At 38.9% G+C, this 258,763-nt stretch overlaps 3 protein-coding genes and 1 long non-coding RNA gene across 11 annotated transcripts; 3 read left to right on the top strand and 1 right to left on the bottom strand.

Annotated features, from left to right (window-relative positions):
• The first annotated feature begins 16,672 nt into the window (after positions 1 to 16,672).
• LOC122734407 lies at positions 16,673 to 44,519 on the top strand. The gene is made up of 3 exons (XR_006354059.1): positions 16,673 to 16,736; positions 39,284 to 39,372; positions 44,470 to 44,519. It is a non-coding gene; the product is annotated as an uncharacterized LOC122734407 (long non-coding RNA).
• On the bottom strand, positions 26,949 to 152,482 carry AP3S1 (adaptor related protein complex 3 subunit sigma 1). 4 transcript variants are annotated; one of them, XM_043975216.1, is made up of 7 exons: positions 135,769 to 136,053; positions 72,682 to 72,773; positions 67,002 to 67,113; positions 56,025 to 56,096; positions 36,903 to 37,010; positions 33,490 to 33,530; positions 27,096 to 27,239 (listed from the first exon to the last, which is right to left on the bottom strand). In XM_043975216.1, exons 1-6 carry the CDS (start codon positions 135,835 to 135,837, stop codon positions 33,495 to 33,497), a joined length of 489 nt encoding a protein of 162 aa, XP_043831151.1. In that variant the 5' UTR covers positions 135,838 to 136,053; the 3' UTR covers positions 27,096 to 27,239; positions 33,490 to 33,494. The 4 variants fall into 4 exon arrangements, with proteins under 4 accessions (XP_043831150.1, XP_043831148.1, XP_043831149.1 ...); XM_043975215.1 differs by lacking the exons at positions 33,490 to 33,530; positions 135,769 to 136,053 and adding an exon at positions 152,450 to 152,482 and having other exon boundaries at positions 26,949 to 27,239; XM_043975213.1 differs by lacking the exon at positions 33,490 to 33,530 and having other exon boundaries at positions 26,949 to 27,239; positions 135,769 to 136,047.
• On the top strand, positions 136,114 to 145,238 carry ATG12 (autophagy related 12). 4 transcript variants are annotated; one of them, XM_043975220.1, is made up of 5 exons: positions 136,114 to 136,199; positions 136,618 to 136,893; positions 139,501 to 139,637; positions 140,405 to 140,467; positions 144,120 to 145,238. In XM_043975220.1, exons 2-5 carry the CDS (start codon positions 136,734 to 136,736, stop codon positions 144,177 to 144,179), a joined length of 420 nt encoding a protein of 139 aa, XP_043831155.1. In that variant the 5' UTR covers positions 136,114 to 136,199; positions 136,618 to 136,733; the 3' UTR covers positions 144,180 to 145,238. The 4 variants fall into 4 exon arrangements, with proteins under 4 accessions (XP_043831155.1, XP_043831156.1, XP_043831153.1 ...); XM_043975221.1 differs by having other exon boundaries at positions 136,179 to 136,252; XM_043975218.1 differs by lacking the exon at positions 136,114 to 136,199 and adding an exon at positions 136,206 to 136,365.
• An 18,660-nt stretch (positions 152,483 to 171,142) lies between the features above and the next one.
• Positions 171,143 to 187,332, top strand: CDO1 (cysteine dioxygenase type 1). 2 transcript variants are annotated; one of them, XM_043975380.1, is made up of 5 exons: positions 171,143 to 171,642; positions 177,350 to 177,427; positions 183,149 to 183,300; positions 185,266 to 185,435; positions 186,513 to 187,332. In XM_043975380.1, exons 1-5 carry the CDS (start codon positions 171,473 to 171,475, stop codon positions 186,540 to 186,542), a joined length of 600 nt encoding a protein of 199 aa, XP_043831315.1. In that variant the 5' UTR covers positions 171,143 to 171,472; the 3' UTR covers positions 186,543 to 187,332. The 2 variants fall into 2 exon arrangements, with proteins under 2 accessions (XP_043831315.1, XP_043831314.1); XM_043975379.1 differs by having other exon boundaries at positions 171,144 to 171,642; positions 183,146 to 183,300.
• Positions 187,333 to 258,763: the final 71,431 nt, after the last annotated feature.

Genomic DNA, 258,763 nt, shown 5'->3' with positions numbered 1-258,763 from the left:
TCCAACATCACTTGACCGTCAGACCCATGAGCACTGCCCAGGAACTAGTATAAATAAAGATATTATCTGCCCCATCCTTCAAGACTACCTCACATGCCAGCCTGGGAGAGACAAGGGGTGGGAAATAAACAACAACAAACTGAAGGACTTGCCAATACCCCTACTCCTCTTACTAGATCAGTGGCTGTTGAAGTCAATTTGGTTATGCCTTTCTTGTAGAGAATGGAACCATCAGATAACCAGGGAAAATGGCATTCCTTAGGAGCTAGATCCCTATAACTTGGAGCCCACTGGGCCAGTGGAGGATACAGGATTCTAGGGTATAGACAAGGGGCTTCAGTCCTTGATATAGCCACCACCACTTTGTGAAGAGCACCAACACCAGAAGGACTCAGGTATGTGTGGTTTCCAATATACAATGTCCATTTAGCAATAGAAGCCTCCTATACTCTACCCCATCTGGCATGACCCAACCCATAATAAGAAATTCTGGACAACTGTATGACTGCGTCATCTATTCAGTAGCAACCAGAGCCAATAAGAGGTAAACAATTGCTCTTCAAATACAGTATAATGAGAGGCAGCTCTGAAGCCTGGAACTCTAGGTGCCTAACAGTGACTTCTTTGGGCCACCCTTTGGTGCTTGCCAAAGGTTCCACCCAGCCTGGTCTTTATGGAGAGTGACCTCCAGAAATATGGTTCTTTGCAGGGTTGTAAGGGGCCGTGGGGAAAAACTGCCAGACAGCCTTACATCCTGAAGGGCTTTATAACTTCCAGGGCTGAAGTCTGTTCTGGATCCCACTTGAAAAACACTGACTTGTGAGTGACTTGGTAAATGGGGAGCCATCATGAAATCCAAGTGGGCAATGTGGGTTTTCCAAAATCTAGAGTTTAATAAGTCTCTAGTCTTCTTTCTTAGAGTGTGGGGAAGCAAGTACCTTGTTCCAGATTGCACCTGGAATCCTCTGGGCTTTCTCTAGCTGCTGTATTTCCCAACACTTGACTGAGCACACTAGATGCTGAATTTTCTTTCCCAGCCCTTGTCTCTCATAAGGGCCATTATCTGCTCTAGGGTCTCTGCCACTGTGTTTTCATATGGCCTCTTCAACATTATGTCATCCACGCAGATGGATGACATATAACCTTCAAGAAGGGAGGCCTTTTTCAGGTCTCTACCTACCATAATGTGGCAGTATGAAAAAGAGTTCAGGTAGCCCCAGAAAATGTTGATGAAGGTATATTGGACTCCTTCCCAGGTGAAAGAATACTCTTCCTGACTAGTTTCACCCACAGAAACAAATAAAAAGATCTTGGTAAGACTGATAGCCCCATATCACTCACCCAGGGCCTGGGCTATCTAGTCGACCACATTGACAAGGTCGAGAATAGCTGTAGAGATTGGCCTGATAACGTTGTTCAGTTCTCTGTAGTTCACTGCAAGTGCCAGGTGCCCTCTGCCTTCTTTGTGGGTATTCCTAGGTTGCTACAAGATGATCTGGTATAATGAAATAATCCAGCTTCCTTCATCTCCATCTCCAGAGAATAAGTATCTTCCGCCCTCCTAGGAATGCAATATTGTTCAGTGTTGCCTACATAGGATGGTGTGGGTAACTTGAAGGGTTTCCATCTGCCCCACCCACAGTAACATGCCTAAGGGTTGCTGAGTGTGCACAAATACGGAGCCCCTTCCCTCCGAGGATCACCCTCTGTGACACATACCCCCTCTCCACTGAATGATCTAAATGGAGCAGGGGCTTGGGGAGATACTTCAGACTTGGGTGGGAAAAGACCCATAGTTTAAAGTCTGAAGCCCTTCATGGCTTCATGGCCGGAACCAGAGTCGAGAAGCCAGAGACCATGAGACCAGTTCCTCGTGGGGGCCCCTCACCCCTTCCCCTTGTTAGGAGAGATCTCTTCACTTATGTGATCATCAGCTCAACTAGCTGCCCCTTGGCATCCACTCATGGTCCTTAAAAGCTGAGAGTTCTATCTGTTGTTGCTGAATGCATCAGCCCAGTTTATTTTCTGTCTAATTAAGCCCAACTTACACAGCAAAGTCAGTAACATCCAGGGAATTCTGGCCTTGGTGCTTTCTTTTGTTGTTGTTGTTGTTGTTGTATTTTGGTGGGGCAATGAGGGTTAAGTGACTTGCCCAGGGTCACACAGCTAGTAAGTTGTCAAGTGTCTGAGGCCAGATTTGAACTCAGGTCCTCCTGAATCCAGGGCTGATGCTTTAATCCACTGAGCCACCTAGCTGCCCCCGCCTTGGTGCTTTCTTTACCCTCCTGAGCATCATCTTCCAGCAGCCACCTCCATCTGTGTGAGCAGGAGCCTGCTTCTGGTCCACAGAGAGGACATCCCACACATGATCAGGAGAATTCCAAAACCTGTGCCCAGTAACCAGCAAACTGCGCTGGAGTTCAGGGTTCCTCAGTTTTTAGACTTGATGTTTTTCTCATTAGCCTTACACAAACGAATGGCTAGAAAACAAGACAGTTATCCCTGCCACATTGCAACTTTCCCCATTGTGGTTTCAATGTATTATGAGTCAGCAGAAAAAATTAAATGGGAATTTTTGGGGAATTTTGCAGAAGCCAAAGATGACACGCAAAGGCCCGCAGACGACATAGAGTCTATGACCAAATACCTCACCCAAATTGTACAGTAAATTACTGTAAACACCCCATAAAAGAAAAAAAATCAGACTACTCTGAAATTAGAATGAGGACTCTGAACTGGGAAGGGTGATGAAAGAAAGGGATTGACTACACTTCATTGTACCACCACCTGTTGGCTAGGAGAGAGAAAAAAGAGAGGAGGGAGGAAGAGAGAAAGAAGGGAGAGAGAGAGAGAGAGAGAGAGAGAGAGAGAGAGAGAGAGAGAGAGAGAGAGAGAGAGAGAGAGAGAGAGAATGAGAGAGAAAATGTGTGTGAGAGAAAGACAGAGGGGAGAGAGAGGGAATATATGAGAATATACTTATTAGGCACACACCATGTACCAGGCTGGTTGTTGGTTGTTGTCTTTCTTAAAGACCAAAATGACATCACCATGTTGGAGTCAAGTTCCAGTGTGTGTGACTGTGGCAGATCAGAGCAATATGAGCTTGGAAGGCTCTACCACAGGTCAGGCACAAATAGCCCACATGAACATTTGGAGTGGAGATGCCTCTAAATGTGCTCAACTCACATTTCTTTTTGAACTACTGCAATTATGCTTGCTCCCGGAGCACAGTGCCTTCTCTAATGCAGGCACGCCACGCCAGGCAGTCCTGTGCCAATGTCTCCAATGTCATGCAATCAATCCCAAGGTTCTTTAATAGAGGTCTTGAGAGTGTCCTTGTTTTGCTCCTTCTGTCCCGGGCTTTGTGTTAAGAGCTAGGGATACAGAGACAACAAAACAAGATGGTACCTCCTCTCAAAGAGGAGGACCTGAGTTCAAATGTGACCTCAGACACTTGATACTTACTAGTTGTGTGACCCTGGGCAAGTCACTTAACCCTCATTGCCCCACAAAAAAAGAAAAGAAAAGAAAAGAAAAGAAAAGAAAAGAAAAGAAAAGAAAAGAAAAGAAAAGGAAAGGAAAGGAAAGGAAAGGAAAGGAAAGAAAAGAAAAGAAAAGAAAAGAAAAGAAAAGAAAAGAAAAGAAAAGAAAAGAAAAGAAAAGAAAAGAAAAGAAAAAGAAATTCCTAGCCTATATTTCGCTTCAATTCCCCTTGTAATATCCCTACTGTGCAAGACCTCAGGGTGGTCAAGGAGACTGATTCCCCTTCATCCTATCATTCCTAATCCATATACTATAATTACTCAGATTCTGGGAATTCTCATTGGTGAGGCAATTGGGGTTAAGTGACTTGCCCAGGGTCACACAGCTAATCAGTGTCAAGTGTCTGAGACTGGATTTGAACTCAGGTCCTCCTGACTCCAGGGTCTGTGCTTTATCCACTGCGCCACCTAGCTGCGTCCAAAAGCGCTTACAGGAAAAGACAAAACATAAAGGGGAGCTGGAAAGCAGAAGAAAGAGGAGGGGAGCAGCTAGGTGGCACAGTCGATAAAGCACTGGCCCTGGATTCAGGAGGACCTGAGTTCAAATCCAGCCTCAGACACCTGACACTTAACTAGCTGTGTGACCCTGGGCAAGTCACTTAACCCTCACTGCCCTGCAAAAAACAACAACAAAAAAACAAAAAAAAAGAAGAAGAAAGAGGAGGGTAACTGATGTGTGTGTGTGTGGGGGGCGGGGATACAATTTCAGGTAAGGAAGTGGAACAGCACAGAGAATGAGTTGAACTAGGAGTAAAGAGAACATGGCTAGATAGCCATCTTGGATATACTACCTCCTATCCTCAGAGCCCAGCTGGGAGAGCAGAGCTGGAGAGGATCTGTCAGTCTGAGGCTAGTCCCTTCTGAAAAAGCATAACCTACCTCAGTTGAGAGCATCAACCCAGAGCCTCCAGTAGGAATTGCTGGATTATAGCTGCCATTGAGTAGCAAGCCCAGCTGAGTGGAAGAACAGCCCAGTCCAGCAGTGGGACAGTCTGGTTAAGCAAAGCCAGAGGAGCAGCCTGTCTAGCTCTGCCTTTTGCTACTAGAACCTCCGGAACATGCCTAGGTTCCCTAGACATTCCCATTTCTGGGCACCTACTCTTTCTCCCTCAGCCCTTTTTCAGCTTCCTTAAAGTGTTGTCTTCTCCCATAAGAATGTAAGCTCCTGGGGGCAGCTAGGTGGCACAGTGAAGAAAGCACTGGCCCTGCATTCAGGAGGACCTGAGTTCAAATTCGGCCTCAGACACTTGACATTTACTAGCTCTGTAACCCTAGGCAAATCACTTACCCCTCATTGCCCTGTTTAAAAAAAAAAAGAAAGAAAGAAAGAAAAAAGAAAAAAAAAGTAAGCTCCTTCAAGGCAGGGACTGACTTTCTGCTTAGTATTTTTAATCCCAGAACTTGGCACAGTGCTTAGCACTAATAAATGTTTGTTAACTTGACTTGCTGTCTTGAAATCAGAGAATCTTCAGAAATATCTGTGCCTGTGATGGAAGCAAACAGGTCAGTAAAGAATCTTCTAAAATAGATGAGGTTCTCAAACATGGATTCAACTCCTATTTTTCTCCAACCATCACCAACAAGGCAAAGCAATTGGAATTTGACCTGTTTACACATGTCTCACATGACTTATTGCCCTCTAACAAACTCTTTTTTTCTCCAAGCTGTGCTTTTCCAACTATCCAGACCTCAGCACCTTGTCTCTGCTTGTCTCTCCCTGGAATTTCTCAGAGTTCCCAGGCCTTTCACCTTGGAACATCCATCTACCATACTGACCATCTTTTTTCCAGACCTCCATTTTGGAGAGCTCCCAAAGCCATGAAACCTTCATTCTCCACTGAGTTGTGCATGTGACATTCTAAACTTCAACACATGCTCCCACTTAGGTACTTTCATCAATCCCCCTTTGTACTTACCCTTTCCCTGCTTTTCAGGTTCCTTATGTGTGCTGTCATTCCCCATTAGAATGTAAGCTCATTGAGGGTAGGGATTGGGGTTTTTTGTTTTGTTTTAAGGTTTTTCTGCTTGTATTTTTGTCTCCAGTGCTTAGCACAGTTCCTAGTACATACTAAGCATTTAATAAATACTTGTAATCTTAACTTTCCCATATCCATTCTGTTTACACTTATAATGGACCTATCTCCCCAATTAGACTGTAAACTCCTTGAGATTAGAGAGTTTTTCATTCTCCGTATTTGTATATACAGTGTCCCACAACCACAGTCTCATTCCCTGCCCTACCTTCTCAAAGAAGGGAAGTATGTTGTTTCATCTCTTCTTTGGGATCAGGCTGGGTCATTATAGTTACAAAGTTTTATTTTGTTTTTTAATTAATACTGTTATTTTAAGCTTTTTTCAATTAATAAGCATTGGTTTTGTTTTTATTTTTTTCTCTCTCCCACTGATTCAAAACAAAACAAAGTCCTTGTAACAAATATTCAAAAGTTAAGCAAAACAAATAATAATTTTGGCTATGTCCAAAAACATGTATCTCAGTCTACATATTTAGTCCTTTACCTCTCTGTCTTCTTCATTGTGGGTCTTCTGGAAACATAGTATTTGCATTGCTATAATGAATGTTTACATCATTTACTTCATCTTGCATTAGTTCATATGCATCTTCTTATGCCTCTTGGTATTCGAGTTCACTCTTTCTTGTGGTGACAAATAATAAAGATGGTATTCTATACATATTTCAATCAAAGATGTGATGGCAGAGATAGTATATGGTGAACTATTACCTTTGAAAATCTGCTTGCTTCCTGCTAATACCTTTCTATGTCAATATATATTCATCAACAGTGACCTTGGGGAAATGGTTAAACAAGCTGTGGTATAGGATTGTGATGTAATATTATTGTGCTATATGAAACAACAAGCAGGATGCTTTCAAAAAGGCCTGGAAAGACTTGTATGAACTGATAGAACCAAGAGAACACTGTGCACAGTGACAGCAATATTGTTTGATGAAGAATTGTAAATGACTTAGCTATTCTCAGCAATACAATGATCCAAGATAATCCCAAAGGACTTGTGATGAAGCATACTATCCACCCCCAGAGAAAGAACTGATATTGATTGAACACTGACTGAAGCACGCTATTTTTTACTTTCTTTCATTTTTTATTCAAGTATTCTTATACAAAATGACCAATATGGAAAGTTTTACATAATTTGCACAAGTATAACCTATATCTTATTGTTTACTGCCTGGGGTGGAAGAAGGGAAGGAGGGATAGAATTTGGAACTCAAAACTCTAAATAAAAAAGTTTATTAAAAGAAAAGAATGACTTTAATGCATGTGCAAATTATTCTTGAAAAAAATTTTTTATCTAGATTGGAAAAGGTATTACTTTTGTATTTTTTTTCTCAGTGCTTAATACAATGCTTGTCATTCTTTGTACTTAATAAATACTTTTTCACTGCATTCATTCATTCATTCATCTGCCCATCCATCCATGCTACTCTAGGGCAGGGCGTATTTCATTTTTGTTTTTGTAGCCTTAGTAACTATCATAGTGCCTAGAACATAGTAGGCATTAAATAAATAAATGTTGATTATGTTATCTTTTAAATTATTTTTAATAGAACCAGGGATTCCCCCTGCTGCCACACTATAGTTTAGGCTAATTGTTTCCCTGAAAGGCAATTAAAGCAACCTTGTCACTTGATTAGCTCAGGGAGTCAAAGCTTAAGCTACATCCCCATGATGTGGCTTCCTGGTAGCCTCAGGATGTATGTGGCTTCTTGGCCACTTAAGGGTATGAATGATCCTCTCATGTGGACCCAGTTCCCTTCTCCATTCCATGCAAGTCACCACACCCTACTCTGCCGACCAGATGAGTTTCCATATGGAAATGAGTGTGCTTGTTAAATATCCTTTCTTTGTTTTGTCTAAGCAAACCTCATTTTTATTAACCCTTGAACGGCCTACAGAATGCCTTATTTGATCCCAACAACAAACCTGAACTAAGAGGACCAGCCTGGGTCAGGTTCACCCCTAACATCCAGAACTGTCTATATAACATTGCATTATATTGGCTGTGTCATGTTATAAACCCAAATTATTTTTATCTAGCATCTTTCTAAATCCTCCACTAAAATCTTCATGATGGCTTATCCATTCACCCATCCACCTTAACCCAGGTCCCCTTGCACCCTACTGTGCCCCAAAGGAGGAAAGCAAACAGGCTAAAATTTAAGGTTTTGCTCCTGAAGATACAGGATGGTGGCGATTTCCTTTTGGTTTCCTGTTCCCCCCTCCCTGCCCTCCCTGCCCCAGGAATATGATGTGGAAGGCTGCAATTCCTGTGCTCTCTGCACCCACCACTGGGCCCCTCAAACCTCCCCCTCCTTAAACCAATCCAAGGACAGGGGAACTTCCAGGGGAAGATTGGCAGAACTGTTGCCCTGATTATCCCCTGGGTTGGGTATCTTGAACATGAGGCTGTGCTTACAAAATTTCTAATTCCACTGCATTAGTGTTACAAGAATTGGAAGAGTCCTTAAATTCTCTGGCAAATGTGGTCCTGGACTGAGACACAGTCTACATGGTTGATGTCTGCATCAACAATTCTCAGAAGGTTGAACTCCGAGTACAGAGGTTGCACGATGTCTCCGCCTAGATGGCTGACAACTGTTTACTTCATCCAGTTTTTCATGGACCTCTTGTATTTATTCTGTATTAGGTTCCCTGTTGCCTCTTGGTCTGTTTATCCTTTGTGTTTTGTGTTGTAGCTTTTGCATCTGTGTTCTAGCTCCTAGATCTCCCTCAGCTCCTAGACTCTCCTCCCCTCCGTGGGCCCCTATGTCACCCCCACTCAGCAGGAAGCAGATACAGAAGAAATGACCTTCCTTCCTTTTCCCGGGGTATATGAAAAGGGGGGAGTGATGAAGGAGGCAAAAAGGGTTTAACAGATAAACTGAGACTTGAAACCTTATTAATATTACCTAAAAGAGTTAATAGAGAAACTAAGGTTTGTGTTCTTATCCACAGTACTGTAACCAAGAGGGTTCAAATCCCTATCAACAAACACCATCAACAAAGACAGTAACTAGGGACCATTAACCATCAATAGCCAATAATATTCCTGAATGACAGGACACCTAGAAACTAGAGATCATAAACACAGAGACCCTCTGGCTTTGACAAGTTTAAGCATGTCTTTAGGTACATGTGCAGAAAGGACCAAATGTGTCCTTAGGTTCACCTTATGATGTGTAAACCCCCAAAACACACCTCCAAGGAAAAAGGTACCCACCTTGGGGGTTGTCTTAGGACCCCAGGAAGTCCAAATTAGGATAAGACCTCCCATGAACCTCCCACAAGGAGATTAAAATAATGAGGAGATAACCTACTTTTTCTCACTATAAATATAACCATTTTCCTCTCCCTACTGGAGACACCTCTCTAATAAAACTTGTTAGTTTTCAGAAAAAAAGTTTAAGGAAATATTCAGCAAAGAGAAAGGTGAGATTGTATGTAACTCAGGAGAAGTTGGGGATGGAGTTAATAAATTTGGTTGTTGTTGTTTATCCTTCAAAGAAGACCAATGACATCACAGGTTGGTATCACAACTTGTGGGTAAATTGGATTTAAGTGAGGCAGAGTTGTACAAATCCATCAGCCTCACTCTCCTAAGTCATCCACCAGAAAGGTAACAATTAAAATCTTAGGTCTGGATGAGATTTCAGAGAGAAAGTATAGGGAAAAGCAGAAGGCAAGGACCAAACCTTAGAATAGGCCTGCATTTAGAGAACAGGAGGATTAAGGGATCCAGTGAAGGACACAGAAGGGTTAATACCAAATCAAACACATCTTTGGAACAGGGCACTTCCCAATATGAACCTATTTGACCATTTTCTATGTTAACCATATGAAATCACACACTTGTTACAAGATTAGCCCTCGAAATAAAATCCTTAGAAATTTAACCTAATTTGGTTACATTTAAATTTTAAATTTTAATTTAAAGTCAGTCAGTCATTTTTAAAACATTTAAAAACTAATACAGGGGCAGCTAGGTGGCGCAGTGGATAGAACACCAGCCCTGGAGTCAGGAGGACCTGAGTTCAAGTCCAACCTCAGACACTTAACACTAGCTGTGTGACCCTGGGCAAGTCACTTAACCCCAATTGCCTCACTAAAAAAAAAAAAAGAAGAAACAAAACTAATACAGGCTGAGAAGAGAATTGTGGGAGCTTGAATCTACCCATCAGTCTGTTCCTACCTTACAAAAGATTTCGGTGGCCAAGAAAACAGCTAACATAAAGGGAAGGAGAAAAACAAATTTGGGGGAGTGGATTTGCTTTGCTTTTCGTTTTTAGGTATACATACGAGGGAGCAATATCAACAAGCAATTATACTTAATGGAGAAAGGTCTCTTTAGAGAAGGAAAAATGAGGAACACAGTAATCAGATGCAGCCAGTGTTATTCTCTTCACATTAGCAACAAGCAAGGTTAATTAGAAACAGAAAAATGTGACTCAGATAACATAGTATGATTCCAAAATCCTTTCTTATTTTAGGTTCTTCCTGCTGAACCATGACATTATCTATCAATTAAGTCCACATGGCAACTTGGTATGGTTATTAAAATTGAATGAAGTATCAAGTACAAAGCAAATAAATACTTCTTTTATAAATGACAAATAAAATGTCAGATCCTGCAGAACTGACCCAAACAAACTCAGACCCTTCCAACACAGTTCTGGAAATTCCAGGAATATACCTTGGTTTGCTATTGGGGCTCCTATGCTACCTTTCATTGGTTGGCTATGACCATATACATGGTTATAGGATAAAGGACTGTTTGCTTAATTGTATTTGCTAATTTACAAAAAGCCGTTAAAAACAAATACTTTGGGCAGCTAGGTGGTGCAGTGGATAGAGCACTGACCCTGGATTCAGGAGGACCTGAGTTCAAGTCCGACCTCAGACACTTAACACTTACTAGCTGTGTGACCCTGGGCAAGTCACTTAACCCCAATTGCCCCCACACGCACACACCAAACACTTCTTTTCCCAATCACACAAATAAGATTTTGATGGGACCTTCTTTTAACACACCTCCCCTCAAGACAATTAGGTGATGATGATGATAATGAACAATATAAAAGTATAGTCTCACCAAAGGCAGAGGGAAGGATGGAGTAAGCATTTATTAAGTAGTTATGTTTTATTTGATTCTCTCAACAACCCTGTGAGATAGGTGCTATTATTACCCTCATTTTACAGTTGAGGAACCTGAGACAGACAGAAGTTAAGTGACTTGCGCAGGGTCACACTGATAGTAGGTATGTCAGGTCTTCCTGACTCTAGGCCTGGCCCTATCCACTGTGTCACCTCATTCTTTGAAATTCGTCCTTTCCCAGTGATGGGAAAATCACATTCCATGTTGTCCAACTCCCAGTCCAATCCCTCATGCCTGCTTTGAAAGGAAAATGAGTTATGAGGAAGCTTAAAGTCCAAGGCTGCAAGACCCAGAGATAACACGAGTGATGGGCCTAAAAGATAATTTACTACGATTATCTTCAAGGTAAAGATACAGACCTTGTTCACATTGGTCTTTTCTCCAGAGGCATCACCAAAAGAATCACTTGTAAGTATGAAGACCGATCTGGACTTTCCTCCCTCTGCACCTGTCTATCTACTACTTCCATGGGATCATTACTTTCTAATTCTGTGCAGTGACTGCCTTGGACCAGTCCCCTAGTAGTTTGCTTGAAATTGGAATAAAATGAGACACACATAGGTCATTTCAACAGTTAACAAAAGATTTACTTAGCCATAGAATTCAACAAGGATATACTCAGAGGACACCCCAAGTTAATTCAGTTGAGTGAAGTTCCCCCCATCTAAATTGCCCAATGGGGTCCACAGCCAAGCATCAGACTGTAGCTGGAAGTCTTCACAATTTTTTCCTGCTTGGGTGACTAGGAAGTTATTTCAACAGCCTGAGTCTTTAATCTTCTGACTGATGAAATCTTAAGAATGGTTCTTATACCTCCTAAGGAAAAAACTAGCCTAACTTGGGGCAAAGGTTAGGATATCACTTTTCCTTTTCCCCAAAGTGTGACACAGATGAAGATACAACAAAGGAGACAAAGGAGCAGTCAGGGCGAGAGTGTTATAAAAACTGAGAAAGGAGGGAATACTCAGGAGAAGGGTGATCAAGTGCCAAATGTTGCAGAGAGGTCAAGCAAGATGGGCACTGATAAAAAAGGTTGTTAAATTTTGTTTTTGTTTTTTGTTTTCAGTTTTTTGTTTTGTGGTGAGGCAGTTGGGGTTAAGTGACTTGCCCAGGGTCACACAGCTAGTAAGTGTCAAGTGTCTGAGGCTGGATTTGAACTCAGGTCCTCCTGAATCCAGGGCCAGTGCTCTATCCACTGCGCCATCTAGCTGCCCCAAGGTTGTTAAATTTTACAATGAAGAGATCATTAATAACTCTGAAGAGAGTGGTTTCAATTGAGTGCTGATGTTGGCAGCTGGACTATAAGAGGGCTTAGAAGAGGCAGAGAAGAAATGGAGAGGTATCAAGTATGGTTGGCTTTTTCAAGTTTGGCTGCAAAAGGGAAGGGAGATAAAGGATATAACAGGATCTACAACTGCGGACCAATGCCATCAACAATAGGTGGATAGGTAAGAAAATCCTGAGGGAGCAGCACCCCACAGACCATAGGTCCCACTTTTCATCCAGCCCAGAAATGAAAGGCATTGTCCAGGGAAGTGGGACCCAACAGCCAATCAACTGGCCCACAAAGGACCCCGAGTAAAATATGAGGCAGGGTGCTCCAGAAAGGTCAGACCACCAGCATCTTTCCATAGGCCTTGATGGGGACAGCTCAGGACCCTGAACCCAAGAGCCTTTAGAATAGCAATGATTTTTTTTTTAGCCCAATGCCCATAGCCACGATCCTGAAAAGCATCCCTTGTGGATATGCAGGCTGAAAACTCTTCCTGCAGGTGCAGCTACCAAAGACCTGGAAAAGAAAGTTCCTGCCACCAAAGTCTTTGACACTGTCAAATAGCTTAACTTCAGAAACAGATACAATTTTATCAGTGGCAATGACACTAAACAAGAGGCATTACTATCTGACTTAATGCTGTACCCTAAGGATCATGGGACCCTTCCATCTGACTAGCAACTGAGACCTTCCACATGTGTTGTCTCCTGTATTAGAATGTAAGCTCTTTGAGAAGATGGACTGCCTTACTTTTCTATTTGTACCACTAGTACTGAGCACAGCGCTTTGCATATAGTGAGCACTGTAATAAATGCTTCATTCATTCATTTAGTGAGGGTGCTGAGTTGATAGAAGGGGATGGGAAGACCCAGGCATATTTGCAGACACTAGGGAAGTAATTGGTAGAATAAACTGAGCATGCAATCTGCTGGCAGAGAGACAAAATGGGAGCAAAAGCACATGGAGGAAGGTTGACAAACATAAAGAGGAGGCATAGGAGTGGAGAAATTAGCACCATGAACTATGTATCAGAAGGGATATGTCACTATCCTGGGGTTGTCTCTTGCACACCCAGCAATCTGATGGCCCAGCCCTGGCAGTCACATCACCTAGCTGGACTAACACATTATCTTTCCATGTATCAGAGCTAATAAGTGAGGAAAGAAATGAAGGCAATAGGGCAAAGAACACAAGCAAGGGAAATACATCTCTCACTGTAGGAAGTAACATAATGAAAGCAACAGGGTGAAACAATGAAACAAAGACCAAGTGCCTAGGAAACTATGTACCCAGGACAAACTGTGTTAGAGGATTGTGATTCATACTAGGAGGACGATAGTGAAGGGAGGCCGTACTGCTTAGTAACAGACATCAAACCAGGTGTAGACCTCCACCAGGATCAGCTCTTTCCCTTAAACAGAAACTTCAGATCTTCTACTGGTTCACGCGAATATTCAGAGGAGTCTTCGGCATCAAGTGCTATCAGAACAAAAGGTTTAACCTGACAGAGAGAGACAGAGACAGAGAGACAGAGAGAGAAGTCCAAGAATGCTGACCCTCCAGTTTTACTGCTGTAGGGGTAGACAGAATTACCCAACGCAGCCCTCGCTGCCCGGAGTTAACCAGTTTGGGGCTCCGTCTGTGTCCCAGACTTTAAGAAAAACTAGATCCCCCTGTGGTGTTGGATGCCCGTGTCATCCTGAGCCAGAGGCTTAGGGAGTATTTGGTCTGCATATTCTCAGATGGCCTGATGCACAAACCCAATATCATGGGGTGCAGAGCACCCCAGAAATTCTCTGGGGCACATTGAGGAACCTTCTCCTTGAGAAACTAAACCAGAGGACAGATAACACCTAGAGAGATAAGCTGAACCAAATTGGACTGAGCTAGTTTGGGATTCCTACCCTTCATTCTGGTCTCCCTTTCCCTGGGGGGATAAATTTGGGTGTGGCTTCGGCCTTTGTGTTCTGAAGAGGGATCTGTAGCCACCCCTCACCCAATACCCCCAGCTACCACCAGTGGTCCTCTCTCACTAAAGGAACTTTTCACGGGCAGATGGTCCACCCCCATCAGTGCTCTATAAAAGTACCTTCCAGTCTCCTGTTGGAGGAGATTTGGTACCTCTGAGCCATGTGCTTTGTGCCTGTCTCCCCATGAAAAGTCCAAGGATTTCTTTCATGGTTTCCCTCCCCCCACCCTTCACTTCCCTTGCTCCTAAATAAACTATCACCTTATTCTAACTACTTTTGTGTGCAAGAGGGTGTAATTCTTTAAAGAGGAATTCCCAAGAACCCCAACCTGTACCCCATTTCCCACCATTACACCAAGCTGCCTAGAAAAGCTGATGATGGCATGTATGTCGGGATCAAGGAGAGAATTCATTGTGAGAAATGGTCGGCAGTACAAGAGTTCAAAAGGGCTTAAACCTAGTTTAGCCCTAGGAGCCTCTGTATTTGAGTCAGAGCAATGGGGAGTACCTGGACCAAGGCTAGTTTTGCTTCTGTACAGATCTTAGTAAGGGTTCTTTTTAAGGTCTGGTTCATACATTCTACCTTCTCCGAGGACTGGGGGTGCCAGGCAGGGAGGGAGTGATAAGTAATGCCCAATGCCTTTGCTATGAGTCGTGGAACCTGAGAAATGAAAGCTGTGCCATTATTGCTCTGTAGAGATTTGGAAAGACCAGACTGGAGAATTATTTCACCAGGAAGGCTTTGGCTACATCATAGGGTTTCTCAGATCTGCTAGGGAACATCTCTACCTAGCCAGTAAAAGTTCAACAAAAGGGTTGGCTAGGTGGTGCAGTGGATAAAGCACCGGCCCTGGATTCAGGAGGACCTGAGTTCAAATCAGGCCTCAGACACTTAACACTTACTAGCTGTGTGACCCTGGGCAAGTCACTTAACCCCAATTGCCTCCCCCCCCCCAAAAAAAAGTTCAACAAAAACTAGAAAGACTCTGTACCTCCAACATGCAGGCAAATGAGTGAAATCAACCTTCCAGTCTTCTCCGGGGAGTTCTCCCCTACACGAGATAGGTTTCAGAAGAGGGGGTTTCAAGGTTCTACCTGTATTGGTCAGGGCACATAGGGAACAATGGTGACAAATTTCCTCCATAGTTTTGGCAATGCCCTTTGCAGTAAAACAGGGTCTTGATGAGGGTAGTTAATGACTTCCTTCCTAAATGGGTGGTCTGATGCAGACCTGAAGCTAACTTCCAGACCATACGGCCAGGAAGGAGAAGCTGCCCTGTAGGGGATCTATACCAGCCCGTTTTTAAGAGTAAAACCTCGACCTGCAGTGGTATAAGAAGGCGAGACTCCTGGGGGATGGAGAGTGGAGAAGGATCAAATCAAGGGCATGATACCCTCTGGCTGCAGTTTTTGCTGCAGTATCTACAGTTTGGTTTCCCTGAGAAATAGAGGAGTCTCCTGTTTGCTAAGTGCAACAGTGTGTGCCACAGCTACCTCACAAGGAAGAGTTATTGACTTGAGAAGACACATGATTTCTGACCTATGTTTGGTTTTTTTTGCAGGGCAATTGGGGTTAAGTGACTTGCCCAGGGTCACACAGCTAGTAAGTGTTAAGTGTCTGAGGCCGGATTTGAACTCAGGTACTCCTGCATCCAGGGCCATTGCTCTATCCACTGCGCCACCTAGCTGCCCCCCATCTGACCCATGTTTGACAGGGGAGTTCTTGGAGGTTAATAGTTGCGGTTCTTTCCAGATTGCACCATGGGCATGAAGAACATGAAAAGCATATTGAGAATCAGTATAGATGTTAGCTGGCCTGTCCTTAGCCAGCTCTAAAGCCCTTGTAAGGGCAATGAGTTCTGCTTTCTGAGCAGAAGTCTCTGGAGGGAGGCTCTGGGTTTCAATGGTGTCAGTCATAGAGACAACAAGAGTACCCAGCTCTCCTTTCCCCATCCTCGACAAAGGAGGAGCCATCAGTGAACCAGACTATGTCCAGGTTTGGTGAGGGAGTATTCCACAGGTCTGGGCGATTGGAGAATATGTGATTGATTAATTCTAGGTAGTCATGGGGTGTGCTACCTTCAGGAAGTGAGAGAAGGGTAGCAGGGTTTAAAGTCCTACACACTTGTAAAGTGAGCCCCAGGGCACTAATAAAAGAGCCTGGTTTTTAGTCATACTCCCTGTGGTAAGCCATCTATGTCACTTATTTCCCAGAACACTAAGGAGACAATGGGGGGGGAGGGGTAAGGACTTCAGGAGGTTGGCCAAGAGTTGTTAGTTTGGACACTTCGTTAATCATAAGGGCGGTGGCTGCCACAGTTCGTAGGCATGCAGGCCAACCCCAGTCACATTATCAAGTTGCTTGGAGAATTGGGGGACAGGGTGGAGGTCAGGCCCTAGAGATTGGGCAAGCATGCTTAAGGCAAACTGTTTCCTTTCATCTATAAAAGGGGCAAATGGTTTTTCCAAGTTGGGGAGGGCAAGAGCAGGGGAAGAGGTGAGCTTTTCCCTAAGTGTGTTAAAGGCATGCTCTTGTCTCTCCCCCCACTCCATTCCAGTGGTTCTGAGTCGGGGCCAGTTGTGGCATCATATAGGGGTTTGGCAATTACCCTGAAACTTAGGATCCATAAGCCACAAAAGCCAACCACCCCCAGGAAAGTGAGAAGTTGCCTTTTTGTCACAGGCGGTGGGATAGAAAGAATAACTGTTTTTGGTCAGGGGTCAGGGAGCAGGAGGTGGGAATCAATATATGACTGAGGTAAGTAACAGACTGGAATATAAATTGGACATTTTTTGTTGAGATCTTATAGCCTCACTCTCCTAAGAAACTTAGGGTACGTATAGGATCAGTGAAACATGAGGAGCAAGACAGGCTGCAAATAAAGGTGTCATCTACATATTGGATGACAGAGCTGTCTTAAGAGATCTTTGCTAAGGGCATTCCCAAACAGGTGGGGACTACCTTGGAACCCCTGGGAAAGCACAATCCAAGTTAATTGCTGAGGTAGGGGATTGGACAGAGAAGCTCATTCAAATGCAAAAAGGAACCAACACTCCTCCTTCAGAGGGATGAAAAAAAAAAAGCATCTTTAAGGTCAATTGTAGGGAGCCAATGAGAATTCCCAGAATCTGGGTAATTATAGTACATGGATTAGGAACAATAGGATGAAGGGGAATCAGTCTCCTTGACCACCCTGAGGTCCTGCACAGTAGGGATGTTACAAGGGGAATTGAAGCGAACTATGGGCTAAGAATTTCTTTTTTCTTTTCTTTTCTTTTTTTTGCGGGGCAATGAGGGTTAAGTGACCTTCCCAGCGTCACACAACTAGTAAGTATCAAGTGTCTGAGGTCACATTTGAACTCAGGTCCTCCTGAATCCAGGGCCAGTGCTTTATCCCCTGTGCCACCTAGCTACCCCAAGGCTAGGAATTTCTAAATGACAGGCTGTAGTCCCTCCCTCGCCACCTGTGTAAGAAGATACTGTTTTCTATTAGGGTAAGGTGAGGACGGTTTGAGATGGATCATGACTGAATCCAAATGATTCTCACATCCTGGAACCCCTGCGTCCCAGATTTCAGTGTCAATTTGTTACCAGAGTTCTAAGAGTTATCAGATCTGGAGGGAGCAGGTGATTCAGGGAGTATGGGAAGAAAGGGGGATTAAGGTAAATTGTGATCCAAGATTTTTCATGACATCCTGCCCCAATAAGGGACAGAGTAAAAATAGTATAACCAGGAAGGCATGACACTGAGTGTCCAAATGTTTTGTCAGGGTGTCCCCTGGCACTTCTGGTTAGGACTTTTAGTTTCTGATTTTATTTTTTATTAGTTCAATGGTTTTCTTACTTTTTTTTTTTTTTGCGGGGCAATGGGGGTCAAGTGACTTGCCCAAGGTCACACAGCTAGTGCATGTCAAGTGCCTGAGGTCAGATTTGAACTCAGGTGGGTAGGACTTTTAGGCTGAGCTTTTCACAAGAGACGCCCCAGCTCTTCACGTGGAAAAGCTAGTCAACCCTTCCCTTCTGTGGCCACTGGCAAGGAACACAGTTCCGGCATGAGAGAGAGAGGGTACACAAAAAGGATTTTTTCCTTCTTTTTTTTTGCGGGGCAATGAGGGTTAAGTGACTTGCCCAGGGTCACACAGCTAATAAGTGTCAAGTGTCTGGGGCCAGATTTGAATTCAGGTCCTCCTGAATTGAGGGCCCATGCTTTATCCACTGTGCCATCGAGCTGCCCCCACAAAAAAGGATTTTTTTTACCTCAGGGTGCTGTGGCAACAAGAAAAGAGGAAGTCCAGAAACGTAGCAGGGGAAATGGTGAAAAAATACTGGTCCTTGGATTTCCTCTGTTAAAGAATTAAAACTTGCACACATCCTGATTAAAGGTAAAAGCAAGGTTTTTATTTGGCACAAGGAGATATGGCCAGGAGCAAAGTCTAGATTTTTAACCTCCCTGAACCAAAGGACAGTGCTTTTACAGAGGGCAGGGGGTTGACCACCTGAAAATGGAAAGTTCCTTTTTGGGGTGGAGTGGGGAAAGCTTGGATGCTTGTCATATTCCTGAGAACCAAGGGGGATTAAAAAAAAATTATGTTCTTGACCGTTGGGGTTATCTGTCTCCTAGCTTCCGTAGCAAACAAGTCTAACTGATGTTCCTGCTATAGGAATTTTATCTCTCCTTACTCCTTTGGTATGTCTGTCTTGATAACTAGTTGGTCAATCTAAACTGTAATTGTCCCTTGATTCCTCGATATATCTGTCCTATTATCGGATCATTTTTGGTTTTGCTTCTCACAGGAGAAACTTCTGATTTATCCTAAGCCCCAAGTCAGAGTGAAGGAAGAAATTGTGGAAAATGTCAGGGATGTGTGATGAGAAGGGGAGAGGGAGCTCGTGCTGAATGGCCTTATTTTTTTTTTTAAGTATGAAGATTATGATCTGGTAAAGGCATTTCAGAGTAAAACTGTTTCATTAAAACAAAAATCAAAAACAAATTACCATCGAAATCCCACTGTTTATTACATGTTTTGTTGGAGTAGAGTCCTTCCCTGTATTTTATTTCATCCTCTTTCTCACTAAAGCCGATCCACTTAACTGAAGGAAAAAAAAAAAACTCTTATACTCTCCAGTAACAATTATATATCTCCCACTTGCCCTAGGCTCCTTTGGTTCATGTGCAAATATAGCATTGTAGTATGACTCAATGAAACTATGCCATTGCTTTCCCAAAGTCCAAGGACCGATTTCTTTTGGGTACTAGTCCAATACTACTAGGATAAGGTGGTCATTAAACCCAGGAACCTCTTCTGTTCTAGAATATATGTGAAATCCCATAATTAGCTAGGTTGAATTAATTGTTCTGATCTTAGAAGAATATTTTCCCAGGAACTTGTTAGAATATGGCTCCTTATGTTGTGTTGTACCTTTTGCCTTTCCTTTCTCCCACAACCTTCACAGCATTAACCTTTGTCCCTGTCTGTCCTTCCCATCACCACCAGATTTTATTTTGGTGTTATTTTTTTCTAGCTCTATAAAATAATTTTTTAGTAGTTAGATTGGTATGGCACTGAATAAGTAAATTAATTTAAGCAAAATTGGCATGTCTTTATTATATTGGCTCAGCCTACTCATTAGCAATTAATATTTCTCCCATTGTTTAGATCTGACTTTGTGTGAAAAGTGTTTTATGGAGTTCCTGGGTTTGTCTTGGAAGGTAGACTCCCAAGTATTTTATATTGTCTGCCGTTATTTTATTTTATTTTATTTTATTTTATTTTATTTTGTGAGGCAATTGGGGTTAATTGACTTGCCCAAGGTTACACAGCTAGTTAAGTGTCAAGTGTCTGAGGGCAGATTTGAACTCAGGACCTCCTGAATCCAGGGCCAATGCTCTATCCACTGTGCCACCTAGCTGCCGCTGTCTGCAGTTATTTTAAATGGATTTTTTCTCTCTTCCCGATAGAATTTGTTAGTAACATATAGAAAAGCTGATGATATATGTGGATTTATTTTATATCCTGCAACTTTGCTAAAGCTGCTAGTTGATTCACTAGGATTCTTTAATTATACCATCACATTATCTGGAAAGAGTTATAGTTTTGTTTCCTTATTGCCTATTCTAATTCCTTCAATTTCTTTTTCTTCTCATTGCTACAGTAGCATTTCTAGTGATGATAATGGTCATCTTTGCTTCCCCTGATCTTATTGGGAAGGCTTCTAACTTATTCCCCATTACCAATATTGCTTGCTGACGGTTTTAGATAGATACTACTGATCATTTTAAGGAAAGTTACACTTATTCCTATAATTTCTAGTGTTTTAAATAGAAATGAATGTTGTATTTTGTCAAAAGCTCTTTTACATCTGAGATAATCATGATTTCTGTTGTTTTTGTTACTTATGTGGTTAATTATGCTAATAGTTTTCCTAATATTAAACCAGCCCTGTATTCCTGGTATAAATGGTACCTGGTCATAGTGTATGCTCTTTGTGATATATTGCTGTAATCTCCTTGCTAGCATTTGATATAAAATGTCTGCACCAATATTCATTAAGGAAATTCATTATTGTGCCTCCTGGTTTAGGTATTAGTGCCATGTGCCCACAGCACATACTTACCTTTGACTAGTTTCATCATCTTTCCTTTATTGACATAGCTCAATTTAACTTATGAATTAATTTGTATTTGTAACCAGTTGGTTAGAGTTTTTCTTTTGAAAAATTTTTTAAAAATTCTTTTTACTTTTAAATTCTCCCCAATCTCTTCCCCACCCATTGAGAAGGCAAGAAATACAATATGAAGTAATGCAAAACATATTTTCATATTTGGCTATAACTTTTCAAGAAAGGTTTTGTTAAAATTACTCAACTTGGAACCTTATATATTTTTTATTGTGTGTTTGTAGTCACTCAAAAAAGCAATGGTACCATGTATGTATGGTGGGTATAATAAGTAGGATTCAGTGATGACTATTTGCAAAAAAGAACCAATATGAAAAATATATGGAGGAGAGGTAGGACCTGAAAAGAAGAGGGGGCTGACTGTGCTGGAAGTGAAGGATAACAGAGGAGCCATCTGCATGTTGCACTAATGCTTACCTAATATAGATGAGTTAAAGGAAGATTCCCAAGCATGTTGGGCAGATGCTGCCTACGTAATAAGTTTTATGGGCTATTAGGAACAAAAGTTGCACAAGATGAAAAGTTATGAATAGATTTCAATGTGTCATGTTAGGGATGGTACTGTATTAATTTGACCACCAGTTAGAGGACCTCAAGGTCATCCCAGCCATTTTACATATAAAGAAAATGAGGCTCACAGGGTTAAGTAAGGTCTTGTTGCTGTTCCCTCATTTTTTAGTCATGTCGGGCTCTTTGCGATTCCCATTTGGGATTTTCTTGGCAAAGATACTGGAGTGGTTTGCCATTTCCTTTTCCAGTTCATTTTACAGATAAGGAAACTGAGGCAAAAAGGGCTAAGTGACTTGCTCAGGGTCACATAGCTAGTAAGTGTCTGAGGCTGGAATTGAAAGATGAGTCTTCCTGACTCCAGGCCTGGCACTCTATCCACTGCACCACCTCACTGCCCCTGCCCAAAGTCATAACATGTAATATATACAAGTAATAAACATCGGGAATGGGATTTGAACCCAGGTCCTGTTCTCCCTTAAATTTCTACCTCACAGAACCTCTCTTCCTTCAAGACATAGCTCAAGCACCACCTTCTATAACAAAGCTTCTTAAACTGTGGGTCACAACCCCACTTGAGGCTGCATAACTGAATGTGGGGATCGTGAAAAATTTGATAAGAGCAAAAGGTCATTTAAACCTATTTTATATGCCTATATACCCTGGGTCACATAAAAACTTCTTGGGCAAATAGGGGTCATGAATGGAAAAGGTTTAAGAAGCCCTGCTCTATGTAAAGCCCTTCCTGATAACCACAACTACTAGAGACCTCCTTTAAAACTGCCTTGTATTTAACTACTTAATATTCATTCTCTTTATATTTATACACTTATACATGAAAAGAATTATTGAAAGCAGCAAAACTGATGAGGTTCTTTTACCCTTCAAGTTGTGCTGGTGTTTCACAGACCCATAAAGGGTTGTCATGCCTGAAAATTTCTAAAGTGATAAATTTTTTTTTTTTTAGTGAAGCAATTGGGGTTAAGTGACTTGCCCAAGGTCACACAGCTAGTAAGTGTTAAGTGTCTGAGGCTGGATTTGAACTCAGGTACTCCTGACTCCAGGGCCGGTGCTCTATCCACTGCGCCACCTAGCTGCCCCCTAGAGTGATAAAATTTTTTAAAAAGTAAATTTGAGAGTTTAAGTACATTTTAAAATTTTTCTTTCTAAACCATTTAATATCTACGTAATTACCTCCAGTTTCACTGTGATATACAGTATGTAGGGGTTTGTAAAATTGTTTTAATAATTTTGATAATTGTATTTTATTGTAACTGGTTTCCTTTGTAAACTTATGTATTTTATGCATTTAAAAGCATTCTTCTGAGGAGTCCACAGGCTTTATATTTACCAGGCTTGCCAAAGGGGTCCATCTCTCTCTCTCTCTCTCTCTCTCTCTCTCTGGACAACAGATATTATTACTGTGATGTCCAAATTACATTAACAATCTGTAGGGGGCAGCTAGATGGTACAGTAGTTAAAGCACCAGCCCTGAATTCAGGAGTACCTGAGTTCAAATCTGGCCTCAGACACTTGATAATTACTAGCTGTGTGACCCTGGGCAAGTCACTTAACCCCCATTGCCTACCCCCCCCAAAAAAAAAACACAGAAAAAACAACAATCTATAGATACTGTTTTAGTAATAGTAATACAGGAATCCTATTTAAGGTTTGTTGTTTTTTTTCCTTAAACTGGATCTGTGATTTCACTGCTACAGGTAACTCTTAGAGAAGAAATTCTAACCAGTGCAGTCACCAACAGGTCTGCAGTTTCCAGGGTTGTCTGGGACCCTGAGAGGGCAATATGCCCAGTCATATAAGCCAAAGGGATCCTATAACAGTCTTCCAAGGTAGACCGTTTCACTTTAGAATAGCTTGAATCAGGAAGTTTTTCCTTACATCAAGCCCAAATCCTCATTCGTTCTGGTGCTAAGAAAAAGGAATCTAATTCTTTCTTTTTTTTTTTTTTTTTTTTTTTGGTGGGGCAATGAGGGTTAAGTGACTTGCCTAGGTCACACAGTTAGTGTCAAGTGTCTGAGGCCAAATTTGAACTCAGGTCCTTCTGAATCCAGGGCCAGTGCTTTATCCACTGTGCCACCTAGCTGTGCCCCTCAAATCTAATTATTATTATTTTTTGGTGAGGCAATTGGGGTTAAGTGACTTGCCCAGCGTCACATAGCTAGTAAGTGTTAAGTGTCTGAGGCCGGATTTGAACTCAGGTCCTCCTGACTCCAGGGCCAGTGCTCTATCCCCCGTGCCACCTAGCTGCCCCTAATCTAATTCTTAATAGCTATTATGCCACACTATTTAAGAAGAAAAAAAGGACATTTTCCTCCTAAATAGTTATCAACTCATAATCTGTTCTCAGGAAGGTTTAGTTTTTCATTATATTTGAAACTAAAGTAGGGATTATCCTGTTCCTTTTTTTTTAATACACAACTTTAGGATTCATTTCAGTGTTCAACAGCCCAAATAGAATGTAAAGTTCTGCCCATCCATTTAATAGTAACGAAACATAATTTAGCATTAAAATCAGCATCAAATAGTAAGTTTAGCTTTATAGTTTTCAATTTCCCATGTTGGAAACTTGAAAATCATTCTTCTTCTTCTGTGTCTCTTTGGAGTGTTTCTTTTTTTCTTTCTTTCTTTTTGAAGGGCAATAAGGATTAAGTGACTTGCCCAGGCTCACACAGCTAGTAAGTGTCAAGTGTCTGAGGCCAGATATAAACTCAGGTCCTCCTGAGTCCAGGGCCAGAGCTTTATCCACTGTACCACCTAGATGCCCTGGAGTGTTTCTACAGATACTCCAATAACAAGATGGAAGGGGAAAGAGACTAGATCCAGAGCTGGGAGGTCCACACCAAAACTGAAACTGTGCTACCTTGAGCAAGTTACCCTAACGTTCTCTCATATTAATTTTTTATTGTTGCTGTTCAGTTGTTTCCCAGTCATATCTGACTCTTCCTGACCCCATTTAGGGTTTTCTTGGCAAAGATACTGGAGTGGTTTGCCATTCCCTTCTCCAACTCATTTTTACGAATGAGGAGGAAACAGAGGCAAACAGTGCTAAGTGACTTTCCTGGGGTCACACAGCTAGTAAGTGTCTGAGGTCATAGTTGAACTCAGTAAGAGAAATCTTCCTTGCTCCAGGTCCAGCGTGTTATCCACTACCATCTTAACACGGCCTTATGACGCCTGCTCTTGGAGCTCTCATGAGGATCACATGAAGTAAATACCACATGTGAAAGTGTTTTCTAAACCGTAAAGCACTATATACATGAAAAGTATGATTTTTCAGGCTAGGATTTCCCCACTCAGTAGCCAAAAAATAAAAATAAAAAATAAAAAAATCGACTACTTCTGATCCTGTTATATCCATATAAAAGAAGTCTATGCTCTTCACTTAGAAATCTCACAAAGAAAAAAAAAATCCTTCTAAATCCATATTTATAACCACCTTACCTAATAATCCTCTTCTCTAAAATGCAATCTAGATGTCTATTTTCCAGTTCCCAAATATTCATGACCTTAATTATTATGCAAATATTTACCAAATACCTACGTGAAACATGCAGTCCAAGTCTTGAATGTCCTCAGAACTAAAATCATTCCATCATTTCTTGAGGCAAATTATCTGAATGGAATTAACTATAAATGTCATCCTAACCTTGTAAGCAATTCCAGGAAGTTGTCAGTCACCAGACATTTAAGTGCCTACTATGTGCCAGGCACTGTGCTAATAAGCACTAGGGGAAACAAATACGAGTTAAAAAAAAAAAAATGACAGTCCTTGCCCATAGGAGCTTACAATCTAATGGGGGATGATAACACACAAAAAGAAGCTAAAAATCTGGGGAAGGGGATGCAGACAGGTGGTACAGTGGATAAAGCACCAGCTCTGGATTCAAGAGGAGCTGAGTTCAAATCGGGCCTCAGACACTTGACATTTACTAACTGTGTGACACTGGGCAAGTGACTTAACCCTCACTGCCCCACAAAAAAAAAAAAAAAGTAGGGAAAAATGAGCTATTAGTATCTTGGCCAAGAAATCCCAAAAAAGGGTCACAAAGAATCAAATATGAATGAGACAAGTGAACAACAAGAACGTAGGCAGCAAAATTTTAGGAATAGAAAACTTGAAAAATCATAAAGGTAGTGAGTAAGCAATGATGAAATTGGGGATATACACTCACCATATCACACACTGAAGAGAAAATATGGCCTGAAAAGCAAAACTATAGTCTGAGGCTTTGGGGGTTTGAGAGAACTACACTGAGCCACCCTTAACTTTTTCTTTTGGAGGAGGGGGGCAGGGCAATGGAGGTTAAGTGATTTGCCCAGGGTCACACAGCTAGTAAGTGTTAAGTGTCTAAGGCCAGATTTGAACTCAGGTCCTCCTAAATCCAGGGCCGGCACTTTATCCACTGAACCAACTAGCTGCCCCTTACCCTAAACTTTGTAAAAGAAGTGAGGTTGTTGTGGGAATGCAGTGGGACCCCAAGAAATCCAAAGGATTCCAACCCTCTATGAGGTATGGCAGAACATGACCTCAGCTGATAAGTAATACCAAAGTCTGCAAGATGATATGCAAAATATGGATGGGTGCTGCATATCTTACTGATGCCCCATTATTCTCTCTCTCTCTTTTTTTTTGGGGGGGGGCAGGGCAATGAAGGTTAAGTGACTTGCCCAGGGTCACACAGCTGGACTGTGCCAAGTGCCCAAGGCCAGATTTGAACTCAGGTCCTCCTGAATCTACTTTATCCACTGCACCACCTAGCTGCCCCCCTGATGCCCCATTATTCCAAAATCCCCTCCCTGTTGTTGCATTTCCCTCCCAGTGCTTTGTAATGCTCTTCCCTCCCTTTTATTTAGTAAAGCTACAAAAGTCCAGGTCTTCTCTTACTCCAATGGGATAGTCACCATGGTGATCTGTACCCAGCCACTATTCCTCTCTCCTAATAAATCTTTGTATTTTATAAGATTCATGATGAGCTTCCAATTCTTTGGGTGAGCTAGCGCCCTGATCCAGGTCACAAGTTCCCCCAAACAAGGTAACAGCCACATCTTGAGGGTGGACACTGAGTTAAGCATTTATTGAAATTACTTTCTCTCATCTAAACAAGAAGTCAAGCAAATGTGAGATGGTTTCAAATATAACGTGTAAAATTAATAAGTCTTAAAATTTCTCTCTGGAATATATATGGATGAGATTTTGGTTAGCATAGTGTAATATAAACCCTATACTAGAGAGTGCGTTCTATTCTTGAACAGTGTAAAATAGCTCAGTGGATTCCTTACTAATTTAGTGAGTTTTCAAACATTTACAATTTTGGTAGCAATAAAAACCACATCAACTTATTTTGAAGCAATATATAAAATATATATTTTTTATAGTTTTGTTGAGCAACAGAAAGACATGATTTATTACCAAATGAGATGTCAAACAAACAGATGCTTCAGAAGTCCAGTTAATTTGGAGTTTATTTTTTTTCTAAAAAAAGAACAGAATATTTTCATGCAACATATATGTAGTTTTTAAATAATCATGACAAATGGCAGGAAGACTTAAGGAATGCTGTACTCATAGAATTCTGTGAAATATACAAAATGCCCCAATATTTTGGGTTGTACATAATAAAGGAATACTTTAAATACACTTTCCAAATACTGTAGCAACCAGGGTGACACGCCTTATAACGGCACAGGAATGTAATTGAGAAAAAAAATCACACAGGGACTACTCATTTCCTTAAAAATCACTGAGCCAAGACCAAAGCAATATTCATCTTAATATACTGATTTTATACACAATTCTTTACAATACCTTTTCTTAAATCATCCAACAGCAAAAATTAAGACTCTCTTCCTCTTTTTTTGGTAAACAATTGCATGGTAAACCTAGATGACTTTTTCCCTCCTGGATTTTACCTGGGAGTAGCCTTTTTATTTAAAAGAGGGCAGGTTTGGCACTTTTATACTGATGTCACCAATGTTAATATTTCTTGGGATCTCAGGAAGATTCATATTCTTTACAGCGGATACTGCACGGGCTGGAGCTCCTGCTAAGCCAGCCTGTATACAGAGGTAAATAAAAGAAAAAAAAAAAAAAAGAAAATGTCCAACTCAGATGTAATTCATTACAAAATTGGTGTACACAATGGAAGACAGTGACAAAGTATTTCAGATAACAAGATTAAAAGACCAGATGGTAGTTTTGGTTTGTATGGGATGAGTTACTTGGAAGTACTAAACTATAAAGAGAAAACAGTTCACACATTTTAAAATATAGTGAATTACATGCAATGGTAACTGAATATAAATGGGAGGGGAAAGGGGAGAAGCTAGAAGGTATGTTAACTGACAAATAACTAGTGAGAAATTTTAAAGCAGAATTAAACATAGCCTAAATCATACTACTTCTCAGCATTATAGATAATGCATTCATTTTAGTTACCTGAGTGTCTTAGGTTAGTCAAGAATTCTACTTGTATAATTATCCTGATTTTATGGGTTTATTGTAACTTAATCACTATTTACCACCAACTTCTGTACTGAAATCTTTAGAAACATGAGGCAGAACATAGAGGTGTCCCATCTCTGATTGATATATATACACACACGTACATATATGTATGTATATATACCACACATATACATACACGCATATAAATATACATACAGGAATATATCATGTATATGTATTAATACATGTATGTATAAAATATGTCAGAGATGGGTCGCCTCTATGATATATATATATGTACTGGCAGTGTTACACTGGACAAGACATGTAACCTCTCTAAAATGACAACTTGCAGAGAAAGTGTTGACCTGCATTGGTAGAGGGAGTTCTCTCACCAAGGAGTTCCCTATACTAGGAAAATCACCAGTCAAATCCCTAATCCTTTAAAACATGAGACATAGTAAGGTCTCATAGAAAGGTTGTATTCAGATATTGTTTTTCTAAGCATTTACTCCAAAAGTGTGGTCAATGAATGTGTTTTATATGACAGTATCAAATTTTGAAATCTATTTTCTAAAATTGGAAGGCTAGATCTAAGCTTGTATAGAAAAACTCTAGTGCTTTTCAATTAAGTTATTACACAAATTCTTTTAATCTGAAAATAGTTGTGCCCAAAAATATTTTCTTAGTAGGCAAGAGGGTAATTTGAGACTATAAAAACAATTTTTTTTTTAGATTTTCTAGGATGCAAAGATTTAACACGTTAAGTTTACTTTAATAAGTCTAAGTCCAGAGGTAGAGTCACCTAAATGGAAGACTTCATTAGTATCTCTTCATAAACATGCTCATGATAATTTCAATTTAATTATTTTCAGTACAGAGCACTACTGACAAATAGAAGGGTAGGTAAATGAATTAAACCATATGCAAAATTCTTTGTTCTCATCATATGAGTTGTATATTTTTAAATAGCTTGAAAAATAAGTTATTAAGATAAAAGAAACATGAAAAGCACATGTATTTTCTCTAATAACAAATATCTATCCTTAAGGCAGGAAGCTTAATTTGTTGACCAAAAAGGTCTCACCAATATTTATTCAAAGGTTTTTTATAATTAGGCTTTATAATTAAAGCATCTGACTTTGGCAGCGATTTGCATGAATGCTCATGAAAGCAACAACAACAAACCCCAAACCCATCAAATTTTCCAGTAGTGCAATGAAAAATATAGATAGGAAATGACAACTATAATGTCAATTTAATAGAAACACAGAGTTTAAAATTCCTTTTAATAATCTGCTAAGAGCTCAAACAGCAACAGAGAAATTTTCTTATATGAATCTATCCCTCTCTTAAAGATAATTCATCTTAGAAAAATCTTGGCCAACACAAAATAGGAAGGTATAAAGTATTTTCTGAATAAAGGATGAAATTACTGTTAAGAAAAGAAAAAAAGTAATGGATTATCAATTTTAAAATGAAAATAATGGGAGGACCAGTAAAATATCATCAGTGACAGATGGCCCACATAGACAATAATGGGTGAGATTTTAAACAGAAAGATCATCTTGATGACATGAATGAAAACCCTCTAAACCCAATTAAGTGAAGATTTGGGTTGAGGCATTCAATTATCTTAATTTAATGTAGGTTAATTATTTTTGTTAATGGACAACTAAAAACTGAAAGAAAACTATGCATTTTACCTACCTGAAGCTATCCTTTTTACACTGATTACTGTACTCTGTCTCCCGCCCCCAAGTGGAAACACAATTAAACATTGTTTAGCATACTATATATTACACCAAAGAGAGACTCTGTTTTTGTTCATCTTCCATCTACCAAAATTTAGATAGTTTCAGTTAAAAAAGATCCCAGAATAAGAGCTGATATAACTTCTTTCAGACTTTCTTTTTTTGTGTTCTGGGAAGTAAGTTGATTGCAAAGGGAGATGAAGTTATTTTGCAAAATTGCACAGACTTCCTGGAACTACGATCCTTTTTCCAAGGTGAAAAAATTTGTAACTTTTCAAACTGCCATGATGATTTCCCAAAGCCTTCTGTAATAACGGTTCTCCATGTTCTTAAGTTCTCAACAGTTCTAAAGGCCGAGTTGTATGATATTCCAACAAAAGATAAACAGACTTTATAAAAAAAAAACACTAATAAAAACTTTTAAAGTTAAGACACTAACGTAATAGTAAACCTCTAAAAAAATTGTTACCAACAGAATATTTTCATTGAATGGTATGCTTCAGTTTTTATAATCTGTGAAATAATTCCTTCAACATTAAAGTAAATGGATATCAAGTCTTCATAATACTCATAAGAAGCAGTTAAATCTGAACTTTGGCAAAGAATATGCAAGTAATAAATATATCCTGGTAATCTGCATTAGATTAAGTGTTTCTTTGCAAACATGGTCTCAAAGATGATATCTTGCTAATGACTGCTGTTGGCTGCTAATGAGAATATATATTTATAGAGTCAATTCAGTAAAATTAACTTCAAATAACATAACTGTGTCATATATAGCTCTCAATATGCAAAACTGCTAAAAAAGTTATGAAGCCCAAGGAACTATAATCCTTCTAAACATAAGCAACAAGCCCATAAACATGCAGAGGATGACAACTACTTAAAACACACAAATGAATTAACAGAATACAAATTATTTCTCAAGTATGTTCAAAAATGTCGTAATATATGATATAAAATCAAATGGTGTAAAGGATTAAAGGAATCAAAATAGCTAACCCCACTTATTCTTAACTGAACTGGCATGTTGTTTGGGAAAGCTGGAAAGTGGGGGAAAGAATAAAAATGTGTGTGTGGGGGGATTCTACATGGACAAAAATTATACCAAGGAATCCAGTATTAACAAACTAGATTCTTAAATAAATTATCAGTAGTCATATATATATATATGTATATACATATATACGTATGTATGTTTGTAAATATAGATATAGAACCATAAAATCTTACTTTATAAAATATTATTATCCATATATCTCAAGAAATGATGAAATAGGGGGCAGCTAGGTGGCGTAGTAGATAAACCACCAGCCCTGGATTCAGGAGACCTGAGTTCAAACCTGACCTCAGACACTTGACACTTACTAGCTGTGTGACCCTAGGCAAGTCACTTAACCCTCATTGCCCCACCCCCCCAAAAAAAGATGAAATAAATTTACTCTTAATTTCCTATTTAAAGTGAAAAAACTGGATCACAGGATCATTGATCTAGAGATGGAAGGGACCGCCACAACTTATTAACAATTAGTTGAAGCCAAGGAAAAGAAATGTGCTAAAGAGAAAATGATACAATTTAGCACAATGGAAATTTAAAGTAATTTTCTTTTTTTGCCAGGATAATTTTCTTTCAGAAAAAGAATATCTTACTGATGCACAAAGGCAATTAAAAAACCAAAACACCGCCAATCCTTATTTTTAGAACATTAAAAATTGACAAGAATCAAACAAACATGATGTGTATATTTGAAAACAGTTGATGGAAATTAGGCTTGCCTCTAACAGTACTAGTTAGCACTCAAAAGATTCAAGAAAATATAATTTATAGGAAAGTAAAAAATTGGAGAATGAAAAACTACTGGAGAAATAACTTGTTTCCATCCATCCTGTACTTGCGTACCACTAAGGCTGGCATACTTTACCATTTCCACTTCCCAAAATAAATATATGAGTTTGAAGCAGTAAGATTATGAACTGGATGAAAGAATGATGTACGGGATATAAAAGAATGACCGCGTTTTCTCTCCCATGAGATTAAATAAAGGAACAGAATTAAGAGAAAGAAAACAAAATGAAGTCTGCAAGTATATCAAAATGAGGCCAAACAGATAGAAGACTTATACAGACATACTCTTGGAAATTTCAAGCACCTGAAATCACAAAGATAGTAATGGATGGGTATGATTTGTTTTTGGTTTTCTTTTTAAAGTGCCAGACCCAAAAATAAACAGAATATGTGCAAGCAGAACTCAAAAAGCAGCATTACTAAGATTTCAAAGATCCTGCAAGCCCCCTTTCCTTATGCAATAAATAATAAGTATTTACTGGAAAGGAAAGGAAGAAAGGTACATTAGATATTTTCTTTAAGGAGTAAAATATTTTCCTACCATCTTAAATGTTTTCTTCCGACTTGAAAATATGGCATAGTAAAGATGGTAGTTGCAAATATTTTATATATTTTAAAACTTTTCTCCACCTTTCTAAAGAAATGCTGGGAATGTGATATCGGAGTATCATCATTTTGATCTAAAAGACAGGTATGGGAAATACCAGCCTTATCCAACATACTATTAAATGGTTTCAGACCCCAAATCAATAACAAAATATCTGCAGATTTTGAAAATAAGTTTTTAAGCAAGGTGAACATTTTCAACATCTTTGCTTGTGAATATGAATTACCCATTGAAATACTGAGTTACAAGGAACAGGAGGCAGCCTAGAAAGCCAGAAAATTCTAATCCTAAGGTCAGTGGAGTGCTCTTTTCTTTGGGAGCAGTGTTTCATATTCCACCTATAAACATGCACATTAGAATTAATAACTTTCTTCAAACTTCTAGTGCACAACTAGCCTAAAGATCTCTGTAAATATACAGTGTAACATAAATGCTAAATATAATTGTTATTCAGGGTGTCCCAAAAGTCTTAGCCACTTAAAATTGCACTAAGAGTTTTGGGACACCCTGCACAAAATTCCTGCACAAAATTCGAATTTTTTTCAAATGAGAGAATCTGCCAAATAATCAGTAATTTTGCATGGACTGTCCTATCCTTCTCTGTGGACGCCTACAAAGGATTGGTCAATACAGAATAGAGCATCTTTTGGACTTTGATCCTTCACCACTTATGTTGTTTGGATGTTAAGAGCCACCATTATTTAGTAGGAAAACCCATTTGAAATTGTGGAAATCTCTTTCATCCAGGCCATGTAGTATAGTGAAAAGAAGACTATACTCAGAACACAGAAGACTTGGTTCTGAATGATTACTCTTGTCACTTCCTGTATGAATTTAGGCAAGGCAGAAGCTCTCTGAACTTCAATCTGCTAACTGGTATCACAAGGATAGGACAAGGATATTTGCACCATCTTACCTCCCCGTTGTGAGGATAGTGCTCTGGAAATAACAAAGTGCTTTAGAAACTTGAACTAGTATCACCACCAAACAATGAAAACTTTGGAGGGTTTCGAACCTCGATATTTGCAAGCAAGCCACCTTTAATATGCATTTATTTGTGACTGTTAAGACTTTCAGGTGTGAAAACTACTGGGAAAAAAATGCTGTGCTGTTCACCTGCGAACTGCCCTAAACCTTCCCTGCTTCTTGTTTCATACACAAGAACCCAAAGGATTGGTTTTTATTTGATGATTTGTTAACTTCCAAATTCAGCAAGATATTTTTTATAAACAATGAAATGCCTGATTTGGAGACTGAGAAATGAAAATGTCTGTGACAGGTAAATTATTAGACCGGTTCTGCCGTATGATGCCTTTCCCTCCAACTCCCCAAACATTTACACACAAATTAGATTGTCATTCTACAGATGTGCCGGTTAAATGACAATGTTAAAAAAAATTAAACTGTTTCATTCTACAACACAGGCAGACAAAACAGAACATGACAACAACGATGTGCTAGTAAAATATACTAAGTCCAATAAAAGATGAGGGAACTACAAGAAGGAACTAGCATGAAAAATAGGCTACAGGGACTGGTATGGGTTCATTAACATAAAGAATTTTTGAGTCTGGCCTAAATAATTGATTGCCTTTTGACATCATTTTGCTTTCCCTTTGTTAAAAGCACATTTTTCTCAAAGTCAGCAATACCTTGTCTACCTGTCCTGTCTGGGAGACTGAAAGATAAAGGTCTGTAAGAGAGAAGAATGGAAAGAGCTAGAAAGATCAGGAGGTTCGGAAAAATGAGGACTGACTTCAAAAATTTGAGACTAAATTCATACCCAACTTACCCTCTTAACAATAACACTCTATATACATATACAAAGACTAACCCAATCTCCCCTTCCCCACCCACCTACCTCTCCCCCCCACCCCCACCCCCACCCAGAAGAGTCCTTTAGATTCCCAAGTCCCCATCCTCCCCAGCTTAAACCCTCCTCTCTCCAGTTCCAAAGGTAATTTAAAGCACTCTTCTAGCCAAAGCAGAATGGCTGGAAGGAAATTCATTCAGGGACTATTTTTACTCCTTCCCAAATGGGGACAATGTTGAACAAAGAAGGATCTCCTTCTTTCAGGTGCCTAAGTCTGAATGGTACTTTCTATACTACAGACCTAAATAACAGAAAACAAATAGGATTGTTTTGGCCCAGCACTATCGGAGCCATTGTATTTGTTGGGATATGTAGCAGCAAAACCTTCACATTCAGAAAATGTAAAATAGCCTATGTGGATTTTGCATAAATTTCAAGCTACATTTCAATTATACATTGGGTCATTTTTAAAGGATAAATTAATCTCTAAAAATATTACCTGTACAAATACTTTAAAAATCATGGCAACTAGCCTTAATCACAAAATTTAAACCTCTTAGTGAATTCCAATTTAATCTCTCCATGTATTTTCACTCACAAAGCAAATTCCACTTTAATTCAGAAGGATTGTATTTTCATGAAAATAAATGCAGACCACTTTTCTAAAGATTTTGTTGGTTTCCTTTTTCTGCAGTCAAATTGAGTAATCTTATGACTAAAGAAGGGAAGAGATTACTGAAAACTAGTATGGACAAGGTCAATATAACTTTTAACATTAATGGTTTAAAGCACAGAACTTGAAATAAACAGCTATACTTGTATAGCTCAAAATGATATATACTACAACTGAATTTTAAGCATCATTATAATTAGAGAAACTTGTCTAAAGTTTTGTATATTGTGGTTTATCTTTTAATAAAAGAATGTTAATATACCTAACCAAAAGGGACAAAGAGGAAAACTGATTTGGCAGCAGTTAATGATCAGTAAACACATAAAAGATGATCGATGAATCAATTTTGTAAGCCATAAGCAGAATTATAGGCCAGCTCAAATAGTATGGTATCTGTGAATGGCTTTTTACAAAAGCCCAAGAAATTTAGTTATTATGGTCTTACAAAGTAACTTTCATCCATCACTTTACACATACGCAACTGATTTTCCTCATGTATTTATTGCTTCTATAAGTAGTAAGAAAAATTACCCTATGAGTAGTCCCCAAAAGTCATGTAACTATTAAAAAAGTCTTTATTACATAATTATTATTGGTACTTTGCTAAATTTTTAAAGGCAATTAGGGTTAAGGAACTTGCCCTGGGTCACACAGGTATCTGAGTGTCTGAGACTACATTTGAACTCAGGTCCTCTTGACTCCAGGGCTGGTGCTCTATCCACTGCACCATCTAAATGCCCCCCTTTGCTACTTAGATTTAACATTATATATGCATATAGATACAGAAAAACATACCAGATTTCACCTCAAGTATTTTTGAAAGTAAGTAGGGCATAAATCCCAAATAAGCTAATAAAATATCATATCAGGAAGAAAAGAAAAGCAGGACAACTCCAATAAAGGGGACTGAGTACCTTAAAAATACAGGTATTATTTCTTTGATTTGAAAATTCCATACAAGCACTCAAAATATCTATATTTTTTACAATTGATGGCACAAGATTCAAAAGTTACCATAAATTCATTTTAAAGAGATTACATATTTGTTTAAAGTTTTATTTCTTGTTTCTTCAGCTCCTTAGCTACACAGATTGAAAAGCGATGTTAATAGATAATACACATTTCAAATATTTCTATAAGCAGATTTTCTAAATTCCATACTTTAGCCTTGTTGCAGATAAGCATTAGACCATTCATGATACCCTTTCTGGCTACTTCGTCTACACTATTCCCGTTTATGGAGTTTTTTCATTTCAAAAATGCGTGTTTTCAACTCATCTAATTGACCCAGACAAAAACACAGTGTTCCTTAGGATAATTAATAAACAAATACATATATATATATATATATTATAAACGTGGTTGCTAATAAGAATGGCTATACTTTGGAAGATAAAGGGAGCATGTGTTACACAAGGGAAAAAGAATATAAGGATAATATAAATCTATTTTAAATTAAATCCTAGGGGAAAGGAAACATTTCTTTCTTTTCTTTCTTTCTTTCTTTTTTAAACAGAATTTAGAGTCTCAACGCCATACTTATCTGTCAGCGGCTTTATTCATTCAAAGTGAAAGAAAAAGTGTATTAAATTGACTTTTGGAGTGCTGAAAAAGATTTACATTAACTTCCTGATTTTCCACTGTGACAAGATGATTGGTTTTCTTTTGAAATTAACAGCTGAGTAGCAGGTTTAAATTTTAAAGGAGGTAAACATTTGAGATTTCTTTAAGAACTGCAAGACAATACTTTTCAAACCATTGTGCCGATATGAATACGGCTTTAAAGACTGACAGCAATAAACATCCTCAAATAGTGGCAATGTTCATAGCTGTCTCCCCCGTAGTAATCAAGAATGAACCTTCTGAGAGTGAGAATCTATGGGGTCCCTGAGAGCACGTGCTGCAGGTGTGATGGCTGGCCCACATCTGGAGGTAGGGGATAAGCAGAGCCAGCAAAATTACAATAGTTTTATTGTTAAAGGCCATGTCAGCTTCAGTCTAGCTAACATTTATAAGTGAACCCAAACACCGCTAGATGAATCATCAATATGAAATTAAATCGTTCCAAAGAATCCAGTGCAAACTATAGCTAGAGGAGGCAGGTATCTTTCAATGTACTATCAGGTTTGTTAAGCATCTCCTTTGACTTGAACTTTTCACACAAACCCTTTGTTCTAAAAATAATCCTTTTTATGCAGAATTTAATTATCGTAAATAGGGTTAGTTCTAGGATTTCCTTTATAAGGAAGCTGAAATTACTGTTTAAAATGTTTCAGAAAAGATACTGGATTCCATCACAGAAAGAAGCACTCCAAAGACTTGAGCAGCAAGGCTCAGGGGTTAGAACTCTTAAAATGGATGTTGCTTTGGTTAAAGGAAGCCTATATCTGGTTATTGTATGCAGTAGCCTGAGAACACTAAATACACTAAAAATGTACATGGGCCTTTTTGTCAGGAAGCAAGCAAGTCAGCTATACTTAAGGGTGAGGCTGAAGGACAGACAGTGAAAGCTGCAAATCATGCATATTTATGATCATGCTTTGGAAACCTTATTTCAGGAGGGTACTTCCAAAACTTACCTCAGATTTCTCCAGTTTATTTTGCGCATCAATCTGAGTAACAATTTCATTCATATTGGTCTCCAAAACCATTCCCCCCATCACCATTTCTGCCAGAATATTGTGGACCTAAGGGGGCGAAAATGCAGACTAATTAAGAAAATGCAATGGTGTCATCCCTGGTGGTCTGTTTACAGAGGTACTGTTATTTTGTTTTTTTTGCAGGGCAATGGGGGTTAAGTGACTTGCCCAGGGTCACGCAGCTAGTAAAGTGTCAAGTGTCTGAGGCCGGATTTGAACTCAGGTACTCCTGAATCCAAGGCCAGTGCTTTATCCACTGCGCCACCTAGCTGCCCCCTGGTAGTGTTATTTATGGTTAACCTTTGGAAAGATGATTGTTTATCATTGCTGGGTTATGGCTTCACAGGGAAAGAGCTCACTGCACTTCTAAGTAAACATAGGGAAGATTTCCATTTTGCTAACCAATATGTTATTGATACATAATGAGAATGAACACAGAAAAACTAAAGCATGAAAAAGGCCCATGAAAAGAAGGAATGATTAAATGATGTTCTTCTACAAGGAAGACTTTAAAAGGGAGTAATTAAGACATTAGTCCCTTTTCCCCAACCAAGCATTCTCAGGTGAACTCAGGCCAGTCTCTCCAAGATTCTGTTCCCTTATCTCTAAGATGGGCATTATATCTGCACCATTTCTATCACATGGTTGCTGTGAGGGAAAGCATTTTCTAAAACCTGTGAGTAATCTAGGAACGTGAGTTATTCAATCACAGCCAAGGACCAGAGATAGCTATAAAGCCATTTGGAAAACTTTAACAAACAAGGGAGAACAAGGGAGCAAGATCTGATTAAAACAAGAACACAGGCGGTTAAAAAAAAAAACACAAGGCAACTTTAAAATAAACAAATGAAACGTACAAAATTGTCCACAAAAGTGGTTTATGCATTGAAATCTGTTGTGCAACTTTAGAGGTTCTGATGTTACTGTTGCCGTGTAATAATTTATAAAGAAAAATAAGCATTCTGGAGGCATCCAGTTACCCTCCTGGAAAACATTAATTGAGATTTATTCAGTGTGACAGGCTCTTCTACCGGAGGTTTTCTTTTGCTGTCTGTGTTTTTTTTTTTCCCTAAGGATGCATTTATAAAGAGAACCTGTTTGCCTCAGTTCTTCATCTGTAAAATGAGCTGAAGAAGGAAATGGCAAATCACTCCAGTGTCTTAGCCAAAAAAACTCCCAATAGGGTTATGAAGTGTCAGACACGACTGAAAAAACGCTGAAAAACAGCAAAATAGATAGGTATACCCATTTACATGATTGGGGGATGTGGCGGGGGAGGGTGTGGCGGCGGCTTTCCTGGCTTCCTTCTGTGCTCAGCTCAAAGCAACAAAGAATAAATTAACAAAGCGTTATAAAAGGAAAACCTTTAGGGGATTTGTTTTTAATTTTTATTTTTTGGTGGGCAATGGGAGTTAAGTGACTTGCCCAGGGTCACACAGCTAGTTAAGTGTCAAGTGTCAGAGGCTGGATTTGAACTCAGGTACTCCTGAATCCAAGGCCAGTGCTTTATCCACTGTGCCACCTCGCTGCCCTTTTTTGTTTTGTTTTTCCTTTCCCTTGTTTTATAGGATTTTTTTTTTTGCAGGGCAATAAGAGCTAAGTGACCTGCCCAGGGTCACACAGCTAGTAAGTGTCAAGTGTCTGAGGTCATATTTGAACTTGGGTCCTCCTGAATCCAGAGCTGGTGCTTTGTCCACTGCACCATCTAGCTGCCCCTAGGGGATTTGTTTTAATGAATAGATTAGAATGATACAAATTTCTGTGTATAAATGTATACTTTTAAATGGCTTGAAGATATTTGAAAAGTAAATTATTTACTTAATTATTAAAAAGTTTAAATAGCTCCTTCCCATCTTATTTATGCTACCCTGATTTCATAGTCTGGATTCATGAGGTTTATTCTAGTACCTTTATTTTCAGAATTCAAAGCACGTTCAGATTTATTCTCTCATTTTACTTAGGCACAAATATGTCACATTTTATTTACATGAAAGAGCACTGGATCTGCCCCCAGAGAACCTGGGCTCAAGTCACAAGATAAAAGATACAGATAGAAGGGATCTCAGAAGCCATCTAGTTCAACCCCACCCTCCTTTAACCTCTATTTTACAGATGAGGAAACTGTGCTGTTAGAAGGGTTAAGTGACTTCTCCAAAGTCACCCAGATGGGAACTATCAGAGGTGCATTTAATCTTCACGTCCCATACTCTTATCTCATATGCCAATTTCAGTGTAGCTGTTTATTACCTGTGACCTTGGGCAAGTCACTTAATTTCTCTAGGCCTGCAAAATCAGGAAATAAATTCTAATTTCCCTTCCAGATGGTAACTCCCACAAGGTAGAGATACATGTGAAGGCACTGCAAAGATATTCTAGCTGGTCAATATGGATGGAAAACATCCTACTGTTGGTAAGCGGCCTATAGAAGTGTGTGTGTGTGTGTGTGTGTGGGTGTGTGTTGGGGGGGTGGCGACATGAGGTGGAGAAAGGAATTAAAGCTCTGATTTCATTAGTACAGGGAATTCCCAGTGAGGAAAATTCCTTCTACCAATATAGTAAATTGATTCTCCTGTAATTCATTGTCACAGTTGCGTGGAACACTGAAAGGTTAAGTAACGTACTTAAGTTCACACAGCCAGGATGTGTCAGAGGCAGGTTTTGAATCCAGATCTCTTGAACTCTGAGGTTAGTTGTTCTCCATCCACTATAACAGGCTCTTAAATTGCACAAATACACACACATTCATACACACACACACACACACACACACACACACACACACACACACACACACACACACAGAGTCTCTATTGCCGAGCAGCAAGCAAAAATTAGGCTAGATGGCATATGAGAAATTGTGCAATAGTTTGCTACCAAATTACCTGCTGCCACAAGAAGCCCAGGCAGGCCTTTTGCATCAGTTGTTTTTATTGTTCAGTTGTGTTCAACTCTCCATGACCCCCATTTGGGGTTTTCTTGGTGAAGATACTGGAGTGGTTTGCTATCTCCTTCTCCAGCTTATTTTACAGATGAGGAACTGAGGCAAAGAGGGTTAAGTGACTTACCCAGGGTCACACAGCTAGTAAGTGTCTGAGGTCAGTTTTGAACTCAGGTCTTCCTGAGCTCCTGTGGCTTTCCGGGCCTGGCACCACACAGTTGGCCTTCCCACCCGTAGTGTTCTACATAGCTGCAAATCATAGTGCACCATAACCTCTGAATAATCTAAATTACATGTAACAAGAAGGGTCTTGACAAGGTGGGTCCAAATATGCTGCAGTCTGACATGCACATGAGAAGAAATTTGAAAGACATTACTAAGAAAATGGATCACCCGCAAAGGTGATGTGGCCAGTTATGAGGATTGGATGTATAAACAGGCTGAATGGCCAAGTCACATTCCTGATATATGAAAAAAGCAAAACATGGTGGTGTGGGAGAAGCTTCTAGCCTCTTAGGTAGTTTATGGGGGATCTCCAGAAAGACAGACAAAAGACCTACAGGTTGAGAAGACATAGAAGGACTGTGATTTATATGACTGGAGGTAAAACCACATCTTTGAAACAAACAATTCAAAACATCAAAGTGTTACTGCAAATTGTCTGCCAAAAAAATAAAAAGCACTTTAAATGCATTATGTTTGCTACTTAAGAATATGTCAAGGACCTATAATTCTATGGGTATGAGTATATACTCTCTACCCATGCCACAACTTGAGGAGTGATACTCATGAGTGATGTCATGCCCCTACCCCAAATCCAATGTCTTTCTGATGACCAAGTTCCCAGAGATGAGACTTTCCAAACTTATAGTTGAAGCACATCTTCTATAAATTCTTCTGCCAAAAATTGAAGCATACTATTTTCACTTTTTTTTTGCTTTTTTGTTTTTTCTTTCTTGGGGTTTTCCCCTTTTTTTTTGATTGTTTTTTCAAAACATGACTAATGTGGAAATACGTTTAACATGATTACACATGTATAACCTATGCCAGTTTGCTTGCTGTCTTGGGAAGGAGGGAGGAAAGGAGAAAAATATGGAAATCAAAATCTTATAAAAATGAATGTTGAAAACTATATGTAATTAGAAAAAATAAAATACTAGTAAGTGAAAAAAGTAAATAGATAAATTTTTCTGCCAAGCAAAGACATCTTTTTGTAGTTGACCTGTTGTATAAACGTGGACTTTCAAATATAGGTCATTACTGGACTTACTCTAATTTCCAGAAAAGACATTTAGATTAATTTGATTGCCCATAAAGCAATACAATAATGACAGGTTATATCCTATAACTGTATAGTTTCTTTTTTCTTTTTTTGGTGGGGCAATGAGGGTTAAATGACTTGCCCAGGGTCACACAGCTAGTGCGTGTCAAGTGTCTGAGGTCAGATTTGAACTCAGGTCCTCCCAAATCCAGAGCCAGTGCTTTATCTACTTCACCACCTAGCTGCTCCCATAGTTTCTTTTAAGTATATAAATGCAACAGGGAACTACCGTCCTTCAAGACTCAGCTCAAATCCTACCTTCTGCAGTTTCCTCCTCCCCCTTAACATCTTCACCTCCAGAGACTTTCCTCCAAGATGATTTTATAACTACTGGTTATATATCTTCTTCATATGTAAATACTGACATGTCTCCCTCCACCCCCTTAGAATATGAGGGGAAAGAGAAGGGAATAAGCACTTATCTCAAATCCCACTGATGCAGGGGGCCTTTTCCAGTCTTCCCCACAGCTAGTGTTTTCTCTCTGAAATTATCTTCCATTTCCACTGAATATGTCTTATATGTAATTCTCTGCATGTCATCTCTCCCATCAGAATATGAACTCCTAGAGGGGAGGGACCATGCTTTTGCCTTTTTTTTGTATTTCTACTACAGTACTTAGCACATGGTATTTAAAAGATGCTTATTGACTAAAGACTAATCTCAGAAAATTTTATTTAATGTGATCAATATCATAATGTATTATACAAACTTCTTAGATAACCATGATTTCCTGCCTTATTTTATTACAATAACTCAGAAGTGAAGGAGTACTTTCATCAAGGTCACTGACTTCAGAACAGCATATTTAAGTTTCAACAGACAAGGCCGATCTCATGTCACCTTTTAGCATCCTAGATGCAGGGACGCTCTTTTGGTGTCCTTTTCTGACTGTAAGTTTCCCTTTGGTAAGCATACCTTTAGAGACCAAGTTATTGTACTCTCTGCAGAATTTGCAGTTCACAAAAAGGCTGGGCAATGAATATATGTTTATCCAGTGCTTAATTTAAGTGATAATGGCTCTACTCTAAACACAAGAGGGCTGCACATCCTTATCTCCACCCTGCCCCCCACCAACCCCCCAAAGGCTTATGTTCTAAGGACTCACTCAGCAAGTAATAACAATGCAAATAATAACAATCTCAAATTATGAGGAACAAATTAAATTGTTTCACTAAACTGAAGCTTAGTCATACAACTGAATAGAGCTCAATTTTCCTGTTAAGAGTAAAGTGCTTTTCATTGGTACAAAAACAATGAACAATCTGTTCATTAATTCCAAATTATTTTTGATAATACCTTTCAATTTTTCATTTGTATTACTTATACACAAATTAAAAATATAATCCCTCATCTTAAACTAAAAAATAGGTGGGAGATTATAGCCATTGGGAAGATAAAAATTCATTCTCTAGACCTCTTCAGCTTAATTAGGGGATTTACAAATAAGTAGTTGAGTACACATTGAGAAGGAAAGTATAAGACAGCTGAATAGAGCTGATTAAAATATTACAATAATTTTTTTTTTCAAATCACGGAGTTCTTTCACTTAATCTCCTAGAAAATTGTACCTGTCAGAGCTATGGATAAGAGAAGTGTTTATGACTAAATGAGATAGAAAGGATCACAGGAAACATAATGGATAATTTTGATTATATGAAGTTAACTTTTTGCATTAATAAAACTAATGCAGACAAAATTAGAAGGAAAACAGGAAACTGGGAATAATTTTACAGCAAGTTTCTCTGATAAAGGCTTTATTTTGCAAATATGTAGTGAACTGTGCCAAATTTATAAAAATACTAGCTATCCCCCAACTGATATATAGTCAAAGCATATGAACAGGCAGTTTTCAGAAGAAGAAATCAAAACTATTAATAGTCACATGAAAAAATTATCTAAATCATTATCGATTAGAGAAATGCAAATTAAAACAACTCTGAAGCACCACCTCATACCTATCAGATTGGCTAACATGACAGAAAAGGAAAATTACAAATACTGGAGGGGATGTGGGAAAAAAGGGACACCAGTGCACTGTTGTTGGAGTTGTGAACTAGTCCAAACATTCTGGAAAACAATTTGGAACTATATCACAAAGGGCTATAAAACTACATATCCCTTGACCCAGCAATACCATTAGTAGGTCTGTATTGGCCCAAAGAGGTCAAAGAAAAGGGGAAAGGATCTATTTATACAAGAATATTTATAGCAGCTATTTTTGTGGTAGCAAAGAACTGGAAAATGAGGACATTACCATCAACTGGGAATAGCTGAACAAGTTGCAGAATATGACTATGATGAAATACTATTGTGCTATAAGAAATGACAAGCAGGATATTTTCAGAAAAAGTTAGGAAGGCTTATAGGAACTGATACAAAGTAAAGTGACAAGAACCGGGAGAGCCCTGTACACTGTAATAGCAATGCTGGAACAATTGGAAGATCAACTGTGAAAGATTTAGTTACTCTGATCAAGACAATGAACCAAGACAATTCCAAAGTACTCATGATGAAAAATACCATCTACCTCCAGAGAGAGAACTGATGAACTCTGAATGAAGATTGAAGCATTCTTTTTTTAGTTTTTTTTTATTTTCTTGGTGTGTGTGTGTGTGTGTGTGTGTGTGTGTGTTTTCTTTTGCAACATGGCTAATATGGAAATCTGTTTTGCATGAGTTCACAAATATAAACATACAATTATGCTTGTCTTTTCAAGGGGTAGGGGAGGAGAAGGAAGGAGAGAATCTGGAACTCAGATTTTTTTTTTTAAATGAATGCTTGGGGGAAACTAGGTGGCACAGTAGATAAAGCACCAACCCTGGATTCAGGAGGATCTGAGTTCAAATCTGGCCTCAGACATTTGACACTTACTAGCTGTGTGACCCTGGGCAAATCACTTAACCCTCATTGCCCCACCAAAAAATAAAGAATGCTAAGCATTTTTTACATTTCATTGGGAAATATTTAATTAAATAAATTTACACACACACACATCTTTCTGTTTTTTATTCGTTTTTGTTTTTGAAGGGCATTGAGGGTTAAGTGACTTGCCCAGGGTCACACAGCTAGTAAGTGTCAAGTGTCTGAGGCCGGATTTGAACTCAGGTCCCCCTGAATCCAGGGCTGGTGCTTTATCTACTGCATCACCTAGCTGCCTCCCAAGAAAAGCATTTTAAGGGAAGCAGGAATATCTGACAGGCAATGTTATTATACTATATATAAAATGGAACATTAAAAATGATTTCAGGGCACGTAGGTGGCACAGTGGATAAAGCACCGGCCCTGGATTCAAGAGGACATGAGTTCAAATGCTGCCTCAGACACTTGACACTTACTAGCTGTGTGACCCTGGGTGAGTCACTTAACCCTCATTGCCCCGCCCCCACAAAAATGCTTTTCTCTACTCCCTTCACCCCAAAAGAAAGCCACACAATTTTCACGAGGGAACTTGGGCAAAACACTCATGGTTTACAGCCATTTGGTGATGTACCAAGGAAAAATGAATTCCTCTCTACGACTGGCAAAAATAAAAGGTATCAAATGGAAATGAATGATTCATCCTTAATCTTAGTTTTCACCCAAGCACCAGTCCTAATCAATCAAATTCTTAAGTTCTCTGTTAATCACTGCTGGCATAATATTGTACTACCTGTGCTTTAATGGACTGGAGCAAACATCCTATGCCTGTCTAAGTCTCTCAAGCAACACCAGTTAGATTTACAAACATCTGATTCACAACTAACCCTAGACCTTGGCTAAAAATCTTGACAGTTTAAAATTTAATTAGAAATGTCTTAAAGCTAAAGCTAAAAAAAGGGGGGAGGGGATGAATGTGTGTTCCAATAACAATATAATGTGGAAAAATAAGCAAAAACATTTTATTTTTAGGAGGTGAAACGCATTGGAACAAAATAACAATATCACTGTGAGACGATACAATAGAATGCTTGACCAGACAGAGAAAATCAACGAATTCTTCATACAGATCATTGAAACTAAGGGAAAATATGACAGAGATGGGATATTTAAGTTACCTCTACAATTACTGGAAGTTTCAATCCATTAAAAGCAGAGAAATTGTTAACTTGTCTTGCTGGCATTTTCATTTTTCATTAGTTAGAGAAAGCAAGAGGGTGGGGAAAAGGGAATAATTGCTACTTTGACCAACAAGGAGAATTACTTGGGGAGGCAAATATAACAGAAACCATGGAGGGGAAATGACCATGGCCTGCCAGAATTCCTGACATTTGAGAAAGATATTGAATATAGTAAGACATGTGTCCTAGACTGCAGGAGAGATTTCTACAAGTTCAAGAGGAAAAACAGTTATGGCTAGAGAGGAAGGAAATTGTGAGAACTGGCATCTCTCTCTCTCAAAAACAAAATTCTAAGCTATCATGGTGAATTATTCCAATGAGAAAAGAAAAGAATACAGGCATTCAAAGAGATCAGTCTATATGGTTTCAAATTAAGCTCTTCGATGGGCTCAGATTCAAAAAGGATATGTACAGAAAATGGAATTCAGTCATTCAAGCACTTATTATATGCTTATTATGCACCAAGCACAAAGCAAGGCAAATGCACAGTCCTTCCCTTAAGAAATTCACATTTTGGTGGAATGGTCTTGTGCTATAGGAAATGACAAACAGGATGATCCCAGAAAAACCTGGAAAAACTAATGAACATCGATTTATAGTGAAGTGAGCAGAGCTGGGAGGACATTGTGCATAGTGACAGCAGTATTGTTCAGTGAGCAATTGTGAATGACTTAACTACTCTCAGCAATGCAATGATCCAAGACAATCCCAAGGAGTTAATGAGGAAGCTTACTATCCACCCCCATAGAAAGAACTGATGAAAAGAACACTTGTGGATTGTACATATATAACCTGATTGCGATCTTGGATCTTGTGGAGGGGGGAGGAAAGGGAGGGAGGGAGAAAAATTTGGAACTCTAAATCTTACGAAAATGAATGTTGAAAACTACCCTTATATGTAACTGAAAAAAATAAAATGTTTGTTGCTTAAAAAAAAGAAAGAAGAAAGAAACTTGTAAGAAAAGGTCTTTACATGCTGACTGAGAGGAGCAGAACCAGGAGAACACTGTACACAACAACAGCAACATTGTGTGATGAACAATCATGATAGACTCGGCTCTTCTGAGCAGTGCAATGATCCAAAACAGTTTCAAAGAACTCATGATAGAAAATGTTCTCAACATCCAGAAAAAAGAACTGTGAATTATGAATGCAGATTGAACCATACTGTGTCTACTTTTGGACTGTTTTTTTGCTTTTTTGTGCTCTAATTCTTCTTTCACAAGATGACTAAGGCAGAAATATGTTTAATGTGATTGTACATATACAACCTATATCAGACTACTTTCCATCTTGGGGAGGAGGGAAGGAAGAAAGGGTGGGAAAAAAATTTGGAACTAAAAATCCTATGAAAACAAATGTTGAAAACTATCCTTATATGTAACTGGAAAATAATAAAATACTAAAAATTTTTTAAAATTAAAAAAAAAGAAATTCACATTCTGATGTGGGAGATGACATACAAACAACTCTGCATATACAAGATATAGACAGAAGAGATGAACTATAAGCTCAGAGAGAAAACACTCAGAAGTCATGGTCATATGCCCAAGAAAGACTACAGCAATGTCAGTTAACTGTAAGAAGTGTAAAGCACTGGAGATGACAGAACAAACAAGGGTAAGAGAAAGTTATGGTTGAAGAGGCAATATGAAACTGCATAAATTACACCACAAGTTGCAGAAAGAATTTGTAAATATAGTCACTATACCACTATCAATAATCTTTCAGAAATCACAGAGGAGGAAAGAGATGCTAGAAGACCAGAGGTAGAAAACTATTCCAGTTTTCAAATAGAAGATTTTATAGACTATAAACTGGTGCTCTTGATACCAAGTAAATCTCAGTTCAATTCAAGATCCTGAAAGAAATGATTAAGCGGGCAGCTAGGTGGCACAGTGGATAGAGCACCGGCCCTGGAGTCAGGAGTACCTGAATTCAAATCTGGCCTCAGACACTTAACACTTACTAGCTGTGTGACCCTGGGCAAGTCACTTAACCCTAAATGCCTCACTTAAAAAAAAAAAAGAAAAAAAAAGAAAAAAGAAATGATTAAGCAGAGAAGTGCAAAGACAACTACAAAACATTGAAACCCCCAAAATAAGCCATGCCAGACTAAACTTCATCTCCTAGAAAGTTGTACAGAATTATTATAGTTGTGAGAAACATATCTGAATTTGGGCAAGACATGTGACAAAGCCTTTTATAATATTGTTGTGCACAAGATGGAGAAACATGGTCTGAATCACAGTCTAGTCCACCTGAATTCAGAATTGGTCCAGCAAGTATGCCTAAAGAATATCAAATAATGAACTGATGTCAACTTGGAGGGAGAAGTCTAAAGGTATGTCTCAGAGCTCTGCTTTTAGTTATGGTTCTGTTCATTTTTATTAGTGACTTAGATAAATATGTTAATGTTAATACTGAACAAATTTTCATATGACAAAATCCAAGAGGAATACTATGCTCAATTAAGTACACTGGACCATAGAATCTGGATTGGAAAAAAACATTTCAGCAGGTTGAACAAGAAAGGCTTCTTGTGAAATTTAATAGAGATAAATGTAAATACTTAAGACATAAATTTAAAAGATAAAATCAGATGAAGGAAAGGTGGTTAGTGCATGTAAACAAGCGGTTATGAGAAAGGTTTGGAGATTTAAGTTGAGTGCAAGCTCAAAATGTGTTGGTAGCTGACATGGTTGACCAAAATGTACAAAACAACTAATGAAACTTAAGGCTACATTTATAGCTTTACATTTAAAGTAGGAAGAACGAGAATGTATAATATCCCACTATACTCCATGATGGTCAAGAGTTTACTGGAATATCGTGTTCATTTCTGGACACCACATTTTAAAAGGGATATTAACAAGTTGGACCATATCCAAAAAGGGTATAACTGGAATGGTAAAAGGATTCAAAATTAAAGCATGTGGAAAATGATTAAAGAAGAGATTGTATCTAGTAAGTATATTCTGGGGAAGCTAAAACTTAAAAGGGACATGACAGCTAATTTCAAATATATGAAAGGCTGTTTTGTTAAATCTGGCTTCCTGGGTTCCCCTCAAATTTAAGCTAAAGCCCTACCTTCTACAAAAAGGTTTAACTGGTCATCTTTAATTTTAGTGCCTTCCTCTTGATATTATCTTCAGTTGACCCTGTATGTATCTCAGTTGTTTGCATGTGATTTCCCCAGTTAGAATATGAACTCCATGGGACAGCTAGGTGGCACAGTGGATAGAGCACCGGCTCTGGATTCAGGAAGACCTGAGTTCAAATCCGGCCTCAGACACTTTACATACTTACTAGCTGTGTGACCCTGGACAAGTCACTTTTCCCCAATTGCCTCACCAAAAAAAAAAAAAAAAAAAAAAAAGAATATGACCTCCCCCAGAAGAGGGGCTGGTTTTTGCTTTAAAAAAAAAAAAATATATATATATATATATATATATATATATATATATATATATATATATATATATATACACATATATATATTCCCCCCCCCCCCCCGGGCTTAGAGTACCTGACACATAGTAAGTGCTTAATTAAAAAAGAAAAAAAAAAAAACCTTGACATGACTTGTTGCCTTACGTGTAAGAGATAATAGACTTATTCTATGTGATCCCAAAGCACAGAACTAGGACCAATTGTAGGAAGTTATAGGATGACTAATTTTTATTCAATATGAGGAAAAATCTAAAAAGTGTCATTCAAAATTGTAATGGGTTACCTCATGTAATAGTAAGTTCCCTATTACCAGGAGTATTTAAACAGAGATTCAATTAACTAATTATTGGAGGCCTCACATAGGAAATGTATACAATGAGTATGGGACTGGACTATATTTTATATAAATTTACATTCCATTCTACAGTTCATAAAGCCCCACCCCCCCCAAAGTAGTCCAAAAGTTTCTAAATTGCCACAAATTCTGCTGAACTGGAGTATTACAATGCAGTACTCATGATTCCCTCTATGGCTTTTTTTCCCCCACTCAAACATACACGTACACACACATACATACCTTTTGCATTTTGTATTATTACTGAATAATGTATTTTTCTTAAACGTATCCTATGCTTTGATTTTTGGGGAATTGTTTTAAACACATTTATTTCTCCTTGCCATACATAATTGATCCTGATAGGTTATGGGTTTTTTTCTTGCCATTTTATCTGAAGGTTGAAGTAAAGACTTGATTACAGTCAGAAAATTTAAGGTGAGGAACAAAGATGTACATCTTAAAAATATGAATCTGTCATGGGGAAAATGGGGTAAGGGTTTGGGGTAGGGGCTTGGGGTTTGGGGTCCTTAGGAAGTCCTCTTTAAAGAATTACACCCTCTTGCACACAAAAGCAGTTAGAATAAGGTAGTAGTTTATTTTGGGGCTGAAAAAGGGAAGGGAAACCAAGAGAAATCCTTGGATTTCTCATGGGGAGAGAGGCATGGCACAAAGCACATGGCTCTGAGATAACAATCTCCTCAAGCAGGAGACTGGCTGGTACTTTTATAGAGGACTGATGGGGGTGACCATCTGACTGTGGAAAGTTCCTTTAGTGAAGGAGGACCATCCCCCACTGGTGGTGGCTGGAGGAGTTGGGTGAGGGGTGGCTGCAGATCTCCCAAGCCATCTCCTCCGGACACAAAGGAAGCAGCCACACTTAATCTTATCACCCCAGGGTTGAGGGAGACTAGAATGAAGGGTGGGGGTCCCAAAACTAGCTCAGTCTGAACTGGTTCCGCTTATCTCTCTAGACGTATCTGCCCTCTGGTTTAGTTTTTCAAGGAGAAGGTTCTCTGATGGGCCCCAGAGAACCTCTGGGGTACTATGGGACCATAACAAATCCATCAATTTTAACTGTGGTCATTTGTGGTGATTTAGGACATTTGTCATTGTTCTCTGAGGTCAACTTCTAAATTGAATTTTAAGTTTTCAATGGAACCCACAAAGTTAAAAGATCTTCAGTCACTTTTCAGAAAGTAGAAAAATACTAGAAAAAATACCCTTTTGGGAATGTTTTTGGTTTCCAATAAGTTCTAGAGTTTAGTCCATTGGCTGTCACATGATTTTTGGCTAGCAAAAAGATCATTCTACAATAGAATCATAAAAACATAATTTTACTTTCTGCCTTGATTTTAAGCAGAGTCAACTCCTCTCATCTGAAAACAAGACGACAAATCTGGAAAAAAGCTAAATCTTAAAGCCCAGTCGTTTAAAAACAAAAGAGCATTTTTAAACCTGCTGCTTTGATTTCAGCTATGTCTACCTCAATACAACATCCAATTCAGCAGAAATAAAAGCAGATCCAGAAACCTTTAAGCAACTTGAGACAGGAAGCAGGAGAGGAGGATAGGGTTGGGGAATTCTAGAAGAGAATGTAAACTTTCACAGAATCTTAGAATTACAGGAACAAGCAATAATTTTGACCTGATTTTATTTTGTGACATCAGTAATCATTTCTGCGTTTCTGCTGACTCAGAAGGTCTGACCTTAAGCAGTTAAAACAAAGTTGAATGTGTTTCCATACCATACACATGTTTCATTGCTCTTTTGTTGTGTTTTTAATTCTGTGGTCTCAGTGTGAACAAAAACAAAAGGCAATGTAAAAACCCAGCAAATAATTGCTGCAAAACAGTCTAAGGAAGGGGCAGCTAGGTAGTGCAGTGGATAAAACACCGGCCCTGGATTCAGGAAGACCTGAGTTCAAATCAGGCCTCAGACACTTGATACTTACTAGCTGTGTGACCCTGGGAAAGTCACTTACCCCCCCCCCCAAAACAAAAACAAAACAATCTAAGTAAGCCTTAGAAAACAAGCAAAGAGCTTCAGGGAAACCTTGCATAGCTGATGGGGTTGTTAACGATTCTCTCTAAAGTATAGGTTTCTTTAAATTAGAACAGCAGGAAGACCAAACAACAACAAACAAACAAAAATTGCTGCTGACTACTTTTTTGAAGAAAAAACATGTCATGGATAAAATAATACAAAGACAAAAGTGCTACAGATTGGGATATAGGTGATTTTTACTGATGTAACTCCCATTTTCATTCAAGACTATACCAACACTGTGAGAAGCCCAATTAAACCAGCACCATCTATGTATATTCATTGGTCTGTAAAACACTCATGCAAAAAGGTTTAGGTGGTTTGTTATTGGTTTTTCTTTAAACTTTCTAGAGTCAAGACAAGTTTTCTGACCCACACCAAGGCACTATAACCTCATTCAGGACCCAGGAACAGAGATATCAGCTGGCAGCTATGTCACTCACTAGATAGTTCCAGGCCATGAATCTACAGCCTGATAAGATCACCTGGGCCTGGGTTGGGGGTACTCCAGGGTAAGGAAAAGTCATAGGTCCTAAGCTGTGTAACTAGTAAGGAACAAGTTCAAAAGCAAGCAGCAGCTGTGTGGCTCTGACCCCAGGAGCAGAACGAGGTCTCCATTCTAGCCTCCAACTCAGTCTGAAGCCTGCAGAGGAGTAAACAGTGCAGGAATCCCAGACTAAAGGAGAGCCTACAGCTCTGTCACTCTGAACCAACAGAACTTCCTCAGTGGCTGACAGTGACTGAGTCAAGCAGTAGCAGTATACTGAAATTACAACTGGGACAAGTATACAGGCCTCTCATTCAGACCCCAAACCAGGTCAGAAACTGAACAAGACTCAAACCAGAGGGATAACCATCAGACTTTGCCCCAGATCAGACCAGTTTGGGAGTACTGAAAACTAACAGGTCCCTAGTCTATCCTTAAGATCCTGAATAATACACCACCAAATATTTCACAAAAATACCAGAGCCAGTCCAGACCTTCCCCTAGAAGTACCCAGAGCCTGTCCCTAATATAAAGTTAAAAGGAATGAGCAAACAAAAAAAGAATGCCAACAGAAAGAACTATTATGGTGACATGGACACTCAAGACAATTAGAAGAGAACAACCCCAAAATATCTACAAGCAAAGCCACAAAGAAAAACACAGCTTTGGCACAAATTCAACTAGAATTTGTAAAGAGGTGAAGCAAGAGTTAAAGTAAGGGTTAAAAATGTTTTAAATAAGTGAAACAAGACCAGTTGAGGGGAGAAAAAAGAAAAGAAATGCCAGATATGGAAGAAAGAATTAGAAAGGGAATTAACAACTTTGGCACAAGGTACAAAACCTCCGCCAAGTAACAAACTCTTTGAAATTTAGAATGGACCAAACAGGAGCTACTGACTCATTAAAAAAGAAATATTAAAATAAAGTCAAAAGACTGAAAAAACAGAAGAAAATTTGAGGTATTTCATAACAAAAACAAATTATCTCAAAAACAGTTCAAGGAGAGAAAATTTAAGAATCCCTGGAACTACCTGAAAACCATGACCACAAAAAGATTTCAAGAACTCAAAAAAGAAAATTGCCCAAATCTCTTAGAACCAGAAAGCAAAGTAGAAATAAAAAAGATGTTGGTCACTTCCTAAGAGAAACCCAAATACAAATTCCCAGGAAAACCAGAGCAAAATTCAGAATTTTCAGGCCAGCCAGAAAGAAAGAATTTAAGAATCAAGACAACACAGTAAGGATCACACATGATTTAGCAGCCATCACAATAAATGGGGTAAAGAGCTTGCAATACAATATTCTAGAAGGTTAAAGATATAAGCTTGTAGCCAAGAATAACTTATTCAGCAAAATAGTATAATCCTATAGGAAAAAAAAATAGATCTTTGATGAACAGAGGACTTCCAAGCATTCCTGATGAGGGAGCTACATAGAAATTTTGAAGTGTAAACACAGGAGTCAAAAGAAGCATAAAAATGGTAAGCATGAATGAACAATCACAAAGACCTTAACAAGGATAAACTACTAATATTCTAATATGAAGAGATGTGCAATCTCCAAACCCTGATATCACTAAAGGCCATAGAGTTCATCTAATTAGACGGAAGGCCTAAGAATGGTTCTTAAAAGAAGAATGGAAAAGGAAGGGAAGAAGAACTTAAAAGAAGAATGGAAAAGGAAGGGAAGAAGAAGAATACACTAAAGAAAGAAAAGGAGAGGAAGGTTAGGGGAAATTTTCTCACAAAATCAAGGTACATAAGTAGAAGTCTATACCAACAAGAGAAAGAAGTTTTGGGGATGGCTTCACAATAATGTTATCTTAATGTTATCACAATAATGTTATCTTAACTGGTCAAAGGAGGGAACAATACATACATACACACACACACACACTCACACACACATAGAGTTTGGTTAGAAATGCATTTTGCTCAACAGGGAAATAGGAAGGAGAGAAGGAAAAAGGAAGAATTGGGGAGGATAGATTTAGAGAGAGATTGGAAACTCTACTAAAGATCTTAAAAATATTTATAGTTCTTTTTTAAGTGACAAAGAACTGGACACTGAGTCAATGCCTATCAATTGGGGAGTGGGTAAATAAATTATGGTATATAAAAGTGATGGAATTCTAATGAGAAATTATGAAGGGGAGAGTTTCAGAGAAAACTGGGAGACTTGAATGAACTGAAGCAGGATGAAGTTAGCAGAAAAGACAATAATATTGTAGTATCAAACAACTTTGAAAGTTGAACTCTGATCAGAGTAATGACCAACTTTGATTCCAGAGGACCAATGATAAAACATGCTATTCAACTCTAGATACAATAGTGAAAGATTAAGAGTAAAAAACGTGATTTTTTCCCCTGGGCAATGTGAAAATGCTTTGTCTGACTACACATGTTTATAATAGAGATTTTTTTTTGTTGTTTTTCTTTCTTTCTCAGTTGAGCAGGGGGAAAGTGGGGAGAGAGGGCAGATTTTTGCTGATTTAAAAAACTAAAATTTAATTTAAAAAAATTTAAACTGGATGCCAAAATCTTATGAACTCAATGTCAAATCACATAAACCAAGTCAATGAAGGGAAAGGATGAAATATTATGTGTTAAACATTTCTCAAAGATGTGAAAATTTATAAGGCTTAAAATATATAATTTTTTTTAAGTATAAAAAAGTTGAGGCAAATTTAGACCCTCTAAGAAGTAATTTTAGTAGAATTTAATTTCCTTAACAATCTTTTACTACCTAGGAACAAATATAAGGACTTCAATCTTTTTTTTTGTTTTTTGTTTTGGTTTTGGTTTTTTTTTTGAGGGGCAATTAGGGTTAAGTGACTTGCCCAGGGTCACACAACTAGTAAGTGTTAAGTGTCTGAGGCTGGATTTGAACTCAGGTACTCCTGAATCCAGGACCAGTGCTCTATCCACTGTGCCATCTAGCTGTCCCAAGGACTTCAATCTTATTATATTTTTAAAAGAATTGTCTTTTAAGTCAATGACAAAGTTGTTTCTTCCCATTTTCTGTAAAAATGTTTAGTCCTTATAAGAACTGGTGACCTTCAAGAAGTAATTTTTAAAACAAGGCTTTAAATAAGGGTTAATGATGGGCCAAAAGAAAGCATAATCATAAATTCATTCTAAAGAGTGATTCCTAAAAATAATGAGTCTATGTGCAAGAAAGTATAAAATCTGCTGAAATGGAGGGGTAAGAATAGACTTCTAGGAAATAGTGCTTCAGCCCTCTGTCCACTGTGAAGTTTTGTTATGTAATAAAATCATTTTTTTAAAAATCATAAATATAGATTATCTGAAGAAAAACATGTTTATTCTTAAATGATAGTCACAAACAAATACAATAATGAATTCATATTTCATCACTTTAAAAATTAGTTTATTAGTTATATATTCAAAGATGACTGTGGAATGATTTTTAAAATGTATTATAAATACATAATAATAATGTTATAATTATAATAATTTATACATAATAACCTTTTATATCTCTGTTTTAAGCAATATCTTTCAAGGTAACTAAAAATTTAATAACTCTCTTTCACAGACATACACATACACACACATATCCTTTTTTGGTCCAGATCTCTGATTTCATCAGTGTTAAGGAACTCCTGATTTGTTAACTCACTTCAATGATATAGACTGGCAACTAGTTTATATGTATGGTGTTAGAGAGACACCTGGGATACTGAGAGTAGTTGCTTGTCCAATGTCACAAAACTTGCATGCGCCAAAGGTAAAAACTGACTGACAACTTCAAGGCCAGCCCTCTATATACAATGTCATGGTGTCTCTCACATTAATGAATGCATTTAACAATCAAATTTACTTTTAATTGAGGACATGATTTTAAAACATCACTTTCTTCCCATGGCAGTGACAATATTCAAATGATAGGGCTATTGGCTTTTTCTGTTCAGCAGTGTTAGGTACATATTACTTTACAATAATAAATCATCGGTGATATAAGCAAAGAAACAATGATTAATACAAAGTCATAATGATGCTTTGGTAGAGTCATAACTATATTAAAGTACTATGAGTGTAAACTATTATAACATATGAGAAATGATTCTTTTAGCTCGATAAATTTCTCACTCAAAATATTTTGTTTCCTGGGGAAGCTTTCTTTAGTAGATTTTTGACTAGCAATGAAAATCTCTGAGTCAGCAGGTTCATTTTAATGGATGCTTCTTTTTATCATCTGCACAAATTATTCAATATAATTGGTTGACAGATCATATGAATTCTGTTGACCACCAGGATGGGATTGCTAATGAGCCCCATCTTTATGCTGACAAAATTAAGATTAAATGTTTACTGTAAAAGAGAAAGCTTGTTGAATTAATACTATAGAAATTCAAACAGTACCTTGTCTACATGGAAAATTAAATCCAGTTCACAGACATTTTCGAAACACTTGTCTAGTGTTTCCACGAATACCTACAGAGAAAGAAAAAAATGGTTAAGAGTTTAAGAACACTTCGGTCAATACATTCATTCTATTAATATACTAAATCTGATATAAAATATAAAAGACAAGAACATTTATGGTCTAAGGATTTAGAGATTATTGTTTGTCTTTCATTCTCCAAGAAGACCAATGACAACAGGAGGGGGATGTCTTGACTTGGGCTGTGCAGTCATCAGCCTCACTCTCACCTCCAGTGACAGGAGTCCAGTGACAAGACATAGGTCTGGATGACTGGAAATGGCCCTGGATGCAGTGGGAGACCTTGGCCTTTTTAAAGTCTTTCCTAGGTCTCAGTTTGTCTGAGGCGACATCCATTCATTAGTTAAAGGATTGGTAAGAATTGAGGCAAAAGATGGCCTAGTTTATCTTTTTGTTTGTTTGTTTGTTTGTTTTTGGTTTTTTTTAGGCAATGGGGGTTAAGTGACTTGCCCACGGTCACACAGCTAGTAAGTGTCAAGTGTCTGAGGCCGGATTTGAACTCAGGTACTCCTGAATCCAGGGCCGGTGCTTTACACTGCGCCATCTAGCTGCCCCACCTAGTTTATCTTTACACAAAAATCAGGCTGAGAGGGGAAGACCTTCAAAATTTCTGGCCAGAGCAGAAACAATTGCTATTTACACTCGCTCTGAGCCAACAAAACCCAAACAATGAGCAAGAGAGGCTTGGGCTGGGACCCATTATTGGCCAGTCTGAGAAACCAAAGTGATTTGAGTTTAAAGGCAAAGTCAAGTAGCTTCATTTGCATCCCAGTGGGCTTTATCAAAATCTGGTTTTACAGATTTATAATTTCAAGAAATTATCAGTAAAAACTACATGAAACAAAAGAGCATCTGTAGCTAATGATATGATAAAAATGTGTCTATATTGCAGTTCTGAAGAAGAAAAAATATATATATAAATGTCAATTTTTATAATTTAGCAGCTCAGCCAGTGACAAAAATACAAAAGAAAATGGCACTCTACCAAGCTTTGCTTTCCATAAATCAAAATAATTAAAGGAAACCTCTGCAGCACTAGCCAAAGTGATGTACTTTTATGTTCCCCCTTGTGATTTATATCAAGTTTTCATTTATATAATTGAATGTAAATGTATAACATGCATTTAAGTGTTAATATGTGTAAAATCCCCTGTTAGGGGATAATTTGGATCTACTAGAATCTACAGAACTCTGATTTTCCCTGAGCACAACCATTTTCCATTAGATTATTTGATTCTATTATTAATCAAGCAAAAGACATTTATTAAGCATATGCCATGTATCATGTATTGTCAAAAGCAAAACAGTCCTTGCCCTCAAATAGCTCACCTTCCAATGGGTGAGACCACATATACATCTATAGGTAGATACAAGATAGACACTGTAGCCCTGAAATCAACTTAACCTGTCTTCTTGAGTTGACATATTTTCCAGAAACACTGGACTTGAGGTATGCACAAGGCCTTGAATGAATCAAGGATGAAGCCCTTCTCTGAGCTGACATAATATGGTATTTGCATCCCTAGCTGGAATGTCAGTGTGTCCTTAAGAGTCAAACTAGCTGCAAGACAGGTGCCACTCAGTCTGCACTAGACTGATAAACTGTTTGTATAGCTGAGACCCTCATAGGTAAACAAACCATCATATCTTCCTAATCTAGGAATTCCCAAGAGAAAAGAATGCTGCTTTTGTCACCTTATTCCTGTTCCCCCTCCCTTTCTTCACCTTTCCCCTTCCCTACAGCTCCTTTCCTCCTCCCATGCCACTTGGATTTGGAAGGAGATTGCCCCCCACCCTCCTATGAGATTGCCCCTTTTTGTAACTCATAAACATTCAAGTTTTGGTCTGTATTGTGAATTCCTTCATACTTGGTCTGAGAAGTTCCACATGTATGCTCATTCCTCTTAAAATAAATCAAGTTACTGTCCATGTCTTATAGAGTCATGATTTTTGGTTAACAATATAGAGTTGAGGGGTGGGTAGGTGGCGCAGTAGATAAAGCACCGGCCCTGGATTCAGGAGTACCTGAGTTCAAATCCGGCCTCAGACACTTGACACTTACTAGCTGTGTGACCTGGGCAAGTCACTTAACCCCCACTGCCCCACAAAAAAACAAAACAAAAAAACAATATAGAGTTGATTCAAGGTAACTAACCATAGAGAAGGCACTAGTAGATGGGGGATAATGAAAAGACTCATGAAAATGACATTCTAGCTAAATCTTGAAGAAAAGCAAGGAAATGAAGAGGCAGAGGGGAAAAAGAAAAGCATTTTAGGTATGAGAGTCAGCAAATGCAAAGGCAAAGAAAAGGGAAATGGAGTATGGACTTAGTAATAATGCCCAGGGAGTGATGGAATGATAGATTATTATAAGAAAAAATTTTTTCAGAGTTCCTGATTATGGAAGTGCAATGCTTATGGGTAATGGAAAGATGAAGAGTGTGACCATCCTTGTGTGTAGGTAAAGTGAAACAGAGAAGCAGGCCAAGAGAGCTGAGAGATTAGAATAGTTGGGGGAATACCAACATGTACATTAAAATCCTCTAGTCTGAAAGTAGGAGTTTGGATGGAGAAGGAGACTATGGACCAAGGACAGAACTCACTGGGAACAAAAGAAAAATATCCTGGAGTTTGGTAGATAAGAGCCACCAGGATCTGGATTGGGTGCTAAATCTAGACTGAGTAAACCTCAAAAGAGAAGGGGTTGCCAACTGACTATGGTAGAGAGAGAATGTGAACATGACAACGGAGAACAAGGAACATTCCGAATCCTCCCACCAGAACCAATGAATTTAGGAGATATGAAAGAAGGGGCAACCAGTACTGGAGAGACTGGCCAGGGATGCGGTGTCATCGGGGGAGTGTCTGAGGACCTGTGCCAGAAAAATGAAGAAGCAGGAGATGACAGGAAATGTATTAACTGAGGAACTGAAAGGGACTTCACAAAAGTCATCTAGTCCAAACCCTACCTGAAGTGTATATTCCTGCAATGTTCCTGGTAATGGTGATTCCTGATAAGTGGAGACCCTTAAGGTCCAGTTCATTAAATCTATGATCCCTTGAAGACCAACCATGATGGAAAACTCACTAGGTGAAGTAACCCATTCCATTTTTAAATAGCTCTAATCATTAAGAGTGGACCTTATAGGGCAGCTAGGTGGCGCAGTGGATAGAGCACCGGCCCTGGAGTCAGGAGTACCTGAGTTCAAATCCGGCCTCAGACACTTAATACTTACTAGCTTTGTGACCCTGGGAAAGTCACTTAACCCCAATTGCCTCACTAAAAAAAAAAGAAAAGAAAAAAAGAGTGGACCTTATGCTGAGCAAAAATTTGTTTTCTTTTAATTTCTATTCTTTGGATCTTTATCTTCCCTCTGAAACAAAACCAAACAAGCCTAATCTCTTCATCATAAAGGATCCTTCAGGATAATCATGTATCTCCCCTGAATTTTCTATTTCCCAGACTTGAAGTGGTTCCCAATTCAAATGTTTCTATATAAGCTATACTCAATTGTAACTTTGAGATTTCCTGCCACCATGGAAAATCCCTGATTCAGCCCTCCCCATACCCTCAAAGGAATAAATCATTGAGACAACTGTAGTTCTAATAGGACTGATCACTGGCATATACTCCTTTTTTTGGGCGGGGCAATGAGGGTTAAGTGACTTGCCCAGGGTCACAAAGCCAGCAAGTGCTAAGTGTCTGAGGCTGGATTTGAACTCAGGTCCTCCTGAATCCAGGGCCAGTGCTTTATCCACTGCCCCACCTAGCTGCCCCTAACTGACATATACTCTCACTCATTTCCCAGGTTCACTACAAGCAAGTTGTGGTAATAGGCCACACAGAAGATGAACAAATCCTGTGCAGAACTCCCCTCCAAAAAAGGAATCCCATGACCATTTCATTTCACATTCACTTCATAAGAAATGAAGATAGAAGCAAAAGTTGGCTGAGGCGGGGCGGGGGGAAGTTGCAATGATTAAATGAGATAATATTTGTAAATCTCTTAATGTAGTGCCTGCCATGTACATAGTAGGTGCTTAATAAATGCTTGTTTCTTCATTGTGTTATTAGACAGCCATGTGACCTTGGTCAGTCCCTTAGCCCCTCAGGACCTTGGTTTCCTCATATATAAAATAAAGGGAATGGATTAGATCTTTACCCTGCACACGGATGGGAGAAGCTTCTAATTGAAATTTAGCATCTCCTTCAATTATTTAAAAACATTATTCTGAGAAGAGGTCCATGCACTTCACTACACACCTAAGGGGTTCTTGGCACAATGACATGTAAGAGCTCCTGGCCTAGATGATGCCTGTGGTGCTGTCCAGTTCTAAATTCTGTAATTCACACCTGGACATGGCTTTGGGGTGGGAGTGGGGGGAGGATCTATTGGAGACTTACTTAGTATAATGCATTTCCAGATGACATATTACTTTCAAAAAAAAAATAATAATGAAGCCTGGTCCAGGAGTGTTCTATTAACTTCATATGCCACAATTTGTTTGACCCTTCCCTCAACTGGTGAGTATCTACTTTGTTTCAAGTTGTTTGCTATCACAGAAAGTGCTGCTGTAACTTCATGGTCACCTCACTCTGCCTCCTTGCCATTGGCATTCCCACTGTGGAGTCACCTCTACCTTGAAGCCTACTCTCCGGATTAGTGAGTCCCTAGCCCCAAATACCATTTCATGAGGAGCACCAACCAAGATCACAAATCCTGACTTGAGGCCCTCTCCAGACATCCTCTTCACTCCCTCTCCAGGAGCTTTGCCCCCATGGGACTACCCATCTTCCTTCTACTTTCTAGTTCCCCTCTACGTGTTGTCTTCCCCACTAGAATTGAGGGTAGGATTATCTTGTTTGCTTGTAAACCCCAGAATTCAACCTTGCTTAGCATAAATTAAGTGTTCAATAAATGCTTGCTCTACCTACCTACCTACCTAAAAATATTTTGATTGGGGGGTGGGGGGGTGGGGTGGGGGTGGAATCTTTCTTTTTTGTCTCTAACATACCAAAAAGTGGAATCTCTGAGTTTAATGGTATATACATTTTGGCCACATTCTTTGTAGAATTCCTAAATGCTTTCCAGAACGACTGTGGAAATTTACAGCACTAACAACAATGCGTGTGTGCTCATCTTTCCTACGACCCTTCTAACACTATTTCTATATTTTGTCATCTTTGCCGATTTTCTAGGTGTGAAATGAAACCTTAGAGTTGTTCTGACTTGTATTTCTCTTATTAGCAGCCATTTAGAGTATTCTTTCATCTTGTTAGGTTTCTGTAAGTTATCTACATATCTTCGATATCAGACAACACTGTACTTATAAAGAGAAATAACTTGTTGCTGAACAGACATTTAAGAGAACTAGATCATACTGCCAAATATTCTGTAACTTACTTATTTAAGAAGGTTATATTTAAATACAAAAATTACTTATAGAAATACTGAATTTAAAACATTTAAATTTACTATATTAAAAACTTTAGCTACAAAAACATATCCAGCGTGTACTCCTCCCCAAAAAGCATTCTTAAGAGAATAGGCAAAAGTTAAATTAAAACAGAACTCCTGCAAAATGCTTTTTATTAATTTGTTTTATATTTGGTTCAATGTTTAAGATGAGGAACATCAGTTCTAGGCTAAGCATAAAACTACCACATAACAACCCAAAGGTCAATAAAAATGTGAGAAATAATCTGAAGGCCTTTAGGGCTTCAGTCAGGGCACATAAGCAAGGTTTTACTGCATTATTAAACTATCAGAATCATCAAAGGGAATGAAAAGAAAGCAATAATTTCTAGTCTATAAATAAGTGACATGGTAAATAGCACCCTCTAGTGTTTTATTTTTAAATATCTTAAGTTACTTCTAATGTAAATATTTTAAATTTTACCTCTACTTTAATAATTTCCTAAACTCTGAAAGAGAAATAATAAAGTTGGGTATCAATAGATTTCAAAAGAAATACAACATTTATATTTACATAGATTGCTCCCCCACCCCCAACCTTCCTAGAGCTTGGGAGTTTCTTTTAGTTCCAAGTACTTACTGTCTAGCACCAAAGGGAGCCTAATTCAACCTTCTCGTGTTCCAATGAGCAAACTGAGGCCCAGAGAGGTTGAGTGACTTACCCAAGGTCACACAAGTATTAAATAGCAATGGTGAAATTTGAATTCTGGTCTTTTGACTCCAAATCTAGCCCTCTTTCCATTGTACCACATAGTCTTCGAAGTTTAAAAGATAGCAAGAATCTTTCCTACTATATGAGCAAACAGTTAAAAACAGTATCTGATGTAGAGGTTCTTAAACTTTTGGTGTGCCATGAACTACTTTGGAAGTCTGATGAGGCCTATGAATCCCTAGGAATCGAGAAAATTATTTTAAATTAAAATACAACTAACAAAATGTTTTTTTTTAAGTTCATGGACCCCAGGTTAAGAACTTCTGACCTGATATCAGTAAAAAAAAAGTTTGAGGAATACTGCTAATATGGCTGCCCCCCCCCTCCTAAAATATTTCTGAATTTAGGGACCACAAAAGAAGAAAGGAATCTGGCACATTTTTTGCCTATAGCATAAATCATGAAGTAAGAAAAGTTTCTCTTCAGGGCCTGTCATTAAAACCTTGGGAGCATTTCTGCGGAAGGGCTCACAAGAGTGTCCAATCTAGCCCTGCCCCTGCAGGTAGCACCTCCGAACCTTGAACCTCACCCCTTCATTGCCTTCCTTGCCATGTCCCATTCCTTTGGTACTCAGTCCTCTGCTTCCTTATGAAATCGCATATACATTGTTTTTGTTTGGTTTTTTGGTGGGGCAATGAGGGTTAAGTGACTTGCCCAGGGTCACACAGCTGGTAAGTGTCAAGTGTCTGAGGCCAGATTTGAATTCAGGTCCTCCTGAATCCAGGGATGGTGCTTTAACCACTGCACCACCTAGCTGCCCCCACGTATACATTTTAACATAAGCATTCCTGGAACACTGTCTTAACCAATGACGGTTTAATGATGGTTATTTCAGGCCTCATGCAGAAAAACAGAAGAGTGTTTTGGGAAGTTTATACCATGTTGACACCTGGGTCCACTGGGCTGGCCTCATTCAGCTTTTCATTCATTTTAATTTTGTGATGATGATAGAGATAGTGGATGGAGAATAGATCTGTGATTTCACTCCCAAGGGAGGAAAACGCCTTCTGCTAATGCAGTTCAGCCCCTTCTCTTCATCTTAAGAGAGCTGCCTAGAGCACTGAGAGGTTATGTGACCTGCCCAAGATAACACAGCCACTCTGTGTCAAATGTGAAACTTGGTCTTAATCTTCCTGGCCTGAAGGCTGGCTCACCATCTGCAAAGTCTGTGAAAATAATGATACCATATGGCACTTTACAATTCCACACTGCTATGCATATGTTACCTCACTTGATCACCTTATCAACCCTGTCAGGTATAATAAGCCTTACTGTCCCTCCTTAACAGATGAGGAAACTAAAGGTCATGAAGTTTAAATGCCTAACCCAAGATCACAAAGCTAGAGGGTAGGAGATTTCAACCTCAAAACAATGAGCTTTCTGATGCCAAGGCCAAGGATTTTCCCATCATATCCTGCTTCCTCTGGATCCAGCCAACTCACCTGTCCCTAATAAAGCAATAATGATATTTGAATAATGTTTTATTGTTTATAATATAAAATAGTATTTATTTATGTCATCTGCTTCTCATAAACAACCCCATGAGATAGGTAGGATGGGTGTGTGATCATCATTTTGTATGCTTAAGATTTGGCAAATGGTTAAAAAAAATCATTCACCAAGCACATTTCTGACTACTCAGTCATATGAAAAAGTAGAAACTGATTTGTAAAGCATCATGGCATCATTTAAAGGTTCACAGAGGAAAGTTCTACTCTGTTGGTTATTCTGTGACTGCATTACCACAAGTAAACATCCTCAAAAATAGTACCCTGGGGGGCAGCTAGGTGGCTCAGTGGATAAAGCACCATCCCTGGATTCAGGAGGACCTGAGTTCAAATGTGGCCTCAGACACTTGACACTTACTAGCTGTGTGGCCTTGGGCAAGTCACTTAACCCTCACTGCCCTGCCCCCCCAAAAAAATTATTTTAAAAATAGTACCCTGGACTCCACTATATTAAAAAGTCATATTTTGGCTATATGTTGTAATGCATAGGCCACATGCCATTTTCTAAGGCCAAGTCTTTACTTGTGGGGTTAATTCTTTTTTTTCCCAACTGTAAGAAATGACTTAGATGCTAATGGGAATAATCCTGACATCATGGCTACAATACGCTGAAGAAAAATATAATTAAAAGAACAGAACTATCCATTGAACTACTCTGGCACTATTATCAGCTGAAGATAACAAATAAATTGAGGGCAGTATGAATGCTTATGAATATCCAAACCAAACATCAAATATTGATGTAGTTCTTTTTTTCCCCACTTTGTAAATATTTTATCACTTCCAATTAAGACATGCATAACGTACAGTTCTAAAGCTATCAGCCATGAAATTCATTGTTTCTATGGCATTCAGCAATTTGCAAGACTAAAATAACACAGTATGACCAAAAAATAATTTCCTGTCTTGTTCTCTAAGCAAAAGGAAGGTTTGGATGGAATTCTGTTGATGAAGCAAATACAGAGGAAGTAGATGTCTATGTAGCAGACTTCAACTTAAAACTTACTGGGAAAGATAAAGTATGTCCTTTGGGGCAGCAATGCCATTATTAGGACTATACCCCTAAAAAGACAAAAACCGTAAGAGGACCCATATGTACAAAAATAATTCTACTAGTTCTTTTTAATGCAGTAAAGACCTGTAAAATCGGGGCGGGGGCGGTGTTTGGAGGGGATGTTCATCACCTGGGGTATGGCTGCACAAACCATGGTACATGAATGTAATGGAACATTACTGCATTTTAAGAAATGATGACAGGAATCATTTCAGAGAAACTTGAGAAGACTTGTATGAATAGATTCAGAAGTAACTAGAACCAGAAGAACAATTTATATAATAAGGGAAGGGAAGGGGAATAAGCATTTATATGGTGACTACTATGTGCCAGGCCCTGGACAGTGCTTTAGAAATATTGTTGTAGGGGGCAGCTAGGTAGCACAGTGGCTAAAGCACCAGCCCTGGATTCAGGAGAACCTGAGTTCAAATCTGGCCTCAGACACTTGACACTTACTAGCTGTGTGACCCTGGGCAAGTCACTTAACCCTCATTGCCCCACTTAAAAAGAAAAATCCAACAAATATTATTGTATTTAATCCTCATAACAACCTTCCGGGGTAGATGCTGTTATTATCCCCATTTTACAGTTAAGGAAACTAAGGTAAATAGAGGTTAAGTGTCTTGCCTGGAGTCATACAGCCAGTATCTAAGGCTGATCTGAACTGTGGTTTTCCTGACTCTAGACCCAGCACCACCTAGCTACCTCTAAAAATAACAACACAGTAAAACAACAACAACAACAACAACAACTTCGAAAGACTTAACTATGATTAAAGTTATAACCAAGCATGATTACAGGGACTCGATAAAGTAGTTGTCAGTGCATTGGGCCTGGAGTTAGGAAGACCTGAGTTCAAATCCTGCTACAGACACTTAAAAGCTCTGTGATACTAGGCATGTCACTTAACCTCTGCTTCAATTTTCTCAACTGTAAATCCTCCTTCCCTTGATGATAAAACAGGCAACCCACCTCCTGACAGAAAGGTGATGGATTGAAGGTATGAAATAAGACATATGTTTTCAAACATGGCCAATATGAGAATTTGTTTTCCCTCAATATGCATATTTATTATGAGGGTTTTGTTTTTCTTTTTTCTTTTCAAGGTGGGGGAAGGGAAGGAGGAAAGGCAAGGTACTTAGTAATGACCAGATCCCTTCCCCAGCCCAAAATAAAACAAAACAAACAAAAACCAAAAGAAAGAAAGAAAGAAAACTATATTGAAACATTTTTTTAAATGCACAAAAAAAGAACAAGAAGAAGCACAAACAGGACAACTTTGAAAATTACAAGTTAAATTTATTGTATACTTAAAAGAAAAAATAAGTTGTAAGTAAAAAATATCATTTTCTTATACAATAAATTCTCCTTATCTACTCCACTTTGTATGTGGAAATGTTCATTTTATTTAGTATTAAATTCAGATTAAAATTATATAATTTCTTTTGCAAAAAAATTTTGTTCTAGACAGAGCATGACAAGCCTTTTTGTCAAGCAGTTCTCCTCAATCTAATGGTTTTGGTGCTAAAGATATTTTGTAGCCACTGCTAAAAATCATACACAAAATAATCTCTTCAAATTCAGGTCTTGAATTCCCCACTCAACTTGGCTTACATTTCCTAGAAATTCTGAAGAGGGCAAGTGTTTTTCTTCACAACTCACCCAATAATAAAGTGATTTTTATCTTTCTTTAGAATCATCTCAAAATGAGCTTACAAATATCGAAGACATCCTAAGAGGGGTGCTCACTTGATAAGGATTTACTGATTTAGACTTAGATAATTCAGATAGCTGACTTCTATTGAAAATAGATCTGGGGGGCAGCTAGGTGGTACAGTGGATAGAGCACCGGCTCTGGATTTAGGAGGGCCTGAGTTCAAATCCAGCCTCAGACATTTGGCACTTACTAGCTGTATGACCCTGGGCAAGTCACTTAACCCCAATTGCCTTACCAAAATAGAAAGAAAGAAAATAGATCTGGGTTCACATTCACTGTTATGAGTAAAGAGTAATGCACAATATTACCAAATAAATTTTATTCATGTATAATAAAATGATTTTAAAGAAAATTATAAAATAAAAGGAAAGTCCAAAGAAAAAGTTCAAAATTATCACTTACATCAAGGACATTATTAGTAACTTACTTGTATTAGGTCTAAAATGCCAAGTTCACTTTCTGAAGAATCCACACAGAAGACAAAATACAATGTGGCATAATGTCTGTAAATCAGTTTGTTGTCAGATCCGCCTATTAGCCTAAACAACAAAGGCAAAAAACTGGAAGGTCAGAGTGAACACACAGCATATATTCATTAGTTCAAGCAATTTAAAAGCTTATAGTAAAATACTGTTATGTAAAAAACAACAACAACAAAAAAAACCCAAACAAAAAAGCCTCCCAGTAATGAAGATCTCATTTATGGCTCCTGCATTTCTAATGTGCACTTATTTCATAAAATAATTCAATAAAGAATGGATTTCCTTTTGCTTAGAAAACTACAAGGAAGAAAGCTTTTTCTTCAACATAATTTTACTGTATAGAAAGAGATTTATAGGTATTCCAGTGACAAGATTAAGAACTATAGATGGTACCCAGTCAGAAATCTTAAAGGCTAATTACCAACTAGAAAAAAACTAGGGAATATTTCTTAATGTAGGAAATATTTCCTGTAATTACTCCACCAATATTCAATATATACTGATTTTCATTATAACAAATCTGGGCTTATAGGTCTCTGTAATTATTCTTCTAGCATACATTAACATTAAAATACTATTAAAATGGGGCAGCTGGGTGGCACAGTGGATAGAGCACTGGCCCTGGATTCAGGAGGACCTGAGTTCAAATCTGGCCTCAGACACTTGCTAACTGTGTGACCCTGGGCAAATCACTTAACCCCAATTGCCTCACCCCCAAAAAATAAATAAATAAATAAGTAAATTTTTGAAGATGCTATTAAAATGTTCTTTAGTAAAGTTATCTCAATAAAACACTTCTGAACCATCTTGTATAAAGAATTTAGCCATTTTGCATTTTGCTAGGTAGAGAGCTGCTGTCTTCAAATTTTGGAAGGTTGACATGATAAATAAAAGTTTAACTTCTCATCCTCAGGCTCAATAGAACTGGGTAGGTAAAGCAAATTTTGGCTCAATTTTTAACAATAAGAACTGTACGGGGGGGGGGGGGCACCCAGAATGGACTACCTCTGAAGGTAGTGAGTCCCTGAACCAGGTACTAGATTTATCCTTCATTTATGAGTTGGACTGCATAGCCTCTAATGTCACTTTAAACCCTGGGAATGTGAGTCTCATAAATATAATTTTCTTAAAAAACTTAAAAAAAATATCTTCAGCATTGCCTGAATTTGTAAAACTAAGGCTAATTCAAATCAACTAAGCTAGGATTTTTTAAGAGCAGAAGAAAGCAATGAAAAAATTTTAAGAGCAGATAGCCACTTAGAAAGTGCTTATCAGTTGAATCAGACCTCTCACATTACATGCTTTTTCCTCCTCCTCGCCCCAACTTGTGATTTCATGGGTGTGGGGAGCACCTGTAAGTAACTTCCTTTCCCAATGCAAGTCAGCAATTGTTCTTCAACTTAGAGTCTTAGAGAAAATGTGCTGAGGCAAGGAGAGGTCAGTAGCCAGTATCACAACAACAGCAGCAACAGCAACAATAATAACAACTAGCCTTCATACACCAGCTGCTGCCTACCAGGCATTTTACAGTTATAATCTCATTTGATCCCTACAACCTGATAGGCAGGTGCATTATTATCTCCAAAGATACCAGATCAGTTTGCTATTTCTTTCTCCAGCTCATTTTACAGGTCAGAAAACTGAAGTAAACAGAGGTTAAGTGACTTGCCCAGCCAGTAAGTGTCTGAGGCCAGGTTAGAACTCAGGTCTTCCTCACTTCAAGCCCAGTACTCATCTAGCTGTCTAAATTTAAGGTGGAACTTGAACCCAGGTCAGCTTTCTATCCAACAGATAAGGCTGTTTCTCATAAGCACTTCTTTTGTGTCCTCTTAAGTCCTTCAAGTAATTAGAATGATGACCTTCAATATCAATTAAACATACCTATTACTACTCCTATGTCACAAAATAATCTTTTTAATAAAAAGACAATAAATAAAAGGAATATGCGCTTAGAAAACTTTCTGAAGGTATACTGAAAATAGGATTATAATTCTTCCTTGCTAAAAGGTTAAAAGAGGAGGGGAAACAAGTTTCATTTTAAACTAATAACATTCTAATTAAAGTTAGCAACTTTTACAAATTTGTTTTCTGAGACAGATACATATTTGAATTCAAATAAGATCTAGTGTTCAGCTTTGAAATGGCTAAGATGATTACATGAAAACAATCAAATTGGGCAGCAAAATCAACTTTTTAAACTTAGGAATAAAACACTGATTTCAGATACTTTGCAATAGCTTTATATGAATGCCTTGTACAATCAAGGAGAATCAGCATTTTGGAGGTGAAGGAGAAGTTGGTCTAACTTCCAAGTTACAGACAAGAGTTAAATGAAATCTAGTGAAATTAATGACTTGCCACCCATCTCATTTGTGACAGATTCAAGACTAAAGCTCAAGTTTCCTGACATCTGATTCAGTGCTATATCAAACCACACTTTATTTATTTATTTATCCATTTATCTATCTATTCATTCATTCATTTATTTGCTTACTTATTCAATTATTTATTTATTCATCCATTTATTTATTTATCTATTTATTTGTTTGTTCCACTTATTTATTCATTCATTTATTTATTTATTGAGGAGCAATGAAGGTTAAGTGACTTGCCTAGGGTCACACAGCTAGTAAGTGTCAAGTGTCTGAGGTTAGATTTGAACTCACGTTCTCCTGACTCCGGGGACGTTGCTTTATCCACTTTGTTCCCTAGCTGTCCCTAAACCACTCTTACTAAAGAATGATTCCAAATCGAGTATAATTTACAATTGAAACAGACATTTGGGTGGATATTTCAAGGTATTCCTATTCAATTCAATAAATATGAAGTGTTTACTATGCACCAGACACTGTGACAAGTCCTGTTTTTCCTTCTGAAAACAATCAGGAAAAAGATGATACTAGGGAGAGTCTGCAACTTTACTGAGAATCCAAACTGGCTCTAGGATCACATATTTAGAGCAGGAAGGGTCCTTAGATACCCTCTAGAATCTTCTCATTCATTTGAGAAAGAAGCAAACTGAGGCCTAGAGAAGTAGACTGTCTTAACTACGGTTACATAGGCAACAAAATCTGAATCTGAACCTAGGTCACTTCACTCCGGGACAGGTAAGTGGTTCACTGAATAGAGTCAGGAAGACCTGAGTTCAAATCTGGCCTCAGACATTTCCTGGCTGTGTGACCCTGGGCAAATCACTTAGCCTTGTTTTCCACAGTTTCCTCAACTGTAAAATGAGCTGGAAAAGGAAATGGCAAACCACTCCAGTATCTTGGCCAAGAAAACCCTAATAGGGTCACAGAGAATCAGACATGACTAAAACAAGTGAACAACAACAATAACCCTTCACTCCAATTTCAATACTCTTTCCTCTATACCAAACTGCCTCTCTCCTACCATTAAAGAAAGAGCGAGGCAATGGACATTTCTAAAGACAGGAGGCCAGCTGGTACAACCAGCCTAAATGACTGAAAGTGGAGAGGACAGTTGTATACTTGCTTAAACTGTTTCAGGATTTAAAATTTAGACCTGGAATGGATCTCAGAGGCCCATCTGGTCCAATATCCGAGTTTTAGAGATGGAGAATATAGTGCCCAGAAAAGTTAAGTGAATTAGGTGTTCAAGGTCACAAGATGCTACTAAGGTTGTCATCACAAGTTAATATGCAATAGTCAGAAGATTAACCATTTATCTACTCACGCATAAAAAGTACTATATAAGAAATTAAACTTCCTCCATAAGCAAAATTGATTGTCAGAAAAGAATGTCTTAGGTTAGCAACAAAATTTATGTAACTTTTTCATAAAATCAACTGTAAAGTCTAATATTTTCCTAAGTTCACAAATTTAGAATTTCTATTAATTAATCAAGGGGCTTAGCTAAAGCTACCTTTTCATCCTTCGTAGGCAAGTCAGTAGTATAATCAAGATGCAGAGAAGTATGTTTAATTAACTTCCTGTGAAGCATCCCTAGCATTGGCCCGGTTCTTGAAGATCACTGGGGCCTAGCTCCACATAAGGAAAAAGAGCTTTGATCATCTCTACCAGGTGACAGGCTGATCACAAACCATTCTCATCTATTCATTTTAAAAACAGGACAGCTAAGTTTCAGTTAAAATTTTCTAAATCCCAGTTATTGCATGGACTTGAAAACAACAAACAATAAATAAATATAAAGGCATGCTTGCCTTTACAGTTTTTTAAAAATTCAGACTTCTTAAGCAAGGTGAACCAGTGGATAGAGGGTGAGACCTGGAGTTGAGAAGACCTGAATTCAAATCCTGTCTCATATCCTTAATAGCTATATGACTCTGGGCAAGTCACTTAATCTCTCTTGGCTTCAGTTTTTCCCTCTATGAAATGGGGATAGTAATTATACCTAAATCACAGGATTGTTGTAATGATCAAATGAGATAATATATGGTTAAGGTAAGTGCACTGCTCATTATAGGGATTAGGGATGTAACACCCCCATGATCTGGAAAATTCATGTAAAATGTTTTGGCCTTCCCTTCATACCAGAGAAGAAATCTGAACCATTCTGGTATTAAAAGATAAAATACATTGATATTATATAATACTACACGTATATTTTATGTATTTCTGAGTTTCTAACCTTTTTCTGTGTCATCTGCTGGTCTTAATGTGTTACCTGCAGCTTCTGCAAAACTCCCCCCAAATTCCAATTTCTTATGCCAAACCATGATATAGTGAAACTGCAACAGAGAAAGTTGCAATGTGGAAGGGATAACTGTAAATGCTAGTTATCATTATTATTTTGCTGTTATTATTATTTCCCCAATTAGTCCAAATTATAGAGGCATAGTATCCAAATGATCAGTTGCCAACTCTCGTAATTTCCCCCTTTTCATCTCACCCTTTGTTCTACTCAACTGACACATCAACCTAGCTCAGGTTTTCATTACCTCTTGCCTAAACTATTGCAATATTCTCCCAACTTGTTTCTCTATGTCAAGACTCTCCCCTCTCCAAACTCTCCTACACAGAGTAACTAAAGTTCCTTTCCTTAAGTGAGAGTCCCAAGCACGTTACTACCCTACTCAATAAACTCCAACAGCTTCTCCCATTGCCTTTAGGATCAAATGTAAGTTCCTCTGGTTTTTTAAGCCCTCAAAAACTGGTCCCAACCCACCTTTCCAACCTTATGTGTACATCACTCACTTCCTCACACTCCACAGCCCAGACAAACTGGTCTCAATGCTTCTCACAGGACATTCTATCTCTCGTCTTTTCACTGGATAATCCACAAGCCTAGAATACACCCCCTTCTGAAGAGCTCTTAGGATGCTTTCTCTCCTTCCAGAATGTTATATGAAGCTTTTCTTGATTCCCCATTTCCAGCTCCTAATGCCTTCCCTCCAAAAAATTTACTCTGTATTTATTCTGTATGGACTTATTTATGCATGAATACTGTCTCTTTCCACTTCCCAAGACCTCATATAACACAAAGTCCTTCCTTAGCGGCAAGAACTGTTTCATTTTTGTTTTTATAGTAAACCCAGTGCTTAACACAATGCCTGCAAGCAAAAATAAATAAATAAATAAATGCTTGCTGATTGAGTCATCTATTCAAAAAACATTAGATATTTTAATTAAATATTTTACTTACAATCCTCCTTCCAGGAAATTGCAGACGTTTTCATCTCGTTTAGACACCAAATGGAAAGTTTCCCTGATGATTTGTTGCTGTGTATCTTCACTCTGGGGAAGAATATTTTATGTTTATTGAAATTAGAAAACACTTAACAGCATTTTTTTTTTACTGTAAACATTACTAGCCAGTACTACCAGTGTTAAACTGTGACATCAATTTGCTATAAAATCCTTACCTCCCTAGAAATTATTCTCTGGAAAGAAAATTTTATTATGGGTCCTATCTTAAAATGAAACCCGACTGAAGCAAAGATGAAGGCTTTCTGGTGATGAAATACAACTGGGACAAAATTATCTATACTCAAAACTCTTTTTAGTAAATATAAATAAATAAATAAACACAAATGAACAATGTAAATATATATATATATATATTTTTTTTTCCCCCTTAGGAATGTCATGGGATATTAAAGTTGGAAGATTCTTAGAGGTCATACAACTCCACTTAACTGATGAGGAAACTAAAACCTGAAGAAAAAATAAAGGCAAAATAGTGACATTATAGTGTTTTAAAGTTTATAAAATAGTTTACTTTTCTCATTTGAATCTCACAACAACCCTGTAAAGTAGACAGTGCAAAGTATTAAGTCATTTTCATTTTAAAGATGAGGAAACTGAGACAGATGTGTGAAACTGCTTCCCCATCAGAACCCAGTTAGGAAGTGTTGGAAGCTTCCTTGGCCCCATGGAATGTGTGCTTTTCAAGGGCAGGAGCCAGTGTACTTTTGTCTCTGTATCCTCACCAGCTAGCACAGGGTCATGAACATAGTGGGTGTATAGTAAATGTTTGAATGAGTTGAAGCAAGAGATGAACCTGAGCCTTCTGAATCCAAGTTCAGCACTTTCTATTACGCCATATTGACAGATTAGAACCCAGGTTTCCTGCCTATGAATGCACTGCTCTCTTCACAAGACGACAGTTTTCAAAAGCAGTATCTGGTTTGTGTCCAGAAACAGTTTATAAAATTAGCTATTACTATGGAACCAACTGCAAAGCAAGTTATACCAAGCTCTGATCATTACATGTGGGCGCAATTAAACCCCCTGAAAGAAGGGATAAAATCTCTTAAGGAAGGAAGGGGAAAAGTTTTTTAAAAAAGAGCAAAGAAAAAGGTAAAATAGTAAAGGAACATCACTGATTTAGAAAAAAGTCAAGAGATTCACATATTTCCAAACAGATACACCCTACCTTCCTAGAGTAATTTCTCCTTCACTTTTACATAACTCTTAAAGTGGATGAAACATTACCAAAAAACCAAAACAATTAATTACCTTTGCTTAGTTTGGGAGGAATCAGAGAAATTCTCTTGCTGGGATAACTAGATAATATTGGGTTTTAGACCAAGAATCTGAAGAATAAATATGAACCTCTAAAAAGGCCTTCTGATTGCCAGCTTTGATTCAGAGGGATGTAGAAAGGTGTATTGTGATCCAGACTTGGGAAATTAGACTAAGGATGGAATAGACTGCTAATAGTTAAGACTTAAAGAAAAAGATCGATTGTCCTAAAAATTGATTTCATTAAAAGCTTTTCTGTTTTTCATCCTCAAAAATATTGTTTGGTAACAGTTTGTTTTCAGCTTTGTAAGTGATCTTTTTTCAAACACACACACACACACACACACACACACACACACACACACACAGTAAAATTCATGGCTGTGAGCCACACCTCAGATAACACAGGCATTTGGACCATGAGACTGAAACCCTAGGCACCAGCCTTGATGGTAGCAAGTTCTATATTTTAGAATTGTGAAAAAGGCTACAGAAGGTTAGATCTACAGACTAAAGAATGTGACATAATCAAATTACCCTTTCAAAAATGAATCTTAAGAAGATATGATGGAATATTGAAGCTTCATTTTCACAACCTAATAAATATTCATTCTAAGAGGTAATCTGGCATAGTGGATCCTCGGAGTCTGTAAGACCTGGGATCAAATCCTGCCCCCTGCATGTGAGTGAATGGGCAAGTTATTTATGCCCAAATCAATTTTCTAAAACTATAAATTGCAGAAGAGTTGCCGATATGAATTGGTGAAAAGAATTTTATCAGGAGTCTCCCCATTACCACCTCTTCTCTGAAATTAGAGATCTGGACCTATACCACTGCAACTACAACCATCAAGCAAATACAAACATGTGTGTGTATATATGTATATATGCATACATATATACATATATACATATACACACATGCATATACATATATCATTTTTTAATTAAAGTATTTTATTATTTTCCAGTTACATGTAAGGATAGTCTTCAACATTTGTTTTCATGGGATTTTTAGTTTCAAACTTTTCTCCCACCCTCCCTTCCCTCCCTCCTCCCCAAGACAAAAAGCAAACTGATATAGGTTATATATGTACATTCACATTAAAAATATTTCTACATTAGTCATATTGTGAAAGGAGAATCAGAGCTCAAGGGAAAAACCTCAAAAAAGAAGGGAAAAAAAAAGCCAAAAAGTAGAAACAGTATGGTTCAATCTGCATTCAGAATCCACAGTTCTTTTTTCTGATGTGGAAAACATTTTCTATCATGAGTTCTTTGAAATTGTTTTGGATCATTGCAGTGCTGAGAAGAGCCAAGTCTATCACAGTTGAGTGTCAAATAATGTTGTTGTTACTGTGTACAATGTTCTCCTGGTTCTGCTCCTCTCACTCAGCATCAGTTCATGTAAGTCCTTCCAGGTTTCTCTGAAATCCCCCTGCTCATCGTTTCTTACAGCACAGTAGTATTCCATCACATTCATATACCACAACTTGTTCAGCCATTCCTCAACTGATGAGCATTCCCTCGATTTCCAATTCTTCACCAACACACACACACACACACACACACACACACACACACTTCATTCTAATGCCATTGCCACTCTGCATTAATATTCAACACTCCCCCAACTCTTTTCCTCTGGCTAAAGCTCTCTGTTCTGTGGTCTTATGGCTCCCTTTCCACAACCTATTTTCCGGTTTTCCTGAAGCAGGAGTGAGGCACAACTGCTTTTGGGGAAACTGTATTAGCTTTTAAATCCATCAGGATGGAATAAGCCATCCCAAACTTGGCCGCACTGTACTAGTACAGAAAAGGCAGACAGGCTCTACTGTTCCCCCAATTCTCCATTCACACAATAGCAGTGAGAGGTCACTTACATCCTTGTTCTTTCACAAAAGACAGGAAAATTCAACAAGTTTTGCAATGTGGGAATCAAAGCCATGTTAGAATTCACCCTTTCCAACTAAGTGAAATTAGTCATCCATTCATCCAACAAGACTGTATTAAGTAGCTACTATGTGGCAAGGTAATGGGAATCTATTAGACAATATAAGAAAAAGAAGTAATACTCCCCTGCTGGAGTTTCCATGTTATTGGAGCATAAAGCAACATGTACACAGGGAAGCCTATATGAAAGACATATTAAGGTATTACAAAGCATGGGGGGAAGGGGGTGTACATAAGAGTAGGAAGTGCAGAAAGCCGCGATGTGGGAGGGCACACTTGAAGATATGACTCAAAGAAGGAAAGGATTCCATGAGGCAGAGGCAACATGGACTGTATGCCTAGCCTGGATAAACACATAACAACAGAAGAAAGGATTGTCTCATATGGAGAACTGTAAGCAGGCCCAAAAGTTTGGCAAAAACATAGACTGTGTTGAGGGGTACTAATGTGAAATCAATCCAGAGAAATAAGTTAGATCAAGATTGTTAAAATGCTCTAAATATCGGAGAAATCTGGGTTTTATCTGAGAGACACTAGTGGGGCACTGAAGATTCCTGAGAAGGGGTGTGACAGAATAATTTCTGTTTTAGGGGTAGCAATTTGACAGCTGTGTCGTGTAGAGGTTGAAAGGAAAGAGGCTGGAAGCAGGAAAAACCAATTAGGAGTCATCTTCATAGAGATCATTAAAGTCATGGGAATTGATGAGATCATCAACAGAGACTAGAAAGAGAGTAGAGAGAGAAGAACCAAGCCAGTTGTGAGTAGGTCACAAAGAATGAGCACTGAGAGAATTTCAGATTTTCATGCTTCCCCCAGACCTTCCCTTTGTAGTAATCCCTATGTCTGTTCAGGGATATACTATCTAGTCACTCATCTTTCCCCCTAAACCTTCCTTTTCTAGAACAGGGTGGGCCAAAAGTCAAGAAGGGGTCTGATGTTTTAATATCATCATCATCATCATTGTCATCATGATCATGTTTTGAAAATAATTTTTTCTTTGTTTCATATATAAAGACATTTATTTTCTATATATACTGTATATCATGCTATGGTATTGTAAATTTTTTTTAAATGAAGGAGTTATTAAATATTGAAACCCCTTCATGACTTTTGGCCCACCAGTAATATCCCTATTTCTGTTGAAGTCTCCACTATCTTTCTAGTCACCCTGGTTCACAATCTTTCTTTCCTTTCTTTCTGGCAGGACAATGAGGGTTAAGTGACTTGCCCAGGGTCACACAGCTAGTAAGTGTCAAGTGTATCCACTGTACCACATAGCTGTCCCCCTGGTTCACAATCTTAACTGTTACCTTCAATAGTTCCCTCTACCCTCATCATCATTTTCTTTTGTTTTGTTTTGTTTTGTTTTTGTTTTTGCGGGGCAATGGGGGTTAAGTGACTTGCCCAGGGTCACACAGCTAGCAAGTGTCAAGTGTCTGAGGCCGGACTTGAACTCAGGTACTCCTGAATCCAGGGCCACCACTTTAACCACTGAGCCATCTAGCTGCCCCATCATTTTCTAAACACTGCTAATTCTATCTCCACAACATCTCACACTCATTACCTTGCTTTCCATTTACTTAGTCACCACCTTTGTTCAGGACCTCGCTCTCTCTCACTTGAACTATCTATCAAATAATTTCATGAGTATAGGTCAGAAGGGATTCCTGATCCATTGTTTAAGCTGCTAGGTCAATGATAATGGGAGAAGTCATCAAAGCCCATGGATGGTCATTTAAGAAAGCCTGGACCTCAAAGTGTGGCTCTGTTCTATTGGAGCACATCAGACTACAGGACTTTTCCACTCATGAATAGAAAGGGAAGTATTCTCCTGAGAAATGGGCACAACAGTGCAGAAAAGATGTGGAGCTCTCGCAAAGCTACCCGAAACCGATTCCATTAGTTTCCTGGCATAGGATGGTTGCCTTTCTAATTGTACCAAATGGTGGCCTCTTTCTGGACTTTTTGTGTCTACATTCCAGGCTAAAACTTCAGTTTTGGTTTATCCTAAAAGAGTCCAATTAAATCTCACTTGCCTTTCCTATGCCCTGATGCTCTCCACATCCAGAAAAAAGAACTGTGGATTCTGAACGCAGATTGAATCATACTGTTTCTACTTTTTTTTTTCTTTTTCGAGGTTTTCCCCTTTTGTTCTGATTCTTCTTTCACAACATGACTAATGCAGAAGTATGTTTAATGTGATTGTACACATATGACCTATATCAAGATTGTTTTCTGTTTTGGGGAGAGGGGAGGGAAGGGAGAAAAATTTCGAACTCAAAATCTTAGAAAAACAAATGTTGAAAACTATCTTTACATGCAACTGGAAAATAATAAAATAGTTTTAAGATTAAAAAAAGAATATATGCCTTTGTCTAAGGGGGAAAATAAACTATTTAAAGAGTACTTAAAACATGCAAAAATGTAAATATAATTTTAATAAATTCAGTGTGAGCTTTTGACCAGTGATGAGGATTGTTTATCCTTTTCAATTAGGTATTTCTGCATTGTAAAAAAAAATATTAACTAATCTGTTAAAAATTATAACTGTTTTATATATATATATATATATATATATATATATATACACATACATACACACACACACACACACACACACACACACACACATAACCTATATCAGATTGCCTGCTGTCTGGGGGAAGGGGGGAGAGAGGGAGAAAAATTTGAAATTGGAAATCTTATATAAACAAATGTTGAAAACTATCTCTACATGTAACTGGAAAATTTTAAAAAGTTTTATTTTAAAAAAGAAAAAGAAAGAAAAAGAAAAATATTATAACTGTAGACTAGCTAGAAAAATTATATCTAGCCAAAAAATTATAACTGGCCATAAATCCTGCTGCAGTTGCCATTCAATGTAAAATTATTTTAACTGGTAGGCCTAATCTGTGAACTTCTTGCTGGCTATCTGACTGCTTTAAATTTAGTATGGGCCATTTAAAAATTCCCACAGGGGGCAGCTAGGTGGCGCAGTGGATAGAACACTGGCCCTGGAGTCAGGAGGACCTGAGTTCAAATCCGGCCTCAGACACTTAACACTTACTAGCTGTGTGACCCTGGGCAAGTCACTTAACCCCAATTGCCTAACTAAACAAAACTAAACTAAACAAAACAAAACAAAAAATTCCCACACTGCTTCTCCCAAATTAACAAGAAACAAAATTAAACAGCCTCATTTTCAATTAAAGCAAATGGGTTTATTTATGAGAATAAATGTAAGGGATAAGGGTAAAGAAATGCAAAGTATATGACCTGAAACCTTGGCCAGAATGGACTCTCCACTTTCTCTTTTAACTGGACCAAATCTGAAGCTTTACTATAAAGCTGCAGTCATCAAAACTATTTGGTGCTGGTTAAGAAATAGAGTGGTGGATCAATGGAATAGGTTAGGCACAGGAGACACAGTAGTAAATTACTATACTAAACTACTGTTTGATAAAACCAAAGACTCAAACTTCTGGGATAGGAACTTAGTATTTCACAAAACCTGCTGGGAAAACAGGAAGATAGTATGGCAGAAACTAGGCATAGACCAACATCTTACACCTTATGCTAAAATAAGGTCAAAATGGGTATGTGATTTAGACATAAAAGGTGATACCATAGGTAAATTAGGAGAGGAAGGAAAAGTTTACCTCTCAGATTTATGGAAAGCAGAACGAGACCAAACAAGAGATAGAGAATGTTATGAAATGCAAAATGGATGATTTTGATTACATCAAATGAAAAAGTTTTTGTATAAACAGAAGCAATGCAGCCAAAATTAGAAAGGAGGCAGAAAGCTGCAAAACAATTTTTATAGCCAGTATTTCTGATAAAGGCCTCATTTCTAAAATATATAGGGAACTAAATCAATTTTATAAGAATGCAAGTCATTGCCCAGTTGAGAAATGGTCAAAGGATATGAACAGGCAGTTTTCTGATGAAGAAATCAAAGCTATCTATTGCCATATGAAAAAATGCTCTAAATCACTATTGATTAGAGAAATGCAAATTAAAACAACTCTGAGGTACCACCTCACACCTATCAGATTGGCTAATATGACAAATAAGTCAAATAATAAATGCTGGAGAAGCTGTGGAAAAATTGGAACACTAATACATTGTTGGTGGAGCTGTGAACTGATCCAACCATTCTGGAAAGCAATTTCGAATTATGCCTAAAGGGCTATAAAGCTGTCTATACCCTTTGACCCAACAATACCATTATTAGGTCTTTTTCCCAAAGAGATCATAAAAAGGGGGAAAAGAACCCACGTGTACAAAAATATTTATAGCTGCTCTTTTTTTGGTAGCAAGAAATTGGAAATTGAGGGGATGCCCATCAATTGGGGAATGGCTGAACAAGTTGTGGTATATGAATGTAATGCAATAGTATTGTGCTGTAAGAAGCAATAAGCAGGTGGATTTCACAGAAACCTGAAAGGACTTACATGAACTGATGCTGACTGAGAGGAGCAGAACCAGGAGAACATTGTACACAGTATCAACAACATTGTGTGTTGATCAACTGTGATAGACTTGATTCTTCTCAGCAATACAATGGTCCAAGATAGTTCCAAAGGACTCATGATGGAAAATGCTTTCCAAATCCAGAAAAAAAGAACTATGGAATCTAGATGCAGATTGAACCATACTATTTCTATTTTTTTGTTTTTCCTTTTTGCTCTGATTCTTCTTATACAGTGTGATTAATGCAGAAATATGTTTAATGTGATTATGCATATATAACCTATATCAGATTGCTGTCAGGTGGGGGGGATTTGAAACTAAAAATTTTATAAAAATAAATGTTGAAAATTATCTCTATATGTAACTGGAAAATAATAAAATAGTGTTATAAAAAAAGATAAGAAGTAATGAAGGAGATGGTTTCAAAAAAACCTGAGAAGACTTATATGAATAGATGCAAAGTGAAATGAGCAGAACCAGGACAATAATTTCTACAATAACAGCTATACTGTAATCAACTTTGAAAGACAGTAACTGACCAACCACAATTTCAAAAGACTCATGATGAAACATGTTATTCACCTTCAGATAGAGAGCTGATAGACAAAGCATACAAATTAAAACATTTTTTCTTCTTTCTTTCGGAACATAGCTGTTGTGGAAATTTTGTATAACTATACATATTTGTAATGTGTTTTGTTTTTCTTGCCTTCCCAAATCAATGGGGAAGGGGAAGGCAGAAAGGAGATACTTCAAAGCTGAAAAAAAATTAATTTGAATTTTAAAAATTGAACTTCAAGTCTACACTGTGTTAATGTGAATAACCTTTAATTCTTTTTTTAGTTACTGACTTTGATACCCAGACTGATTGTTGCAAATCACAGACTTACAACTGATTCCATTTTTTACTTTGTTTCTCCTAGTATTAAGTCCTTAACCTTGTAATTCTCTGCTTCCTCATCATGTTTCAAATGTTCCAATTGCATTGTGAGATGTAGTTTACTTTTTTTTCCCCGATTCGATCTATCTTGCAAAATGGGATAATATTCTTGTGTTTCTCAAACTCAATGCATAATTTTGTTACTGGGTCATAAGTGATAAAACTTTCAGTTTACTGGGATAGTTTTTCTTTTTGCTACATAAAACATTTCTAAATGGGTTTCTTAAAGAAGATGAATAGTACATTCTATTCTAATTCCTTTTAGCTGATTTTGATTCCAAATTAATAGGCAATTAAATTCTGCCAAATCATTCAAAAAAGACCACCAGAATTGAGCAAATTAAAGACTCCCTACCAAAAAATATAATATTACCTTTTTTGAAAAAAGAAAAACATTAGTTGCCTTTTTCCCTTGAGTCATACCTCTTCGTCAGGCAATTTTTACCAGTTGAAACATAAACCTCCTTCAAGGTGGAGAGAAAAACTTAAAAGGGTTCCTAATTGCCAAATAAGGCTTTAGCACCTTTTCCTTAGCTTATGGGTTCACTGGAGAGAAAAACAAACTGAAATTGAAGACAAACATAAAACACAATTTCTGCCAACATACATTCACACAACCAAAAATCTATTAAGTATACTCTTAATTTATATTAGTGCATCATTCTTTTGAGAAACTAACTTGATATGCCAATTTAATTTGTCTTAAGAATTTGCATATTCATTTCTCCATTGGATGAAATATAAATGCTGGCCTTTCATGGGACAGAGGTGTTTTTATACATTCTATTTCCTCCAACCCTTTTCAAAGTTAGGCACCCAGTTCTGACCTGACCTAAATAGTTCAGGATTTGTCCTCAAAGCCCACAGCCCTTGCCTGATTCCAGCTCTACCCAATCCAGGCCTCTGGCTTCACATCTCAATGATTAAAGGAACTTCCTTGTCTTGCAGGAACCTAATCTAAGTTTCACCCATATTACAGGTAATCCGATCTTATTCTTACAGTCCTTTTGGCTGCTCTACATTTTTTAAATCCTTCCAGTTCTTTGTCCAGACAATCTTACACTTGTCTACTATATATCTAAATTAAGTAAAAGTCCATATGGACTAAAAACAGCTTGGTACCAACATAAATGAACAGAAAGAGAAACAAGCACAAATATCTCAGTGTGTCTGACAGACTAGGCCTTTTTCTTAAATGGTCAGATTCCATCAGCCTAAATAAGGAATCAGCAAGACTAAGCAGTTTCTCTCTCTCTCTCTCTCTCTCTCTCTCTCACTCACACACACACACACACACACACACCCCCTAAGATGATTCAAGCACATTACCACAGTGCTCCATGCACCTCCTGCCTGATCTCCCCAAGTCTCCTGCTAGGTCACCAATCTCCAAAGCAAGAGGTAAAGCGCCTTGCATACTACCACACTCCTGCTGCTAGATGAGAGGAGAAAGCGACATTCCATCAAGTTTCTCACCTGGCCTCCTGCCTTGGGGAAGGAGACTATCCCCAATCTTTCTTCTCTAAGTTCATGCTGCCTTGCCTGAATTTCCCAAGACTGAAACAACTACCTTCAGAGGTCATAATACTATTGACTTTGAAAATATCTCTAAATTTTTCACTTAATGATTAACAAACACCACACACCCGACCCCACCTATAATATCTTTCCCATCCCAGTGACTATGGAGCCCCATAGGCCATCATCCAAACCCCGTTCCTCATTCTGCCCAGTTGTTTATTCCTACTCCTCAGAACCCAACCACCCACAAAGTTCCAACTAAAATATATTCACAGCCTGTGCCCTCTGGAATGCCTATTCCATAGACAACAAGCTTGTTTTCATATTAAATCTTTTCGTTTCCCATTCCTTCCATTTTCGGCTCTCACAGAGACTCAGCTCCCTCATAGAAGAGCCTCCCTGATTATCCTTTCTAGCATTGGCTGCACCTTCACTCACTCCCCTGAGATGGAAAAGTTGGAATACTCCTTGCTCCCCATTGTCTCTTCAAGGTTCTCTCCCTCCCACCATCACTCACTAACATCTCCTTTTTTGAGATTCATGCCATCCATACCTACCACCCAGCCAAAAACCTACAGACCTCCTAGACACTCCCCTTCCTTCCTCAATTAATTCAGTATCTGGCTCACAATCTTTCTCTCCTCCCCAAGTCCTGTCAGCATACCCTGGGACTTCAACATACCTACTGATATTGCAGTAAGCTTCCTAACCTGCCAGTTATCAACTAACTTCTTCCCATGACCTACTTCACCATCCCACCTCAGCAATACACAAAGATTTATAGCCTTGATGTTGTCATCTCCCTATAAATGCTTCACTTCCAAGTTCATGAACCCTGAAACTGGCTTATCTGATCACACTCTATTGGATTGCCACCTCTTTCTCTGCCTTCTAAAACCAAATCCTGGAGAGGGAGCCAAGATGGCAGAAGAGAGGCTGTGACTCCCGCAAGCTCCCAATAAACCTGTCTACTCACTCCCAAATAATGCCATTAAAACAAAACAAAACAAACAAACAAGCAAAAACCAAAGCAGCCTAATTCACATAAGAACAGAGTGAGACTATTTTCCAGCCAAAGACCACAATTGGAATCACCTGCTCATCAGGCTGAGAGAGGAACATGCAGTCTGGACCCAGCCAGGAACAGATAGTGCTTCCAGCACCTCAGAGTCTTCAGTGCCAGCAGCTTCTTCCAAGGCTCAGCTCACGGATTGGTGAGGGGGTTCAGCGGTTGGCCGGGGTGAAGTGGCTGTAGTCTCTGCTGAGTTGGGGCGAAGGGCCCTGGTTCTGAACCAGTGGGCCGAACCAAGTGGTGGTGGCCCGATGTGGAAGGGGCACAGGTATGCCAAGCTTCCGACCATAGAGAATCAGATTTCAATCAGACATCTGCTTCTAGATTGAGATGAGTAGGCAGTGAAAACAGCAGACAATAGACAGCTTCTTTAGGGGAGGGGTAGACCAGAATACACCCTCAGAAGAAGATAATAACAAAGTCAAAGCTCCAACAGCCAAAGCTTCCAAGAAAAATATGAATTGGTCTCAGGCCATGGAAGTGCTCAAAAGGTCTTTGAAGAGAAAGTAGGAAAAAGAGAAGGAAGATTTAGAGAGGTGGAGGAAAGAATGGAAGAGAAATGAGAGCAATGCAGGAGAGTCATGAGAAAAAAGTCAACAACTTGAAAAGCCAAATGGAAAAGGAGATTTAAAAACTGTCTGATGGGGGCAGCTAGGTGGCGCAGTGGATAGAGCACTGGCCCTGGATTCAGGAGGACCTGAGGTCAAATCCGGCCTCAGACACTTAACACTTATTAGCTGTGTGACCCTGGGCAAGTCACTTAACCCCAATTGCCTCACTTAAAAAAACCAAAAAAACTGTCTGATGAAAATAACTGCCTAAGAATTAGGATTGAACAAATGGAAGCTAGTGACTTTATGAGAAACCAAGACACAGTAAAGCAAATCCAATTGAATAAAAAAAGAAAAAAATAGAGGGCAACATGAAATATCTCCTTGGAAAAACAGCTGACCTGGAAAATGGATCCAGGAGACATAATTTGAAAATCATTGAACTACCTGAAAATCATTAACAAAATAAGAGTTTAGGTATCATCTTCTAAGAAATTATCAGGGAAAATTGCTCTGATATTCTAGAAGCAGAATGTAAAATAGAAATTGAAAGAATCCACTTATCTATCACCTCCAGAAAGAGATCCCAAAAGGAAAACTTCCAGGAATATTGTAGCCAAATTCCAGAGATCCCAGATTAAGGAAAAAATATTGCAAGCAGCTAGAAAAAAAATTCAAATACTGTCACATGACAATAAGGATAAAACAAGATCTAGCAGCATCTACATTAAAGGACCAGAGGGCATGGAATATGATATTCCAGAGGGCAAAGGAACTGGGACTACAGACAAAAATCACCTACCCAGAAAAACTGTGTATAATCTTTCAGGGGGAAAAATGGAACTTCAGTGAAAAAGAGGACTTTCAGAAATTTGTGATAAAAAGACCTGAACTGAATAGAAAATTTGACTTTCAAATACAAGACCCTAGAGAAGCATAAAAATGTAAACAGGAAAAATAAATCATGAGGGATATTAAAAGATTAAACTGTTTATATTCCTACATAGGAAGATAATACTTCTAACTTATAAGATCTTTCTCAGTATTAGGGCAGCTAAAAGGAATATACTTAGACAGAGGGCACAGGTGTGAATTGAATATGATGGGATGATTATCTGTAAAGCATTTGGTTTTTGTTTACCCTTGTTTTTTGTGGGGCAAGCAGGGTGGAATGGCTTACGTCTGGGGCCAGATATGGGCTCAGGGCCTCCTGGGTCCAGGGCTGATACTTTGTCCACTATGTCACCTAGCTGACCCATGATGACATCTTCAAAATAAAGTTAAGGGGTAAGAGGAATGCACTGGAAGAAAGGGAAAGGGAGAGGTGGACTGGGGAAAAGCAGTTCACATAAGAGAAACAAGAAAAAGCTTATGGAGTAGAGAGGAAGATGGGGAAGGAACAAGGGAGTGAATGAACCTTACCCTCATCAAAATTGGCTCAAAGAGGGAATAACATACACACTCAAGTGGGTATAGTAATATATGTGCCCTGAGGGAAAGTGGGAGGGGAAGGAGATGGGGTGGGGGGAGAGGCAAAGGAAGGAAGGGCAGATTGGGGGAGGGGGGAGTAAAAAGCAAAACATTTTCAAGAAGGGGTAGGGTGAAAGAAGATAGAAAATAGAGTAAATATCAAGGGGAGGGAATAAGATGGAAGGCAATACAGTTAGCAATAGTAACTGTGAAAGAAATGATGAGTAGTATGCTATCAGTAGGATGTATGAAAAATGCAGACCATCAACAGAGAAAGAATTGATGGTATCTGAATACAGATTGAAGTATAATTTTATTTGTTAGCTCCTCTTTCTAAAGGTATTTTGTGTATCTTTCACAACCTGACTAATGAGAAGATGTTTTGCATAACTGCATATGTATGACATACTGAATTGCTGGATTTCATGGGGAGAGACGAGGAGGGAGGGAAGAAGAAAATTTAGAACACAAAGTTTTATAAAAATCAATGTGAAATAATGAGCAGGAAGAGTTCAGAGAAACCTGGAAGGACTTACTTAACTGATGCTGACTGAGAGGAGCAGAACCAGGAGAACATTGTATACTCAGTAACAGCAACATTGCGTGATGAACAATGGTGATATTCTCGGTTCTTTTTAGCAATGCAATGGTCCAAAACAATTTCAAAGAACTTCATGACAGAAAATGCTCTCAACATCCAGAAAAAAGAACTGTGGTTTATGGATGCAGATTGAACCATACTGTTTCTGCTTTTGGGCTGTTTTTCCCTCCTTCTTTTTTGAGGTTTTTCCCTTGTGCTCTGACTCTTCTTTCACAATATGACTGATGCAGAGATGTGTTTGCTGTGGTTGCACATATATAGCCTATAATGAATTGCTTTCTCTTTTGGGGAGTGGAGAGGGAGGGAGGGGAGGGTGGAACTAAAAATCCTAGGAAGAAAAATGTTGAAAAGTATCCTTATATGTAACTGGAAAATAATAAAATACTGAAAGAAAAAAAGTTAAAACCAAACCCTGTATCTATACTGTGACCTCTAATCCTTCATACTCTAGGTTTTCTCCCAGGCCATCACCCCTATATTAGCCACACTCCCCTCCTTTCTCTATCTTGGTGCCTTTGTGAACTAATTCAACTCTACACTATTCTCTTGAGTCCCTTGCTTCCTTATATCATCAATTGGACCCTGCCAAGCTTCAGCCTTGGATCACTTCCACCATCCACTGCCTTCACTACTACACATGTGCTGCTGAATGAAATTGGAGGAAAAAAAGGTATCCTGATTGGGTCCACAATAAATTTGTTGCATAACTTCAACTGGCCCTCACTGCTGCTAGGCAATCCTTTTATACCACCCTAATTTACTCACTATCCCATTTGCCATAGAAACTCTTCCAAACCTTTTCATCCCTCCTCAAACCTCCCATGACTCACCCATCCCTCCTACTCAATTAAGAACCTTGCCTCATATTTTACTTTAAATATTTAGGCCACTCACTAAGAGTTCCCTCTTCTCCCCTCCTTATCACATATCACCCAGATACCTTCACCCCTTCTCGCATGATGAGGTGGCACTTCTTGCCAAGACTAATTCCCATCCCGCTACATGTCCAAGTGATCCCATTCCATCCTGTTTCCTCCGTCAGACTGTCCCCACTATCATTCCCGCTCTTTCAGTTATCTTCAATATTATCCCTAACCACTGGCTGCTTCTCTACTACCTACAAACATGCTCATGTCTCTTCCCATTCTCAAAAAACTCTTATTTGATATTTCCATCCCACTGTCATCCTATATCTCTCCTCCCTTTTGTGGCTAAATGACTTGAGAAGAACTCTACAATAGGTGCCTCTACTTCCTCTCCTCTCACTCTCTTAATTCTCTAGGGTCTGGCTTCCTATCTCATCCTTCAACCAATATTACTTTGTCCAAAGAGACTAACTTTGATCTCTTAATTGCCAAATCTAGCGGCCTTTTCTCAATCCTCATCCTTCCTAACCTTTCTGCAGACTTTAACACTGTTGATCACCCTCTTCTCTTTGATACTCTCATGTCTCTAAGTTTTCAGGACACTACCCTCTTTCCTTTGTGTCCGCTTCTCCATCCAACCATTCCTCATTCTTCTTTGCTGGATCTTCATAAAGGTCAGGTCCATTAACCTGTGGGTGTCACACAGGGATCTGTCCTCCACCCTAGGCTCTTCTCTCTATATACTATTTCACTAGGTGATGTCATGAATTTCCATGGATTCAACTATCATCTCTATGTTTATGATTTTCAGATCTACTTATCCAGCCCTAACTTCCAGTTCTTATTGACTTCCAATTCTGAATCTCCAAATTACCTATCAGATACCTCAAACTAGATGTCCTATAGAAATGTTAAGCAGCTAGGTGATGCAGTGGATAAAGTGAAGGACCTGGAGTCAGGAAATCCTGAGTTCAAATCTGGCCTCAGATGCTTAGTAGCTATGTGGCCCTGGGCAAGTCACTTAACCCTGTTTGCCTCAGTTTCCTCATCTATAAAATGAGCTGGAGAAGGAAATGGCCAAAAAAACTCCAAATGAGGTCACAAAGAGTCCAACATGACTGAAACAGATTAGACATTTTAAGTTCAAAATGTCAAAAACTGAATTAATTCTCTTTCCCCTCCAAATCTCCCCTTTCCCAAACTTTTCTATTTCTGATAAGGAGATCACTATTCTCCCAGTCCCCCAGACTCACAATCTAGGTATCATCCTCAACTCCTTTCTCTCTGTAACCTCCCATATCTGGTTGACAAGGCTTGTTGATTTTACCTTTAAAATCTCCCCACTATACCCCCTTTTCTCCTAACACTGCCATCACCCTGGTGTAGACCTTTATCTCATGCCTAGACTACTGTAATAGGCTTCTGGTTGGTCTGCTTACAAGAAGTCTCTCTTCACCCTGGTCCTCCCTCCATTCAGCTGCCCAGGTGATTACATCCATCCTACCAGATTCCAGGCCTCCTGCACCTTATATCAGTGATGTATTCTTTCATCTATTCTTTCCTCCCGTTGCTGTTCCACAAACATGGCTTTCCATCACCCCAATGTGGGCATTTTCATTGACTGTCCCCAATGTATGGACTGCTCTCTTTCCTCATCCCCACCTCCTGGTTTCCCTGACTTCTTTCAAGTCCCAGCTAAAATCCTACTTTTTATAGGAAGTCTTTCCCAATTTCTCTTACTTCTAGTGTCTCACCTCTGTTGATTTTTTCCTATATATCCTGTATATAGCTTATCTGTATATAGTTGTTCATACAATCTAATAGCATTAGATTGCAAAGCTCCAAAAGGGCAGGAACTATCTTTTGCCTTGTCTTGATTCCCTAGCCTCAGCACACTGCCTACCGCATTTTTTGTTGTTGTTGTTCAAGGTTTCAATTGTGTCCAACTCTTTGTGACCCCACTTGGGGTTTTCTTGCCAAAAATACTAGAATGTTTTGCCATTTCTTTCAACTCATTTTACAGATGAAAAAATTGAGGCAAAGGAGGTTAAGTGGTTTTTCCTGGCTTATACAGGTAGTATCTGAGGCCAGCCTTGAACCCAGGAAGATGAGTCTTCCTGACTCCAGACCTGGCACTCCATCCACTGTACCACCTAGCTGCAGTGCTTAACACATTTTAATTGACTGAAAAGATCCCTCACCTCCATTTACTTGGCTGTAGACATTTTTCCAATTGGGTGATCCAAAGTCATGATGACTACCTATCAGGAGACTTAGAAATCCCAATCCAAAAGTACCATTTAACTGAGGAAGAAAAATCCTCCATTCTGTAGAGAAATTTGCCAGAGACAAATATATTAAATAAGTATATTCTAAGTGTCTTTGCTTAAAAAGAGAGAAAATACAAAGGGACAAGGATTAGTCTTGCCTTTGAAAATCTCTCTCCCCAATCCATTTTCTCGTTATAATTTACAGGGTTCAAGTACAAATCCCAAAGGGGACGGGAGAGACAAAGTCTAGGCATTTTAATTTCACCAAATTGGACAATAGTTGCTTAACTTTTGTTATACTATGGAGAATCTTTTTTTTTAAATCTCTTTAATCAATCCTTCTAAGAATTCTCCTTTCTACCTAATCAAAGCTGAACTTTGAAATATTTCTATTAAGTGAATTAATCAAAGACTTCTTTCTTCTCTTAGTCTAAATGTTACCCTAATCACTTTAGGGAAGAGTCCTTTCTGAGCTAATCAGAACTATCCCTCTAGAAACTGGGTAGGTCCCTGATAAGAATTAATTTAAAATATTTCAGTCCCAGTCATTGGTTCCCCATTGATAATTAAAGAAAGATTTATAAGGGTTTCCAATTCATTTTAGACCAAGGACTTCAGACTAAAGAACCACCCTAATCTTATTTTGTAATATGTGACCTAAAGAGGGTATATGCAGGGGGCATGCAGGATGTTTCAATATCTCCATTTACAGAGTACTTTAAGATCCTATTTATAGGCCAGTACTGCAGCTGTCCTGATGCCTTACTCAAAGTTTACTTGCTCAGGCCTGTCTGGCAGTGTCATGGTAGAAGCTCATGGCTAAATCTTTATGCCACTCACCTGAGTCTCTAACTAGATGACAGAAGAAAACTGCTTCCTACCTAAGTTTGTCATAGCGTGTAGGGCGTTATAGTACAGTGGCATAGTGGCAGTCTACTAAACCCATATTACCCTTGTGGCAGGACCGTCATAGTGCCAGTCCAAGGCTCTCTTATCAGCAGAGTGGGTTCCCGGTTTTCCTTATATTCCTTTTGCTGACAATACAGATTTTCTAGGGTCATTAGCAATAGAAGTGGCCCATAGCATGGCAGCAACAGAAAGCCTAGTTCCTGTCTTAGGCTACCCTGAGAAGTGGGTTTCCCCTCTTATTGACAACTCCCTTCCCCATTCCCCTTCAAAGTATGGGGAGCCATGTTCAACATCAGCTATAATAAATGTTTTGGGTCAGGTCTGACAGGTTGGTCTCATGGTTCAGGCTCAGGATTATAAATTTGTAAATCATATAATATTTAACAAAAAGGTTACTCAACAAAAGCATAGAATAGCTATTCAGCAAAGATACCATATTGGTTCAGTGGGCTACATCTTCTCTCACTTCTATAGAGAAGTATGGTGTGAATTCTATCAAGTGGTGTGAATTCTATCAAGCCTGCAGAGGCCCCAATTAATAACTAGGCTTTTATACCTTGGGCAACCAGGAAGCCATGGCAACAAAGGTTAGTAACCAGACCAATTCAATCTTGAGGATTTCCACTGACTTTTTTTTTTTTTTTTTTGGTGAGGCAATTGGGGTTAAGTGACTTGCCCAGGGTCACACAGCTAGTAAGTGTTAAGTGTCTGAGGCTGGATTTGAACTCAGGTACTCCTGACTCCAGGGCCAGTGCTCTATCCACTGCGCCATCTAGCTGCCCCTCCACTGACTTTTAAAGAAAAGGCTAGCCTATTTGGCAGGGACTTTCTCACTTTATTATTGGCAGCTGGGTGCTACATTAGATACAGCACTGGACCTGGAGTCAAGAATATCTAATGAGTTCAAATCATAGATACTATATAAGCTATATAGATACTTATAAGCTATGTGACCCTGGATAAATCACATCTCCCAGGGTTGTTGTGAAGACAAAATGAGATAACACCTGTAAAGCACCATGCAAACCTTCATGTGCTATATAAATGCTGGCTATTATTAGTTAGGAATAATAGCCATTGCCACAGCAGCAGAACTAGTAATAGATACTGCTTCTACTATGGTTGATTTAATTATTTTCTCAAAGGGCTTGTAAGGGAGAAATAAATAACTTAACATTGGTTTAAGTAAATGTTAGGACTTATTAAGTGTCCTTTTAAGGGGTCAACAGATTTTTGAGAGGGCATATCTCCAAATTATAATGGAAGTTGAAGGTAAAATGATTTAATAAACAAATATTTACACATGACTTTTCAAAAACTCTACTGAATAAAGCAACATCAAGAAAATTCAACTTAAAAACTGATAAAATGGGGGTATGATTACTCATATTACAAAAGAATGTAGTAGAAAGAACCCTGGATCTTGAATAAGACCACCCAGGTTTGAATAGTAGCTCTGCTACTTACTAACTGAATGACCTCAAAAAGTCAAATTTCCCTGGTACTGTTTCCTCCTCTGTCAAATAAGGAGAGTTGGTCTAGGTGACCTCCAAGGCTCCTTCCAGTTCTACTAATTCACATCATGATTTCCTAAATGGCAGATCGCCAAATACATTTAATTGTACTTAATATATAAGCTAGAGGTCAGAAAAGGTTACAGTGGTAGGACCCACTGCCAAATGAAGATCGATATGAACTGAATATTTAACAAAATCTTTATTGTTAGAAATATTCATCATTATATTCTCCTAGTCAAAACTAAATTTGGGGTTAGGATAGAAACACAAAGACAAATGAATGTTTCACATGGAATACTTCTGCCTAATCTTAATTCAAATGTGTTCCATCAAATCTATCCTGCAGTTCTTTACATGTGAAGCATCATAACCACTTAGCAATCTCATCATGAGATATTAATGTTACTGATTATTTACATATAGGTTATAATTATAGCAATTAAATGAGAAAACTAAAAATGATGACTAGCTTTTTATTATGGTTGGCTACTGATGCAGAGTTACTAAAGGAATTCACATCAATGTAAAAATACAATTTTCCCTCTATTGTTGATTTTATAATTATTTAAACAAGTTGAGATTAAACTATATTTCAAGATTCGTAAAAGTAAAAATATTTCTCATGTGTCCTTCTGGACTGCTATATGGACAATGTTGGCAATATTTGGCTTTTTAAATCAAAGAATCCCTTAAATTTTTAATGAAACAGCAAAGAGGCAGGCTAAAATTCAATCAATTATGGCTACTTGCTGGCACAATAAGACTTCCCCTTCTTAAAGTATATCTTAATTTAACAGCTTCTGCTAAAGTGGCCTTCATCTTGCCTCAGGCAGATCAGATTTCCTTTCACTATAATGTCATCACAATAGTCAAAAGGGGTAATTTTTCAGCTTAACTGAAACATCTCATTCACTCTGATACAAAGCCTAGATTGTTAGAGTCCCGTGAAGCAAAATTTAAACTATAATTTCTTAGCCCACCATAGCGACCACAATTAGTGGTCAACTGATCACTTCTATATTGAATAGTTCCCTCTACCTAAGACACCACCTAAATGAAATAGGATCTTTCAAATAATATAAACTATGAAAATTATAAACATTCTAGAGTTCCATTAGAATGTGAGCTCCTTGAGAGTAAGGACTTCTGTGATTACCACAGTGCCTGGCACATAATAAATGTTTAATAAATGTTTCATGTTGATGATGATGGCAATAACTAAGAGGAAAAGAAAGAAGAGGAGGAAGAAAGTGGGGGGGGGGGAGGAAAGAGCCAACAATTTCAGTAATTCAGTACAAGGATGACCAGTATGGGGAGCAATTCTTGGAATCCAAAGTGTTAACTTCAAGAAAATAAGACCAGAAGAGAACAGGCAAGTATCATAATTCTAGTCAATGGTTAGAGATCAGCAGGTCAGCACTATTAAGACAAGTTGAACAATGATCCTATAGAAGCTATTTGCTATTTGTCTTATATTATATTGCCTGCTATATGAGTGGCCCTAGCACCAAAGGTGATCACTGTAGTCAAAGGTAAGTCAGTTAAGCCATGTCTTATTACTGGGGTTCATCACATAGTACTTAGCATCCTTAACTATTCCCTGGAGGTGGGTCCAGGGGATAAGGTTAAGCATTTTCAGTTATTGGTTGAGGCCTCAGGGAAAACAGGTGCCAGTAGGGATATACATAGGGAAACAAGGGGATATTTTGTCCCAATATTCAACAAACTGTCACATCCCTATTTAGAGCTAAAGGCTATAGGAAGAATGACAATAAATAAATGAAAGAGGGTCTCCAAAAGCCACAGCAGTAGTCATATATAGTACCTGCCAATACTTTCTTAAAACTTTAGACCCAATGCTTTAATAATAGCAACCAACATAGGACTGTTTGTCTGGTTCTAAGTGGAAAAGTACATCTTGAAAAGTTACTGATGCAATGACCAACAGCAATAAAATGATTATTACCTACTCTACCTGGAATTTCCAACTTATTATATGTCATAATAAAAATACTACTACATATACTAATTATCTATACATTTATAGGATTGAATAATAATAATAACTGTAAAGAATTAATTGTGATTTAAGGTTTTTATGACCCCATCTTTTGGCTAGAATTAAAAAAAACCCTGGTTTGCGCACTGGCCTGGGGCTCAGGCGCAATGGGGCAGTGCTCCACCCACTGGTTGTAGTCGTCACCATGGCACTGGCACCTCATGTCATCATCACTCCCCGATGCCTACATGGGCCTGGCACAATTATAATGATTGGAAGCCCAGTGAGGGCAGTCATGTGACTGTCAGTCAGGGCTGCCAGCCAATTAGCTTGGGGCTGTGTGTAGACAGCCTGGGGTCTGCTGGAAAGGAGAAGGGAGGAGTTTCACCATTACGGCGTGGAGCTGGAAAAAGGCAGGACATGGCCATGTGTTCTGCTGAGCCCTGGGCAGTGGCATGATTCAGATTGTATTGTTTCCCTTCCCCCATTCTTTTTTTTTTCCTTTCCCTTAATTCTACTGATCTTGCTTGTGTTTTTAAGTTCGTTCTTGTTAATAAGCCCTGTTCTGTTTTTGAGGGAGGCTGTTGGTCTCTTTCCTTGCCCCAATATTGCAGCGAGCCACCTACATAACACTCCCCAATTGGAATCTGGCCCCTACATAACAAAGACTTGGACTTTATGAATCAGAGAAACTCACCTCTCCTAGAGAATCTTTTACAACAGGGAAGAATGACAGGAAACTAATTTTACACCTAATTTTTCAAAATGTATTCTGGGCACTTAAGATTGAATTTTCTTTTTAAACAACATTGAAGAATCCTTATGGTAACCAGATTTAGGGACATTAATCCAGAGCATCTAATTTTTTACAAATTCAAATTAAGTCATAGGAAATCTGTCATCAATTACATTTAACATCAAAAATATTGTAGCGTATTAGTACAGCCTAAACCCCATTTTAATAACAAGTCCTAATGATGAGACTATTCCTCTATCCTAGGCACAAACCCATGCTAACATTGCTTTGCTAAAAGTCTTATTAGAAGTGAAAATTCTATAACAACAGGATTTTTATCTTAAGTCCCCATCCATTTAATTAGCAATCTATTTAATAAATCCATTGTCCTGCTGAGATAGTGCATCTAGTATTACAATTTTAATATCTAAACAATGTTAACTAGAGGTTTAGTTCAGTCAAGCAATCAGTCAACAAGCATTTATTAAGGTGTTGAACAATACCAACAGTACCAAACACTGTACTTAGTGCTGGGGATAGAGTGAAAAACAAAAACAAAAAAGCCACTATGTGCCAGGGATAATACTTAGCACTGGGGACATTAAAAACACTTATTTTTTTTAATGTTTAAGGCAGCTCTCAAGGTTTACATTCAAATAGAATGTGTAAAATATCAAGATGCATATAAAATACATAAATGAGAGGTAATCTAAAAAGGGAAGGTACTAGCAGCTATAGGAATGAAGAAAGCTCTTTTTCCTGCTAAATGTCAGATTTGAGCTGAGTCTTGATGGAGAGGAACATGATGGGGTAGAACATTCTAGGACAGACAGACATCCAGCCTTAAAGCACAGAGACAGGAAATGATGTGTCCTATTTGAGAAACAACAAACCACTGTAGCTGTATTTTAAGAGAATGTAGAGGAAAGTCAGGTGTCAAGAGACTAGAAAGGTAGGGAGGTAGCAGATTATTAATAGCTTTAATTGCCAAATGGATGACTTTATATTTGATACTAGAGGAGGTGACATAGTCTACGATTTAGAAAAATCACCTTGGCAGCTAAGTGAGGCAGCCATCCTTAAGACTTTAATTGGCTCTGGGGCTAAACACTCCAGCTGCCCAAGTACAAACTGGCATGGGGAATTCTAGTTACTCTGATACTTGGCTGGTGAATCCACCACAGGCAGGGAAGGACCTGCACCACTAAATCAACTCTAAGTGGCCTCGATGCATATCCCTGTTGACTATCCTTGTATCTTCCTCCATTTCTTTTAACATTTTCATCCCCTTTCTCTTTTAAGTCAGTACTTTGTCATTAGTTTTGCTCATACTACTTGGATGCCAGTCTATTCCCACAGAGGCTCTCCTCTCCTCTTTCCATCCTATCTGCCTACCCTGACCCAAGTTATTTTAATTTTTTTAAGTTATGGATTTCTCTTTTACTTAGTTAAATATCTTTGGATCGCAAAAGGAAGCAGAGAAATATCACACCCTGTTAAACTGGACATCAATGTCAATGCCAATACCAGTGGTTACAAGGAATACAAAAATAAGGCTCCACATAATGGTTCTATTGGGGGGGGGGAGAGATACCTTTGTATGCAGGGACACAGAAGCCAGGAATGATGGCCTAGCTCCCAAGGCCCTTTGGCTCTAACTGGGCCAATGAATGAAAAAGGACTTAGGCACTTACTGGGGGCTAAGCAACAAAGATAAGTGAGTAGAACGAAAGGAGCTTATCTTTCAATATGGGAAGACAACACATATGGGAATGGTGTCCAAGGGAAGGACTACTTGATTAGTAATAGGGATGGCAAGATGATTCACAGGAAAGTCATTAATGTGCTTTTTCCCAAGAACAACAGTAGTATAGTAGAACTGATTTGATTATTGAGCCCAGATCAAGATGAAGAAAGGGGGAGATGGACTCTGGAAAGGATGTGAAGCGTGGTCTGGTCTGGTGGTGTCTGGGGCTCAGATGGAATAGGCTAGCTGAGTTTGAATTTACTCATTTGCCAACCATGACACTATGACAACTTGGCTCCAAGGCACTGGAACATTTTTAGAAGACCAGAAGCCTGGGTTATGAGACCTGGCTGCTATTATGACTTTTCCCAAAGCCCAGCTCCCAAGTAATGGTGCTTCCCAAGGGTGTATTAGGGATAAATTAGTCCTACTTCCTTATCTAACTTACTGGCAAGTTCTCTGCTCCACTGCTCACATGACTGGGTAATAAGCAGCCAGTCATCATGGGTATGGGGCAGGGCTGCCTTCCTACCCGGATCTGACCCCTCCCTTATCTTCCTTCCATCTGCTACCATGTCTAACTGTAAAGCAGAAAACTGAGTAAATTCTAAATTCAGCTTCCTCACAGGGTTGCTGTTTTCTTATGTCGCAAAAGGTCTGGTCTCTCTCAGTGCCCAACTTTCCTTATTCTCCAGATTTTATCTCCTCTCCAAATACCTGCCAGGTCCCCCAAGCAAAGACCACCTCTCTCTTTTTACTTCTAGGGGACACCCTGTTTTCCAGAGCTAAAACCCAGCAAGCAAACTGTGCCTTGAGCTTGGCATAATAATCCTTTGCGCTCACCCTCTGGATGAATTCAGCCACAGCAAAATCCCAGAACTGTTTCCACACCAGCCCCAGGTGGTCCCTGAGCTCAAACACCTGCAGGACCCACGTTCTGGTCATGAAGCCCTGTTGACTTGTCTCACTGCTGTTGTTACCCCTCACTGTCATGGCTACAGCTTGATGTGTAGCCACTGCTATGTGTATCAAGGTTTAGCCTCATTGTCTGGAGTCTCTTCCTAGAGGGGACCCTGGCACATGTGTCTAGGTTCCCTCCTCCAACAGAATAAAGAAAGCTTTTTGCTTAGGATCACTGTAAGCTCTTTGGTTTGATTTTATTTCTTAGAATTAACTGTGGTTGCGATGACCTATGTGAGACCTCTTTGGTATTTTCAGAATTAACAGTGGTTCCATAACCTCTGTGACTGGTCATTTGTTTTTAGACTTGACATACCCTTAATTTCTTTCTTGGGGCAATGAGGGTTAAGTGACTTGTCCAGGGTCACACAGCTAATAAGTATCAAGTGTCTGAGGCTGGATTTGAACTCTGGTCCTCCTGACTCCAGGGCCAGTGCTTTATCCACTGTGCCACCTAGCTGCCCCAATACCCTTAATTTCTAATATGTAGTTTCATGGTCCAGTCAGTTTAGACTCAGGGAAGATACAAATAAAGGCAAAAACAGGACCTCATTTCTCAAGGAGCATACGTTCCTATGGAAGGAGGTAACATATAAATATTTAAATGCAAGTTTATATACAGAGCAGATGGATGGAAAGTAATCTCAGAAGGAAGGAATTGGGAGGAAAGAACTGGTCAGAAAAGGCCTCCTTGGCTTTAAAGCCAATCTTGAAGAAAGTGAAGGAAGCTAAAAGACAGGGCAGGGGGAGTGTTCCAGGCATGGGGGAGGAGGGAAGATTGGGGGGGGGGGGGAGACAAGTTAGTGCAAATGCTCAGGGACCAGAGAAGGAATTTTGTGTTTTCAAGGAACTGAAAATAGAGTGAGAGGAAGGAAATAAAGTATTAAAAAAGACTGGAAAGACAGAAAGAGTCCAGGCTACAAAGGGCTTTAAATGCCAGAGGATTTTATATTTGATCCTAGAAGTAAGAGGAAGTCACTGGAATTTGCTGAGTAGGGAGTTAACACGGTCAGACCTGAAAAATCACTTTGGCAGCTGAGTGGAGAATGAATTTGAGTGGGGAGACAGATACTCGAGGTGGGGAGACTAATTAGAAGGCTATTGCAACAGTCTAACATGCATAAAGAATATACCGATTCTTTTTATACTGAAATTATAAATTACTAAATACATAGGAAGATCATTTTATCACCAGTAAAATCATAAATACTGCATTGTATTTGTGTTAAGATTTCTAAACCTTTTTTTCATCCTTTAAAAGAAGCACTAACTGCATTTGTAAATCAAATTCTAAGTCAAAAACACACTAAAATATATGAATTCCATATTAGACAACAAACCCCTCTTCCCAACTAATCGGCAGAATCCCAGAAGACCCAGGGACTGAGATAGTATATGAAACAACAGAAAGAACATTGGACTGAAATTTAAAATGCAAGTTCTATAAGGGCAGGGACAATTTAATTTCTGTCTTTGCATGTTTAATAAACATTGATGAATGAATCTGAGTTCCAAGGTTTCAATTCCAGTTCTAAAACACTGTATTTATGTGACTGTGGACAAGTTATAATATATGGGTGGGAGGTGAGAGATTGTCTCAATTTTTTCATCTGTAAAATGTGTAGGTTGTATTAGATGACCTCTAAATCACCTAGTTTTGAATAGATTTTATTTATTTATTTGCTTGTTTGTTTGTTTGTTTAGCGGGGCAATGAGGGTTAAATGACTTGCCCAGGGTCATGTAGCTAGTAAGTGTCAAGTGTCTGAGGCCAGATTTGAACTCAGGTCCTCCTGAATCCAGGGCCAGCGCTTTAACCACTGCGCCACCTAGCTGCCCCCAATTTTATTACAAAAGCTATTTGTATGCCTTTGTGTTCTAGGGGTTTTTTTATATGATGAGTGTTGGACCTTGACAAAGACTTTTTCTGCATCTATTGCTATGAACATGTGTCTTTGATGCATTTGTTTTTAAGATGATTATTTTAAACATTTTCCTAATGTTGAACCATACTTGCATCAGCAGTATAATTCCAACTTGATCATAGTAAATGATTTTTAAAAATTAACTACTATAATCTTTCCCAAGGATTTTATTTTTAAATTGTGAATCACTATTCATTAATGATATTGGTCCATTTTCTTCCTTTATCCTTCGTGTTGAGACCTTAGGACTATAGTTCTAATAAAATGTATTTCGTAATGCTTTCTCTTATTTTTGAGAACAATTTGTGTATTACAGATAATAAAAGAGGTCTTTTTTAAAAGTTTGATAGAATTCTCTTGTAAATACATCTAGACCAGAATTTTGTTTTCTTTAGTACCTCCTTTACGGCCTCTACTTAAGTGTTTTGTTAACTTTAATATTTTATCATTTTATACATAATTGTCTCATTGTTTTGAACTCTGTTATGTTGGCATATAACTATGTATATGAGGTTCTGAAGATTCTTTTTATTTCTTCTAAGTTGTGATTTTTGCTTGCTCTTTTGTTAATTTCATTTTCCTCCCTCTTATCAGTAAGTTGCCTAAATTTGTGATTTCATCTTGCTCTTATATTTTGTTAATTTTTTTTTCCTCCCTCTTTTTAATCAAGTTGACTAAAGATTTATCAATTCTATTGCTCTTTTTAAAGAACAGCTTTTAATTTTGTTCATCAGTTAAGGGAAGTCTTTTTGGTTTCCCATTTATTCTTCCTCTAACTTTTAAAATTTCTCCTTTTGTGATCTTTTTTGGGGTTTTTTGGTTAATTTTCTAATTTTTTCATTTGCAAATTCAGGTCATGAATCTTCTATTTTGTTCACATATGTTTTAAGCAAAAGTATTTCCTCTTGAGGACTGCTTTAGCTGTATCCCAGCAAATCTGGTCTATCATCTTGTCATTATTATTCTGTTTTTTGTTGTTATCTCTAGGTTCTGTTCTTTGACCCACTAATTATTCAGGATTTCATAAAGTCTCCATTTAGGTCTAATATCTTTTTTACTCCCTGTATTGATTACTATTTTAACTGCATTGTGATCTTATTAAAGATGTGTTTAGTATTTCTGCTTTTTTAATATTTATTTCTAATTTCTCTGTGCCTTCATATATGGTCTACTTTTATAAAGGCGTCGTGTGGCATTTAGGAATAGGTACATTCTATAATGTTCTCCTTGGGAAGATGCAATATTTTCTTTAGCTTTAAATTAATGCAAGTTTGTTCAGTTCCATATTTCCCTTTTGTTTATCTTTATCAGATTTGCCCAGCTATGAGAGAAGTATAGGGGTTTGACTAGGCCTGGGGATATCTATGTGGCAGGGAACAGGAAGAAAAGCCTGTTTACAGTTCTGTAACTGTCAGGGAAGGAAACAAAAGATAATATCATTGGATATAATGACAACAATGAGGCAATATAGCAAAAGATAGGGAATGCAGCCAAACCTGTCCTTAGAGGATAATTTATATCTCTAAGCACTTTCTTCCACCAAAGAGAGAAAGAATACAGCGACAAATTGACCATGCAACTCAAAAAACCCCAACAAAACAGAAAAAAACCCCAAAACCTAGAAAACCAACAAAATTTAAAACATCAAAAGTAAAATTCTGAAAGCAAGAAATTAATTAATGTGATATTTTAAAACATTGAACTAATAAAACTCAGAGCTTTTTCTTGCTGGGGAAAATAAAATATAGCATTAGCTAATTTGATTTTCTTTAAAAAGGAAAACCAAATCACCACTATCAAAAATGAAAAAGAATTCACAACAAATGAAAAAGCAATAAAGGATATTGAGAGAAACTATTTTGCCCATATGTCAATGAAGCTGACAATTTAAATGAAATGGGTGACTATTTACAAAATGGGTGACTATTTACAAAAATACAAAATACAAAATATTCAGATTAACAGAACAAGAAATAGACCATCTGAAAAATCCAATCCCAGAAAAGGCAACTGAACAAGCTATAAATGAACTCCCAAGAAATAACCTTGGAACTAGATGGATTTACAAGTTAATTCTATCAAACATTCAAAGAACAATTAATTCCAAAATGGTATAAACTGCTTGCAGAAATGGGAACAGAAGGGACCCTACCAAAATCCTTCTATGATCTATAGTCTTGAAAACTAAACCAGGAGGAAACATAATAAATAGACCAATATTTCTAATAAATATCAATGTGAAAATTTTAAATATTAGCAAAGAAACTGCAACATATCAAAAAGATTATACCCCACACTCAGTTTGTATTATACTAAGAATAAGGATTTGGTTCAATATTAGAAAAATTATAAACACATGAAAATACCCTAATAACAAGATTTGCTTTATCTACTTTGACCACTACCCCACTTCTATTTGCCTATCTTTGCCCCTAGTTTTATTTAATTTTTATTTAATTTTTCTTTTATCTACCTAGTTATCTATCTATTTCCTTCTTTTTTATTTTTCTCTCAGTTAAATGGTTAAAAACTTTCTGTCCTCAACTCCTCGCATACTTGTTTTGCTGTGCCTTTTTCTAAGAAGTTTTTCTTTGTTTTATTCCCTTTTACTAATTCTCTTCTCTTCCAGTCTATTCTGAAATGTACATCTATTGATTCATGAACTATAACCTTTTTTATTTCTTCTTTAATCTGTGTTTGTGTAAGTAAAAGCTTCAGAAATATAAGGTCTGAGTTCACTCTTAGTCATTTTCTATCATGTATAGATCCCGCCCCATAAACCATTTTTTCTTTTGTGCCTCACTCTTCTCTCAATTTGTGAGAAAAGTGATGCTGGATAGAAGCAGTATTAGATGGCATTACCCTGTGTCCCAAATCATGAGGCCTAATTCTACCACCTCCCCGACCAATAATCACTGACTTTCCCCAGGGTGATGCAATCTCAACTTTGGATCCATATTCTCTTTACCTACCATTATGAGTGAGAAATGCCATAGGAACTCAAACATTGCTGCTCCTGGCCCAGGATATTACCCCAAAAAGCACCAACTGTTCCCAGATTAAACCATTTCTGAAGTTCTACATCCCATTATAGCTACACATTTCTTCCCCAATGGTAGTCCTCTTCAGTGGGACCCCATCATTACTTTTGGGTTGAGATACATACTCCCATTCAGTCTCCTCCAGATTCACTGTCTTCCTTCTAACAACTCTCCTATTCTCCAATAGCCTCCTTCTTGCCAAGAGACTGAAGGAAACATCATCCCTACTGTTGATGGATTTGGTAGGGATGTATCCACCCATTATTCTCCATCTCCACCTCCTCTATTCCCATTTATGAATCTTCCTACTCCATAGTTCCATTACACAAAATAGCACAGATTCGCCTGGGCATGGGGTGAAGGAGAGTGGTTTGCAGGAGTTACTCCATGATGTTTCCATTTTACTTTCCCAACTTCATTTCTCCTGCTTCTTTAAATTCTACATCTCTATCCCATGAGTTCAAATCTAGGTTCAAGCACTAGCTATGTGACCTTGGAATTCTGTTTACCTCAGTTTCCTCAACTATAAAACAGAGATAATAACAGCACTTACCTAGCAGGGGTGTCAGGAGGAGCAAATAAAATATTTGTAAAGCACTTAGTAGGTACTTTATAAATTCTAATTCCCTTCCTTCCCTTAAGTGGTTTTTTTTTTTTTTAAGTGAGGCAATTGGGGTTAAGTGACTTGCCCACAGTCACAGAGCTAGTAAGTGTTAAGTGTCTGAGGCTGGATTTGAACTCAGGTCCTCCTGAATCCAGGGCCAGTGCTCTATCCACTGCACCACCTAGCTGCCCCCCCTTAAGTGTTTTTAATCCCTTTATTCTTTTATGTTACATATTAAGTTAGTCTTTCTCACCCTTTAAAGAGAAAAAAAGACCCTCTAAATCAGGACTTCTTAAATTTTTTCTACTTGCAACCCCTTTTCAAGTAAAAAATTTTTATGCAACTCCAGGTATGTAGGTATATAAAATAGGTATTTATACCCTCTTACTGTTGCCAGATTTTTCTCAGTTACGAGATCCCATATGGGGTCACAACCCTAAGTTGAAGAAGCTTTGCTCTAAACAAGTAGTGATTTATTTCATTACATATTCTTTCATAGTAATTATTTACCTTTTTCTTGTTTCTACCATTTGGGTATTTATAAGTCAAATATTCTGCTCAAATGTAAGGTTGTTTGGACAATGGAAAAAAGAAAGCCCCAAATGATTTTCTTTTGTCATTGATAAGCTTTAGGTTTGTAGGGTATATAGTTTGGGGTTGCAACTTGAGTTCCTTTGCTTTTCTGAATAAACTACTCTTTTTCTTTCTGTGGCTTCTTGTGGATGTGGAAAACTCTTGTTATACACATTTCCTTTCCTTTAAATTTGAAAGTCTCCTTGTCACTTGCAGAATTTGTTTTTTCAATGAAATTATTAAATTTAGCCACTTTGTGCCTTAGAGTTTGAAATATAAGTTCTTTTTTTCCTGGAGGTAATTTGTTGGATTCTCCCAATTGGTGTTTTCTTTCTTGTTTTCAGAAGTTCTGGGAAATTTCCTTCTATTATTTCTTGAATCCTGGGTTTTAGGTGCTTTGATTTATCACATTTTTCTGGGAGACCTCTAATTCTTAAGCTGCCTTTGCACATTCCATCTTTGATGTCAATTGCTTTGTTTTATTTAAATTTCATATTCTATTAATGTTGTCTTTTGCTTTTCTACTACCAGATTTTCCTCCACTTTAGTATTTTTGTGTTACAATTTTATAATGTTTTCTTCTTTAGAGAAATTCTCTATTATTGATTCAGGGCTTTTTTTTTTTTTTTTAGGCAATGGGGGTTAAGTGACTTGCCCAGGGTCACACAGCTAGTAAGTGTCAAGTGTCTGAGGCCGGATTTGAACTCAGGTACTCCTGAATCCAGGGCCGGTGCTTTAACCACTGCGTCATCTAGCTGCCCCCCCCCCCATTCAGGGCTTTTTAAAAAAAACATAATTGAGTTTTTAAATATCTACCTGAAAGCTCTTACATATATTTAACTTCTTTTTCAAACTATTCTGAAGTTTCTTCTTATTCCAAGTTCTCTTAGGAGGCCACAAGATTCTATATTTTATCAGACATTGGTTCATTATCTTTTGTCTTATAGTATTCATTAAGAGAGTTTTGTATAAGCCACAACAGATGTCAAAGAAAACCAAACAGTTCTTAAAAGAATTACCAACTATTAACAACCATATGAATGTTCCAAATCTGTAGTAATAAGCAAAATGCAAATTAACACAACTTTAAGGTTTCATCTCACAGCAAATTTTGTCTGGGCTTTACTGGAAGGTTGGAGTCCCCTGCCTTGAAATCTTTGCTTTTTCAACCCAAATTCTCTGTCACTCATTTTGCTAATTAGTACCACCATCAAAACTAGGTTACCAAATTGTTTCAACCTCCTGATTTGTTTGTTAGCCTGTATTCCTCCCCTAAAAACCCTAGGATTGGGGAGAAAGATAGGAAAGAGGGTGAAGGACTAGCCCCAGCTGGGTTTCACCTCCCTTTCCTTGAGGCCTAAAGTAGCCATGCATGCTGGCCCCCTGCCCTAATTCTCCTTTGACTCCCTTCTTTCCCTAGTTGGGGTAAACCAGCATATGCTGCTTTTTGTGGGATAGAGAGAGGGAGTATAGAGTCTTGCAGGCAATCCCTATAGCTTTGGAGGTTCATAATCTAAGGGAGAGCCCCAATCAGAAAGAAGCATGTTTGGGGGCAGCTAGGTGGCACAGTGGATAAAACGCAGGCCCTGGATTCAGGAGGACCTGATTTCAAGTCCAGCTTCAAACACTTGACACTTACTAGCTGTGTGACCCTGGGCAAGTCACTTAACCCTCACTGTCCCTTAAAAACAAACAGAAAGAAGCATGTTTTCATCCCATTGTCCCTTTCATACTTAGTTACATGTGGCTGGGAAGTGGGGGGTGGGGGAATTGAAGGGGTAGGGCAAATCGACTTTTGACAACGTATCTGCAGCAGGAGTTGTAAGGAAGAAGATGTGTTCCCTGAACAAGCCTTCAAGTAAACTTTGGTCTTGCATACATTGAACATTGGAAGGAGAGACATGCTGAGTAAACACTTTAAAGATTATAGGTATTAATTCATAAGGATTTCATCTCATCAGGGTTCTTTGTCCTGTGGATTCAACTGTTAAGACTCTACATTTCATGCATAAATCCTTTTTTTTTGGGTGGGTTAGAGTTAAAGGGGTCCAGAGAAAGTGACCAATGTTTATTTTCCTTGTTGCATTATCTCAGCTCCTCTTTGACATTTTCTATTACACACTTTGCAAAACGTCTCCACAATAAACTGAGTACACAAAAATTAATGCTACAGTTATAATAAAATTATAATACTATAATAAACAAATAACATGGGGCAGCTAGGTGGCGCAGTGGATAGAGCACTGGCCCTGGAGTCAGGAGTACCTGAATTCAAATCCAGCCTCAGACACTTAACACTTACTAGCTGTGTGACCCTGGGCAAGTCACTCAACCCCAACTGCCTCACTAAAATAAATAAATAAATAACAGAAATTAACAGTTTATAGGCGAAGATATCAAACACTTTGCACTATATACATATAATTCTACACTATCAGTCTTTTACTTCTCTATCAAAAGATGAGTAGCATGTTTCATTATTAGTTCTTTAAAATTGTGGTTGGTCACTGCACTTATTAGAGTTACTAATTCTTTCAAGTTCTTTATCTTTACCCTATTGGTGTTATTGTATAAATTGTTCTGGTTCTGTTTACTTCATTTTGTATAAGTTCATTCATGTCTTCCCAGGTTTCTCTGATACAATTCCCTCCATCATTTCTTAGAACACAACAAATATTCCATCACATTTATATACCATAACTTGTTCAGCCATTCCCTAATTTATGAGTGTGCTCTCAAATTACCATTCTTTGTCACTGCAAAAAGAGCTATAAATATTGTATTTCCTTTGATTTTGTTTTGCTTAGAACTAATCTCTTCCTTAATCTACCTTTCTTCTAATTCCTCTTTGTCCCCTTTCCTTGCTATTTCCCTATTGAGTGAAATTTTTTTTTTTTGCCTGTGTATGTATGTATTCTTTCCTTCTTTTATAAGTTCAGATGCAGTAAGGTTCAAGATTAAGCCCCTGCCCAGCAACCATTTCTGCTTGTTTCTATAGTTGTCTACTGTTGCATCCTGATTATGGGAGATAATTTTTTCCTAATGTAACGATTGGAATGACGCCACCTGCTGGAGACTTACTGTAGAAGAGTTCTGCCCATGAAGTGAAGGTCTTTGAGGGCAAGACCAGGAGTCTTTTCTTTGGTGTCAGGAAGTGATGCGGGCTAGTGGGAGGAGGAAGGAAGAGACTGGCGCTCAGTCTCGCTCTCTTTCCTTTGGACTCTGGTGGAGAGCGGAGCTAGAAATGTGCTCTCCCTTTAATAGATAGGAATCTAAGCCTTTCTCTTTCTCTTTACAAAATTCTTATTCTCCTTAATAAATGCTTAAAAACCTAACTCTTGCTAAAGCTTATAATTTATTGGCGACCACTCATTAGATATTTTAGACAGACTAGCTAGAATTTTAACCCTTAACAGATGGTAACCACGAAGAGGAAAGCTGAACCTCACTTCTGAGCTTTCGGTTGGGTAAGAAATTTCCCCTACCCTAACCCTTTAAATCCGAAGTACTGCTGAATTGCCCAGTGTTTTCCCTTTAAATTATTTCAAATGGACCTTTTAAACTCCTTAATTACCCTATTTTTGATTTTAGTCTGTTTAACCAGACAAATGGGGGATAAGATCATGTTAATGCTTTGTTTTTGTGGATTTTCTATTTTTCTTTTTATTTTTGTTAAAAGAGCCAGCAATTTACTCACACAAGGAAATATCTTTCCCTCTCCCAACCATGCTTTTTCAGAGAAACCTGAAGAGATTCCCGCAGCTTTTCCCAGTTCTAACACTAATTGTTGCTTTAATTTTGCATGCCTGGAGGTAATGACCCAACCTCTAGAAGCTTTTTATCCCCTAGGAGTGGGGGTAGGGCCTGAGTTCAAAATCAAGTCTGATTCAAATTGCGCTGGTCCCTCCCCTCCTCCCCAGACCCCACCCTCTACTCCTCCCATGGCCAAGCCCATTGCTTCCCCTGCCTGGGAAGTCCAGAGATCTGATGCGCATGCTCAGCTTTCTCTACCTACATTTTCAGCTTCAGGCTCTGCCCTTCTCCACCCTGGCTGTGCTTCTGAGACAACCTTAGAAAACCCTTTAAATTCCAGATATGCTCGTTTTGTTCATAATTTTGCTAACCTGCTTTTGTCTTTAATTAGTAATCTTATAAAGCATTTGTATGGTGAAAAGACTGACAGACAATATAGAGGGGTTAAAGAAGAAAAACTTAAGCTGAATAAGAATGACAATCATCACCATAGTTCAAGACTCCGCTTCTTTTGCCATGGAAGGGTATATATTTTACAGAAATGTAAAAGTAAGCAGCAAGGTATTGATATGAGTATTGGGGATTTTAGATATCGGAATCAAAAGTGTTCTAACTTCACTCAGATTATTAATGTCAGTTCAGAGGTTACATAGATTTCTATGCTATTACATATACATTTTGAAATTAATGGTATGGGTTTATTTTCATAGAGATTTTCATGCTTTTGAGATTGTATTTTATACTTAGTTTTTAAAACAAGGAGAATATTTGTAAAAGCTTTTTATAGTCATGTGATCAAGTTTATATTTTATAATACTCTCATTAATATTAAGTTCATATTCATTTAGATTTCCCTAGTTTGAATTTCATTGTCTTTTATTGTTCCGTGTGTATTTTTTTCTATTTATTCATCTCTCTAATTTTGAAACATTGCAAGATGGTTTTGATTTCATAATACAATGTTAATTCTAGGAGTATTGTGCTCCCATATTCTGAGTTGTTTGTTTTTGTTATTTTTTCTCAATTGATTATTTGATCAAACTCTTTGAAGCATTTCCCTGGCAAATTGGTTGCCATGGCAAGTATAAAGAAGTATTATTTTTGATAAGCATATTCCAAAAAAAAAAAAAAAAGAGGGGAACATTTGTAAAAGTTTTCTTTTTAAAAAAAAAAAGTTTTCTTTGAGATTGTGTTGTGCTTTAACTTGTATTTAAATGTTTCAATTTTTCACAAAAGTAATTGTATGCTAAGTAAAAAAAAAGATATTATTTGAAATTGTTGCATAATTATATATTGTGTTCTGAGTCAAGATGTGTTCACATTTTTTTGCAATCATTTATTATCCTCAATTTTTAAATCCATATGAGACTTGGATTATGGGAACTTATCATTTAAGACATTAATTGCCTTTATTCTGAGTTATCAGATGCCAGTTGGCCAAGATGCCATCCAATCACAAGAGGAATACATGCAAGAGCAGACACTGAACTGTCACATGAGGGGAGACATGCATGAAGTCAAGGTATGGCCGAGAGAACGGCTTTTGACAAATGTTGAGGTTGGATTCTCTTGGTTTAATATTTTATTTTATTTTTCCCCACAATATTGTACAGATGGCTGGAAGTATTCATCCCACCCATCTCACTTCTACACCTGGCTTCTATGCTCCCTCCTATATGCCTGATGCCATGGACATCTTAATCCCATGGATCTGATTAAGTCTGACTCAGTTTCCTCCAATATGTTCGGTGGCATGGACGTATATTCCATCCACCTATTTTAAGCCTGGCATACTGTATGGGCAGTACATATTGCTCAAGTGTGGGAATGCTCATATCCCATCATTTCTCTGTTCTTTTATGGTAACCCCCATAATTATCTCAGGTGTCATGATAAATAACAGTGTTGAATTTGGCCTTGACATCTGTTACTAATTATATTAGATTTTAAATTTCTCATAATGGCATGAGGATAATTAGGCAGATGATGCAAAAAGTGATAAAACAAAGATAAAAATTATTTTTATTAATTAATATTGCAGCAATTGTCTTCTCAATTACCCTCCATAAGGGGGGACTATAGTAATATTATAATTTTAAAGAATGGTTCAATTTTTGTTTTATTATATGTTTCATGTGTAACAACTAAGATTCTGAATTCCCTTAGACATGTTTTTGAGAACTTTCATTGTTTGATTTGATTATTGACAAAGCTATTTTAAAGTTGTGTTAAGCTCAATGTTGTAGGAAATTTTCCTGGCTGATTACCAGCATCCACACATCAACCCCTGAAAAGACTTCCATTCCACGACTACACCTAGAGGACATCTGAGAAAAGACTTTCAGAGACTTTAAATGAACAGTTTTGATTTGTTGTTTTTGTTGTTTTTTTCTCTTTCTGTTATAATATACACCATCTGTAACATGTATTCTCTGCAGAGGCCCTCCCTTTGCAAGACCTATGTCAAAGCGTTGGTTCATGAGGACAAAAAAAAAATCGCCCCTCTGGACAAAACTTTCCTCTCTTCCTTTTCTATATTGTTGTTCACATATTATTAGTTAGCAATAGTTATTATATTCTTATTACTGTTCCGTCAAGGAAACATTTTGTTTCTTGAGGAACAACAGGGGGGACTGTAACGATTGGAATGACGCCACCTGCTGGAGACTTACTGTAGAAGAGTTCTGCCCATGAAGCGAAGGTCTTTGAGGGCAAGACCAGGAGTCTTTTCTTTGGTGTCAGGAAGTGACGCGGGCTAGTGGGAGGAGGAAGGAAGAGACTGGTGCTCAGTCTCACTCTCTTTCCTTTGGACTCTGGTGGAGAGCGGAGCTAGAAATGTGCTCTCCCTTTAATAGATAGGAATCTAGGCCTTTCTCTCTCTCTTTACAAAATTCTTATTCTCCTTAATAAATGCTTAAAAACCTAACTCTTGCTAAAGCTTATAATTTATTGGCGACCATTCATTAGATATTTTAGACAGACTAGCTAGAATTTTAGCCCTTAACACTAACATTCCTTCTGTTTCCCACCTCCTCTTTCCATTCCTTTTTTTAAAGATCATCAAAACATAAAAGAACTACTCCCAAGACTTCTGTCTAATTAAACTTGCTGTACTGTTAGAGGTACAAGTTTCACCTTGACCACAATAGGGGAAGAGCTCCCTGACACTGAGGTGTAGGCATTGGACCCAAGTCTTATTCTTAGCTGTGGTCAGTGGTTCACGGATCTAAAAGGCACAATAGGGAAGGAATTTCCTATCACTAAAGCACAAGGTTCAGTGAACCAGCCTCTCTTTCTCCAAGGAAAATGGAGGGTGGGGGCAGCTAGGTGGCGCAGTGGATAGAGCAATGGCCCTGGAATCAGGAATACCTGAGTTCAAATCCGGCCTCAGACACTTAACACTTACTAGCTGTGTGACCCTGGGCAAGTCACTTAACCCCAATTGCCTCACTTAAAAAAAAAAAGAAAAGAAAAGAAAACAGAGGGTGGCATAGGCCTGCCTGACCCATTCCATCCCCAGAGGTATGGCTGCCAGGAAACTTAATCTCAACTTTGGTCAGAAGCTCATGAGTTAAGGAAAAGAACCAGTGGTCCAGGCTCAGCTGGTTTAGTTAGATTCTGACAGGACAGAACAATTCCAAGATTCATTATAGGAGGCTTTATTTAAGACAGGCACACTGACACTTACCAATACCAGAGGTCAGTGATGGACGAAAACATGGTCCAAAGGCCAGTGGCACAAGCAGTAAAACCTACAAGAAATAGGGATGGGAAGATAAAAGAAATGGGGGAGGTGGGGTCTCACTCAGTGAATTAGGTGATCTCTGTGAAATGGAAAAGCTGATCCCGTTGGCTTCAGTCAATGGTAGGATACAATCAAAGCTGTCAAAAGACTGGCAACGATTGCTCCAATAACTAAGAATTTGAGTGGGCTTTTTGTAGGGTTCAAGGACATTTCCCCATCCCCACTGACATGAGGAGGGCTCACCTCCAGGTGCAGGGTAAAGCACTATCCAATGTTCTGACTTTGGCTATCTTGATGATGATGGCTTCTTGTCAAGAAAGAGACTAGGAGACAGTCACTTATCAGGATACGCAGTCACGGAAGATCAAACCAGCTAATAAGTTTCCATAGCAAATTAAAACTATGTCACAAGTCAGAGCTACAAGATGAACTCCAAGTCATAAAGCAGAATCTAGGAAACATCAAAGGATCACACAGAAATGCATATTTCCACCACACTCCCTTTTTTATGAACCCTGATGATGATAGCCTTGGGGAGGGGGGGGGGTGTTATCCTATCAAATGTAAGTAGCTCATCCTAGCTTAGTCCTTTATTATTATTCATTCCTGTTTACCTTTTATGTTTCTCTTAAAGGATATGCTTGAACTTCATAGTTTCTACACAGTTCTAGACTTCATTAGGAATACTTGGGGGCAGGGAGGGGAGGAAAGAATGCTTGGAAATTTCTCTATTTAATTAAAGGTCTATCCCCTCTCCCCCCCATAGGATTATATTCAGTTTTGCCTGGTTAGTTATTCTTGGCTGTAATTCTATATCCTTTGCCTCCTGGAATATCGTATTCCAAATCCTCTGCTCCTTTACTGATCCTGACTATGGCTCCTCTATACATGAATTCTTTCTGGTTGCTTGCAATATTTTTCCTTTGACCTTGAAGTTTTGGATTTTGATTAATGTTCCTGTGAGTCTTCACTTGGGGGTTTCTTTCTGGAGGTAACCAGTGGGTTTTTTCTATTTTTACTTTGTCCTTTGCTTCTAAGCTATCTGGTCAATTTTAAGATTTCTTGAAATATAATATAATAAGGTCTTGATTTAGTCAAGGCATTCACACAGTCTGGTGACCCTTAAATTTTTTTCTCCTCAATGCTCAGTAATTTTTGCTATGATACATCCTACATTTTTCTATATATTTTTCAGTCTTTTGACTCTTTTGATATTTCTTGTCTTGTAGGCTCATTGGCTTCTCTTTGTTTCATTCTAATTTTCAAAGAGATTACAGCTTGGTGCACCAAGCTGTTGATTTCCTTTCCAATTCTTTCCCCATAGCTCTCATTTCTTTTCTAATATTTTACTCAGCACTCTCCTTTCATTGACAAAAACATTTTTTAACTCCTTTTGCATCTTTTCTAGGAATCCTAGTTGAATTTGTGCCCAAGCTATGTTTTCCTTTGCAACTTTGCTTGTTACTCTTTTGAAGTCATTCTCTTCTTCTGGGTTTGTGTCATAAGCTTGTTTGCCAACAATAAAAGCTTTTTATGGTAGGATTCTTTTTTTGTTTGCTCATTCTTCCTGCCATTAGACTTGATAATAGGATCAGGCTCTGAACACTTTTGGAGAGGAGGTATGGGCTGATCATGCTGCTGCTTTCTTGGGGTATTGAGCTTCATGTTGTTCCAAGATCTCTGGAACAGCTCAGACTGGAGACCTGCAACAAGCTTTCAGGGCTCTCAAAGTCATCTGATTCAGGACAAAGTCTGATCAGTGCCCACCTGTTCTGAGCTCTGCAAGTTCCTGACCTGGGTATGGTTCTGAGCAACCATAGATTGGTGCTGGACTCAGTCACTACAACTACCACTGCAGGTTCCCTTTTGGTCTGATATTCCTACTCTGGTTGTTCCTTCAGGCTTCCCAGGCCTGGTGCTAGAACCGAGACCCTACTGTGATCCTGTGATCTGAGCCCCCTTACTACCACTTGCTTCTGATCCTGCTCCTCTCTCAATTGTCCTAAGATGATACCCATAGGAGAGAGGGGGACAGTTTGAAGGGTCCCATCCTCAGTCCACCCTGGATTCATGACCCAGCATTGGATTTGCAACAAAGCTGCTAGTTGGCACATGTCCCCTGTGAGGTGCCCCATGGTTCTGAAGGCTACCCAGTATGGGTCTGGGATATCCACTTGTCTTGGTGCACAGCTTCTCCTTGAACTGCAATGCTCCATGTGGGGAATGCTACTGAACAGACCCTGTCCCCAGTGTCTTTGTCTCCCTATGCTGACCAAGGCTGAGAAAATGACTTTTTCTTGTATTTCGATTCAATCTAATACATTTTCTAGATTTGTTTGGAGGAGTCTTGCTTCCCTACCACCTTGGCTCTACCCTGCTAAAATTAAGTTTAGTCAGATAAATTTAAAATATCCTTTATGAGATTCAACAAAAAAAAAATGTTATGATAACAAAAAATGTTTTAAAATGTTTATGGCTGCATACCCTATTGAAATTAGCTATGGCAAAGAATATACCTTATATGATGAAATAATGAGATTTAGCAGATACTCAAAGACCCACCTGGAGATTAATCTAGACTGACTGAATCAAGTGAGAGTGATTAGCTGCTGATTAGCCTACTTCAAGTTAACTGGATTGTAATCACACCTTCAGAACACCTTCAGAACCAATGGATTTGGATGATGCCAACCAATCAGCTTGAAGCAGTGTGTAAGGACCGCCTCTGTTCCAGACCTATAAAAAGCTTCCACAATCAGTTTGCTGGAGAGAGTTCCTGATTAAAGCAGGCTCATGGAGGAGGACTTCAGGAAGAACCCAACCAGGCTGGAACTCTAGGCTAGATAGGACTATTTTTTTCTTCTGAACTCCTTGTGAATACCTCTATGCTTTAATAAATGTTTAATGCCCAAAGACTGGTGCCGAAGCTTCTAATTTAAGGCGACCACAATTTAGATTTTAAACATCACACTTACCATGCTTATATTTGCTAATTACATGAGAAAAGCACACAAGAGTCCTTGGAATACTATCAGAAAACTTGGTTCAACAACGCTCTGGTGAATGAATGAATGAATGAATGAAAAAGTATTTAATAAGCACTCACTATCTTCTAAGCACTGTGCTAAGGACTGAGATATAAACAGGAAAAAAAAAAAAGAGACAGTCGGGGGCAGCTAGGTGGCACAGTGGATAAAGCACCGGCACTGGATTCAGGAGGACCTGAGTTCAAATCTGGCCTCGGACACTTGACACTTACTAGCTTGTGTGACCCTGGGCAAGTTACTTAACCCCCATTGCCCCACCAAAAAAAAAAAAAAAGAGACAGTCACTGCTACCAAGAAACTCAATCTAATTTTAGAAAACAGCACAGAACAGAGGGCAGATGAAAAGGCCCAAGATTCCTAAAAATGCAGGGACAATACAGATGAAAGACCCAATCATCAACAGAATGAAGCAAGCAGATCAAATGACAGTGCCCAAGCTCCAGAAGGCATAGCAGCAGATAAGGTGGTAAGGCCTGCAAGATCTTAGGACTCAGTGGTAGGGTAGTTGCTAAGGTGTGGAAGTTTTCTATCTCACCAGAAGATCTGTGATTCCCAACTTATACAAATGGTATGAATAAAATGGTATGGGGACAGCTAGATGGCGCAGTGGTTAAAGCACCGGCACTGGATTCAGGAGTACCTGAGTTCAAATCCGGCCTCAGACACTTGACACTTACTAGCTGTGTGACCCTGGGCAAGTCACTTAACCCCCATTGCCTACAAAAAAAAATGGTATGAATAACTATGTCTTTCTTCCAACTACATGAGGTCTGGTAAGACTGAGAGTATCATTAGTGGGATGAAGGGAAGGCAAGAGGAAAAGGTGCTCCCACTAGCAAGACTTCATGCTTAGCTCAACACTGGGACATAAAATAGGGAGATATACTTGCTAACCATGTTTGCCATTGTCATGGGGAAGATCCAACTCACAATTCAAATGGAAGAGAAATCACCTATATCTGGTAAAAATTTTCCAATAGATCCTGTTTGCAGATGACACTGTTGACTACATCAAGTCCTGAAATATTAAAAAATCTCAAAATCTCAATTCAGTTTTTCCAGCATTTTATTAAATGCCTATTCTGAACAAGGGACTGGAGTTCAGGCTAACGCATACACAGGAAAAAAACAAATAGATGAAGGATGCTCTTTGTTCAGACTGGGAAATGAAGTTGGAGAGATGGCCCAATACTTATACTTTCAACAGTTACAGTGGATGAACAATGAGCAGTTTCGAATGGAAAAAAATAGTATGTCAGGTTGCACTTGATAATGTGCTTGGGCCTTTCGACAAATGTTTCTCCCTGAAACAAAAATCTATTTATATTCTTCTGGTGGTGTTATATAGTACATGGTTGTGAGAATCACAGAATCAATATCTTCAAAGAATCAAAAATGCTAAAGGGCAAAAAAGAGAAATACATGTTAAGCACAAATAAACTTTAGTACATTACCAACAATGAACTGCACAGAAGTAACAAAATACATATGCCAGGAAAAGGTGGAGACACAGATGTACGACCTGAGTCCTGCACTGGTAATAGTCAAAATGTTAAGCGCCCTAGCCAGGACAATCCTCTGACACTTACAGGCTGTGTGGCCACAAGCAAAGCACTTCAACAACAAAAAAAAAAATCTCAGATTCCTCATTGTGAGATTTAAAATTGGATATTAGATCATAAATCTCCCCTCTTTAACCTTTCCCTTAATTTATCTCCCAGACTAGTAAATGGAAGAAGCTTCTGGTTTTCTAGTTAGAGCTTTTATTGTGTGGTAGTTACCAGGTGATGTTGATTAGAGGGATAGGAAAGTAGAAATACAAAACAAATTGTCTTAAGTCTAAGCTTAGTCTATATTCCGCATAAAACTCACCAAAAGCCCAAGGCCACCTTTGGGGAGAGAGAGAGACTCAGTCAAGCTTGTGCTGCTAACCCAGAGCCGGGCAACACATCCAAGCTATGTCATCAGATTATATATATATATATATATATATATATATATATATATATATATATATATATATATATATATATATAAAATATACAATGTGTACATATGTGTGCGTGCCTGCACATACACAGTTGGTTTTTCTAAACTATTATTATTATAAGGTCTGAGGATAAAAGGTGGACTCACCTGTGGATAATATACAGTATGACATGTAGAAGAATATTATCTGATGACATAGCTTGGATGTGTTGCAATTCTCAGTGTTGGGTGGTATGTCACATAGAAGAGACCACATAATACCCAACAAGTATAATGTTCCCTCTATATTTTTTTAAAGGAACTAATTCATAGAACTGTAATTACCCTGTCTGTCTTAGTCTCCTAATAGTCATTGATAAAAGAACTTCAGAGATAATAGATACTGCTTCCTGGGGGTAAAAATTTATCCATGAGCCTATATTATCGATTTTTTTTTTTGCAATTTGAAAAAGCTTAACGTTGGCAATTGGTAAATACAATTTGATTCACACTTTAATAAGCATGAAGATATTTTTAAATATAAGAAAAACAGCAGTACACAAAACAAACCTTAAAATCAAAACATTTTAGGGGGCAGCTAGATGGCACAGTGGATAGAGCACCAGCCCTGGAGTCAGGAGTACCTGAGTTCAAATCTGGCCTCAGACACTTAACACTTACTAGCTATGTGACCCTGGGCAAGTCACTTAACCCCAATTGCCTCACTAAAAAAAAAAAAAATCAAAACATTTTATACTTCTAGTAGAGATTAAATATTGCTTTACAATCACCCAGATATAACTTATAAAATACATATATGAGAACTGTATTTCACAGATTAAAGATGTTTTTTATTTCTATTTTCTCTTAATCTCTCCTATGACTTTTTTTGTCTACTATACCTTCAAGAGTGACAGAGATGCAGTTACACACCCTAGATTCACACAATATTTATCTTTTTAAAATTACTCACCAAAGGAGTGATTCCATGACTCACTGGTCAAACAATTATAAAGCATACTTTGTTACGAAAGCGTATAAAACTTTTTTTTTTTTTAATGTAGGGTCCTTCTACAATTCAACAATCACCAGACAAACATCAAGGCTCCTGATGACTATTTATTTTGTCAGAGACACCTAAGCAAAGGAAAATATTTTTGAACAGGTGCTATTTTTGCAATGATAGCAAAACCACTGTGTCTCTAAAGCAAAAGGAGATGCATCTTGAGCAAATTCCTTCAAATGTGCAATCCTTGGCTCTTTAAGCAAGATACTAACTTGCAGCTTAAGCCAAAACTCTGGATGCCTCAGCATGTGATGTCAGCTGACAGGAAGCACTAATGTAACACAGCATCAGAGATAGATCTGCTCTGTTAAAGCCCCTGAGAAAGTTCACCAAGCAGAGGAGAGATGAGTGTGGTACACAGACTGTGCATTACAGACAAACTTGGAGTTTGAAAAGTTAATTTGCTGGCCACTAGCTGGTCAGACAACCAGTGCTAAACCACAATAGTGTAATTTTAATTTCTCATTCTGACAAGGAAACAAACAATTCCCTGTGTTCCCTACTAGTTTAACAAAGTGTCTGAATGAAACTAAATAGGTAGAACCCTCCATCTCATCTTCTACATAGTGGACAGTGACTTCTTCACTTACTCACCCACTTTCACTAAAAATAACAGGAGCTAAGATAACAGCACTTTCACAATTCTATTCTCAGCCCAGAGGACAGATGTTCAACACCTTATTTAAGATCACAAGATTTGAAAGCTGGAAAGAATTTTAGAGATCATCTACTCCAACCCCCTCATTTTTTGTTATTGTTTTTTAACAGATGAAGAAATTGGAAGCCATGAGAGCGGATGTGACTTGAGCAAGATCACACCAGTAACACCACAGAATCAAGATTCTGGAATCTTCTGCTCTCATAACCAATACTCCTTCCAATACACTACTCTTCCTCAATTAAAATAAGTCAACACTGAAATCTTGAACAAAGGGAGAGCACGTTTCTAGCTCCCTCTCCACCAGAGTCCAAAGGAAAGAGAGCGAGAAAGAGCACCAGTCTCTTCCTTCTTCCTCCCACTAGCCAACGTCACTTCCTGACGCCAAAGAAAAGACTCCTGGTCTTACCCTCAAAGACCTTTGCTTCATGGGCGGAGCTCTTCTACAGTAAGTCTCCAGCAGGTGGTACCATTCCAATTGTTACACACTTGTACTCACTGGAATAAAAACCCATCAAACTGACAGTTTAAGAAGATGGGAAAGATGGTTAAGGAACAGAGCCCTCCCCAAACGCCCCAGAATACAGCTTTAAGGGCAGCAGAAGGTCATGGACACTCATTGAAAAGTCTCTGCAGTTAAGAAAAAGAAGTCCTACCTAGCCTAGAGTTCCAGCCTGGTTGGGTTCTTCCTCAAGTCCTCCTCCACAAGCCTGCTTTAATTAGGAACTCCCTTGAAAGCTGATTGTGTAAGCTTTTTATAGGTCTGGAACAGAGGCGGTCCTTACACACTGCTTCAAGCTGATTGGTTAGCATCATCCAAATCCATTGGTTTTGAAGGTGTTCTCAAGTTGAGTTCACAGTCTAGCTTCTGAGAACAATACCTTCTTAAGGGCTAGCCAGGTGTGATTACAATCTAGTTAACTTTGAAGTAGACTAATCAGCAGTCAATCACTCTCACTTGATACAATCAGTTTAAATTAATCTCCAGGTGGGCCTTTGAGTATCTGCTAAATCCCATTATTTTATCACAGTTCTAAGGTGGAGAAACCTAGGCTATCTATAACCATATTTTTAAAAAAATTAATTTTATTGTAGCAAAGATCTGAAAACAAAGGTACCGTGCATCATTTGGAGAATGCTGAACAAACGGTTGTATGTGATGGATTCAAAGAAACCTTTTATGAACTGGTACAGAGCAAAATGTGCAGAATCAAGAGAACAATTTATACATAACTACACCATAAAATAAAACAACTCTAAAAGACTGAAGAACAATCAATTTGATGACCAACTAAGACTCCAGAACACAGAAAACAAATTATGCTTGCCACCTGAGAGGTGCGGGACTGACTAGAGGTACAGGATAATAGACTTCAGACACACCCAACATGTGGATCTGTTCTGTAGGACTTTATTTATTACAAGTAAAAGCTTTTATTTGGGGAGGGGGAGAAGCAGTGAGAGGGTTAGTTATAGTGATACCAAAAAAAAAAAAGGAAGAAAGGAACACCAATAAATCATTAAAAACAAAATAAAACACAAAGTGGTTCAGAAGGGACATAGGACAGTGTTGAAACTACATTAGAAATACAAATTTTGTTAAAAAAAAAAATCATAACATTCATGATTACAATCCTCTTTCTGATCTTTATATATGGAAATATTCATGTTTGGTAATGTCAAGTTCATAATAAAAAAGAATGTTTCTTAAAAAATATATACTTATCGGGGCAGCTAGATGGCACAGTGGATAGAGCACCGGCCCTGGATTCAGGAGGACCTGAGTTCAAATTTGGCCTCAGACACTTGACACTTACTAGCTGTGTGACCCCTGGGCAAGTCATTTAACCCCAATTGCCTCACTAAAAAAAAAAAAGTATATATATATATAATCAAAACAAAACTGGAGACTAGATAATACATGGATAGTAGACATTTATTAAATGGGATAGTAGACATTTATTAAATGCTTAATTGAGTAAATAAAAGAATCATAATACAAAATTATTTCAGAATGGATATGCAAAAAATAAACGAGAAAAAATTTAAGAGAAAAATGGCAAGACCTGGAGTTGGCTTAAAAAAAAAATCAACTGTACAGAACAGAGGCTCTAAAATGAGGTCCATGAATTTCTTGTTTTTTATTTGTTTTAACATTTTGACATCTGTATTTCAATATAATTAGCTTCCTATGTAAATCTATGTATTTTATTTTATACTATTAAAAATGTTATTCCTTTATCCTGTCCATAAGCTTCATCTGACTGTCAAAGGGATCCATGATACAAAAAAGAAAAAGAACCCCTGATACTGCCATCTTGGCTCCGCCCCAGAACTCAGAACCCCTTGATATCGTAGAAATGTACCTGTATAATAGAAATGTGTCTGTATAATAGTTCATATAGAAACAATTGAGAGGTAACAAATGACCATCTCAATGAGTCACAAAGCTGCTACAAAGCTACCAAGAAAAGCAAATGGCAACATCAACCTACATTAGTTCAAAAAGAAAGACAAAAGAGTCCCATTATTCTATTCATGGACTTTATTTTGTTTTGTTTTGTTTTTTGGTGAGGCAATTGGGGTTAAGTGACTCGCCCACGGTCACACAGCTAGTAAGTGTCAAGTGTCTGAGGCCAGATTTGAACTTAGGTCCTCCTGAATCCAGGGCCGGTGCTTTATCCACTTTGCCACCTAGCTGCCCCTATTCATGAATTTTAAAAGGCCTCATGCAAAATCCAACTTACTTCTGCAGTCTTATTTTAAAACTTTCTCCTTCGCACACTATAAATGCCTTCTAAACTGCATTAGCTTTTCCCCAAACTTCCCATACGATCTTTCCTGGTTCTGTACAGCCCATTTACCAGGCCTAGAATGACACAAAATCTCAGTGGAAAGGATCTCTAATCTGGTTTACTCCACCCTGTACCTTAACAGGAACATCTACTACAGCATCCCTGATAAAGAATCGTCTAGCCTTTGAAGAACTATATGGAGGAGAAAGTAATTACCTTCCAAGGCAATCCATACCATTTTTGGACAGCTCTAATTATTAATAAATGTTTCTTCAGAGGAAATTAAAACCTTCCACCCTGCAACTCCCACTCATTTCTCTAATGGAATGTCCTTCTGGAATCAAGCACAACAAATCTAATCTCTCTGGTACATGGCAGCCTCCTCTTACGGCTAAATATTGTTGTTCAGTCATTTTAGTCATGTCTGACTTTTCACGACCTAATTTGGGTTTCTCTTGGCAAAAATACTGGCATGGTTTGCCATTTCCTTCTTCAGTTCATTTTACAACTATGAGAAAACCGAGGCAAACAGGGTTAGGTAACTCGCCCAGCATCACACAGCTAGTAAAGCCAGATTTGAACTCATGAAGATGTGTCTTCTTGACTCCAGGCCCAGTACTCTATCCACTGCAAAGAGAGAGGGGTTCTATACTTCCTTCTTTGGACATACAAAGCTCCATTTTGGAAACTGGTCTCTATTTCAGTCAAAATAAGGAGTGATGGCTTCCAAGTCTCAGTTCCCTGAATACTTCACCACCCTGTCACTGTTTCTAGGTTGATAAAAGACATTCTATTCCTAAAAATGCTGGTGATTGCTAGGCTCATTCTAGAGTACATTAGCCTCTTGTAAACCCTGAGGTGGCAGAGTAGTGCTTTCCAAAAGGAATCTCCCCAAGCTCACTAGTACGTCTATATCATCTGTGTTCCTATCATTTTTGCCAGCATACCATAAGTATGATGTGGTTCTTTTACCCAGAAAGTTTTGGTGCATTAGCTATGAAACCCAAGACAGCAAGCCAGATGAGGTGGTCCACTTCCTTTTGAACAGAAGGCCCCAACACTAAACTGAAAGAGAACCTTCCCTTTGGGGACTTCCAAGGAAAGCTTCGAATTTCTTCCTCTAAAAAGTCAGCAAAAACCTTTACACCTGCTTTGTTCTATCCTGTTTGTATTTGACAGTAAAAATTTAGGTTTTTTTTTTCCCCTCTATCATGTATCCCTTCAGTGAGATCTCTGTGTGAGCTGAGACAGGTTTGGTAGACTTTTTCCACCCCCTGAATAAGGTAACTATGGGCTAGAAAAGGCCCCCACATAAGCACTTAATTCTGTGGGCTGAGAGGGTATTTCTCACTTTGACAGATTTTTTTTCTTTCCCCAAGCTTACAACTGTGTTCTTGTAGTGGTGGCTTTGAGGTTACATTTAAAATTTAAAGAAAAAAAAGGAAGAGGGTGAAATATATGGCTCCCCCAAATTAATGCTTAGAATTTTCTTTCTAAACCTCCAGAAGACGTTGAAACTTAAGTGAGCTATGATTCCCCAGCCACTACACTAAAGCAAAGAAAATTTATCCAGTCAAGTTTAAAACACTTTAACTTTTTGAGAGAGAAAATTTACACATTCCTAAATAGCCCTTAGATTAGTGGGGGGAGGGGGAGAGGAGCTTGGGAGGGGGGAACAAACATATCTTTGAGTCTCATCTGTGTCCCATTGGGTGACAGTCAATTTGAGGTGGTCCAGAGGGACTAAAAAAATAAACAGTCTTTAACTGAGCTGTGGTCAATTTTGTAAAAGAAGGAGACTTTTCAGTAAGAGGTACTTAAGTTGACTCCTAAGCAGTTAGGTGATACCCCTTTGCTCTGATGCAATCGCTCTGAACAAAAGTGGGAAATTAATAATTAAATAGGGAAAGCCTCTCTCCTCTTCCAAGATTTATTGCACGTAATACCTATTCTCATAGAAAGGGAAAATATCCCAAAGCAATGAAGAAGTTAGAATAGTTTCTGCAGACCTGGGAAAAATATTTTATTTGTCTACATACTGAATTTTCATAATGACCTTATTACGTTGGGATATTATGAATCTGAATGTTTTTGATCAAAGCTAATATAAACTGAACCTTAGAAAAAAAGGAGTGTTTTGCTAGTTCATTATTTATTGCTTTAAGAATAATTATTACTGGGGCAGCTAGGTGGCGCAATGGATAGAGCACCGGCCCTGGAGTCAGGAGTACCTGAGTTCAAATCCGGCCTCAGACACTTAACACTTACTAGATGTGTGACCCTGGGCAAGTCACTTAACCCCAATTGCCTCACTAAAAAAAAAAAAAGAAGAATTACTAACATTTATATAGCACTTTAAGGTTTGCAAAGTGCTTTACAAATAGTAACACATTTGATCTTTAAAACAATCCTGTGAAAGAGGTGCTAGTATTAGCTACATTTTACAGATGAAGAAATTAAGGCAGATTGAGGTTAAGTGACTTGCTCAAGGTCACACAGCTACTAAATGTGTCAGGCAGAATTTGAACTCGGATAATTCCTTCCTCCAAGGCCAGTATTTTATCTGCTTCTTCAGGAGACAAAACATCTCTAAGACAAGTACTGAAACCTGTTGTTAATCCCCTTCCTTCTGGCCTTGGTGTGTGGTGTTTAGAAAAGTTTTATCACCTTGCTTCAAGTTTTTCCCTCTATAAAACTGTAAATGGCATATTATCATTTGGAAAAGTCTTGAATGCTATCATTTTAAATACTGGGGCGTGTGTGTGTGTGTGTGTGTGTGTGTGTGTGTGTGTGTTAATTGAAAAGCAAAAAAAGTCTTTGGGGGGGGGGAGCAGATTGATTTGGAACAGGATACCTTTCTCTAAAAACTGAGTATTTAAATGTTTGGTGCCCCAGTGTGTCCTCCCATTCCTACGTCCCTACCCACCACAAAAAGTCCTTGAAAACCAGGCAGCTTTTCAATCAAATCCTGACTGTCTGGAGAAATGCCTGAGAAATGGCTTTCTGAGTGGAAAAAAAACAACAAAGTAAGCTTCTCTAGGAATGTGTGTTGGAATGAAAAGGCTTTTTGTGAATATATTACCTGAAAACAGAGACCATGAAAGTTAGGAAATTGGTTTCTAGTTTCACATTAATATATTATGTTATAAAAAAAAGACACAGATTATGTCCTGTTCACAAATGTCTATATTTTAGCTTCTGATAAATCGATTGTGGCTTTTTCTACTATTCTTGTACTCTTGGAGCTGTGCTTGATTATAATCAATTGTGAAAATGACCTGATTTTGTGCCCCACCAAATTAGAGGCAATGCAGTTTACTCCCTACAGCCTTACTCTACCTTACCTATATTGTTAGTTTTCTTTCATTATGACAGATCTATATCTTCAAAAATATTTATCCTAAAAGATCAATCTCATCAACACTAAATTCTATGCATTGCCTTATTTCCCTACTATTTGAAATTTATTAAACTATAATGTAGAATATATCTTGAACTCCAATTCCATAAAACAGGGCTATCAAATGTGAACTGCAATATATCATCTAACAAACTGTCCTTTACAACTTGAGTACACCCAGGGAATGAAAGTAAAAGGTTTTTCGTTAATTTTGTGAATGCTGCTGAAACCTACAATGATTAATTATGACCATATTTTGAATTTTACTTGCTTAATAGCCTACTTTAAATCAAGATAAGATCAATTTATATTCAGTGTTGTTCTCCTAAAATGTGAGATAAAAAAATTGTGAGGTATATTTGGCAATGTTAAAATAAACCTCAGAGTATAAAATATAAAGTACATGTCCTGATTAGCAAGAAGCAATGCACCTACATCCCTAATCAATATGAAAATACCTTTTATTTCACAAAGCATATCAGGAAAAAAGTCAATTTAACATTATGAGTATATTGAAAGGGATTTTATATCTTGGTTTATTTCTGTTTTAACAGCATTCTACTCTATTATATAGCTAGGCTACTTGTGTTTTTTGTTGCTCAGTCTTTTCAGTCATGACCTACTCTTCACAACCTCATTTGGGATTTTCTTGGCAAAGATACTGGAGTAGTTTACCATTCCTTCTCCAGCTCATTTCCCAGGGTTAAGTGACTGACTTGACCAGGGTAACACAGCTAGAAAGTATCTGAGGCTGGATTTGAACTCAGGTCCTCCTGACTCCAGACCTGGTACAATCTATGTATATGCCACCTAGCTGCTTCAGCTACTTGTTGTATTCCTTGAAATTTATATATTAGTGACAACTGTACAGTGTTACCTTCTTTCCACAACGAGGAAAGAAGTAAATAACATCTACAATGGAGTTGCTAAAAGATAAAAAATGTGAGGAAATGGAAATAAGGAAACTGATGCAAATTGAGGTTTAAAGCAAACTGATTTTCTTGGATCTATATTTCTTTTTTCTCTTGTTTTCTTTCTTTCTTTTTTTTTTTTTTTGCAGGGTAACAAGGGTTAAGTGACTTGCCTAGAGTCACACAGCTAGTAAGTGTCAAGTCTCTGAGCCACATGTGAACTCAGTTCTTCCTGAATCCAGAGCTGGTGCTTTATCTACTGTGCCTCCTTGCTGCCCCCAGATCTCGTATTTCTAACATTGTATCATCAAGTACTCATCTAAGAAATTCTAGGTGACAATCTGAGAAATGCAACTATTTGCTCGATTGTATTACTCAACTAACCAAAAAGGGAGGAGGTTACCAATTATTAGATATTAGTTATTGATCACTTATTAATTAATCAATACATAGGTCATGAATGATAATGAATTATCAGTTATCAATTCTCAAATCTGGAGTACTGTTTTGGACTATGATCAACTCTGGATAATAACTGAATAATTAATATTGGATATTTCTTTTTCCTTGAAATTACCTACTTTATGCTATGGCACAGATTGTAAACAGAATAATATACTTCAAAGTCTTTTACCTGCCATATCTACTAGTCTCAATCTTGCCCAATATGTAATGTTTCAATATATAATGTTAAAAACTGAGTAAACCTTTGCAATAGAAGACTACCTTTATATCCTTGTAAGTTCTGCAGCTGCTGTAAGACATGGATATGTCTTGAAGACTTTCATTCTCAGCACTAGACTCTCCCCCTACAAATCACTGAAAAAAAGAGGACATTCAGAAGCTTGTTTGCAAAAGAACTCACCAGGTAACCTATATCACCAGCACTACTGCTATAACAAGGTCTTCAAACCTGGATCCATAGATCCCACTTTAAAAGACTTTTCTCTCTAGAGGTATATTAAAATATAAGGGCAGTGTGGTGCTTGTTTCACTAAACTCTTCCCTATCCAAAAAAGGGATTAAAACTCTGCAGCCCCTCCAATCTCAGAAACACTAAACAGCTTTTGCTCATCTTAACAAGTAGCTTGCTAGTATCACTTCTTGTGGACTCCCACAATGCCATTATTTTAATAGTGTGACTATCAATTTGTAGGACTGATATCTTTGAAATTTATTACAAATGACATTTTGAATGCAATTTATGCTACTAGCATGGAAAGAAATGAACTTAAAGGCAGTTAAATATCTTGCATAAACTCAATGAGTACCAATGTTTCAAGGTCTTATTATTGTGCATCTGACAGCTGGAAAACTGTCTAAATGTCTTGTGTTATTAATGACTAGTGTAACAACTATACTCTGCTTTAATTATAAACAGTGGAACTTACAGTGTGAGATGGAATCTTTCGGAATAATTTGGCTTATCTGGGGTCTCACTTTGATCCTGGTAAAAGTATGCTGGCACATCAGCAAGCCACACAGCAAGGGAAAATAACAACACCTCCTATAGTCAGTCAGTCAATAAACAATGACACAGTACCTGGCACTGGAGATACAAAAAGAGGCAAAAGACAGTCCCTGCCCTCAAAGGGCTCATAATCAATGTATGCTACCTAGCACCTCCAAGTACTAAATCAGTTCCAGGTGGATAAAGATGACAAAGAATGTTGGGAAGATGACTTTACAAAGGTAATATGCCAGGATTTTCTGAACCTGTCTCCCCTTAGTTCTGTCTGTCCTTTGAATGGGAATGTTCCCTAATCTATTACCTATAGGTCTATCAATTCTACTTCTCCAATAACATGGAAATGTTGTTACAAATTGGCTAATCCAAAAAAAAAAAAAAAAGAAATCTGACCTTTGCCAAAGATTTTAAATTATAAGTCAGTTTGTAATTTTCAGACCCAAACTTGGCAGAATAGTTCAATGTTGTTACAACTGTCTTTTTTCTATTCTTTTTAAAAAAATTTTTTATTTAGAATTTTCCCCAAGTTACATGTAAAAAACCCAAATTTTTTCACATTGATTTTTTTTTTTGGCTGGGCAATGGGGGTTAAGTGACTTGCCCAGGGTCACACAGCTAGTGTCAAGTGTCTGAGACCAGATTTGAACTCAGGTACTCCTGAATCCAGGGCCGATGCTTTATCCACTGCACCACCTAGCTGCCCCCCCACACTGATTTTTTTAAAACTTTGTGTTCCAATTTTCTTCCTCCCTCCCTCCTCAACCCTCCCTAAGAAATCAAGCAATTCAATATAAGTCATACATGTGTAGTCATGCAAAACATCTTCACATTAGTCAGGTTGTAAAAGAAAACAGTCAAAATAGCTTTAGAAAGAGGTACTAACAAATAAAATTATACTTCAATCTGTATTCAGATACCATCAGTTCTTTCTCTATTAATGGCTTGCATTTTTCATACATCCTTCTGATAGCATCCTGCTCATCATTTCTTTCACAGTCTTTTTTCCTATTCTTAAAGTAAATATGTATAGGTAGAAAATGTAGTATAAGTTTCAGTATCACTCTTCATCAGTAACTCACCACAGTAGTGAGACAATTGAGTGGAATAACTTCCTTATGAGAGTTAGCCACTCTCAAATTGTCATGTATAACAAGGTTCAAATCAAGGGTTCTTAACCTGGAATCTGTAAACTTATTTTAAAAATATTCTAATGACTGTATTTCCATTGGTTTTCTTTGTAATCTTATGTATTTTATTTTATTTTTTGCAGGGCAATGAGGGTTACACAGGGTCACACAGCTTGTAAGTGTCAAGTATCTGAGGCCACATTTGAACTCAGGTCCTCTTATGTACGTTATTTTAAAATACATTTAAAAGTATTACTCTGGGGGGCAGCTAGGTAGCACAGTGGATAAAGCACCGGCCCTGGATTCAGGAGGACCTGAGTTCAAATCCGGCCTTAGACACTTGACACTTACTAGCTGTGTGACCTTGGGCAAGTCACTTAACCCCCATTGCCCCGCAAAAAAAAAAAAAAAGTATTACTCTGATAAGGGGTCTAAGGGCTTCACCAGACTGCCAAGGGGTCCATGACACACAAAAAGTTAAGACCCCATAGTTTATAATAACTTCTATACTTAAAAAAAAAAAGTGCTAATGATATCAGCATGGAAGCCACTGAAAGAACAGAATAGATAGATCTTAGTCCATGAACCTGTTCAAAGGCCCCTAAAAGACTATAATGATTTCAGGACACAAGTCCATCAATAGCAGAGGGGGAGAGGGGTGATTATAACTTAGGCAAATATACAGAAAACACAAGTTCCTTTACATTTTCTTTTGTAAGCATAATACTGTCTGAGTAGCCCTGTGAGACAAATTTGTAAAGCCTGCAAAGGTGAACTACACAGTTCATTCCCTACAGGAGGAGGACCTTTGTAAATATGCAGCCTGGTTTTTCTGTTGTCAAAGGTTCTTTTTAATATGCAGTTGTTATGGTTTGCTGATATTCTGGATGTGATGAAGTTTGCCTTTTAAGACAGCCAAGATTGTGATGGTAACTACAAGACTTTTAAAGGAATTGACTCATAGATTTGTATCCCTCTATCTATTAGTAGTGACAGAGGCACCCACTTTACACAACAAATTATAAGGGAGGGGGCAGCTAGGTGGCACACTGCATGGAGCACCAGTCCTGGATTCAGAAGGACCTAAGTTTACATCTGGCCTCAGATACTTGACACTTACTAGTTGTGTGACCTTGGGCAAGTCACATTAAAAAAAAGTTTAAGGGAAATTGCAATATTTTATAGATTCAACAGCATTCTCACTGCCCACATCACTCTAACTCTGTAGAGCTGGCTGAACAATAAAATTAAGACCATAATTAATAACTATAAAAAACTAGATCAACCACTTAGCTTTTCATGGCTATAGATAGAGGGTGAATCCTTAACCAAACAAGTGATAGAAGCAATTTGTTGTTGTTGTTCCATTGTCTCAGTAGTGTCTGACTCTTCGTGACCCCACTTTGGGGTTTTTGCTTGGCAATGATATTGGAATGGTTTGCCATTTCCTTCTTCAGCTCATTTTCCAGATGAGGAAACTAAGGCAAAGAGAGTTAAGTGACTTGCCCAGGGTCAAACAGCTAGTAAGTGTCTGAGGTCAAATTTGAACTCCTGACTCCAGGCCTTGTACTCTATCCACAGGGCTACCTAGTTCCTAGAAGTAATAACAAAAACTAAAACAGACCATTTTGATCACAGAAAACGAAAAGTTTTTGCATGAACAAAAGTAATGCAAATAGGATAAGAGGTCAACAAGGAAGAACTTTTGTATCAAATATCTCTGATAAGAATCTGATAAGCAAAATAAAGAGGCAACTAACAGGAATATGCAAGGTCCTAGCCTTCACAAAGCTTTAACAGTTTAAAACTGCACCTCAATAGGTAAGAGTTCAAAGGTGTACCCATTGGAATGACACCACCTGCTGGACACTTACTGTAGAAAAGCTCCGCCATGAGGAGGTCTCTAAGGGCAAGCCATGTGGTCAAAGTCCTTAGCATCAAGAAGTGACATTTGCTCGTGGGTACTGTCTATCAACGCTACCAGCCAATCAACTTGAGAAGCCTCCCATTTCTGGGAGGGGAACATGAAGTAGGAAGTGGACGCTAGTGGACGGGTGCTGTCTCTTTTTGGTTCCTGACCTCGCCATGGTGGGTCGGATGATAGGGTCTCTTGGAAATAGTTAGATTTCAGGGGCAGCTAGGTGGTGCAGTGGATAGAGCACTGACCTTGGATACAGGAGGACCTGAGTTCAAGTCTGACCTCAGACACTTAACACTAACTAGCTGTGTGACCCTGGGCAAGTCACTTAACCCCAATTGCCCCGCAAGAAAAAAGAAAAAAGAAATAGTTAGATGTTTACCTTTCTCTCTAATCCTAATGCTCTTTAATAAATACTTAAACATTTAAATACTCTTGCTAAAGCTTATAATTTATTGGCGACCACTCATTAGATTTTACATAGTTTAGCTAGAATTTTAGCCCTTACAAAGGATATAAAAAAACAATTTTCAAAAGAACTGCAAACTATTCACAACCAGGTGAAAGAAAACTTCATATCACTAATAATAAGAGAAATGAAAATCACTACAACTCTGAGGTTTCACCTCATATCCAGCAAAATGTCAAATATGTCCCCCCTGCCCCCTCTCTCACACAGTCTCTAGTCTAGTCATACTGCCTTACTAGCAGTTCCTCAGCCTTGACATTATACATCCATGCCTTTGCACAGGCTGTCTGTACCTTGGACCTCAAATTCACTCCCTTCTTTTTTTTTTTTTTAGTCAGGCAATGGGGGTTAAGTGACTTGCCCAGGGTCACACAGCTAGTAAGTGTTAAGTGTCTGAGTCCGGATTTGAACTCAGGTACTCCTGACTCCATGGCCGGTGCTTAATCCACTGCACCACCTAGCTGCCCCCAATTTCACTCCCTTCTAACCTATTCCTCTTAGAATATTAAGCTCCCTTTCAAGTTCCAGCTCCTGTAAGAAGCCTTTAGAAGCATCCTTGTATCATGGAGAGAGGGCTAGATTTAGCAGACCTCAGTTCAAGTGCCACTTCTGACACAAGCATGTGGTAAAAATCACAACCTCTGAACCTGTTTCCTTCTCTGTAAAATTAAATTAACACTAATAGTAGTAGCTGCTTCACTGGGATGTTGTGAGGTACAAACTAGATAAAACTGCAAAATTTAAAGGAGTATAATGGAAGCCAGTTATTATTAATTCCTAACTTGCACTCCTTTGAGTTCTTAGGTCTTTCTTCCCCCTCAAATTATCTTGCATTTACTCACCTTTAGACACATTATATAGAAAATAGAGAGATCAATAGATGGATAGTTATAGGTGGCACAATGAATAGAGTGCCACACCTGGAGTCAAGAAGACTCATCTTCCTGACCTTGGGCAAGTCACTTAACCCTGTTTGTCTTAGTTCCTCATCTATAAAATGAGCTGGAGAAGGAAATGGCAAACCATTCCAGTAACTTTGCCCACCCTCAAAAAAAAAAAAGAAACACCAAACGGGGTCACGATGAGTCAGACATGACTGAAACAACTCAACAATAATAATACACATTGTATCTATCTTGTATGCCACTGTAAAATGCAAGCTCCATGAACTCGTTTGTCGTGGGGTTTTTTGGTCTTTGCATTCCCCAGTACCTTACATGTAGTTTATATTTAAAAGATGTTGACTGAATTTAACCAAAGTTGCAAGGAGACAAATTTCTTCTCAATGTTAGAAAAATTTTACTAACAGAGCTACCCTCCCCCCCCAAAAAATGTAATGAGTCATCTTGGGTAGTAAGATTTCTCCACTACTGCATGTACTCAGGCAGGTGGGGCTCGTTAGCCTTGGCAGGCAACCCGCCTAGGAGAAGGAAACCCTGATTTTAAACCTCTGCTGCCTTGCAGCTATACCCATCTATGGGAAAGGCTTCAGGAGTTAACCCTGAGGAAAAATCAGGAGTAAGGAGTCCCTTAGGCAGTTGAATGGTGGACATCACATCCCTCTGGCAACTCCTGCGGCAGCACTGGTGCCAAACTGTATTGGCTCTGCCTCTCCTTTGGATCCACCAATGTCGAGGAGAGGGAAAGCCTGCTGCATGAGCAACAGCTTGTTTTCCATATTGATCCGCCCAGGCCAGTGCCCTGGAGAAGACACTCCAGCTACTCCTCATGGGGTAGATACAACACGGGATGTGGCAGTTACTGGTTATAAGTCACTCAGGAGCTTCGGCTCCGGTATTGGACTGCACAGCTACACTGTGACCTGTGGCTCTTCAAGGTGCTGATCCATGGTCGTCCGAGACTGGTAGAGGCCTACTACTGCATGTACTCAGACACAGCCTAGAAAGTTGACCACCCTCTTTGTGGTGGCAAAGAATTGGAAATCAAGGGAATGCCCATCAATAGAGGAATGGCAAACAAGTTGTGGTATATGAATGTAATGGAATACTATTGAGCTGTAAAAAACGATGAGCAGGAGTTCAGAGAAACCTGGAAGGACTTACCTGAGCTGATGCTGAGTGAGAAGAGCAGAACCAGGAGAACACTGTACACAGTAACAGCAACATTGTGTGATGAACAATGAGGATAGACTTGGCTCTTCTCAGCAGTGCAACGATCCAAAACAGTTTCAAAGAACTCATGATAGAAAATGTTCTCAACATCCAGAAAAAAAGAACTGTGAATTATGAATGCAGATTGAACCATACTTTTTCTACTTTGGGACTGACTTTTTTTTCTTCTTTTTTGAGGTTTTTCCCTTGTGCTCTTCTTCTTCTTCTTCTTCTTCTTCTTCTTCTTCTTCTTCTTCTTCTTCTTCTTCTTCTTCTTCTTCTTTTGCAGGGCAATGGAAGTTAAGTGACTTGCCCAGGGTCACACAGCTAGTAAGTGTCAAGTGTCTGAGGCCGGATTTGAACTCAGGTACTCCTGAATCCAGGGCTGGCGCTTTATCCAGCTCTGATTCTTCTTTCACAAGATGACTAATGTAGAAATATGTTTAATGTGATTGTACATATGCAACCTATATCAGACTGCTTTCCGTCTTCGGGAGAAGGGAGGGAGGGGAAGGTGGGAGAAAAAAATTTGGAACTAAAAATCCTGTGTAAACAAATGCTGAAAACTATCCTTTTATGTAACTGGAAAATAATAAAATACTTTTTTAAAAAGGGCAGCTAGGTGGCGCAGTAGATAGAGCACCAGCCCTGGATTCAGGAGGATCTGAGTTCAAATCCAGCCTCAGACACTTAACACTTAGTAGCTGTGTGACCCTGGGCAAGTCACTTAACCCCAATTGCCTCACACACACACACACCCCCCAAAAAAGATGACCACCTATGTATCCGAAATGCTTCAGAGAAAATTTCTGGGAATTGAAAAGTTACCTTTAAGGTCCCATCCAATTCTAGAGATACTATACCTATATAATTGTTTTTGTGGAAAAACATATTGAGTTCCAAAACACTCAAGGAAACATTGAGAACACAACTGAAGGCCACCTATACTGGGTTTTGTTGTGGTTTTTTTTTTTTTTAACCAATAGGTTAAGGATGGAGCTGGTTTAACCAAGTGCAGTATTATATTTTAGGCAAGTGAGTGTAAAAGTATAGACTTAATGGCTTTTCATTAATCCAGATAGAACAAAGGAAAAAAAGCTAAGATTTTTCTTGGACTACAGAACAAAGTGAAATAATTAACTAGAGGATTAGTAACTATAATTCTATTTAAACTCTGCTTTGTTCTCTAAAAAGGAGGCTAAAACTGAAGCCAAAAAGAAAATTAATTATATTTACCTCTGGCTAAACCACTAAAGGAAATGGGTAAATTAAAGCAACACTTCAGGATTTCTCACTTCTACTGACACCTATCTAACAAAGACCACATTATTATTTGATGTAAACTGGCACTTTCACTTCTAATGTTTAAAGCCTGGCCAGACTTCCATATGGGATTAAAAACTGCACAGAAGTGTCAACCCAGGCACTATTTCATTTTTTTTTATTTAAAGTGCATTTCTAGCTCCAAACAAAAGTTTTGGTAATTCCAACCTCTTTTCTCTATATATTCTTTTTTTAAAAATAATATGTATTTATTTATTTTTGGTGGGGCAATGAGGGTTAAGTGACTTGCCCAGGTTCACACAGCTAGTGTCAAGTGTCTGAGGCCAGATTTGAACTCAGATCCTCCTGAATCCGGGGCCAGTGCTTTATCCACTTCACCACCTAGCTGCCCCCTCTCTCTATATTCTTTCCAGCCCAGCTAGGTGGCTCACCGGCCCTGGAGTCAGGAGGATCTGAGTTCAAATCCGACCTCAGACACTTGACAATTCACAGCAAGTCTATGGTAAGGACAAACAATGATAACAGGCTCAGCCCTTTGTGCCTTCCCCAACAATGAATGTGCTAGGAACTGTAGATATAAAGGTAGAAGTGAACTCTCAAGGAGCTTAAGTTCTACATTCATAACATATAAATTCCACAACTTCATCAATTTTTAATTTAATTCTCTCTAAACAGGGTAAGGAAATCAGCGATTGCTTTTATCAATAATGCTTGTGCTCTCCACTAAACAGCCAAGTATTTTACAAACATTGTAATGGCCCTACATTCTCACCGAAAGACAATAAGGAGGAGTGATGACAATACTTTACATTTATACAGTACTTTTATATACATTATCTCACTTGACATTCTCAACCATATGAGATAGGTAAGGCATATTATTAGCCCAATTCTATGAATGAAGAAACTGGGGTTCAGAGAAAAGTCCAAAGTCACAACAACTAATAGCTACTGACAGTGAATTAATTCAAACTTAAGTCGTCTATGCCTAGACGCTCTTATCATTTCTACAACTGCCTCACCCTAACAGACCTCTGTAATTGCCAAACAGGCTCAAACTTCCTCATTCAAAAATGCCCCTCTTGAAGCTGAAATCTAGATTTCCAAGTAGAAAAACATGATTCTAATTAGCTTCATTACAAATTTTACAAGCTAGTTCAGCAGTGAATGAATAATTAACAGCAGCAAGGGGGGAAAAAAACCTGTCATCTCACAGATTCACATCTCTTTTAACCTTTAATAAGGAATGGCCAGTCATACTAGCCACGCACACAAAAATGAGACGCACCAGAAAATCAGGCACATGAAATGAAGACTGCAGTTACAATGAATAAAGTGGCAGAGTAGAGTGCATAAGGAACCTGGAGTCCACCAAGGAAAAGATGTTTTCAAGTCAATCCCCAGCCCAAGATCATCCAATGACTCCTTCTTGCCTCGAGGATGAAACACAAATTCCTCACTTAAGCTTTGAAATTTGTCTCCAACCTATTTTTTTCTGGCCTCGTTGCACAGTACTTCCCTCCTCGTATTCTGAGTTCCAGCTGCTGTTCTCTACCAAGCATTCCATCTCAACCATGCTTTATGGATCCTCTACCTGTCCTTCAAAGCTCAACTCGAGTTTATATACCTAAGCAAAGGAGCTAATGCCCTACTCCCCGAAATCACTTTGTACCTATTATCAATAGGCTTTCCTGTGGGCGTGTCGTCTCCCCACAAAAGGAAAGGTAAGCTCCCTGTGGGCAAGAACTTTCTGTTTCCGTCTCCCTTCCTCCAGCACCCAACACACTGCAGGTACTTAATAAATGCTGGATGAATGAACAAAACGTTTGGAAGGTCTGGCCAAACCCAAAACCCCAGCGCTGCGCGCGCCGCCGCAACACGGACAGGGCCATCCCCGTGGAGAGCTGAGGAAGTGACTTCTCCTTAGCCGGGTGACATATGCCCAAGGGACAGGCATATGGACAGATGCAATCAAACTGCACCAGGGAGGTTAGCTCGAGAGTGATGTTGGGGCGGGGGGAGAAGCAGGGAGGGATGAGGATGCAAAGGAAGAAAGGCGCGCCCAGGCAACAGGAGGTGTCCGGGCAGGGAAAAGGACCCACGTTCACGGTCAGATGGGGATGGGCGGAGAAAACCCACATTCCGAGGAGAGCCTGCGACTGGATGGGCAGGGCAGGCGCGGGGCACCGGTGGAAAGCGGAGAGGGGCGGGCATGGGGAGAGGTGGGGGCGGCGAGGGGCGTGGGGGCTGCTGCTCCGGTTCTCCCCTCGAGGAGACGGCAGCAGCAGGCAGGCACGGCGTGGAAGGGATACTCACATAGGGCTGGTAAAACTTGGAGAGCCGGGGTTTCCCGTGGTTGTTGAAAATGAGGATCGCCTTGATCATGGTGGAGCCCGCGGCAGGGGAAGGGTCTGGGAGGAGGGAGGGGGTGGCCGGGAGGGCGCTGGGTCCCGGGAGGCGCGCGCGGAGCCAGCACAGCCCTCCTCTTCTGCTTCAAGTCGCTTCCCCGCCCGCCCCCTCCGCGCGCTCCCGGAGAGGGAGGGGAGGGGAGGGGAGAGCGAACCCGACAGAGGCAGGATCAGCTGGAAGCGGATACGCCTCGCGTCACCCGAGCCGTGAGGCGGGCACTGGCCCTGGCTCCGGTGAGCGCCTGCGCAAACCCAGAGGTCTGGAAACAAGAGGAGCGCTTGCGCCGGCTGTAGGGTGTAGGGGCGAGAGCTCGGGGAGCGCCTGCGCAGACGGAGAAGGTAGGAAGCGAGACGGTCGCGAGAGCTCGGGGAGCGCCTGCGCAGACGCGGACGTAAGGGTGTGAGGGCTCATGTAGCAAGAACGAGGGTATTTTCTCCTCTCTCCCCTCTAGACACCGAGCTCTGTTAACCCCTGCCCGCCGGCTTTCGAGGTTAGAGGGAGAAGGTGGGTGTTAACTGTGAAGTCATGGTTGAAGAGGTGATGCACTAACTTTGCCTCTTAAGAACGAGAACAAGCACCGGCTCGGGGGACGCCTGCGCAGACGCAGACGGCAGAGTGCGAGGGACATTCCCCCCAGGCCTCCTCCCCCATTTCCCCCAAGGCTCGCAGAATTAGTTAGCTCCTACCCCCGGCCTCTCGAGACCGATAGGGGTTTGGGGGAGAAAGTGGGTGTTGACTGTGTGTTTCTGATTGCAGGGGTTATACATTCAAGCTGTCCCCGGAAAACGAGCCCGAGGAGGTGTTGGGTCTCGCTTCCTGTCACACACACACCCGCCCCTGCACGTGGTCGGAGGCCGAGGTCGAGGAGCAGGATGGCCGAGCCCGAGCGGCCGCCCATGTCCCTTCCTGGGGGCCCCGCTGGAGGGGAGGGGGCCACCGAGTTGGGCCCGGACACGAACACATTGGAGCCGGCGCCCTCCGCCGCCGTCTCCCCTGGAACAGAGGAACCCACCGGCGACGCCAAGAAAAAAAGTAAATTCCCTTATTCTCCTTTGCCTGGGATGGGCCAGTTTCGATCGACACTTGGGACTGACAAAGGGCAGTGACCACTAGAAAATGAAGATTGACCAACTCTTTGGGCCTAGACCTCCGTCTAAGCCGGGGAGGAGAAGCGTTTGTTTATTGTATCTGGTGGCCGAGCGAGGGGGAAAGCCCATGAGGCTGCTCAAGATTGGGGAGCAGATTGGCAGTGGACGGATGCCGACCGACTGCCTTTCTAATCTTCCCAATAGACCCCCTTCCTCCCCCCACAGTAAGTGCAGAAGGAACTCGAAGCACCCTCAGTTTGGGTTTTAACGTTTATTGGGGCCGTAGAGGCTGTGGAAATGAACAAGAAGTGGTTCATGGCTTCAAAGACCTGAGCTTTAGGGATTGGATAAGAGATGTGCAAAGCGAGTAGCCGTAATTCTAGGTGTTGTCTGGATGGCTGATGTTTGAGGCTGTGCTAAATGGGATTCCTGCTGAGATTCTAAGGATGGGAGATGTAAAAATAACACAGGAGAGACAGAGAGGATGGGGAAGGCTTTGGAACAGAGCCTTAAAGTCACTTCCTACTTTAAGCTTTCCTGAATCTCCACACCCTCCCCCCAAAAAACCCCACGTCGTATATACTTGCATATATTTTGTTTAATATATGTATATAGCTGTTATTTCCCTTGATAGACTGTAAGCTTCAGGAGGGTCTGGATCGTTTGCTTTTTTTCTCTGTATCTCAGCAGCTATTATAATGCCTGGCATATAGCAGCCTATAAATTTGTGAATTGATTAGTTGAACAGTAGGTTGGATTTTAACAGATAAAAATATTGTGTAAGAGTATTCCAGGCAGAGAGAATGACATGAACTGAAGGTAGAAATGTACAAGGCCTTTTCAGGGAACAGAAGAATAGGATGCCCACAGGTGAGTCAGGTCACGACTGAAAAAAGTAGGTTCAGGTCAGCTTTTAGAGGGAATGATATATTACTTAAATAGGTTATGCCTGCTAAAGGGAGTCTGCCTTATTCTGTAGGCAATAGAAGAACTATGGAAGGTTTTTAAATATAAGAATGATGTGATTAGAACCATGCTCTAGGAAGTTGGTTAATAGAGGTCTGCCTGTTGGATTCTTAAAGTAGTGTATAGAAAGAGGTCATTTGGATTTGGGGCAGTTAGGTGGCTCAGTGGATAGAGTGCCAGGCCTGGAGTTAGGAAGACTCATTTTCCTGAGTTCAAATCTGGTCCCAGACACTTACTAGCTATGTGACTCTGGGCAAGTCACTTAACCCTGTTTGGCTGAGTTCCTCATCTGTAAAATGACTTGGAGAAGTAAATGGCAAACCATTCCAGTATCTTCACCAAGAAAACCCCAAATGGGGTCACAAAGAATTGGACACAACTGAACAACAGCAGTTTGGATTTGAATAGAAGGGGAAAGGAAAATTGATAAAACTCAGCACTTGTAATAACTATGTAATATCTAATATGTTGTATTTTCTATCAGGAGTTCCCGTTCACTGGAACTGTTGTTTACCTCTGTATGTTCACTTCTGGTATCAACTGATAGTAAACATTTATTAAGCACCTTCAATGTGCCAGGCATTGAGCTAAGTGCTGGAGATACAAAAAGAGACAAAAGACAGTGCCTGCCCTCAAGGAGCTTGTGAGTGAGGCAACAAACAAATACGTACCAACAAGTTATACATAGGATAAATAAGAAAAAATTAAGAGAGGTGGGGGAAGGCTTCCTACAGAATATGGGATTTTAGTTGAACTCACTTTTCTTGTTTGTATAAATTCAAGAAGTCCAAAAGTATGTGGTGGGGAGCAAGATGTAAGAAAACTAGGGGGCAGCTAGGTGGCGCATTGGATAAAGCACCGGCCCTGGATTCAGGAGTTCCTGAGTTCAAATCTGGCCTCAGACACTTGACACTAGCTGTGTGACAGTGGGCAAGTCACTTAACCCCCATTGCCCTGCAAAAAAAAAAAAAAGTAAGAAAACTTTTCCCAATGCAGGGGAAAGAAGGCCCAATGCAGAAAAGCCCTACCAGTAAATACTGCCATTCCTGAGCCCATCCTTGCTTCCAAGGTACATGAAACTTAATATGGTTGTTAAACTGTTCCTTTAAGCAGGAGCCTGAACTTTAAGCTCTGGATGGAATGAAGTGAGAGGGGGAGAAGAGATGTGTTAGAAGGGATGGATTCTGGCTGGAATTAGACTGGAATGAGATGAAAAGTGTGAAAATGGACCAGCTAGCTCTTTGCCTACCAGCTTTTGGCCATGGGTAGAAGGAAGGTACGGCAAGCAGGGCGTCTCTGGAAGACACCATTTCCCTTCAGTGATTTCCTTCAATTCAGAGAGTCTTTTGACTTGACATAATTTGGGATTTTTAAGGTCAATCTTGTAGTGACATATATTATTGGAGGACAAAGAAAAAGTCATTAACAAGAAAAAAAGTAATATTTAAAATATTCCATCATCACTGCAGCCAGCTCCTGGCTTTCTTAAAACAAACTAGTTGGTGGGTTTTTTTAAATTATTCTAAATGTTAATATTTCCTTCCCTTTAACTATTTCAGTTTAATCTTCACTCACATTTTTACAGTTGATGTTCTGCTAAAGGCTGTTGGAGATACCCCTATAATGAAAACAAAGAAGTGGGCTGTGGAACGAACTCGAACCATTCAGGGTCTCATTGATTTCATCAAGAAATTTCTTAAACTTGTGGCTTCTGAACAGTTGGTATGTGGTCTGCATTGGTCTTTTTCTTACATAGGATTCATAACATCTTAGAGCAGCAAAAACAAGTTGATAACTTTTAGGTGGAAAATATGAAACTAGGGAAATGTTATTTATCCTTTTAAAAATAATGCAATTTTATTCGATTAAAAATCTATTTTCTTTCTCTTTCACCATTCCCCTCTCCATTGGAAAGGAAGGAAGAAGAAAAAAACCCTTGTAATTGTGCATGGACAAGCAAAACAAATTACCACATTGTTCATCCCACCTGACCCCCCTCCCTCCCCAAAAAAAGTCTCTTTTTGTACCCTTGAGTCCATCACTTCTATCAGGAGGTCATTGAGTATCTCAAAGTTCTTAAGTCTTTCAAAATTGTGTTTACAATGTTGTAGTTATTATATGAATTGTTCTCTTGGTTCTTTTCCCTTCTTTCTGTATCAGAGTGTGGGTGTGGGGCAGGGTGTGGGGGGGGATATAAAACTTTTCCCAGATTTCTTTAACCAGTTTTGAGAGTATTCATGAACAGTTTCTAATCTTTTGTTAGAAAAATGTATCCAATTTATTGGTAAAACCCCTGAAGATGACTGGAATAACTTGCTTTACATTTGCCTAAGAATGATACAGTAGTTTTGACCATAGACTCAGAGCAAAGAGTTTGGTGTAAGTGATCAGGAATGAGAAGACCACTGTTTACTCAAGATGCTGAGCTTTGAAAGAAGATTGGATAATTATGATATTGAATAATAATGACATGTTTTCTTTCCTTTCAGTTTATATATGTGAATCAGTCCTTTGCTCCTTCACCAGATCAAGAAGTTGGAACACTCTATGAGGTAATTAATTTCAACCTTTACATAATGAATACAGATAAATTATTCACATATTATATTTCTGCTTATCTTACATCATTGATATTTCACGTATTCAATAGTCTTGTATATGTAACTTTGAACTGTATTCAGGGGAAAACCAATATTCAAATTCACAGTGTGTCAGGATTGGAAAGTACTACAGAGGCCATTGTAGCTAACCTCTACCTGAAGCAAAATCTTTTGTGCAATAAACCCAGCAAGTGACTATCTAGCCTTTTCCTGAAGACTTCTAATGAGAAAACCTCCCAGGACAACCTATTCCACTCAAGTCAGAATCTGCCTCTCTGCACTTCTGAACTTCTGGGAGCAAGAAGTACAAATCTAATCACTCTTTCATGTGATAGGCCTTTCAGATACTTGGAAACTGCTATTCTGTCTCCGCACATGCATACAAACCCCTCTGACCACTAGTCTCAAACTAAACATCCGCAGTTCTTTCGACTGAACCTCTTGTAGCCTGAACTTCTGGTTCTTCATTCTTTTCTGAGTGAACATTTACCAACATTCTTCAAAAAATGTCTTGCCTAGAACTGAACAAAAGTAACCTATCTATAATCTGATCAGGGCAGAATGCAGAGGCGCTAGTTTCTTCCTATTCTTGGATACTGTATCTAAATTTTAACACTGCATTTCCCTGTCATGTTAGATTTTTATTTGTTATTTCACAATAATTAAGTCATATTGACCGTTGACTCAGATTGAGCTTTCAGTTTGTTAAAACCTCTAAATTTTTTTTCAAATAAACTGCTCTAGCTAAACCACCCTCTTCCAAGCTTCTATATGTGGAGCTGACTTCTTAATCCAAGTGTAAGGCTTTATATTTATTTATAATAAATTTCATATTAGATTTAGACCTGCATTTTAGCCTGTCAAGATTGTTTTGGACCTTAGCTTCATCACATGTGCTAACTTTGTATTAACACCACCTATGGATACCTTGGATAAGGGCCCCAACTTAACTATCTCTAAAATTAAATTGTTGGACTTCTTGAGCTCTAAAGGCACCTTCCAGCTGTATCTGTGATATGCAAATTTGATGAGGATACCATCTACACTTTTATCCAAGTCATTGATAAAAATATTTAACAGCACAAGACCAGAACACATATCCCTTTAGAGAGCTCTATCCAATTTGACATTGAACCACTCATGAGATTTGGTCATTCAAGCCACTTTTTAATTCTCTTCTCTAACCCTTCGCCCTTGTCATCACCTTGTCCACAGCCATAATATAGGAGATTTTGTCACGTATTTTGCGAAAATGCAAGTAAGCTGGCTCAGCAATACCCCTGATCTACCAGTCTAGTAACCTGTCCAAAAAAGAGGTTTGTCTTAAATAACTTGTCTTTAATGAAATTGTACTAGCTCTTTGTTTTCTTTTTCTAGATGTTCACTCTGCATCCCATTAATACAAAGTAGGATTTTGTCAAGATCTAAAAGTCACCTCATTGACATATTGCTTATAGATTACATTCTTTTCCCTTTTTTGAAAACTGAGTTAATATTCTCCCTTCTCCAGACCTATGGTGCCTCTCCTGTGTTCCAAAATCTTTCAAATATCAGTAAATAAAGTCTGAGCAGTCAAATCTTCCAGTTCTTTCAGTACTCTGGGATATAGTCCCTCTGGACTTGGTGACTTGAATTCAGCAAAGGTGGCAATGTATTCTATTCCCAGTCCAAAGATTATTCTTAGCAGAATTAGCAGAAAGAAAGTAAGAGTAGAAGTTAGTTTTGCCTTTTTCTCATCGTTTTCATCATCTCATCTATCATAAACTGTAGTACTATATTATATTTTTTAATACTCCCACACACACACACAGACACACTCCCAATTTAGCTTTAAAAAACCTTTGTGGTCCTTTTTCTTTACTAATTTCACCTCATTTTTCACTGTAAAACACCTAACACTATTCTTTGTTTTTGGTTTTTTGGTGAGGCAATTGGGGTTAAGTGACTTGCCCAGGGTCACACAGCCAGTAAGTGTTAAGTTTCTGAGGTCGAATTTGAACTCAGGTCCTCCTGAATCCAGGGCCAGTGCTTTATCCACAGCACCACCTAGCTGCCCTACCTAACACTATTCTTATAGGACCATGCCATGTTTTTGTAGTTATTCTTTGTTACTTGCCTTTGTTTCTGTCTTCTTTTCGTGTCTTTTGAAAAATCTAAGTTGCCCAGTGAGTTCTCTATGTACATATAATTATTCCTTAAGATAACAAAGCATCTTTTTGTCTTCATCAGAGTTTCTCTTTGTGTTTTCTGAATTTTATTCATGAAGGTTTCTCATTCTTCTTGGGCCAACTTCTATAAAAAATTTAGGCCATGGGATTCAGTCTAACCTTTCTCTGAGACTGTGCCCAACTTTCCTCTTCTCTGTTGCAAGTTAGTATTTGTTAAAACCCTGAAGGATCCCTTCATTTCTATTTCAACAACCAGTTTCACCATCTTCATGAGAATTTGGTCCAGTAGACAATTCTCCTTCTGGTTCCTCCCCTCTGTCTTTTAAAGGATGAAATTATTATCAAGGCAAACTAGGAAATTACTGACTGCTTTGCTTTTATCAAAGAGAAAGGGAACCCCATCAGGTGTCCAGATAATTGAAGCTTTCACCATTACTATATTGTGCTTCTAATTCCTTCCCTAATTCCTCATCTATTTCTTCTCGCTGTTCAGTGACAGTAGCTCTTGTGATCTTCACCCAAGTTATCCCCATCTCTTCCCCCTCTGATTCATTGGGTTCCTTCTTCATACAAATTGCTACTCACTTTTCCTCTTGTCCCTATCTTCTTCCTTTTCAGGGAGAGGGGGGTGTAACCCTTCAAAATCATTCCAGGTAAGGGTCCTGACCTACCAAATCTCAGTATATCTTTTGAGGTTATTTTGTGTTGGGATTTCTGATTCACCTTGTTTGTTATCACTTAATCTTAACTAACTCCAACCCTTCTCACTTTTTCCTAGAATAGATTGTCCAGCATTCCCTGGATGATTCAGGGGAAATGGCTAGTAAAGATTATCAGCTGTCTTTCAGCTGAACCATATGTATAAATGCAGGGAGGAGGGAGAGTGCTGGACTTGAGATTAAAAGAGACCCAGTGTCAGGTCTAACATTACATAAATAGCTTAATCTTTACTATGAACTTATTTTCTTATCTGTAAAATACATATAATACTACCTGCACACTCCTACAGATATATGAGAAAAATACCTGATAAATGGGAGTTTATATGATTTTTACTAATTAGAATAATAACCATAATGGGGATAGGAAATGTGGCTAAATGCAGTTAAAGTCATTACCAGTGAAAAGTAACACGAGTATATGCCATTTTAGTGCTGGATTCAATAACATTGAGCCAGGATTAAAAAGTGTATTTCTGACCGTGGCTGAAGTGGCTGAATTCACCAGATATGTGGAATATGGAAAATACCCATTCCTTGACAGGGTTGCAATGCTCATGATCTGCTCGCTCATATGTATGTAAGAATATTACATATACATGGTATGACATTTGGTAATCAGTATTGATTAAATTTTGAGGAATAGATTACTCAATGGAACTGAGTGCAGTAGAGCTTAATTCTTTGTTATATTTTCTTTTTTTCCCCTTTTTGTAGTGTTTTGGCAGTGATGGTAAGCTGGTCCTGCATTACTGCAAATCTCAGGCATGGGGATGAGCAAAAGACTGTAAGAACCACTTGCTGCTTAGCATTAACCTCCAGAAAGGAAGCAGAGCACTGAGAGACTTTGTGTCCAGAAACCTGTTGGAAAGAGATGAATGTGATCTTCTCTCCATTTACTTACAGAACACTCTGTGTATAAGAGAAGTATCTGAAACAGAGTGGAGTCCTCCTAAATGTAACTTAAATTATTTGTCATTCAAATCATTATTACAAAGTTGACAGAATATACCCATCTTGCTAGTGTTGCAAAATGTCTTGGCTACTGTTTTCATAATGACAATGTATTCTTAATTTTCCTTTCATAAAAGGGATTTTTTTATGCTTGTTTGTATGGGGAAATCCATTGTACTTTAGTTTCTCCATTTGCTTGCATGGGCCAAAAGAGGGAGGGGTAGATGTTATCTCTGTTTATCTCCATTGCCACAGTGATACAGATTTTTTGTAATAACCTGTTAATAATAACAGACATTTAGCCAACAAGTTGAGCAAGCAGTTTGGATAGCTGCAAGACTACCTTAAAATATTTGTTGTGTAACAGGAACTCTTGACATCATAGAACTTTGCCAAATTCTCTTCTTATTCTCTTTCATTAAACATTATTTGGGATAGGTAGATCATCCAGATCTTTTTAGCTTTAATATTTAATCGTTATTAAGTACATGGTGATTTATTACTTCACCCACACAATGCCAAAAAGACACTTTGTGTATAACTATAGCAACATATCTGAGTTAAACTTTTGGTTTTTTGCTAAGTTTGATTCTGGAGTACTATAAACACCCTCTGCCTCATGTACTTGTGCTACTACTTAAAATTTAATTTTTCCATTAATTTAGACATTTGAACTAACTAACATTTTTCTTCACTGCCCAAGTCATCCTGGCTCTTAGACCAGCTTTCAGGTCATGACTAGGCTCCACTATACCATTTTGTCTGGTATTAACAATGCTCCTTCTAACAAATGAAATAATAGAATTTTCAGCATTCCAACAATAAAAATACAGTATTTTTTCAACTAACATTCTAATAAATTGAACAAAATTATATATATATATCATTTTAAGGTGTCCACTGGAACCATAAAAGGAAAAAAAAGATTTTTCATAAATTTTATATTTCGACTTCATATTGTTTTCCAAGTTTCTATTTAGTTCTGTATCATTTTGATGCTATTATAGTGATATGTCATACATGAACATTAGGGGGTGCTATAGAACAACAGTAAGCAGTGTTTCTCTTTTAAAAGCTGAAATCTTTGTTTTCTGCCCTTTTTCCTGTCTCTGTTTGTCTAAGGATGAAATCTGTTTTCTCCACATTAACGACCCTATTTGATGCATTCATTCACTAAAACTTAGCATAGAGATAATCTGTTAGATTAAACTGTGGTAATCAACCAAGGAAAGGGTATAATGCATAGCTTGAGTTGGAAAAAGGATCTTTCCAGAGTTATAGGCTTTAAGCAGTCTGGTTTTTAGCTTTGTCTAACCCTTCCATGAGGATTTTTCTTTTACTACTGTAGTCTTTATTGTAAATTTTTATTAATATAGAGATCTGTAATTTTTTTTTTTTTTGAGAGTGAGTAGGGCCTAGATTCAGGAAGACCTAAATTCAAATTCTATCTCAAACACTTCCTTACCTCTGTGGCAAATCACTTAATCACTCTACCCCGGTTTCCATGTCTGTAGAATGAGGATAATAGTAGCACCTATTTCCTAAATTTGTGAGCATCAAATAATATAATAATTGTATGGAACTTCACTTATAGTGAATGGCATATAAATACAGCTCAGTGGGTAGCGTGACAAGCCTGGAGTCAGGAAGAGCCATCTTCCGAAGCTGAAATCTGACCTTAGACACTTACTAGCTGTGTGACCCTGTGCCAGTCACTTAACCCTGTTTGCCTCAGTTTCCTCATCTGTCAAATGAGCTGGAAAAGGAAATGGCAAAACCACTCTGGTATCTTTGCCAAGAAAACCCCAAATGGAGTCATGAAGAGTTGGGTATGACTGAACAAACAACGTGTAAATGTTAGCTATTATTGTTGTTGTTACTATTATTATTTTTTCTTGTTGTTATTACTATTGATAAAATTACTATTATCAACAACATTGTTACTGGCTTAAGGGACCAAGTGAAGAAACTCCTACCAGTATAGATTGACACCGATTCTGTAACTTATAGTCAGAATTGCCTGGGTACCTGAGAAATAGAGTGACCTGTCCAGGGTCACCTAGTACATGTTCAGGGCCTAAGTGAAGCCTAAGTCATCCTGGCTCTTAGACCTGCTTTCAGGTCATGACTAGGCTCCACTACACCATTTTGTCTGGTATTAACAATGCTCCTTCTAACAAATAATAGAATTTTCAGCATTCCAACAATAAAAATACAGTATTTTTTCCTATGTATTTTCATCTAGTTTAATTTTAATGTCATACTGAACTTGATCAGTTTTTATACTTTGATTTTTAATCATTTATAGATAGCTATCATTTCAACAAGTATTAAGAGCCTGATAACATCCCACACTATTCTTTTGCTAGGGCTATAAAGACAAAAGTGAAACTGTTCTTGTCCTCAGAGAGCTTGCATTGTACTGGGGAGGGTGGAGACAAAAACCTACATGATAAGTACATAGAAGGGGGGACCATTAATTACTGGGGAGATCAAATAAGACCTCTTGAGTTATCTTCTACCAGATGGAAGTGAAGAGGTAGGTCATGTTAGGCATGAAGGACAGCCTCCTCATCAAAGAAATGCACTCTTCAAGGAACACCAGGTAAGCCACTTTGAAATATGGTATGTGAGTAAATACTACCATGAAATCAGCCTGTAAAAATAGGACGGATCCAGGTTGTGAAGAGCTTTAAAAGTCAAACAAAGCAATTTCTATATTTTTCTTACCAGCAAGGAGGAGCCGCTGAACTTTCTTGAGTAGGGGAGTAAGGTGGTCAGACCTGTGTTTTAAGAATATCAATCTGGGGCAGCTAGGTGGTGGAGTGGATAAAGCATCGGCCCTGGATTCTAAAGGACCTGAGTTCAAATGAGGCCTAGGACACTTGACGCTTACTAGTTGTGTGACCCTGGACAAGTCACTTAACCCTTATGGCCCCACCCAAAAAAAAATATCAATTTGGCATCTATGGAGGATAGATTAGTGAGAGTAAATACCTGAAAGCAGGGAGATTTAGTAAGCTAATGGGTGGGGTTAAGACCTTGAACTAGGTTGGTTGTTGTGTGAAGGAAGATAAGGGGATAAAAAACAAGATTTTGGAAATAGAACTGATGGGATTTGAAGGAGAGTGGAGGGAGAGTGACGAATTAAGAATGACTTCTAGTAGGGCAGCTACATGGCACAGTGGATGAAGCACCGGCCCTGGATTCAGGAGGACCTGAGTTCAAATCTGGGCTTAGATACTTGACACTTAGTAGCTGTGTGACCTTGGGCAAGTCACTTAACCCTCATTGCCCCGCCAAACAAAAAAGAATGACTTCTAGTTTGCAAACCTGAGTGGCTAGAAGAATGTTGGCACCCTCAACAGAAATAGTGAAGTTAGAGAAAGGGATATGTTTTGGAGAGTTCTGTTTAAGATATCCAGAAAGCATTTGGTAGAAAAACTCAGGAAAACTGGGGAGAGAAGATGGTAGATATGCAAGACATAGAAATGAACTTTAAATCCTTGACAACTTGAGATCACAAAAAGAGAGCAGACTAACCAGACTAACGACAGAATCATAGGATATGTCCATGCAGAGGAGGAGGTAAATAAATGATTATTCATCAAAGGAAACTTAAGAACAGTGTCACCAAAACTCAGGAAGGAGATGGTGTTTAGGAAGAAGAAATGGTTCTTAGTCAAATGAGCATTTCTTAAGCACCTACCATGCACCAGGCATTGTTCTAGTCTCTGGGGTTGCAAAAAAAGTAATTGCAGCTGTTGAGAAGTTTACATTCTAATAAAGGAAAAGCATGTGTAAATAACTAGTCATATACAAGGTGTGTAAAGTCCATGCAAATAATATGAAAGGGGGAGATAGCAGCTGGGGGCTGTGGGTGGGATGGGGAGACTGAGTACTTTGTAAAGAAGGATTTGAGCTGAGACTTGAAGGAAGCTAGGAACACTAAGAGGCAGAGGTGAGGGAGGAGAGCGTTCCAAGCACAGGGAACAGCCAGTACAAAGACAGATGGAAAGTGGAGTGTTGTGTTTAAGGAGCTGCAGGTAGTCCAGAATAGCTGGATTTTCTAAAACCAGAAAGGGAGGAACAGGTCTGGTTGAGAAGAACTTTAAGGGCTAAAAAGGACTTTATATATTTGATCTTGAAGGTAATGAGGAGCCTCTGCTCTGAGCAACAAGGTGATAGGGTCAGACCTATGCTTTAGGGAAAATTGCTTTGGCATCTGAGTGGAAGATGGATTGGGGGTAATGAATGCCTTGAAGCCAAGATCCAAAAGGTTGCTAAATCAGTCCAGGTGAGAGATAATGAGGGCCCAAACTAGTGTTCTTGCTAGGAATGGAGAGAAAGGGATGTTATATGAGACATTCTGAAGATAGAAATGACAGGATTTGTCAACAGATGGGATACAGAGTTACTGAGAGTTCAGAGTCAAAGATGACACTGAGATTTTGAGCTTTGGTAACTGGAAGGATAGAAGTCGTGCTAATAGGGAAGTTTGGGAAGAAAGTTCTGTTTTAATGATGTTGAATTTGATACGTCTATGGGATGTTCAATTCAAGATGTTCATGAGAGGGGCAGGTAGGTGGCGCAGTGGATAGAGCACAGGCCCTGGAGTCAGGAGTACCTGAGTTCAAATCCAGCCTCAGACACTTAACACTAGCTGTGTGACCCTGGGCAAGTCACTTAACCCCAATTGCCTCACTTTAAAAAAAAAAAAAAAGATGTTCATGAGGCAGTAGGAACTGTGGGACCAGAGCTTAAGATGAGACCAGGACTGGAGGGGTGTGCAAATCATCAGCATAGAGATGATAATTGAAACTAAAAGCTGATGAGGTCATGTGATCGTATGGAGCAAAAAGAAGACACCCCGAGACAGAGCTTTGGAGAACACCAACAGTGGATATGATATGGATGAAGAACCAGCAAAGGAAAATGAGAAATCGCATTGGACATGAAGAATCAGAAGAGAGCCATGTCATGAACACCTACAGAAAAGAGAACATTCAAAAGGAAAATGTGATTAACAGTACAGGCTGCAAAGAAGTTAAGAAAGATCAGGACTGAGAAAAGGCCATAAGAAGATCTGATAAGAGATCATCAGTTCTGTTGTCCAGAACAGTTTCAGTTGAGTGTTGTTAAGTATAGGTTATGAGATATGAGGAGATACAGATGAAATGGGAGGTCCAAATATTTTAGAGAATGTTACACACACACACACACACACACACACACACACACACACACACACACACATCTTCCCAAGTATAAGGGAAAAAAGATTGGACTGGAGAAGAATATTGAGCCAGATACTGATATCTTTGAGGAAGACTTCAAAAGAGTTACATACTATAAATGACTACGCATAAACATTTTTCCAAGTTACTGAGCCATGAGAGAAAGCCACATTAAAATAGCTCTGAGATTTTGCCACACACAAGGCGAATAAGCAGAGGTGAAAAAATGGGACCAGAAAGAATGGGTGTATTGACACTCTGTTGGTAGAGCGGTGAAGTTATCCAGCCATATTGAATTTCAGTTTGTAATTATGCCATAAAAGTGACTAAACTCTACTTTCTCTTCTCCATTGCTGCCTTTATCCCCTACCAAGATCAAAGGCAAAAACAAAGACCCAGTATTTCCCAAAATAGTCACAGAAGCAATCTTTGGGAATAGCAAAAAACTAGACACAAAGTGGATTCCTATCATTTGGGAAATTACTGAAAAAACATGGGATATAAATTTAATAGAGAATTATTGTGGAGTAAGAAATGGCAAGCAAAGGATTTAGAGAAACGTGCCAAGTTCTGTTTGAATTGATTCAGAGCAAACTGTAGAACCCAAAGAGCAACATTTGCAATAACTATAACAATGTAAATGAAAAGATCATTAAAAGGAAGGTGAGCTTGTGAGTGATGGAAAACCCAAGGAAAGTTTCTAAAATGAGTTTAAGAAGACAGCTCCCTCCTACCCGAAGAAGGTCCTCTTGTATACAACCATGTAGAAGAAGCTTGGGGTAATTGATAGAGTCAGGCTTATAGTCAAAAAGGCCTGGGTCTGTTCTCTGGGCTTGGGGTCCAGGCTAGCTATATGACCCTGAATCTCTCAATGGCCATGGCAATGTGGAAAGACTGGAGGTTGCAGAGAAAATGCTAACCTGCACTGCTAGAGGGAATGCCTCACCCCAGATATTTTTTCATGCCAATAAGGTCACAGATCCAGTCCTATTTTCTTGATGTAATGGATAGTGTTAACATTTAAAATCAGGAAGATCTGAATTCAAACCCTGCCTCAGCACAGCTGTGTGACTCTGGACATGAAGTCACTTGATCTCTCTCCAAATAGAGGTATTAGCACAGGGTTGTTAGAAGCAAGTGTTTGCAAACTTGAAAACATTAGCTGCTATTATTACACTATCAGATATGTTTATGCAATATTTACTGCTTCCAGTGTTTTTGCTTAATTTTTCACACTAGAGGGTTAAATCTGACAGGGTAGCTGATTAAAATGACTGATTTAAAGTGAAAATATATCAATAAATAATTTTTAAAAATAAAGCATAGTGAATGTCCTAGGGGCAGATCAAGATTTAGGTCTCAAAAAAGTTTATAGTGTGAATTCTAGCAATGATTTCTTCTCATTGCCAGACATGTTGCACTCAAAAAAATTATCAAAGAACTGGACACAACTGAACAGCCTAATAGAATGACTTTCCTAAACAAGACATTCTCTGCTGTGCTTTTCCGCACTGGGTATAAGGTTATAATTTTTTTTTTCTACAAGCACATGAATCATCTATTTGAAAGTTCATAGAATTTATATGCAAAGTAACCCATTGTTTACCATCATTTTCTTTTGGAGTCTGGTCTATCCAAATACTGCAAAATCATCTTTGGCATTCAGAAATAGACTGAGATAGGTCTCCTAGCCTATGCTCTTTCCTCTACACCATGCTGCTGATAAAGGTTTAACCACTGGTCATTCACTAAATATGCTCTGATTTACTCCTGGCCCAACACACACTAGCCATGTGTCCCCTGGAAAAATCATTTCACATCTGTGAAGCTCAGTTTCCTTATCTGCTACTATCCATCTCACACAATTGTGAGGAAAGTGTTTTGGAAATATTAAAGGGTACATATACTGACTGTCACTGGCAAGTCACCTATGTTACCTGGTAAATCACTTAACCTCTCAATGCTCTGGAGAACTCTGAGAAGAGTTCTTAACCTTGGGTCTGTGAACTTTTTTTGTTTTGTTTTGTTTTGTTTTGTTTTTTTTAGTGAAGCAATTGGGGTTAAGTGATTTGCCCAGGGTCACACAGCTAGTAAGTGTTAAGTGTCTGAGGCCGGATTTGAACTCAGGTACTCCTGACTCCAGGGCCGATGCTCTGTCCACTGTGCCACCTAGCTGCCCCTGGTCTGTGAACTTTTAAAAAAAGTATTTTTGATTACTATTTCAACATAATTGGTTTGCTTTGCAATCCTTTATATTTCATTTTATGCCCTTAAAAAACATAATTCTGAAAACAAATCCATAGGCTTCATCAGACCACCTAAGTAGGCCACAACACATAAAAAAGGCCAAAACCCTGCTCTCAGACTATACTTTACAGAGAAGATGGCAACCGGCATGGGCGATGAGAGTTTCCTCATCTAGGCATTCCCTATATCAATAAAATCATAAGCCTAGTCTTTATCCTTATCCTATAAATGTGATTTGAGCTTTTTTTTCTTTTTTTGCTTCCTCACCTTTACTCAAACCATTCCCTCTCCCTAGAAAGCTGTCCCAATCCTCCGATCTCCCAAATCCTACCCATCCTTAAAGGTCCAGCTCAAATGCTACCTTCCTCCACAGTCTCCTGCTTTCCCTCCTCCAAACTCCTATGTGGTACCTTGTGCAGTTACATATTGTTTTGTATGTGTGTGTGTGTATGTGTATATATATATACACACATATATACACATATATACTTATACACACACACACACACACATATATACATATATACCTCAGTCACCATCTTTGTCTACATGACATCATGGCACCACATTCTTATAAAACTGACCAATGGCCAATGATAAGGTACCCACAAAAGTGTTCATGTCCATGATGACTCCCATAAGTCTACACGGAGTGAAGGGCAGAAACTTATGGCCATCCAGTGCCTAAAGGAAAGAAATAAATACGGAATTTTCCTGAATAAAAGAATCCCATTCCACAGAAGTACAGGGGCAAGTGTTAGATTTTGGAAGAGCACCTGTACCCCATAGATTATTTTAGAATTAAACTCAAACTTCTAAGAGATATGAGGATGGGGTGGGGAGGGGATTGGATCTTCAATAATTAAGCTTGTCAAACAAGAAAATAGATAAGCAGTGTATTCATTACTGTCTTCCCTGCATCTTTACTGGACAGTTTAATCTTAGGGATTATATGGATAGGGAGTGTTCACTTATTGGCTAGAAGCCTAGCTTTTGCAGAAGACTTAGACCTTAAGGTCACAGTATGGGGAACTAGGTCTAACTAGATAGTAAATGGGACAAAGGAGACAAGAGATAAATGATACTGCACTTCATAAGTGCAGTAAGAGAAAAGTTTGAGGACTTTGTGAAGCTATGTATATATTAATGACTAATTACACCATTGCTCCAGGAATCTGATCACAGATCTAAACCTAGAGGGACCTCAAAAGCCATCTGCAAGTCCTTATTTAACAGGTAGGGAAACAGGGGTAGGGAGGCTTACATGGGTAAGCAGCAAAGGGAGGATGTGTGATTGGAGAGCAAGTGCTTTTTCTACTGTTTCGAAGTACAAAAAAGATCAACTGTACCCAAGGAAGAGGTTATGGACTAAGGAAAAGGATGTCTGTGTATGTGTTGAAGAAGAATGATACCTGCATGTGCTTAGGAGATATTTGATGTTATGTTGGTCTTTGCAAGGATGGACAAAAATTGTGACTTGGAGCACATACAAGCCACCTCCCCAGTGTGCTGTAAATCAAGTAATGAATACAACCATATTACAAAGCTTTCAAGTTAACCCACACACCTCCAGTCACGACTATTGGTGGTCTGGGGAAAGGAGCTAGGGAGGTTATTCAGCAAGAGCTGCCATACAAATGTATTGAAGTAGTTTTTCACATAAGACACTCGGGGTGGGGGGTAGGGGTGAAGTCATATGGTGAAAATAAATCAGGAAGACTTGAATTCAAGTTTTGCCTCAGGAATTTATCAGCTGTGGGTCATTTAACTTATCTTTTCTTTATCTGTAAATGAGGAAAATAGCACCTGCCTTCCAAACTTTAGAGGGTCAACATGCACAAAGTACTTTGCAAATAGACAAATCTGTTTACAGACCGAGTCCTGTAAGATGACAAACAGCTGACAACAAAAACTTGTTGGGATGAGCCAGCTATTCAGGCGGAAATGGAAAAGAGTGAACAGAAGAAAATTAATTCCAGTAGTCAGAAGATCTGCAACTTCAACGTATTACTCAAAATGAATAAAATAAAATGAGTGATTAAAGAGGGGAAGGAGGATGATTTCCATACCTTAACAACCCATGATTTATTTAAGTAGCCTATTCAGACCCTCCACTAGGCACTCTAACTTCTTAATGAGTTTTTCTGGGGGAAACATTCATCACCTGGTCACTAATTTTATGGTTATATAAAGAGGGTATCATAGTTTAGTATAGAAAATATACTGAAAAGGGGAGAAAACAGGATAAAGAAAAGAAAACTAGGTTAGAAGTGATTGAAAGTATTCTCTCTTTTTTTTTGTTCGTTTGTTTTTTTGGGCCAGACAACGAGGGTTAAGTGACTTGCCCAGGGTCACACAGCTAGTAAGTGTCAAGTGTCTGAGGCTGGATTTGAACTCAGATTCCCCTGAATCCAAGGCAGATGCTCTATCCACTGCGCCACCTAGCTGCCCCATTGAGAATACTTTCAGGGGGCAGCTAGGTGGTACCTCTTTCTTCTATAGGCATCTAATATAGATAAAGATAGAATATTCTATTATATCCTAGTTCCTGTCTTCTACTAAACATCTTCAAGGTGCAAGTGATCTTTAACATCTACCCTTTACTTTCTAGTGTTGCATAACTCTTATAGTCAGAAGTTTCTTCGTTATTTAATGATCTATATCTCTATACCTTTCTATTCTTTAGCACAGAATTTTCCTTCTCTAGCAAGATACAAAAAATCTAGTCTCTTCCACATGATACCACTTAAACTATCATAAAACAGCCATAACATGTCTTTGTCTAATCTATTTTTCCCCTCCAACATACACATACTTTCTTTTCTTCTTCTTCTTCTTTTTACCATTCCTCATTTAAGATGCTTTGTATACCTCTCAAAATTCTGGTCACATTCATCTGAACATACTAATTTACCGATAACCTAAAATGAAATGCCCAAAATTGAAAACAGTACTTCTGATGTGTTCTAACCTGTGCAGAGGACAGCAGAACTTACCTCTCATGACCTGGACATAACACTCCTGTTTACAAAACCTAATATTGTGTTAACCTTTTTTAAGCAGGCTCATCACACTGTTGGCTCAGATTGGGCTTATGGTTAACTAAATATCCCAGGTCTTTTTCATATGATCTGCTTTCAAGCCAGTTCTTCCTGATTCTGCACTTATGCAATTGGACTTTTGAACCTAAATACAGGACTTCCTATTGATCCCTGTTAAATTTCATCTTAATGGTTTCAGCCCAACCTGTCAAAATCTTTCCCACTTCAATTCAACAGATATTTTGGGGGTTTTTGTTTGTATTTTATTATTTTTATTTTCTAGTTACATGTAGAGATAGTTTTCAACATTTGTTTTTATAAGTTTTCTAGTTCCAAATATTTCTCTTTCCCTCCTCCCCAAGACAGCAAACAATCTGATATAGGTTATATGTGTACAATCACATTAAACATATTTCTACATTAGTCATGCTTCGAGATATTTTAAGGACTAATTAGGAGTAAAGAAATATATTAGGAATTGATTTAATTTAGGAATTGATATAAAATTAAGGTAAGACATGAACCCTACCCTCAAGCAGCCTATAATTAAGTAGAGGGATAAAATAAGCAGATAACTAATTTACAGTAATATTTTGTATAGGTTCATTAGGGAGATGAAAAACTAAATTGTGAAATTATAAAAGAAGTGAAAAACTAAAATGTGAGGTTCAAGAGGGAAAGATTGTTGTGGATAAAAAGGATAAGGGAGGGCTTCATGGAGGAGTTAGAATTTTTTAAATCATTGAATTCGATTCTGTCAAATAATATAATAGCCCATCACATAGCAAAGTTTCAAAAAGTTACCTTAAACAAAATTTTTTATTGTGAATATAATAATAAACATAAATATTTCAATATGCAAATACAAAGAAAAAAGCTTGTGTAAGAAAACATGCAAATTTATTTTGTAAGAAGTACATTTAATTTAGGTGGTGCAAGGGGCAACTAGGTGGTACAGTGCCAAGCCCAAAGTCAGAGAGACTTATCTTGTTCAGTTCATATCTGGCCTCAGACACTTACTAGCAGTGTGACCCTGGGCAAGTCACTTAACCTTGTTTGCTTCAGTTCCTCATCTGTAAAATAATCTGGAGAAAGAAGTGGCAAACCATTCCAGTATCTTTGCCAAGAAACCCCAAATGGGGTCACAAAGAGTCAGACATGACTGAAACAACTGAAAAATAACAATAAAATAATTGCATTTGTATCCCCTTCCATGCTTTTTTTTTCTTTTTTGCATTATAAAAATGTTTCATTGATGTTCTTTTGGGGACATGCCTATTATTCCCCACTAACCTATACTCCTTCCCTAAGTAGATGCCTTTCCTTGTAACAAATAAGTCTGGTGCAGCAAAACAAATCAACACATTGGCCATATCTGAGAATGAATATCTTTAATCAATACCTCTTTGTCAAGAGTTGAGAGGTATGTCTCATTATCAGTCTTTGAAGTCACTATTATTTCTTCTAAATTTCTGAAGTCTTCATCAATTGGGGAATGGCTGTGGTATAAGATTGTGATGGAATATTATTATGCTATAAGAAATGCCAGGCAGGATAATTTCAGAAAAGCCTGGAAAGACTTATATGAACTGATGTATAGTGGAGTAAACAGAACCAAGAGAACATTGTGCACAATGAGAGCAATGTTTTTCAATGAAGAAATTGAATGGCTTAACTATTCTTAGCAATAGAATGATCCAAGACAATCCCAAAGGACTAATGATGAAGCATACTATCCACTTCCAAAGAAAGAATAGATATTGATTGAACAGTCTAAAGCATGCTATTTTTCACTTTTTTTCAATATTTCTTATACAAAATTACTAACATAATGTTTTACATAATTGCATATGTATAACCTATATCCGATTGCTTACCACTTCAGGGAGGGGGAATAGGAGGGAGAAAAGGAGGGATATAATTTGGAACTCATGACTTTAAATAAAAATGTTTATTAAAATAAAAAACATTCTGAGGTCTTTCAAATTTTTTCTTGGGATCAGGGAGTGGTTCATTGCATAAATTATTCTCCTGATTCTACTCATTTCACTATGCATTAGTTTGCATAAGTCTTCCCATACATCTCTGATTCTATTGTATTTATCATTTCTTATGGTACAGTAATACTGAATGACATTCATATACAACAATTTCTTCAACCATCCCCCAATTGGGCACCTATTTTGCTACTAAAAAAAGTATTGATATAAATAATTGTATGCATATGGGTCTTTTTACTCTATCCTTGATCTCCTTGTGATATTTGCCTAGTAGTGGTATCACTGGGTCAAAGGGTATATACAATTTAATGACTATTTGAGAATAGTTCCAAATTGTTTTCCAAAATGGTTAAACCAATCTAGATTTTCCTGGCATGAGGAATTGGGATTGGTATGAAATATAGGTAAGATGAAATATTGGTTTGAAATATAGGTAAGCCCAAGGAGCTTACAATCAAGTAGGGGGATAAGATAAGCAGATAACTAATCTATAATAATACTTTCTATAAATTCATTAGGGAGATGAAAAACTAAATTGCTATTTGAGATTCAAGAGTAAGAGACTCTTGCAAATGGAGGATGAAAGAAGGCTTTGTGGAGGAGATAAAATTTTTTAAATCTTTGAATTTGATTCTCTCAAATAATATAGCCCATCTCAGCAGAATTCTCAAAGGTTAACTTTTTAAAAATGTTTTTTCTTTTTCATTTTGAACTTAACAATGAGTACAGACATTTCAATCTGCAAAGAACAAGAAAATATTGTATAAGAAAACTGTTATATATAGTTTGTGTGCCTGTTTTCCTACAACCCCTCCCAAAAAATGTCATTTTTCTTGTTTGTCATCTTTGCAATCTAATGGATCTGAGAAGAAATCTCAGAGTTGCTTTAATTTGCATTTTTCTAATAATGATTTGAAGATTATCCTTTCATATAGTTGTTAGTAGTTTATTTTCCTTCATTTGGGACTATCTACTCATATCCTTTGACCACTGATTTATTGGAGAATCACTTTTATTCTTAAATATCAGTATAAGTTCTTCATATTATACTTTTTTGAAATCACCTTTTCCAATCTCATGGGTGTGAGACAGAACCATATCATTGTTTTGATTTTCATTTCTCTTATTATAAGTGATGTGGACCATTTTAAAATGTGACTATTGATGGCTTGAATTTCATCCTTTGAGAATTGCTTGTTCATATCCTTTGACCCTGTATCTATCAAGGAATGACACTTCTTATTTTAATCAATTTTCTTTATATCTTGGACTTTGGACTTTTATCAGAGAAACTTTCTGTGAAGATTTTTTCACAGTTAACAATTTCTCTTTTTATTTTAACCACATTACTTTTAGAGAAGGTTTTAGTTTTATGTAATCAAAATTGTCCATCTCCTATGATCTTCTCTATCCCTTGTTTGCGCAAGAACCACTTCCCTATACATACTTGCAAATGATATCCCTTCCTAACTCCTACAATGTTTATGAAATGGTCTTTTATATGTAAGGCATGTATCCATTTGGAGCATGTCATGGTAAATGGTGTAAGATGATGGTCTAAACCTCATTTCTGTCATATTGCTTTCCAGTTTTCCAACAGTTCTGGTTAAATAGTGAGTCCTTACTCTAATAGTTAGGGTCGGGCAGCTAGGTAGCACAGTGGATAAAGCACGGGCCCTGGATTCAGGAGGACCTGAATTCAAATCCGGCCTCAGACACTAGACACTTACTAGCTGTGTGACCCCGGGCAAGTCACTTAACCCTCATTGCCCTGCCCCCCACAAAAAAACCAGTTAGGGTCTTTGGATTTATCAAGCATTGTGCTACTATGTTTGTTTGCTTCTGTATGTTATATATCTAATCTAACATATGCCAGTGGAAGCACAGATCAGTTTTTCTATAATTTAATACTAGTAATGTTGATGATTGTTGTTGTTCACCTTCATTCTTGAAGAGGATCAATGAAATCACAGAGTGATATCTTGATTTCTGCATGAATTGAATTTAAGTGATACAGAATTGTACAGTTTTCAGCCTTACTCTCTTCCTGAGTCATCAAAGTCCATTGGCAAGATGAAAGTCAAGACACCAGAGATGGCCCAGGATGCAGTGGATGTCTGACCATGCTCTAAGCTCTCCACAATGCCCGCTTCAGCCACTTTCATGGCCAGTGGAACAAAATGTTCTCATCCATCCATTCTACCAGGAGGAGAGGAGGGATAGTCTTCACATGCTTGGAGTAGACATCTACCTAACTCACCAATGGGTTTGAGGCTTGTCAGTTACCCACAACCTAGTTTAGCCTAACTACCAACACAGTTTTACTGGAGTGTGGCAGCTGATCATATCAAAGTTTCTTGGAGCCACAGGTGAGAGTTGGGAGAAAGGTAGACACCAAAGGTAAATAAACAGCCCTGAAAAGGACTCACATCAGAGGTGCTAGTCTTCTATGCTGATGATTACTACCTTGTATTATAACATGAGATCTGATACTACTAAACTCTTCTTTCCCACTTTTTAAAATTATTTCCATTGAAATTCTTGACCTTTTGTTATTCCAGATAAATTTTATTATTTTACCAATTCTATAAAGTAACCTCTTGATTGGTATAGCATTGAATCTATTAATTAATTTTAGTAGTATTATTGTTTTTATTATGTTGGCATGGCCTAGCCATAAGCAATTTATCTCTCCAATTATTTAGGCCTGTCTTTATTTTCTGAAAAGACTGTTTTGTAGTTGTATTAATATAATTCTTGCATGTGTCATGGTAGTCACTCCTAGATATTGTAAAGAATTAATTGTTATTTGAGGTTTTTATGACTCCATCTTTTGGCTAGAATTTAAAAAAAAATCCTTGGCATGCACACTAGCCTGCAGCTCCGCAAACAGCACAGTGCTTCACCCACTGGTTGTAGCAGTCACCCTGGTGCTGGCACCTCATGTCATCACCACTCGTCGATGCCTACATGGGCCTGGCAAAATTATAATGATTGGAAGCCCAGTGAGGGCAGTCATGTGACTGTCAGAGTGGCCAGCCAATTGGCTGGGGGCTGTGTGTGGTCAGCCTGGGGTCTGCTGGGAAGAAGGAAGATTTTTCGACATTCTAGCTTGAAGCTGGAAGGCAACAGGATGCTGCTGTATGTTCTCAGCTGATTCCTGGGCGGTAGTGTTGTTCAGGTTGTATAATTTCCCTTTCCTCATTTTATTTCCCTTCCCTTGATCCTACTGATCCTGTTTGTGTTTTTTTAAGTTCATTCTTGTTAAATAAATCCTGCTCTGTTTTGAGGGAGGCTGTCTGTCTCCTTCCTTGCCCCAATATTGCGGCAAGCCTCTTAGCTAACACTCCCCAATTAAAAATTGGTCCCCACAATATTTTATATAGTGGGGGCAGACAGGTTAATGAATTTTTTTTCTATTTCTTCCTAATGATTTTGTGTGTGTGTGTAATATAGAAAAATGCAAATGATTTATATTTAATCCTGTTACTTTACCAAAGTTATTTATTTCAGTTAATTTTCTTTTCTTTTTTTTTTTTTGTGAGGCAATTGGGGTTAAGTGACTTGCTCAGGGTCACACAGCTAGTAAGTGTTAAGTATCTGAGGCCGGATTTGAACTCAGGTACTCCTGACTCCAGGGCCGGTACTCTATCCACTGCGCCATCTAGCTGCCCCTATTTCAGTTAATTTTCTAAATGAATCTTACAAGTTCTCTAAGTAGATCATCATATCATTGGCAAAAAACAATAATTATGTTTCCTATTCACTTATGCTTATTCCGTTTCTTTTTCTTTTTTTAATTGCTATAGCAATAAAGATGTTCATTCATGTCCAACTCTTTGTAACCCCATTTGGGGTTTTCTTGGCCAAGATACTAAAATAGCTTGCCATTTCCTTCCCCCACTCATTATCCAGATGAGAAAACTGAGGCAAACAGGGTTAAGTGACTTGCCCAGGATCACACATCTAGATTTGTAGCATAATATCAAATAGTAGTAATAATGATGAGCATCTGTGCTTTATCTCTGATCTTATTGAAATGGTCACTAGCTTCTCTCCATTGCATAGAATGCTGGGTCGTGATTTTAGATAGATAAAATTGATCACATTTAAGCAACAGTCCATTTCTTTCTATGCTTTTTTTGTTGTTGTTTTTGCGGGGCAGTGGGGGTTAAGTGACTTGCCCAGGGTCACACAGCTAGTAAGTGTCAAGTGTCTGAGGCCGGATTTGAACTCAGGTACTCCTGAATCCAGGGCCGGTGCTTTATCCACTGCACCACCTAGCCGCCCCCTATGCTTTTTTAAAAAAGGAAATGGATATATCTTTTCAGAAGCCTGTTCTGCATCTATTAGTATAATCATATGGCTTTTATTCTTGTTATTAATCTGATCTATTATGTTTATAGTTTTCCTAATATTGAAACCAACTCTGTATTCCTAGCATAAATCCAAGGCAGTCATGGAGTATAATAATCTTTTTGATATATTGCTATAGTATTCTAATACTTTATTTAAATTTTTATTTAAAAAATAAATAAATTTTTATTTCACTTATAGATAAATAATTAATGTTTGTTGAAGATATTGGGCTAGTCTTCTTTCTCTGCTTTGTCTCTCCCTTGTTTAGGTACCATAACCACATTATATTTTTTATAAAGGAACTTATCAAGATTCCTTCTCTTCCTATTTTTGCAAATAGCTTATGTGATACTGGAATTAATTGATCTTTAAATGTTTGATATAAATTACTTGTAAATCCATCTGGTCTTGGGATTTTTTCCTTTTGTGATTTATACAATTTATTTTTCTGAGACTTTACTATTTAAATTCTCTATGTTAGTCTGTGCATTGAATATTTTAGTAAATCTATTTCTGGGGCAGCTGGGTAGCACACTGGATAGAGCACTGGGCTTGGAATCAGGAAGACTCATCTTTATGTTCAAATCTGGCATCAAACACTTACTAGCTATGTGACTGTAGGAAAATCATTTAACCCCATTTGTCTCAGTTCCTCATCTGTAAAATGAACTGGAGAAGGAAATTGCAAACCACTCCAGTATTTTAGCCAAGAAAACCCCAAAATGGGATCATTAAGAATAGGACATGACTCAACAAAAATAACAAATCCATTTCATTTTAATTATCAGTTCTCTGGAAAGACCTACATGAATTGATGCTGAGTGAAATGAGCAGAACCAAGAAAACATTGTACACAGTATCAACAACATTTTGTGATGATCAACTGTGATAGACTTAATTCTTCTCAGCAATACAATGATCCAAGACAGTACCAAAAGACTTATGGTGGAAAATGCTCTCCACATTCAGAAAAAGAACTATGGAGTCTGAAGGCAGACTGAAGCATACTATTTTCACTTTTGTTGTTGGGGGTTTTTTTTGTTCTTGTTTTTGTTTATTCTTTCTTGTATTTTTTTTCCTTTTTCTGATTAATGAGAAAATATGTTTAATATGATTATAATGTATAACCTACATCAAATTGCTTGCTGGCCTCAGGAGGGGAGAGGGAAGGGAAAGTAAGAGAAAAATTTGGAACTCAAAAAAAATCTTTACATGTAATTGAAAAAATTAAAAATAAAAATAAAATAGAAAAAGATAATTATCAGTTTGGGGGGGATGTAATTGAGCAAAATAATTTCTAATAATTACTTTTATTTTTCATTTGTTATGAATTTTTTTTTCAGTTTTGATATTAGATTTAGTTTTCTCTTTTTTTAAAAATCAGACCAACTAATAGTGTATATTTTGTGGGGTAAGGGGAGGTTTTTTTAAGCTCCTGATTTTATTTGTTGATTTAATTTTTTTATTTGTTGATTCAATTTTAAATTGTTACTCTTTTTGAGTTTCAGAATTACTATGTTGGTGTTTATTTGTTATTTGTTGCTTTTTCTAAATTTCTAATTAATTTTTCTAATTTTTTTTAGTTGCTCCATGTCATGCACCAATCTGTTATTTCTGTCTTTTGTTGATGAAAGTGTTTGAAGATATAAATTTTCCCCTCAATACTACTTCAGCTTCATCACAAAAGTTTTGGTTATTTTGTCTCCTGTAGTCATTTTCTTTTATTAAATTATTATTTCTCTGATTTGTTCTTTAACCCACTAATCCTTTAAGATTAAATTTAGGGGCAGCTAGATGGCGCAGTGGATAGAGCACCAGCCTGGATTCCAGAGGACCTGAGTTCAAATCCCCTGGAGTCAGGAGTACCTGGGTTCAGATCTGGCCTCAGACACTTAACACTTACTAGCTCTGTGACCCTGGGCAAGTCACTTAACCCCAATTGCCTCACCAAAAAAAAAAAAAAAGATTAAATTTAGTCTGCTGTCAATTTTTAATACCTTCCTCAAAGATCTTCAATTAATAATAGTTTGTATTGAACTATAGTCTGTAAAGTGTGTGTTTAAGGGGGCAGCTGGATGACACAGTGGATAAAGCACCAGCCTGGATTCCAGAGGACCTGAGTTCAAATTCAACCTGAGACATTTGACATTTACTAGCTGTGTGACCCTGGGCAAGTCACTTAACCCTCATTGTCCTGCACCAATAGATAGATAGATAGATAGATAGATAGATAGATAGATAGATAGATAGATAGATAGATAGATAGATGATAGATAGATAAAATAAAGTGTGTGTGTGTTTAATATTTCTGGTTTTCTGCATTTTTGTGAGGTTTCTAAGCCCTAGAACCTAAAAGTACTTTGCAGTTGAGAAATATATATACCCTTCTATTCCCATTCAGTAATCAACAAAGAGCTATCTTATCTAACTTTTCTAAAATTGTATTCAGGTCCATAACTTCCATAAATAAGAATTATCATTTGCTAGATTTTTCTTGGTCTTAATGGCATACATTGTGGTTCCCAACCATGATAGTTTTTATGTCTATTACTTCTTGTAATTTGATGAATTTTCCCTTTAAGTACCTAGGTTTCCTGCCATTTAGTGTATATGTAAAGCACAAAAAATAACATAAAGTAAATTAATTATTAATATTATTTCATTGTCTAATGTGTCTATTGGTATAATGTAGTTTCCCCATTTATATTTTTTAACCATGCCTATTTTGCTGTTGCTTTGTCCAAGATATGATTACCATTAGTTGTTTTGGGTTTTATTAGTTCACCTGAAGCATGATAATTCTAGACAAGATTCCTTATTTCTGCTCTATGAATCTTTGTATTTCACATGTGTTTTTTGTAGACAACATAACATTGGATTCTGCTTTCTCATCCATTCTGCTACCCTTCTCCATTGGATGAAGACATTCTTTCCATTTACACTCATCGTTATGATGACTGTATTTTCCTCCATCATTTCCTCTTACTTTTTCTTCTCTACCCCATGTTTTCTATTTAAAAATAAGGTGGTAAAAGAGTAGGGAATGTGATCTAAACTAGAGATTTGTAATCAAAAGGATATACTTCTGCTCTACTGGTCCTTTTCTCTTCCCCTCACTTAGACCCCAATAACTGATTCTTAGCTTTTGTTTTCCTTTATAAACCCTTCTTCACAATCTAAACCCTGAAGTTGAAGTTTTTCTTGTGACTATCCCTCTTCCTCTAAATATCCTCCTCCTCTCTCCCATTTCCCTGTTGAATCTGATACCAAATTGTATGTATGTTCAACCTCCCTTTATCTGGTTCAGACAAAAGTGAGGTTCACCTGATACCTGTTTTCCCCATTTCTTCCTCCATGTTTTACATATTCTTCTCGTATACCCCAATTATGAGAAATAACAAGTTCTTTCTCCTTTATTCCTTCATGTATTCTTTTACTCTTCCTTTTATTTACTCTCTTAAAAACATTTTTTTAAATACCTAACCCCCAAGTTTTGTTTGCTTCATTTAAGTCCCCTTATGACCTTAAAAAAACATTAAGGTCTTGAAGGGACTCTGTTTTCTTCTCTCCTATTAGAATGTTAACAAGTTACCATCATTTAATCCCTTCCAATTCCTCAAATATATTTACCTTTCTAGGTTTGTCTTGTCTCCTGTGTTTTTGCATTTCAAAGTTTTTACTCAGCTCTGGAATGCTCAAAATTTTTCTATACCATTTGAGATCCATTTTTCCACTTTTATACTCAGTACAGAGTAAGATATTCTTATAAGCTTTTATCTTTTGCCTTTTGGAATGTTATATTCCAAGATTATCTCCCACTTATTGTAAAAGTTACTAGGTCTTGAGTGAACCTAACTGTGGTTCCTTCTTACTTGAACTCTATTTGCTTGCAGTATTTTTTTTCTTTGACTTAGGAGCTCTAGATTTTGGCTACACCATTTCTGGAAGTTATCTTCTTTTGGGGATTTCTTTCAGGAGGCAACTGCTGGCTTCTTTCTATTTTCACTTTGCCCTCTGGATCAACTAGAACTATATAGTTTTCACTTATAATTACTTGAAACAAGTTATCTAGACCTTTTTCTTCTCTTTTGTTTTTTGTCATGGTTTTTAAGGAGTTAGATGATTCTTGCATTATCTTTCCTTGATCTGCTTTCCAGGTCAGTTATTTTTGATAGTAGATATATAACATTTTTAACTTTTTTCTGTCGTTTTATTTTGTTCAGCTATTTCTTTTTATTTATGGGGTCATTGATTGCTATTTGTTAGAGAATCTGTTACTTGAGTAATGTTTACTACTTTCTGTTCTAATCTTATACTTTTCTCTAGAATTCTCATTTCACTTTTTTTCCTCTTGTATCTTTTCATCCAAGCATTGTTGTCTTCATAACTAGTCTATTCTTTTCACTGAGTCTCTGCTTATAGTTGTTGTACAATTACTGTCTTCTTCTGGATTGGACTTTGGGATGTCTCTGTATCTATAAAAATTTTTTATAGTAGCTGGCATCTTCTTCTGTTTACTCATAGATATCTACAGGCATAGTTCCTGAATTGGAGCTTTGTGCCAGGGCATGACTCTTCCCTCTGCTCCACTTTTGGATAAGTTAGTTGGTTCTGCTTTGTCATGTTTTGAGCCACCTGAGTTCTTTTGCTGACTTCCAGCTCCTGAAGTTAGGCCTCACCCTTCTCTCAGAATCTTTAAAAATTAGAGGTCTGGATCTTCAGGCCCTTCTACAGCTTCTCAGGACAGAGTATATTGATTTTGTCTAATAGTATATGGCATATTCCACACCTAGGGGTATTCTCCACCCCATGTTGTGCTATTGTGTGGAAGGATATCAGCTTTGCTTAGTCTCCAGATGAAATAGCTAGGCTTCTGTGCTAATCTTCCCTTCCTCAGTGTGTCTCTCAGAATAGGTTTCAGAGTCTCCTGTATCTTTGGGGGTCAGAGCACAAAATATCCAGCATCCTCTGGGGTGCCTTTGGTCATAGTGCTACAGACTCCTGGTGCCTCTGGGGTATCCTGGTATGAGTGTAACCATCACAGACTGGTCACTGCTGCCTCCTGGCTGCTTCCAAGGTCTTAGTGTGGTGTGTTTCACATTACCCTAAAGTGTCTTCCTCCTGGTCCTCCACTCTTCCTGTTTCCAAAAATTTAAATAGGTTTCCCTGGACCAAACTGGAAGATCTTGTTAGCTGCGGCAGGCACTGGCTTTTCTGGCAGATCCCTTTTCTTACTGCTTATAAATTTCTGACTGCCTTCAGGAGTTTGGGGCTGAATAGAAGTATTTAATGTACCTTCTCTTTAGATTTCTTCATCATTATTTGATCTGGTGCTATTTTAGGGAGCTTGGGGGTTTGTTTGAGTTTTTTGGTAGAATATGTGAAATCTGAATTACTTGCCTCATTTCATGTGGCCATCTTAACTGGAAGTTCCAACATTTCTATAAAGGAGAATACAATGAAGGCACCAAAAAAGGACAGTAAACAGTGGAACAGAATGGGGGCAGTGGTGAATAAGTTATTTGGATAAGAGAGTGAGGACTAGCACTGCTGGCTGCCAGAGAAGAATCAGCTTCTCTTCCTTTTGATTGAATTGGTTGAATCAAGAGGAAGCAAGTCTTTCACCTGGAAATAGAAATGGGGAAAGGAAAAGAGCAGCGATTCAGTGCCTGGGTTTGTCTCAGCAGACCACACTCTCAGCAGTCTCTCTGGCTCAGCTTTAAGCTAAACCCACCATTGTTCTGGAACAGAAATTCACAAGAGTTCTAGAGGAAAGGGGCAAGGAAGGAGGTGTTGCTGATCCTGTCCACTGCCCTTTCTCCCACATGGTTTGTCCCTTTCTCAGAGTTCTTCAAGCCAAGTTCAAGATATCACTGTCCTTGTGACCCCTGGGTAAAAAAAAAAAATCTGTCCAGCTGCTGAAGGTTCCCCCAGAATGCTGAGTACCTATATCATTGTTCACTACCTAGCTAGCCAAGAGACATAGGGCTATACAAATATTAAGTCAAATATCACTTTTTAAAAAGCAGATAGAAATCATAGGATATATCTTTCACAATTATAGAAAAGGGGAGAATATGGACAAGCACACACAGGATAGAAGAAATTATAAAAGACAATTATATAAGATTTATGAGTTTTTGTACAAAGAAAATCAATACACCTAGAATCAAAAGGGGAAAAGATGATAAAGCACTGGCCCTGGATTCAGGAGTTCCTGAGTTCAAATCCGGCCTCAGACACTTGACACTAGCTGTGTGACCCTGGGCAAGTCACTTAACCCCATTGCCCCATAAAAAAATAAAAAAATAAAAAAATATTTTTTAAAAAGGGGAAAAGATACAGATTAGAGGAAATCTATATATTAAATACCCATGACAAAAGTCTTACATATAAAATATATAGGGAACTGACACAAATCTATGGAATCAAGGGCCATTCCCCAATAGACAAGTCATCAAAGAAGATAGACAGTTTTCAAAGAAGAAATATAAACTATAACCACTTGAAAAATATATTCAAAATTAAAACAACCCTAAGGCATCACTTCACATTCATCAAACTAAGACAGTAAAAGATGGGATGACTCTTTTTTGGAGGGTCTATGAGACCTCAGTCTCCCTAATTTTTAGTGGGTAGTAATTAGTTCAACTATTCTGGAAAAGTTTTGAATTATGGAAAAGTATACCCTAAGATGGGGAGCTAGGTGGCCCAGGGGATAGAACACCAGGCCTGGAGTAAGGAAGACTTCTTCTTCATGAGTTCAGATTTGACCTCAGACACTTACTGGCTGTATGTAACCTTGGGTAAGTACTAAACCCTGTTTGCCTCACTTTCCTCCTCTGGAAAATGAACTGGAGAAGGAAATGGCAAACCATTCTAGTACCTTTGCCAAGAAAAACCACAAATGGGGTCACAAAAAGTCAGCACAAGTGAATAACATCAAAATACACCAAGATGGTCATTGACAGAAACAAGAGTCACACATACAAAACTATTCCTATCACCATTATTTGTAGTAAGAAAAATCTGGAAGAAAAAAAATCCTCAATAATCAAGGAATGGCTGAACAAAGTCTTAAATATAAATGTAATGGGATATTAATGCACCATAGGAAATGATAAACTGAGGTGATATAAGGTGATAAAGAGTGAAGAAATCAGAGCCAAATGAGCAAACAATATATACAATGACTACAAATAAGATCAACATTGATAGGCAGCAAAACTTTGCTAAGTACAATGGTCAATGTTAGTATCACACTATCAAAGGTAAAGGACCCATCCCTCATTTCTGTTATCATTTAGATAAAACTAAATGTAAAGGGGCAATGTACTTTGTAGGTGTGAGAAATGGGTAATTGTCTCCTCTCAATGTGGATATAACAGTCAGTTATACCCCCTAGACCTGTTTGTAGGACAAAGGTCTCAGATCCCCTCCTCCCCCTCAGGTTAGCAAGGTCACATGGTTCAAGGAGTCCTGGTCTCAATTAGGTCCTCTCCAGAGTTCTGTCCATATAAGGAAGTATAAGGTCCGCTCCTGAGTTATGTCCATACAAGGAAGAGGGGTGGGAATACTGCGTTCCGATTAGCTAGTTTTGGGGTGTAGATTGTAACCCCAACCAGTGATGAAAAAGGGGAAGGTCCATTCGAGTTAGCGACTAGGGTATAAAACAGGGCCTGTGAGCCCCCTTTCTGGGCACCCACTAGCTGCACACTAGGGTGCTTCCTTCTCATGAGAAGAAAATAAAGCCTTTGTCACCTCGCTGCTGAGTTCCTGAGAATTATTGAGAAGAGGATGAATTTTTCCCTCACAGTAGGGGCTGGTGAGTATTGGGAAATTTCAGTGTCAGAATAAGATGCGTTAACCTGGAAATTAAGGAAACAATGAATATAGGAGAAAATATGGTTTTTAATCAGGGCAGAGGAACTATAGCTTGTGGTATCGCAAAGCTTGGAAGCTAGGAATATCCCAAAGATGGGAACAGAGGACAGGGTTTTTATGGGGTAACAGAATAGAAGGGAACCAAAAGATTGCTCCGGAGTGATGTTATGTATAACTACTTAATGTAAATGAACCTTTAACAAAAGAAATAATAGAACTGCTCCTAAGTGAAGTATAGGCATTACTGACTCAGAATAGAAACTACTTAATGTAGGTGGGCCCTTTTTACATAATAACATAAAGTCTAGGGAGTAAGGAGGGAAAACATTGGAAGGGGTTAAGTTGCTTGGGGGAAGGTCCATATGCCCATCAAGAGTCTGTAAATGACAAAGTCGATCAACCCCAGGCAATTAATTTGTCTGGGAAAGAGGGGACTTGGTGGGGAATCAGTTCTCAGTAAATTTTGTAGTTCTCAGATGCATTAATATTTAAAAAAAAAAAACTGATTATAGGGGCAGCTAGGTGGCGCAGTGGATAAAGCAATGGCCCTGGATTCAGGAGGACCTAAGTTCAAATCCTGCCTCAGACACTTGACACTTACTAGCTGTGTGACCCTGGGCAAGTCACTTAACCCTCATTGCCCTGCAAAAAACCCCAAAAAGACAAAAACCAAAAACTGACTATAACCCTACATTCTAGAAAATGTTTTATAAGATTCAGGAGCCATTCTCTTAAAAAAAAAGAATAAGGAAATAATAAATTTCTTAATACCTGTTTTTCTGTCTGCTCCCATCTCCTGTGTGTCAGAAAGAACCTCTAATTAAATTACCTCCACCACTCATATTTTCTTTATACTTAAAAAAGTAGTTAGCTTGACAAGTATTCTGTGAAATATCTCTAAAATAAAACTGCATTTCTTCATCATATTTGTCACCAGAACACTTCTTCAATTCAGGTGCCAAACTCAAAGTTTCTTCTTTCAACTGAAATATTCTGAAGCATCTGCTGAAGTAGAACCCTATAAATTATTGATGAAAGGATAGAAAACATAAAAGCATGCAATAGTAATCGCTCCAGTGGTCTGTTTATTATTTTATCGAGTAACATCATTTCTTAAATGTTATTTGAGGAGGCAATGTGGTATATTGAATTGCACTATATTTGAAATGGGAAGGAACTGGGTTTGAGTTTTGACTTGCCACTAGTTAAGTGTGTGATCTTAGACATGTCATTTAATATCTCTAAGCCTCAGTTTCTTCTTCTGTAAAATGGATATAAAGTACCAAACAAGATTGTTGTAAAGAAAGTCTGTTAACCCTAAAGCGCTTATGTAAATGTGCGTTATCATTCATTATAAAACAGTAATCAAAGTAGGCAAATAAGAATCTAAAAGAGTACATTTTAATGTATGTTTCTCCATTCAGATTCTCTTGACCGTGGTTTCTTCTTTTGTCCAAAAAATAATTTATTCATTAGCTATTTTTCCGTTTAAACTTTTCCTTTTCTGGAGAACAAGAGTCGATTCACGTTTTCCTCCCGGGTGTGCGTCAAACTACCAAGTATCTTAATTAAGAACCGATTCCACCCCAAAGGGGGAAGAATTTAAGAGAAATATCAACTTTTATTGTTTTCTGGACTCAATATCCTTCAGTAGATTCCTCAGCCCCACTTTGAGACTTGGCTTGGAGGGTGTGTTTGGGGCAGAGCGGGGCAGCCCAAAGGTGGAGGATAGAGAAGGGGGATGGGATGCAGGGTTAGGAAACAGATGCTTAAAATGCACCCAGGCGAAGTAGAGGGGAGAGAGAGTGATAGTGCTTAATTTAAAGCAACAACAACAAGCTGCCACCTGGATCGATGGCCTCTCTTTTGAGGGTTCTCGATAAATTCTGGAGCCTGCATCTGATTGTCCCATTTCCACAGGCATCCCTCCCCCTCCTTTCCACCACCCCCCACCCCCCGTGGACGGTTGGTACATCCCACTGTAACACCCGAGCTTAAAAGGGGAGCGGGAGGCTGGAAGTCATTGAGTTAGTCTGCAAGGGGAGGGTCGTTTCTTTTCAGCGCTGGCAATCGAACCCTCTCCATCGGTCACCGACCCTACGCTTTGGGTTTTTGTGTGCACTGGCTTTTTCCACTGTTGTTGGTTTTAGTTTATTGTTTGCCCGGGCATTTTGTTTGCCTACTTGTTTGCTTGCCTCCTTATTGGTTGGACTGGGGGAGGGGGCGTTTTGGGTCCTTTCCCCTCCCCCACACACCGGCTCGCGTCCTTTACCTCTTCGCTGGGCTAAGGCTACAGTTGCTGCTGCACTAGTTGACGGAGCGGGCTCGCTGGCGAGCGGAGGGACAGGATGGAGCATACCGAGCTTCTGAAGCCGCGGACCTTAGAAGAGCTGATCCGGATCCTGCACGAAATCTTCTCCGGGGACAGCATCAGCGTGGAAGAGGTGCAGTCCATCATGGAAGCCTACGAGAGCAACCCGACGGAGTGGGCAGCGTACGCGAAATTCGACCAGTACAGGTGAGCGCCCGGCCAGCGCCGCTTCCTTCTGCTTGGCCCGTGCCCCAGCCTGGGCTACTGCCTCATGGCCCGATGGGGCTGGCAGAGGCGCTTAGCCTGGGGAGGGGAAACGAGCCGGTGTCGAGCCCCGGATGGAGATCCAGGACTATTTGAGAAGGAGCGGCCCCCGGCTCTCCATCTCCTGCGTTTAGCGCAAAGGCTTTTGGATTTCGGGTGTTTGCCGGCTATAGCCTCCCAAGCTGTCGATCTGGTCGGGAACTTGGAGATGGTCTAGTTCAAACCCGTCAGTTGACAAATAAAAAGACTGAGGTCCAGGATGAAGTGGTTTACCCAAGATTAGGTAAATAGTAAATAATAAAAGATTATTTATCAATATTGTAAATAATCAAAGATTAGGTAAATAGTAAAAGGCAGGCGTTAGGAACCCAGGTCTTGTAGGGAAGAAAGGTTTCTGACTCCCTCCCATGCCTTTAGTTATAGAGGGATGAGAGAAAACGTATCCCGGGTTGCTTGGGGGTCTGTCTTCTCTTACTGTTTTCTGAACCGTGCCAAAGCCCAGGTTCCTGCTCAGTTTCCTCTAGCTACTTTAGGAGCTATACGCCGAGTCTCTGCTTCTTAGGGTAGCTCTATACTTCACCACAATCTGGGATGAGCAAAATTCTCTGCCAAATTTCCAGGCTGCTCAAGGAGTACTTCTGTGGGCTTTGGGCTTGGCACGAAGCTCTCTTTTGGGGGCGGGACCACTGAGGAGAACCCCCGGGAGGGCCTCTAGACGGCTCCAGAAATTCAGAGATCACTCCTTTTTAGACTTCCACAAACGTGCACTACCGTTGGATGCGGTGGAACCTGGACTCTGATAACAGAGAACACACTCCTCCCTCCCTTCGCACTGGATCCACTCATATTCTCTCTCCTTCTCCCCCTTTCTCCCACTTTTTTCGTCACTTTTGCTTCCCATTGATCTTCTCTCCCTTAGACACTTTGCTAGCTTTGTCACCCTGGGGCAAGTCATTTAAGCTAATTGTGCCTCAGTTCCCTCTGTGTGTAAAATGTGGGGGTTGGACTTTGGATGACCATGCCTGGAAATGTATGCTTCCTTCTGCACCAGTGATCCACCACTTCTGCTTGCAGCAAGACAGTGTTACATACACTTCACTGTCAGTTCTCTGAAATAATGATTGGGCATTGCATTAATTAGAGATCTAGAGTGCAACTTTCAGTGTTATCTTCCTTTTTACTATTGTGGTCATCACATACATTCACCTGGTTCTACTTACTTATTTCTGCATCAATTTGGATAAGCCCTCCAAAGTTTCTCTGAATTTTTCAGATTAATTTCTCTTAAAGCACAATACTCTTACCCTAATTCGGCTCCAATTTGTTCAGACATTCCTCAATCAGTGGACAACTGATATCTCCCATCTCTGCCCCAGTCCATTTCCTCCATTGCTTCATGCTTGCTCTAGTTTCTCTATTCAGACCCTGTTTACACTCAATTCTGATCCATTCGATCAAAGACTGTTTGCCCTAGGCTAGGCACCAGAGCCAATGGGGTGGCTCTGCACTACCATTCCCATGAAAAAGTACTGCTATGTTTTTTTGTATATATGTAAGACCTTTCCTTGCTTTTTACTTCCTTAGGGAATATGTCTGGTGGTGGCATTGCTGGCTGGAAAGTATGTCTGTACATCATTATTTTTCTAATACAATTTTCTCAGGTACCTCCTGTTTTGTGGAAGCAGCGAGCAGCTTAGTCAGCAGCCTCTAGATTCCAAAAGGGTGCCTTTTCTTTCCTTCCCCGGGGCTCTTAGCGGAGCTGAGAGGGTGGGACCGCAACAACCAATCAGGAATAGAGCCTGACACGCCCAGGCTTTAGCCAGATCCGCCACAGTGGAGGGAGTGAGCGGCCAGTGAGTGAGCGGCTAGCCGGCCGGGTGTCTAACTCAGAAACCTGCTGGATGAGAGGGAAGTCATGAGGTGTCATTGGGGAAAGGTAGGAAGAATGAATGAAGATTTAAAGTCGCTGTTTTGGAGCCTTGGAACAGAAGATTCTCCACTCAGAAGTTCCTTTTTTTTTTTTTTTTTGACGGAGGATAGGGAGGGGTCTGAATCCATTAGCAAACTCTGATCCACAGCAGGGTTCTCTTCCAGTGTAATATATCAACAGTCAACATTCTCCCTTGAACTTTTACTAATGTATATGGTATAGTCTAGTCCCGGTTTTCATCTCTTCCTGCCCCAAGTCCTGAAGCAAATTTTGTACAGTTCTAATGGCCACAATTGTTGCTGATGTTCAAAGCCATTATGAAAATATCCACTAACGCCTATGAAGGTAAAAAAAATTGTAATTAGCATCTCACCTTGAAGGAAGCCTTTTAGGTTGCTTTAGGCCACTTTTTATTGCTTCCTTCTCTCCCCCCAAAAGTATTTTGTATAAAAGTCAAAAACGATTTTATTTTCTGTCTTTGGGGGCAGCTAGGTGGCGCAGTGGATAAAGCCCTGGCCCTGGATTCAGTAAGACCTGAGTTCAAATACATCCTCAGACACTTCACACTTACTAACTGTGTGACTCTAGGCAAATCACTTAACCCTCCCTGCCCCACAAAACAAAAACAAATAAATCATTTTCTGTCTTTGTATCCTTAGTCCCTAACAGCCTTTGGCTCATAATAGGCACTTAATGAATACTCTCATTGAAATGACACCTTAAAGTTGCCCTCTGGGGCCTGCTCTACATTCATAAGTGTATCAGATGTGAATCAGAGGTATTTACAAATCACTTCTTGATAGTCTTCTGACTTTGCTTGTTAAATTCACTTACTTAATCTGGAGTTTGTGTTTACATCACTAAAAACAGATAATCATTTAGTTCAGCCAAGTGCAACAGGTGAAACAATTTAAGTACACTAGTGATTGATAGTTCTCAAGCTCAAGAGAATACCTATAGTTCTTGACTTGCATTTCTTAAATACTTGGCATGAGTAACCATTCAGTCATTAATCGTTTAGTAATCTGCTGCATTGCTAGAAAAGGGCAAGTACTTTAACCTCAGTTTTCCTCTTGTAAAATGAGGAGGTTGGACTATATGCCCCCTCCCCCCAAGGTGCCTTCCATTTCTAAATTAAATCCATGGATTCTATGGAATGGTTGCTTAAGAATTCTGGTCAGGGAATTCTGTCTGGGTATCTTGCACTGGGAAGAAATTCCACATAAGCAGCTGCTCCTACCCTTGAGGTACTTCCTCCCTTGTTGAGGAAATGAGACTAACGTCTGGAAAACAATTAGAAGTTGAGATCATATAATTAAGAGCTAGATTGTAATTAAGACTATAAGTAGGTAGTTAAGATTGCAATGTGGTTTTATCATCTCACCTGATCTTCACCAGTGTTAGGTAAAGTTCTGTTAACCTCCAAAGCTTCAGTTTAGAATGAAAATAGATCTGCCCATCTCTTCCAAGTTTTAGTTCAGTACCACTTCTACTCGAATACTGCCTAAACTCTGCAGAAGAAGCCACAGATGAACAAGAGGATGAGACAATGGGTAGGGAAATGGGTCAAGGTACATAATTTCGACAATGTTAAGTGTTAAATTCTTTTTAAAATAAAATCCCTTTCAATGATACCACACACAGGCTTCTATAATGTCACTTACGAAAACTACATCCATATGTCCAGATCATGTAAAATAGCCTTGGAGATTTCATTATTTCTGTCCCAATATTTTAATTGGCAAGTGTTTGTAAACAAAATATAGAAAATCATGGAAAAGGATCTTTCCTTAGAATTTATCATCAAGTAATCTGCATTTTTGTAATAAAACTTTGCTAAAGTAGAATTTTATAAATAACTCTTGCGGCAATTGTAGAACTTGGGGTGTGTATGTTTGTGTATGTGTGTATTCTTGTACTTTTTTTGTCTATTGTAGGCCTAAACTATTCTTTCAACCTCTCATTTCCATGACGATTCTGCACACATTTTAACTATTTTCCTTGTAACTCCCCATCCCTCCCCAACTTGGGCTAAAAACAAATAAAAACAATAACTTTGATTATGGACACTTAGTTTTGTTAGGACTCAACTATAGATAATTCTTTAAAATTAAATACAACAGGGGGCAGCTAGATGGCGCAGTGGATAGAGCACCGGCCCTGGAGTCAGGAGTACCTGAGTTCAAATCCGGCCTCAGACACTTAACACTTCCTAGCTGTGTGACCCTGGGCAAGTCACTTAACCCCAATTGCCTCACTAAAAAAAAAAAAAAAGAAAAAAAAATTAAATACAACAGCTTTTGGGTGATATATTGTTTCTTAAATCCTTATTTAGCTACAGAGAACAATTGCAGCACTTTTACCTGGAACAATAAAGAACTCTGGGAATTGATAGTCTGTAGAAATAACTTTGTTCTGTTCTTTATCAGGTCAAAGAGATCATGTGCAGACTGCTAGAACTTAGCTCCTTCCCCTTTCATTCCCCTCTCTTTAGAGTACAGTTAAATGCTGGAGAAAATTCAGTAATTCGGAGAAGGTTCTTAAATATCTAAGGATGAGATGCAAAGAAATTTTTTTGTGCTATGACTTTACCATATTAGAAATAGAAACTAAGTGAGTTTTGCTTAAAATATTAACATTTTCTAACTGTAAGAGTGAAGCGGAAGTGGGGGAAAGGAAAGAGAAGAAACTAATTTGGGGGCACAAGGTTAGTATGGTATGAGAGCACTGAACTTGGAGTCGGAGGACAGATTCACGTTCCTAATGTTATGGGCCCAGAGTACCCCAGAAGTTCTCTGGGGTACTTCAAAGATCCTTCTCCTTGAGAAACCAATCCAAAGGACAGACACACCTAAAGAGATAAGTGGAACCAGATCGGACTGAGCTAGCTTCTGGACCTCCACCCTTCATTCTAGTCTCCCTTACCCCTGGGGAGATAAGTTTGGCTGTGGCTACTTCCTTTGTGTCCTGAGGAGATGGCTTGAGAGATCTGCAGCCACCCCTCACCCAATTCCTTCAGCCACCACCAGTGAGGGGGATGGTCCTCCGTCACTAAGAGAACTTTCCACAGTCAGATGGTCACTCCCATCAGTCCTCTATAAAAGTACCTTCCTGTCTCCTGCTCGAGGAGATTGGTATCTCAGAGCCACACTCTGCCATGCCTTTCTCCCCATGAGAAGTCCAAGGATTTCTTTCATGCTTTCCCTTCCCCTTCCTCTAAATAAACTACTATCTTATTCTAACTGCTTTTGTGTGCAAGAGGGTATAATTCTTTAAAGAGGAATTTCTAAGGACCCCTACCCAAAGCCCTTACCCCATTTTCCCCATGACACTAAGATGACATTTGCGGGGGTGGGGGGGCGGCTCTCGGGGTGAGGCAATTGGGGTTAAGTGACTTAGTGACTTGCCCAGGGTCACACAGCTAGTAAGTGTTATGTGTCTGAGGCCGGATTTGAACTCAGGTTCTCCTGAATCCAGGGCTGGTGCTCTATCCACTGTGCCACCTAGCTGCCCCCTAACTAAGATGACATTTAACCGCTATGTGACCATGAACAAATGAGTTAACTGTCAGCCTCAGATCCCTAATCTGAAAAATTGAAGTAATTTTATTAAATTTCTGAAGTTTCCTTGTGGTTTCTGAGGTTTGGTTCCAAGACATGTATTTTATTTCAGGGTCTCTTCAGTCAAGTATATTTAAACTTCTGACATTTGTTTTCTTAGGTACACCCGAAATCTTGTGGATCAAGGAAATGGAAAGTTTAACCTGATGATTCTGTGCTGGGGTGAAGGGCATGGCAGGTAAAAAATCCACAAAAGCTTCTTGAGCATATGTCCCATTTGAGCAACTGAGCTAGGCGAACTTGAAGCTTTGGTGCGCGCTCTCTCTGTGGCTCGCACGTGCTCTCTGGCTTTCTCTGGCTCTCTCTCTTCTCCTTCCTCCCCCTCCAAGCTTTGTTTTCAATCTCATTCATTTCTAATCATACCCCTCCATCCCTACGTATTAAAACCATCCCTTTTAACAAAGATTTTGAAAGAAAGGAAGGGGGAGAGGAGGGCAGCTCGGCAAAGCAGTGGATAAATCACTGGCCCTAAATTCAGGAGGACCTGAGTTCAAATCCAGCCTTAGACACTTGACACTTATTAGCTGTGTGACCCTGGGCAAGTCACTTAACCCTCATTGCCCAAAAGAAAGAGAGAGAGAGAGAGAAAGCAAGAGAGAGAAACAGGGAACACAAGTTAGTTCAACAAAACTGATATATTGGGTTTTAAAATTTTTCTAAACATAAACTCCCCAAAATGAACCTTTCTATATAAAGTAGAATGTATATGAAATTATGAATCTCTCCTTTTATGGCATCTCTCTTGTTAATCCCTCCCTTCTCCACCCCCTCCCCAAAGTACAAACAGAGGGGGGAAAATACATAGTTAAATAAAACAAATCTACACAATATCAATGTTCCAAAAAAAATTTGTGTCTTCCAGTTCTTCTCACTTTACTCAGCCTCCAGAATTCCCTGAAATTGTCTCTCTTGTAATTTCTTATATTGCAAATATTTCATCGCATTCATGACCAGAATTAGTCCAGCTGTTCCCCAATTGATAGGTAGTCCCTAAATTTCCAGATCTGATCTCTCTCTCTCTCTCTCTCTCTCTCTCTCTCTCTCTCTCTCTCTCTCTCTCTCTCTCTCTCATCTCCTTGTAAGGACTTGTCTCTGGTCTTCTCTTTCCCTTAATCATACCTTCTTTTCCCTGTTGAATTTGGTGAAGTGCTATACCTAACAAGCCCCACCTTGTTAGCCATGGCAGGCAACCCACCTAGGGGAAAGAAACCCTGATTTTAAACCTGCTGCCTTGCGGTTATACCCATCTATGGGAAAGGCTTCAGGAGTTAACCCCGAGGAAAAATCAGGAGTAAGGAGTCCCTTAGGCAGTTGGATGGTGGACATCATATCCCTCTGGCAACTCCTGCGGCGGCACTGGTGCCAAACTGTATTGGCTCTGCCTCTCCTTTGGATCCACCAATGTCGAGGAAAGGGAAAACCTGCTGCATGGGCAACAGCTTGTTTTCCATATTGATCCACCCAGGCCAGCGCCCTGGAGAGGACACTGCAGCTACTCCTCATGGGGTAGATACAACACAGGATGTGGCAGTTACTGGTTATAAGTCACTCAGGAGCTGTGGCTCCCGTATCGGACTGACACACTGTGGCCTGTGTCTCTTCAAGGCGCTGATCCATGGTCATCTGTGACTGGTGGTGGCCTACTGCTATACCTAACTCTGTGTGTATTCACCTCCGTTGTCTGCTCCAGATAAGAGTAAGGGCCATGTGATACCTCCTCCCCTGTTCTATGTCTGTATGTGCTTCTTTTCATCTAGCCCAAGTGTGAGAAAAAGAAAGTTGTACCCCTGCTCCCTTCTTCCTTTTTTCAACATTAGTATAATCCTCCTCCTTCGTCTCTTCAAACCCTTGAAACATAATTAAATCTACCAGCCCCCAACTACTTTACTTACTTATTACTTATTTAATCCTCTCAGCACTCTTTTAAGGGACTGAAGGGACACTTGTTTCTTCTGTTAGAATGCTTACTCTTCATCAATATACAGCTTTCTAAGGACTCAAATATATTTTCCTTTCTAGGTTTCTTTTGACTCTTGTGTTTACAGTTTCGAGTTCCTCCACAGCACTAACCTTATAATCAGGAATGCTTGAAAATCCTTTTTTCCATTAGAGGCCCATTTTTCTGTACTTTTATACTCAGATTTGTAGGTTATTTTTGATTGTAAGCCTAAATCTTTTATCCCTTGGTGTATTGGGTTCCACAATCTCCTCAGGTTTATAGTAGAAGCTGCCAAGTCCTGTGTGATCCTTACTCTAGTTCCATAATACTTGAATCTTTTTAAGGTTCTTTCTTTTTTTTTTAAGTGAGGCAATTGGGATTAAGTGATTTGCCTAGGGTCCCACAGCTAGTAAGTGTTAAGTGTCTGAGGCCGGATTTGAACTCAGGTACTCCTGAATCCAGGGCCAGTGCTCTATCTACTACGCCACCTAGCTGCCCCTGTACTTGAATCTTTTTGATGGGTACTTGTAGTAATTTTTTTCTTTGACCTAAAAGCTCTGAATTTTGGCTGTGACATTCCTGAGACGTTTTTTCCTTTGGGAGTTTTTCAGGAGATGATTGGTGGATTCTTTTCATTTTTACTTTGTCCTCTGATTCTAATAGATCTAGATAGTTTTCATTTCTTAATTCTTGAAATATAGTTTACACTTTCTTAAGGAGTTTATTGATTATTTTTTCCCCTGACTTCTTTTCCAGGTTATTTGTTTTTAGTACTACAATATCTTACATTTTCGTGTAAATCTAATTCACCTTTTATTTATACCTAGGGTTTTTTTCAGTATTTTAATTTTGCTTTAATGTTTATTGCTGCCTTATGAAGTCATTGATTTCTTTTTAATCTATTCTAATTTTTAGTTAGTCCATTACTTGAATAAGGTTTTGTGCTTTCTGTTCTAAGCTATCCATTCTCCTTCCAATTCTTTTTCCCAGAGTTTTAATTTCATTTTTTAATCTAATTTCACTTCTAAGTAAGTATTCATGTAGTACTTGTGAGAAATTTCTCCTTTTCCTTGGAATATCTGCATGTTTTTTTTTTTAATCTACAGTGACTTTTTTTATATTGGATAGTGTCTTCAGTCTACTCATATCTCCCAGCCTTAGTTCTTAAACCAGAGTCTTGTGCCAGGGCCCTAATTCTGCTTTACTTTGGATGAGGTGGTTGACCTTGCTTGACCTCACCATATATAAGTCACCTAGGTTTCTAAGCCGACCTCTACCTATTAGCCTTCTCCTTCCTCCCACTAGGACCCTGGAAATTCAGACAGTAAATCTTCAGGTTATCCATGGAATCTCAAGACTGAGTGCACTAACCAATACATTTTTCTTGTCTAACAAAATTTGCAGTATCCCACACCCATGGACCCCTACTTTTTTGGGGGGGGCGATGAGGGTTAAGTGACTTGCCCAGGGTCACACAGCTAGTAAGTGTCAAATGTCTGAGGCCAGATTTGAACTCGGGTCCTCCTGAATCCAGGGCTGGTGCTTTATCCACTGTGCCACCTAGCTGTCCCCTTGATCCCCTACTTTTGCAGTAAGGGGAAAATGTACATTTTCTCTGCTTTTCTACAGGACCAAACTTGGTCATTATAATTATGTAGAATTCAATTTTGTTTTGTTTTGGGGTTTTTGTTTGTTTCCATTTACATTGTGTTTTTCCTGATTCTGTTTACTTTGTTCTGTATTACTTCATATGAGTCTTCTCCTGGTTTTTTTGGAATTCTTCTTATTTGTTTCTAATAGCACAGTAATATTCCATTAAATCCACATAGTCCAATTTGTTTAGCCATCCCAGTAAAGTTTCTTTATGATTAGTTGGGTAGTAGGACCTAACAAAGTCAGACTTCCTCATTGAAATCAGCACAGAAAGCTCCAGCATAAATGTGTAAATGTGGTAAATACATTTACCATAATAAAAAGCATCAACTTATATATTGGTTGTACATCAACTGTGATAAATGACTAGCTTAACTTCATTTTTTTCCCCTGTGTTCTATAGATTCAAACTTTAGATTCAAATCTGTGCTACTCTAGTTAAGCCTGTTGTACTTTGGGTTTGTATGCAGACAATACAAAGTAGAAAATCAGAGAAAAGGACTGTCTAAAGCAGACAACAAAACCTTTCATATCACATAAATCTTCTCTGTTTCCAGCTGATTGTTTGGTTTCTTTATCTAATATGTTGTGTGTTAAATAGTAAGACATTTTGAGAGACAGGATAGTTTAGTATATAGAGACCTGGCCTTCAAGTTGGGAGAACCCAGGTTCATGTTCAACCTTGGACACTTCCTGACTTCCTGACCCTCAGTCACAAGAAACCATCCTTTTTTCTTCTTCTTCTTCATAAGTAGGTCTACATTTCACAATAGGGAATCAACACTTTCATAGAATTACATGGAATATTTAGAGACAGAGCATTTTACACATCATCTGCCCCAACCCCCTTCACCTTTTAGATAAGCAAAGAGATTCATAGAAGTTTGCCAGTGATCATGCTGCAGGATAGTCACCCAGAATCTCTCTAGATCGTTCTAGAACCCAGGTCCCCCAATTCTCAGTCCAGTGTTCCTTCTACTGGACAAAATCTGCTTCCCCTTTCTCCATCTTAAGTAAATGTTTGAATTGAATATTTTTTATGGAAACAACCCTAAGCAAGACTTAAAGTCTGACAAGCTAATTAATGTTTTACCTCAGAAATTAATAGCAATAGGATAATTAGTGACTTTGTTAGTCCTTTTCTGCTGTGTATGATCTTTTTGTGTGAGGACATGGCAAACTGTTCCTATTTTATTAAGAAGGAACCTCCCTTTAAACATGTTCCAAAGTTTATTAATCTTTTAGGGGATAGTGAAGATGAGTATAGCTTAAAGGTAGCTTGAACTTTAGTCCTTTAGTCCTTTCACTTGGGAGAAGAGAAATGATTGTCTCAAGTCAAATAGAAAGATATATTCAAGTTTCATCTTGCCTAATAAATGTACGTAGTTTATAGAGAGGGGCCTTATACCACTCTGCATTCTTGACCTTGGTGCTAGATCCATTAGGGTCTTGCAATATGAAATGGTACCAAAAATGACTTTGTCTCTAAGCCCAAAGGTCTGTTACTGTATACATCTAAATACTTCCTTGAGGGGGCAGCTAGGTGGCACAGTAGATAAAGCACTGGCCCTGGATTCAGGAAGACCTGAGTTCAAATCCAGCCTCAGACACTTGATACTTACTAGCTGTGTGACCCTGGGCAGGTCACTTAACCCTCATTGCCCCACCCAAAAATAAATAAATACTTCCTTGAAAGATTAGTTTGAACAGCCCCAAATATTTCTTCTCATATTCAACTTTACTTTTTCTATCACTAAGTAAATTGGGAAGCTCTCTTGTCAGAAATTCTCTAGAACGAGTTGGTCTTGCTGTTTTGCCTGGGTTTGCATCTAAAATGTGCCCCACTCCCAACCCTCTGGTCCCATTTTTGCTTATCTTTTTTTTTTTTTTTTTAGTGAGGCAATTGGGGTTAAGTAACTTGCCCAGGGTCACACAGCTAGTAAGTGTTAAGTGTCTGAGGTCGGATTTGAACTCAGGCACTCCTGGCTCCAGGGCCGGTGCTCTATCCACTGTGCCACCTAGCTGCCCCATTTTTGCTTATCTTTATGGTATAGTAACATGTAAGCTTAGTCTAATCTGAATAATGTTGGCTAAATCATATAAAAATATAAATACAATGTAAAATTCAAGATAACATAGCTTAAAGGGAAATTGGTTTGTGGTAGGCTGTGCTCTGAAGAAGAGTTTTTTATTTTTCAAGCTTCACATTATGTCTGTACCATTGTTTCCTATTATAACACTTTCATATATGGGGCAATCCACTGAGTTCAGCTGTCCTCTGTGTGTGTGTGTGTGTGTGTATAGCAGTATCCATGATCATACAGACTCCCACTGCTTTCTGAAGATGCTGCAAGGAAACCTCAAGGAGACTCTCTTTGCATGGCCTGATAAGAAATCCAATGAGATGATGAAGAAATCCGAAAGAATCTTGAGGGAAAACCAGTGTGCCTACATCAATGGTAAACTAACTTACTCACTTTGCCTCCTGTCCCTTTACTCAAGATATTCTCTGTACTGTTAACCCTGAGATACTATCACCACATCTATCATGAAGATTATTTAAACAAACACTATGTTGGCTTCTCTAGGATTCCAAAAATTTAGAAAACAACAAAATCATCTTAGAGAGGGGCAGCTAGGTGGCACAGTGGATAGAGCACTGGCCCTGGAGTCAGGAGGACCTGAGTTCAAATCCAGCCTCAGACACTTAACACTTACTAGCTGTGTGACCCTGGGCAAGTCACTTGACCTCAATTGCCTCACTAAAAAATAAAATTTAAATAAAAAAAAATCATCTTAGAGAAATTGTCTGTGGATTCAAGTGTGTTTGTTATGGCAGGAATGACATCTTACTTTTTGTGGGCAAAGCTAATTTTCCTTGAAAACGGGACAAGGAGGCTGTCCTTGGGATAGCGTTTTGAAACTTTGGCTTAGTTTCCTTGATAAGTGAAGGTGGGGGAAAAACTCAGCTCATGGAGAGTTGGTGTTCCTGAGATTTGGCAGAATTCCCACTGCCATGCAGATACACACTCCCTACTTTTAAAGAGACTCTACCTCTTTTTCCAGCTACAACTACTTAAAGATACTATGCTGTATTTTGAGGGGATTTAAAATGTTTTCAAGGGGTAACTAGGTGGTGCATTGGATAGAATGCTGGGCCTGAAGATAGGGAAGACTCTTCTTCCTGAGTTCAAATTTGGCCTCAGACACTTACTAGTTGTGTAACCCTGGGCAAGTCATTTAACCCTGTTTGCCTCAGTTTCCTCATCTGTGAAATGATCTGGAGAGGGAAATGGCAAACCACTTCAGTATCTTTGCCAAGAAAACCCCAAATGGGGTCATGAAGAGTTGAATACAACTGAAAATGACTGAACAACAACCCCAAAATAATTATGGAAAGACAGAATCAACAGACTTTAGCAACTGACTGAATTGGGAGGAAAGAGGGAGTCAAAAATAAAATTGTTGTGTGAATAACAGCAATATTGTCTCAAGCAACTTCTCCACAGGTACCTGTCTTCTACTACTTTTGCTTTAACTATTTTATTACATTCCTACAATTAGAGAAATAAGTTAGTAAGCTCTTAAGCCAGTTATAATTATAATCCAAGTTAGTGCATGTTGAAGGAGTGTGGATTATTTCTCAAAGGCGTTAAAGAAAACATGAGGTCAATGGCAATGGCTCTTCTAATCTTTCTGAATGTCTTCCCAACTTCTGTCACCAATTTATGTTTGTAATATTTTTTGGAGGCTTTATGTAATATGATGAAAGATATTTCCCTTAGTGCCAATGAGCAGATTGATACTTGAACCCAAAGAGACCACACCATGACAGCCTCACTTGGCTGTCATTTGATATGAAATAATAACACAACTTCAACAGATGCTAGAAGATGGATTTTAAAACCAAAAGCAGATCACAGCGATGGTCATTTCTAAGTACATGTCCTGGCAAAAAATACTGTTCACTGGCCTATAAAATTAGTTCTACATAATAACAGTAGTAACTAAAATGCTATTCTTCCCCTTAAAAAGGCATATATGTATACATGCTAATTTTTTAAGTACCTTCTTAGAGGAGAAAATCACCATATACCAAATGGGCAAAATCTCAATCTCTGGGTCTGTCTGTCTCTGGGTCTCTCTCTCTCTCTCTGGGTGTGTGTGTGTGTGTGTGTGTGTGTGTGTGTGTGTGTATAAAATCATGATTTTAGTTTCTTAGGTCAACCTCCATGGTAACATTTATACTAGATCATAACATTAATTGAAATTTCCGATAGGCTCTTGGGTTTAAAAATCCTTTAGACTGATTCTGACTTTCATCATATACGTGTGGTTTGAATTTGACCAACAGATTTGTTTTACCTTTAGACCATGACTGGAATGCTTAGTTTGTTTCGTTTCTCTTCTTGTCTCCTCTTTAGATTCTATTGGTCTACATCGGGTGGAAAACACAAGTCATACGGAACCTGCTGTTAGCCTTCATTTGTATAGCCCACCCTTTGACACTTGCCATACCTTTGACCAAAGAACAGGACATAAGAATAAAGTCACAATGACATTCTATAGCAAATTTGGAGAAAGGACTCCATTTGTAAGTATGAAATTGGAGAAATCCTTATTAACCTCTCAGTGACCAGCCCTGGGTTTGGATTACTATGATGGCACCAAGTGTTACTAACACATTATGCCTTGGGTTTAAAGGTTGCTTTTTTTTTTTTAAGTATAGATCTTCATAAATTGATTGAAATTGACTTTAACTGTAGATTAAAAATTCCCACACTTGTTCCTTTTCTCATGTTTTTGGGATAAAATTTGGAATTCAGAACTTTAAAGAAAAATGTTTATTATTATTTTTTTTTTAAAGAATACAGGGGCAGCTAGGTGGCGCAGTGGATAGAACACCGGCCCTGGAGTCAGGAGTACCTGAGTTCAAATTCGGCCTCAGACACTTAACACTTACTAGCTTTGTGACCCTGGGCAAGTCACTTGACCCCAATTGCCCCACCAAAAAAAAAAAAAAAAGAATACAAGCTTTAAATTGGTCAATTCAGAATTAGAATAAAAGTTCATTCAAATCCTCTAAATTCCATGAGAAGCCCTATCTCTAGACAATGCAGCTGGGAGTTCAAGAAGGAAAAGGAATGAGAAACCCTCAAAAATGCTTTATTCACTGAAAACTGCCCAGAATAGCACTAATGTTTAGGCAACTGGAGAATTGACTGACCAGAAATATGAGGAATATGACCAACCACCTAACTTTCTAATAGCAAACTGCACTAATATGTTACAACAAACCTATTTCTAATGAAATAACTGGTAACATCTAAGAATAGTTTGTTTGGTTTTTTTTTCGTTTTAATAACTAGCTTATGTTCTAAGGTAGGGGTGTTATGACTACTACTTAGAATTTGAACAGGGACTGCTATAAGACCTATAGCTATGTTGAGACTACCCTTTATTAAGTAGCAAAATTGTGCTGATCTATATCTTCACAGTGCCACAACCTTAAAGGGGTGCTTTTGCTAGTATATATATGGTCAATAGTTTAGGAAGAACATTCTTGCTGTATGGACAGGTTGAACTTTCTGTTCTCTCTCCCCTAGATAGACTCTCTTTAAAATAAAATCTGAGGATATCTAATGAAAGTTATCTTTTTTTTCTTTTCTAGGCAACTTCAAGTTCATTGGAGAACAACTAAAGAGATTCAGTCGCTAGAGTATTTTTTCCTTTTTTTTTCTTTTTAAAATATGCAGAAATCTTTAATTGTGGCCAAAGAGCCACCAATCACTTGCTGTCCAATAGTACCTTGGAATATGATGCTTAGAGATGTATTAGGGCAGGCTTCTGGGTGCTTGTAGTTAACTTGGATGAATGCTAATGACAGGGATCTAACTGAGTAAACAATGCCAGGAGATACTGGAGAGGAGAAGTCCTATTTTTATGGTTGATATACTTGGAAGACCTAACCAGATGCTTTCTTGGGCCTGCCTCCCTCTCTCTCCCCCTCTCTCTCCCCCTCTCCCCCCCTCTCCCTCCCTCTCTCTCTCTCTCTCTCCCACTCTCATCCTTACAGTCCCCTACTAGGAAAGGCAGTGAAGTCCTCTTGACAGTTTCTGTCCCTCAAAATTGGTAATAATTAGCAATAAAACCAAGCATCAGACCTCATAATCCTACCTTTGTTATCCTGAGAATTAAGTATACAAATTTTCATTTTGTTTTCTATTCTCTAAGATGTTCAAGAGAATTGTTTTTGAATCTAGATTTTGCTGGGTTTTCTTTCCATCTTCACAAATTCCTTTTCTGTGTAAAGAGACACTTGAGTCAGTTTGCCCCTTGGTTGTAAAATAAAGGGCAAAGATGTAGGTGGAGTTCATAGCAAAAACAAATCACAAATGTGTTTTAATGTGACCAAATGTCCATGTAAAATACTTTTTGTATTGCTACCAAAATTGTCAGATTAACTTGAATAAAACTGAATTTGAACATAATTTGGAACGGCTCCATGCCTTTTTAGCTTCTCCAACAGGAAACCTCATAAACCAGGTTATCTTCTACTTATCAATTATGATTGTAAGTTACACCTTTCTTCCCTTCCCCTAGAATAGTTTTCTCTATTTTGGATTCCAATAAATACACAAAGCTTTTGAATATTTTCATAGGTTTCCAGGAATGTCTTTTTAGTTATTCCTATTTCCATGGGTTTATTGATTACCCAGCACAAACATGCTCTCATCAGTTATACAAGAGAAAGCTAACCTTAGTCTTGTCTTCATGCAAGGTTAAACTTAAAGGAATAGTTATACACACACACACACACATACCCTTAAAATTTTTTTCTCACCTGAAATTCTACACTCAATTTACTGCCATAATTACATCTAGGTATCAAATACCTTTAACAGTCAAGCCCAACAGTCAACCAGAACTTGCTTACTAGGATTAAAACACTACTTGAAGCTTATTGTTCAATCCTGAAGCAGGGTCCTGCTCATTTTTATATTGTTACTAATTCACACTTTAATAAACTCGAATAAAGACACTTACAAATTCTTTCAGTTTAAAACTGTCTCATTCTTAAGTGCCAAGTTCTACTGCATCCTGAGAAGGAAGCCAGTTCAAAAAAGCAAGTGTCCCTATTTTCTCATAACTCCCACCCCCTACCTGAAGAAGGTGAGAATGGCAAATTCAGGGACAAGAGGCCGACAATCCCTCTAGGGGAGTAGGAAGAGTTTAAATAGAGAAGGAAGAAAGTACAAGTTGAAATTTTATTAACACTTTTTGGTAACTGGTACCTATTTTACCTAGTACTTGGTTGTTTCAGAGGAGTTGACTAACTCAACATACTCCTCAGTATCATGGTAGCTGCTAGTGTTCCGCATTCCCACTTTGAGGTGGCTTCAGGTGGTCCACTGTACTGTCCCCAACTCAGCCAAGCTAGCTATAGATTTCATTTTATTTTCCCAGTGGGATGAATAACTGGGTTTGGTTTTCATCTCCAGGGATCCAGCTGTAATCTCACTTCTGCACTCTAGTACTCCATTACCAATTGCCCAATAGACATGTAAACCTGGATGTCCTTTAGGCATCATAAACACAACATCTCTAAAATGGAATTTATCATTTTCTCCCAGAAACCTATCCCTTCTACAAACTTTCCTATTGGGGATACCACCATCATTTCAGTCACCTGTGTTTGCAACCTCAAAGTCCTCCTTAACTCTTTCCTATCCCTACCATATCCAATCAGTTGCCACATCTTATCAATTCTACTTTCAACACCTCTCTCACATGCATTCCCTTCCTTTACTCACATAAGCTCCACTCTCATTCGGGCCTCTATCATCTGTCACCAGGAATATTTCAATAGCCTTCTGATTGGTCTCCCTGCCTCCAGACACTCCTTTCCCCCTTCAACCTCCATCTAGCTGTCAAACTGTTATTTCTTTTTGTTTGTTTTGGTGAGGCAATTGGGGTTAAGTGACTTGCCCAGGGTCATACAGCTAGTAAGTATCAAGGTTCTGAGGCCGGATTTGAAGTCAGGTCCTCCTGAATCCAGGGCCGATGCTCTATCCACACTGCCACCTAGCTCCCCCCAAACTGTTATTTCTTAGACACAGAGATGACCATTCCCCTACTTAATAATTTTCCATGGCTCCCTATTCCTTCTAGGATAAAATATGAACTTCTCCATTTGGCATTTAAACTCCTTTACAGTCTGGTTCCAGCCTACTTTTCCCAGACTCATTTCACATTATTCACTCTACATGAGTCAAATTGGCCTCTTAACTGTTCCCCACATATGACTTTCCATCATCTCTCCTGTCTTAGTGTCTTTGCAAGGTGATCCCACATGTCCAAAATACACTCCCTCCTTTAAAAATCTAATTTCCCTTACAACACAACTCAGGTACTGTTACATTCCTTTCCCAAATGTCTCCAGATACTAATGCTCTCTACCTCTTAAAACTACTTTATATTACTTTTCCTATCACATATTGCTATGGAGAATGGTTTGAGGGGGACTTTCACTACCCCTTTTTTTGGCTGGGGAGAAAGGAAGTACTGATTCTCCCTAACCACATCTGTCTCAACTGGCTAGGGCAGACTTAGGTTATGAATTCTCAAAGTTCCCATCTCTACTCCCTCATTTCTACTCTTCCATATCATTGGGGAACACTATTAACTGGAAGATAAATAGATTAGCCCATCAGGGTTTTAGTCTAAGGCAAAGGTCTCTATTCCACATGCCTTCTTTTCTCTGCAAAGTTAGAGAGCTTAAAAATAGAGATCATTAATAAAACATATAAAAGCTCTAAACCCCCAGACAGGCTTTTGATTGCCAACTTGCAAATGAGGCATTCTAGCCAATTACTTTCAGCATAATCAATTTTCCACAGACTTTCCCCCTTATCCACACACTCTACTGCAAATACATCAATTCAAGACACAATAAAAATCATCTTACCTTACTATTACTAATATATAATCAACCAGTAAACAAATTTAAAAGACACCTGGTGATAGTGCTCATTTCTATGTTGCAAATAAAACATAAAGGGGAGAAACAAGGAGAGGGTAGACTCTCCATCATTCCAGTAACTTTTCTTAGGCATAGATCTTTCATTCTCTGATTGATTCTCTTAATAAGCAGAGTGTTGGTTAATAAGCCAGGGAAAGGGAAAGGAAAAGGTTCCCGTCACTACAAGGCTTAGAATCAGCCTCCTGGAAAGCACCCTCCATCTGCCACTGTTCAATCCTTGTCACTGCTTCCACCCTTCTTTCTCTTTTATTATCCTGCCAACTCATTCAAAAAACTTCCCAGACTGGCATATCTCCAATAAGTCCAAACAAAACCACTCAGTTGTTCTGTCTTTTCCTGGACTGGGAAAAAACTACAATTACTGGACTCTAACAACTTAGCCCCTGTCTAATGTTTTCTCTGAATGGCTGTTACATCAATTAATCTCTCTGGGCTGCAGTTACCTCATTTACAAAATTAAGGGGCCTCCAAGGTCACTTCCATCTAGGAACCTATGAAACTTTCCTTCCCTCTAATATTCCATTCTATGTCTCAATGCCAACTAGGTGGCCCTACAGTTAGAAGTATCCATCTTCTTCTTTCTAAAAACTGACTGTCTTCCTCTAGTCCTGTGTCATTTCTTCCATTTGCCATCACTTATCATTCACAAGTTCTTTCAGTGACTTGAACTTAGTGATGGAAACTTACTTTAGACCAGCACCTGATAGATGCTAATTTTTCAACATTTCATCTAAATTAGGTGCTAATTCCGTGCTTATGTGGCTAGATAATCCAATATAATCCTATTTTTCTTGAAAGATGTACATTTTAAGTATAGTTTAGAGCAGAGGTGTCAAGCAGGCCCTTGGGTGCCTAAACCAGATTAAAATATAATGGGGTGGGGCAGCTAGGTGGCACAGTGGATAGAGCAATGGCCCTGGAATCAGGAGTACCTGAGTTCAAATCCAGCCTCAGACACTTAACACTTACTAGCTGTGTGACCTTGGGCAAGTCACTTAACCCCAATTGCCTTACTAAAAAAAAGAATAAAGGAAAAAACAAACAAAAAATATAATGGGGAAATATTGAACAAAAATGAATATAATAAAACATACATAATATTACATTTTTAAACTAAATTAATATATGATGCACAGAGAGTCTCATGTATGGATTAGTGTATCCCTCCCCCCTTTCTATTTGAGTTTGACACCACAGGTCTAGGGTGGAGGAAAGGCAGTAAGCTCTTGGAACTCATGACACAATCGCTCCAAAAAAACCTCCAAATAATACCATAGGACAATTCCTGGAGCAGCAAAACCCACAAAAGAATGGGTGAGATAATTTTCCAGCCAAAGATAGCTTAGAAGGTTGGCAGGAGGGCGCTGCTGTGCCAGGGCAGGAGTGGAGCCCAACCCCACAGTCACACGACACAAATCCAGTCCCAGGCAGGCCAAGCCAGAGAAAGAGACCCCCAGAGCCTCTGAATCAGCTGCAGCGCCAGCGTCGTCTGGAACTAAGCTCATGGTCTGGTGAGAGGGCTGAGCAGTTGGCAGGGGGAAGATTACAGGGGTCTCTGCTGGTGCTGAGGTGGAGCCTGAGTTTTTCACCCCTGCTGGGAACCAGGAAGTAGGCTTGAGTAGCAGTGGCCCAGGTCGGGGGAGGGGTGCAGGCTCTTTGGAGCTAACAACCACAGCACACAAAATTTTGATGTCCGGTTAATTAGCAAGTTGGCCTGGGGTTATCTATGTACCAGGGAACAGGCCAGGCAAGTAAAGAACCTGCCCCTCCCTAAATCATACTACCTGGGACCCCCTGAAGCTTGGGACAGTGCAGCCTGGAAACAGTGCCCCACTTTAAGGAGCTAAAAGTCAAGTAAAAGACAGGCAAGATGAGCAGACAGAGAAAGGTGAGGACCATAGAAAGTTTCTTTAGTGACAAGGAAGATCAAGGTGCACCCTCAGAAGAGGATAGCATTGTCAGGGCTCCAAGATCCAAAGCTTCTAAGAAAAATATGACTTGGTCTCAGGCCATAGAGGTGCTCAAAAAAGGACTTTGAAGATAAAGTAAGAGAGGTAGAGGGAAAAATGGAAAGAGAAATGAGAGTGATGCAGGAGGGTCATGAGAAAAAAGTCAACAGCTTGAAAAGCCAAATTGACCAAATAGAAAAGGAGACAGCACAGGTCTGGAGGAAGTAAAAGTATGAACTGTGAACCACTCCATAATTAACTAGTATTTATTGCTATCGATAGTTACTTTCTAACTTCTTTTTTTGAGACTGGTAGGTCATTAATATTCTTAGAAACAAAAAACATCTTCAAGGATATGAGTAGATCTTTAGATTATTCTAGTTGAGTTAGCTACATTTTCAGAGGTATATAGGAGGGCTAGGAAAACAAATTGTTCTTTCAATTTGCAAGCCTGAAATTTTGTTCATTGCTTTCTAAACTTTTCACAATTTTATCCAATATATTTGGATAAATTAATGAATCATTTATTCAATCCATCATCCAACAAATGAGGTGCAGGCTCCCTCTAGGGAAAAGGACTTGACCTATGACCTTATTGGCATAGGAAACACAGATGAAGGGATTCCCTCTACCAATATAGGGCAGCACCTTCTCTAAAACACATAGTCATGGAGAGTTGCCAGCATGTGTCAGAGGCAGGATTTGACTCAGGTCTTCCTCACTCCAGGACCCTCACTCTAACCACTATCCCACACTGCCTCTCTAGACACCACTCAGGTTGGATTATTTTCTGTCTTCTATCTAATTCTTCCACCTCCATGAACATTCCCCCCCACCCCCCATACTGGTATATCAATTCCCCCATCATGTTTTGAAGTTGTGAAATGATTTCTTCTCTTTAAATCTAGTTCAGGCACCATGACTTCCATTATACTTTTCCAGATTCACTTAGCTAGAAAAGATTACTTCAACCTCAAATCCTTAGTGCAAGTGGGTTGTTTGTTTGTTTTTTCCTCTTTCCTATTTACTCAATTGTATCCTAACACATATGATAGATGTTTGTGGACATTCTTTCATTACCCTTTCCCTTCTCCCACACACACTTATTTTCCTTCTTGTATTATGAGCTTCCTTCTTGAGGGGAAGGATTGTGCTATCTCTCATTTTTGTATCTCCTGGAATTACTACAATGACTTGCACCTAAGAGGGGATAATTAAATGTTCCTTGAACAACCCAGACTCTAAGTTTTTTCTCTTCAGTGAAAGAGAAACCTACTTTTTTTTCTTCCTGTCATATCAGTGACGCTCACTTTTATCAGCAACATAAATGTCTGTTGAGCTCTACAGGGCACAGTGTCCCAACAACAAAAATTCAATTTAATAAATATTTAATTAACTACCATGTTCAAGGTACTATACTAAATATTGGGGATACAAAGATAAAGAAAGTGGACACAATCCCTTTACTTCAAGGGATGTATGATTATAATACATATTATAGTAATAATTGTCACAAATTTTAATCAAGTAATTACTATGTACAAGGCAGTATGTTGTTGAGCCTAGAGAGACAAAAATGACAGTCCATGACCTTAAGGAACTTGCATGAATACAGTGTTGTCAAGGACATGACCACTCCAGGAATCACCCAGAAGATCAGGATGTCAGAGACATTTGCCTGCTGGGGCAGGGGAAGGGGGCCAGGCAGAAATCTTCCAATCTTTTCTTCCTCAACATCCCATTAAGGGTAGTTTTGCTTTGACCTTGGAACTGGTGTAGGGGGGGTGGTGTCTGACCTCGATTCATAAACTAACTTTTCCCACCTTTGGGATTATGAGAAGAAGAAAAGAGAAGCTATGGAACCTAAGAGAGTTGGAAGAGGTATAGGTACCTCAGGGACTCCTAATCCAAGGTGGTGGGTATAAATCATACAGAAATCGAATTAGGGTAAATCTTGCACCATTAAAATCTCTGGATAAGTTCTGAGACATCCCAGGGCTTGAGTAGGAACAAACAAGGAGGGTGCTACTTTGTGTTTATGCTGATACTTAGGTCATGGACCACCAAGATTTCAGGGGCTTTTCCTATAAGTCTCTCACCACCAATCTCCAACCCCTCAAAAAGTAGTAGATACCAGTTCAGACCAGTATGAGAAAGGAAGCCAGAAGAGAAACTGGGGCAGAGGACCAATGTAAGTAGTTGTACCAGGCCTTAATATAAGGACTGAACTTCAGCTGGGTACAGTCCTGTCCACCCAGAGACTATTACCCAAGGCTGGTGTAAATTCCCTAACATAGGTAGAGACTGAGGCCACTTTGCAATGTAGCCACAAGAGGTTTACTAATGAACAAAGGCAGAGGGGAAGAGAGTCAGAAAGAGAATGATTGGGGAATATCAAGAAAAAAACCCTGAAAATACAAAGATTTTAGGAGTGTAAGAAATTAATTGTGATTTGGGGTTTCCATCACCCCATTTTTGCTTCATTATGGCCAGACTGAAAAAGATGTCATCTTGAAAAGCCTAAGAGAAGATGGGTGTGTACTTGAAGAGATTATAGAAAAGAACAACTAAGTATCTAAGCCTTCTCTAGTAGTCCCCCTATGCCCACGTGGGCCTGGCCAAATTATAATGGGGACAGCCCAGGGGATATGTTGAACCAATTAGAGAATCAGCAGGGCTAAGAACCTCCCCTTCCTGTGAGAGAGGAAAAACGGGAGGGGGGTAGGGGGGTAGGGGGAAAAGGAGCTGGATGAGAGAACTTCAGAGCATACCTGAGAGAAACTGCACAGCTGACTCTCATTGGCCCTGGATTCAGGAGAACCTGAGTTCAAATCCGGCCTCAGACCCTTGACACTTACTATCTGTGTGACCCTGGGCAAGTCACTTAACCCCAATTGCCTTACCCCCCCCAAAAAAAAAGTATTCTGTAGATTCATATCTGCTTAAGACTGGAGCCCTAATGACGAATTTACTTTTACTAGTCAGGGCACGACTAGTTCAAAGAAAGGTATTTAACAAAATAGCATAGTAACTACAGTAACACAATATTCCTCCCATAAACATGGGACACCCTGCTCCAAAAATACATCATTAATGTGAAAAGTGGACACATGTAAGGACTGCTAGTAAAAGACACACATTTAAGGAGCTCATGCAGTCAGTGCATATACATAAAGGGGCAGCCTTTGCCTCTGATGCTCCAGGGCTGCTGATATCTTCTGGTAATGTCACTGTGCTGCTCTCTCTGGGCACTGCTCTCTACTGGGCTTACATTACCTCTATTCCCCACTGGATATAGTTTCTCTTCCACTCATCCCATGATTCTACTGGCCTCTTGGTTATTGAGCATCTCTCTTGTTTTTGTTTTTGTTTTGGTGAGGCAATTGGGGTTAAGGGAGTTGCCTAGGGTCACACAGCTAGCTAGTAAGTATCTTGTGTCTGAGGTCAGATTTGAACTCAGGCCCTCCTGACTCCAGGGCTGGTGCTCTATCCACTATGCTACCTAGCTGCCCCTTCTCTTACTTGTTTCTGCGCTTCAACTCTTCAGAACACTGGCTGTCCATCTTGGTTCCCTGGGGAGAGAGCTAGGAGGAGGAGTGGAATCCAGAAGACCTGAATTCAAATCCTGCCTCAGACATTTGCTACCCCTGTGACTTTGGACAAGTCATATAACCTCTCTGGGACTTGGTTTCCTCATCTAGAGAAGGGGTTATATTCAATGGTCCCTGCTAGCTTCAAATTTAGAATCCTAAAATAGGCTGCAGTGATTTTATGAAAAGACTCTGATAAAGACAATGTGATGGTGCATTAGTCATAGCTGAGGCTATAAACCAGCTGTCTTTCCTTCCCCATCCCTCAGCATTTCCCCTCCATTTCTTTTGCATAGTCATAATTCACTCAATCTACCTCACAGACATTGTGCCAAATGAGACAGTACATTCCAAAGGCCTTCATAGTCTAGTATTCTCAAAGGACAAACTAAGATAATACATATGGATATTATCTATCTTCTCCAGCATTATGTGCTATCTCTGTGGTGGGAAGGCCCTTCAGCCTTGTTGCTACAGTGTCACAAACAACAAGCAAGGATGATAGCCTAAAGACCTTGATTGCCCTTGTCATGTTTTGTTTTTAACTAGTCAAACAAATGACTTGATGAGATATTTGTACGATAGATCCTGTCCTATCTCTGAATGGTCCAAAACATTCGCTGGACACAAGACAATGAAGCTGTAGGAGGCATAGTGCACTGGAACAGACTCAGAACAGAGAAGTAGGGGTTATGGATGGATGGATGGATGAAGAAATCGTGGGACAGGAATAACCCAAAGTAATGGAGCCATGAATTAGGGTGTGAACTCCTTGAGGGACCATCTAGATTTTTCTGTGCTCAGCACAAAAAGTGAGTGTTTAATAAAATCCTTTTTCACTCATTCATAGTGTTTAGGCAAATCAGCACTCGACGTCTATCATTTCTGAGGGCCATTGTAGATGGACTATAAGCCTGGCAGCAGTCACCTCATCCTGTTCCAGTTTTGTTTATTTATTATATTCCTAGTGAATCAAGTTGTCTTGGAATAGGAAACTTGGATTAAGAATGGCTTCTAATTTTTTTTATTATATATTTTACTATATATTTTTTGAAACTGGAGACAACTTCTTCAGTCACTCACTGTAAATGGTAAAAGTTTCCCCTTTTTGCACAAAGGAAATTTTTATTGCCCAGTAGATAATTCAACTTCCCCTGACCATGGTAGGTCACTGAAGTGAGCTGGAAGTGTTGGGAGACTGGCTGTTTGGGTCAGGATAGGATTTTTTTGCCTGTTTCTGTTGTGGTCTCTGTCATTGAAACTTATTTCTTCACTAAATGGACTTGTTTGCTCTGGTGTTTACTCTCACATCAACCAGAGCTGAAGGAAACTACCAGAGAAATAATTTAGCCCTGGGGGGCAGCTAGGTGGCGCAGTGGATAAAGCACCGGCCCTGGAGTCAGGAGTACCTGAGTTCAAATCCGGCCTCAGACACTTAACACTTACTAGCTGTGTAACCCTGGGCAAGTCACTTAACCCCAATTGCCTCACTAAAATAATAATAATAATAATAATAATAATAATAATAATTTAGCCCTGATAGAAATGGCTCAGGAGTGAAATGGGATAAAGAAGAAGGGAGTCTGGGGGCCAGCAAATGAAAGAAATGAAGGTGGGGCAGCTAGGTGGCGCAAGGGGCAGCTAGGTGGTGCAGTGGATAGAGCACCGGCCCTGGAGTCAGGAGTACCTGAGTTCAAATCTGGCCTCAGACACTTAACACTTACTAGCTGTGTGACCCTGGGCAAGTCACTTAACCCCAATTGCCTCACTATAAACAAACAAATAAATAAAAATTAAAAAAAAAAAAGAAAGAAATGAAGGTGCTATTTTTGTATACCTCCCAACTTTATCTATCAAATCTACCTTCACCCGCCTATTTTTACTTAATTTTGTTTCCCCACAAATTATAAAATAAGCTTTGCTTTGTACAGCTTGGTGAAACCTATACTCTATACTCTAGAACCTATACTCTGAAGTTAGAATGAGTCTCTTCTCTTATACCTTTAAAATATTTTTAGCGCCTAAAGTATAATATTGGATTCTTTATTCAACACAAGGTTATTGTGAAGCCCAAATGAGAGCATATATGTGAGCTCTATATAAATTTCAATTATTATTATTATTATTGTCCCCTTTTTAAAGAGGAAAATGAGACTTACAGAGAGGTTTCCTCATGCTCTAACGATCTGAGCTCCCAAAGTCAAAGTTAAGTCAGGGCTCTTCCACCAAAGCAGTCACAAAACCACAGACCAAGAGGTCAGTGTCCCTAACAGTTTAGAGTTAATTCACACATGATCCATTTATGCTCTACCCTATCAACATGGATACTCCAGTGGCAACCTAGACACACCTTCTCATACTTTGCGGCTCTTGTCCATGTCCTTCTGCAAAGCCTCATGAGCTGTTCCCCAACAGGCTGAGCCTCTTTCTCAAGATCTCTTGGTACTGCATGGATGCCAATGGGGCAAGAAGCCTTTCTATTCATTACTCTTGCTTTTGCTATGTGTTCCCCCTATCTCTTTTTTTAATAAAGTATGTCCCTAGTGATTTCTTTGGGCTTCTTCAAAAACAAAGGACAAACAACAATAACAACAAACACCACCACCTCTTCTCTTGCTTGTCTTCATCTGCAGGTTTCATGTTTTTAACCATCATCTCTTTGCAGATGATTTCCAGATATGTGTGTATGTGCAGACATATATATGTGTATACACACACATACATATGTGTATCTGCATATGTAAATATATTGTATATTTTATATGTTATTTATATAAAATATATCCACATGTATGTTTATGTGATTATATAAAGTGGTAGAGGCAGGTAGAGACCCAGGAAGACATGAGTTCAAATTCAGCCTCAGACATTTCCTATCTGTATGATCTTTGGCAAGTCACTTAACCTGTGACTATCTCAGTTTCCTGAACTTTAAAAAGGGGATAATAACAGCACCCACCTCTCAGGATTGTTGTGGGTATAAAATGAGATTATATATATTATATAATATACATATATATGTATATATTTGCAGGGCAGTGAGGGTTAAGTGACTTGCCCAGGGTCACACAGCTAGTAAGTGTGTCAAGTGTCTGAGGCCAGATTTGAACTTAGAATCTCCTGAATCCAGGGCTGGTGCTTTATCCACTACACCACCTAGCTGCCCCCAAAATGAGATAATATTTATAAAGGTATTTGTAAGCCTTAGAGCACTATATAAATATCATTTGTAATACCCTGTTACCTACTCATGACCATGATGCATCTTTGGGTTACCTATAATTTCAGACCTTAATAGCCACTCTCATATGACTGCATGGGCCCCTAACATCCCCCTTCATATCAGGGGGAAGTTTGGGGTTCCTAAAATCACTGTTCAATTTCCCCAATGCTATTCTGCCTGCTTTCCTCTTCCTTTTCAGTTCTAGCTTTATCTTACTGTCCATCAGCGGTGTCTATACATGCAAGAGTGTGCTGGAACCAAAATGCTGTAAAGGATCTTATAGCTGCCACATTTCCCCTCTACCTGGCTGACCTCTCACACTCACAAATCATCCATCTCAGGATAATTATTTGTTTAGCTGTGCCCGGGAAAAGAAACGTAAAGCAGAACGTGTGGCCAGAGATTTGTCTAGACCAATGCATGTGCCTTATCAGCTTTGTGTGAATACCCACCATTTCTGCCAGGTAGGGAAGGATACCCAGAGCCCTTGCCAAGTACCATTCCCAGTGTCCCTCCCCCACCCCCACAGTAAATCAGAGAGACAAAGAGAGACAGAGAGGGACACAGAAAGAGAGACAGAGACAGACAGAGAGACAGGGGCAGAGACAGGGACAGAGAAAAAGAGAGCTATAGTTAATAGTTCCAAAGCCAGAACAGAAGCTGTCTCTTCACATGCTAAAAGCCTAGCTTCTTCCTAAATCTCCAGGCTTTTGATTCCCACCACATACTCTTTAATCCAGGGACACTGACCTCCTGGCTGTTCCACAAACAATACACTCTATCTCTGTGCTCCAGGCAATTTTTTCTGGCCATTCTCCACACCTGGAACACACTGACTTCCCTGGTTTCCTTAAGTCCCAAATAAAATCCCATCTTTTGTTGAAAGCCTTTCCCAACCCTTCTTTTTTTGTTGTTGTTGTTGTTGTTTTTTTTTTGTGGGGCAATGAGGGTTAAGTGACTTGCCCAGGGTCACACAGCTAGTGTCAAGTGTCTAAGGCTGGATTCAAACTCAGGTCCTCCTGAATCCAAGGCCAGTGCTTTATCCACTGCGCCACCTAGCTGCCTCTCCAACCCTTCTTAATTCCAGTGACTTCCTTCTGCTTTATTATTTCCTATTTATTCTCTATATATCTTGCTTCGTATATATATTTTTTGCATATTGTCTCCCCCATTATATTGTAAGCTCCTTGAGGGTAGAGACTGTCTTTTGCCTCTTTTTGTGTCTGTACCACTTAGTACATAGTAAGTGCTTAATAAATGATTATTGATTGATTATTTCTTCCTTTAAAATGACATTGCGCCCCCCCCAATCCCTGCCATCCTCAACAAATCATCTGGGGCACATTTGGTACATTTGTCCCTGTTCCCAATTCTGGAAATATTATCTGGACTCCTGGGAAAGGTTCAGCATTATTGTTTTGAGTGCTTCCCCCCAATACCTTATACTAAAAAGTCCCCACAGAGTCCATATAACACTGTTCCCAGGGCCTCCCAAATGCCACACAAGTAGTCCTCCCCAGCTGCCTATTCTTAGACAATTCCAACATTCTAACCTTTTTTTTTTTTTTTAGTGAGGCAATTGGGGTTAAGTGACTTGCCCAGGGTCACACAGCTAGTAAGTGTTAAGTGTCTGAGGCCAGATTTGAACTCAGGTACTCCTGACTCCAGGGCCGGTGCTCTATCCACTGCGCCACCTAGCTGTCCAACATTCTATTCTTTAAAGAGGGCCCTGTCCTACTACGGCTGATGGACCCAGAGGCCACTCTTCCATACAAAAATAAACATTTTGTAAAGTCAAGGAAGGCCAATTTATAGCATCTATTATCTTCAGGGTATGGTTCATAAAGATTCAGTACACCTTCAAATCTGGGTGTAGTTGCTGAATGCTCAGTTTACTCTCTAAAGTCCCCAGGTCAACGTATTTATTTGGTCAATTAGTGATGTCTAACGCTTCATGACCCTATTTGGGGTTTTCTTGGCAAAGATATTGGAGTGGTTTGCCATTTCCTTCTCCACCTCATTTTACAGATGAGGAAACCAAGGCAAACAGGCTTAAGTGACTTGCCCGGGATCACACAGCTAATAAGTGTCCAAGGCCAGATTTGAACTCAGGAATATGAGTCTTCCTGACTCCAGACCCAGTGTACTGTCCACTATGGTGCCATCTAGCTGTCCTCCCCAGGTCAATGGGGGATAGACATCTCACAGTATGAAGCCAGCACCACTAGAATCCCAGAGACCACTGGGGAGAGTTCTTCCATAGCAGAGCCTCTGGTCACCTGGGATTCACCTTCCTATGTATTTCTTCTTCCACTTCAATTCAATCATGCTAATCTAATCGCATCAAGCTTTTGTAGATCGATTTGGACTCAAACTACTCTGTTAGTTCAGTCAGCAATGGAATTAAATGAGATACTCATAGACCATCTAATAATTAGCTAAGGAAATTTACTTATCCATAGCCTAGAAACACATCCCCAAAGGACGCAGAATTCATTCAGTTGGACACAGTTTTCTGAGCTCTGCTTTGGTCATGTTTGCACAAGAGGTAAAAAAGCATGCATCAAGTCTGTTGGAAGAGCTACTGGACTCCTTGTGGGCCAGCTTTTGTACTCATTGTTTCTGTCCAGTCATTCAGTCGTGTCAAATTCCACATGACCCCACGGACTTTGTCCATAGAGTTTTCTTGGTAAAGATACTGAAGTGGTTTGCCATTTCCTTTTCTAGTGTGTCCCCATTTTTACAGATGAAAAACTGTGGCAAATACAGGTTAAGTGACTTACCCAGGGTCACACAGCTAGCACGTGTCTGAGACCAAATTCGAACTCAGGTCCCCCTGACTCCAGGCCTGGCATTCTATCCACTGCACCACCTAGCTTTTGTACTTGGACTAATAATAATTATAATAACTAACATCTATATAGTACTTACTATGTGCCAGGCTCTGTGCTAAGTGCTTTATAAATAGTACCTTATTTGATCTTACTTAAACCACCAGGAAGCTGTGTCAGTGGTTTCCCCCTTCATTTCTTGGACCAATTAAATCTCAAGGCCAGTTTCAATAGTTTCCAAGGAAAAGCTAGTCATCTGTGTAGAGTAAATGAGGCTCCTATGCACTGAATTTAGTTCTGAACTTCTTGTCTATTGAGGCTCCAAAATGAAAATCATTAATAATAGTTAACATTTATATGGTCCTTACTACATTCCAGGCACTGTGCTAAGTGCTTTGATCCTCACGTTAAACCACATGCTCCTCATTATCTGATGAAACACAAATTCGTCTGGAGGATCAAACTTCCTGGCACTGAATATTAGAAGGTATTTATTGATGGATCCTTACATAACATGCACTAAAGCAACAGAAATGATGATGTCTTTAGCTAGGGTTTTGGAAAAGACTACAGAAATGTAATAATAGTAATATTGATAGCTATTATTTATACAGTACCTATTGTGTACCAGAAACTGTGATCCATAAAACAGTTAATATTATCCCCATTTTACAGTTGAGGCAAATAGAGGTTAAGTGATTTGTCCAAGGACACACAGCTAGTAAGTGTCTGGGGTCAGATTTGAACTCAGATCTCCTTGACTACCAACTCAGTGATCTCTCCACTATACTATTATTTTAAAGCTATTATTTAGTTATATCAGTCCTCCATTAAAAGTGGAGGGCATGCTATCAGATCTCAATTTAGTGAAAACTGAAGGGCCAAGATAATTTGGAAGATCACAGAGTCAGACACGACCAATCAAAGGTGTAAATGCTCATGCAGAAATTCAAATAGTTGGGTCTTATGAAATAATATGATCAGGCTGATTCTATGATAAAGGATACAAATCAAGAAAGTCTAGACATGCATTAAGGTTTAGGGGGAAAGACCACAGGCTTCTAAGTGAGAAGAAGACCTAGATTCTAGTCCTACTACTCCTGGTTCACTACCATGTCCTCACAGTAGGAAAACAAATGCAGTGTCCCTCTAGTACAGAGATGTTCAAACAGAGCCTCATTGCAGCAATAATACCGCTGAGTGCCTCCAAACCAGATTAAGATGTAATTGGAAAATATTTAACAAAATAAATAAAAACACAATAGAACATAGATAATGTTAATATGTGATTTTCTAAGACAATATGAGCCAAACTGGGATCCTTACATGCAGTTTAGTTACCTCTCCCCCTTTCTGTTTGAGTTTGACCCACTGGTCTATTGGATAATGAATTGGGAGTCCTGACTGGTAGATAAAGTGACTTGAGGCAAGTCCCTTTCCAGGCCTCAACTTCCTCATTTGCTAAATGAAGAGACTGGATCTCCAAGGCCCCGCTCAAGTCTAGAATCCTATGAATGAATCTTTTTTCTGAAGGAAAGATAGCAGCCTCGGGTTTTCCTCTGCTATACTCATTTCCTCCTCCCTAAAGAAAACCGCATGTGTTTTAACTGTTTTAACTATGAATTAAACATTTTTTGATTGGTCTCTGTAACTGCTTTGCCCTGAATGGGAGCCTTAAGACTGAGCTACGGGGTCTGGGAACAATGCCAGATGACAGGAAGACAAGCCAACTGGCAGCACACACATGGGAAGAACTGGATAAGTCTGTGAGCCTGATGTTTCGAGCTAACTGCATGGCCACCGGCCTGAGAGAGGCCCTCTTTCTAGGATGATATCTCTGGGTGATAAAGGGGCAGGAGTGGGGAACATGATAACAGCATTGTGTCTTTTTTAGAATGAGATCCCTAAATAGATCTGGGGGTTTAAGCTTGTGGGTCAGGTATGGCCTGGCCTATTGTCTTTTCAGTCAACACAATATAGGAAGTCTATCTGAATTTTTCTGCATGAAACTCAGGTTTTTTATCTTTGCAGTAAACATATAAAGGTTGACCAAAAAATTTTAGAAAAGTACATTTTGTGATAGCAAAAAACTAGGGGGGAAATGACCATCTGACAATTGGGGAATGACTGAACAAATTGTGAAATATGAATATAATGGAATGCTATTGTGAATGCCAGAGGCAGCTAGATGATATGATGAATAAAATGCAAGGCCTGAAGTCAGGAAGACCTGAGTTCAAATGTGACCTCAGACACTAACTAGCTGGGTGACTCTGGGCAAGTCACTTAACTTGTTTGCCTCTGTTCCCTCAAATGTAAAAGGGAGATAATAATAATACCCAGCTTCCAGGATTCTTGTAAGGATCAAATGAAATAACTTATAAAGCTCTTAGCAAATAATAAACACTTATTAAATACTTATTACCTATTTCCCTCCTCCTTCTGTGCCAGAAGAAACAAAGAATATGAATAAATCAAAACAAAACAACACAAAAAACTTGGGAACATTTCTATGAACTCACACAGACTAGAGCAAAACCAAGGGGAAAATATAATTCTGTAAAGAACAACAATGTGAAAGGACATCAGATCAATTTGATGCCTGGTCCCAACTTCAGAAAACTGATGAGAATCACGACCTGGCTTCCTCCCCTCGGCAGATAATAGGTATGGAATGAGGCACGTATTCAACAAGCATTCTCAATGTTTTTGTTTCATTTGATTTGACTTATTTGTTACAAGTGACAGTTCTATTGGGGAAGGATAGTATACAGAAGTGATAATAAAAACAAAAAGAACAGAAATGTAAAAAAGAACCATAATTTTAAAAAAAGATATGGACTTATCCTGCATAGCTAACATGGACCACATTTAGTATTTAAAAAAAATTTTTTTTGGTAGGATAATGAGGGTTAAGTGACTTGTCCAGGGTCACACAGCTAATAAGTGTCAAGTATCTGAGGCCAGATTTGAACTCAGGTCCTCCTGAATCCACAACCAGTGCTTTATCTACTGTAACAGCTAGCTGCTCCCACATTTATTATTTATTATAGCTTCCATATACATTAACATAGACTTTGAAGTATCCATTAGAGGAAGCGGGGTGGTTTCTGGCTTCCTTTAAAAAGCTATGTCCTCAAATGCTGCAGATTACACGACAGTTGCTAAAACATTTGTTTTCTTGCCTTTTGGTGCCTCATGGGATTCGAGCTCTCATTTTTGCAGAATCTAGGTAAATGGTACTGTAGCAACCAGGCTTTAAGAAAGGCATGTGGTTGCTAAAATTAGCAAAGCACACATGCAGCAGAGCTGGGAGGTGGGGGGGGGGGGGCACTCAGATGGCCTACAGAGTAATGTAATTCATATGAATAGCAGATTTGGCAATGGAATGAATCACTGAAAAACTTGAATTAACCAACCTAAGAACAGAGCAAGGGTACCAGTCTGACATGATCGTTCTAAAGACCTCCTTAAAATCTCCTAGAGTGATTTCAGAAGTCACAGGTCATAGAGATAGGTCTTTCTAAAACCTGGGATGGAAACTCAAAATAGTCCATCTGAGTACTATCATAGCTATTAAAAACATTCTGGAGACAGTAGATTCATTGTGCTATGCATGTACAAAACAGGAGTATAGATTGAATGAATATGAGAAGTCTAGTATAATACAGTCAAATTACATCTCTCTGGGATATGAGTCATACTAAATAGCCAAGTTTTCTAAATGGCTAAAATGGCTGAAATGTTTTACTTTGAAATTTATTACAAAAACTTTTTTAAAACTTTTAATCATTTGGTATATGATGCTGATGGAATATTATTGTGCTATAAGAAATGACAAGCAAGATGATTTCAGAAAGACTTGTATGAACTGATGTATAGTGAAGAGAGCAGAACCAAGAGAACATTGTACACTGTGACAGCAATAGTTTGTTGAAGAACAGTGAGTGACTTAGCTATTCTCAGCAATACAATGATCCAAGACAATCCCAAAGGACTATTGATGAAACATACTATCCACCTCCAAAGAAAGAACTGAAATTGATTGAACACAGACTGAGACATACTATTTTTCACTTTCTTTCATTTTTTTTTCTTTTATTCAAGTTTTCTTATACAAAATGACTAATATGGCAATGTTTTACATAATTGCACATGTATAACCTATATCTGATTGCTTACTGCCTGGGGGGAGGAGGAGGGAAGGAGAGTTAGAATTTGGAACTCAAAACTTTAAATAAAAATGTTTATTATTTTTAAAAATTTAATCGTTTTGACAGGAAATCTTTCAAAAATAAATCTTTCCTGATTTGTTTGTGATTCTAGGTCATTATCAAGAATAAGGATTGTGTTGTGTTGTTTGCCCCTACCTCAAATGGCCTCAGACTGATAAACTTTTTGAGTCTCTATTGCCTTTTTATAGTTTTTCTAACTTCCTCCTTATTATCAATTGTCACTGCTTTGACTGCATCAGTCAATAAACATTTATCAAGCACCTACATGTAAGAACTGAGGTTACCAAAAAAAAAAAAAAAAAAGCAAAAGGCAGTCCCTGTGCTCAAGGAGTTTATAGTATTTTGTTTGTTTGTTTTTTGTTTTGCGGGGCAATGGGGGTTAAGTGACTTGCCCAGGGTCACACAGCGAGTAAGTGTCAAGTGTCTGAGGCCGGATTTGAACTCAGGTACTCCTGAATCCAGGGCTGGTGCTTTATCCACTGCTCCACCTAGCTGCCCCCAGGAGTTTATAGTCTAATGGAGAAGACAACACACAACTAAATATATACAAAGAAGCTATATACAGGATAAATAGGACAATATACAAAATAACAGTAATGCTGTAAGATGATTTCCTGTGAATGCATTCACAGGAAATCATCTTACAGCATTACTGTTATTTTGTATATTGTCCCTTTCACTTTGCATCAGCTCATGTAAGTCTTTCCAGGTTTTTCTGATAGCATCCTTCTCATCTTTATTTTTTATACTAAATTGCATTTATAAGTACTTTAAGGAGAGATTTTCTTGCAAAACATCCATGAGGTTGATTATTGCAACAACAATAATAGCTTACATTTATATAGTGCCTTATACCTGACAAAGAATTTTCTTCACAATAGCCCAGCAAAGTAAGTACCATCATCATCCTCATCCTCATCTTACATTGCTCTTGCCTCTGCTTCAAATTTTTCCCCAGTTACTATTGCTCACTATGTTTCCTTCCATCCTATTTGCTCCCCATGATATTTACTCTATTTTCTATCTTCTTTTACCCTCTCCCTCCTCAAAAGTGTTTTGCTTCTGACTGCCCCTCCCCCAATTTGCCCTCCTTTCCTTCACCCCTCCCTCCTTATCCCCTTCCCCACAGAGCAAGATATATTACTATACCCATTTGAATATGTATGTTATTCCTTCTTTGAGCCAATTCTGATAAGAATAAGGCTCATTCACTACCCCCCCATCTTCCCCTCTACTCCATTAGCTTTTTCTTGCTTCTTTTATGTGAGATACTTTACTCCATTCCACCTCTCCCTTTACCTTTCTCCCAGTGTAATTCTCTCACCCCTTAATTTTATTTTTAAAATGTCATCATGAGGCAGCTAGGTGACACAATGGACAAAGCACCCACCCTGGATTCAGGAGGACCTGAGCCCAAATCCAGCCTCAGATACAAGCCACTCACCAACTGCTCGACCTGGGCATACCACCCCACCCTGACTGCCCCAGAAAAAAATGATAAGCAAAAAGTAAATGCTTTACATTTATCATCCCTTCATAATCAATTCCTACCTGTGCCCTCTGTCTAAATTTATTCCTTTCAGTTGCCCTAATACTGAGAAAGTTCTTATTAGTTAGAAGTATCATCTTCCCATGTAGGAATGTAAACAGTTTAATCTTTTAACCTCCCTCATGATTTCTTTTTCCTGTTTACCTTTTTATGCTTCTTTGGGGTCTTGTATTTGAAAGTCAAATTTTCTATTCAGTTCAGTTATTTTCTTCATGAATGCCTGAAAGTCATCTTTTTCATTGAAGTCCCATTTTTCCCCCTGAAAGATTATACGCAGTTTTGCTGGGTAGGTGATTTTTGGTTGTAATCTCAATTCCTTTGCCCTCCAGAATATCATGCCTTCCAATCCTTTAATGTAGAAGCTGCCAGATTTTGTGTTATCCTGACTGTGGCTCCACAGTACTTGAATTGTTTCTTTCTGGCTGCTTGCAATATTTTCTCCTTGATCTGGGAGCTCTGGAATTTGGCTGTAATATTCCTGGAAGTTTTAATTTTGAAATTTCTTTCAGGAGGTGATCGGTGGATTTTTTCAATTTCTATTTTACCTTCTGCCTCTAGAATGTCAGGGAAATTTTCCCTGACAATCTCTTGGAAGATAATGTCTAAGCTCTTTTTTTGATCATGGTTTTCAGGTAGTCCAATAATTTTCAAATTATCTCTCCTGGATCTATTTTCCACTTCACATTGCCCTCTATTTTTTTTTTTTATTCATTTGGATTTGCTTTATTGTGTCTTGATTTCTCATCAAGTCATTAGCTTCCATTTGTTCAATCCTAATTCTTTTTTGTTTGTTTGTTTGTTTGCTGGGCAATGAGGGTTAAGTGACTTGCCCATGGTCACACAGCTAGTAAGTGTCAAGTGTCTGAGAATGGATTTGAACTCAGGTCCTCCTGAATCCAAGGCCGGTGCTTTATCCGCTGCACCAACTAGCTGCCCCTCAATCCTAATTCTTAAGCAATTATTTTCTTCAGAGAGCTTTTCCATTTGGCTTTTCAAGCTATTGACTTTTTTATGACTTTCCTTCATCACTCTCATTTTTCTTTCCATTTTTTCCTCTACCTCTCTTACTTTATCTTCAAAGTCCTTTTTGAGCACTTCTATGGCATGAGATTAATTCATATTTTTCTTGGAAGCTTTGGATGTGGGAGCTCTGATTTTTAAAAAAAATTTTTTTAGTGAGGCAATTGGGGTTAAGTGACTTGCCCAGGGTCACACAGCTAATAAGTGTGTGTTAAGTGTCTGAGGCCGGATTTGAACTCAGGTACTCCTGACTCCAGGGCCAGTGCTCTATCTACTGCACCACCTAGCTGCCCCTGATTTTTTATCTACTTCTGAAAGTATATTTTGATCTTCCCTGTCACCAAAGAAACTTTTGATGATCCACACCTTTTTCTGTCTGTTCATTTTGCTAGCCTATATCTTGACTTTTAATTCCTTCTTAAAGTGGGGCACTGCTTCCAGGATGCACTGTCCCAAGCTTCAGGGAGTCCCAGGTGGTACAATTTAAGGAGAAGCACATTCTGCACCCACCTGGCCTGTGCTTTGGTCTATAAATTATCCCAGGCCTACTTGCTCTTTAACCCAGAAACAAAAAATCTGTTTTGCTTCGGTTGTTAGCTTTGGGTGTGCCTATGGCACCCTCCCCCCAACACACACACACCTGGGTTGCCACTCAAGACTGCTTCCTGATTCTGAGCATGGGCAAAACGGCCAAATTCTGCCTTAGCACCAGCAAAGACCCCTGTAATCTGCCCCCTACCAGATACTCAGCCCTCCCACTAGACCATGAGCTTAGTTCCAGAAAAAGCTGCCACTGCAGCCAATTCAGAGGCTCCAGGGGTCTGTTTCTCTCACATGGCTTGCCTGGGGCTAGATCTGTGTCAGTGTGGCGACAGGGCTGGATCTGCATGGTGCAGCCATGGGGCTGGGATCCACCCCCACCCAGGTACAACAGACCTTTCCCGCCAATCTTCTAAGCCATCTTCAGCTGGAAAATGATCTTACACTATCCTTTTGTGAGTTCTGCTGCTCCAGAAATTGTCTTATGACATTTGGAGGGGATTTTTTCATGATCATTTGGGGAACTCTGAGAAGTTACTGCCTTTCCTTCACCATCTTGGCCCCACCCTCCACCCCTGGAGTTTATTGAGCAGGGAGGTAACATAGTCAGATCTACACTTTAGAAAATTTACTTTGGTGGCTTTGTGAAAGATTGATTGGAGTAGGGAGAGACTCATGGCAAGGGCACCAATTAGAATGTGATTGCAATAGTCTGAACAAGATGTGATGGGGGCTTGAGCTACAGCCCATGTGTGTAAGTGAAGAGAATAGACTTTGCTATATCTTATTTACAGCATTGTTTCCCTGAGCCTTAGCTATTGTCGTGTGGTTGAATTGAAAGGAAGCTTGCATTTTTTTTCTTTCTTCTTTAAATGTTTGGAATGGTTGAATGAAAAGTATGGTGGAAGCATAGAATATTATAGGATAGTTTCACTTTATTGCAAATCCTATCCACTTAACCACTACTCTAGGAGACATATTTTAAAGGTAGAAATGACAACATATGGCAACAGATTAGGTATCATAATGATATGGAGGAAGCTTGTGTTTCAACCACTTTTTGTGCTTGTTCTTTCCTGATCTTAGGTAAATAAGTACCCCTGGGGTGGATATGTCCTTCCTTGGAAGCAATCCCCTGAGTTTGAAAGGTCCAGAGGTCTGCATGTAGCATCCATCAGAATGGCCATGCTGGTGGCTCCTAGAACAGTTGCTTGTGTCATTAACAGTGACTAAGCACAAAATTCAGAGATATTTTGGAGTTTTGAGTGGCATGGTATTGCAGGAGCCTAAGTGAAAGTTAAAACATCTGATTTACCGTCTTGCAAAACTCCTTTTTGCTCTGAAAAGGTGTAAATATGACAGATTGCACCCTGACGGCACAGATCTTTGAAGCACTGAAGTGTATATCACTCTCTGCTTAGTGCTGTAGATTGTAACTACTGTAATAGTAGTTATCAGTTAACTTTCTAAATCCTATTAAGTTATTGATTCCTGTTAATGTATGCTTTGAGTCTTTATTGGTAGGTGTTGGGTTTTGTGTATAGGAATAAATTACCAATCCAAATCCATATTGTATATTGAGAACCTTTTTTTTTTTTTTACTCTCCACCTTTTGAGGAATCCCTAACTGTGACTCATAATTTATGCTATAAATAAATCATCCCCAGGGTGCCAGGGTTGGGGACTTACTGAACCAAGAAGTGCAAAAGGGAGTTTAATCCCTCTTATTAGAGGCAGGCCCTACTAGGGCCTTCATGCCCAGGTGAAGAAAAGAGAGAGGTGGGTGACTTTGTCCCTGTGGGCCCAAATGCAAACTCCTCCAGGTAGAGAGTTGTCACAATGTGGACATTACCAAAGATCTAAAGATTGATATCTAGCTAATTTCTAAAAGAGGAAGGAACAATTAACAATTCTCTTTAAACAGAGCATGCAATGAGTAGGAGCTACCTATTTAAGATATCTATCTTTTCACTTGCACCCCTGTAAACTGAGAACAAGAACAGCTCCAGTGAGAGACAATTAGATCTGGAGGTAAAACAGCTTAATTAAAAATCCAGCTCTTTTTTGACCTCCCCATGCTATCTTAGGCAAGATATTTAACATCTTTGGGCATCTGCTTCCTTGTCTATAAAATGATGGAGTTAAAAACTAAATTAGAATTTATTTTTTTTTTTAGTTTCTGGCTCTAATTATTATGCTCCTCTATGAAGATATGCCTCCACTGTGGCCAGCCATAAGTCTATGGAAAGACTCTTTCTGGAGAGGTAGCCACCACTTAAGCCAGTTACATGCAGCCACCCAGAGAAGCTGGATTCTATTGTATCATCCAGGCCTTAGCTATTGTGGTGTGGTTGAATTACAAAGAAGCTTGGTTTTGTTGGGCGTTTTTTCTTTCTTCTTCTTTAAGTGCTTGGAAATGATTGAATGGAAAGTCTGGTGGAAGCATAGATTATTATAGGGTAGTTTTACTTTATTGCAAATCCTATCCAATTTATCACTACTCTAGTCATTAAGGTCTGTGGTTTTAAAGGAGAATTTCAAACATACTAATGAGGTAGTGGACTAGAAAATCAAGAATGATTTCACAATTTTAGGTGTGGTTGAAAACAGCAAGCTGTTATATTCGTGAACATTATGCCTACAAGGAGCTAAAATACAAAAATATCTCTGAGGCTTATGGAAAGAGTTCAGCCTAACCATATGTTTTTAACCCTATAAGTGCACGCTCTCTCTCTCTCTCCTGTCTTTCCTACCCAATAAGCCAGTCCTGGAAACAAAGATTTTTTTTAAAGAAAGGGGGGGGGGGAAGCAGTTCAGGCAAAACCTATCAACAAGTCAATCATGTATGACAGTATATGCAATATTCTATACCCACAGTCCCCCTCCTTTGACAAAAGGGGGCAGCTAGGTGGTGCAGTGGATAAAGCACCACCAGCCCTGGATTCAGGAGGACCTGAGTTCAAATCCGGCCTCACACACTTGACATTTACTAGCTGTTAACCCTGGGCAAGTCACTTAGCCCTCATTGCCCTGCAAAAAAAAAAGGGGGGGAGGTGCAATTTTCTCAACTTTTCTCTGGGGTCAAGATCTTCAGAATGCATAATAACTGGTAGAGTCCATGACTCACATGAAATTTAGTTTCAGCACCCATGTTCCTTATCTGCCCCTAAATCTTTGATTCCCTGATTAGGGACTGCCAGAAGCATTAACAGGTTAAGAGGACTCCCACACTAGGACCAATTCACCCATTCTAAAGATCTGCAATTAACAGTTCTACTGTGTGAGATTTAAAATTGGATATTAGATCATAAATCTCCCCTACTTAACCTTTCCCTTAATTTATCTCCCAAACTAGTAAATGGAAGCAGGTTTTGGTTTTCTAGATAGACCTTTTTATTTATAGTTATGATAGTCACAAGGTGATGTTGGTTAGAAGGATAGGAAAGTAGAAACACAATACAAATCGTCTTAAGTCTAAGCTTAGTCTATATTCCTTATAACAACTCACCAAACCGACAAGGCCACCAACCGACAAGGCCACCTTTTGACAGAGCGAGAGCGTCCCTGCCGCACCGTCAGGAGTCCCGCCAAGCAGGCAAAAAAGGCTACTTCCGTTCTCTCCACCCCGGAAGTAAAAAAAAAAAACCCGGCAGGCAGTCTGACATGCGCAGCAGGCGGACTGTACCCGGCAGGCAGTCTGACATGCGCAGCAGGCGGACTGTTCATCTCCTCCCCAAAAGGGTGGTCCTTGAAAAACTGGCGTCTTTTAGTTATCCTAACCGACTGTTAAAAACTTTCATATTTTACCACATTTCCCCCCTTTGCTTCCTCAAGAAATGGAATGTTTCCTTGATGGAACAGTAAAAAGAATATAATAACCTTTGCTGACTAATAATATGCGAACAACAATACAGAAAAGGAAGAGAGGAAAGTTTTGTCCAGAGGGGCGATTTTTTTTTCTTTCCTCATGAACCGACGCTTTGACATTTGTCTTGCAAAGGGAGAGCCTCTGCAGAGAGTACATGTTACAGATAGTATATAACAGAAAGGAGATAGTAAAAGCTAATAAAGCAAAACAGTTCATATAAAGTCTCTGAGTTCTCTTGTCTTCTTGAAGTGGTAAGATGTCATCAGGAGGAAACTGGATTCTGGTCTGGAAAACTGGATTCTGGACTCTGGTCTGGATTCTGGACTCTGGACTCTGGTCTGGAAAGCTGGATTTCTTCTTTAACTGTTTGAATTGCTGTATTTTTTTTTTACTAAACCTTAGCATAGCATTTTGCAATCAGTAACACTTTTTACCACCATGTGTCTGGATCTTCCTCACATGAGTCAAAGACATAATTTGCAAGTTCCTTAATTCTATCTACTGAGAGATTTCTCCAGTCTGGACATTGTTTCAGAAAGTATCTGCGTATTTCTGGCAGTGAATTATAAACAAATGTGTTGAGAATGATACAGGAATCTCTTAAATCTACTGGATCCAATCTGGTGTACTGTCTAGCGGCCTCACAAAGTCTATCATAAAATCTGTTTGGTCTTTCATTAGCCTCCTGAGGTAGGCTTAAAAATTTCTGCCAGTTTTCTGGTTTTCTAGAGCAAGATTCCATTCCCTTCAGAAGTGTTTCTCTAGCATCTTTTAATCTTTGGAAATCCCTATCATCATTATAATTCCACTCTGGATCCTTTAGAGGCCATTCCACATCGGCCTTACCTTTCGCAACAAGGGCATTTCCTGCTGAGATAACATCTGTAATCTCAGTTGGGGACAGTAAAGTTTCCAAAAGGCAAGTAACATCAGCCCAACTGGGTTGATATGCATTAAATATAGTCCTTAACTGTGAAATTACAGTGTTAGGATTTTTCTCAAAACTAGGGATGATTGATTTCCATGCGCTCAAGTCACTTGGTCTAAAGGGGCTATATTTTCTGACTTGAATTGGCACTCCCTTCTTACTATGTTCTATAGCTTCCTGCAGAGGGAGTAGTTTCTGCTGATCTGATTCTGAACTTGGATCATCTCTAGTAGAAACAGCCATTTTGAGGTCTCTCTCCATATGTGAGAATTTCATTTCGAGGTCTCTCTCCATATGTGAGAATTTCCCCCATATCATAACAATGATAATAACAAAAACAATGATAATAACAAAAACAAAAAAAAAACCAAAAAAAAATAAAATCCTTAGTCGTATGAACTATGGATGTGGTATTAAAAGGTATTTCAATTGCAGGCATAAAATTTCTACTTATATTAAACGTATTTTCCCAAAGATTCTCACGTATACTATTATACAAAAAACTTTTTGCTGCCTGAATGAGGAAAAAACCAATAATGTTATGAAGGACCATTGAGTAAACTATTCCTCTAAGTCGGGATGTTATGCTGTCCCAATACATTCCGATGAGAAAAATCAAAGGGATAGTAGAATATTCGAGCATCTTGCCCTTTAAACTGGGCTGGCTTTTCTGTTTAAAGCAAGACTCTTAGAGGCTTAAAGTCTTTAAGGGAGATTAGACAAAGGGAAAGTCCGTGGGGGGGGGGGGTAATTTGGAAAATCCACCGAATTGGCCGGCTTATGGCCAAACTAGGGAGGGTGGGAGGGTCCTTAAGGTCCCTTCGGGGTCGCCAAACTGTGAGATTTAAAATTGGATATTAGATCATAAATCTCCCCTACTTAACCTTTCCCTTAATTTATCTCCCAAACTAGTAAATGGAAGCAGGTTTTGGTTTTCTAGATAGACCTTTTTATTTATAGTTATGATAGTCACAAGGTGATGTTGGTTAGAAGGATAGGAAAGTAGAAACACAATACAAATCGTCTTAAGTCTAAGCTTAGTCTATATTCCTTATAACAACTCACCAAACCGACAAGGCCACCAACCGACAAGGCCACCTTTTGACAGAGCGAGAGCGTCCCTGCCGCACCGTCAGGAGTCCCGCCAAGCAGGCAAAAAAGGCTACTTCCGTTCTCTCCACCCCGGAAGTAAAAAAAAAAAAACCCGGCAGGCAGTCTGACATGCGCAGCAGGCGGACTGTACCCGGCAGGCAGTCTGACATGCGCAGCAGGCGGACTGTACCCGGCAGGCAGTCTGACATGCGCAGCAGGCGGACTGTTCATCTCCTCCCCAAAAGGGTGGTCCTTGAAAAACTGGCGTCTTTCAGTTATCCTAACCGACTGTTAAAAACTTTCATATTTTACAACTGGTTATCCCTCTTTAAAGTCAGTAATTATCACCATTTACATGAGGGAAAGTCATTGTAAAGGGAGGGTAGAATTATGTGTTGCTTTTCTTTTCAACAGGTGGGACCATTTTACCACATTATTTAGAAGTGAAAACAATGTTGCATATCTTAAATTTCTGTTGGTTCTGAGTTAGGAAGTCTGGGAATGTATGCAGGAGTGTGCTTGTAGATGTTTAACAATGGGTTCTCTGGAAAAATGGACACACGAAACACTTTAAAATTTGAGCTGTATCATTAACATTTTCTCTATCACTTTCCTAAGACGAGGCAAGCAAGAAAACAACAAAACAAGCACTGATTTATAGTGTTCGCTGAAAACTCAACCACCAGCTCTTGCGAGCCAGTATGAGCTGGTTGCACCACACCCTTGGAAGTATGCTTGCATGTGTGGTTCAGGCACTTGGTGAAATATCAATGTCAGAAGGTTCTGCAGACCAGCCCTGTTTTCAAAGGAGAGGAGTGTGCCATAGCCTAGTCTAGTGATAAGGGTTTTTACTATTTTAAAGAGAGAAGCTCTAGGCACTGGGCTGGGAATGGGGGTTCTGGAGCTAGCTGGGCAACCATGGAGGGGCCCAAATGATGGGAAGCCTAGAGCAGGTGCTTTTGTTTGGTGATTGGGAATCAAGAAGAGGTGAGGAGGGGCAGTTGGGTGGCACAGTGGATGGAGCACCAGCCCTGGAGTCAGGAGTACCTGGGTTCAGGTCCGGCCTCAGACATTTGACACTTTGCTAGCTATGTGACCCTGGGCAAGTCACTTGGCCCCAATTGCCTTACTAAAAAAAAAAAAAAGAAGAAGAAGAAGAGGTGAGGTATCTAGGGGATAAAAAATGGTATGAGACTAAGTAGGGGTTCAGAAAAGTATATGCCAAGGAGAGTAGTCACATCACGCTTGCTTTGGCTGAAGTGTGGAGAGCTGTTATCAACAGTGCTGGAAAAAGGTGTTTGTTAAAAATGTTCTTTTTGTGTAACTATTCTCTGGAGGCTCCCAGCACTCATTCTAACACAAATTAGACTTTTTTTTCTTGGCCCTGGAAGACAGACCTAGGACCAAAGAGTTGACATAACAGAGAAGCGGAGTGGTCCAACAACAAAAAATGAAAAATCGAACAGAGCTATCCAAAAATGGGATGGGCTGTCATGGCGGGGGGGGGTGGGTGGGTGGGTGGGGGTTCTCCCTAACCCTAGAGGGCTTCAGTAGAGATTGTATGATCACTGGTCAGGGATGCTATAATACTATGTATGATTTGAACAAATGACCTCTGAGACCTCTCAAACTCTCAGAATCTATGCTTTTAGGCAGGGAAGTGCTGATGTTTTAACAACTGGCTCTGTGGAGGAAAAAAAAATGGAAGCATGATGCTTTTAAGTTTCATCTTAACAGTTATTAACATTATTAACATCTTAGCATCACTAACATTTTCTCTATCACTTTCTTCCATCTGCTGTTACTGTTGTTCATCCTTCATTCTCAAAGAGGACCAATGACATCATGAATCAAGCTCTGATTTGTAGCATTTGCTGATTTTTGAGATGCAAATGCTCACAGTGAAAAGTAAACAAGCAGTTCCCTTCAGCTCTTTCAAGCTGACTCTAGCACATCCTGTCTTTTATGACCCATAAGGTGAAATACCTATGTCCCACACAGAGTGAAATTATTTTTTAGAATATGCATACTTATAAAAAATAAGATGAAAAAAATGTCCTTTATTTCATCCCCTCTCTATACCACAACTGCTGACCCTAGTCCCAGCTTGGCTGTTAAGGAGTCTCCTGAACTTGTCTTTTTGAGTTGTGATATTTTTCAGAATCACTGGGCCCAGGGTATGTAAGAGACCCTGAATGTGTCAAGGACAAAGTAACCACCCCCACCCCAAAGTTGACATAATTTGTTGTTTGCATCCCAAATTGGACTCCTTGTGTGTCCTTGGAAGTCAAAACAGGCACCAAACAGCCTGCACTACTAGGCTTGTGCAGTTAGGACCCATGCAGATAAGCTGACCACGTAGCAACTCTTTTCATGGTGGCCAAAAATAACCTAGAAACTAAGGGGAAGCACATCAGTTAGGGAATGGCTGGTGATATTTGAATGCAATGGAATAGTATTTTGCTGTAAGAAGGGAAACAGGGACAGCTAGGTAGCACAGTGGATAAAGCACCAGCCCTGGATTCAGGAGAACCTGAGTTCAAATCCAGCCTCAGACACTTGACACTTAACTAGCTGTGTGACCCTGGGCAAGTCACTTAACCCTCATTACCCCAACCCCCCCCCAAAAAAAAAGTAAGGGAAAAGATGGTTTAAGAAAGACAGGGAAAGACTTGAATGAATTGATGCAGAGGGAAGTGAGCAGAACCAGAAGAATAACTAATGCTATAACGCCAATATTATAAAAACAAACAACTAAATGACTAACCATGATTCCGGAGGACTGATGAAGAAGAAAGCGGCTCATCTCATGACAGAGAAACGATGGCCTAACGATCAGAATAAGAAAAACATTTTTGGACATGACCAAATTGGCATCTGTTTTCCTTAACTGTGCATGTGATACAGGGGGTTTTCTTCCTTCCCTCTTTCCATCCTTCCCTCCATCTTCCTTTCCTCCCTTCCTCCCTCCATCCTTCTTTTTGTCTTACTTTCTTTTTCTCTTTCATTTTCACTTTCTCTTTCTTTTCTTTCCTTCTTTCTCTTTTCCTCACTTTCTTTGTCTCTTCCTCTATTTTTGTTTCTTTTCCTTCCTTCCCTCCCTCCCTCCCTCCCTCCTTCCTTCCTTCCTTTCTTCCTTCCCTCCTTCCTTCACCTAGATTGGTAGCTGTATTGAAAAATAGATAGAGGTAAAACTGCCATCAAGAAGACCTGAGTTCAAATCTAGCTTCAGATATTTTCTGTTTGATCATGGGCAAGACACTTAGCTTCCATCTGCCTCAGTTTCCTCAACTATAAAATGTGCATAATAATGGCACCTCCTTTACAGGGTTGTTGTGAAGATCAAATGAAATAATGTTTATAAAGCATATAGTAGGTACCTAATAAAGGTTTCTTCCTTTCCCTCTCTCCTTTTTTCTTTACTTCTTTTTTCCTTTTCAGTGAATGTGGAAGGAGGAGGGGGAGAAACAATGAATACTTAGTAAGTGAATTTTTAAAAAAAATTGTATCCAAGACCTAAAATGTTCACATAGCCTATGTGAATTTACACTTCTGTGGCTTTCCTTTGAAGCACATACTGATTAATCTAATTAACATGACATAATTAACATGGGATATTAATTAATAGGTAATACATAATGCATATATAATATTAATTAATATACATATTTGTACTGCATCAGTTCTTTGAGGAGCACAGTGATATGATATACTGGAGCTAGCTCACAATAGCTTATAAGAGCCGATTGTTAAATATTCAGTATTAAGCATTTACACCTTAGAAATCCTCAAATGCTACAAATCAGAACTTGATTTATTGTTTTGTTGTTTGTCTAGACTTAACAAAATGATGGAGAAAATGTTAATAATGCAAATTAAAATTTAAAGTGTATAATATCTACATTCCCCTTTTCCCCCAGAGAGTTGGTTGTTAAACTTCATCAGCACACCACTGAGCGCAACCCGAAGTTCATAAAACACTTCTTTGTTGGGTGTCAATTCTCACATGGTGTTTTTGTCTCCCCATCACTAGCACCCCCAGCCTCTATCTATACTTTCTGGTTGTTTCATTTGTTCCTTTACCTGGTTTGAATTCCCTTCTAAGCTGTTTGAAGAACAGAATAGATCTGTCTCCTACAGCAAAAGGACTTTGTTTTCCAGCACAGCTGAATGAGCCAATGAATAGAAGGGCCCTTCAGAATATATGGTTCTGAGTACTTAATAATAGTCTTGCTAGAAACTATTCCAGAATGGCAAGATTGCAAATGATATCTAGTTTGTCTACTTAAAAAAAGCTGCCTCTCCCAAGTCTAAAGAATTATTCAGATCTACTGCCAACTTGTAACTTTCCTAAGGAAGATAATAGAAGAGATCATATGCTTGTCACATCATTTATAACTGCTCCTTTCTGATGTGTTCCTTGCTTATCTATATTTCAGGATGTCTCTCAAACACATTTTCATAATTCTCATGCCTCCCTTCAGGAGTTATTCTGACTCGCTATTAAGCCATACCTCAAGGTTTTATCTGTCAGCTATATTCCTCATAGACTAGACTTCATTCATTGTTCTTTTAATCTGCAAAGTCAACTAGAAAGCTCAAGGTCAAGTGTTCTTCTTATGGGGTCTGTGGATAGATTTTAAGGATTCCAATTAACTTGGATGGGAAAAGCATACATCTTTATTTTTAATAAATTCTAACTGAAATTTGGCATTTTCTTTATGATTTTTTTTAAAGGAAGGAAGGAAGGAAATAAGCATTTACTAAAGTGTCTACTATATGCCTGGCATTGTGCTAAGTGCTTTAAAAGGTTATCTCATTTGATTCTCACAACAACCCTGGGAGGTAGATGCTATTTTGATATCCACTTTACAGTTGAGGAAACAGACAAAAATGAAGTGACTTGCCCAAGGTCATACAGATAGTAAATGTCTGAGGAGGGTGCAGACCTGGTGCTCTGGCTACTGGGCCACCAGAAGTTGAGCTCCATAGGTTTTACCAGATTGCCACAGTGATCCATGACACAAAAAGGGTTAAGAACTCTTGTTCTAGGCAGAGGAGAATCTTCTGGTAGAACAATTTTTCACCATGACACAGATTTAAAGTTACAATTCTCTCTAGGTTTACTGGGCTGATGATCTCTATCTGAACAACACTGAATGTAAGAGATCATGAGGATGTTTTGGTGGGAGGAAAGGGAAAGAGAAGCATTTGTATATGTGTATGTGTGTGTGTACATTTGATAAAAATATAAACATATATTTGATAAAAATATAAATGCTTACCTTTCCATATATATATATATATACATATATATATACATATATATATATATATATATATATAATAAAGTGGTAGAGGAAGAACAAAGACAAGAATGGGAAAAATAAAAAATAGGGAGGAGAAGTAAGAACTAAGCCTCTCTAAAATCCACGTCTAGTTGTTGTTGAGCTGTGTCAGACTCTTCATGACCCCATTTTAGGTTATCTTGGCAAAGACACCAGACTGATTTGCTATTTCCTTCTCCAGTTCATTTTGCAAATGAGGAAACTGAGGCAAATAGAGTTGAAGTGACTTGCCCAGGGTCACACAGCTAATAAGTATTCGAGGCCAGATTTGAAGCCTGATCCCCTTGACTGCAGGCCCTGCGCTCTATCCACTGTACCACCAAGCTTCCTAATGTAGAAGGAGGAACATATTTGGAGTTATAAGATCTAAGTTCGAATAGCAATTCTGCCACTTATTTTCTCTTTAAACTTGAACAAATCAATTCATCTGGGTCTTTGTTTTGGGGGAGTAATGGGGGGGCTGGGATTTTGGTTTTGCTTTTTTTTTTTCCTGTAAAAAGGAGAGGTTGGGACAAGATGACCCAGGGCTCTTTCCAGCTCTAAATACTTCAAAAATGGAGGATAATCAATCAGAGGAGCCTCCTGATTGGCTGTGCCAGAGCACCTCCCAAAGAGGTAGGCATTTGCTCTGGCTCTGTGTGGAACAACTTGAGCTTTGGAATGACACAGGAATCCCTTGTTGGTCTCCATGCCTGGGGAGAGTTGTATCAAGGATGGGGCTGTGGCAAAGACTGAGCCAAGAGGAGAGCCCTCTCAGTAGTCCATGAAAGGAAAGGAGAAAGGCTCGGTTTCTCTCGCTTCTCTTCTGAGTGGGTCACTTTGGGACTCTCCCAGCTCTTCTTTGGACTTCCAGGTAGACAGGGAAGAAATTATCTCCTCTTGTACCACCCCAGCAGCCATGGAGGATACCAAGAGGCCATGGAGGTGAACCCATGGTAGTGAGAATGTGTGCTCAGTACACAGAACATAGCTCTCCTCTACCCGACTTACACTGAATACTTTTCTGCTCCTTCCTTTCAAGGGAGACCCTCTACATTGGCCAAACCTATTTCCTCCAGCACACAAACCTGAGACTGGGGCTAAAGTACCAGGATACCTCTTCTTGTGGGTATTTCCAGGCCCTGAATAGCCATCCTGAGGAATGGATGTTTACTCTCTTAGTAACAACCTTGTGAATTTGAGAGGTCAAGAGTTCCTGAATCTGCACTTGCTGCCCAAACAGAAATGATGATTCCTGTAGCAACACTGCTTCTGGGAAGAGGGAAGGCACCACCCCTGGGAGAAATTGCCAAGAGTATATTGAAGTTGGAAGGGCCAAGAAAGCTCAATCCAGTTCCTGGTTTGCCAAGAGCTCTGGCTTTGGAATCTATACAGACAGCAAAGAACAGGGGAGATATTTCTGTTCAGCATCCCCAAAATGTGTCTTTACCTTTCAAGAAACATATCATAAAAGTACATACGATTCATCAATACACCAAGAAAGGTATCATAAGTATGATGGGTTGGGGCAGCTAGGTGGCACAGTGGATAGAGCATCAGCCCTGGAGTCAAGAGGACCTGAGTTCAAATCTGACCTCAGACACAACACTTACTAGCTGTGTGACCCTAGGCAAGTCACTTAACCCCAATTGTCTCACCAAAAGAACAAAGTATGATGGGTTATAGGTTTATATTTTAATGATATAAAATTGCTCATGCATACTTATGAGCCTTCTGTGTTTTGGATATCACTAGGGATCACACCCCAGGGAAAGTATTGCTTTGTCTGCTTCCAGCCAAACAAGTGTGTTGGTCTAAACACTAAAGAACTCAAGAACTTTGGAATGATGAAGCAATCCCTTTATTGGTCCATGAGCCCTGTGATGGCAGTGGGGGAGCAGCTGCATCAGTTAAAAAGGAGAGATACCTTCCCAGCTCTCTCCCTCCCTCCCCATCTCTCTCCCTCCCTCCCCATCTCTCTCCCTTTCCTCCCTCAGCTCTCCCCCAACTCCTTTCTACTCTCCCAGGTTACCTTGAGAGGTACTGACAGGCCTCAAACCCCATTGGTGAGTTAGAGGGATGTCCACCCAAGCATGTGAAGACTTCCCAGGGCAGAATGGGCGGATGAGAACAATCTGTCCCAAAAGCCACGAAGACAGCTAAAGCAGGTGCTGTGGAGGGCCTAGAGCTTGATCGGGCATCGAAGATGAAGTGGAAGAAGTCATCCATTGCATCCCAGGGCCATCTCCAGTCATCTTGACTATTGTCTTGTCACTGGACTTCAGTGACTCTGGAGGAGAGAGTGAGGTTGATCCTTTGTCCAACTCTGCCTCACTTAAATCCAATTCATGCACAAGTCAAGATATCACCCTGTGGTGTCACTGGTCCTCTTCAAAAATGAATAACAAATAATAACTCTCAAGGTGTTACTCTTCTCCTTAAACTCTCCAAGTAACATGATATAACATTGAGACTTCCCATCGAGGGGGAAAGAAGAGTCAATTTTCTCTGGCAAAACAGCAGGCAGCTAAAGCAAGCTAAGCAATCTGAGCAGAGATCTTGGGGCCCACAGTGCCCTTTTATATTTTGTATTTCCTTTCCTGTGTAGAGGTTACTGAACTCCAATCCTGAGGCTGATGCATCCAGCCTTTGAAACAACCTTCTGAGTTGTAGAGGTCTGAAGGTCCTAGGTCCATTGTTTGGAGCTGACTGGCAGCAGTGGTGATTTCTGTATCAAAGAGGCTACTATCAATGGGGAAAGAGCTGGACCTCTGACCAGGCTTGTCAGAAGACAAGGACCAGGAGGGAATTGTCAGAACATGCAGAGTTGAGGTGAAGGTGAAATGGTAATTCAGCAGTATCATAAAATGCTTCATATTTTAAGTATCAACCTCCTGGTACAGTATAACAACGGTCATGACATTGATGCTGCTTATTTAGTTTTCTGTAAATATGTACTTGTGGATCTTGTGTGAGTTAAACATTTCTTTTATACATAATACATAAATAGCTATCTTATACCTGTTCTACATTATACACTGAATACTTTTCTTTTCTTTCCTTTGTCAGGGAAGCTAGACATGATCCAAGCTTCTTTGCTACAAGCAGCAGAAGTATTAGAAGGGAAAGGAAGGGAAGGAAAGAGAAAGGAAGGAAAGAGGAGGGGGGGGAGGGAAGGAAGATGATGACTGTGTAATGTGCTAAGCACAGAAGATACAAATACAAGCAAAAAGACAGTCCCTACCCACAAGGAGTTTACATTCTAATCAAGAAGAAAGGGCACAAAGGAGAGCTGAAAAGCAGGGAATGGGTGAGGGTAGGAGTTGAAGTGTTAGACATGAGGTCAGGAGGGCAGCTAGGTGGCACAGTGGATAAAGCATAGGCCCCAGATTCAGGAGGATCTGAGTTCAAATCTGATCTCAGACACTTGACATTTATTAGCTGTGTGATCCTGGGCAAGTCACTTAACCCTCATTGCCCCACAAAAGAAAGGAAGGAGGGAGGGAGGGGAGAGAGAGAGAGAGAGAGAGAGAGAGAGAGAGAGAGAGAGAGAGAGAGAGAGAGAGAGAGAGAAGAGAAGAGAAGAAAAGAAAAGAAATTAGGTCAGGAGAGTCTAGGCCCCTTAATAAGAAAAGGAGATTCCAGAGGAAACTTATCAGTAAGAGAAGAGGAGTCAGCCTTGTGGAAACATATTCCATTGTAACCAGGTGGTTGAGGGGATGTACCAGAGTGAAGAATCCCCAGGTGCCAAGAGAAGTTTCAGGATGAGACAGCAGTTAAAGGCATGATTTTGAAGTTGAGAAGGCCAGGAACAAGAGGTGAGCAGGGAAATGAAGAAAGGGAAAAACCAAGGAAAGAAAAGAAAGTAAAAAGTTCTGCCTTACACTTAATAGTGCAAGTAAACCATGTAGTTATTAGACTATGAAATGTTCTACCAGTTGTTTTACTGTGTTTTATTTCTACTGCATCAGATTCCTCTTTTAGTAGTGGTATAAATCAGTCACGTGTGACCTTGCACAGCCCACCCTCACTTAAATCCAATTCACTGCAAGTCATGACATCACCCCATGTTATGTTCCTCTTAGAGAATGAAGTACAAACCACAAATCAATCAGCAGATGAAGAAACTTAGTTATAGAGATGATACCAGGGTGATCTAGGTCATAAAGATGACACTACTGGGGGTATCTCCTGGATTGTCAGTTGTACCACCATATACATAAAGTGCTTCAGGAACTAAAAACTGCCAAACTGCTGAGTGTGTCCAATCAACAACGGCAAGAATTGATTAAGCACTGTTGTTATTGAGCCCTGTCAGGCTCTAGGCAACCTCATTTGTTGCTTTCTTGGCTAAAGTGTTTTGCCATTTTCTTCTCCAGCTCATTTCACAGAAGAGGAAACTAACACAAACGGGGTTAAGTGACTTGCCGGGGTTACCCTGCTGCTAAATGTCCTAGGCTGTATTTGAACTCATGAAGATGAGTCTTTCTGACTCTGGGCCCAGCACTCAATACACTGAATCACTTAGCAAATCCTCAATTAAGCAATGATTGTGTACCAATCAATGTACCAATTCCTAGAAAGCAAAACAGTCTCTTCCCAATAGAATTTTACATTCTAATGACAGAGATGACATGTACATACAAGAGACATGCAGACTAGATAAAAGATAGTTTTAGGTAGGAAAGCATTAATAGATAGGAAGAAATAGGAAAGCTTCTTGCATAAGGTAGTATAATTATACCTTCCACATCGCTATTTTCCCCATCTCAGTTTCAATATATCACAGGTTCAGGGGCAGCTAGGTGGCGCAGTGGATAAAGCACCAGCCCTGGATTCAGGAATACCTGAGTTCAAATCCGGCCTCAGACACTTGACACCTACTAGCTGTGTGACCCTGGGCAAGTCACTTAACCCCTATTGCCCTGCAAAAAAACCCAAAAAAACAAAAAAACAAATACATCACAGGTTGGCATAAGAAATTAAATGGGAATTTGGGGGGATGTTAGCAGAAGCCACAGATGATATGCGAAGGCCAGCAGACAACACAGAAAAACTTTAGAAACTTGGAAATGCACAAAATATATAAATAGTATTGGATAATATAAACATATTTTATCTTTTAATACCATAATAATTCAGACTTCTTCTCTGGTATGAAGGTGGGGCCAAAAAATTATGCAGATTTTCCAGATTAAGGGTGTGACACATCCCTAACCCCCAGGATGTGGAAGAAATAAATGTACTTGAACTGAGTCTTAAAGGAAGCCAGTGATTCTACAATGTGAAGCTAAGGAGAGAAAACATTCCATTCATGGAGGACAGCATGAAGATGGGAATTGGAGTATTGCGAGTGAGAAAAGAAATATTGGAGAAAGAAAATTGGAATAACATGAATGAGATAGAAAGGTAGGCTAGTATAGCTTGTAGAGTCCATGGAGAAAAGCAAAGTGTAAAGACTAGAAAAGTGGGAAGAGGAGAGATTATGAGAGTTTAAATGCCAAACAAAAGAATGTTTCATTAGAGTCCTTCCCAGTTGGCTTTGGCATTTGGAACCATAGTCCTAACTTCTGGGGCCCTGGCCTTCATTCTTGTGTTATAAAGAATAAAGCAGAATTTTTCCTTCCTTACATTATTTGATAGACAAACGTAGTGTCCATGAAAGTTTCAGAGAGCTCAAAATAAAACTGAATTAATTATTTTATTGAAAAAAGAAAAGAAAAGAAAAAACAGCCCAGGCTCTTGTGCACTCTTTGACTATCATAATTGGGATTATCATCATCTACCATATCACAAATTGCCTTTGAAGGAAAAGATATTTTCATAGCCTAACATCTGCATTCTTTTTGTGTGTGAGGCAATTGGGGTTAAGTGACTTGCCCAGGGTCACACAGCTAGTATGTGTCAAGTGTCTGAGGTCGGATTTGAACTCAGGCCCTCCTGACTCCAGGGCCGGTGCTCTATCTACTGCACTATCTATCTGCCCAAAGAAAAGATATTTTTATTAAGTTTCTTACTTCTCCTGGCTGATAGGCAACTGCATCTTCTAAGGAAAAAAAATTACCTGTATTTGACCGCAGTATCCAAATACTACATAATGAGAGTGGCCCATTAACCAGGAAAAGCCCATGAGTAGCCAGAACAGAAAGAAGTCCTGGTAGTTGAGGAGGCTAACGTTCATGTGGGCATTTGGATTCTTTCTGCTTTTTTAGACAACAAGCACCAGAGTAAAAATCTGACTCAAGAAAAGTATATTCTAATATAATAATGTTTTACATAATTATACATGTATAACCTATATCTGTTTACCAGCTATGGGAGGGGGAGGGAGGAGGGAAGGAAGGATAAAATTTGGAACCCAAAACTTTAAATAAAAATGTTTATTATTAAAAAAAAAGAAAATTGTATTCACAAACAAACTAGAAAGGGTCATTGAGTCCATCCAAAAGGAACATAAATGCAAATCATGATAAATTTTTAAATTGAATACAGTCAGTCCAAGGATGAAGAAATCATTGATCACATTCATATCTGTAAAAATATGCAACTCCTTTCATGGAAAAAATTTACTATAGTTAGTAGGTCATACTCAAGGGCACTCAGTTTTGAGGTTTGAAAATGTTTAAAGATTCATGTGGGATTGGTGTTAAATTGAAAAGGTGTGATGAATTCCAGTTGTACAGTGAACAGTGATCAGTAAACAGAGCATTATTATTGGAACTCAAAACTATAAATAAAAATGTTTATTACTTTTTTGTGTGTATGAGGCAATTGGGGTTAAGTGACTTGCCCAGGGTCACACAGCTAGTAAGTGTCAAGTATCTGAGGCCAGATTTGAACTCAGGTCCTCCTGAATCCAGAACCAGTGCTCTATCCACTGCGGCACCTAGCTGCCCCAAATCTTGATTCTTGCTGGTGAAAGAACTACAGTGGGGGCTCAGAGCTATGATTTTTTTGATTGGATACTAAACCTAAGCATTTCATAAACTTGGAGGTAGCTTTTGAAAAGGATTAGAGGTGGACAATATACATATGAAGAAATTGAAAACTGGAAAAATCAAGTCATGGTCATTCAAGTAATATGCACTAGCTCTTCTGACTCTAAGCCCAATACTCCTTCCATTATACATCATTGGAATGTGGTAGGTTATGTAACGGGCCAACTATAACCATCAAAAATATTTAGTCTCAGCTATTTCCTTTAGTTGGCAATTTCTCATTTATTGGAATACTGAAAATGTTTTCTTAGTCAACCACATTGAATGTTCAGAACATTTTGGCAGCCAGTTTTAAATATAACTGCAAGAATCAACAGACACTATATGATTTCTAACCTTTGATTTGTTTTTAGCTTTTTTTTTTGAGGACAATAAAGCAGAATGGATAGAGAGTGAAAGACCTGGGTTCACATCCTATCATATGATATAGACTGGCTGTGTGACCCTTGCAAGCCACCTAGCCTTGACAATAAGTCGTAGAACAAATGCCAATCTGAATCAATAGAGGGAAGCCTCTCATGCTGGAGTTCTCTATATCAATTGATAAATTTACTTTTTATCAAAAGACAATATTATTATAACAAAAAGAAGACCAGCATTGCAGCCAAATTGCTACTCTTCACCAGTGGAGAATTTCCACAATGACAATTCCCCACACTGATTAAATCACAGGACAACCAAAGAATTACTTATTCACCACATTTATTGAATAGAGAAGAAATATGGCACCACAGTGGATAGAAAGCTGGTCTCAGGGTTCAAGTCCCATTTCTGATACAACCCAGCTTTGACTTAGAACAAGTCATTTAACTTTTCAGTGACCACAGGGAACTATTTTTTCCATTCTTGTTCTTTTTTTAAAGTAATAAACATTTGGGGCAGCTAGGTGGTACAGTGGATAGAGCACTGATTCTAGATTCAGGAGGATCTGAGTTCAAATCCGGCCTCAGATACTTGACACTTACTAGCTGTGTGACCCTGGGCAAGTCACTAAACCCCAATTGCCTCACACACACACAAAAGTAATAAACATTTTTATTTATAGTTTTGAGTTCCAATTTTTATCCCTCCCTCCCCTCCCTGAGGTTGCAAGCAATCAGATATGGGTTATACATGTATGATTATGTAAAACATTACCATGTTAGTTATTTTCTATAAGAAAACTTGAATAAAAGAAAAAAATTAAAGAAAGAGAAAAATAGCATGCTTCAGTCTGTGTTCAATCAATATCAGTTCTTTGGAGGTAGATAGTATGTTTCATCAATAATCCTTTGGGATTGTCTTGGATCATTATATTGTTGAAAACAGTTAAGTAATTCACAGTTCTTCATCAAACAATATTGCCCTCTCTGTGCACAATGTTCTTTTGGTTCTGTCCACTTCACTATGCATCAGTTCATACAAGTCTTTCCAGGCCTTTCTGAAATCATCTTGCTTGTCATTTCTTATAGCACAATAATATTTCATCACCATCATATACCACAGCTTGTTTAACCATTCCCCAATTGATGGACATTCCCTTGATTTCCAATTCTTAGCCATCACAGAAAGGGCTGCTAAAAATATTCTTGGGCAAATAGGTCTTTTTCTCTTTTGGGGGATGTCTTTGGGATATAAACCTAGCAGTGGTATTGCTGGACACAATTCTATAGCCCTTTGGCCATAGTTCCAAATTGCTCTCCAGAATGGTTGGATCTTTTCACAACTCTACCATCCAGGTATCCCACATCCCCTCCAACACACAGGGAACTTAGTAAGACTCAAAATTGCAAAGACCTGCACTGATAGAGGAAGTTCCTCCATAAAAAACTTTTTATGCCCTTGAAATCATAGGTCCCATCCCAAATAAAAATTTATTGATTGCCTACCAGGTACAAGGCAATGTGCTAGACTGGATTAGGCTATGCAAAAGATTCAAAGATCTATAGCTACAGTCCCTGCAATAAAGGAGATTACAATCTAGTAGGGAAGAAGGACATGCTACAGCTTCTTGGAGCCTCAGATGACAGTTGGGTGATAGGTGAACACCAAAGGTAGATGAGCAGCCCTGAAAAGGGTTCAGCAAGCTCTCACACTGGAGGTGCTAGTCCTCCCTGAACATGCATGAATGAGGTAGACTTTGAAGGGTAGATAAGATTTTTACAGATGTGGGGGAAAGGGGACAGGGAGTGAAAAGAGAAGGGAGAGGGGGCTTGGGGCACATGGAAAAAACATTTTTAAAAGGTACAAAAATGGAAAAATTAGAAGTTTCCTGAAATGGTGAGTAATCCAGTGTGGATGGAACATATCAAAATAGAGGAGCACCAAGAGATGATGGCTAGGAGGTAGTTAAGGCCAGATCATGGTGGGACAAAAAATGTAGACTAAGGATTTGGCCTTTATTCTGTGAGCAGTAGGGAAATATTGAAGGTGTTAAACATGGGAATGACACAGTCAAAATAATGCTTTAGAAAGTGTCATCTGTAGAAGGGTACAGGACAAATTGAAATGAGGGGAAAATTTAGAGACATGATATGGTCTATTGAAGTAATTGGTCAGGAAGTAGAGTCGGTACAAACAACAGTGATGGAAGGGAAATACGGAGGTGGGTTTTTTTTTCAGGGTAGGAACATGCTGATAAATGGACTGAAAGAAGCCAATGGAGAGGGAAAGATTGAAGATATGAGAGAGGATGACAAAGAGAACAGGTTTCTACAGGAAGCTGGAGGGTGAGATGGATGACACAGAGCCTTGGTAATAAAGAGAACAATATATGACCCAGAAGAGGAAGAGGAGAGCACAGAAGAGGGTGTGTTATCAAGTAAAGTAAGGCTGTTTATTCCCTTTAATACATTTATTGTAAGCTTCTTAAAAGTAGAAAAGGCTTTCTACTACTTTTTGTGCTTATGCTAGGAACTTAATATATTCAGTGGATAAATACATGGAGTTAATAAATAAATGCTAGCCTATCCACCATCCCACTTGAAAATAAGTAATGAGCAAGGTCAGCCTTCCACCTAAGCAGAGTACTTAGGAACATTTCAGAGGTGTAGGAGGGGTATGTTGGAGGGAGAGAAACTAGAATTGAAAAAAAAATAAAATTGAATATGGGGGGAGGGAAGGAAAATTTCAGAGGCTATGGTTGGAGAAAAATAAACAAAAACTATCTTCCCTACCCCAACTAATCTGACTCACATGTATCTAGATTTCTTTTAATAGGGACAAAATATTTCATTCTAAAACTAGAGAAGAAGCTTCAGATGCAGATATTCCAAGAAGAGGAAACACTAATGAATGTTCACTACAATATAAATGCTGATATTGGATCCTTTCTGAAGAGCAGCTATTGTGAGAGAAGGGACAGAATTCAAAGGTATTGCATATGTGTTGAAGAGGAAATAATAGAGGAAACACTAAAAAAAGAGAAAGTTATGGGCACTAAACACTTCGGTGTGCTGTTTTTTCAAGAATCAGCCCTAATAATAAGTCGAGTAAATTCAATTAATATTTCTGCTCAGTGCCTGTGAATCATTACTTAACCCAGGTGAGTGGGTGAAAGCAGCTATTTGCAAGGGTACTTTGAAGGTAATTTCAAACTCTGTTGTAGCTTTCCTGCTCCAATAACATTAAAGTCCAGTTTTCTAATATCCTATTTGGCGTTGGAAGGAACACACGCCTTTTTAGAATGAAACGAAATGGTTGCAAAATAAAACAGGAGACATAATGTGCTCTGTAGTGTGGACAGACTGGACTTTTCTGACTGGTGCTAAATGTGATCATCTCATTGAAATGCATCCATAGTTCCACATCATTTGTCAAACAAACTCTCAGAGCATGTTTACTTCAATGTCAATGTCAGGACAGAGATAGCTCCTTGAACACAACAAAAGAAACGATTCTATTTCATGGATGAAATTTTTTTTTACATGTTAAGCTAGGAAACCTGAAGTTGTTGCTTCTTGTTCCTTGACTTCAGTTTAAAAGCAAATTGGGGAGGGGAGGGGAGTCATTCATGCAAAAGGTTTCAGGAAATAAAATCACCACATGTGAGACCTGTGTAAGGTGACAGTTACCATAGTAACACAACTTGGGATTTCTTTGCTTGTCCGTACAATGAGTGCTCAGTCTCTTTGCCTAGAATGAGCTCTGCTGCCTTCACAGGCAGTTCTGTTCTGCAGTTCTCTGTCAAATGGAAAATCCATGTCATTAATACATGCCAGTAGGCAGGTGAGGTTTTAAAAAGCCTGTTGTTGCTTGTTGAAATGAAATCCTGACCCGTAAATTTCCCTCTCCCCTCTCCCATCCTCCTCCCTCCCTCTCCCTCTCCCTTCTCCCCCTCCCCCTCCCTTTCCCTCTCTCTCTCTTCCCCCCTCTATCTCATCTTGTATTTACTTTCTCTCCCCTTCTCTATTTTCTCTTTTTTCTCTCCCCTCTTTCCTCTTTCTTATTATCTCTGTCTCTATCTCTTTCTCTGTCTCTCTATTTCTGTATCTCTGTGGCTCTCTAGCTCTATCTCTGTCTCTGTCCTAGTCTATCAGTCTCCCTCTATTGTTCCTCCTTCTCCACCACCACCACCATTACTATCACTATAACTCAGAAATTTTTGTTTATTTTCCCCAAGTAAAACTGGCCCCAAACTAGAATGTGTGAAGATCTATGAGACATAATGGCTTGAGTTCAAATCCAGCCTCAGATACTTACTGTGTAACCCCGGGCAAAGCATTTAACATTTGTTTACCTCAGTTTTCTCAAATGTAAAATGGGGGTAATAACAGCACCCACTTCCCAGGGTTGTTTATGAGAATCAAATGAGATATTTGTAAAAAGTTCTTAGCATAGTACCTGGCACATAGTAGGCATCATTTAAATGCTTATTTCCTCACTTTCCCTTTCTCTTGCTCATTTTCAATTTACTTTCAATGACTTTTTTTCTTCTGCCTACAAACACACCCAGGTTTCTGCCACTCTTTAAAAAAAAACTCTTCACTTGTTCCTACTGTCCCCTTAAATTACTATCCTATATCTCTCCTTCCCTTCCCAGTCGAACTGCTAAAAATAGCTGTCTATGCTCATTGCCTGAACTTTTCTCTCACTCATTTTTCAACTCTGCAATTTGAATTCTTCACTCTGATGGCCTTTCCTCACTCCTCATCCTTCTTTTTTTTTTTTTTTTTTAGTGAGGCAATTGGGGTTAAGTGACTTGCCCAGGGTCACACAACTAGTTAAGTGTTAAGTGTCTGAGGCCGGATTTGAACTCAGGTATTCCTGACTCCAGGGCCAGTGCTCTATCCACTGCGCCACCTAGCTGCCCCTAATGTTGGTATTGATCTTTTTTTTTTTTTTGGAGGCAATTGGGGTTAAGTGACTTGCCCAGGGTCACACAGCTAGTAAGTGTCAAGTGTCTGAGGTCGGATTTGAACTCAGGTCCTCCTGAATCCAGGGCCAGTGCTCCATCCACTGCGCCACCTAGCTGCCCCAACTCCTCATCCTTCTTGATGGCACCATTTGACCCTTTCCTGCATACTCTCTCTCTCATGCATTATGATGACACATCATTATATCTCTTAGTTCTCCTCCTACCTGTCTGGCCACTCTGTCTCAGTCTTCTTATAGGGATCTTTATGCATGTTTCACATACCCCCTTTAAATGTAGGTGACCCCCCCAGGCTCTGCCCTGAGTCTTATTCTCTTCTATCTCAGTGTCCTCCTGGGATCTCATCAGGTCCCATATAACATGGGTTTAATTATAATCTCTATATTTATGACTCTCAGATCCAATATTAGTCTGTCTCCTGAGCTCTGATCCAACATCATCAACAGATCATCATCAAGGGTATTTGGGTTTGATGTCAGGAAAATCTCTCCAACAGAGCTGACCAAAAGTTGAATAGAGTGCCTCAGCAGGTGGGGATTTCCCCTTCATTGAAGGTCTATAAGCAAAGACTGGATTGACCACCTGTCATGTTATAGAAGGGACTTATTTTCAAACATGGGTTGGAGTAGGATAACTACATAGGCTCCTTCTAATTCTGAACTTTTGTTATTCTGTGAGCCTTATGAGGTAGATAGTGCAAGAATCATTAATCCTATTTAATATTGCAGAAAACTGAGGCTGTGGAGATCAAGTGACTTAGCTGGGATCATGCAGCTGGTATCAGACCCAGGACTTAACTCTAGGATTCTTAACTTCAATTTCAGTGCCTTTTGCTTCATGCAATATTGTCTCTTACAATGACGAGCAGGGTGATTTGAGAAAGGCCTGGAAAGACTTATATGAACTGATGTATAGTGAAGTAAGCAGAACCAGGAGAATGCTGTACACAGTGACAGCCATATCGTTCAGTGAAGAACTGTGAATGACTTCACTATTCTTAGCATTGCAATGATCTAAGACGATCCAAAGGACTAATGATGAAACATACCATCCATATCATATCAACATATCAGAAAGAACTGATATTGATTAAACATAGACTGAAGCATGCTATTTTTCACTTTCTTTCATTTCTTTCTTTTATTCAAGTTTTCTTATACAAAATGACTAATATGGTAATGTTTTACTTAATTGCATATGTATAACCCATGTCTGATTGTTTACCACCTCAGGGAAGGGGAAGAGAGGGAGGGAAGGAGGGATAAAATTTGGAACTCAAAACTATAAATAAAAATGTTTATTATTAAAAAAATAAAAAATAAAATTTAATTGAGGGAAAGCTACTAGTTCAGGGGAAGAATGGAATAAATAAAAAATTTCAATGAAAAATTGACTTTTTTTTTTAGTGAGGCAATTGGGGTTAAGTGACTTGCCCAGGGTCACACAGTTAATAAGTGTTAAGTGTCTGAAGCCGGATTTGAACTCAGGTACTCCACGGCCGGTGCTCTATCCACTGCGACACCTAGCTGCTCCCTGAAAAAATCGACATTTTAAGGCAAATTTTCAGTTACTTTTACAATTGAGCTCTTTGAAGGGGAGAATCAACATTATGATATATGGTGTTACTTAAGATACTTTTGAAACCAATGTTCCTGTACATTCAGCCCACTATCTGGTTGAAATACACCATTGTACACACAAAGATATCACAGGGGGCACTAACCAAAAATTATAACTTTAGATAGATTAATCCAGTAGGTCAGTTCCTTATATTTTCAAATCCTTTAACATCTGGTGTTATAAATTAAAATTAGTAAATTTATAGAATAGTTATAAATGAATTTAAATAATTTTAGTATTCTATACAAGATCATGTAACAAAGATCAATTAGGCAAACTTGTCACAATGGACATCATTAACTTAACAGACAGAGATCCACCCCTTTGAAAATAGAGATACATTCACCTCACACCTATCAAATAGGCTAATATAACAAAAAAGGAAAATAATAAATGTTGGAGAAGCTGTGGAAAATTGGAACACTAATGCATTGTTGGTGAAGCTGTGAACTGATCCAACCATTCTGGAGAGCAATTTGGAATTATGCCCAAAGGGCTATGGGACTGTGCATACCCTTTGACCCAGTAGTACCACTACTAGGTCTGTCTCCCAAAGAGATTAAAGAAGAGGGAAAAGGACCCATATATACAAAAATATTTATAGCAGCTCTCTTTGTGGTGTCAAAGAATTGGGAATCAAGGGAATGTCCATCAATTGGGGAATGGCTAAGTAAGTTGTGATATATGAATGTAATTGAATACTATTGTGCTGTAAGAAATGACGAGCAGGAGGATTTCAGAGAAATCTGGAAGGACTTACATGAACTGATGCTGAGTGAGATGAGCAGAACCAGGAGAACACTGTACACAGTAATAGCAACATTGTATGATGATCAACTGTGATAGACTTGGCTCTTCTCAGAAGTGCAATGATCCAAAACAATTTCAAAGAACTCATGATAGAAAATGTTCTCCACATCCAGAAAAAAGAACTGTAGATTCTGAATGCAGATTGAACCATACTGCTTCTACTTTTTTGCTGGTTTTTTCCCCTTTTTTGTGGTTTTCCCCTTGTGTTCTGATTCTTCTTTTACAATATGACTAATTCAGAAATACATTTATTGTGATTGTACATATAGAACCTATATCAAATTACTTTCTGTCTTAGGGAAGGGGAGGAAAAGGATGGTGGGAGAAAAATTTGGCACTAAAAATCCGTTGAAAACAAATGTTGAAAACTATCTTTACATGTAACTGGAAAATAATAAAATAAAATACTTTTATGATTAATTTTTTTTAATTTAAAGAAAGAATTTTTTTTAAAAAAGAAAATAGTGGTACATTCTTCACCCCTCCCCTTCCAGTGTCAAAGGGGGAAGATTTCCACTGGTAAAATAGTTCTCAATTTATATTTGTCAAGCTTCTTTCAATGCAAATATTAAAGTAAGTACTATAAGTTCCAACAAATGAATTCTTGATTCTTGCACTACAATTTTTTCTCACTTAATAGTGTGATGTCTAAAATCTAAATGTGGGTCCTAACCTGCCCCGCTAATTTTGGGGGGGAAGCTGGCTAAAATCACTGATAAATTCAGCAATAGTTTAGGCTTTTAAGGATTTATTAAAGTGTATTAGAAGTTAGTGAAGAAAGAGTCAGTATAGCCAGAGAGAAACCCTTGCTTTTCCTAGTAGTCCATGTGAAGTCTCTCACCATGCCAAAGTCCTGGACAGAAAGGGGGGCCCCCCTGTTCTCTGTCTCCCACCACCAAGCCAGTTCCAGACTGAAAAAGGCCGATTCAGGGAGCGAGCCTTACCTTCCTACTTCCTGTCTCCCTCCCTAAAAGGGGAGGTGCTTCAAGCTGATTAGTTGAGGGTAGTCTCCTGATGAAGTCAGTAGTCCACAGCCTCTGAGAATAACACCCTACTCAGGGCTAGCCAGGCATGGTCTCAATTTAATAATTCTTAAGTAGGTACTCAGTCAGTTTCTCAGTCTCACCCAATTCAAACAATTCTAAATCAATCTTCAGGAGGGGCCCCTGGGCGGCTGCTAAATCCCATTATTTTATCACAATAGCATTTTATTTTTCCCAATTACATATAAATACAGTTTTCAACATTCTTTTTTTTTTTTTTTTGGATGAGACAATTGGGGTTAAGTGACTTGCCTGAGGTCACACAGCAAGTAAGTGTCAAGTTCTGAGTTCGGATTTGAACTCAGGTCCTCCTGAATCTAGGGCCAGGGTTCAATCCATTACACCACCTAGCTGCCCCTTCAACATTCATTTTTGTAAGATTTTGAGTTCCAAATTTTCTCCCTCTCTCCCTTCCCTTCCCCCTCACCAAGATAGCAAGCAATCTATCACAGATTATATATGTCTTACACTATTATTTAATGTTTACTGAATGTGTTAATTTACTCATTTTATACATAACCTATTTCCAATACAGCCTTTTGACCCTTCTCTTCTGACAGATGGACTAGGTTCAAATTGTGTGTGTGTGTGTGTGTGTGTGTGTGTGTGGACTAGGTTCAATCTTGGAGATTTTTCTCTAATAATAATCTCTATGATTTACTGCCGCCACTCAGAAATTTCCTCTTGTAACATCAGAGCCTAAGCTCATGTCTTTCATGCCTTTTCCTTCCTCCCACCCCCAAACTCTGCAAGCATTATGTCTCCAAAGCATTAACATTGAATGGATTTACTAAAGGCAAGTAAAGAACATAGAATGGATTTACATTCAAGCCCCTTTAGCAAAGCCCTACATGCCTCTGAGGATCTTATTTTCCCTTCCCCTGAACTGGTTAATTGTAGTCACAATCATTGCAAACTCACTATACCATACTTCCAAGGAAAAGTCCCCTCTCTTGGTTCCTACCTTTCAGTCACCTTTGCTTTGATGGGTCTTTGTGGATCTAGCAGCAGCCATGATTCCCTCAATCTTTCAGTGTCCCCTTACCTCAGCTTGGCAGTCCATGTGATTTCCTTACTTCGGTCTGCCCTTGACTTCCACTTCTGACTTAGTTCTGGAACTTGTCCACATTCATCTGGCAGCCTCTACTTCTGATATTACCCATTGCCTACTCTTCTCTCTCCACAGAATGGTATCCCAAACTAGAAACATCTATCTTCCCTGTGGCTACTTTCTGCAAACAAAACCCATGTGCCTCCAGGCCCTTTTCAGTTCAGTACAGTCTGGACTTTCTATTCTTTTTACAACTAGTTGGGCACTTTTGGCATGAGTCTTTTTTCCATTTGCCTACTGTATAAAAGCATTAAAATAGTTATTAGTTGTTATTATTAATTATTAATTATATTATTAGTTATTGTTTTGTCAATAAGTCATGTCTGACTCTTTATGACCCCATTTGGAGTTTTCTTGGCAAAGATACTAAAGTGGTTTGTCATTTCTTTCTCCAGCTAATTTTCCAAATGAGGAAATGGAGGTAAACAGGGATTAAGTGACTTGCCTGGGGTCACATAGCTAGTAAGTATCTGAGACTGGATTTGAACTCAGATCTTTTTTACTCTAGGGCTGGCATTCTATCCACTGTGCCACTTAGCTGCCCCAGTATTATTATAGCTGGATTTCTAAAACTTTCCCATAAATAACTGGCAACAATTGGATGAAATGTATGTATTCATAGTAGTTTATTTTTTCAGACTAGATATACAAGTAAATAATGTGGCAAACCATTTGGATGACTGAAAAAATGCAAGATTTAGATTGTTTTGAAGAGATAGGAACCAACATGTGCTCTTTTAAATTCTTCTCTAGGTTCATTTTTAGTTTAACAATAGAACTACCTCCCTATCCCAAGCCCAAGGTAAACTGGATGGGTTAAAGATTAAATGGTGAAAAGACTGAGACAATTATTTTAATATAAATGGTCATTCCTGACATTTGTTTCTGTAAGAAAAAAAAAAGCCTGCTGATTATAGGATAGTCGAACTTTTGACTGAGTTCAATGAGGAGTAACAAATAGGAATAACTCAATCCAATTTCCATGCAAATGGGCTTGGCTACCTTGGTTTTCATGAAAACCATGGTACATACTTGTTGGGAACATTTACTCCCCATTAAGAGTTGAAATGGAAATTAAAGATTAGATTATTTTAAAAAGAGCATTTTTGTGCCTATTAGAGAACAATGGCTCCCATTGAAAAGTAAATACAGTAATGTGGAAATTTATTTTGATTTGGGAACCCTACCTTTAGGCTGAGATTAGAAAGCCTTAGGCCCTCAGGGTCTCTTTTGTGTGGGAGGTGCTGGTGCCCCTCCCCCTCAGCTTCAGCTGAGCCAAAAAGCCCCATGGGCTGTATGAGATGCCAGGTCAGACAGCTGGGGGTGAAAAGCCCCCAGCTCCCTCCACCCTGAGCGGAGCTATCTGAGAGATCCTGGCCCATCCAGGCCGGGGCTCTGGGGTAGCCTGTGCTGAGGCACATGATGCTTGAGTGTCCCCCCAGCCCCAGCTGCAGCCCTGGCTGGTGGATTAGTTTAGGGTGTAGGGGCGCAAAAAGCCCCGAGATTTGAGTGGAGATAAGAAAGATAGATAGAGATAGAGATAGAGATAGAGATAGAGATAGAGATAGAGATAGAGATAGAGATAGAGATAGAGATAGAGATAGAGATAGAGATAGATATAGATATAGATATAGATATAGATATAGATATAGATATAGATACCTGGGAGTTAGACAGAGAGGGGGCTACAAGGACGCAGGAGAAGGCTAAAGGACTAGGAGCAAGGAGGAGAGAAGGGGCAGACAAGAGGACTGGAGGCCCGCTGACAAGATTAGAGGGGCAGCAGAGGGCAGAGGATGGAGCAGACAGACAGACAGACAGACTGAACAGGAGGCAGCGGAGAGCACAGAAGCAGTCAGCACAGGATACAGGTGGAGTTAGTGAAAGTAGCTGAGCAAGTGAAAGTACCCTAAGGCAAGAGGCAGCTAAGGCCCTTATTGTATTAAAAAAGTTCCTGGGGCAGCAGGTGGAAGCACCAGAACAGAACGCAGTCAGGTTGTACATTTTATTTCCCTGTATTCTTAATTTTAAATAGTATCTCATAAATAAACTCTGCTTTGATTATTTAGTTAAGAGGCTTCTTAATATTTTGCTTATCAATTTTGGGAGTGGAGCAGTGTGGTGGAACTTTATAAATGGCCCATGTTAAATTAATAGCAGTCAGATAGCCAAATAGTCAAAAGTCCCCAGGTTAGTCACACAGATAGTTTAGGCCCCCCAAAATTAGGCCTAGTCATTCAAAATATTTTCACACTTGAATGGCGACCACGGCAGGACTTATGGCCCAATTATAATTTCTCTAAGCTTATCATTTTTCATAAGTCCAGTTCTATATTTTCCAGATTAGTTAATAATTAATTTTTGTACAGTAATATTATTTTGTCATAAGAAATAACAAAAGAGAAGGTTTCAGGGAAACCTGGATAGATTTATATGAAGTAATACAGAGCAAAGCAAGCAGAACCAGGAGAATAAGTAACAACATTGTAAAGAAAGACAACCTTAAAAGACTCTACAATTCTGATCAAGGTAATAGCCAACCGTAACTCAAGGACTAATGACAAAGTATGCCACACAACTCTTGATAGAGAAACCAACTGAAGCATATATTTTTGGATATGACAAATGTGTGTGTGATCTGGGATTTTCCAGGCATGCCCAGTTCTCTTATCATGGAGGAGCCCTCAAAGAACCTTTGGAATATGTCCAGATTGCCTAACATGGAGCCCTCTGTATTCTCTACAATGTAAATGAGAATAGCCATCTTTGATCAGCTGCCTACATCTTTAAAACTGGTGAGACTGAGCCAGTCTCATTTTTCCACTCTTTTTTTTTTTTTTTGGCTACTCTCATCTGCTGTGTCCTGAGAGTGAAGATTCCATTTCACCCACAAATCAGACAGTGTGAATTGAACCACTGAAAGGGGAAGGACTTCTTTTCTCTGTACTTTCTTTTATCCTAACTCTGAGAAATGACACTAGGGGTGTTTTTTTATGTTCTGTTTTGTTTGTTCTCCTTATTTTCAGGTGTCAGAGATTATACCCACAGCACTTGGGAGTTTGAGTCTTGGTGACCTTAGAGTCAGAATTGCAGACAGGATGGTGCAACCAGCCAGGCCAGCATAAAAGTTCTGAGAAGCCAGGGTGCCTGGGACTTGAGCCTAATGGGGGTTTTGGACTTGGAACTGAGACTGTTCTATAGGAAAAGAGCTAAGGTATGAACCTAACCCCCTTCCCGTCCCCAGAGACTGAGATGGTGCAAGAGGGTAGAAGGATAATATCTCCCATATATTGTGGAGTAAATTTGCATATTTATGATTATACTTTTTGAAGTAAATATTTCTTTGTAAAAGCTAATCCAACTGTTAGTGGCTAAGTGGAACTGGAATGCAGGGGGCTATGCTCTACACTTGAAGAAACACCATTGATAGGGCCCTTTGCTGAGAGTCTAGATACTCTCAACCCCTTAAAGATACCAGAGAACTCTTGGGAATGAAATCTAACCTACCTGACCTTCCAGGCAGTGAGGGTCATGGTACTGTTACATGCAGATTTGTTTTGCTTGATTATGCTCATTTGTTAAAAGAAAAAAAATAGATACTAAGATGTTTTCTTTTAAAAAAAGAAAAAGAAAATATAAATAAAACCAAAATGATGTTGGAAGATTCAGATAATGATTGTAAGCCTCACAGTTCCTTCTTCGGTTCCTTTGGCTTGGACTGACAGTGACCATTTATTAATTCACATATTCAACAGATAGTTATTAAGAACCTGCTATAACAGAAATTAGGCTTGGACTCACACTTTACATCATATTCCCAAATACATTCTAAATGGATAACAACCTTAATATTAAAGATCATACTATTTAAAAATTAGAAGAGAAACAGATTATATACTTCTTACAGTTGTGGTTAGATGTTTTGTTTTGTTTTGTTTGTTTTTAGTGAGGCAACTGGAGTTAAGTGACTTGCCCAGGGTCACAAAGCTAGTGTTAAGTGTCTGAGGCCGGATTTGAACTCAGGTACTCCTGAATCCAGGGCTGGTGCTCTATCCACTGCACCATCTTGCTGCCCCCTAGATGTTTTCTTAACCAAAACAAGAGATAGAGGCAATTATAAAAGATAAGTTGATAACTTTGATTACCTGTAACTGAAAAGCTTGATGCATCTAGGATAAGGGAAATGGTGGAATGGAAATAAATCTTTGTATCAAATTTCCCTGATAAAGTTTAATAGCCATGATATGTAAACAATTAGTAAATATACATTAAGCCTAATAGCCATTTCCCAATAGATAAGTGGGCAAAGGATATCTACAAACAGTTCTCAAAAGAATGCCAAAGTGGGGGCAGCTAGGTGGTGCAGTGCCTGGATTAAGGAGGACCTGAGTTCAAATCCAGCCTCAGACACTTGACACTTACTAGCTATGTGAGCCTGGGCAAGTCACTCAACCCTCATTGCTCCGCAAATAAAAATAAAAGAAAGGAAAGAAAAAAAGAATGCCAAAGTATTCATAACCACGTGAAAAAATGTTCCAAATCACAAATAATAAGAGGAACAAAAATCAAAACAACCCTGATTTACCGCATGCCCTTAAAATTGGCAAAAATGACCAAAACACAACAACAGCCAATGTTGGAGGGGTTGTGGAAAGATAGGTAAATTGTTGGTGGAACTGTACAACCATTTTTTTTTTTTTTGGTGAGACAATTGGGGCTAAGTGACTTGCCCAGAGTCACTGTACAACCATTTTAAAAAGCAATTTGGAATTATGCAAATAAAATTACCAAAATGTCCAAACCTTTTGAACCTGAGACTCCATTACTAGGCTTATACCCCAAAGAAATCATCAATAAGAAAAAATACAACCCCACACCCCAAATATTTCTAGCAGCACTTTTGTAATAGTTAAGAATTGGAAACAAAATAGATGCCAAATAGCTAAACAAATTATGGGGCATGAATATAAAGGAACATTACTATGCTGTAAGAAATTATGTGTATGGGGAGGCAGCTAGGTGGCACAGTGGTTAGAGCATTGGCCCTGGATTCAGGGCCCTGAGTTCAAATTCGGCCTCAGACACTTAACACTTACTAGCTGTGTGACCCTGGGCAAGTCACTTAACCCCAATAGCCTCACCAAAAAAAGAAAAGAAACTATGTGTATGAGGAGTACAGAGAAGCAAGATCTATGTGAACTGATGTAGAGTGAAGTAAGAAGAGCCAAGAAAACAACTTACCCAGTAACTACGATAATGGGAATGGAAATAACACATCAAAAATAAATGTAACAAAATTACAGATTAAACAGGAATTGAAAGAAAAGATGTGAAAAGACATCCCCAACTTATCCCTTTGCAGAGGTGGGAAATCTACAGGTGTTACACATTGCACATGTTTTCAGACTACTTCAGTGATCAGTAGATCAGCTGTGCTGACTTTTTTTTTTCCTCACTAAGAAAATACCATTTGTTATATATTATGGCTCTCAGGAAGGGGGAGGGAGAGGGAACATTTTTTCATGTGGTTATGAATACTTTGCAGTTCTTTTGAAACCTGTTCATATCCTTTGTCCACTTATCTATTGGGGAATGGCTGTTAGTCTTATGCGTTAATTATGCTGATGAAAGAAACAGAAAATATCACTAAAAATATAAAAAAAACAAAAACAAATAATTTACCATATGCAATTCACTATGCTGGGAGAGTGGGTGGGGGTTACATTAATGCATGTCATTGGCATAATGGTATTTAGGTACTGTGGAGAGATTTTTAAAAATATGACAAAAATAGTTCCTTTTCCCCAAAATCTTAGGTTCTAATTAAGGAAACAGGATGTGCATGAAATGGCACAGTGATCATCAAGTCCTAGATAGTATTGCAGGGGGAAATGAATGTTTAGGAAACTAAGCCATTTTTGAATGCAGTATGATTATATCAGATCAATCTTTGCTGATTCATATTCAGATACAATGAATTCTTTCCACAAAAATCATCCTCCAACATCTTCCCTGTTGTGTGAAGGTGAGCCTCTCTGTTCTCCAATGCTATGCCAATAGAAGGCAAGGTAGAAGGGCTTTCAGCATGAATCGGATGAGAGACTCCATGTTTCCTAGCCTAGAACTGGCCTTGCTTCTATGGAAATGCTCAGTACCAGCGGGTTGTCCATCAGCCCTAGCTCTGAAACAGAATACACACATAATCTGTTTCTTGTGCCAGGCCCAAAGCCGTTCCAGCTCGGTGAAACCTGCCAAAGTCTGCCTTCTATCCTCTGTAAAGAATCAATTGTTATTTGAGGTTTTTATGACCCCATCTTTTGGCTAGAATTTTTTTTAAAAAAACCTCAGCACACACACTGGCCTCTGGGGCTCTACAAACAGCACAGTGCTCCACCCATTGGTTGTAGCTGTCGCCATGGCATTGGCACCTCATGTCATCACCACTTGCCAATACCTACATGGGCCTGGCAAAATTATAATGATTAGAAGCCTAGTGAGGGCATTTGTGTGACTGTCAGAACGGCCAGCCAATTGGCTGGGGGCTGTCTGGGGTCTGCTGGGAAGAAGTGGGGAGGAGATTGGCCATTATAGCTGGAAGCTGGAAGGCAACAGGACACTGCTGTGCATTCTCAGCTGATTCCTGGGCAGTGGTGTTATTCAGGTTATATAATTTCCCTTTCCCCATTTTATTTCCTTTCCCTTGATCCTACTGATCCTGTTTGTGGTTTTTTGTTTTTTTATTCATTCTTGTTAAATAAATCCTGCTCTGTTTTGAGGGAGGCTGCCAGTCTCATTCCTTGCCCCAATACTGTGGCGAGCCGCTTAGCTAACACTCCCCAATTAAAAATTGGTCCCCAAACCTCATAGCCTTTGAGAACCCAGGCCACCTACTTCCTCATAATCACCTTAGCCATAATGGTCCATCAGATAGAAAACAAAAATTCAAAATGTCCCTCAGTTCTGTACAAGGCTCATTTGCCTCCTAAGGGTGGGAAGGGAGCTGAGGGTGCTAAAATATCACACCATTTTTACACTAGTTACAAACATTACTTTAAATATAGATATTGATATTCAATGTTTGATCTTGATCCAGTGATTGAGTTGACAGTGTTGAAAGAACATTCACATCCTCATTATCACTATAAATGAAATCAGAAGACCAAGCAATTATATTCTGTGTCTCCCCACTCCAATCCAGCCTCTACTCAATTGCCAAAGTGATTTTCCTAAAGCCTAATTTCACCTATGTTACTCTCCTGCTCAATAAAATCCATTGGTTCCTATGATCTACGGGATCAAATATAAAGTCATCTGATATACACAGCTCTTTACAGCCGAGTCCCTTCCTATCTTTCCAGTCACCTTACTCATGACTCCCCTCCACGTACTCTGCTATTCAGCCATACTGGTCTACTTCATGTTCCTCACACACCACATCTCTGTGCTTTAGCATTGACTAACAAGCCTAGCTTGCTCTCCCTCCTAATCTCCATCTCTTAGAACCTATGGCTTTGTTTAAGACTCAGTTCAAATGCTGCCTTCTTCGAGAAAACATCCTTATTCCCCTCACTCCTAGTGCCATGCCCTTGAAGGTTAACTTCTATCTACTCTGTATTTATCTCGTGTATTCTAATTTTAAAATATTGTCTCCCCAGTTAGAATATAAGCTCTTTGAAGGCAAAAACTGGTTTTGCTTTTCTCTTTGTATGCCAGTGCCTAACACAGTGTCTGGCACATAGTTGGAGTTTAATGTTTGTTAAATGATTGGAGACGACTCAGAAGTTTTATGACTCTACATCATGAAAATTTTCAGTAATCACTTATTAAGTGTCCACTGTATGGTGAGAATTGGAGAAGGGAGAAGATAAGACATGATAACCCCCATCCTTCATGGAATTCCCAGTCTGAGGTATATATAAGGGGAGGGAAAGAGAGTAAGAAGATTACAGAGATAACCAAATGTGCAATAATGCACAATAATTGCATTAGAAAGTTGCCAAGCAAATGCTTATGGAAGTCTTGAAAAGAAAGATTGTTACTGACCTGGGTTATCAGGGAAGTTTTCATGAAAACGTGGAATTTGGCTTGATCTTTAAAGGACAGATGGGAATTTAATAGGTGAAGAGAGCAGAATATAATTTCTTATATCATAATAATTACACTCATATTCTTTGCATAAACTTTTCAATTTCACAATCCCACAGAAGTATTAAATAGGGGCAGCTAGGTGGCACAGTGGATAGAGCACCAGCCCTGGAGTCAGGAGTACCTGAGTTCAAATCCGGCCTCAGACACTTAACACTTACTAGCTGTGTGACCCTGGGCAAGTCACTTAAACCCCAATTGCCTCACACACACACACAAAAAAAAGAAGTATTAAATAAACCAGATGAAGGCCTCCAGTATATCAGGTGGGTCTTTTATGGGGGATTTACACAAAGATATTAATAAGAAGTAGCTAAAATGAGAAGGCAAGCCCAGGTCTCACAACATACATTAGTGTAAGAAGAAGGACACAGATGAAAACCACAAATCCATCAAAGTATCAAACTATAACAAAATTATCTCAGTTTTTTCAGCCCCACCATTCTGATTAGCTGTGGCCTTATCTTCCAAAGTAAATGTCTGGCAATGGAAAGTATCTGTTGTATCAAAACAAAATGTGTCCATTTTTTTAAAAACAAAAGTATGCAATATACACATAGGCATATTTATATAGGACTAAAAGAATATATCTTTTTCTTTTGCCTCATTTTTTAAAAAGGAATGAAGAAACAGCTAAAATGTTTGTTGCTCGATAATAATCTGGCACTGTTTAACACAAAGCATGGGGGAGCATATGATGTTTTATTGTGCCATGGTGGGGAAAGTAACAATATTGTAACCAGTAATACGTGGGACTTTGTACTGTACTGTCTTCTCACAGAGGACTGTAACATCTTTTGATAGAGGAATGCCTGGATAAGTTCCAGCCTGGCCTCAGGTTATTGGAGGCAGCTGGGACAGCTTCATGATTGACCTTGTGTGTGATCTGGGACTGAAGCAAACTGAGTGAGCCCCAGTGTAAACCAAAAGGTTTTTGTTTTGTTTGTTACAGCATTTCAGATCTATCTTGGCTATTTTGAGATCCTACAGATGAAGGATGACACTTGTGATTGGGCCATAGCTCCCTGGGTCACCTTGGATCGACCTCAAGTGTGCTCAGAAGCAAGGTCAAGGCTGGCTGGGAGTTTCTGCCCAGAAATCAATTCAGATGTAGCCAGTTACGCTTCTCTCCTTTGCCTCCTTTTCCATAAGTTTTTAACTCCTTCATAACTAGCCTCCAGCTCTCTCAGATAATTCTTTACTTACTGATAGAATTCAGAACTGAGACTACTTCAGTAAGATTTGTGCCAAGTCCCTAATTCCCTGAAATAATTCTTCATTTACTGAAAGAATTCTCTCTTCCCTTCAGCAAGGCAACTTTCTACTCCTCCCCTAATGGATTTTTTATCCCATTCAAGCAAACAATTATTTTCAATAATCCCTTCTCTCTTCAAGCCTCTAATAAATAGCATGTGCACCCCTTACCCTCTCAGCTAAGGACCTCGTTCTTCACCAAAAACAAGCAAAACTGAAGCCATTTTCTGAGAGCCCTCTTCTAACCTTCTCATTTCACAGCCTCCTGATATCATCCGCTATTATGTTCACCTTATTCCAGTTTCTTATGAAGCAGTGGTCTGCTCCTTGCCAAAGGAAGAAAGCCTTGAGCCAATCTCCTCCCATATTCCCAAGAACAAATCGCCTTCACTATCACTGTCACTCTATCTCTAATCTTTGCTCCTCTCCTATTTACTGGATTCTTCTCACACTTTTACCCAAGTGTCATGCATCCTTTAAAAAACCACACTCACAGGGGGCAGCTAGGTGGCACAGTGGATAAAGCCCTGGCCCTAGATTCAGGAGTACCTGAGTTCAAATCTGGCCTCAGACACTTGACACTTACTATCTGTGTGACCCTGGGCAAGTCACTTAACCCCCATAGCCCCGCAAAAAAAACAACAACAACAACAACAAAAAACACCATCACATGAATCTGCTACCCCTGTGAGCCATCTTCCTATATTTCTCCTCCTCTTAGTGGCCAAACATATTGAGAAAGCTACCCATGTTCTGTGTCTACACTTTGTCTTCTCTCACTCTTCTAAACCCTTTTACAATCTGGCTTCCAACCTCATCATTCAATCGAAACTGATCTCACTAAAGTTACTATAGATCTCTTAATTGCCAGGTCTAATGGCCTTTTTTCAGTCCTCATCCTTCCTGACCTCTCTACATCATTTATTAGTGTTGATGATCTTTTCCTCCCATTTATTCTTTCATCTTTTGATTTTGCTGACACTGATTTCTCTTGGTCCTCCTTCTCCTTGTCTGACTATTCTTTCCCATTTGACTTTGCTGGATGTTTCATCCATGTCATAACCACTAGCAACAGGTTAAATCTCTGTCCTGGTCTTTCTCTTTTCTCCATACATTATTTCACTTGATGATTTCATCAGCTCCAATTGTTTCAAGTGTTATCTCTATGCTGATAATTCCCAGATCTATATATGTAGCCCTGATCTCTTAAGCTCCAGGGCTGCATCATGAAGTACCTAAGAGACAGCTTGAGCTGGGTGTCCTATAGGCATTTCAAACACTCTATGTCCCAAACAATACTTATTATCTTCCACTCCTCCACACCCTGAACCATCTCCCTTTTCATACTTTTTACTATCCTCAAAGTCATCCAGCTTTACAACCTCCATATTATCCTTGACTTTTCACTCCTGTTCACTCCATATATCTAGTTGCCAAATCCTGTCATTTATACACCCATAACAACTCTCTTACCTACCCTTATCTCCCTTAACCTAGTCATTGATGAGTTCCAGCCCCCATTACCTCTTTTTTTTTTTTTTTGCGGGGCAATGGGGGTTAAGTGACTTGCTCAGGCTCACACAGCTAGTAAGTGTCAAGTGTCTGAGTCCGGATTTGAACTCAGGTCCTCCTGAATCCAGGGCCAGTGCTTTATCCACTGCACCACCCAGCTGCCCTGAAACAGAATACTATCTTGGGGGGGGGGCAGGGTGAGGCAATTGGGGTTAAGTGACTTGCTCACGGTCAAACAGGTAGTAAGTGTCAAGTGTCTAAGGCCGGATTTGAACTCAGGTCCTTCTGAATCCAGGGTGCTCTATCCACTGCGCCACCTACCTGCCCCACCATTACCTCTTACTTGGACTACTGCAATGCCTTTCTAGTTGGTCTCTTTGCCTTAGGTCACTCCCCATTTCAATCCATTATTTATACAACTACCAAGGTGATTTTCCTAAAGCCTAGGTATGATCATTTCACCCTATTATTTCTAGGATCAAATATAATGTCCTTTGACATTTAAAGTTCTTCACAGCCTAGTCCCTGCCTACTTTTCCAGGTTTTTCTCAACTAACTTCCTTCTATGCTTGCCACAATCCAGTTATATTGGCCTCCTTGCTGCTCCTTGTACACAGTACTCAATCTCTTGTCTCCGTGTCTTTGTATTGGCTCTCTCTCATGCTTAAAAATGCTCTCCCTCCTCACTTCTACCTCTTACAATCTCTGACTTCCTTCAAGATTCAGTTCAAGTACCACATTCTGCAAGAAACCTTACCCATCTTTTTTTTATTTAAATAAAAATATTTTATTATTTTCCAGTTACATATAGAAATAGTTTTCAAGATTTGTTTATATAAGATTTCAAATTTCAAATTTTTCTCCCTCCCTCCCTTCCCTCCTTTCCCCCTCCCCTAGACAGCAGGCAATCTGATATATGTTATATATACATAATAACATTAAACATATTTCTGCATTAGTCATGTTATATGAGAAGGATCAGAGCACAAAGGAAAAACCTGAAATCAGAAAACCAACAGCACCAAAAACAAAAGAAATAGTATGGTTCAATCAGCATCTATACTCCACAGTTGTTTTTTTTTCCTGGATTTGGAGATCCTCTTCCATCATGAGTCTCCTGGAACTCTTCCATACCATTGGATTGGTGAGAAGAATCTAGTCCATCACAGTAGGTCAACACACAATGTTGATGATACTGTGTACAATGTTCTTTTGGTTCTGCTCATCTCACTCATCATCAGCCCACGCAAGACCCTCCAGGTTTCTCTGAACTCCTCCTGCTCATTGTTTCTTATAGCACAATAGTATTCCATTGTATTCATATACCACAACTTGTCCAGCCATTCCCCAATTGATGGGCATCCCCTCAACTTCCAATTCCTTGCCATCACATAAAGAGCAGCTATAAATATTTTTGTACGTGTGGGTCCTTTTCCCTTTTTTATGATCTCTTTGGGAAAAAGACCCAAGAGTGGTATTGCTGGGTCAAAGGGTATGCACAGCTTTATAGTTCTTTGGGCATAATTCCAAATTGTTCTCCAGAATGGTTGGAACCTTACCCATCCTTAACAGCTGGTAGAACCTTCCCCTCTAAGATCACATTCCATCTACTTTATGTATCTCCTATATACCTATTTATTTATTTAGAATATAAGTTCCTAGAGGGTAGGAACTATTTTTTACCTTTCATTGTTTCCCCAGTGTTTATTATAGTGCTTTAAAAAAAAGGCAATTGGGGTTAAGTGACTTTCCCAGGGTCACACAGCTAGTAAGTATCCTGATAATATATCTTGCCACTGGACCTAGATGGCTCTGGAGGAGAAAGTACGGTTGGTGAACTTGACATCTGTCATGGTCCCCTTTGAGAAGGAAGGACAAACAACAACAAGTATTATAGTGTTTACATGGTGGTAAGTGCTTAAGAGATGCTTGTTGATTGACTGAATGATTGAGACAATAACTGTAAGCCCCTTGTTTTCTTCTTTGGGCCAAAAGGGTGAATGGTAGTTGATGACATTGATAAGTACTCCTCAGACTTGGGCTGACAGTGGCTATTCATTCCTACATTTATTCAATAAATAGTCATTAAGAACTAGTATATGCATTTTACTTTTCTAGAAGCTAGGAGATTAGGTAGGAATACAAAGAAATATAATATACCCCTGTTGAAACTTTTCCTTAGTGGTTTAGCATCATGAGAATTGTCTCAACATATTTAAAGGAGAATAGATTTTTTTGTTGGCCAGGACTGATTCAGGCCATTCTAGTGGTTCTGATTCTAGAAGAGAATGAAATGAGATAATACTAGACCACCTAACAATTCACAAAGGAAGTTTACTTGGCCGCAGCATGGAAAAGATGCGTGGCAAAAATCCAGCATTGAAACTTAACTATTCTCAGCAATACAGTGATCCAAGATATTCCCAAAGGACTAATGATGAAGCATACTATCCACCTCCAAAAAAAGAACTGATATTGATTGAACACAGACAGAAGCATGCTCTTTTTCACTTTCTTTCGTTTTTTTCTTTTATTCAAGTTTTCTTATTCAGAATGTCTAATATGGTAATATTTTACATAATTGCATTTGTATAACCCACATCTGATTGCTTACTACCTCAGGGAGGGGGAGGGGTGGGAGGAAGAGAAGGAGGGATAAAATTTGGAACTCAAAAATATAAATTGAAATGTTTATTTAAAAAAAAAGAATCCAGCATTGATTCAATTGAGCACAACTTCCCTTTTTCTGTTTTATTCATGGTGACCTGCTAATCAGAAGCCTGAGGGACAAGTTCCTAATTCTTCCTGGGCTGGCTTTTAACTTTGGGCCAACACAAGCTTCATCAGTGATTTGAGTCTTAATCTCTTGGTCCAATTAAATCTCAAAAAGTTCCCTAGGAAAAGCTAGCATAGCCTGTGGGTATAGGATAACTTTCCATTTTCCACCAGTGACCCTGATTGGTTTAGACTCCATGGAACATCATGCCTCACTCAGGATAAACTGATTATCTGAAATCTCGTGACCATCCTAACTAAATCAGTTTCTGATATTCAACATCTCAACTCCTTCAAGTACCTCTCCTCTCTTATTGGAAGGCTGGGAAATGGAGAATTAAACTCCTTCCAAAGCCTTCCTTTATAGAGGGCTCTGAACTTTTACAGCTTTCTAGGTAATGTTTCATTTTCCATCAGCAAACTCTGCTCTGGTTTTGACTCCACAGAACATCATGCCTCCACACCAAGGTACACTCTGTTGGCCTTCCCCCACATCCACTTCAGGTTCCTTTTGTGTTTGTCTTCCCCCATTGTATTGTAAGTTCCTGGAGGACAAGAACTTTTTATTATTTGAATCCCCAAAGCTTAGCACAGGACCTGGCATATAGTACATGCTAAAAAAAAATGTTTATTGAATTGAATGAAATTGAGTAGTCTGAGAATATTGCTCCTACCACACCCAACCCCATGGTGGCAAAGGTCTTCTAGGGAATCTTCCACTACTTAAATGGCCTTAGGACTAACCCCCAACCAGGATAACCTTGATCTCAGGGATGTGACAGGTCTAGCATAGACAACACTGGAGGAGGAAAAGAAAAACTAAAACAGAAATATAACTTTCTGACCACCCCAAGCCCCTCCAAAAGAGTGATGTAATAATTACCTGAAAAAATAAAAGACATTAAAGACCAGAAATATTAGACTTCCCCTTTCCCTTCTAAGTTCTGGATCTTACTTAAATGATATGGTCTATCAAATCCTTTTGGGTAATAGTGAGTCTCCTGAGGTAAAGCAATGGTGACAAGCTGGAGCAGCACCAAGGACAACAGGGCCACAACACAGATGATGGCACTTCCATCACAGTTATCATTCCTCATCACAGGTCAGGGTCATCTGTAGTCAGATAGCATTTCCCTCTTGTGTGCAACCTGTTCTGGTGCCAGGGTCAATACTAAGAATTATCCATTACTATCACCCATTCAGTGTTCCCTGGCCCATCAAGCGGGACCTCTAATTCCCTGGGAAGAGTTAGACAAGTCATAGTAGAGTATAGGAAAAAGTGATGAAGTAGACAGGAGGTCAGACTCTCAGAAACTTAAATCAGAAGTGATGGGATGATGTTTTCTCCTTTCTTCCTAAATCTTGTCAAGTGACTCTGGCCATGGTATTCCCCAGGAGGGGTAATGAATCCAAAGACTTTATGGTGTAGCTATATTTCCCTGGGCTTCTCGTGAGGTCCACTGTCAGATTCTCTACACACAAAGTACATCTGAGTGTCAGGGATATGGTTTTCCAATTTGGCATCAGAAGAATATCTGAATCTTTCATAACTGAGCTCAGTCCTTCATCACTGGGGAAGATTTCCTTGTGGTGGACATCTTTTCTATAACTCATGATCCCCATATTCTTCCAGATTAAGAGAAAATGGGGGCGGGAATCTACATTTTAAAAACTGGTTGAAGAAATGCTGAGTATTGTGAAGAACCTCCCTTATTAAGGAGTATTTGACTAGAAAAACTGCCAGTCAACATTTGTGATCTCAATCAATCAACAAATATTTTTCTACTATTTGCCTGGCTCTATGCTAAAAGTGCTGAGGATACAAAAAGAGGCATAAAATCCTCCCTACCCTCAAAGAGCTCACAATACAATGAGGGAGACAACAAACAATTATGAATCCTGCTGACAAATTGTGGAAAAATTAATAAGGTCAGTGAGAATGGAATCTGGGGTAGTTAATATAGTCTAGAAATATCCCTGATTGCTGGTGGATGATCCCACAAAATGGCAGAAAAGTTACAGAAACTATTCCTTCTTCCTCTCTAGTGCTTCCTTGTTGTCTCTTTTCCAGAGATGCCAGAATTTTCCTTTCTCTTGCCCTATAAATTAAGGCTTTGAATAATCACTAGGTTATTTTCTCTTGTAATAGGGAGTAGCATGTGGAGAGAAAGCAAGAGTTGGGTAATTCAGATGTAGGGTCAACACCTGGGCTGGACTCTGATCATCCTCAAAGACTTATAGGTCTTGTGCACTGGAAAGCCTTCTATGTAAAAGAAAAATTCAAATACTGCATTTACTTCTCTGACGGGACGATGGTTCACTATGGCCAATATCAGTAGACTTTTATCAGCTGAAATTGATAGTCTAACTTCTTTTTTTTTCTTTTTTCTTTTTTTTTTTTTTGGTGGGGCAATTGGGTTTAAGTGACTTGCCCAGGGTCACACAGCTAGTAAGTGTTAAGTGTTTGAGGACATATTTGAACTCGGGTCCTCCAGAATCCAGGGCCAGTGTTCTATCCACTGGGCCACCTAGCTGCCCGATAGTCTAACTTCTTAAAATGGCCCTTGCTTGAGGATTCATAGAATTATTTCCCTATGTGACTCATTTCATTAATGCTTACTTTCAGGTTGAGGGTGGGAGATGTACACTTCACTCGAGACAGTATGTCATCAAAAGGTGGTGTTTTTTTTTTCAAATGCATCATTCTCAACATATTCAGTGATCTTTATCCAGTGGATAGAGCACCAGAGCTGGAGTCAGGAGGACTTGAGTTCAAATCTAGCTTCACACATTTACTAGCTATGTGACCCTGGACAAGTCACTTAATCCCGTTTGCCTCCATTTCCTCATCTGTAAAATGAGCTAGAGAAGAAACAGCAAACTGCTCCAGTACCTTTGCCAACAAAACCCCAAACAGGGTCATGAAGAGTCAGACTGAAATGACCGAGCAACAAGAACAATGTACATCAGAATATGTTGGTTTTTTCCCTTGCTTCTTTTGGTTCCCAAAACTTTAGTCACACCAAAAGAATTTGCTCTTGATTCCTAATTTAGCAACCAGACTAATTCTAATGCAAAACTCACATTCTGTACAGCCAACCAACATTTGCTTTCATTTTTAGCTGGGTACCCTTAATCCTCTTCACTCCAATTCTTTCTGACTTGTTCATAAAATGTATGCTTCTTCTACCACAAAAGTGGGTAAAGTGAGCACTTTATTCTTAAAGGACAAACTAAAAGGAAAAGTAGACTCCTGGGACAGCCATTATTTGTAATGTGAGTGAAAATGCCTTCAGTAAAAGCCAATTCTGAAGCCTCCCTGTGGTGCCACGGCACTTGGAAGCCACAGCAAGTGGAGCACAGATCCCGGCAGGTCCTACCGAGGTTCTGAATTTAGGAATGGATAAATAATATTGTTTAATATAAATGTTTCTTAGCAGAATATGGTAAGTCTAGGGATTGGGATGGAACCTGTGCTTTCATTAGAATAGAGGATTCTGGGGGGCAGATAGGTGATGCAGTGGATAAAGCACTGGCCCTGGATTCACGAGGACCTGAGTTCAAATCCAGCCTCAGACACTTGACACTTACTAGCTGTGTGACCCTGGGCAAGTCACTTAACCCTCACTGCCCCACAAAAAAAAAAAAAGAATAGAGGATTCCCAAGTGAGGCAATTCTTTCCACCTTCTCTGTAACCCATAGATTTGCCTGAGGTACTAAGAGGTTAAGGAACTTGTCCAGGCTCACACAGCCTATGCCTCAGAGGTGGGAATCAAACCTAGGTCTTCCTGGCTTTGAGGCTACCTAGCTTTCCAGTACACCATGCTGACTGTTAAACACATTTACTAACCTTAAAACATATCAGACCTTGAACTTGAAAAGAGCTCAACAAAATGGCCACTTATTGAAGAGAAATCTGGTGCTCAAGTCCCTACTCTCCCATAGTGTTGCCAACATAAATATTCAATGTTGCTCTGATGTCTCATAGCAGAGGATACTACGTCATGATCAAAAAAGTTTAGAGAACACTGAAAAATGAACTATGAATCTATCTGTTGTCCTAAGAACAGACTTAACTATGTTCAGAGGTCATCACTAAAACACTGGTCACCAGGTAATGAACTTTCTTGGCCCCACAATCCTTGTGAAAGGACCATGATCTGCGTTATTGGAAGTGTCCAAACCAGTGAAATCACAGATCTTTTATGGTGTAAAAGTGAAGAACGAGAAGGACTGTTTTTGCAAATAGAAAGGAAGAAAGGGAAAGGGAGCAAGCATTTATTAAGCAACTACTATGTACTAGTTGTTATGCTAGGCACCTTATAATTATCTCACAACAACCCTGGGAGATAGGTGCTATTATGATACCCCCATCTTACAGGGCAGCTAGGTGGCCCAGTGGGTAAAGCACTGGCCCTGGATTCAGGAGGACCTGAGTTCAAATATGACCTCAGACACATGACACTTACTAGCTGCGTGACCCTGGGCAAGTCACTTAACCCTCATTGCCCCAGCAAAAAAAGAAAGAAAGAAAGAATGATACCCCCATCCTACAACTGAGAAAACAGAGGCAGAGGTTGAGTGACTTGCCCAGGGACACACAGCTAGGAAGTGTATGAAACTGTATTTGAACTGGTCTTCCTGATTCTAGTCCCAGCACTCTTCCTGAGTCTAGTCCACTGCTCTACCTATCTGATTGTTTCTTTACAGCTACTGTTTTTATTTATCACATAGGATACAAGAGTTCTGGACCTGAACCTGCTATCTATTTTTTTTTTTTTTTAGGCAATGGGGGTTAAGTGACTTGCCCAGGGTCACACAGCTAGTAAGTGTCAAGTGTCTAAGGCCGGATTTGAACTCAGGTACTGCTGAATCCAGGGCCAGTGCTTTAACTACTGCGCCATCTAGCTGCCCCCTGAACCTGCTATCTAGCTCTCTAAATCCATGAGTACTAAGGCAGCACAGCCCCAAGGATGACCTCGGGGAACTCACCAATCTGTAGAACCCAAACCCCTGTCTGTGAAAAAGCAGAACATGCAGTACAATTTTATTGGTTGAGTTCTCCAGGATTATTTTGAAATCCATAGTTGTAGTATGGGAGAATTGTCATCAGCAAATATATGAAAGACAGTGAGCTTCAGGTATACATTTCTATCTTAGCCGAGGTCATGTCTTGCTAGGTATTCTGTAGTTGCTAGATTTTTGTAGTTTGCAGTAGTATGTTACATGGTTTCAGTTTCTTTATATAATTTGCCCCTAAGCATAAGCCTTTTATAAATTGGTCCCGAATTGCCATCCTAAAGTCTTCCATTTACACAAACAAATCTGCACAATTTAGCCTTTATTCAATGCTTCTTTGTCTGTATATTGTTGGCAGAGTTCATGGAGATGTTGCCCATAGAGAGACTTCTGACTGCATTCTTGGATATTAACCATTTCATAGACTCCATCCAGAAGTAAAGCATTTCGAGTTATATTCTTCAAATCCAGTGGTGTGTGCCTGTTAACAATATGACTTTTTGTCAATTAAGTGATGTCTGCTTGTTTTGAAAGTATTTCTACAGGTTTCTGACTTTTATACCATGTGCTCGAAGAATGTTTAATCACTTCTCTTCTTCCATTTTGATGAAATGTAAATCTTTCTATATCTGTGTTAGGGTAATGGGCCAGTTTTTCATTAATATTCTATGGGTTTGTTAGACTTATTTCCAAATCTGTTATGATCCATTTTGTAGTTCCAAAAGAGCATATCAGGACTGACATTGCTTTAAAGATGTTCTTCCCATTCAAATTTGATTTCAGGATGCCAATAAATTTCTTAACATAGTTGTCTACAGCCTTCTATTTAATTCTTTGTGTTCTACTTGTAGATATGTTTTCATCCAGTGATTTAATGTGCACTACAGATTCAAGCTCAACACCTTCAGTCTTTATCATTCCTTGTTGTACATTAAGAATTTTATTCTGGGTGTATCCAAATGATATTTTGGTATCATTGAAGAAAGATTCCATGTAGAGGCATTGGTTAATGTGTTTTTCACTGAGACCATATAGCTCGATGTCATCCAGGTATATCAAGTGATGAATAGGCTCTTTGGGTTCTACTTTCTCTTATTTCGAAGCATTCCTTGGTTCTATTTAAGAGAAATTATAATGGATTTAAGGCTAGGCAAAATAGAATGGCCACGAATTGTCTCCCTGAATAATGCTGCATTTTACATGAATTGTTCTTGATATTATTGTGATGATAAAATACTTTAAATTGAAAAGCATTTTCCACATGGACATCCAATAATCTAACATTCTTACCATACTAGAGCTTATTTCTTACATGTGTAGCCATGAATAAGCCACGAGTACTAAAACAAGTCAATGGTTTTACAATGATCAATAAAAGCAGCATAAATGATACAGCCTTTGGAGGCAGCTGGTTCAATAATTATTGAATTGATAATAAGTTCTCTTAAATGGCTTTGGGACTTTTTCTATACCTTTTTTTGCACCTCAAATAACATGATTTTCTTGCGAGTGTTGTAGATATGTTTTAGTGATATAAGGTCTATTATATACCTTGTATATGTTATAAAAGCATGCAACTGGCCTATATTTTGAAGTGTTGCTGCTGTTTTCATCTGTTAGTTATGGATACGTGATACTTTCTATTAAGAAAAATGTCATTACCCTTGTGCCTGAGAGGAAGCTGTAAGGTATTTTGCTAGTGATTTATGGTCGAATGTGAGCATGAGTCAATGATAATAGAACTTTCCTGGCCCCAATACTTTTCAGTTTTGTAAAGAAGTTAGAGTTCGGGGGGCAGCTAGGTGGCATAGTGGATAAAGCACCAGCCCTGGATTCAGGAGGACCTGAGTTCAAATCCAGCCTCAGACACTTGACACTTACTAGTTGTGTGACCCTGGGCAAGTCACTTAACCCTCATTGCCCCGCAAAAAAAAAAAAGTTAGAGTTCAAGTCACCTCCCTTGACATAACTGTTCTAGTGTTCATTATACAGGGTATCCCAAAAGCCTTAGGGCAATTTTCAGCTTGAATAATTATTTTTTTCAATTTAATAATTTAAATAATAAATATAATAAAAGTAACTGAAAACTTTAATTACTTTAAAAACTTTAGTGGCCTAAAGATTTTTGAAGCACTCTGCATTAATAGTGCACAAGCTTTCTAATTCTCATTTGCTACAACTTATGTTTTCATTTGTGTTGGACTTTTTGTGCTGATATGGATGACTCTAAATTTTTAAGATGTTCCCTTTCACCACTGATTTCTTTATTTCTCTGGTAATTGTATAAAAGGTTTAGTTGATATCAAACTATTTGGTTATTTAAGCTGCTTTGACATTATATGCCATTTTAACTTTTTTATGTTGTTTTCTTTTTCTTTTCTTTTGTGGGGCATTGTGGGGCAATGAGGGTTAAATGACTTGCCATGGGTCACACCATTTTAACCTTTTGATTTTTGCTTCAATTACTGATTGAGTGAATCTAGAATTTCTCACATTTTTGTTTTCCAGATTCCTTTCTGCATCTTTCCTTTTTTGGCCTTGTGGTATTCAAATTTTTTACTGTGTATACCAGCTAAAAAATTATATAACTTTCTAATGATAATAATTATTAACTGTGGGCTATACTATTCATTGATCTTATTTATTTGAAATAACCTTTCCAGCTATGAGATACCTAAAGAATGCAACAGAGTCAGAATTGCAAAAGTTTATTTGTCCCATGATGAGAGGGAAATTCTCCTTTGTAACTAAATAATTCTATAGATCTTATAATTTTACCCATCCTTGACTAGCAAAAAATGTATCATTTCCACATTCTGAACCTCCAGAAAATTTCCTCCAGTTCAGTGTATTCAAGAACAGGAATTTGTTTTATATATGTAAGGAAGATTGACCAAGAGCATTCCTGGTCTATTTGATGAGTTTCCCAAATGACATGGTAAGCTCATAAATCATGGACCTTCATTTAGATGAATATGAGGTGTTCCTCCCCAAGAAAGTCATCATACCTACTTGTACCTTACCAATTGAGTCTCGGAAACTCTGTCTCCAAAACAATTAGCTGACTAAGTCTTAGTAAGATAAAC

Source organism: Dromiciops gliroides, chromosome 1 (genome assembly GCF_019393635.1).
Source record: "Dromiciops gliroides isolate mDroGli1 chromosome 1, mDroGli1.pri, whole genome shotgun sequence".
Taxonomy (NCBI): Eukaryota; Metazoa; Chordata; class Mammalia; order Microbiotheria; family Microbiotheriidae; genus Dromiciops; species Dromiciops gliroides.
Note: the sequence above shows the minus strand (reverse complement) of the source record. Positions and strands in the feature narration are given on the sequence as shown.

Excerpts from the sequence above, each read along its gene's own strand:
- AP3S1 (XM_043975213.1), bottom strand. The coding sequence starts at position 135,837 with ATGATCAAGGCGATCCTCATTTTCAACAACCACGGGAAACCCCGGCTC. Across the intron at positions 67,114-72,681 it reads AATTTCCTGGAAGGAGGATT|GCTAATAGGCGGATCTGACA; the intron begins GTAAGTAAAATA and ends TTTGTTGTTTAG. Across the intron at positions 37,011-56,024 it reads TAATTTTCCATGTAGACAAG|GTCCACAATATTCTGGCAGA; the intron begins GTACTGTTTGAA and ends TCGCCCCCTTAG.
- CDO1 (XM_043975379.1), top strand. The coding sequence starts at position 171,473 with ATGGAGCATACCGAGCTTCTGAAGCCGCGGACCTTAGAAGAGCTGATC. Across the intron at positions 171,643-177,349 it reads GCGAAATTCGACCAGTACAG|GTACACCCGAAATCTTGTGG; the intron begins GTGAGCGCCCGG and ends TTGTTTTCTTAG. Across the intron at positions 183,301-185,265 it reads CCAGTGTGCCTACATCAATG|ATTCTATTGGTCTACATCGG; the intron begins GTAAACTAACTT and ends TCTCCTCTTTAG.
- ATG12 (XM_043975220.1), top strand. The coding sequence starts at position 136,734 with ATGGCCGAGCCCGAGCGGCCGCCCATGTCCCTTCCTGGGGGCCCCGCT. Across the intron at positions 136,894-139,500 it reads CGGCGACGCCAAGAAAAAAA|TTGATGTTCTGCTAAAGGCT; the intron begins GTAAATTCCCTT and ends ACATTTTTACAG. Across the intron at positions 139,638-140,404 it reads TTGTGGCTTCTGAACAGTTG|TTTATATATGTGAATCAGTC; the intron begins GTATGTGGTCTG and ends CTTTCCTTTCAG.